Source organism: Sander vitreus, chromosome 6, assembly GCF_031162955.1.
Source record: "Sander vitreus isolate 19-12246 chromosome 6, sanVit1, whole genome shotgun sequence".
Lineage (NCBI taxonomy): Eukaryota > Metazoa > Chordata > Actinopteri > Perciformes > Percidae > Sander > Sander vitreus.
In genome coordinates, this window is record NC_135860.1 from 9,903,591 (window position 1) to 10,191,948 (window position 288,358).

General features: G+C 39.6%; 1 protein-coding gene across 1 annotated transcript; it reads right to left on the reverse strand.

Moving 5' to 3' along the window:
• Positions 1 to 99,612: 99,612 nt before the first annotated feature.
• On the reverse strand, positions 99,613 to 209,276 carry grik3 (glutamate ionotropic receptor kainate type subunit 3). The gene is made up of 16 exons (XM_078252430.1): positions 209,162 to 209,276; positions 147,460 to 147,633; positions 146,974 to 147,231; positions 146,623 to 146,804; positions 143,530 to 143,583; positions 138,166 to 138,336; positions 136,115 to 136,258; positions 131,707 to 131,814; positions 127,790 to 127,903; positions 124,762 to 124,965; positions 118,793 to 119,016; positions 112,045 to 112,163; positions 106,624 to 106,841; positions 101,022 to 101,247; positions 100,534 to 100,784; positions 99,613 to 99,807 (listed from the first exon to the last, which is right to left on the reverse strand). The coding sequence occupies exons 1-16, from the start codon at positions 209,274 to 209,276 to the stop codon at positions 99,613 to 99,615; spliced, it is 2,757 nt and encodes a 918-aa protein (XP_078108556.1).
• Between the last annotated feature and the right edge of the window lie 79,082 nt (positions 209,277 to 288,358).

A 288,358-nucleotide genomic window follows, 5' to 3' on the forward strand; every position in this document is an offset into this window, starting at 1 on the left:
AACTCAAGCGAACTGTCATCTGCTCTCTTTCCCCTTTAGGGTGAGCAACTGGAACAGTGACAGGACGTCATCACTCGCGAAGTCATGGCAACCAAATAAACAACAGGGCGAGTACACTCGTCACTCAATCTTTGGCAAAGTGACAAACAGCGACGAAAGCCGCAACATGAAACGGGGCCCTTGAAATATGACAGCTACAGTTTATTAGAAAATAGAATTGTGGACACTGAATTTGATGAATTTACTGTTTATCAGACCCTAGATGAGACCAGAAGCTAACGTTAGCGAACGCTGCGGTCCCTCTGCCTTTGACTCCCGCTGCAAGAGACGCTGTATTCCTCCGACACGCTGTATTAACGTTACTGTTTTAAAACCGTTTTCCAGGTTAGTGGGAGTGCATAACCTCAAAACGCTCAACGCTCAAAATCAACGCAATGCAAAATGTAGCTAGTAATGTTCACTCAGCGTTTTGTTTTGTTGTTAAACTGTGTGTAAAATTGGGATGTAACGGTATAAAAATGTAACGTCACGGTTATAGTGACCAAAATGATCACGGTTCTTCGGTATTATCGCAGTATTTTTAAAAGTGTGTTCAATATGTTGAACACAAGCTGAAATGGCAAACTGAAATGGCAAACTGGAAATGGCAAACTGGAAACTGGCTCGCTGTAGGGTGTCCGGTAAGAACTTGAACCAGAGATGTCTGACTTTGAGATCCAGGAAGATTTATTTACAACTCCAACATGAAGTTAACTATGAAGTTGTATTTGATGTTACATGTTAAGTTGGATGTGGTTCTGAAATATAAGCAAATAATAATGCACATTACTAAGCATCTGACTTACTATGAACATTATTTACCAAAACTAAATGTTATAGCCACCAGCATATAACAAGAAACAATATTAAGAATTACATTAATTTCTCTGTAATAACTAACATAAATGTAACATATTGCTCAGTAACACAAACTGAGAATAGGCCACATCTATTACAGCACACATATCCAAACGGAGCAAACTGTGTAAAACACCTTTAATAGCTAATCATGTGGCTCCACAGTGCTAGTCTGTTGACTGGTGATTGCATGTTGCTAGCAAATTGCCCTAACACAACCTGAATATCAACACGTGGCTGCCTAAGTAATATTAAACAATCTGCACATCTATCAGCTATGCAATAAGAAACACAGCAACAGCTATATTATCAAGGCGATAATTTATCTCCCTCTCCAAATAAATGTCACGTTGTAACATGGGCTAAACTTATCCACATCGTAGCAGAACACTTATTGAATTATGAATAAACGTAGCTTTAACGTTTACACAGATAACGAGGCAGTAAAACCCAAGACAGTTTAGCAAGCTACGGAATAGTTTTAACTTACGTTCTGGGCTATACACATGACTTCAACAAGTCCGAAAACAGGAAAGGAATGATAAAGAAAAAGTCTGTTTACAGCTGCTGCGTTCTGTCCCCTTCTCCTGTCTGAGTACGAGTGATTGGCAGGAGATCAAAGCACTGAATCTCGTCACTGATTGGTCAATCATCTCAGGAGAGAGAGCAAGTGTTACTATGGCCTTTTTTACAAGAGCGGCAACTTCAGGAGACTCGGATGAAGCTGGGAAGGATTAAACACAAGGTCTCCACACCGTGGTAATCCACCGTGATAATAATGATATTTTAAATGAAAACGGTAATTGTTATCGTCAACATTTTTACCGTGGTTTACCGTTACACCGGTAATCGTTACATCCCTAGTGTAAAATGAGTGGCGACGTTAAATCACCAGTTTCAAACGGCACCCTACGGTACCATCTATTTGCTGGATGGTTTCAAGGTAACGGTCGGTAACTAATATTAGCAGATAAGCCCGTTGACAGCGACGTTATTGTTCATATTTTGGCACAATGTTTCTGACCGTAGTAGTAGTCATAGTGACTGAAAGTGTGATGTGAGATGCTAAAAAGAAACTACACGCTGTTTTCAGGTAATGTTACATTTTGACGTTCAACGTAATCCTGCTGAGAAACAAACAAATTAACAAACGGAACCAAAAACATAACCTCCTTGGTGGAGGTAATAACCCCCACAACTCTCATGAGATTCTGATTGGTGCACCAAAGTATGTGACATTACATTTTCCAAACTAAGCCCTGCCCACTTCAAACCAGTGAAAAGGGGACAAAAATATAATGTAATTCTTTGGCAGAAGAAATTGTGTTCATATAGGACATATAGTAGCATAGAAGCTGATTAATATATTTGATTTCACCTCATTCAAATGTGTTTTTAAGTGCTGCAGACAGACATCTGCTACTCTGACTTGAGAGGTAAGTCAAATTGAGTCTCTAATATTCTAATCATTACACAGTGTATGTCAGGGCAAGGTGAACCCTGGCCTCCTCATAAAGACATCAGGCTAAACATCAGTGGAGCGCACTGTGGGTAATAACAAGTTTCATGAAGCCATAAATCTGCCTAATCTAATGATTTGGCTCACCTGCTGCACCACTTTGATGTGTCATGGTGCCTACTTGTCATTTCAAGGGGATATGTCTGCAAGCTGTCAATGGTTTCCCTCAACTGGACAGATTTATTTTTGTGTGTGACTGAGTGTCTGGCTGATTTTAATGTCCCTTACGAGAAAAATGGGGTTTAAATATATATTATATTAATATTATAATATAAGCTTACTTGTATCCAACCTAATTTAACTTAACTAATGGCGAACTATGTCAATTTTCTCGAGGCAGGCAAAGCACGTAAGTATATGAATGACTTTGAATAATTGCTGCACATCGCTATTACACTTTGTCATCTGTAAAAGAATGGAAGATCTCATTTATGCCTTAACTTGGGACCAGTTAGCAAATAAGTTAGCAGAATCATTCAGTACTATCTGTTGCCATTGACATTACTGGAATGTCATCCTTTCTCTTCAACAGCAATTTAGAAGAAAATTGCTACTTTACGAAATTATTCTCTGAAATATGACTATCGAGAATTTAGAGGGTAAGAACTGACCCTGGATCATGATGTGCTATTTTGTTCCACTTCCTTTCACAAGACGTTTTCTCTAATTGAATGGACACTGTCACAGGTTTCAAATAAATGACCACAATATGTCACAATGTAACCAAATGGCAGTTTGAACAAATAGTTCCCGCCCAATGTCGAGGACACATCCCTCATTGGGTCCCTCCTGCCCTTAGAGCCTCCTTTTTAAAGGCAGCTTTGTTTTATCATAAAAGCTGGCAATTATGGGAGGTTGCCAAGTGTTCTGAAAGTCACCTTAGTTTTTTGCTGTTTGTTGAGATGTGACTGTATATATCTATATGATCTCTCATAGCTTTAATGCCTCTCTCTCAGACACAGTGTTGAGTTTTTAGGTCTCTAATAACAATCACTACTGCAGTTATCTATTAATTGGTTCATAGCACAATGTTGGTGTAGAAAAAATGCTAGCTGGCATTTCAATGAGCCCAGATGTAATGAAAAAGCTTTTAAACTTAGATCAAAACCTTTTACTAATGTCTTAAAACAGTACCATTATGGCCTGTCACTTTGTGATTTCCCTCACATGTTGTGTCCTTACAAGTGATTTAAATGTAACTGTCTAGTCTGGAAAAGCAAAGAACAGGCAGGTTACTCAAATTTCAAACTTCCCATAATGTATCTTACATTGCTCATATGCGACAAATTACATTTATTTTGCACTTCAGAACAGCAAAGAACCTGAATACTGTGCATCAAATGTTTCAGTATGATCTTAGTGTTGCTTTAGGCTTTCTGGCCTTTTTATTGTGATGGTGTGATTGAGTCTTAAAGCTTTTATCGACATATAAAACCTTTGCGTTTCACTAAAGAATCTGACAATCCAAAATGCTACATCACATGAAACAGTGGAGAACATAAGTAAGCAAGTGACTGATGAACACAACCACATCATTTTAGAAACTAATGAGTCAGATGTTTTTCTCAACTTCTAAAAGTTGAGTGAATATTGGGCTTAAATTCACCACATGGTCAGAAACACTCCAGTGGGCTGCTCATGGATTCGTGTGTCTGCTGGATGTGTAAATATGCAGTGAGATGTTACAACTTAATTAGTCAATAGTATTTTAAGGCCCAGTACGGCCCCCATAGTGGTAAAAAATCACACAGTGCAGCCTTAAAGGGACCCTCCCCAATTTTACATATCCAAGTCAATGTACTCGTCACAGGGAGTACTACATAGCCTGTGAAAAAAAACGGTTTTGTCTTGTCCCAAATATTAGTTCTGAACTGGGCTTAAGATCTCACAATGCCTTGCGTTTCTCACTCTGGCTAACTTCATGTTCATCAGATGTGACGTGACAAAAGCATTTTGTTTTCTCATGCGGGTACGCCAAGGCGACAAGGGTGAAATTTGCTAACAGTAGCCAACACATTTATAAAAAATGTTTACTATTCAAATTATATTTGACTTCCGGAATTCGTTCAAACAGCCCTAGTAAAGTGTCGTCTGGCTCAACTGATGCACATTGCTGGGATAAAGCATGTCCCTCCCCTCTTCCTGTCTTAGCTTAGCGCCGCCCAGGACGGTTGTAATAGGTTTAAAGAAATATAAACAAGCTAGAGCGTTTTTTCCCTTATTCCAGAATACAGTAGATAGGCGGTGTAGCTGGACCACTCCATCGCTGACACAGCACTGTGGAGATACAGTAGGTCTGGCAATGCAAGACTATGTAAATTGAAGTAATTGAACACATGGTTTAAAAAAATAATAATAATAATAATAATTAAATTACTACTCCTTTGTCCGCCACATCTTACAGAACATAATAAAATATCACAAAGAAATACCCTTCAAAATAAAATATGTACTTTTAATTTAATTCAAACAACTGACCTTCATACGACTCTCATTTTCTTTTTCTCCATTCCACACTACACAGATGGCTTGACCTCCCCCATATGATGTATTTTTAGGTCTAACTTGAAGGTGTGTGTCTTGCCATTCTGGGAGTGTGTTGTGCAAGGTAATCTGCCTCTGGAGAGATGTCTAAATTAGAATGCACCAACAGCGACCCATATTACCTTTGATTCAGTCTAAAGGCTGGAGGGCTTTCTACTGTTCCAGCCTCACCACGTTATAACTGTCACATCACTGTGGTTGGCATGTAGGTCTCCTCAGTTTCCAGCCATTTGTGCTCTGGACCTTATCAAAGTATTCTTAGAGGAATAGTTTGGGAAGTACACTTATTCACCTTTCTGGGGCAGAGTTAGATGACGACTTTGATACCATATACTCATGTCTGTCCAGTAGATATGAAGCTACAGCTCTAAATCCTCCCACAAGCACCTCTACATCTCAACAATCAACATTTTATGTTTCTTTTGTTTAATCTGTACTAAAACCGAAGTGTAAAAAATGACAATTAGCTGTATTTACGAGGGGTTATGTGCCAGCCTATTTCTTGGCTGAGACCAGTAACATTTTGTGATATCCACTGGTCGCCTCGCTGCTGAACCCTTAGAAACCCTTGTAGCTATATATTGAAATTATATTGATGCAAGCTTACTTTGTCTGTTTTGTTATTTGTAGAAGTAAGAAATTCATACCTGTATTATAAAACTGACTGAACTGGAATAATTTTAATTAGGGTAATTTACAAATAGTAATTCATTTTCCAGCAGTATATAGTAATTTTGATTAGCCTAAGTGAGCATTAGTGCATTGGCACCTCCCCAGTGATCTCACTGCTCCTTTGGCTCAATGCATGATTTGAAACAATCAGCGCTTACGTTTAGACAAACGGCTGAAGGTACTGCTCTAAACCAGAATGCTTACATTGACTGACCACACAATAAAGCAACTTTTCTACTGAGCTTTAACAAACTGTTACTCACTGGCATACATATTCTTCACTGGGTGCCAACCTTCTGCTTTTTGTGGCAGCTGTCTTTTGCAGAACATTAAAGGGATATTTCACTGCTGGAAAGATGAATATTTATTTAAATTGGGTCATTTATGTAGAAGAAATGTGAAATTTCCGTAAGCCACGCCTACCGGTTACAGAGGGCAATCAAGTAAAGTCAAGTGGGTTTTATTGTCATTTCAACCATATACACTGTACGATGCGTTTCACCGTGGCTCAAGTGGTGTTACACATTTAAAATATTAAAAACGACATTTTATAAAAACGACATTGCATACGACATTATATAAAAACGACATACGAGACAGGCTACATTTAGTGCACATACATTATAGACTATACATAAAGTGCAATTACTACTTAAAGTAGAGTATTTAAGGACAGAACAGAACAAAAGACAGGGCAAAAGTAGACTTGTAACAGAGCACTGATTGTTGTAAGTTAGTTTCACCATGAGGTGAAGGTAGAATATAAGAACTTTCTTGAGATTTGTGTGGTTGAAATCACCAGCAATAATAAATAGTCCATCCGGATGTGCGCTTTGGAGCTCACTGATAGCTCCGTAAAGTTCAGCTAACACATTTGTAGCATTAGCGCTTGGTGGGATGTAAACACAGAGTATAAACACAGCCGTGAATTCGCGTGGAATGTAGAATGGTGGGCATTTAACAGTCACAAACTTCACTAGCGGTGAGCAGTAGTTGGATACAAGCAGCGCATTTCTGCACCAGTCCGTGTTAACATATATGCACAGCCCACCTCCACGAGTCTTACCCGACAGAGCAGCATCTCTATCTGTACGGAAGGCTAGCAGGCCTGGTAGCTGGATGGCGGAGTCCGGTACACTGTTGTTCAGCCATGTTTCCACAAAAACAAAAACACAGCAGTCTCTGAACTCGAGTTGGGAGTTTCGTTGAAGTTGGATGTAGTCCAGTTTGTTGTCTAATGAGCAGACATTTGCAAGCAGGATGGATGGGACAGGTGGCCGGCTAGCGTTAGCTTTCCACCTAGCTCAAACTCCTGCCCTCGTTCCGCGTTTCCGCTTTCTCCAAGACTGCTTTCGATGTACCCTTCCCCGGGTAGCAGTGGTGGAGGAAGTACTGAATCTCAGTACTTAAGTAAAAGTAAAAAAAATAACCAGAGACATATTTACTTTAGTAAAAGTACCACAATGACAACCCTACTTAAGTGAAAGTAAAAAGTACCTGATTTTAAATGTACTTTAAGTAATAAAAGTACTTGCATAACGATTTATTCTCTTAATCTTATTTGCATATTAACAGTTTAAATGGCAATATGCAAATGAGCAATATGCAAATGGAAATATGCAAAAAAAAAGTTGGTTAGTTCGTTTGCACCTTGGTCAGTGAGGGCACTGTGTCTAGCGACCCGTGATTTACAAATGGGTGGTTCAGTTATTTTGATGCTGAGCTTCGACAGTATCCATACTGTCCACTACCACAAACAAGGGCTTTTAAAAAAAGTTCCTCTCCTAACCAGCATAAAACGGAAATATGTTGTTAGAATGCGGTTGGTTTTATTCATGGATGTATTTTAGGACGGTTTTATTTCCTTTAACCATGGGAGCAAAAGCAAATAAAGTGTGTGAAGCAGCCGAAATGGGGAGGCGGATGTGAAGAGGTCCAGCCAAATAAATAAGATATGAACGCGTCTTACGCAGCCTGCCGGAGAAGTAAAAGATGCTGTGCAGAGAAATAGATGGCAACTATGATTTAAAAACAGGAATAATAAAAAACAAACATTTTCATTTTGACTTTTACTGGAGCCTGTATTACTGAGGGTCAGCAACGCTGCGCCCGGGCTCTGGAGCACCGGAGCCGGCTTGGAAGCCGATTAAGGATCGACGGTGCCACAGATATATATGGCAACCAAACTTCACTGGTGAGACAAATGTATGACGGTCAGGAAGACATTTTGGCAGGGGGAAAAACTGATCAGAAAATGTAAAGAAAATGTGAGTAGAAAGTATAGATAATTGCTGCAAAATGTAACGAAGTAAATGTTCAAAGTATGCACTATTGTGCTTCGTTACATTCCACCACTGCTGGCTAGCGGCATCAAGCGACACCGCAGGCTGAGGTGCTGGTCTGCGTCGCATAGTGTGTTGAGTATTCCGTCTGTAATAACATTTCCTGCATATAGATCTGTACCAATGTATCCCGTGGTATACAGTGTTTCCCGCAGCACTTTCCAGTTTAGGCGGCCTGCCTTAACAACACGCGCCTGCCGCCTTAATTAAGTATTAAAAAAAAAAATGAAATATCCGCCGTGTTACTCTGTCCTGTTTGAGTGGCTGTAATGTACAAGTCGCATCAACACCCATCACAGGAAAACAAGGTAACGAGTTGTCAAGATACCACCAATCACAACGGAAAGAGCATTTGCTGCGGGTGAGTATAACTGTCGTTTATTCACATTTAAAGGGATAAATCGCCATTTCACCGTTGCGTGCAGCTGGGGCATGCCCGGGTAGAGACGGGGTGATGGACTTACCGGAGCGTTGGCATATGGCAGGCAGAGAGCATTTATATATATATATATATGTATCTCTGTCCTGTTCTTCACATCAGTGAGGCTTTCTTCTCTTGTTTCAACGAAGTGAATACATGAAGAAGTGACTGGAACTATCCATCACCTCTCGCGCGTGGATTCTCAACGTCCCGGCTGCTGCCTGGTCTTTGAGACATAGCTGTTGGCTGTTTTTTTTTGTTTTTTTATCACTACACGCGGTTCACAACACACGGTTAGTTAGCGTAGTTAACACTACACACAGTGAAATGACGTGTCCTGTTTTTATTTCATGCATACTATCTGCTTTGAGTGAGTGAATCTATGGGCTGAGCTATTATCACAGAGCTGTTTGTTTTGGAGAAGAGTTGTCAGGAGAAGTGGAAGAGAGCGTGTCACGGAGGATAATGGGAGCCATGCGAGTAAAACTATTATAGCACTTCTTTTTTTTAATAGTTTAATGAGCTTAAAATTTCATTTTTGAAAAGCTGGTTATTTAGTAATTATAAATTATTATTGAAATGTAATACTAAGTGTATTAGTGTAGTGTGTAGTAAACTGGTGACGCAAAAATCGTCATTTTGCGTCATCAGAGGTTTTTTTCCATGCAGATGCACAATACAGAGATCTCTCGTCTCAGGGGGACATGAGGGAGGGAAGCACGGTCATTCAAAAATACGTCTGGGTTTCTACTGATACAAAGCTTAATGCTAATCGGTGAAGTATCCCTTTAAGAATTACAATGAAGGGTCTTCAGTTACACAGTACAGGTTATGATGAGTCTCCTAATCATGCCACGTTGAAGTTCATGGTGGTGATAAAGTGATAGCTTTGCCATTCAGAAAGGAAGGTGTCACAGCGGGGTAGCGAGTCTAATACCTACCTCACACCTTGTTTCTATTTTGATTTTTCCTCTTCCTCTCTCAACACCTTGTTTCCATTTGCTCCTTTTTTTTCTCTACCTATTTCTCCTTAGTTGCACGTCTGTCTCCTTCCTCCCTCTTCTGCCAGACGTCACTTTCTCCCCTGCCTTCACCGGATACCGACTCCAGTGGAGGGGTAGGACCTGGTGGACACTGATAAGACCTTCCCTTTAAACCTCAGCTCCACAGGCTGAGTGTGCATAGAGAGGAATGGAGCAGAGTACACTGCACCACCACAACCACATGGCATCACAACAGAAATCATGATGCCCAGCCAAGAATTTGGCCTGTTGTCTTTTGTTATAGGAACAGGGGTGGCCTTGAGCACAGGGTAAACAATATAAAATATGAACAGGCCTAGGGACATGTTCATCGTGGTGTAACCTGGAGGATTGGTTGAATGTTTAGATTGAACATTAGAGACACACAACCTCTTATTGGGAGTAAAAATGAGAAACCCATTTAGTTATAAACCTCTTAATCTCTATCAATTTAGCCCAAGCAAAATCAGATAACAGCTCTGTTAGCCAGGAAAAAAATAAAATGAAATGAGGCAGTGTTCTTAAGCCGTCAGCCATCACACAGGTAATTTATTTTATCGAGGCCATCTCTTTGCAGGTACTTCGGTAAGCTGTAAGCCGTTCACCGCAACAGCTGTCATGGCTGTAATCTCCATGGTTGGAGATGGACAGATATCATATCCAAACTAGCTTTTCATTCCCCTCTGTACCTCCCAGGCTGGCAGGAGCAGCCTCTGTCTGTTTCCTGAGGAAATGTGGGAAATGAATCACCCAGAAAGTCACTTTTACAGGGTTGGTTAAATGTTATTTTAAAAACAAAAAAAAATGAATATCAAATTTATATTCATAGAAAATGTCCCAAAAAGTATGGATTTACAGCCAAAACATCCTCTTAACTAAATTGTACAATTGAATAATAGAGAGACTAACATTGCTGCCATATCACAGACTGTCACCATCTACTCACATAGGCAATGCTGTGCAAAGTCAACATCATCACTGCTGTTGCAGTATCAACACTGAAACATTTGTGCTTGCATTTGCCCACCAGTGTTATAATTATTATTACCAAACTTGTGCAGAAAAGTATTATAAGAAGGCCTAGCTTTTATTTGCCATCTCTCCTTTATAGCTGAGCTTAATGATATTCTGTCAGATTGAAAAATTAACAGTTTATTACACCAGCAAGTTTCAGTGCAGAGTGCAAACACCCCACTAATGCCTGCGGTAATGGATATTAAAAAACACAAGATCCAGCAGGGAGAGAAAACATACATTCATGCATATCAAGACTTGCTGAGAGGCATCTTGCTGCAAAAAAGGGAAAACATAAACAATATAAATGTTTAATGCTGTGGTGGGTAGAATTACCTTTTTTCCACCCGAAATGAAGCTGTGCATGTTTTAACGTCCAGCGGCAATCCAACATGTTAAGTCTGTGAAAGTGAAAATGTACTCTTATATATACTGTATATACTCCACTTTTATGAAGCTCATGAATGTTCATTTTTTGTTGACACTGTCAGGAAGGTGATACTTCTACTCAGGCTCCCTTAGATGTTTAAATATGTTCTGTCACAATTTCATGTTCATATGTACATTTTGAGAATCCAAATTGAGTCGTCGTAGCAATTTCTGTCTTTGTTTGAAGTTGCAAGCCAAAGCTCCATCATGTTTAATCTTTCAAATATGGTTCAAGATGTTGGATTTGTAATAGGATTTTAGTTGTGATGCTGGTCTTGCTATTAAGTCCTAGACATATCACCAAAAACTTCCCAGTTCCTGCCTGCTGTACCTTCATCTTAATTTTGTCATCTTTATTTTAATGGTTCCAGCAGGCGACTCTCAGCAGTCACAAACTGTTTTGTCATAAACCTCCCTGGGTGCTGCCTTTCATGTATGAATGACAACTTCCCTGTCACAGCAACAACTGTAGAATGGCAACTTGCCAACAGCCTAAATAAATCTGACAGATTTTAGAAAACTACTTGATATTTTTTGTAACTTCCAATGCACTGTAAATAAAATCTTATGTTAAAATCAGAGTTGTTTTTGATACCAATTTATCATAAAGGCCTAAAATGCTGGTATCGGTATCGGCGAGTACACATTGTCTATGCATGATCTAATACCATGTCATTTAACCCTTAAAAAATATACTTTTAAGTTGTTGTTCTTTTTCAGTTATGACTAACTGTCAAATTAGATAATAAAAGAAAGTTCTATGGCATTAATTCTCTGTATGTATTTGTTCATGTTTTACAAGGGGTTTAACCTAAACCAGGCCATTCAACAGTGATAGCAATCACATCACATCCATACAGGGTTAGTACAACTGTTAACAAAATAAATACATTTATTTTAAGCGCACTGTATCGTCCGTAAGTTCAGGTATCGAAATCGGTATCGGGAAGGAAAAAATAGTTTTGGAACATCTCTAGTTCAAATGGTATTTGATGGTTTTCTCTACCTTAACAAAAACCTGTCCTCTGATGAATACTGCTCATGAACACTTGTTTTTATGTTTATTTAAAAAGAAAAATGCTGTTCCAACTTCCATGAAAGTAAAACGTATCAGTTTTTTATTTAGAGATATTGGTTGATCAAAAGATTCAAACGTACTCATGTAGATAAAAGGCCTGCCACATTCCTCTGAAGACTTTGATTGGTTAAGTATTTGAAAGCATGTAATCTTTACACATCTATTGGTCAAAGACCAGTTAAGACCTTTTTACCGCTTTTGGTGATTAATTCAGTTCAGAAATTACTCATCAAACATCTCATATAGCTCTTCACAACACAACCAACACTTAAAAGCAGGCTCAACAAATTCCTGCAGAGATGAATTGCGTAAATTAAGGTCTAACCAGTTGCTAGGTGTTAATCAGTTGGTGATATACAGAATGTTAATGTTATTTACTATTTTTATCAACAGAATCAAGAAGTCTGATGGCACCTAATTTGAATCAGTTTTCCACAGACATTTTAATGTCAGTGTGTGTGTGTATATATATATATATATATATATATATATATATATATATATATATATACACACACACACACACACACACACACACACACACACACACACACATATATTGCTCTTTAATAGAAGATACAATATAAAACAGCTATGTCATTTACTGCTGATATGAGGTCTGTAGTTAGTAAATATTGCTATATATAGTAAATATGCTGTAACTGAATGTTATTAGGTGGGTCTGAGGATGTATGTACATTAGCCTGAATTAGCAGTGCTTACTGGCAATAGTTTGAGTGCTGCTAACTTGGCACTGAACAAAGACTTTTTTTCTTGAGTCACATGCTGGTGTTGCCTTCCTTTAGCACTGTAGCTTGAGAAACTTGTTTACCCTGCCATACTCTTCTATCTATCTTTTGTCCTTATTGTATTGTATCTTATCATTTTCACACTAGCACCGTAAAGGGGTTCCATCTTTTGTGATCCTTCCCAAAGTTTGCTATATTTCTTTCATGGACATTTCTTCTGGGGATCTTAGCTTGTCTGGGTAATTGCTTTCAGTGTAGGGAAGTAATCTGTGATTAAGGGTTATATGTGAATGTACTTGACAAACTGGCATTGAGATCAAATTTACAAGTATTTGGCTGTTTACGAAATGACTTAATCGTTTCCCTTTTTCATTACTCCTGTATGATAAACACTCAGTAGTGTACTCTATAGTGAGCAGTACATTGAGAATGTTGTATCATCGCTGACAATTGTCGTATTTCATGACTCTAATTATTTGAAAGCAGAAAGAAATGTACATGCCATGGACACCACTTTTTAGGTTCTATTGTGGGAATTCTGAAGGGCATCATAAAGAGCATACATTTTGCTCTCAGAATTTGGACACCAAAAAAAGTTGACAGTGTCATTTTAGCTTTTGTCCCCCTACAACGAGTGTATTGTTTAAGTGTACAGAGAGTAAGCATTGTTTGATTGTTTAAAAACTGTTTCAGCAGTTTTAAGCAAAGCAAATTGTTACCAGCCTCAGTACAAGCATTGACTGATTTTCAAAAACCTATATCCGTGTAACCCTAACCTCCATCTTTGTTTCTATGGATAATATTTTTACACATACCTATGTTGTTCTACATTTTGCACATCAACTTACATATGATGGTTTATTTCCTTTTTATACAAATCCATATTTTCCTTATACTGTATAATGAATTAAATAATTTAGCAAACTCAGTGACGTAGGGAATTTTCTCTTTTTCCTCATTCCCCACCATCTCATCATCTCTCTAATCTCTATGCCTCCATGATGTATTACTGTAAAAGTGATGGCAGTCTCTAAATGTTTGACTTTGTCATGATTTCAGTACAAAAACTGTGCCTCTGTGCTTAGCAGCTGCTGATAGAAGTTACATTTTAAAGCCACAACAATGCCATAATAGTCACTGCTTTATTAGAAAAAAGGCGATACCAAGACTTGTGTGCTTGTAGACAATTCATTATTTGAAGGACATACTACAAATTGCTTTAGAATAATTTAGTTTTGTCAAAGCTCAGTGTAAAGAGATTTACATAAAGGTCTTAGCATCTGTAAGCAAAACTGACCTGGTATACTACATGTATTGATTTTCCATGTATGTGACAGCCGCAATACTTACAGCACTGACACAAAAGGAGAACTGGCAGCTAGTGCCGAACAACAATGTACTTTATATGACAATGTAGGTCGCTGTGATTAAGTTTCCAACTAACAACTGTCAAAAGGGTAAATCAATAGGTAATTTTGGGGCCAGACAAGAGTGGTTGGAGTCAATATTCTGAATCAAGCAACCCACTGGAAAGCCCAGAGGGAGCCTGGTAAAAGGATTACCCTCTGCTACCCTTAAGTTCTCACTCCATAATTGTCTTTGAGCAGTGATGAACATCACAGGCATGACCATGTCTTCAGCTCACACTTTCACCAAATAGAAGATAGAAAATCAATACATATTTCCAAGCTAACCCCAGCCACATGGCCACATTACATTTCCATTGTTACATTACACGGAAACATATTCGAAAAGCCTAACATCCTGGAAATTATTCACAAATGTACCAGGGTTAATAGTGCCATTCATAATAGAGGACTAATCCCCATGATATGAATGGATGACAATCATGAGGCCAATCAGGGCCTTTCTTATAAGCTTTATGGTTGGTGATCTATGCTGTGCATTTGCTCCCGGTAGAAAGGATTCAACCGAAGCGGGATGTAATGCACACAGAGTAATATTCACTTTGTTTCACAGAGGGCTATGAATAGGAACAGTGAATGAATCAAGCCCTAATGCGAGCGTTATCCTTCAGACATTTGTGCTTATTGGTCTAATGCCTGTCAGTGGAGCCAGAATGGAGGATGACATTTTTAATGTCCAGTTTTATTGTCTGTGCCTTCTCACTAATGTTCATAGTTCAAACTCATGAGCAAGGATTGTGAGATATTCCCTGAAGTCTTTTCATGATGCATTTAATAATTTATTGCACTCGTTCAACCTGATGAATCAAGTGGTAATTGAATAATGGCTCGTAAGAGCTCCTGCAAAGTTAATTCATCCTGTCCAGTGACACGGAGAGCAATATCTTGAAACAACAATCTAGATGTAACAATGCCATGGCATTATTTTGAATAATCCCCTTTTGACACAATGAACTGTGTTATCGTTGTGAAGGATTTATTTTCTTTTGTGTTTTTGCGAAAAAGCAATGCCCACGTCTGTGACTTTTTGAAAGGAGAAACCACAGAGGAAATTCCTGGTATAGATTGAAGGAGAGACACTTGAAATGGGGTTGACTGACCCAGGATGACAGTACACAACCAGCTTCAAATGAAAGAAATGAAAAGAAAGCGAAAAGCTTATTGGATGTATTGAATCATTTTACTTTGCAGCCAGCCAAGGGATCGGATGGGGGTGCGTGATCAGACTCAGTGCCAGGTCGAAATGTGTTAACAGAAGCACACTTGACTTTAGACATCTTGAAACATATACACATGGCCCAAGCCATATACCGTTCACAAACAGGTCTGTACCGACAAAGAGATGCAGGAAAAGTTTGTCAATTTCACATATCTTCTCTTTTAAAACAGGACAACAAACTATTTGATTTTCTATTCTATTTGATGTTCAGATGTGAGTTTGGAAAACATGCTGAGAACCAAAAGCCATTGTGCTGTTTGAGATCTGCCACTGACAAAAAATCTGACATGACATCAGCTACTGTATTGCTAGCAATGGGTCCAGTCATGTTAACCTATATCTAACAAAAGATCCTAATGTGTTAATTCTGTAAGTTTACCCCTCTGCTCTAAGATGGAGATACATGTCTACAAGATTGATAGGTTTGGATTTATAGAAATAATGAATCGATTTGACTCTCTGAAGCTTGCAAACCACAAAATACTAATATTTTTTCAAAAGGAAGAGACATCTTCCAGATCTACACAGTAAGTGCTGTCTTATCCTGATTCACCCTATTACAGTTCACAGCAGAAACCTTTCACTTTTGTGCAGTCTTTCACACAGACAGCATGTTGAAATACAGTTTTTCTTTTAAGACTGCTGGGCAATATGGCCTCTATTAAACCTGTAAGGTGTGTTTCGTAGCCACCTTTCTTCCATGTAAGCTTTGAAAACACTTAAAGTTGCACATTTCAAGGTCTCTACCAAACCTGAGGCTAAACGCCTACACACACTCAGTTCACCTATTCTGTTTGCAGTTTGCCACAGCAGCTGCTAGGGTTACACTGCAATATAATGCAGCATTAGTTGAAATAGTTGTAGTTGCCTGGCTGTTGATCTCACTTCAGTCAGTAAAACACTTTTTCCAAGACAACTAATCACAAAGCCATTAACTGTTAGCCAGTCTGTATTAGAACTATGTGAACTGTATTTAACTTGGATGTAAAAAAGATATGTTATCTATGAGTGTACACTGTGATGCATTACAGGGTGTGAAAGTCTTATTATTTCCTTCTGCTGCTTATCAACTTCTATTTGTGCCTCAGTTTGTGATTTCCTTTACTCCCCAGTGAGACGTTCAACAACCCTCATAGAATGAAAGTGAACTTATGTCTTGCAGCTTTGTGTTCTGGTCTGTTGAGGCTACAGTTGGTAGAAAAATTGACCTTTTCTGCGATAGAATTCTTGCGGTATGATTTTGATCATAAACGCAAAATGGCAGCTACAAAGGAAGCCTTGCTCTTTGTTTTTGAGGAGCTGCAAACCTGACATTTACCATTGATGTTTTATGCTAAAGAAATGTTTCTGTTGTAGCCGCACTAGAAACATCTCAATTTGAGGTCACCATGTCTATTTTTAATGAGTTATTTGCGAGGAAATATATAACACCAAACAATGAAAAGGGCACAGCCATGCAAGGTAGATTTCCAATTATAATGACAGACCTCAGGGTGTGTTTTTCTTTAATTAATTATCATTTGAAGACTGTGGTGTTATAATGACACTGTCAATTTTGACAATAGTTTTGACCCTCCTAATTCATACAGTGCAAATATTGTATGTAGACCTGCATGTGCCTTACAACCACAACCACATTTCTCTTCTCCCTAAAAATAACAACCTGCTCAAGATTTAGAGGAACTGCACAGATGGTGGTATACTATACTAGCCACACGGGACAATTAGTATGTGAATTGATGATGATGCGGGCTCAGCACTAATTGGAGACTGGTAAATGAATGTGATATCTCTCTCTGTCTCAGTGGGCAGCAACATCAGGTAGCACTGTTATAAGTCTATTTCCATAACCAGCCCTGGCAGAGTGTAATGGGTTGATCATATGCAATGTGCAGCTAGTCTGCACCTCGGCCACCAGCACTAATCACACACACAGATTGCATTAACATTGCATTATGATCTTGTTTTAAAGTAATTGAAGTGCAGCAGTATCTCAGTGTACTTGCTACAGTATGAAGCTTTGGAGTTAGTATGAGATTTAAAGCTAGTGGTTTTTTTTGTTTGTTTTTTAAAAGAGTCTGGATGTTTAGAGATGACACTGCGTTTTAGTTGCAGACTTAAAGGACAATTCCGGCGCAAAACTAACCTAGGGGTTAATAACAGGTGTGTACCCACTCGATTGCTCTCTGGGACATGTTTTCATGCTAATCGAATGTGTTTGTAGCTTGAAACAAGCTAGCGCGCACCGCTGATTAGCTTACAACGCTAGTATTCGGGGCACAGGGAAAAACAAATCGCTTATTATACCACTAAAAAGGCTCAAAATATCACCACACTTCAACGGTAGCATAATGAGGGTCCCTAAATGTTAACCGAAGCATTGAGAACTTTGTAAGTGTACGGACAGTTTATGGTCAGTCTTGGGAGCTACTGTCTTTCTAAACTATCTTTTTAATAAACTCTCTGTACACTTAAAATGTTCTCAATACTTCGGTTAACATTTAGGGACCCTCATTATGCTACCGTTGAAGTGTGGTAATATTCTGAGCCTTTTTAGTGGTATACTAGCATTGTAAGCTAATCAGCGGTCCGCGCTAGCTTGTTTCAAGCTACAAACACATTCGATTAGCATGAAAACATGTCCCAGAGAGCAATCGAGTGGGTACACATCTGTTACGAACCCCTAGGTTCGTTTTGCGCTGGAATTGTCCTTTAATGAAATCCTCCACTCTCAATTAAAACCCTTGACTGCTGTATGAATAAACATTTTCACACTGGAGGTGGAGAAGGTTAACAGGTCGGAGACAACAAATTATCAATTCATTTTCATGCTTCTGTGTATCCTTAGCCTCACAGTGTTTTTCGTTAATATACCAGTCACTAAATCTCTTATGTAAAGAATTGTGCTCTTAATGTGCACAGATGGAAAAATGTTTGCATGGGTTTACTGTATGTTTATCTCCCATTGTAAATTGCAACTTAAAGGGACGAATGATTTAAATCAGGATCTGCCACTCAGGAAGCTCTCGCAGAGGAGTGTGGCTGCAGTTAAAAGGTCATTTCAATGCAATTTGTATCCTCTGATCAGGCTAGGATGTTGCTGAGATCTGGTCTGGGTGTTTTTATAGCCATTGTGCTCAGATTGCTGTTGGATCTTCAAATGGGGACAATGTCAGAATTTAGATCACACTAGTACAGTCTGAATGACTATGGCAGACTTGCTGAGTTGTTAGCACTATCACCTCACAGCAAGAAAGTCCAGACTGAAGTGAAGTCTGTGGAGTGTTCTTGCCGTTTTCATGCTTTGGTTTCTTTCCACCCCGAGAAATGCCTGTTATGCCAGGATCAGACTACACTATTCTTTTGTCTTTCACAACTATGTCAGACTAGACAGATATAGTGCCATACATTCTTGCTGTGTCTTGGACGGAAGAGTGGCAACACTACAAATATGACACCGACCAGCCCCCAGACCGATTATCGCATGATGTCGTCAAGATCGCGCAAGTTCATAAGTCAATGCGAGTTCATAGGTACCAGTGCTGAATTGTTTTAATCTGCTGCAAATTCACTGTAATTCCTTACATAATCCAATGACAATGTTGACAAAAATGAATGCCTATACCACCCCACTGTGTATTACATTACAAGAGAAACATGCTAATGTTTAATGTAATAATTATTTTACTATTTACTATTATTTTTACTGTGAATATTGTAATGTGCATTAGCCACAGTTGCAAATAGTACATCCACTCTACTAACCTGATGCCTTTTCATGTGCTGGCAGTTGAGCCTCATGGGAGGTCTGGCCCAAGGAAGCTTTCTTTTGATGGAGCATGCAGACGTTTTTTTGCTCGCAGTCCCCTCCAGGAAACCAGCAGCAAGGAGCAGTAAATCAATAGCCACGCAGTGTGGGCAAATGACAACCCGTTTAGTTTGCCGGCCTACTTCGTTTCACAACATGTGGCCTGGCCTTCTAAACCGAAGGCATGGTCTCGGGGAGAAAATATTTCCCTGCACTAAATCAGATTTGGCAGCAGGTGGTCCGTGGAGTTGTGAGTGAGCTGCCTCTACACCTGCCAAGGACTGTGGAGCCAGAAGAAATCACTCTATTTTTCTCCACCCAGGTAACTCTCCTGCACCTCCCACTAGTTCTATATATCCGTGGTATCTGATATTTTGATGCATCATCCATTAGCATTGTAACATCTTCAAAATTATCATTTATATCAAACCATGAGTGTAACTAATTAAAACGGCAAAACCAAAATACTATTTAGTAACTAGTGGTGCAACGGACCGTAGTTGATCTGTACGGATCAACACTCATGGTTCGGAATAGCAACACGGATTTCGGTGCCTCATTTTGGTGCTCTCTGATGCTCCGAAACTGACGTTAGAAGCAACAGAAGCATTGCTGCATGTCACGCTGGTTAACACTAACATTACACTTGGCAGCAAGTAACGTTGATGTTAGCCTTTTGTTGGCTAGATGGTGTTAAAATGTGTCTGTATTTCACTGTAGAGGACTCCAACACCGGGATGTACAACAGTCTGTCGCTATGAGCTAAAAGACACAAACTAGCACTCGGTCACTGCTGTTGTCGGAAAAACAACACAGATGTGACTGAAGGTTACGTTAACTTAAAACTGGTAAACCTCATGGTGCATTCAAAGTTATTGTAAAATACCCTTTTTCTCATCTGTTTTTTTTTGTTTAACAGCAATATACTGGTGAAAGAGGTATTGTTAAACGTTATTGTTAAATTCCCCTCTTTTTTTGTGCTGATCTGCAAATTAATCCGATCCGTGACTCAAAACCGTGATCCGAATCGTGAGTTTTGTGATCCGTTGCACTCCCATTTGCAACAGTATGTTGAAATAAATTAAATGATTGAGTATATGTAAAACTACTCACAGTGCTCTTTTGGAAGTGGGAAAAGCTCATAGAAGAATAATGCTGATTGCATTTGAACTCCAATATATTTCTTGGAGTGTTATTAAAGGTTGCTTCTTAGAGTAATACATTTATGACCTTGATCCATGTGTAGAATGAGTTTTGCCATGTGAAGTATGGCTACAATCTGGGTTCAAAGGGAGGATGAAAGAGTGATCTGTGCACATAAAGGCAACTCTCTGGCTTTCATGAGACCGCTGTAATATCCCTCTGGGCTAAAACCGGTAGCATGGTTGACAGAAGAAAAAATAATTCCCATCATGTTCTTATATCCACAACAATTTGTCCTAAGCAGCAAAGTCATCCTGAGAAAAAAAACAGCGATATAATGCTAAATGTAATATGAATTATGCATGTCAGGGGCAAAACTCGATTATACCGTTATTTATCTGATTGACTGGTGCTATGGCAGTGAGGTTCAATTTCCGTTCCTTCGCTCGCACTTCATAGCCTCTTACTCTCAATCTCTAATCTTTACATTTAAAAAAAAAAATAGTGTCTGTTTTTTTCTCTCTCTTTCTCACTCTTTCCTCTAAACAGGCAGGTTGTATATTCTAGTGGTTTTTGAGAGGACACTTTCAGAAACAATTTCTTTCTACCATAAACTCTGGATTCCCTAAAGAGCTCATGTGGTCATGTAAATGTACCTTGTGGGCCTTAAAGTAATAGAATTAATTTTGGTGGTTTCAAAGAAAATAAAAGATGATTACAACATTTGTCTGTTGGTAAAAAAGACAACAACAAAAAAACTAGTAAAATAAATATGACAAGCAATGACAAACAATAAACATCGTGTCCATTAAAGAATTTTTCTGGTGATGATTTATATTTGTTATTGTCAACAAATCCCATGCAATGCCAACAAGTATAATATGTGTATCCAAAGCCTTATAGAGCTTATTCCTCTGTGTCATAGACCTCAATTGTTGTCAGAAAACTATTCAAAGAAACATCATTGAGCCACACTGTTACACTTAATGACATATTCTTTCATTATGATGTACTGTCGTTTCCTATGTCTTCACTAGGAACTACTTGCGGCCGTGAGCCACCAACAGGCTGGGGAAGTCGATGGACTAATGTTTATTTCGGCTTTTCTTGGGACTTGTGGACAACAAGAAAAATATAGAATATTGCCAGCCTTACGCTTCTCAAATGTGAGAATTTGCAACATGTCTTTGTCTTATGTGACCACAGACTGAACAAACTGGACAAAACATATTGCATAAGCATATTGAAGAGGTCATTTTGGGGTTTAGGCCATTATTTCAGTTTTTTTTAATTATCTACTGCCATTTTATAGACCGATCAATCAATTGATTGTCTGATTCATCAAAAATGCAAATAATTGTTAGTTGCAGATCTATATTTCTTACGGTTTTGTAACATTATGAATTAGAGCTGTCAATCTTTAAAAATAAAACCATTTAAATGTCATTAATTATTTTTTCAATATTCAAAATATATTCAAATTCAGTCTATTATTTATAGTTACTCACTACTCATGCTTATGCATTGCCAAGGCCACTATCAGCATGTGGTTGTTGTTATATGTTCTGTCCACTAGAGGGGCTTCCAACATTAGCCTCGAAGGGCACCTACGTCATGGCCCATTGCATTTCTAGCACACCGCTTCATTTACATTTTCAACATTTTCAACCACGAGCACACTGCAACAAACCCAAATCCACAGAGAACCCTGCGCATCATCTAACAAGAATAGTGAAGCGGCTCTGTTGTAAAGGCTAGAGGTTTTCGGTTAGCACACTGACAGCATGTTAGAAAGCACAGCCGAGACGATGTGTCATAAACAGAGTAACATTAGTGCTAGCCACCATGCTAACGACATCGATAACTATGCCAAACGGTGCTCTCAATACTTTTTAAGTCATTTATTAGCAAACTGTCTCTTGCAGATTATCACATTAATGAGAATACGGCTATTATATGAAGTCAAACAGCTAAAGGGCAGCTAACATTAGCTGTCTCCTTGAAGCTCCATTTTCATTTTTGTGCACAACCATGCTGAAAGTCCAAATCTTGTTACTTTCCAGGTAATAAAACAAATCATGCAGGCAATGCTGGACTGACATCTCATAGTAAATACCAGCATACAGGTTAACGGGACAACAGGACGTCGGATGACTTTGACATTACACTGCACACAACAGACTGCACAGTTATTAGTTGTTTTATATTATTGTAAGAGATAATGTCAAGTAGGAACCTTTTTTTGGCATCCTTCACTGACAGTAAGAGGACTTGCCACACTTATTAGAGTGTGGAAGCATTGTCAAATTGCTTTTAAGAACCTATGGATGCCTAAAGTATTGCTCCCCAACCTTCCCCAGATTATTCAATCTTGCGGTCCTATTGCTGGCTCAAGATAAGATGGAGAATCCATGCAGTGGAGGCTTATCTGAACTTAGCACACACTCTCAGGAGTATGGGATTTCACTAGAAATTCCATCACCACACTTCAGGTATGACCCAATTAATGTGAGAATTTGCTGCCTTTCCCTTTCACCTCCTGCCACATCGATAAATGATAAGATCTTTCAATAAAGGCAGTTTAGGAATTTTTCACACAAAATATATTTAAAAAAAATAGGGGTTTAAGCAAGGAAGAAGAAAATTATTTCATGTGCTTACAGCAAGCCAGTGCCAGTATTCAGCCAAAGATTGATTATTTGCCAAAAGAGCACCACTCTCTAGAGCTGAACTAATACATTGACATAGCTAACATTATTGGCCACATCAAGCTTATCATGTACATGTTATCAGTAATCAGTAGACAGTTATTTAAAAAAAAACTTGTTGCCATAATAGTTGTATTTTGAATGTTGAATTTTAAATGTCTTGGTCACAATTTTTTAACTAGGAAATTTAAGGGAAACAACTATCGGACAATATATATAGTTGTTTTTTATTTTTAATAATTCTCAAATATTAATATCAGTATCCGCTTGGGTTTTTGCAGTCCATCAACCTCTACAGAGTGGAGATTCCTCTTGTGAAATAATCTGATTGATGTATATTTTTTGATTCATGTTATTTTCATTCAATAAGAGCATTCAATACTGAATTGTGGGATAAAATGTAATTCAAATTCATTTGAACCTAATACAAATAGGACTGAAGTCTGGATCTAAATTTATATCGTATATATTCAGAATTGCCCTGGCAGCATTCCATTAAATTCCACATAACTTCTCCAACACTCCTCCTTGATTAAATTAGCATATGTTTAAAGTACTAAAGTAGGGATTGATACATACTGTATCTTTGCTATGGTGTTGTGGATTTTTAAATGGCTACACATGCAGATTAAAATAGGCAGGTGCATGTTACTGATTGTCCCTGGAGGAGTCTGCATCATTAATGAGTTGTGCGACTGTTAAACATTAAATTACTAGATAATGCTGCTGTACACAGTGCTTACAACTTACTGTATATCCTCTCCGCTCAGAAGATCTAAGTCTTTGTTTTCTCTAATTATGGATTTTCCCCATCCTCAGAGACATGTTAAACAAAGTGGTACTTAAGACTTGGCTCGACCATCTTTGATGTTTTTTTCTGCACAGTGTGATCATTATTGACATTAGTGCTAATCTGGGAGCAAAAGCTGGAGCAGCTGCCTGGAAAAACCAGAAAGGATTACTGGCACTAAAAGAGTCCCAGAGCTTGGACAAAAATGCCATGACTGATGGTCAGAGCCTGAACCAGACCCAACACTCTCTAATTAGCTAAAATACATACTCTTTGGATCCAAAATTGAAACAATGACAACAATTGTGTCCTAACCCCACCATGTGCTTCGCCAAAATATGTTCTGACAAACTCGAGACCAAAAAACTTGGACAGACAGCAGTGGGTGTAGTTTAATGAACAATCTGCCTGCTGCTCACTTTAATACTGTTAATGAGATGGAGGCCATTCATTCTCATTCATTTAAGTTATTTTTGCCTTACATGTTTACATTCAGGGTCATGAGGTCTGGAGCCAATCCCATCATGCACTGAGCAGAATCCAGCATAACATGTACAGTATGACACTTGGATACCTCTTTACTTTTTTTGGATACTCTCTGTAAGTGCTTTAATTATACTACCATGATGTTTTTTTTTTTGCATGCACAGATGCACCGTGCGTGTGTGTGTGTGTGTGTGTGTGTGTGCGCATTTGCACCCATGGATAAAAGTTAGCCTAGATGCACCTAGTATCGTAACAATCAATGCCAAGTAGAGGAGAAGTGCACAAAAGAATTAGACAGCCAAAGGAAATGAACCAAATTCAATTTCAGCCTGGGCCGCTCAAGCTGTCTGCCACATAAAGCCAAGACTTAATATGAGATGGGCACCAATGTCATTATTATTCAGACCTGATGAGGCGCCTTCTATTTAATGGAACCTTTCAATTTAGTTCACCTAACAACAATTCTTGCTTTATGAAGCTGGTTTGCCTCAGTATTTTCATCACCCGCTATTTGAAACCAATGAAGGTTGGATAGATTGAGAATTTAGTGATCTTGTGGGGTGTGTGCAGATGGTGGTTATTGATTTATTTAAATAATAAATATTGCTTATTTCAAAAGGCCCTATGTGTTACTTGTATGCTAAGGAGCCTGAATAAGTAAAGTGATGAGTCACTTGGCTGCCATATACTCAGGAAATTGGTTTGTCGTAGTGTAACAAAAGGCTTGTCTGTGGCACATAATTGCTTTAGACCTGCAACTTTGACTACACACACACACACACACACACACACACACACACACACACACACACACACACACACACACACACACACACACACACAGACACCAGAAGAAGTGTGTGACTGAGGCTTTAGGCCTATACAAGGATGTCTGGTGACTTGAAAGGTGGTGTACTTCAGAGCTGATAAAGTGATGAGAGTGTGTGAGGCGGTGTTTTAATAGACCAATAATCTTTTTGCAATAGTCCGATATTTCAAATACTTCGTCTATGAAACCTCACATGAACACTTTGCATCATAAAACCAGGGATTGTAATTGGGTAGCATCCAATTAGGAACTTGCACTGACTCACCATGAGGAGAACTGTTGTCACCAGTTTCACACAGTGTGTGTGGGTGGTTGGATAATGTAGATTGCATCTTAATGTGGATAATTTTCAATTTTCTCTCTACACATGTGCTCCTGACATAAAGAAAACAGCAAAGGGCTAATCAGCTTGTAGAATTAATGTATATCCCTGTTGTGCATGTAAATCTTTCCCTGGTCATAAAATACTGTATGTGGCTACATCAGGTGTTCAGGAAGTCAAACAGCTCAGTAACTCAGCCGCATCTTGACACTTACTGCTATACTTGTAATAGTTTCCTTCTAGGCGGCAGACTCAATTCACATGCGTCAATCTCGCTTTCTGTTCTGCTTCACAGCATTTCAATAAAGGCTCAAAAAGAATTCTGTTTCCAGCTCTTGTTCTTTGAACACCAATTTCCCTTGGTAATGATGATGTCTTTAAGTTATTTTACTGGTTCAAGAGCATTTACCATTCCAGATCCAGGACAAAGAGCTGCTAAACAATGGTTGAAAAAGGACAGAACGTAAAAAATGTAAGTCTCTTTGTTTTCTTAAAATAATTTATGTCAACCCTGTGTCCTAGAAATTACATTAATATACTATAAATTTGTAACAGCAAATAAGTTTAGGAAGAAATGTACAGTAATGCCTCCCAAATAACTTTTAACAGAAGAGGCAAGCATTTTTAATTAACAAATCTGCCAAGTAGCAACATGACTAAATTGATTGCATCTGCAAAACTTTCACTGGCTATACATTTTTTCTCTTCCCTACAATATTTGTATAATATAGCATAAGACAGGACGTGTATGGTTGGGCGGTAATACGGTAATACGGTATACCACGGGGTCTAAAAATAGCAACGGTATCAGTTTCAATACCGTCATTAAAAAAAATGCAATGCACTTATATAGGAGACATGGATTAAATATTAAATTGTGGTGACCCACAAGTAAGACTGAAAGAGACATTCACCAAGGTACTGTACCTATAAGGGAGATGTGTTGATGATATGATATGATATATGAGTTCCGGGGCTGAATTATGTCAAACAACGACGGTGGTGAAAATGCTGTTGCTGCGGCGGCGCCGGCCGCTACTAGCGGCACGGCTAATGTCGGTGCTATCTACGCGGCCACCATCAAGTTACCGGACTTTTGGCAGCACAAACCACTGCCGTGGTTTTAGCACATCGAGGCCCAGTTCCAGCTGAGAGGAATAACACAGGACGTTACAAAGTATTTCCACGTGATATCGGCCTTAGATACCTCAACAACAGCCAGGGCTATGGCGCTGTTAGAGGCTCCTCCGGCTAATGGCAAGTACGACGCACTCAAAACATTCCTGTTGGAACTCTTTGAACTGTTGGAGCTGGAGAAAGCAGACCGCCTGCTGTCCCTGAACGGCCTTGGAGACAGCAAGCCATTCGAGTTAATGGAGAGGATGCTGGCTGTGCTGGGCGCGGCAGAGCCCTCATTCCTCTTCGCCCACATTTTCCTGCGGCAGCTTCCAGCACCCGTGCGCACCGCACTGGCCTGCTTCCCCCCCTCTCTTCCTCCAGAGACTATCGGGTGCTGGCTGTGGAGGCAGACAGGATTTTCCTCGCCAACCGGCAGCAGTTTGTCCACGCGCTGCTGCCCCCCCAGCACACGTCTGCCCCGCTTGCATTCCACAAAATATAATTTATGTAATTATGTGTGGTTGTCATCATGTGACAGTGTGGAGGAGAAAGTAGTTTTTTGTAAGTTGTTGTTATGTTATTATTGTTTCAGTATTAGTGTTTGGTATTCAGTTTCTGAACGGTGCACAAGAGTTTGGTGACGCCGTCTGAGCCTTATGTCATAATTTTTAATTAGTCACGGTAATACCGTATATTGCGGTAAAATAGGGAGGAGGTTTGACGGTATCAAAATTGGATACCGCCCAACCCTAAGGACGTGTTTAACAATTAACCAAAACCACAATCTTTTCCTAATCTTAACCAAAGATCTTTGTTTAGGCAATCTTTTGTTGCCTAAACCTACCACCTACCATCCACCCTTCTATCCACAAATTGAATGTGGTAGAACATGTAGCACGTGGTACACTTGAAAAACATTGCCACTGAACAAAGTCCAAGCAGCAGTGATTTTCCTTAAACATAATTTAATTCATATGTCCCAAAAATAACCTTAGAAGGTATTAAAAAGTCTTAACTATAATTTTCAAAAGCATCTTTCCAGCTGTAGGCAATGTTTTTGTATCTGATGCGTTGTCGGGAGATGTTATACACGTATAAACTAAACGTGGGATTGTTTTCACAGTGGGTTGTGCAGGCAGGCGGCTGTTCAATCCTTTCGTGTGGAGTTTCAGTCAGCACCATCAGACCTAAAGCAATCACTGTGTACATTTTTGCCCAAACTTAGATACATTTATATTTTTTAATTGGTTAATCCATCAATCAGTTTCCTGCCACTTATCTGGATCCTGTCTGTGTTAATTGAATAAGGCTATCATTACAATTATTCTTTATATACTGCTGTGAAGTACTCAAAATAAAATGTTATTGTAATAAAATAAGCTGTAGCTATAGTTCCAATGAGACAACCTGTAGGGGGACCAAAGAGGGAAAAGTTAAATAGTATGCCTTGAAGTCCATATTGTCCCTTCTAGTTTTCCATTCATACTTCGGATGGTATGATTGTAACACAGGTACTAAATAGCGTTCTATGTGGTATTTAAAAAGAAACCCTGAAACTAATTTGGCAAAACAAATAGCAGTGAATAAAGATAATTTCTAGGAGACTGGGCTAGTTTGGCAAATACAGTACTTGAAAACAGTCTGAATATATTGCTAATTGATTTCACCAAAATACTCCATTTGTGCAATTCTTGTAATCACACAGGTCCTGCTGTATTATATTGGCATAAGATGGGAAGACCACTTCTGACAAAGCTCATTCATTTTTGTGCATTTAGTCTGGTCTCAGTAATCCTTTACATTAATGAGTAGTGAACAGAACTGTGAGGACTTCATTAAGTGTCCAAGACTTTGTCTATTCAGGGGTGGAGTGTCAAACCCCCTTATTCACTTATGCAGTTTGAGTCCTAATGCATGTCATGCCAAGAGCCCTGAAAAGAAAATCTGCTGGAGGGGCAAGACACTCTAACTGAGCTCCATGCATCTCTGCAGACCAGTCATGACAAGGCCTGTCCCCCCCGTGCTGCAACCATGAGACGAGCAAATTGGAAGTCATGGCACCAAGTTCAACATTTGACAGGCGTAAGAGGTCAGGACCTCAGCTCAAGGCACTTGTTTACAGTAAGAGTGGAAACCAATTCAGCCTTTGTTACACTCTGGCCTTATGGATAAATAGCTTCTAGTTCTGCTGGTTCTACACACACATCTAGTGTACATGTGCAGTATGAACTGTATGGTGTTCAATCTGCTAAAGAAAAAAGGTTTCTTGAAAAAAATATGAAAGCGTTTACTGTTTTTTAGGTAATACAGTCTGTGTTGTTACATGAAATAGATTCTTTTCTCAGCCTATTTTGTGCAGTTAATTTTTAGTTGCACTTTTAATGTAACTGGCTGTATGCTTTGGGCTGCTAGTAGTCTATATCCACGACGTTCCACTTCTGGGATTGTTCAGGTGCTGCTAGAAATTTCGCCGGATGTCCCTCATTTTCGGCTGGATATCCGTTACTGTCCGCTTTCTCTGTGTTGGCATTTTAAACTCTGGTGGATTTATGAGGACTGCTGCGTCTCATATCTCTGCAGGGTAAATCCAGACAGCTAGCTAGACTATCTGTCCAATCTGAGTTTTCTTTTGCATGTCTAAAACAACATTTGAACGTACACGTTCCACCAAAAGAAGTTCCTTCCCGAGGCTATTTTGCAGAGGCACTGTCATTGTGTTCAGCGTTTAGCGCCGCCCAAGACAATTGTGATTGGTTTATAGAAATGCCAATAAACGCGAGCACGTTTTTATCCCATCCCGGAATGCTGTGTGGACTCGCCAGACCCTCCTCTGCAGCGCTGTGGAGGAAGGTCTGGCAATCCGAGACTAGGCTGCCAGTAATGTATACAATCTTTTAAAAAGCAACAACAAAACCCCCAAAATATTGTTTTTGAAGAGCCATGATTTAAGTTGAAACATTGGACCAAAACAAGCTTAATTGCATGCAGTTGGACTCAGTCACAGATTTAGCCTAGTTTATAGAGTAGCCCTGGAGTACTATGAACAGGAAGTTGCAGTAATTGCCTGTTCATTTTCTTTCTTAATTGCCTCGTAATACAAAATATTTTTCTTCATTAAATATTTTCCTTATCTAAGAACAACAGCCACAGCTTTTAAACAAAGCTGCAGCCAATAATTCTAATTAATATTCATAGCAATTAAATACTCAACACCCTCACAACATAAAACTTTGAAGATGAAATTGAATGGAAATAGAAATTGCCACCAGGTTTCCTGCAATATATACTGTAATGTGGTATTGTTAGAACATAATATGTACTACTATTGAAACAATGGATTAATTAGTAATGAATGAACACAAAGTTTGCTGATGACACCTTTTCAAATATGATTCTCCGTTTCATATCACTGGAAAATTCAATACCTGTGGGTGATGTCACTTAGTCTTCTGTTAACTTTGATATTTTATAGACAGTTCATGATTGATTCATTGTTTAATAAAACAAACAAACTGATTAATAGATTTTTAGGATAATCTGTACAGTTGCCGCTGACTCGTCATGTACAAATTGTACCTCTCATAATTCAATCGAAACAAGATAGCTGAGTAATAGTTTGAAAAACTTGAAAATACATTCAATTTAAGCTCCATGATGCTTTATAAAAAAATATATAAATATAAGAAAATAAAAAAATACATTGAGGAAAGAACATCAATGGATGTCAGCCAAAGTACCCAGTCTGCAGGCAGACTCGTTTTTCATTAAGATTAACTGTGTAGCAGAGGCGGCCTATCTTTCTATGCCTCCAGCTGACACTTGTCCCCCTCCTACAGCAGTGGTGCGTGTGTTTGTGACTGTGTGCACATGCACATCTGTGTATATATGTGTGTGTGTTCCAATGCTATCAAACAATGGCAGTGTTATCAGACATTGCCAAAGGCATATGAACGAATCAGAGGGGAATACAGACCCAAAATCAGCATGTTCCCAAGGGAACAAAGAATTTCTACTGCCAGCCAAAATATAAGGAAACAATCTTGTTCTCTTGACCTGTTTTCACAAATAAAATGCCATTGTTTCTGATACAGTAAACCTTGTGTTATAGCAGCAGAGAAACATTGTCATGTAAAAGTTAGAACTGTACAGTAGAACTAACATTTCATACAGTATATGTTTCTTTAGTAAAATAAAGTTTGTGTATTAGCACTTTTTAAGCACTATAAAAACTTGTTCTGGCTACCACCTGCAACCATGAGATGAGCAAATTGGAAGTCATGGCACCAAGTTCAACATTTGACAGGCGCAAGAGGTCAGGACCTCAGCTCAAGGCACTTGTTTACAGCAAGAGTGGAAACCAATTCAGCCTTTGTTACATTCTGGCCTTATGGATAAATAGCTTCTAGTTCTGCTGGTTCTACACACATCTAGTGTACATGTACAGTATGAACTGTATGGTGTTCAATCTGCTAAAGAAAAAAGGTTTCTTGAAAAAAATATGAAAGCGTTTACTGTTTTTTAGGTAATTAGGTAATAATAACTCAAATTGCATACAGTATGTTTCTTTAGTAAAAGAAAGTTTGTGTATTACAGATTAAAGCTGCATTAAGCACTTTTTAACCTCTTATAAAAACTTGTTCTGGCTACCACCTGCCACAGACACTGAGCAACATGAGCATCCCACTGAGGGAGTTTTTTTATTTTTTAAATCCGCCATTACAGCTTTACTTTAGTTTGCTGTCATTTCATGCTGGACAGGTAGGGTACACTTGGCTTGTCTGAGCTGAGTTTGTAAAGGAAGGAATTTTACATTGGGTGAGTGAGAGCATTAAGACTCAACAATACAGTATATCAGGGATTTCACTCTAAATGTTTACATTATGCAGAGCAAGGACATTATTGCCTAATAGAGAGAGCACCTTTGATATCTCTGGCAGCTGCGCAAACCATAGTGGCAAGAACTACACTGATTTTCCTCCAGGTTGTGTGGCCAAAGTTGAACTAAATTAACCCTAAATACACTTAACACTAGAACGGCCATGACGGTCATTTTGACCGTTTTGAATTTTATATGTGTAATAACTTTACTGAATAAAAAAATACAATCCTGCTGCTGCCTGACTTTTCCTAAAAGAGTCTGTATTTTAATTTAAAATTGTTTTTATATACATTACACAAAAGGCAAAGAAAATACAATCACTTTTACCTATTTCGGCATACACGGTCATATTGACCGCTCGGATTTTCGCGGTATTGTTTTTAATTTTTCACGCGGTTGAAGATGCATCTTGGTTGCTTAGTAACTACCATAGTCTCTGTCAGAGAAACGTAACTAGCGGCCTCAAGTAACAAGTGTGGGCATCACCGATGGGCCGAAGGCAAAGCCAGAGTCGGTAACGTAGGCTTCTACGGCGTGGATGGACTCAGTTCTGAATCAGAAGGCAAACACCGGGCGCTCGCTCTGTGAAAGGCGCGGAACACGTAGCTGGCCGGTGGCTGTTTACATGTTCATATAACTTTATACATCCTCTTATACACATTTTTCTGGATATGAATGTATGAAATAATTACGGTTTACTATGCCATGATATGAATTATTGAAACACGTATTACTACTCAAATGTATAATTAAACTCATTAAAATGTACATTTCGGTGTTATTACGTTTTTCTAAAGATATCCTAACACAATACATAATACAATATCGCAATTAGGTATGTATCATGAGAGATTATAGAGTTTGTAATTTGGCGGTCAAAATGACCGCTCACGGCAGTTCTAGTAGTTATGGAATTTTGGCACTTCTAGTGTTAACTGCACAATATGCATCAAATGGAATTCTGACATTGACGGGGTGGATGTTTTTACTGTAATTTCACTGTAGAGATTGTGGAGATCGTGGAAAAGTACATTTGGTGCACATATGAATTCCCAGAGTTATGTAACTTTCCTTTTCGGGAAACCTTTTCATAACCTGCTCGGGAGCAGGTTATGTTGAAGATTAAAGATCAACCGGTATAAAAGCACTGCCTACTGACCAATCAATACTTGATTGATAACGGCATCACCGTTCTTAGAAGATCCAGTGGACCTCGGTGCGCGAATAGTGAGAGATGCACTCAGAAAATTTGAAAAATTTAGAGATCAACAACCCCATTAACATTCCCTGATGGGTATCTTTGTGAAAGAGATTTTCAGTGGAGGGAATTACGTATTACATCAGTTTGAATCATTTAAAAAAAAAAATGATTTGCTCTCACGATCGCTTACCACTGCCAGGGTTGCAACTGAAATAATAGGCTACAGCAACGAAAGTCAGCGAACGAAGGTCAGATATTGTGCCTGATGGGGAAGTGATATTGATAAGTCTTGTAATTTACGCATTTACAGCATCGGCTATTTTTTGCCAACTTTCCTTTCTTGGTTAGGAAGCAGCGACTGTATTGCTTTTTGTCTGTAAAACCGTGTCTTTGTTCTTCATATTTCTGTAGGATTATCGTTTGCTCTTCTGCGGCTCTGGTAGACTTGTTCATGTTTGCGATTGGTCATATGGAGCAAACATCGCCTCTTTTATGTGAACGCGCACGTCGCTGGATTGGGAAACCCTGGGTTGATTGAAGTAGTTGTTAACCACCGTCGTGTCACAGCTTATGCGGGGGCCACGGTTGTTAGGTTTGGTTAAGCCTGGTAACGGGAATAAATCCAGGGCATGTTGATCTTGATTCGTAGTACAGGCCTCAGGTGAGGCAAATGATGAGGTTGATTAATCAACGCAAACAATTGGCCATCAGTTTCCACCAGTGGGATCCCAGCCTGCTAGTGTATATGTTGGCAAACACCCAAGACAGCTCCGGTATTGTGACAGCATTGTGTTTCTCTAAAAATGTATTGTGCTAAGGGACAATAGTTGAAAATGAAGGTAAATTATGGGATACTGTTTGTTGAAGATGAGTTCCTTGTCAACATGAAACATGTCTTTTCACTGTTTACAGTTCAAGAGGATTTGTTTCTCTCTTTTTTTCCTTTTCAGTATTTCCTTAAGGAGAGTTTCAATGGATGGAAGAAAGAAATTGCAGAAGTTCAGCACATTGTTAAAAGGAGTTTTTCTTACAACCCTTCCTCCAAAGTCATTATATTTCTGAGAGTTACACTGCCTGTACAAGCTCCAACTTTCACACTTTCACACTACACAATGGGCACTTCTATTCAGAGGATATCCCAATTATTGTAAAAGAACCGGTCCGTTAAAATGATCCTCCCAAGAATTTTCTCAAACTTAACAAACTTCTCTATTCCTCTTTGATATACAGGTATACTCATATTTTGAACCTTTGAAAAAAGTAAATAGCGTTTTTGAAAAGAATAATATTAGAAAGATAATTCCAGTTCCTGGAAATTAAACATTTACTGGTCATCCATGTCCAAACTGTCTAATTTTAGTCATTTTGCACTATTTAAGCTGAAAGACATAGACTTGACACACATTTGAATTTAAAAGAAGTTTATCGAGAAATTGGACATCTACGTGAAGTCTTGCCATTTTATTTATTTTTCTTTCTGTTCATTAAAAAAATGCTTAGTATTTTGAAAGTGGCTTTGGGAAATATCCCACAGATGTTTGCTCTTGCAGTTGTTTAGAGAAGTTTGCACATTTTGGGGTTTTCACACTTCTTTTTTCTTGTGACCACATGCTGAACATTAGCACAGAACCTGACATATTTCTTATACCATCTTCACCAAACATCTCTTACATTTCTGCATGGCTGCAATAGATGATATAAAGCTTAAGTTGCTTTATTGTATTTTGTGTTGATCTGTGAGCATGCTGTAGGTGTCACTGTCATCTATTCTCAGAAAGCCACCCTATAGTTGGGCAGAATTAAACTCATCATACCACACATATTCCTTTTTATATGTCCAGTAAAAGCACTCTAGCTTAATAAATACTAATGTTCTCCTCTGGATAATTGTGAAAAATGTTTACTCCCAGATCCTTTTATGCAATCAGAGTTGCTGCTACTGTCTGCTAATGCATGACTGTTTATGCACTGTTAAAAGATGTGTCACAACAAGCAAAGTGATGGGTGCATGGAGTCCCAGCAAAAGCAGTGTCTGCTCTCTCTCTCTCTGCTTCTACATCAGCTTTGTTCCAAAGTCATCACAAATCAATGTACAGACACCATGGAATAGAGAGGATGGTTACTGCTGTACTAGTCTCGCATTGCCAGTCACACACACTCCTGGATAGGAGAAAAAAAAACGGTCTGGGTTTGTTTGTATTTCTTTAAACGAATCGTCTTGGGTGACGCTTAACTCCAGTCGCAGCGACGGTTGATCTGCAAAATGTTCTCGGGAAGGAACTTTTGGTGGAACATTTGCATCACGCAAAATAAAACGTTACATACAATATTAAATACACACAGTAACATGAGTTATTTAAATTAGCTGAATACATTGGTTAAAAGTAGTTTGTTATAGCAAATCCCTGCCAAGTTAGATAGCAAATTCTGTAAATGTATTTCTTGTAAATCTTCATTCAACAATCATTCCAGAACCAAGCAGCCCTGCATTGTTGCACGATCCAAATTTTCTTCACAACCATTCTCAGCGGGTAGCTTGCTAGCTCGAAGTTTGTTGTTGTTTCCCGAAACGCTCACAGTTTTGCAAGGCGGTTCTGGCGATTACCCAGTAAATGAACTGTCGTCAATCCAGACTATTGCTGATTCAGAGAAGATGTCTGTTTTTTCCTTATCTATTTTAAAAACTCATATTTGTAATTACAAGCGCGGATTGCTGATAAGAGTTGGAAAAAGTTGTCTAGTGTTCTGAAAGATGACAAGAAAGCTTTGCCTTTGTTTCCTGAACAAATCTCTCCATTTGCAACATTTTATAGGTTTAGTGGAAGATGAAACTTATGCCAGGAAAACACAAAGACCACTCTTTGAACAGGAAACATGATGGGAAGCACAGTAAGACGAGCAGACACCCTATTTGCCATATTTGTCACCTCATTGCTGTGAAAGACATGTACAGTACAGTATTTAGTTAAGTGTTACCACAGATTCTCGGAGAAAATGAAAACTTCGCAAAGAAAATATAAAGTTTGTTTATGCCAATCCTCACAGCATGTTAATGGTAGAATTGTCAGTTATGAAAGCAGTCAACTGTGCAAACAGAATTCAAGCTCACCAGGCTACTGGTTTCCTTAGCATGGAGAAATACATAAAATGAACAGAAACTCAATAGACATAGAGCAAAAGAGACAGATGCATACATTTTATTTTGTACACTATTTAAAAAAAGGTTGAATTCCCACACAATGTCAGCACTGAATTTATTACCGCCACCAAGCAGGCTATGTTTTTGGTTTGGTTTGTCAGATTGTAGTCGGTTTGTTTGTCTGTAGGATTATGAAAAAACTATTGGCCCGATTTTCATGAAACTTGGTGGGAGGGTGTAGCATCGGCCAAGGAAGAACCCATTAAAGTTTGGAGCTTATTCAAACCACAGGGGCTGATACACAAATTATTTTTCACTTTAATTAACATTGTGGGAAAGGACATTGGTGTTGCAATCATGTGGTGTTGGAATGATCGGAAATATTATTTTCGGACAGGGAAAATTCACACTGCATTATTTGACAATGTCAAATTGGGCATGCCTTGGCGGAGGAATGCTCTCTCCAAGTGCCCTTCTAGTTAGAGTTATGTTTTGGTCATGGACATTCACAATATGACACAACAGCTCTATACTTAAGCCACAGGTTGTAACAACCAAATGTAGCTCAGCGTAAATTCTGTCAGGGAGACTTCTATTACGTTGTCTCTCTTCTCTTTAACTGATCAGCTGGGCAGTGGGTGTTTAGGGTTCTGTATACCAATTAGAATCGGGCACTTATGTTCTAACCAATCACAGCATACTACCATGTTTTAAATCTGTTCTCTCTCCTGCTTCTGTCAGTTGTATTTTCAGACGAGAGTGTGACCCGCCTCCTCCCCTTCTACCTCCAGGCATTTTCGACGGTGTTCTCGGTCTTCTCCCGGCTGACGGCTCGTTTTTACGTCTTTGGATTTTTCTCACCACCACCAGTGTCTAGATTCCATTGGGGGATGTGTTTGGTTTTCCTAAACATTAGATTTGTATAGATACCCCTTTACAATGGAGTCTAATCTCCAAAATAATTATGTTTGTACTTACTTGGTTATATCTTATTAATAAATGTTGTATCTGCAACGGAGTCTCTCCTGATTGAATTAAAAGTGGAGCCAAATTTCAAGCATATGAGACAGTTGCCACATCAATAATTTTGATGAGTTTTTGACATTATCAGTTTTGACGAGGGGGTCCCCGTCTAATTTGTATCCTGCATGTGCAGATGTAAATTAACATGCACGGGCACGCAGATTAGTCAATCAATGGTTTCACACTACAAGTAGTAATCTGCCAAAAACGCAGCAATGTGCCTGCAAAGTCAGTGAAAAGACTTGCTTGCAAGTAAACCTGGATGTAAACAGTACTCTTTTAAATTGTTAATGATATCTGCTTGGCAAACATTTTATGAGGAAGAAAATGCATCCAACATGTGCGACCTCAATGAGTCACACAATACATTGTTGTGTGTAATCCTAAATGTAAACATAACTTTACAAGAAAACTCCACAAAACATCTTTAATAATAAAATATTAGTTGATTAAACTAAGTTCCGGTATAATTTTTTACAGTATATATATCAAAGGTATCTCTTACATTACGAGACTAAAAAAAGTAGATTGACTGGTGCATGAATGGTAAGAAAAGGGCAACTACATCAATTTGTATATCAACTTGTTGGGTGGCACATGACTGTCCTCTGTCATACCTTTCTGTTGAATCTTTTTTAGAAGGGTAATGTAGTGGAAAATAGGATTCAGGAATTGGAACATTTGATACGCCGTTGCTTAGAATAAGAGGGACTCGCTGAAAGGTTAATGGCTGCTGTTTCTCCACAGTGTTTGTTCATTATTCAAATGCCAAACAGGCAAACTTTAATCAATGCTCAGCGCTGCACAGACGGCTGATGTGCCACTTTCTGAATGTGTTCATTAGATTTCTCATGTATTATTAAAGTAATCAGACCGCCATGTTTTCACGTTCATGTCGCAAGTGGCTGCTTTGATCCACACACAAGAGAAAGGTGTGAAGTTTGTTACACTGCTTCTTAGGGCAGTAATATGCCTCTCCATTGAGATGATGGTGTACAAGAAGAGGTGGAAGGCAATCCATTTTGGGTTGAAATGTTCACTAGTTTGATTGGCATGATGAGATGGATGTTTTTTAGAGTCCGTAGTTCTTGCGTAGTTCTTGTTTTTTCACATCCGTTCTCTGTGTGCTGTATTGTTTCTCTGGGTGCACATCAAGGGGGGAGAGAACCTCGCAGAAGTACAACACTGAGTAACACTTTGATAGCAGTCTATAATAAGCTGCTCCTGAATCACTTTTGAATAATGCATTAACTCAGCCTATTAAAGGAATACGCCACCGTTTGTTGAAATATGGTTATTCACTGTCTCCTCTATATTTTTATAGGTGGACAAACATTTTTGTCTCAATGCATGCATTGTCTTATTCCGGCCGCGCCGGCGCTAACTTAGCTTAACGTAGTCAATGGAATTCTTTGTTGCCGGTTAGCATGTTGTGAGTAAAAGTGAGCCAACAACAACAAGACACAACCTAATTACTTCTTGTGGCCTGCGTATTCACAACGAGTACAAATAGCAATGCAGATTAAGACTAGACGATTTCCTAGGCAGATATTGATTTGGGACTATATTGGGTGGAAGTAGCCTACAGCCGAAGCACTGCTACCTGGCGCAGAGATATCACGCAGCAACTCTGTGTGAGTACAGGTCTAATATGGGTCGATCTATCCCGTAAAATAACCATGCGTCATGTTTACAGTAATCACTTACTCTGTGGACAGCTGTTTATTGGGTCCATTCTGCGTTTTTCCCAGTTGACTTTATCGCACCGAAAACCAAAAAAAGTCAAGGACTGCAGGATGAATCGATGCCGAGAAATCCTCGGTAGCTGTGACACAATGTACTCAGGGCACACTCATCTTGATCTGACACGTTGAGCCTGGTCATCAAAGGCAGTACCTTGTCCCACTCGCCACAGCACAGACACTCTATTTCAGTCGGCATAGGTTGGCATATTACCCCACACTCACACCTCCAGTTCGTGTTGGCTCTCATCCTCACGCCCTCGGGCTGTTGAGCGATGTTGTTCTATTTCCAAAGCACGCAGCTCCTCTTTTGAAAACTCTGGTTCGTAGAGGTATGCTTCTGGATCTTGACTGTCTGAGAAGTCATCCTCTTCGTCTCTCACAAAATCCGCCATGAACATCGCCATTCACTGTCTACTGTAGGAAAAATAGCCAGCTAGTATTCACGTCGGTATGTTGATGGAAGTTGGGGGGGTTTCAGGTGTTGCATGATCTCTCCGCCCATGTAGCAGTGCTTTGGCTGTGCTTCCACCCAATATAGTCCCAAATCAATATCTGCCTAGGAAATCATCTAGTCTTAATCTGCATTGCTATTTCTACTCGTTGTGAATACGCAGGCCACAAGAAGTAATTAGGTTTTGTTTTTGTTGTTGTTGGCTCACTTTTAACCACGACATGCTAACCGGCAACAAAGGATTCCATTGACTACGCTGAGCTAAGCTAGCGGCGGCACTGCCGGACTAAGACAATGCATGCACTGAGACAAAAGTGTGTTTGCCCACCTATATAAATATAGAGGAGATGGTAAATAACCCAATTTCAACAAACAGTGGCGTATTCCTTTAACAAATGTTTTGCACATATTTATGGATAACATTGGAAACCTGAGAAAAGCTTCTCCCATTGTATGGTACATACTCTTATCAGTCCAGATTATTGTCATCTGCTGCAGTTCAGAAATTGTTTATTTTTTATATACCATTATGCAAAAACTTTTTTGGGAAAGAATCCTTACAGTTTAAATATACCATTTTATGGCACCTGATTCGCAATATTTAGTACCTACAATACAGTTACCTTAGAGTGTACTAATCACGTTTTTATATTAACATTTAATTAAATGATTGTGTTATGTGAAAGGGGTTGCTGAATTTTTACACAACTCTACAGTTCCCCTCAGCTCTACAGAGCGTTTTAGCATCTTTCAGCTAACTGTTTTGATTGCTCACAACTGGTTTACTATCAAAGCTGTCATCAACTATTGCTGCTGTATTGGATACCTAATGTGAAGATTTTTGGGTGTCTTTATGGAAATCATAATAATAATAATAACAAGACATTAGAAATCCAGAGCCAGCCATTCAATTGACTTTAAGCTTAAAATGCCTAAATGGTGCCTCTGGTTAGTTTCTCTGAGTAGAAACAGGTCCATGTTCTTTCTAGTGTAATTGTATTGCCGTATAACCAAATCAAACCACCATTAGCTACACAACATTAAACACTAATCGTAACAGTGCTACAAAGTCTAAAGAGACAAGTTATCCAAAAGCCTTTTCCGAAGACATTTTGACATATCACAGTGGAAAAATTCACAGCCATTTAGGTGCTTCAGTTTTAGGGCGCTTCTATTGTGCATGCTGTCTCACTGTCACACTGTCATGGCTTACTGGCACACTTGACTAGAACAGAGCCGTCGTTGATGTTATTTGTAATATCTGTGGCCTATTTGACATACAGTACTGTTACTACTGTTAGCCTTTAATGCTCATGATGCTGGTTCATTGCATTTTCTCTCTGTCAAAAAAGCAATTCACAAACAAAAATGGTGTACATTATTCCAAGACCAAACAAACGTGGGGAAGTGGGTTTTAAAACCCCAAAGTCAGAAAAAAGCACAGTAACATATAGTGTTCTGCAGTGATCTAATCCTGTACCTCAAAAAATATGTACTGTAACGTGACTTTTTATCAAAGCGCACCACATTTTACATTACACAGTAAGTCAACAATGTTTTCCACAGCTAAATATTATGATTTTTTGTAGGAATTGAGAAAGGTACAAAAATGTCAACACCAGACCTACATTGTAAAAATAACACATGCCTTTGGTGTGGGAGCTCGGGGTTCAATTCCCACTGCGATACATCAACCAATGTGTCCCTGAGCAAGACACTTAACCCATGGTTGCTCCAGAGGTGTGCGGCCTCTGACATATACAGTATAGCAATTGTAAGTCGCTTTGGATAAAAGTGTCAGCTAAATGACATGTAATGTAATGTAACAAAGCACATATTAAGCTACACTTCATCTGTATCACCTTCTAGTTTTTTTTTTTTTTTTTTTTCTTAATTATTTAATGTTGTAGTAATTGTTTTCAATAAATAGTTAATAAACCTTTGTTTTTTACTAGTTTATTACTGAACCCAGCCATCACATGCCATGCCGTTACATCCTGCGCCACCCACCACCACAAGTACATTCTCAACCTGTGGGAAACACTGTCTTTTGACTGTTGAAACCCTCTTAGAATCAGTTTTCAGTTACACTGAAAACAACATGATTGTCTGGCTAAACATCGTTGTCATCTTAGTTTTTGAAAATCTGATGTATTTTCAATTCACTGCAACAAAATGCAATGTATTTTCAATAAAAGTGTGAATAAGTGTTAGGAAAAGGTCTGCAATGCCCAAGCCATCGGCATATATTAAGAGAAAATAACAAATTATCACTCATCCTGCTTCTGTATGTCAATACAGGACTTTGACTATGACTGTAATGGCCTAGTAGATGGAAGCATGGAACTATTTGCTGCTCTGTGATGACAAACAAGTTTGAAGGGCAAAGCAGGTGATAAGTGCTGCATGATTAGGCCTACATGATGCCTGGAAAAAGGTGCACTTGAGGTGCGCTTGTTTTGTTCTCCAACTATCTGCCAGAAATCAAGAAAAACCCATCGACAGCTCTGCAATAAGGAAAAGTAAGCCTGGAGCCAGTAATAGGATTAATGAATATTTGTCCTACACAGTGAAATCTCTACAGACACCTCTTTAGATGCACCAAAATTTAATCAACGTATTGAATGAGGTGTCATTGCGTTCAGGCAGTCACATATTCCACCAAACTTGGTTTACACACTGGGGAGTTAATAAAGCACAAGGCATTAGCATTAAAATGAAAGTTTAAAGGCAAACTCCCGCTGAATATAAATCTTGACCAGGAATGAATCTACTGATGGAATCCATCTTTTGTAATTAAGAAAGAATGTGTGGGAAATGGGCGTGGAGGACGGATAGCTGGAAGTAAAAGACCTGCTCAGAAAGATGTATGCTATTATGGAGTGAGAGTGAGATGGCTGGTCTGGAATAATACATTCCCCTGCCACATTATGTTAGTGCACTTGTGATAAGATCATTGGAAAATGGCAGCTGTTGGAAATAATGCAATTCATTCCGTGTTGCTGCGGGATACTACAGTGCCCTAAATGAAGCATGTCTTCTATTAGACCCCTAAAGAAACAAACTAATAGCCCTGCAAAGACTTGCCATTTATAATGTGACTATAATTCGTATGATTCATTAAGCAGGAACAGAAAACGATAGTATACTCTGATTAGAATAGTCCTCAGGGGAAATTCTTATGTTAATTTATTCTGAAATCTCTCATTGACTAAGCAACTTGTGATATTGTGTAGAGTAACTCCCCAGGTCACATTGTATTGTAGTCTCATATTGTCTCTGCATTATGTAGAATAGATTAATGTTGTTTACATGTTTAATAAGTCAGACCATTTTTGTCATCACAAAATGAACTATTCTTCTACCCAAAACCTAGCGCTAACAGTGGTCGTGATAGACTTTTTAGGCTTCTGTTCACAATGATCACTCAAGGAGGCAGTGCATATGGCAATGGGACATAGTTAAATATGTATAAAAACTGAAATCAAACTCAAAACAAACAGAAACAAGCACATCCTGGTATATGTAATACTTGGGCCAAATTAGGGCTTGTAAACAAAACTCATTCTTCCATCTGCAGATAAAAGCCATGAGTTTTGACTGAAAGCCCTGGAAGATTTCTAGTTAGTGGAGCTTATGCTACTATTATTACAGCGTTATTGCGTAACTTTTTTAATGGGCATTTTCGGCCTTTATTTTTGACAGGACAGCTGAAAGACATGAAAGGGGAGAGAGAGGGGGAATGACATGCAGCAAAGGGCCGCAGGTCAGAGTCTAACCCGGGACCACTGCGTCGAGGAGTAAACCTCTATATATGGGCACCTGCTCTACCAACTGAGCTATCTGGGCGCCCAGTGTATAACTTTTTGATATTAATGAACGTCCGTTACATTCAAGCCATTGCCAAATGAGTTGCTACAAAGCTAATTAAGACTGTCAGCTCCACACAACTATCTCGGTATTTCTCAGTATGGCTATATTCAGAAGATTGTGTCGTCCAGTGACTTTCCCGCGCAGAAGATCGAGTGAAGATAATAACCTCTTCTGAAGAGTCCATCATGTTTTTTTTTAATCCTCCGTGTCCTTCTTGGCTATTTGCAACTGCGTGGAGGAGTTGGGGGCGGTACGCAATCACGGAAGGCTGTATCATGTGGACGCGCCAACAATTTTCATGTCATTACTTAGAATTCCTCATGGGGTAGACAGAAACTACACACTATAGCTTTAACTATTTGTCCAGCTATTGTTTCCAAGATCAATAAAAGCCATCAAGATCTAACGTCAACCGGACTCTCAAATACGTTATTAATGGATTCATTTTTGGTAACCTGTCACCAGCAGTGCTGCACACATTTTATTGCAGTGTTCATAACAGGTAGCAGGAACTAGATATGAGCACCACTCAATACTGTAGTTTGCTCATAATTCAATTTTTTGCTACTACAAGTGTGAGCATGAAGCCTTGTGTTTTATGGTTAGTTCCTGTTTGTGATATGGATTATTTTCTTGGTCATTATTTACCGCACCAGAGGTTACTTGAATGAGATTCAGAACTGCTTTTGAACAATAATTTTAATGTTTGTTTTTTTTAGTCTGGCCAAATGACAGAAAAAAGCTAGTAACCAAACCAAACATTTGTGTAATCGTAGTAAAATAAACATTTACATTTTACAGATGCTGAATATGTTTTTTCATATTATACTTGAAAGGTAATTGGCTTAATACATTTTAATTAGTATGGTGTTTTGATTAAGAGCTCCAAATTATATTATCTATATTAGGCAATGCTCATACATTCATTCATTTTTGTAACTGTAAACCATATTTATTTGTGATACTGGGTTGTGTTATTACTATTACTGAAATGACCAGTGTTTCAAGTCAGTGATCCACTCAGTAGCCATGAATACATTCGGTATAGTACCCAAAATGACATTTAGACCATAAAGGCAGCTCTTCTTTTGCAGCTCTGTCTTTTGCTCTTTAAATTTCAACTCAGTATTGTTTCGTAATTGTTTTGATTTCCACTGCACTTAGTTTTAAATGGTTATATCATAAACCCTCTCTGCTCTCTTCAGTTTCTTTTAGATGGCTTCCTCTGTCCAAAACATTTAAAAGCATTTTTCCCCTTTCTGACCAAAAAGCACTTCTGCTTTCAGTCATTTTTCAGTAGTGAAGTCCCTCACAGAAAATTACTTACGTTTTATTGTCATATGCACTATGGTGCTGCCAGTTTTTAGTTATCCAGTGCAGTTCTGATAGACACTGAACCAAAATCAGCACTCAACTGTCATGAATGTCTGATAATTTTGTTGGTTTTGATTATCACTCTGTGTCATAACCAAACTGTGTGTAAACATAATAGGATTTTGCATTCCTATGAGGAGTGAAAACCATATTTAGCTGCAAAGCAAACATAGCCTGAAACAGAAGGCAGCTTAATAGAGACAGATTTTCAAAAAATGAAATGTCACCATATCAGCATGTTCAATCTCATCGCATCATTGACAAGCTGCTGATTTTTAATTTTTTTTTACCTCTACTGATGAATGTATTTTCTTTTTAATGTCTGATCTCTCCGCCATCAGGCATAGAGTCATGGTGGATAGATCAGCCTTTGATGCTGCTGCTGGTGTTATGAAGACCTTGAATTGTTGTTCGGCTATACTTGCTATTTTTGGCATCTTGTGTACTAAATATTGTATATGCATGTTTGTATGGTGATTATTAACAATGTGCCTACAAGCTCCACATCCTTTGTTTGGCAAAATGTTCTTTAGTGTGGCCTAATTATTCATACCTAAAGAGATTTCTTTATCTAGGTGTAGATGGAATTCAGCTCTCCTGCTTGGATTTGTTTTTAACACAATGCGCTTCTTTGGATATAGTGTGGATTAAAAAAAAAAAAAGAAGAAAAACAATCTGACAATTTTAATCAGCTAGAGTTTTTATATACTGTATCTGCTTGTGTTTAGACAACATGTAACATTTGTGAACTGGGTTATTTTGTTACATGAAGTGTTTTTTGTAGGAAAAACAAGATTATATTTCTCAAAGTAAGGTACCAATAAATTATTGCTTTGGTATTGACACCAAAATTCTGGTACTTTATTAGCACACCCAGCCCTTTTAGGAACTATACACAATGCTCTTTCTTCTTATCTTATTTAACAATTAAACAGTTTCTGAAATGTTTGTCTTCTCCGGGAACCATCACCTTATCGTGGTGGAGAGGTTTGTGTGTCCCTATGAACCTGAGGGCTGTGTTGTCTGGAGCTTTGTGCTCCTGGTAGGGTCTCCCAAGGCAAAGTGGTCTCAGGTGAGGGGCCAGACAAAGAATGGTTCAAAAATCCTATGAAAAATCGAGGAAGGGATGAAGTGACCCTGCCCGGAGGAAGCCCGGGGCCCCCGTCTGGAGCCGGGCCCAGATGGAGGGCTCGACGTGGAATGTCACCTCTCTGTGGGGGAAGGAGCCGGAACTTGTGCGGGAGGTGGAGCGCTACCGGTTAGATCTGGTGGGGCTTACCTCTACGCACAGTCTTGGTTCTGGAACCATACTCCTGGATAGGGGTTGGACTCTTTTCTTCTCCGGAGTTGCCCAGGGTGTGAGGCGCCGGGCGGGTGTGGGGATACTCACAAGCCCCCGGCTGAGCGCCGCTACGTTGGAGTTTAACCGGTGGACGAGAGGGTCGCCTCCCTACGCCTGCGGGTTGTGGGGGGGAAAACTCTGACTGTTGTTTGTGCATATGCACCAAACAAGAGTTCAGAGTATTCGGCTTTCTTGGAGACCTTGAGTGGAGTCCTGCATGGGGCTCTAGTCGGGGACTCCATAGTTCTGCTGGGGGACTTCAACGCGCACGTGGGTAATGATGGAGACACATGGAGAGGCGTGATTGGGAGGAACGGCCTCCTGATCTAAACCAGAGTGGTTGTTTGTTGTTGGACTTCTGTGCTAGTCATGGATTGTCTATAACGAACACCATGTTCGAACATAGGGATGCTCATAAGTGTACTTGGTACCAGAGCACCCTAGGCCAAAGGTCAATGATCGATTTTATAATCGTTTCATCTGATCTGAGGCCATATGTTTTGGACACTCGGGTGAAGAGAGGGGTGGAGCTGTCAACCGATCACCATCTGGTGGTGAGTTGGGTCAGGGGGTGGGGGAAGACTCTGGACAGACCTGGTAAGCCCAAACAGGGTAGTGCGGGTAAATTGGGAACGTCTGAGGAGGCCCCTGTCCGACAGACTTTCAACTCACACCTCCGGCGGAGCTTTTCGTGCATCCCTGTGGGAGGCTGGGGGCATTGAACCCTGAGTGGACAATGTTCAAAGTTTCCATTGCTGAAGCTGCGGTGAGGAGCTGTGGTCTTAGGGTCTTAGGGTGCCTCAAGGGGCGGTAACCCACGAACACCGTGGTGGACACCGGTGGTCAGGGAAGCCGTCCGACTGAAGAAGGAGTCTTTCCGGGATATGTTATCCCAGACGACTCCGGAGGCAGTTGCAAGGTACCGAAGGGCCCGAAGGGCTGCAGCCTCTGCCGTGAAAGAGGCAAAGCAGCGTGTGTGGGAGAAGTTCGGAGAAGACATGGAGAAGGACTTTCGGTCGGCACCAAGGTACTTCTGGAAAACCGTTCGCCACCTCAGGAGGGGAGCAGGGGAACCATCCAAGCTGTGTACAGTAAGGATGGGACGCTGTTGACCTCAACTGAGGAGGTAATAGGGCGGTGGAAGGAGCACTTTGAGGAACTCCTAAATCCGACTAATACGCCCTCTATGGTAGAGGCAGAGCTGGAGGATGAGGGGGGATTGGCATCAATTTTCCTGGTGGAGGTTGCTGAGGTAGTTAAACAACTCCACAGTGGCAAAGCCCCAGGAATTGATGAGATCCGTCCAGAAATGCTTAAAGCTCTGGGTGTGGAGGGGTTGTCTTGGTTGACACGCCTCTTCAACATTGCGTGGAAGTCTGGGACCTAAGGAGTCCTAAGGAGTGGCAGACCGGGGTGGTGGTTCCCCTTTTTAAAAAGGGGGACCAGAGGGTGTGTGCCAATTACAGGGGTATCACACTTCTCAGCCTCCCCCTTGTAAAGTCTACTCCAAGGTGCTGGAAAGGAGGGTTCGGTCGATAGTCGAATCTCAGGTTGAAGAGGAACAATGCGGATTCCGTCCTGGTCGTGGAACAACGGACCAGATCTTTACTCTCGCAAGGATCCTGGAGGGAGCCTGGGAGTATGCCCAACCAGTCTACATGTGTTTTGTGGATCTGGAGAAGGCGTATGACCGGGTGCCCCGGGAGATACTGTGGGAGGTGCTGCGGGAGTAGAGGGTGAGGGGGTCCCTTCTCAGGGCCATCCAATCTCTGTACGACCAAAGCGAGAGCTGTGTCCGGGTTCTCGGCAGTAAGTCGGACTCGCTTTCAGCGTGAGCGTTGGCCTCCGCCAGGGCTGCGCTTTGTCACCAATCCTGTTTGTAGTATTTATGGACAGGATATCGAGGCGTAGTCGGGTGGAGAGGGGTTGCAGTTCGGTGGGCTGGGGGATCTCATCGCTGCTTTTTGCAGATGATGTGGTCCTGATGGCATCATCGGCCTGTGACCTTCAGCACTCACTGGATCGGTTCGCAGCCGAGTGTGAAGCGGCTGGGATGAGGATCAGCACCTCTAAATCGGAGGCCATGGTTCTCAGCAGGAAACCGATGGAGTGCCTTCTCCAGGTAGGGAATGAGTCCTTACCCCAAGTGAAGGAGTTCAAGTACCTTGGGGTCTTGTTCATGAGTGAGGGGACAATGGAGCGGGAGATTGGTCGGAGAATCGGCACAGCAGGTGCGGTATTACATTCAATTTATCGCACCGTTGTGACGAAAAGAGAGCTGAGCCAGAAGGCAAAGCTCTCAATCTACCGGTCAGTTTTTGTTCCTGAAGGCTGGGTCATGACCGAAAGAACAAGATCCAGGGTACAAGCGGCCGAAATGGGTTTCCTCAGGAGGGTAGCTGGCGTCTCCCTTAGAGATAGGGTGAGAAGCTCAGTTATCCGTGAGGAGCTCGGAGTAGAGCCGCTGCTCCTTTGCGTCGAAAGGAGCCAGTTGAGGTGGTTCGGGCATCTGGTAAGGATGCCCCCTGGGCGCCTCCCTAGGGAGGTGTTCCAGGCACGTCCAGCTGGGAGGAGGCCTCGGGGGAGACCCAGGACTAGGTGGAGGGATTATATCTCTAACCTGGCCTGGGATCCCCCAGTCGGAGCTGGTTAATGTGGCCCGGGAAAGGGAAGTTTGGGGTCCCCTGCTGGAGCTGCTACCCCCGCGACCCGACCCCGGATAAGCGGATGAAGATGGATGGATGGATGGATGGATGAAATGTTTGTCACACATTTTCATAGCAACTTCTTATAGGCACTGCCATCAGCGAGGGCATTGTTTAACCGACATTCAGGATATATATATATATATATATATATAGTTGTGTTCAAAATAATAGCAGTCCAACATCACTAACCTCATAAATCAATTTTTTTGGTAGAAGTGATATTTCTACATGGCAAATAATTTACTAGTAAGTGTTGTAGAGTCATAGAAATCCAACAGACCCAACAGTCATGACATGCATGCTGCTCATTCTGTTTACTTGAATCTGTAATTGAAAGGGGCATGTTCAAGATGTGAAGAAACAGGTGTCAATTATGGCCCATATTTACGGAAGGAAGGAAGGAAGCAAATGTTGTGCATGCTGGTTATAGTGCATTTCACACTGAAATATTGCTCTGAGGAACAGCGGACTTTGATTAAAAAGTTGATTGGAGAGGGGAAAACATATAAAGAAGTGCAGAAAAGTATAGGCTGCTCAGCCAAAATGATTTCAAATGCCTTGAAATGGCATCCAAAACATGAACGACGTGGGACGTAGGCAAATGGCAAAGGCTCAACCAATGATCAGCTCCAGGAAAATCAAAGAAGACTTAAAGTTACCTGTGAGTACTGTTACGATCAGAAGAAGGCTATGTGAAGCAAAGCTATCAGCTAGAAGCCCCTGCAAAGTCCCATTGCTGAAAAAAAGACATGTACTGAATAGGTTGAAATTTTGCCAAAGGACACATTGACTGGCCAAAGGAGAAATGTGTGGACTGGATTCTGTGGACTGATGAGAGCAAAATTGTTCTTTTTGGGTCTAGGGTGCCGCAGACAGTTTGTCCGACGACCCCCATGCACTGAATTCAAGCCACAGTACACTGTGAAGACAGTAAAGCATGGTGGTGCAAAAATCATGTTATGGGGATGTTTCTCATACTGTGGTGTTGGGACTATTTATCGCATACCAGGGATCATGGATCAGTTTCAATACATCAAAATACTTGAAGAGGTCATGTTGCTTTATGCTGAAGAGGAAATGCCTTTGAAATGGGTCTTTCAACAAGACAATGACCCAAAACACACCAGTAAGCGAGCAAAGTCTTGGTTCCAGATGAACAAGACTGATGTTATGGAGTGGCCAGCCCTATCCCCAGACCTCAATCCCATAGAAAATTTGTGGGGTGACATCAAAAATGCTGTTTCTGAGGCAAAACCCAGTAATGCAGAGGAATTGTGGAATGTAGTTCAATCGTCCTGGGCTGGAATACCTGTTCACAGGTGCCAGAAGTTGGTTGACTCCATGCAACACAGATGTGAAGCAGTTCTCAGAAATAATGGTTATGAAACTAAATATTAGTGCAGTGATTCAAAGTAAAGCAAACCCTTGAGAATTTTTTCAGTTTATACAGTAAATGTTTGAGTTTGTAAAGAAAAATGCAAATACTGCTATTTTTTTGAACAGCCTAATATTCCTTTTTCTTCACTTTCTGTAAAGGTATAACACAAACTTGATCAGTTTTGATTTGGAATTGAATGTGCAGTGTTCCCAATGCAATGATATTATGGAATTAAAAGCTATTCTAAGGATTTTGAGCATTATTCACTTTTTTAAATCACACTGCTATTATTTTGAACACAACTGTATATATATATGCTGTGGTCATTCAGATTCTGTGAGTTACTATACATAAAAACATCCAAAATGTTAGAATTGAATTATGTTTTTCCATTTTGTTTGCGATTGTAAAACCATTTTTTTGGGTGTATTATTATCTCCCTGCAAAGCATAGTTAGATTTCTTGGGGTTAACAGAAAAAAAATGTTATCAAAATCTCCTTTTCTATTAGATGGCACTACATGTTATTTGCATATATTTTATTCAAGGTTGCAGATATAGAGTTGGTGTATTCACCTTCAATGACACTAGGCAAAATTGTGCTGACCTTGGGGATATTCAGAAGTGTAATTGTCAGGAGAAAGCACATTTAGGGTACACAAGTATCACAACAAAGACAAACTAATCCATTTGTTTTTTTATGCTTTTTTGTTGCTGTTAAAAATTGAGACATGCTGTTTTGAATGGGGTTGTAGCATCACTCTGTTAGTCTCGCTAGAACAAACATCTCACAAGAGCACATAGCGGCCAACATCTTAACCCTAACATTCAAACATTGTGGTGGCAAGTGTTCCTTTAAAATAGACAGTACTATAAACAGAGGGCTGGAGAGGAGGAGACCAGTTGTCAGCAGCTGACAGCAGCAGGGTTTCAAACCTAGGCAGGAAAAATGATCAGGCCTCCCACATCCCGAGTCATCTGTCTGGAGGATAATTGGTCTCTACTTTGCCATGTTTCACCTTGCAGCTGTACACTCCTTTCAGGAGAATGTGTATGTGCATCGGTCTATGGGCTTGTCCACATTTGTGAGTGTGTGTCTGCGCGTTCACATGCATGTGTGAGTTTGAGTCAGCAGGGTTCTAGGTGGGGTAGTGGTGGGTCCACCTGCTTGGTCCAAGTCACAGTCCATTCATCTAACTCTATTAAGCGGCATCCTTGTGAGCGGCCTAGCTGTGGGGCTCCATGAAAGTAATGCATCCCCATCAAGGCCATGCTTTGTTAGCCAAAACATCATTTGTTAATTACCTTGCAAGTCTTGACTAGCCTACTAATACATCATCACTTCCCTGCTGTAAACACCATACGGCATGCAACTGTGAAAGATCAAAGCTCGCGTATGTCATGCAAGGGCAAAAAAAAAGTATTTGTCTGTTATTTTCTATGCACACAGTTCAAAGGCAGTTTTAAACTTTAACTGGTCAAATTAAAAACATAGTAAGCACATACCTAAAACTGACATTGAAGTCACACAGGGTAGAAATCTTTTTAAGCATGCAGAAGTCCCCAAAAAATAAAATGATTTCAATATTTATAATTTAAGGAATAACCTTTTAATGCATGTATATAAATTGCAATGATGATAACCTTTTTAGTCCCATGCCAAAAACTTTCTGCCATGCTTTTATCTTCTGAAAGCTTCAAATTAGATGTATTTTTCCCCACATTTTCTTTAAAGGAACACGCCGACTTATTGGGACTTTAGCTTATTCACCGTATCCCCCAGAGTTAGATAAGTCCATTCATACCCTTCTCATCTCTGTGCGTGTTGTAACTCTGTCTGACCCACCCACCGCTAGCCTCGCTTAGCACAGATCCTGGAGGTAACTGGTTCCAACTAGCCTACTGCTCCCAGTATGTGACAAAATAAAGCCAAAATTTTCCTATTTACATGTTGTGATTTGTATAATCACAGCGTGTACAAATAACAAGGTCATATGAGACACAGTCATCTTCTAACCGTATACATACTGGGAACTATATTCTCAGAAGGCGAAGCACTGCTACTTCTGCTACTTGGGCGGAGTGATTAGCGCAACACCTGAAAAGCACCGTTGTTACTCTCTGCTCCTCACCACGGGGCTTCTCAGGTGCTGCGAGCAAATCACTCCGCCCAAGTAGCAGAAGTAGCAGTGCTTCACCTTCTGAGAATATAGTTCCCAGTTTGTTAGAAGTTGGCTGTGTCTCATGTGACCATGTTATTTGTACACGCTGTGACTATACAAATCACAACATGTAAATAGGAAAATGTTGGCATTATTTTGTCACTTATTGGGAGCAGTAGGCTAGATGGAGCTGGTTCCCTCCAGGATCTGTGCTAGGCTAGGCTAGCGGTGGGTGTGTCAGACAGAGTTACAACACGCACGGAGATGAGAAGGGTATGTATGGACTTATCTAACTCTGGGGGATACGGTGAATAAGCTAAAGTCCCAATAAGTCGGCGTGTTCCTTTAAGAATAACCTTGACTATTTGAAAATTAAGACATTTTTGCAATAATTGCATTCAAGATTAATGATGTACAATGTATAAGTTTATCTAAATATGTATCTAAAAATGCATTTTAGTATATCTAGAATGTAAATAGTTTGCTATATCATTGACCAGTAAATAACATCAACTATTTAATGAACTCTGTTTGAGCCTCTTAACCCATTAATGAACTTTGATGGGCACATGTTGCTGGATCTCCATGACACACAATGTGTCCCGTAAACACTGGGCCTATTGATATGTTGATTGATGGCAAGCTAGACTAATTTGCTCGTGTGCAGAACAATAGCATTCTGATGGGACTGATAGGTTAAATACCAATCAGCAATCAAGCCAACACTGAAGTAGAGTAAATGTGAATACACAAATCACCAAAATTACTAAAGTAAGTCAGCATTACAATGCCCTTTACAATATTTCTGTGACTTTAGAACACCAATTTAAGCGCAATGTGCAAGAAGTAGAATACAAAAAAAAATAACCGCTTAGGAGAGATCAAATTGACTTTTGCTGAGAGCAATTACATTGAAAGCAGGGAAGCTGTTTTCATTCAGTGAGTGGAAGGTGATGTCCAGCATATGATGGACGATTGGGAACTCTGGTCTGAAGTGGGAAAGTGAAATAAGTAGGGAGAGGAGCGGAGACCAGGTGGAGTGATACCACAGCAGGGTGGAGGAAGGAGTGCCAAGTTGACAGTATTGTGGCATGTGGGGCTGCAAAAAGGCCTGGAGGTACAGTACGGGTGTGGATCTCTTGTACTGAAGTGACAGTCGGGAATTTGATAAGAGCAGCCGCCACATTAATTCCTGTTGCTATTGCTCTCAAGGTGACCTTGTAAATTTGAAAACCACTGAATAAAACACTCAGTTTTATCGTCATTCAATTTATGAGTTATCTCACTGCTGCCCCTCATTTTCATTTGTATCAAATCGCAAGGACATGCTTGGAGCAACACAAAAAAGGCTTTTTATTTCAACCTTGATACTTTTTGGATCAATCATAGATGTGCAGTGCTCTTCTAGAGACTTTCTGTCACAGGGTCATCTGAGAGTCAAGCACTCGTATAGTCAGGTCATTTTCACCTCTCGGTGCAGGAATGACTGCAGCAACATGACATTATGACAATAATCGCATGTCGTCTGAGGGGCTGCACGCTGATAAGACAAGTGCAAAAATGCAGAGTGACAGCTATCATATTCACTCTTGCTTCCAGGAGAATTTTGTTTTCCCTCTTTGTCTCTCACCTCTTTATTGGCAGAGCCTTTTGTACCATAAACATTTAAATAAATACCTCTCATTGGAGGTAAATAATTAGATAATTAGATGACCTATGTCCATGTGTGGTTTTCAAGCAAAGTGCCTGCTTTCCCTTCATTTTTCAGGACTTTCTTTTTCTGAGGGATCTCTGTACACTGCAGTTTCACCAGTGTCAGATTTAGCTGCACAACTGGGGAACAACAAGCATTCCCCACGTGCACTTAGCCTTACTGTAGAAGTAAACTGCATTTCCCCTCACAGTTACCTCCACTAACAGAGAATCAGATCACTTTAGAAGCCTTCCTGTCCCATCTCTCCTTGCGGCAAGAGATGTGGTGTGACAATGACCGGGGCTTTCACAAACAATGGAGTCCTCTTTCCGAGGCCGGGATAACTCCACCTGACACCTGACACTGTGCATGAGCTCCCACCGGGAGACTGAGAGCTATGTGGCTGTGAAGTCTGACTGGGCGCTAGTGTGGCCTTGGGCACCGACAGAAGCTATGGCATAACTTGATCCAATCCCAGGTAGTAGATTTACACTGAAAGCGCCCTTGACCAAGACACCTAACGTACAGAGCTTAGGTTAAACATAGAACATTGTTTGCCACTGCCCTCCTAATGTCTACCCATCAATTTTCTTTCGAGGTAAGTAGAAATGGCAGTGGAAGTATGCTGACAGTGCAGATGTCAAAGTCATTCGCTCTAGCTAAGGTGCAGTGATAACTGTGTTGTGAGGAGTAACTGTTGAGGAAGCCTAAAGGAGTACAGACCCATAAGCATTAGTGGTCTGTGATTTCAAAGTTAATTTAACTTCAACTGCACTACGGACAGCCGATAAATGTGCATTCTTGGCTCCAGGGGGCTCCAAACTTTGCAGTATCATTAACCACCAAGGCAGAAGTAATTTGATCAAGGCTAATTTTGTTATTAGCCTGATTGTGTCCTCTGCCTGACCCAGCAAGGCGACAGAGATAAATAGAGGATCCTTCTCTTTGGTTGACGGTGCCTGCAAAAAACAACAAAAAACTTCAGAATATTTTTCTCCTCTTATATCTTTCTCATTAGCTCTGAGATCCCATGAGGTTGTCCATTTCACAGTGTGCAGCAATGTGATTTTTAAATCAGATGCAGTAAGGACACCTTAATACTTTAAGATAAAATAGTTTTAGATAGGGCATATATAGTTTGAGATATGAATTAAAATGATGATGAATGGATAATTCAAAACAAGCAATGTGTTAAACGACTTTAGGAATGATTCAATTACACGTAACATGTAAAGAAATAAAAGTGCACCAAAGTTTTACTTCTCACTTGAAAATCTGAGAATTTCTGACCTCCTAGTAACTTTTAGCTAATTTGTAAAACAAACAGTTCTTATGAAATGATGGCAATCACACACTTTGATTGCCCCTCAGTCGCACAGCTGCCTGCGGATCTGAAAGCCTCTAGTGCTTCCTCCTGCACAAGTACCTTGATACTAATCAGCCGTTTTGTAATTGAGACCGCCAATTCTGTTCCGCTACATAGGAATCACTTGGTAGCCATGGAAACCAGAGAAAATTCTTGATCATGAGAAGTTCACATTTGCTCATAACATCCTGTTCTTTCTTGACTGAACCAATCATCCAAGACACATGCAAAACATGAAAAGCTTCAACAAAAGGAATGGCCAAACTAATTGTCTATTGCTCGTTTAAAATCAGGAAGTCATTGTCCTTGTTGGATTGCAGTGGAAACAACAGCAATTGGACAGTTCAGTAATTACTAGGGCTGTCAGCATTAACGTGTCAATCGCAATGCGATTAAGGGCCGAGCATAACGCGTTAATTTTTTTAAATCGCATTCCGCCATTTATTAATTTATTTTCACTTCACTCAGCTTCGCGTCGTGCCTAACAGGCTACTATTTTGTTGGCATGTTCTGACCCGTCGTATACGTTGCCGTCGAGGGGGACAGTAGTTTCACGCATACACAGCCTGTATGACACGGAGAAAGCAGCTAAACTGGAACTGCTGCAAAGTGATGCAAGGTGATCACTGGACGTCAGTGAATAATCAAAATGATTTAAGAGTTACTGCACACTATATTGACTCTAGATTCAAATGTGTGACTAGATTCACACATTTTTCTTTTGTTTACAGTAAATAAATACATAATAAACAAATATAAATCTTAAAATCAAGTTCATAAAGTCACTTTCTTTGCATTCATTTGATTCCCAAACAAGATACACTGGTAATAATTGCTTTCCAATGTTATTATGTATTTAAAAACAGTTCTGAAATGCAAAATAATAGAATTTTAATCATGTGATAAAACATGCAATTAATCGCAATTAACTATAGAAATTCAGCGATTAATAGCAATTAAAAAAAATGAATCGTTTGACAGCCCTAGTAATTACATTACATTTACTAATCCCAGTAATCCAATGTTACTTTAACATTTTGGGGAGTGGCTTGTTCGCTGTCTTTCTGGGAGTTTGATAAAGATTTTATTTCACTTTGGTCTCTCAGCGTTCAGTTGAAAGACTAGTCCAGTACTTCTTGTACTTCATGTCCCAGGGGCTGGAAGTGTGGGGCAATTAGCCTCAACCATAGGAAGAGAAATAACACTACTCCAAAGCTAACTCTAAAGTTAGCTAGATGTAGTTGTGTGTAATGCTACGTGCAGTCACAAGGGCTACGATCCTGTTTTGTTTGTATTGTGGGAGGGTGTACATACATGGGTTTGAGCGATGCAAGTCACATCCTGCCCCTGCTATATTGATGAGTGACAGTTGGTGGCAGTAATGCACCAAGAAATGTAGTACTGCGCCAACAAAGACAGTAGCTGTGTATCTATTCAATTGTTGCAAATGTCGCAAAAAACGAAATGCAAAAATTCTAACCAACTTTTTTGGAGTGAATAAAGTAGACTACAGCGTAGTTTGGTCAGAAGTTGGCGCAATAGGCTCGCATGGCTGAAGGGCTTCTCTAATGAAATAAATACATATATGTTAATGGAAACACAGCTAACGAAGAAGACTGCTAGCTAGCAAACACAAATGTAAACAATGCAGGATTAAAAACATTTAAGACGCAACACTAAATGTTAACATGACTTTTGTTTGTTTACAAGAGAACTCCACAGGGCCCCTTTAAGCTAGCTTAGGTTAACGTCTCCAAAATGTAGGCTCCACGTAGGCTATTAAATACAGAATGTGAGATGTTGGTGCTTGGGTTTTTTAGTTGTGAGCTCGGCTGAGTAAGAAGTAATGTAACTAATTAGTTTTTATTGAGTTGTATTGATTAATTAACCCAACACTGTCTATATGCAAATTTTGAATTTTTTCACATCACTCCATACAGTGTGGAATAATGATGGCTTGCAAGGACTTTTGTGCATCTCTGAAATGCAAACAAATCAAACTGGAGAGTTGAATTTTGTTACAGAGTGATAGTGACAGTCTGCTGGCCTAAAGGGCAGTTGGAAGGGCAGCATGCTCTCCTGAGTTCTACCCTACTGCTTCTGCCACAGCCACACGTACGAAGTATGCATGAAAGCGTGGAAACCTCGAGCCATGCATTTCCTTTACCCCCTAACGTAATATGACATGTATCCCTACAGCAATTCAGATTTAATGCTGCATAATCTGGCTTCGCTGGCTGTAACAACATGGGATACTATTTGGAATTTTAGTACATTTGCCTCCTGAAAGAATACTGCATTCTTTTGTAGGTTGTCAATGACAGCCCAGCTGAGTGAAAAATCTGACTCAAAACTGCAAGAGAGGCACTTTTTTATTTACCTTTTAGTGTGGTGTAACTGCTCCTTTTCTGTGTGGCAAGCAAAATGGGACTGACGGTTTTAAATGCTCAACGGAATAGAATGTCAATATTCTGGTAGTTTTATTACAAATACAAGTATATTGGGAAACCCGACGCTTTGTTTGTTTTTAGAGGGTTGGTTTACATCTGTCACTTTTCCTCTGCTAGTAAAGATGACAAGCTGTATGTCACATTAAGGCCTATTAGTCATCACACCCTTAATAAAGTCACTGTGGTTCACCCTGCAGAATACACTGTCCTGATTTTATCTTCATAGTGTGTCGTTGCACACTGGCAACTTATAGGGACTGTTAAACTATAACACACAGTGAATATGCAGTGCTTGGTGTCCATTGAGGTGGAAACATCTGTTGAGGAGCTAAATACTTATGTCATAAGGTAATCAAAAGCATGGTAATCATTGCACTAAAATCAGATCCCCAGGAAAAAAATGCATTATCACAACATCAAATGGCAGCCTGTTCTCCTACTTCAGTCACTTCATTACCCCTGATGTCGATTTATCATATTTGCTGAGACACGTGCAATCCTCCAGGGCTTGTTGTCTCAAGAAAAGCTGCATCAGCAGCAGGATCTTCTGAAAACAATTCAGCTGGGAGAGAGACAAGCCACAGCAAACACATCCAGTTTCTATTTTGATTTATTGCACTTTGTAATTACAATAACCAAAGGGCTTTGCTCTGATGTGCAGATATTCAAGTACAAGCTGATTTATTTTCTTGCCACACAGTGAAACTTGTTATAGCCTCGTGTAGTTTGCTTACAGTATTTGTGCATGCATGCAAACATTTCATTGTGCAAAAGTGAACACGTTTGGGAAATGAGTGCTGATGTCTGCAGGGTGGCAGCACTGCAGGAAATGGATATTGGCCAAATATATAGTTGTGAGAGTGTATTTAGTGTTCAGTGTAAAGAGGACTGAAGGAGATCTCATTCCTCTCTGTTAAATTTTTGGTTCTGAATTGAAACAGTATAAATAAGGCAATGGACAGATTCACAGATTCCCTTCGGGGCATAAAGCCAATGGTCCATGTAAATGCGTTGCCTTACCAGGCAGAACTCTGTCATGGCAACTTGGTCACTGGACAGTTCACTGGTTCATCTCACTGGTTCATCTCACAGCATCTTCAAAAACAGCAATATATCGACAGATTCTTTATGTGCAGCTGCATCTTGTTCTGCATGGATGAATTTCTCCCACTTCACCCTTTCCTCTCTTCTCTGAAGTCTCCCCCTCTCATATTTATGAATACAAGATATGCTGGTTTGCTATTTTAAACAGGAATATATAGGAATAGGATGTGTTTAGCCTTAGTTAGTACATTATTGCACAAAGCGGTTCATACTTGACCTTGAGAAAACGTGTGATCAAATATTCTAACTCGCTAGCTTTTTCCAGAGCTATTGGCTGTATCTCACAGTCTCTTTCAGTGAATGGACCGTGCTCAGGTCTCATCACATGACCTAAGGAATGGTACTCCTTTCTCAGTGATAAGAGGTGGTCGAATATGGGCCCTGTGTTTAGGGATGCTCCTTATAGTCTGATGTAAATGGCCTTCTTGATCTTCCCTTCAGATGTCAGTTTTTTTATTAGTTTTGGTTGAGCGATGATGAGTACATTACAACATAGCAAACTCCATTCACGCATTACGACCTTAATATGCTGCTGTAAGCAGAGTTAAGATGATGTTAGCAAATTAGGAGTTGACAGTTTAATTTAGGTTACAATGTCAAGGCTCTTCAACAGTAGCATTAACACAGATTTTACTTGAGCAATTATTACCATGTGAGAAATATTATATTATTGATCCATTGTACTCAACAAATGCAATGTAATATTTGATACAAATAGTAACCAAAAAAGAAAACCCTTGATGTGTATACAAAAGCTTTTTGTCCAGCGTTTTGTGTTGGCTGAATGACCAATTATTTAAATCCTACTTAAATGCTAAATTTTTAGAGAGGAAATAGGTGAGAGAATGGCTGTTTCTATTTGAAGTTTAAATTACACAGCCCTGCTACTGGTCTCTGAAGCATATAGCAATTTTAATATTCACTACTGCCACTCAACCATTTAAGTTTTCTCAAAGCACTATATCAGTGATTTACCAAATGTGTCATGATGCATAAAGATGATTTCAGGTAAAAACCAAGTCTGAATTGTTTCAACTATAATTAACATTATGCCTGATCCTGTCGATGTGCAGAGCAAAAGTTATTTTCTCTGCCATGAAGCAAATGGTAGGACATTTACACATTTACAGCCTGTTTGGTTCCTCATAATAACACAACCACGTGGTAATTATCCTATAGTGAAAGCTCTGCAAATGGCTCTGCCATTATTCCATATGGAAACAAAATAAACACAACTTACACAAGAGTAACATCATTGTGTGGCAGCTGTTTATAATCTGTATTGCTGTTAACTTTTATGTCATATGATATTAAATGTCCGGAGCTAATGCAAATGTTTTTTCTGGCTTTGGTCATTAGCAACAAATGCAGAAAGCTACAACTTTTTCTCAATGTGGCACCATAATGGTTTTCTTTTTAACAGATAGCTAGATAGATTTTAGATTTTATTTTCCCAAATTGGGAAATTACTCTGTTACAAGCAGCAAGTAGCAAGTTACCAAGGACATATACAACACACATACTCACACAAAAACCAAAAATACAACAAATATACTAGAAATAATAAATAAGATTAAAAAAAAATAAGATTATTAATAATAATAACTCCTGACATGTAACATCAGAGCTTTATGAATGCAGTGACTGTGAATTAAAGATTTCACAGGCTTGTACATGTTGTGCCAGCATCCCCCGATTTATTATTCTACCCTCTTGATGACTTAGCAGAGTTATGGTTTCTATGTCATCCATGCTGTAAATGGAGTAGATTCCCAAAGGAATCATTCATTCTGGAAAAATATCTGTACGAATATTGTGTTATACTAAGAATATTTTACTACTATTTATATCAATTAGCATAGACTAAATATTAGAAGTGTAACACAAATGACCAAGTTGAATCAGCACTCTACATGTTTTAATACATTCAGGACCACAAGGACACACTGCCCTAAACCCTGCAACATTTAGATTAGGAGGCTGCGGCCCATCTGATAGCCCTGCAGATTTATGATAGCCTTATGTCCTTTTTAGTCACCGTCAAGAACCACCAACATGCCCAAGCAATATTCTTCTTACAATTATTAGTATTTTCTCTAATTTGTGCTCATTTTGAGTGCTATTTGAAAAGATTTTCATGTCATAATTTAATATCTATCTAGGTTTTAAAGCATAACCTCAGTCTCCTAAATGATTCTTGGTCTGAAAGAGAGGCACACAGAGATTCATTTTTAAGTTTTTTTTTTTTTTTAATCTAATAGAAACATCTGTGTTTAAGAAATGCTGCAATCAAATTTTAAATCCATCATCTTTTTTTCCCTCTAAAAATGCATTAATCCTTAAAACTGGCTCGCCAGGCTACAGTGTGTCTCAGCCAGCAGCAGGTATGCTTCTGTTTCCAACCACTAGGCATCTCTCACAGGCCTCATTACAGGTTCCTCTCACTGTTCCAGCAGCGATCTGACAGTCTGTACTTTGCAGCCCTCAAATCAACAAGTCAGTACTGCTAGGCCTAAATCACACTTTAACATTAATCACTGCACATAGACTCGTGTGTGGGGAGGCATGCCAGTGTCCTTTTAGATTACTGATCTCCTATATAAAATCCTCTGACCAAGATCAGTGGTGAGAAAATAATTAGAGGGATGGGATGTACAAAGTTGATGTGAGAGGAATTACTCATCTGCTGACAACTACGTCTTATCCATTAGGCAAGCAACCAAAAGGAACAGAATCCTTCAATACCAGAGACATTAAAATTATATTTAAGGGGTCAGTTCCTTCAAAGCACAAAATATACTTTTTTTCCCACTTACAATAGTAGCATTGATATTCACAAGGCTGTTTTTCTGCAGCCACCACAATACAAAATGATTTAATTTCATCTGTTTTTTTTTACGTAAGAATGTAGGTTCAGATTGTGCAAGATATTTTGTTGAAATTTAACCACTGTGAGGCGTGTGAGACTGCAGCATGTGTTTGCCCGCGGTTTTTAATGTTTTTTTTAAAAACAGAGTGCATTTGACTTGGATGCACAATTATGGATGTTAAAATGTTCCTTTTTTTCAGTTTTCATATCCAACTCTGATTTCCAAACTTGAACTAATCAATATTTTTTAATTAACTATGGATCAAATGGCTATATGTTATATTTAAGGAGTTGTTTATAGCGACAAACCCATAGAGAGTTATAACCCAAAGCTGTATTTCCCCCCAGCTTTTTAGCGTCCCTCAGTTGTTTTGGTTGTATCCCCCACTGGTTTAGTTCACTCTCACTGCTCTCATCAACCTGGAGACAGATGTTTTCAGCAATAACCTCTGAAAATCCCACTTTACACTACTAACAGAAGACCAAACAGTAGTCAGGCAAAGTTAGTGAATAGCTGGTGTACGTAGTTGATCATTTACCATCTATAAAGCCAGATATTTTTGCTCAGGAGTTGGGGGAGACCAAAACAAAGGTATTGAAAAAAATATTGGACTTACATTCACCTGGTTGCCAGAAACACAACTCCAAATGAATGCTAATGTTGCCTCATGGATGTGCAAATAATCATTTAGTTTGCCATATCAACTTTTAATAATATGTCAATGTTGTGTTTAAATCTTGATCCACTGGCCCTAAGTGGCCACAAAGTAGTGGTAGTAATGCTGCCTTTTAATAGTCATGATTGTTATTTATTTATATTGACACACAGCAACAACAACAACAAATCTAATATAAGTATGTAACATTTTAAAATAAACTGCTCCCCATCTCTTTTTGAAATAATGATACTTCATCTTAAAATGTAGCTCATCATTTACATTCACACAATTCTTTCACTGGCTTCTTCAGTCTTTTTAACCTCATCTGTGACTGCACCAATCGGTCAAAAACACATCTCTAGAGTTATGCTTCTGCAGAAGAATCTGGATAAATTCAAGCTTGTTTTAGGCATTAGCTTGCGTTTGACGAATAAAGCACTAACGAGATAGCGATCAGAAAGAGCCCAACTCCAAAGGCAGCCTGCTTGCCTGGCAGTGCTTGATAATCTCTTCGTTGGTTTCACTCCGCTCCCTTTAATCTGACTTCACATAATCCTTTTTTTACCCTCCTGATCAAGTAAACGCTTAATTATGGCTAATGAATTCCATCCAGAGCTTGGGTAAACACGTCTATCAAACAAGATCATGCTGATTTTTAACTGAAGAGAGAAAAGAAGTGGGAAAAAACAAATATGGGAGAGCAGTCACTAACCGTGAATATTTTCGGTGCCAAAAGCACTGCTGTACCACTGATTACTTGGAAGTGCAATGGTTCTATATCTCTTATAGCAGCAATTTACTGCTAAAAGGAGAGAAAATCTGTGTGTTGTAGTGCTATTATCTTGTAAAACTGAATACCCCTATGAATTAATTTATGTTAGCACATTAACTTTTTTCAGGATAATAAAAATGATCAATCCAGTTATGCTATACACTGTTGACTCCTTTGATTTACAAGTTATAATCATAGTTTCAGCAAACAGCAGCACATGGATTCAGACAGAGCCAAACTAGCTGCATGCTCTCATAGTCATTTACAGTAGCATCTTTACTAGGTACTGTGTGTGTAATGCCTACCCAAAGGTTTGCAGTAATACATATGAAGGGAGAAGATATAAAGCATATCCTAAGGAAATTAAAATATTACCTAGCAAGTCTGCATATGTAGCCGTTATAAGAATAAGATTTTGTTTTCTTGTACAGTACTTGAGGTGATATTATTTCTTAATTTGAATGTATCTTGTTTGGAGAATTGTAGCCTTTGTGAAACTGGCTTCTCACATACATGTTTGTGTGTGTGTGTGTGTGTGTGTGTGTGTGTGTGTGTGTGTGTGTGTGTTGTTGTTGTTGTTGATGAGGCATCTGCAGATGGCAGAAAAAGCCAAAGAAAAAGGACAAGGTACTGGCAAGACACTGCTGCGTCTCTACAAATGTGGCAGTCAACACATTTGGTGGACTTGCTGCTTTTTGTATCATTAGTTAGAACCATGTTGTAAATGCATTTAGAAAGTCAGTTATTCCATGGAGATTTACACTTTTAATTATTAATGTCTATGAAAAAAACAACATAGTTGAGCTCAAATAAAATGGTAGTAACATGTATGTTTGTGTGTTTATGTTAAAGAATAGTTGATACTATAAAAACGTATGTTCATGTCTTACTAGCTGGTCGATTGGCTACCGAGCTGCCTGTGCCATGATGTTATTTACTTCCGAGGAGGCGACCACATTCAAATGATTTACCATGGTGCTACACAGGTTATTATTATAACACACTCCATCAGTTTAAGAAGTTCATTGCTTATCTTGGCTCTGAATTTTGTTTACTGGAGGATTTGAGCAATCTACGAGACGCGACTGTTTACTTTGGGTTGCCATTATCATTCTCTACCCATGCTTGACAGTTGGGTTTGGGCAATTTGTGCTTGGCGTCCTTGAATAGATGATAGAATGACCATTCATCCACAGGGGCTCTTGATGTGCCACAGTTCAAATGTTAATCAGCCAAGCTACTTTGGCAAATTGACAGAGCTCCATTCACTACTTGCTCTGTGAATGTGTTCTGTCTAAAAGCCAGTCTTGTGTGTCTTCTCTTGACTCTTGATGTGGGACTAGACAGAGGGAGTCCCCACTGACCCTGTTTTACAGTCCTTAGCCTACCCCTCTCTCATTTTTTCTATGTTAACGGACAGATCGGTGGCACCCTCATCCGCTGTGGCATTGCTCTGGAGGATGGCGCTGTGGCCCGCTAACAAGGTCCCATCCGGACTCCCTCCATCATCATGTCAGTGTTCACTGGGAATTCAGTCTCCTGAACAAAAGGGTCTTGTTTACACTACAACTCAGCTACCCTCCCTGGCCTGGGTGTTTTCGACCGCCTTCAGTGAATTTGGATAAGCAAACACTCTTATTCAAGCTGCAATGGAAAAAAACTTGTGTGCAACATTATTATAATAGTTGCGATAATTCCATTTACAAATTAAATGAACATAGTCATTTTATGATATCAATGTTTTTACTTTATCAAAATACAGTATATTATGGAAAATGTATAAAAAAAAAAAAAAATGTATATTTAAAGATAAAGAAATGTCATGTTAAACAAAAAATAATTTTGTTTTATAGCTTCTAATTAGAGGCTTGCTAGAATCATTAATTCTGACAGCTGAATTTAGAAAAATTATAAAATTGATAACCTAATAGAATCATATCACTGTATAATTCCACTGAAAGTCAATACATGATAATCATACATGAGTATCACCCAACAATACTAATAATAATAAGGAATTTATATAGCGCTTTATCATTTTATCATAGACACTCAAAGCGCTTTGTGGGGGGGACTACTCTTTAACACCACTAGACAACCAAACCTCAAAGAGCTAAGCTCTTCATGTTTCTTCTTTTCTTAAGGTTAGGGTCTCATAAAATCATATCTCTGTTGGGATTTTTCGTTTTCTAACCCTGTTTGCTATAAACTTGGTGAGGGAAATTACTGCATGGATCTTTAGGCCCAACAGTTCCTCAAGTACAAGTTAAATTCAGTGTTTAGTACAGTACAGCAAATAACCAGAACAGAAGTCAAACAAATATCAGCCAACTTCAGTCGACTGTGTTGTGTTGTACATCCACAAACTCTCCTCCCTCCCTCCACTGAAGCTTCTCAAAAGCACAAGTGTACTTGTTTAATCCATAGGGGTCACGTTTCTTTATAGTTTGCCCTTTTTGCCTTTAGCAAACAAAACTTGCCTTGGTCATATGTTAGCCCAAGAGCAAAACCTCCCAGGTCATAGTTATGGATTTGGTCCCAGTGAGAGCAGAACAATTTATATTTATATTGCACTTCAACAGCATGACGTCCAAATGATCCAAGGCTGGCCAGCTCAGAGGTTCAGCGAAGTCTGGGTACTCCATCACGGAGTGCACAACCTGCTCATACAGATCCGAATGATTACACTCTAGTAGTTTATGACTACAACTCATTGCTGGGCTGTGGTTACACCCTCAGTGGTCCTAATGGCTGGCAGCAATGCACCTCCCTTGAAACAGGTGATGAATTACAGCAAGTGTTACACTTCCAGCTTGGGATCTGGAAGTAAATGGGCACCTTTCTTGTCAGAGGCATTTTTGTAAAACCAAATTGAGCCAGCTTTTGGGGGGGCACTTGTTGTTGAGGATGATACAGTATCTCCTGTATAAACACATATAGCTGGGTTGATATTCTTTACAGAATAATGCACATCAATGAATGCTTCCTCCTCTTGTCACGTTAGTCTGCTCCTCTGCAGCAGCTCAGTATGGCTGGAGGATGATCGCCTTATCTGTCGCTGACAGTGATGAAACAACCGTTTAACGCAAGGCGACAACTAACACGTGTAGAATCATCACTTTCTCAAGGTGTGGAAGTGGCGCTGTCATATTCTTAATCATAATATTCATCCCAGCTCTGAGGCCAGATTAAACAGCCCATTACCCCGACTCTCATTAAAGCAGAGAAGGAAGACACCTTCGTATGTACAGCCCATTGTCTTCTGGGGCGGAATACTTTCCACATGTAGATGGCAAAATCCTCTGTAGAATGGATTTAAATGTTATAGGATGGCAGCCAGCGCCTGTATCTGGGATATTTTGGCTTCGCTTTTGGACAGTGGGAGGAAGTGGAGAAAGGTTGTCCATATTTATATGCAGTATATGTCACAAATACACAAACTTCAGAGCTTGACTCTGTAAAATGTTTACTTTGGATATTAATTATTTATTTGCTTATACAACTTTCCTAAAACAGGACTTGTAATATATATAGATTTTTCTTTTTTAGATTTTAACAAATGTTTTACATTTTGTAACACACCTCCAATGAAGTGTAATTGGTGGAAATTCAGCCTTATTAAGTAGTTGGAAGCAATTGCTTCAATTTAAAATTGGGCTTAATCCGTCTGATGTCTGCCCAGCTTTACAATTCTCATGAATCAATAATCATTTGCCTATAAATTTTATTTACATGCTTTGCCAAACATTTATTGCTTAAGTCCTTTATCATGGTTTTCTGTGCAGTTTTGTGGCTTGGATACAGCTTTACAATACTTAGGAATCAATGATTTCTTCAGCTTTAGCTGATAGTTGCAAAGTTGCTACTTAATATCTGGATTTAAAAGATTACCTTTTGACAAAAAGGTTATTGACATAACCCCAAACACTGATGTGACCGACTGAGATATTACTCTCCACACATCTGAAGGCAGCACTCCAAATGTAAACATGGTTAAACCTTGGGAAATAACTAAGATTTATTGCCTGACAGCTTGTGTCTTCTTAACCCTGCCTAAGATATACAAGTGTCAAATGGCAGGATAGATAACACACTTTAATCTCTGTTGTTTACACTACATCCCACCTCACTGGGAATGTTATACTGCTGACATAACAGAGGAGGTTATCAACCAAATTATAAGAGTTCATTCAGTACTTTACGTGGGTGGAATATCCATGGATATCAGGCTGCACATGTTCAAGTCCAGTCAAACTGGAAGCAACAACGGAGAAGAGGAAACTTTTGTGCACATGCTTTCCCAAGAGAGTGAATGGAAAATCAATATCATAGCAAGATATAGTAATACTCTTCCACGCAGTTATGACATATTGACCCAAACAGACAAAATAAATAAGTGTGTGGCTATCTTTGTCAGCACGGCCGTTTCAATTAACATAACACACTTCAACTGTTGACTCAGATTAAGGATTTAATTATGCTAAAATGGTGTAATAATATAGTTATAGCAGTACACATGATTTGTCTATATTTTCTACCCTGGTTAGAATAATTTGAATCCCTAATTAACAGCTCAGGCAGAAACAATCCTTATTAATTCATTACATCATGTTTTTTAAACTCACAGATTTTTTTCTTTCAACACATTCATCTGCATGCAGTGGTCTGAAAACACAGCCTCGCTTATTCCAGCAATGAAAATTATTTCCCGCTACCACAAGTATGCTTTAATGTAGCCATCAGGTACCCGGTTTTTCCTGTCTGCACAACATCTTACTGTTCTGTGTCCAGGATTATATATGTAATATTGTACTGCATCCAAATCTTGCTACTGCTAACATGATTTTCTGTCTTCCTAGGAAGATCATTTCAAGTAAAGGGGGAAAAAACATACTGTATAATAAAAGCAGCATAAAAATAAAAATGAGGCAACAAACTGTATGCAGTATGCAAAATCAGAATGTGTTTTTGGTCAGTGCCTTTTCAGTTATATTTTGAATTTTGAACCTTAGTCTTAATCAAACTGTCGTTATTCAACTATGACAAGGTAAAATCAGTTTTGCATTCTATCACCCCTTTAAGACAGTCCTGTCAGGGTCTAACAGGACTTAATCACTCCGTCAGTTTCCTCCAATTTAACTTATAAACTGTATGAATTTGACCCAAAGTAGCCGCCGTCTTCAGGTCCAGATTGAGGACTGATGTGAGATTCCAGTTTAAAGGCGTGATAGAATGATTATATAAGGTATTTCACAATGTTCCTTAAAGTGGCCATATTATGCTCATTTTCAGGTTCATAATTGTATTTTGAGGTTGTACCAGAATAGGTTTACATGGTTTAATTTTCAAAAAACACCTATTGTTGTTGTACTGCACATTGCTGCAGCTCCTCTTTTCACCCTGTGTTCAGGTCTCTGTTTTAGCTACAGAGTGAGACCTCTCGCTGCTGTAACATCTTTGTTGGCAGTCGCACATGCGCAGTAGCTAGGTAAGATCACATTATCTAGCCAGCTGTTTGTTTCTACAACTTCAGTAGTACAAGGCAGGATTAGCCAGGAGACTTCTTCTAAACGAGGGCACACTTCCAACTTTGCGTGGAATACCTGCAGAACAGGGACATGTAAGTAGTTCTTTAGTAGATTATGGTGAACTAGTGTGTGTTGTAGCAGTGTTTTGTCATTCAGAACGAGCTAGCATGCTATGGTTAGCCACCTCGTTTTGGCTAGTGACGTAAAAAGCCCTGCCGATTTTGAACGGCTCACCCAGAGACTGAAGGCAGGACACATTCAGAAACCCGTATCTCACTCAAAACACCATGGATGGTTTTTTTTTCAAGTTGTATGCATGTGGAAGCACCAGAGACACAAAATAACACCCCAAATCCCAGAAAAAGTGTTTTTTTCATAATATGGGCACTTTAAGGTCTCCTAATAGGGTATGCAACATTGGTTGGGCTGAAAATGGCCCAAGTGCTATTCTATGGGCCCTAAACTACCCTGTGAATATGGCCCTATTTGGAACAAGAGCTTTTCTTCCAAATATGGTATGCTCATGAATATTTAGATGAGCTGCGCGCTGATTGGTTGAGCAAACCACATACACATACATTGGAGACGAGACAGCAGGTCTCATATTTCAGACACTGCAATGTTATACATTGTTTGTCTGCTATTTTGTTATTAAATTCACTTCTGAGACTTTTTTATGTGAAAAATCAACTATATAAAGCTCGAATATGGGCCATTTTATGAAAATTGATGGCTAATTGCAAATTTGGTAAGACGTGTCGGACTTCAGGAGCTCCACACAGTCTGACGAGAAAGCGGCAGCCCGCTGTGCTACAAACCCAGGGCAAAGTCACCGTTTCTGGATTACTGGACTACCAGGGCTTGGGGCCGGCTGCCAGCTGCCGGCATAACTATAATATATTTACTAGAGATGGCCCAATACAATTTTTTGCTTCCCGATACCGATTCTGATACCCTGAACTTGCGTATACCGAGTACCGATCCGATACCAGTGTGTCATATATTGTATTATGTTTTAACACGTGTATACTACTATCCCTGTATGGATGTGATATTATTTCTATCTTTGTTGTCAGTCTGGCTCAGGTTAAACTCTTTGTGAAACATGAACAAACACAAACAATGAATGCCACAGAACTTTCTTTTATTATGCATTATGCATTTGACAGTCAGTTATAACGGAAAAAGAACATAAATAAACTACTTTAACGTAGATTTTCTTTAGGGCTTTATTACGTGGTATTGGATCGGTGCATAAACTCCAGTACTTCCCAATACCGATACCAGCGTTTTAGGCAGTATCGGAGCCGATACCAGTATCGGTATCGGAACATTTCTAATATTTACAGTTTGAATTTCGTCACGGCATGTATATCACAGCTACCCTAAGGTCTTACAAAGCTTAGCTAACACTTTTCCTTGTCAGATTTCAATTTAATGCATTTTTGTGAATTTCAGAGGTCTCGTTAGGAGGAGGCTAGCTAGCTCTCATTGATAGAGCTCCATCCAGCTCACTCACGGACAAGAGGTGTTTATTTCCCCGATCGTTTGTTTAAATAACTCAACACATATCCATTATAAGATTAACTGGAACCTGTGGTAAGAGATTGCGGGCGTAACAAGCTTGCTGACTGTGCTCTCACTCACACACACCGGCCATTTAGCAGAAAGAGGGGAAGGAGAGCAGCGAGCTGCAGGCCCTGGAGCTCTGTCAGGGCAGCGGTGTTTGGTAGTCCAGTAACCCAGAAACGGTGACTTTGCACGGGTATGGAGTGCCACGGGCTGCCGGCCGTGACGGAGCTCCATCTAGCTCACAGCGGGCTGGGGTCTGTGAAGGACAAGCCAGGCGGCGATGCACCAACCCAGGCAGCACCGGCCGCTGAACTCCAACACACAGTTGGACACAATTTGCAATTAGCCATCAATTTTCGTAAAAAGGCCCATATTAGACCTCTACATAGTTGATTTCTCGCATAAAAAAGTCTCAGAAGTGAATTTAGTGGCGAAATAGCAGACAAACAATGTACACTGACTACGTGACTGGCTGCCGATGCTGTCATGACGGACACAGCAGGTAAAGACGCTGCTGCTCCGAGTAAATCTCGAATAAAACCGGAGATTTATACCACAGTAGACGGTCAAATTGTGGTGGAAGATGAAGTGTTGAACTTTCTTGTGGTTAAAATGAGAACTCTAAGTCAGGATGATATTGTTATGTTGACTGTCAACCACTTTGGGTCAGAGTGGATTGAGAGCTCCAAGAAAGTTTTGTTTGAGCTTTGCCCAAATACCACTCAACGCTGCATTTCGCACAAAGGACAACAAAAAGAAGCTAACAACGTTAAGAGCTGTCTGAATGTGCTTAACGAGGCTGGTGAAAACATTCCTCAGTTTGTGTCTCATCATTTGGATGATCTTCCACCTGTGACATTCAACAGCATTGATGTTTCTTGTCTGCTAGGGAAAATCGAACGTCTTAGCATGAATGTATCAACCATGAAACAGGCCTTGTCTGCGCAAACTGATATCTGCGAGGATCTCCGTTCAGTTACAGCCGGTCTAGACCAACGCATGTGCGCAATCGAGAAGCCCCGAGTCGGGGAATGGACAGTGACAGGCATGTACCTGGATGCACGGTTGTGGGTGCCAGCACAACAGAGGAAGTCTCGAGTGAGGGGAGCGGAGAGACAGCTATCCCGGCATGGAGCAGGGTAGTGAAGGGGGGCCGTCGACAACAGTTAACTGGAGATACTGCTCAGTCCAAGGCCAAACTGAACGCTCCGAGAAAGGAGAAGAAAAGTGGCATTGTTGGAACGAGTGCGGGAGGAAACATATGGATTGTAAAGACTAAGTTGGTGAGTGTTTTTGCAACAAAATTCTCCCCAGATGTAAATTTGGAAACATTGGCTAGTTACTTGAAAGATAAACTACATTGTGATGTAACATGCCAAAAGATAGAAAGTGCCCAAAGACGGTATAACTCCTTCAAAGTAATTGCAGAATGCAATGAGGTGAGCGAAATGTATGAGCCACAGCTGTGGCCAGAGGACATCTTTGTGCGGCGTTTCTATGAAGCACGCAAAACATTAGATCAAAGAAATGTAACCGTGAATAAAAATGATGATGTGTCTGAGGCTGGAGCAACTGTTGCAGTGAAGACTGGACTATGATATGATCATGAGAGTTGTGTCATATAACTTGCGTGGTTTACGCCTTGGACAGGGGGCCGGGAACAAAGCGCGACGTTTTGTTATTGACAAGCTCTTACAGAGTGCTGATATTTTATGTATACAAGAGACTCTGTTACCCAAACAAGATCTAGATAAACTTAACTGAAAACTTTTATGGCGCAGGTGAGTCAACAACAGAAGTATGGGAATAGTGCGTGGCAGAATACCTGGAGGGGTGGCCATCCTATGGCATAGGAAACTTGACCCACTGATCGATGTGATTAGACTAGAGGTGGACTGGGCCATAGCAATTAAAGTTGTACATGATAAAAATGTTTTTATTATTTGAAATGTGTACACGCCATATGAATGCTATCAAAATGAAAATGAATATCTTAATAGGCTTGCCTTTGTACTTGCATTTTTGTGATGGGTGATATGAATGCTGATATGTCAGATGTTAACTCTCTATTTGCCAACAACACCTTAATCAATTTTGTCTAGACAGTAAGTTAGTTCTCTCAAGTAAAATGCTGTTACCAGTAGACAGTTACACATATATTAGTGAAGCATGGCATACAACATCTTGGCTAGACCACGTCATATGTACAGCTGATGCTCATGATTGCTTGGAAATTGAGATTATGTATGGTGTAGCCACAGCAGATCATATACCTGTCTCCATGATAATAAATCTTGACAGTCTACCTGAGCTGACTAACTATGATAATGATAATAATGAGCAAAATAGAAGAGTGGACTGGGCAAAGCTCACAGAATATGATCTATGGAAGTACAACGCACTGAGTGATAATAGTCTTAGTAATATTGATATACCACTTGAAGCTATTTTGTGTGGCAACTTACATTGTAAGAGTCACCAACTCTTAGTTAAACTATAGTTATCATGTATGACAAAATTGTGAACTGTTTAATTAATGTCAGTAAATTATTCATCCAAGATAAAAGAAAGCATAACCATGGAACGAATATGTGTCTGAACTTCATGGGGAGGCTAAGCAAGCTTTTTGAAGATGGGTATCATCTGGAAAAGCTAGGTATGGCCCAGAGTTTGAACATAAGAAAAAGGCAAATGCCAGGTTTAAATATGCTGTACGGTATACAGCATATTACATACAAGAATATGTAACAACCACTGACAATTTGGTTTTAAAAAGAAACATGGCACAGATTTGTGTATATATGCACTGAAAGAACTTGTTACCAAGTACAAAAGCCATGGCTCAACAATGTTTTTATGTTTCCTTGATGCATCCAAAGCTTTTGACCGTGTTAATCACAGTAAACTGTTTATAAAATTACAAGAGCGAGGGGTCCTAATACGTACCTTGCATTATTGGTACTCCCATCAAACAATGCGAGCTAGATGGGGCAAGATTACATCTGATCCTTTCCCAGTTACCAATGGGGATAGACAAGGTGGAATATTGTCACCTGTTCTTTTTAATTTGTATATGGATGATGTTTCTAGGACATTAGAAGTGTGTAAGACTGGTTGTATGGTGGGAGATAGGCATATTAATTATCTGATGTATGCAACATTTAATTGTTATGTCTCCTTATAGTGCTGGCCTACAACAACTGCTTAGAGTCTGTTCAAACTATGGACTACAGTATGACATCAAATTCAATGCAAAAAAAGAGAGTTGTAATGATTGTCAGAACTAAGGAGGACAGGAAGCTATGCTTTCTGTCTTTTTATTTGACAGGGCAAGAGCTAAACGTAGTGACTAAAACAAAATACCTGGGCCACATTATCAGGCATGATTTTTGTGACGATGATGACATACATCGCCAGTGCTGTAAATTATATGGACAAGCAAATATGTTTGCACGCAAATTTCATATGTGTACTGAAGAAGTTAAAACATCTCTTTTCAGAGCATACTGTACACCACTTTATACAGCTCACCTATGGTGCAGCTATAGTGAAGCAAAGATAAATAAGATAAAGGTGGCATACAATGATGCACTTAGACTTTTGTTGAAGTGTCCTAGATGGACCAGTGCTAGTCATTTGTTTGTGACGAGTAATGGTCCCACCTTCCATGCTGTGCTGAGGAATCTTATGTACAAATTCAGGTGCCGATTAACAGAGTCAAAGAATACAATTTTAACTGCCTTAACTAACCCTGCACTTAGTGATACCAGATATACTTCCAAACTCTGGAAACACTGGAACACGCATCTGCATATGTTTTAAGTATTGTGCATAACCATCTTTGTGTCTGTATATGTATGTATGTATTTATGTTTTGTTTGTTCCCTTTATGTAATATGTGGTAGACAGTATGTCTGTATGTTTTTATGTTTGTGTGTACCCTTCCTGTAATATGTTATGTGTATTTTTATATCTGGACCTTGAGTCTGTAAATAAAATTATAAATAAAGGAAGAGTTCCTGAGTATACAATTTCTGAGATCTGCGCGAACTATTCAGAAGACTACCTGATCTCAGATCAGTGGTGTAGCCTATGTAAATGTTGGGGTGTGACAAAGATAGAGACCAGAGCCCAATGAGGAGGAGCCGCCGAGTTGACGTCAAACTGTCTGTCAAACAGAGGAAAGAAGTGTCAATGGGATTTTGAGGTTCTATGTATGTTCTATTTACCCACCAAACTGTTGTTATTCAACTATGACAAGGTAAAATCGGTTTTGCATTCTATCACCTCTTTAAGGCAGTCCTGTCAGATGTTTTTGCCCATTTACCAAGGAAAGTATGACCTTGTGGTCATGCAGTGTGGCTTTAATTCCTGCCCTGTGTTTTGTCATGATATACATTCAGAACTCAATTAATGGCAGCTAGAGTGTATGTCACAGCTTGAGTTTTAAAGAAATGTGTACATTTTGAAAAGCTAGAAAAGTTTGGTGGAATATATTACATACTGTCCATAGAAAAAAACGGATAATAGATTAAAAAATAAGTTTTCCTAGCTGACATTCGGACAGACAGTGCCTCCCTCCCAAATCCCAGAGCATTTCAGGAAAAGAGAACACAAGCAATAGGAGAGCAATATCCAGCACACACTCATCAGCTTGTAGAGGTGAGAACAAGAACAGGATCGAGTGGTTTTCACTCCACCATAAAAAGTAATGACTCAGTCAAGTTGTTTTGCTTCTTTGCCTCCTACAGGTGGCCTGGGGTAGGATTTGTGTAAGTACCCCTTCTTAACATGATTACAACTAATGAATTTAACATTAACTGATTTTCGTTTAAAATACCAAGATTTTTCATCTCAATATTTTTGTCTGGAAGTATCCAAAAGTTTTCTGCTGCAACAAGATGCTGTTCACTGTAAATGGTTTGCAGTAAACAAGGTCTTCTTCTTGTGCAGAAACAAAAGTTATGTTGTACAAAATGCCTTGTGTGGAAATTGTTTTTTGCAAAGCCAATTATTAAATATTAAATGTAATTATTACATATAATTATAATATATAATTATATAATATATAATTGTAAGTATTTTAAATCCAGCATTGATTACATCCATTTACTAGCTTGCAGTCATCTTCCCTGCACATTGCTGTATATCTTGCTGTGTTACCCCCACCTGTAGATGAATAGAATAGTGTGACACCATTGGTAGGATTGCATTTGCATCCTCGTGTTTTGCACAAGATGAACAAAACAGAGACCCTGTCATAGAAAAACTGCTCTATTGTATTATGCCAAAATAGGACCCTAGCATGTCTTAAATCAGTAAACTGTATGACACCCATATTCTCAAATAAAGTAATTATTGTACTGTAAGCAAAGCTTGTTTTTTTTGGATGGAGTCAGTTTCCCCAAGCATCAGATACAGCATGAATATGCTGGAGAGGTGAAAGGGATTGCCCAAAGTTTTTACCTCCCACCCCCCCCGGGCAATGAAACTTTTAAGGCAAATCTGCCAGTGGGAGGAAAGGGAGGCTATGCTCTTCATGCTAGAGCTCACCTGGGAGACTGACAAGACCTTGCTTTATGGGTCTGCAATTCCCTTCATGTACAACATTTGAGTTAATAGAAGTCTTCATCCCTGACCAACCTCATCAGGAGCTTACTGCCAAGGAAATTATGGGGCTAAAAATGGCCGTACGGCAGCAGCAGGGTAACTGGGGGAGGGCTGCTGAGACAGGATAAGGGAATATCATTATAAGGTTAGATGAGATACAGATATCACAAAATAATAATCAGTTCACACACATGGAGCGTAGCAGGGGGGATACTGTGGATTAGCACATTAGAGTGTAGTACCACTGACATTGTAGAACAATGACATGGCAACTCTGTCTCCTAGAAATTACATTTATCTACAAATAGTAGTAATACATTTTTGGAAAAACATAATGTCGCCCCAAATACAGAGATGCATTTACATTTAATTCATTTGCAGATGGCAAAAAATTACAAACTACTTGATGCCTACTTTTAAAAAAGCAGCTGCCTTGCTCTGCAACAACAAATCTGAGGACCCACCTGCTAAATCACCACAGCAGAGGCAGCAGAGTCACCAGGAACAAGTGGAGCAACATCAACTGTTCAACCTGGTCTAACCGCCTACTTAAGATGCATAGTGTTAGTGCCGTTGTATGACACCACATTGGAAAATAATGTATAAAGACTATACTGAAGTCATACTATAATTTGTTTTTTCCAAAGTGCATAATCAAGGCATCAAAGAAAAACACAATTTCTAGGAGAAAGGGTTGGACATACCTTTATACATCTGCGTATCATGCAATTGAATTTGAGCGTCTGTATATGGTATTATTATGTACATATACAGCACCACAAAGTAAAGCCTGACTAATGTAAGATAAACTAAGTGGATGGATAGCCGTTATCTAACAAAGAAATAAAAGACCCAGTCCCATTTTGTGTGTGGTATCTGGGTAGTGACTTTTGGATTGATGCATTATGGGAAGTACAAGGGTAGTGCCAAAACCATGCAGTCAGTGCCACTTACAAGGGGAAAAGCTCCACATAAACATATGGTGTAGTCAATCTTTCCAAGCCTTGGGGCCTCCCCAGCAATGAGCGATTCAGTGAGCAGTTCCATTAAGGACCGGCTGCTTGTATTTGCACTTTATTATTGCAAATAGATGCTCTTCCCTTCTATTCCATTGTTTCATGAGTGCTCAATATCTCTACTAATGTCACTTTGACAAAGCGCTGGTTGGGCTCTGCAATTTTGATTTTTGCTTAGTTTTGCTTCCAATTTTTTGTTGAGTGTAAAGCCTGTGTACCAATTGATCAAGTTGTCTCTGTAGAGTGGTCAAGTATGCCACACTGCTAGACAAATAGGTATGTTTGTCTAACATATGGTAATGGTTAATCCTGAAATCAATCATTCAGGATGCAGAGCACTAGTATGACTAAAAGCAAGCGTTCCTTGCAGTGCCAGGGACAGATTCATTATTTTTGTCAAGAGCGCTGTAAGCAGTAGGCAGGCATTTCACTCTCTGTCTGTTGGTTTTATAAAACAGTTTTGAACCCAGGACTCTTGCCAAGAGTTTTGATATATGACACAGCCATTCACCCAGATTACACACCACACGCTTTGCCAAGTTAATGTCCCAACACTTGCTAAAGATTGGTTAAAAGAGAAAGTAAACGTCTTTACATTTACTCTGACCTGCAAGAACACACATCTGTCATAAGCATCGGGAAAATTGGGGTCATAAGTTATATATTCTGGCAGTTTATTAACCCCAGTAGATGGCTGGAGAAAGTATTTAATTCTCCTCATGTTGAAGAAACTTCTCTTTCCAGCTAGCTGCAAAGTGTCAGTGGAGTATAAATGACACCTGCCACGTTTTTCCTGAAAATAAGAAGTGATAACCTTCAACTATTCCAACAGCTGTTGTTCTCCAGCAGACATACCATCTGAGTAATGTGTTAGGACACGGTGAAAGGTGTTTTCCAGAAACCTTGTGAGGTGATTGTTTGATTGACGATGAAAACATGGCTTGTCTGTTTCACAGCTCTCCAGTGGAGGAGTAGGGGAAAAAAAGAGAGAATATAGTCTGATGTGTAAAATATTTGTAGTGACATCCAAAATACTTGCCACACACGTACGGTGAAGACAGTGCTGGCTGTAAGCGATGTCATTTTGAGCTACTTTGGGAATCAGCTTGGCAGGCCTGACATATTGCCATTTTTCAATATGTATGGCTAGTGCTCTAGCCAAAAGAAATGTTCCCTCAAAATTGAGGTCATTTCTATTCAAATATTTGTTGTCCTGACAATCCAGCAGGAGGGAAAATATATCACAAGGATAACTGTGATGACAAAGGACATATTGAGCCTAATCATAACATGGTGAGACACCAACCAGTGAAGTCTAATAAATTATATTCATAATTACATGACAGAATGTAGAATATAAATACATGCATGCCAGACTTTTTTTATTTATTTGTTTTTATTCACAACATTTGTATCCAACTAGACATCTTTGGACAGGTCAGTCTTTACGGTGCCATTCCAAAACTACTGACAGATGAAGGCATACTTGTTCTCAGCCTGCAACTCAAAGAATTTCTGTAAAATATTTTTTTGCACATGAATGAAAGGCCTTGTGATTTGGAGGATTTGTAATGAAACATAATTTGGCTGAGCATCCACCTTAATATTTTACTTGCTTAATCAAACAGCAAGAAAGGGTAATGCACACTACTAATTGGATTGTGTCGTTTAATTCAATAATAAACAAGACGGAAAAAAATAAACAAATGAGCTATCCTACTCATTTATGCAATTAATTTCAAATCATATTTTAAGTGTCAGTACAGAGAGAGTTTGTATTATTAAAAGCTTGCTCGTAAAATGCCTGCAAAGCACAGTTCAGAGTGCAGTAAAGTAGCAGTAAAAAGCATTCCATCTGAATATTGTCAGTTTCTCATACACACACGCTGTACATTCTCCAACTGTACAGGTCTTATCATTCTACTGCTTCAGTTTTCATCCAGATCAAGACAGATTGAAACCTTTTTCATCTCAAACATTGATCTACTGTATGAAGTTTTACTCTGGGGCAGATGAGAGGATTAGCTGGAAACTGTCTCAAAGTAGTTGGACCCCCTAAATAGCAATCTTTGATCTGGTTGTATCTATTGAAAATTCTGCACAGCACCTTTAGCATTTTGTAGCATTTGTACAACTGTAAAACACAGTTTATGTGCTATCATGATAGCAGCACCGTTGGGTTTAAGTACTGTCAAAAAACATGGCTTTATATGTCATGATGAATCAGATTTTATTATGCTTAAAGCCATGCAGCACAGTAATTCACACAGAAAGTTCTCACAAGATCACACACAAGATTATTCAGCAGAGACTTTACAATGCAATTGTGTATTTTCAGATTTAGAAGCAAAGTACCTCATCCTGATCCATTTTGATGGTACAACACATAGCGCTGTCAGGCTTCTTCTACCTGAAACTGACGGCAAGGAAATGGGATCTGGGCAGCCGGAGGCGTCTTCCCCAGGGGAAACCCAGGACATATGGTTGTTGGATGCAGGTACTTGTTATTCTTTAGTAAAGGAGTCCCACTGGACCAGTTAAGTAGTAATGACAGTAAGGAATGAATTGACGAGAGCCATATTTCCACAGGTGCTGCGTTGAAGTCCCACTCATGGCTTTTGTGGCCCTTTTTATAGATATACCGACTCATCAAAGAGTCCTTTGGAAAATAAAACATTGGTAGTGGTTCTTGTATAGTAAGGGATCGCAGCATTGATTGTTGTGCTAGAGGCTAGTGCTTACCTTCCCAAAGCTAATAGGACTCTGATCACATTTAGTGCATCCTGATCTGACAGGTCAACAAGCGTGTAAAAACCAGTGTTCTCATTAGAGCACGGAGCATTGATTAAGATTAAGATTCAAATTAAAATTAAAATGCGCAACGGCACAGTGAAGCCCAAGGACCGTGCATAAGAACATCAGCAATGTTTAATGCTCTAGAGCCTGTTTACTCCATGAAACTTAATGTTTTTCTTTGCCACACGTGCACTACACACATGACATATTAATGGTGAACTACATTCTAATGCCAAAACCCTTTAACCAAATCAGCACTGTATTATTGCAATAGTGGGAGACCGTAGATGGGAAGATGGTTGTGTTTCTTCAGACATAAAGAGACTGGACATGTAGGGTTCACTGAGTGCTGCAGAGAGGTGAATGGCTTCTCGAATGTCTTGGGTCCACTGATTATGATCAGCTAGCGTCAAGCAGCTCCCAGCAGATATCAGCACATTATCTCAGGTTTAGTACAGCCTCTTAATCACACCAGGCACAGAAAACCATTAGTCTCTGTCACTTTCTCCCCAACTCTGGAAGCTAGATCCCAATCTGCCATTTGAATGTTATTCCCCCCGATTCTTTTTTCTTTAATCCCACAAGACATTTTCCAAGCAACGCCTTACCATTACCTTTTTCTGCATTTGTTGCATACTCTGTATTTCCATTTGTCTGTGCAGCAATCTCCCTGTATATCATCTCACCATTCTATCAGCAACAACTCTCCAAAAGCATATTCCTCCCGCATGCACTCATCAAAAAGATGTATAGCATACAATGCAATCTTGCAGTTGGAGAAGTGACACTCTTTCCAGCGTCATGCCTTTTTAAGCATGTGAAGTTGGGATGCAACAACCAGATTGCAATAATTTTCCTGGAAATTGCTGCTGATGATAGTCACACACAGAAATGATCAATTGTAAATATACTACAGGAAATAAAGTTAAAATGTTCCACACAAACCAAACAAAAACATTTAAATATTGATCTTTAAAAAAAGATGTGGACACAACCAATATTTTTGTTATTGCCTCTATGCAGACTATTTTTGCTTATAGAAAAATCAATAGAGCTTGAGTTATCAAATCCAACATGTGTTGGAAGAGAGTGCCAAAGGGGAGAGGGAGCGGCAGCAAAATCAAACCTGAGATATTGCCTTATTTAACAGGTGCCATAAATAGTAGCAATATAATGTTAACTATTTCTGAAGTTAAAGAGAGGACAAGGAGAGGTCAGACTCCATGTTACACATACTTTTTGCCAACTCAAATGCGTCCAGTGTCTTATCTAAGTATATATATATATATATATATATATATATATATATATATATATATATATATATATATTAGGGGTGGCATGGCACGGTTCATGAAAAAACATCCGAACCGTTCGGTCCGCTTGTCATGGTTCGGAGCGTGTGTGCGTCGCATGGTTCGACACATGCGCAATGTAGCCTTGTGCCCGTCAGGTGCCCATATGTGGCCTCAGACAGTGTTTCCCTTTCCCTTATATCTTTCCCTTTATGTGTGGACAAGTTACCAACAAAACGTACAGCGAAAGACATCAACATTTTCAAATCAATGTACGCTGCGTTTTTTCACTCTAAAGCCGCTGAAGCGGCTGCTGTTTCAATCCTATCGGCTCTCTGCAGCAGGCAGGGCTGCTCAGTTCCCCCTGCGACTGACACGCGCACACACACAAAAACACACACAATGGCACACCCCAGCCCAGGATAGGAAATTAACTAACAATGTAAAGATCAACAAGCCACTGACAGACATGTTCAAATTTGATTCATTCATAAATAATTATTTTTTGTCTTAAATCCACCAGCCATTTTCATATTATACCAACATTTGCAGCATCCTGAGCCTTTTTGGTAAGGTTACTAGGAAAACTCAGCCTAGAGTAATTTTATTCTTCCCAAAACAAGTTTCCTTAATATTTGTAAAGAACTATACAAAATAAAATCACAACTTTTTTATGTTTAACGTATTCTGACTCAAAATACGGAGCTTTAAGAGTTCCTCTCTTTTTCTTTTAAAGGATACATTTTTGTAAGAGCTACACTGAAGTTGGCAGTTTGATGAATGCAAGTTATTTCAATTGATATTCTGTAATATTTCAATCTTTGTGTGCTAAAAAGGCACATAAGTTCCTGTAGATGGCAATACACATTCTCCTTTTTTTTGCCAAATAAATGAAAAGCTGTTGAAATCATCAGTGTCTTCCCTCTTGCTATATCAAAATCTCACCTAGTTTCCTCAGAGATGGTCCCAATAATGTGCTGAAAGTCAAGTCAAATTCAGTTTGTGCATGATTACATGATATAACTATATAATTATTTAATACTGTATCCTACATTGTGGATAATTAAGCTAAATATCATATGCTGAAGTATATTTCTGGAGTGTTAAAGATTAAGAAGAAAAAAATAACAAGAACCGTACAGAACCGAAAACCGTGACCCTAAAATCGTGATATGAACCTAACCTTGGGTTTTGTGAACCGTGCCACCCCATATATATATATATATATATATATATATATATATATATATATATATATATATATATATATATATATATATATATATATATATATATATGTTGTTGTCAGTTCAAACGCAAACCCATTTTAACGGCGGAAATTTTTTTATTGCGAGATTAACGTTCTTTTTGGCATAGCAAACTTTGTAGTTTTTTTTCACATGCTTTTGCAACAACTAGTAACGTTAGAAAAACTACAACACCACACCGGATCTAGCTAGACCGGAAACAAAAAAACAGGCTCGCCGCACACACTTGTTTGGGCTTGCGAGCCGACCAAAGAGTAGTAGGCTAACGTTACGTTTTGAGTGGATGGCGAGCGCGAGACGCCGAAATGGATGCCAATAAGATTCTGAATGGAAACTTTACTTTTAAAAAGTTGCCAAATGGTTCCATTGACAAGACCAAAGTGATCTGTGTGTTTTGTTGTGAACTGAGCTATCATCGCAGCACGTCCAGTCTGAAATACCACTTGATGGCCAAGCACACAGCTGATGCGAATTCTCCATCCCCTTGTCAAAGCCAGGCGACAAAAGCACAAAGCCAGGCCGATCCACTTTTCCATGTTGATAAGAGCATTAAAATTAGAAAAAAATAATTGGACAAAAAGAAATCTAGGGACATTTAGAATTGATAAAAATGCGCGATTAATTGTGAGTTAACTATGACATTAATGCGATTAATCACGATTAAATATTTTAATCGTTTGACAGCACTAATATATATATATATCTAAGCATCTTTTCCAGCCTAACTTCACTCCATTGGGCAGATGTATTTTCAAAATGCTGCAGTGTTTCCTGCATCTAATGCCCTAATCCTATAACGCACATTGTACTGCTACAAAATTAAATTCTTTATAGATTTTATCAGCAAAACAAGGATCACTCGTGATAAGGTAATCTCAAGTAACCCAAGCCTTGCTGGAAGGGCCTGTTGACTGTTAATTTAACCGGTCTGACACAAGTACCTACACAAATGAATGTGCAGACTAAATAAAGGAGACATTTGTGACAAGATAGAGAAAATTAATCAGTGAGGACAATTAGGGGGAACACAAGCACTGTACAGAAATCAGTCCATCAATAAGAGCAATACATCATTTTGAAGAGGACTAGCAGGGCTAAGTAGATTCCATTAGGTAAATAAATGTATAATCAAGGTGGTTATTTGACAGATGAGATGCATTAATGCAAGAAAACCATCATAATAAAACCGAGAGAATGGAGGGCAGGAGAGTCTAAATGCTCATAAGAAATGGGTATTTTGAGACTAAAAGCACCAGTATCAGATTTAAGTGTTGCTTGAATGCATTTAAAGAGGAGACCAAATGTATTTATTTTAAAATCCTGTTCCATTCATTAACTCCACTTTGGATTTATATTTTTATATATATATTTATTGTGTTTTTCTTATAATTTCTTATAATTAGCTAGGGCCTCCGTTTCAAATCAGTGACTCTGTGGCCACGCTCCAGCAGCATCTGCTGAACCTGTATTGCCACCCTTGGTGTGCCCTACTGCAAGTGAGCCTCAGATATAACCTCTTCCTAATCCTTCCACCACCTCCCTACTTGCCTCTGCATGTGAGCCATCATGGCAGAACTACAGAGAAAATGGGGCTTATCAGAAACCTTATTCATGTTGCCCAACATCATAGCGAGGCCGACTCCACCATTAAAGGATAAATCTCGCTCTGAGAGAATTATCTTAAAAGTAACAGGATTTAAGTGGGCAACAGCTGTAGTGTTGTGCATTTCAAATTAAAGTAGCTTTGCATTAGCTGTAAGGTAAATGATAATTTAATCTATACTGATTACTGAAAACAGAATATAATCTTACAGTAATTATACTATACTACAACAGTTAATTACTACAACAAATATTTTAGTTTTTTGACCCAAGCATATACTTATGCAATCCTATTTTTGTAAGTCGATGACTCAGCAAATAGTCCCAATTGTTTGTTGTTCTGACTATATTTGGTTATTTTTTGGTGTATGGAACACCTGTGGCACAGTTTAGAAATGTGGTGGGCTTTATCAGTGGGTGTGATAGGAACTAGCATTAGTCATGGCAAACTGAATCTCTCCTCTCTTTTTATTTAAAAGCCCTGCACTCCCTGCCATGGAGCACTGTCAGTTTCATAATGGATAGTAGATAGGAGTGGCGACCTGCTTCTGTACAGATGAAACTTCTTATCCAAGAAGCTGTAGAGTTGCATGGCGCAAATATATGGTACCACAAAATGAATATAGGACACCTAAAACAGAATGCCAATGGCAGACATTGCCCATATAGAGGTAAGGCACATTTATAAGCAACTAAAACAACAAGATTAGCATTAGGTTAAATGGCTAAGTCAATTTTGCTCTGTTTATTTATTACAAACTTTGCAGCCATTTGACCTATAAAGATGATTCAGTTTTCTCTACATACATACATGACCTGATCCGCTGTGAAATTTTGCACTACTGTTGTTGCTTGGGGTGAACACTTTATTACCCACATTGTGACATATTTATGAACCAACCTTGTGATACTAGGATGCTACGCTGATGCCGGCAAATTAAACCAAGTTAACCAGAAAATCAACTATCATTATTTTTATTTGTATTGAAAATGTACACCCCCTAATGTTTACTTCTCAAGACCTTTAAGATTATTAAGCCACACATGAATAAATCTCTGGCATTTCTCCCATTTCTCACAGGTAAATTATGTGCAGACTTATTTAAGTATAGAAATACTGCTGCATCTCAGCAGTTTGTACTTTTGGCAGTTGTATGAATTGCACTGGGTGTACTCTGACTGCAACTTCAAGTCAACTTAGTCATACAACTTAAACAATATTCCCTAGAAATTCTTTCTAAGTAGGCTGGCAGACATGTTGTTACTAGCAAGCAGCTTTGCACCTGTTTTGTGTCTTAGTGTTGCTTTATCCGAGCAAGAATAAACTGTGGGCTAAATTCTAAACAGAGAGCAAGAGAGAGGGATAGAGATCTTGCGGTCTTTGTTCATGTTCTTCTGACAGCTACAGTGGCGTAAGAAGAGTTCAGGTTACAGGTGCCATGTCGCAAATGTCACACAAATAGATGAGGTTGTGGTGCCTCCAACAGTGAGGCAGAGAAGGGGTCAACCATGCAATGATGATGAAAACCAATAATATACAACATGGTGAGACAGGCCAAAGCTTGACACTGACATGTTTCAGGGTTTGAAAGTAAGGATCAAATCCATTCATCTAAATGTTGCCTCCAATATCAAAACCAGAAGGTCACTTTGGCCTTTTCATGTAGCTAGCAATAAGACACCAGAAACCAACCAGTTCTTCTGGTCTGGTAGACTGTTCCTCCCCATGATAAATGATTATGACAAAGGTTGTTTATTGGTCCTCGTCAACCCTTCTTCTGGTCTGTCTGCGTCCATCTATCAGATCATCAACGCAATCTATAATGCTGCTAATCAGATTTTGAATATCTGTTGATGATGACTGTCATTGCTTTGACCGTATTTTTAATGCTACAAGGTTTGTTTACTTGTTCGTCATTGGCCCAAAGAGGGACTGCATCATTTTGTAGTGGTTACATTGTTCTACCAGTGTATCACACTGGACTAAGTGAGTCCCTGAAGGATTTACTTGCAACCTTTTCATTCACTGTCACTACTGTCACTTTTAAATATACTGCAGTTCCACCAATTAATGGTTCATAGTAAAGTGGTGCTGTATATTCAATAGAATACCTCTCATTATTTTGGAGCAGTTTATTCAGTTACAGCAGAGTCACTGGTGGCTAGAGCTTAACAGATGAGGTCTCTCTCTCTGAGCAGCTGTTGCAGGTTATTGATGACCTCATTAGAATGCTGCCTGCGGCACGATGGCTGACTTTGAAGGACTTCCCATATGCAATGCCACAAACCGCCAACGAAGCCCATGCCATTCGCTTCATGCCAAACTGCATTTCCTAACGGTCTATTAGTCGGGATAGTCAAAGGCAATGCTGTGGAATTGTTGTGGGGGTCCCAAATCTTCTCTCAAACCTGGAGGCTTTTTATAACAAAGTATGACTTGAGCGCTTGGAGGAGTTCCAGTAAGCAGCTTTCCAGGTCACTTTCCTGACACACATTAATTCCGATCCCCTTCATTTAACAAATCAACAATACCAACAAAATGCAGATTTTCATCTAATTTAATCAAAACGAGTAATACATTATGCATTATATTCCCAAATTTACTGCTGTGAATGGACTCATGAATTTAATTACTCAGTTATTCCATGTTACCAAAAAATGTAATGTACACTGTCCCATTTATGCTCGGCTACAGGTGCTGTCTCTTTATCTTTTATGTCTGAGACACTAGCTTGCATTAACAAAGCCTCATTGAGCAGTAATGCTCTGTAATTAAATATGACTTTACATTTGGCCTTACCCATAAACACAGGCAACACGGAGCCACAAAAATAAAACACAATGGGGGACATAAATTGTTATTTTCAGTGGCTACACATTAACAATTTTGTAGCTTTGTGTGGATATTAAAACCAGTCTAGCACAACAGAAGTCATCTGCCATAAATACTGAAAGCAAGACACATGTTTTAATCATGCACTTTATGGCTACAGTGTGTGGCTTTGTTTGCAACTGCATATTAAGTGTGTGGCATAAGGTGATGTTAGTTTACTGTCTGAAACAAGGGAAACCCTGCCAAGATATATTAAAGAAGCCAGATCCAAAAGACTTGAAACCAACTCTGAATAGGGTTGGTTATCATTAGTTTTTTTTTTTCCAATACTGCTGCTAAAAGCTGCAGATGGTTGCACGTCCCAGTGTTGGAATCATTTCAAATGAAATACAACCACACTTTAAGCCAGCTAACAGTGGCCTAACATTACCTGCTAAGTTATACTGTATGTAATGTTAACCAGCGTCAAGTGAAGTGATGCTTCTGTTGCCTGTAACGTCGCTTATTGGCACCAGAGTGCAGCGCAGGCATTTAAGTGGCACCGAAATGAGGCAGCGAAGTCTGCGTTGCTATTCGGTCCGATAGGTAACGGTCGTATAGGCGATTTTGGTACCCAACCCTAACTCTGAATAAAATTCAAAAAACTAATCATGAATAAATGAATAAAAAAAATGTCCAGAGTCTGTTGAATATTCAAGATAGCACATGAAGCATTTGTCTTTATTAAACTAGGACTTTGATTTATCTAAAGAAATGGAGTAAGAGTTGTAATTCAATAATAGATCAGGTATTATCATTGTGTAAAATTCACGTGATATTAGTTTTTTTTTCAGTTGGTCCACATTATCTCTGCACTGCCAAGCACCTTTGTCTTAGAGGTCCAAAGCAGCTGTTCTTTCACTTAACCACCACATATTGGGTTAAACAAAGCACCCAGCCATCACATGCAATCCTGTTTGAGGTGCCAAAAGTGTATGCCAAGTCCCTCCAACTGTCACTTCCTTATTTAATATTAATGAGCCATTTACGGTACACAAATCCATGCCCGTACCACTTGAAATGTCAAATAGTTTTTGAACAGGAGTTTTGTTTCCTTGGTGATATTGGCCTTCTTTTTTTCTTCGTCGTTCTATTGGAGAGCGATAGAGGGAGGAACGTGACGTGCCGGTTTTGGACTCCATCTGCATTGCTGCTCAAATTGGCCTTCACAGCCCATGAACCCAGCCAGCCAGACACCCTCTAGCACCTTCACTGTGGACAGGCCATATAATGTCCTCTTATAAAAGAGAACGAAGCGAGAATCTTTCATGTTTTACTAAGGAGCCAAAAAGAGCAAAACACATAATTTAGTTTCTAGTATAATTACTGCCTCTCTGCCATAGTAATGCAAAATTGGCCTCACCCTCTTGTAGTAAAAGAAAGTGTTCCTTAAAGGTATCATGATGATCAAGTCATTTTAGTGGATAAGTAAAGCCAGGTTAGCTGCTGCAAACCAATTCTGAAAATTTACTTTTACTTACTTTTTAACTGACAAGGCTGCGCAGAGAAGCCAGCACAAACCCGTTCACCCGTAATGCTAAAGGCTAAGTCAAACCATAAGTGGTCAACATTGCCTTTGTAAAATGTTGATGTTTTTTCAAAACCACTCTTTGTATGTTATAAGCTAATTTTAGGGAGGTTTACATGCTGGATGCATTGGCAGCTTCCCAAGCTGAAGGATGGAAATGTAGGGATGGAGTTTGATAGAGAATAGCAAATCATCTGCTGGTGAACTTCATCTCCCTCTGCAACCGAATGAAGTCTGGTGCTGAGCTAACATCAAACAGCCTTGCGCTCGGCTGCAAGCCACCTTGGGATAAAACACTGACAGTATCTCCTCAAGTACTGTAGAAGCGAGCAAAGAGGTTTGGAGTTCCTGTTTGATGATGAGAGAGACCTGCCTAACACAACAAGTCCAAACCTCAAAAAAATACTCTGTGGTCATAATATTAAATAAACCTAACCAGGATTACTTAGGCAGGTCCAACTATTTTGTTTTAGATGCAACACAAGATACTGGCTAGTAACTCAGTCTCGCTCACAAACTGACTCATATTTGGCAGACTGCAGAGTCACCAGAAAAGGGAGCTATTCAGTCATTGGTAGACTAGTTCACATGTGCAACCTACAGGGAATGAAAGCAATAGCGGATGCATTTTAATCCTACAGATGTAGATCTGGTGCTAGCACCTCTATACCGTCAAGGAAAGTAATGCTACTGCCATTTCAACTCTAATGTCCCCCGCTCGCAATGAGCTTTACACCTCACAGTTGGATGAAGCTCGCTTTTAAGGTATTTGCATCTGTGAGAATGATGCAAAACTGTCCCTGTTTTCATCTCAAGCAATATTCTCCTATGCATGGACTTGACATGATGCAGAAGCTTTCAAAGGGATCTTGGTCTTTGATGACTGGATAACATCTAGCATTTTCTGAAGTAACTTCAGTGAAACATTCATGGCGTCTCATCCAGCTCATCTCAAAAGCACTTTGCTGGTTTGTGAATCATTGTTTGGGCTGATATTTTTAGTCTTGCAACAGAAAATGCAACAATTTCTGGATGTGTGGGGACACACAATCTGGGTGGAAATCATTTCAAATAGCACCCCTTAACAAATCTGGCTATTTTGGTGACAGTTGAGAAAACAATGAGTGTTATACGCAGAGACAATAGCTACTATTTTTGTTGTATTAGTATTTGTGTTTTATTAAATGCCATACCTTCCACCTCAACGTTTTGCTTAAAACCTCAAAGCAATTGACCAATGCCTTCAAATACCAATAGAATACTTGCAAGTAGAAACATACTTTTACGATCTTGTTATGTACAGTATGTGATTATTTATGTTCCATTTTCCTTAACATTAAGCATTGATATGGGTATGTAATGTAGTATAACATCTACATCTGTGCAATACCTGAAATATCATTTGCAAAAGTAATTTAAAGCTACACATAGTAAGCAAGAAGAGGTTAGCATACAATTGATATTTCATTGGTATGAAATGGTAGAATGAAAACAATCCAATATCAACACACCACTACTGCTACTAGCACCGTCAGATGGATTCATATTGTTTACATCACATTCTTGCTCATCGTCATGTTGCACTAGAAAGTCATACAGCATATTTCTATTCCTCCATCACCACTATACAGTAGCTTAAGATTTTCTGGTTTAACCTAGCTACGTTAAGGTTCATGAGCTGTGTATTAATGAGTTGCCCTTTATACATTACTGTTGTACCGGGATAATCTTTGTGTACTTGTGGTCAGCCTGTCAGCTTGAATGAGTGTTATCATTCCCTGACAATTCCTTGGAACAAGATGTTATTGCCCTCAGTACTGCAGCTGACTGCATGTATTTTTTTCTGCTGCACAATTTTTAGTAAGGTCTCTGATGCTGGCACAAACCATTGTTTATTTAAGCTTTACAGTATGCTTAGGCTTCTCGTGACTCGTTCTCTAGAGGACTGATTTACGTAAATGAAGAGGTGTACCTAATAGAGTGGCCACTGAGTGCACAACGCGATGTTGAACTGCAAAAGCACGGCACCTTCTTGACAAACACTACTCCACATTAAATGTTCAAGGGTGTTATTTTATGTATGCTGGAGAAAATTGCCTTTCATCCAGTTCTATATTTATATTCCTGAAAAGCCTCTATTCCAGTCATTACCAGGGTCAAAGACAGAACAAAAAGAGCAAGTCACTAAGGCATTTCATGGGCAATGTCTCTATCACGCTATTTCACCTAAAGTCAAATGGATAATTCAACATGATGGTGTGAGGATAAAGCTCTGATACTGGTGTTGTCAGTGATTTGCAATAAAAGAGACGGGTCTGGAATAAACAATGGTTTTCTCTGATTCCGACATTCTGCCATATGGTGTCTCCCTGTACAAATATGATACATGTAATGCCAAGCTAATTATGGAAGGTAGAATATGCATGAGTATTCCTCTGTGGTGCCACTTCATTAGAGCATTATGGTGTGCTGTAATTACACACTTATTAATTGTTCATCATATTTTATGTTATTGGGATGGACAGTGCTATCAACCATCTAATAGTCTTGTAATCCAGCTTCTTTGGCACACTGCCCACGTAAGTGAAAATGCATCAGTATCAATACAATCTTGACGTGTGACTTGGATCACTTAAAATACATTTGGTGACTCCGTTTTTGGTCTGTGGGTCTAGTTAGGATTTTGATTTTATATTGGCAAGTAATTTACCCCAAATGTTTACTCCTCCATAATCAATAATTGTAAAGTACACTTACCTTGCTGAGGAGCTAGAGATGTGCAGCTTGTCGCCTTCACCTAACAGATCACTGTGGCTCCTTTTTTAGTCTCTTGCGAAAATTTAAAATCATCCGCAGACTTATGTAGACGATTTTAAGATCAGCGACTGCTGTCAGCGCCAGCACGTGTTTCGCCAGTTAAACACTTTTATTGGGAAGCAGCAGCAGTAAGAAATGTTGAACAATAGTGAGGCTGATATCATTGAAATTGAATTACTGTAATGTGGATTACATGCTGCATCTTTTCATGTGAAGGCAATCTGAATCCAACGCAGGAATGGCAGACTCCGCCACTAATGATGAAATCTACTATATAGAAAAGAAATTACAGAATGTGAAAATGCACTGAATGGCCATTAATGAAAAATGCTGATCATACATAGTATCAAAAATGGGGTTTGATTTCATAAAAACCTTAAGGATTATAACTTTAAATTTAAAGATGCTGTAGGTAGGATTGTGAAGATCCAGGACTTAACCAAAAAATGTTAACATTGACAACTTCTCAGTCCCTCCCCCCTTTCCGCTGAAGCCCAAAACGGTCTACTAAGCCCCTCCCCCCCACAAGAAAGAATGAATGCGTGTGCATGAGCAGTGATTGACACGCAGTTAGACACCCCCCCCTCTCCCTGATTGGTCCATCTGAACAGGGAGCTGTGGATTTTTGCAAATCGCACTACAGGCTGTAGGTGGTGCCAGAGGAGCCAGATTTTTTTTTTATTACCTGCTTCATGTAGTTCTACTCGAACATAGGGTCAGTTTCAGCAAATATGACAGAAAGTTAGTTTTATAAGTCTTACCTACTGCACCTTTAACTTTCCATGCCTTGGTTTGTAATACCCTCTGTTCCTCGAAGGTGATATCTACCTTCATTCCTCCAGAACAATTTTTGTTCAGCTGCATCCTTCACAGCATATCCTGCGCTTCCTAGAGGGAATTCAGTTTTCTGGGATGATGACATTGCCTATAATAAGGATAATAAGGTTCAGCGCACACTGGCTTTCCTATCAAGCCAATTCTCTGATGCAGCTTCAGCTAGGATGGTCTCTCACCCAGTGGGTCCACAGAAATGGGCATGGCGTGGGTCGACATTCATTCACCCCCAAATGGGTCGATGATGCACAGCCATTGGGCTCCAGCACATCGCCCTGGAGTGTCAAGCATAACATCACCCACTGTCGGCCCTGTCAAGGTCATCAAAAAGAGCACTGGTCTGGACATGTGCCACCAGAGTGAGAAAACCGCCACAAGCGTGCATGAGTAACAGACCGAGGCGGACTCCATAATGGGAAAGACGCTGGAGGTCAGGTTTAGGTTGTACTTTCTCCATGCAGCACTTCACTTATTGTTTATGGTACAGTACAGTGAAATATGTGAGAATAAATCTGAGGACTTGATATTGTACTGTAAGTCCTTATGTCATTCATTGCCTCTGCTATCCACAACATGAGGAACGCTATGTAAAACCACTCTAGATAAATAGTTTATGGTTTTACATTAGGCTGAGACCTATTAACATTAAATCAAATATAGACTTCCCATCATAAAAAAAGAAAAATTCCCCTTTTCTTTAAAGCCACTCTGACTTAATTGAGCACCGCCACATACAGCTGCCTTTTGAATGCAATAATTCCTTTTATTAAAATCCATTTAGTATATGTGCAGTTTATTTTCAAAAAGGTTCATTTCTTAAAAAAAGTCTATATTACTACTTTTAGAGATAATCTACATTATTGCACCACCAGTACAGCTCAGTGTTTTCAAGCTGAACATGTAGCTACTCTTTAAAAGCATGTGCACAAATTAGCATGTAGTGTTGTACCAGTCTTCCAAAATTCTGTTTTATGTTCCCTGAATCTCCCATAGACGTCTAGGGATTTCTTCATCTACTGTTTCTTCACTCATTATTTGTTCTCCCTTGTTCTATCACATGTAATCCTGCATTGTCTTTCCTCATTCATATCTTATTACCAACTAAAGCTCTTTCTTAACTTTGTTATTAAGCGTTTGTTCTTCTCCCTTCACTGTCTGTATACCTCTTAAATCTTTGTGGGTATTATCTTCAAATCATGCCCTCATTCTCTTGTCCTTTTTCCTATTCTCACCCCATCTTTTTTCATTTCGTCCCACTGCTCCTGCTCCCTCCATCTCTCATGTCCTTTCACATCTCTCTCTCTCTCTCTCTCTCTCTCTCTCTCTCTCTCTCTCTCTCTCTCTCTCTCTCTCTTCATCTGGCTGGCTCCCATCCTCCCCTGGCCTCTCTCTCTTTTACATACTCCTGATGCGTTCCTGCTGGCCTCGGTCTGTCCAAAGGGATTAATTGATAGTGAGAGATAATAAATCTTCCCATTAGGCGCAAGGCCCCTGCCCATCGCTCATTATGTGCCTGCTGCTCCTCAACACCATGGCCTGGGGTTTCCCCTGCTTTTTTAACACGCATGTCTGCCATCCTAACGCCAGCAAGGTTAATCTCTGCCTATTGCAGTTGTTTGGCTACCTCACGTCTTAACACAATCATTCATGCATGAACACCATTTGAAGCTCACATGTTTCTTTCTTCCACCCTCTCTAGGTTTGCAATACTGTCAGTGTTTTACATGACCTGAGCAACGTTATGCAGCAGCTGTTACATGCAAACATAACAAATCCTGTTTTGAATTCCTGGCATAAAAAAGTGCACTTTTTTTCTTATTTAGTATATTCTGTCTACAATCATTTTTGAGAGATCTTAAGATGTTCAGCCTTCAAAGCTTGCTCCATTTCTTGTTTTCGGCACACAGAGCTGCCACATGCATTAGCCTGTTTGATAGTTACCAACCTGTAACACGCTACCTACTGTATCTGGGCAGCTGTTTTCTCATCAATTTACTAATATCTAATCTATCACATTGTGAGCAATATAGGACCAGTTTTGACCTAAATAACGACTTTGGCAAAATACTTTGTGGATCTTAATCAGGCTTATTGTATAAGCTATGTGGCCATTGCTTTGTTATTATGTTTATGTGTCCCTTCAGTTTGACTTTCAGTCACATAATGCTGTCTGGAAGTATATAATCCCCAAAGTGTTAAATCCTTAAATGGAGGACATCCAATACTTGGATAAGTAGGATATTTGGCCCAGAATGTTCTGTTGATCAAACTTCAGCCAAATTTGTTTGTAGAAAACAAAGAATCCTGCACACTGTCCATCACATGTACCCACTTTATGAAAAATAAAGTAAATAAAATCAGTACAAGTGATGGACAATGTGTGACTCTTTGTTTTCTTCAATTTAAGGGACTGTTCATTATTTATTTCAGGGGCCACTGGAGGAGTTTTGGGATTTTCAGTCAAAATAGACCTGACCCTCCCTTCACCAGCAATACATTTTGGATGACCCTCCAAAATGATATGGAAAAAAGGGTTGACCCTCCCCAACAATTTGTTGATGCCTTTTGTACTGGTTTGCGCTTGGCAAAGACATACAGATGGCCATTGTTTTTTAACAGCCATGACATATGTGACTAAAGCTCTGCATTCTCATCTTACGCATCACACTCCTCTGTTATGGTGTGGTGGCCATTTCAGTAGATTTACTCACTAACATTGTTGTGGAAACACAATAAGCATGGAAACTATATGCACACTTCCTGCATTACTGCATTACTTCAAATACTAAGTTACTCATCTAGTAAACTAGTATTCACATGAAATAAAACAATAAAACATTGAGACCATTCAGCAAAGCACACTGGCTAATAACAAATTCAACACTGGTTGCTATGGTCTCGTCACTAGGCTTCCTCAGTCATTGTATATTTTAGCATATAGCCAAAGCTGAACATTATCCAAAACTCCATTTCTCAGACGAGTGTCAATTTGGGAGCTTGCATGCTACCACTCCTTCCTTCTCAAATGCCTTGAAAAGGCTGTCGTTTATATATATATATATATATATATATATATACATATATATATATATATATATATATATATATATATATATAATATCACCGGGACTGAAAGGATATTTCAGTCGGGTATGGCTGCAGCCTGGAGACCTCCCGTCTCATGCCCTCCTGGCTTGGTACAGTCCGCAAGCTTTGACTTTTCAAAATAAAAGCTTGCGTCTGATCTGTTAGCTACCGATTAGATCTGGTGGGGCTTACCTCTCGGTTGGTTGGTTCTGGAACCATACTCCTGGATAGGGGTTGGACTGTTCTTCTCCGGAGTTGCCCAGGGTGTGAGGCGCCGGGCGGGTGTGGGGATACTCACAAGCCCCCGGCTGAGTGCTGCTACGTTGGAGTTTAACCCGGTGGACGAGAGGGTTGCCTCCCTACGCCTGCGGGTTGTGGGGGGAAAACGCTGACTGTTGTTTGTGCATATGCACCAAACAAAAGTTCAGTATTCAGCCTTCTTGGAGACCTTGAGTGGAGTCCTGCATGGGGCTCCAGTGGGGGACTCCATAGTTCTGCTGGGGGACTTCAACGCGCATGTGGGCAATGATGGAGACACATGGAGAGGCGTGATTGGGAGGAACGGCCTCCCTGATCTAAACCCGAGTGGTTGTTTGTTGTTGGACTTATGTGCTAGTCATGGATTGTCTATAACGAACACCATGTTCGAACATAGGGATCCTCATAAGTGTACTTGGTACCAGAGCACCTTAGGCCAAAGGTCAATGATCGATTTTATAATCGTTTCATCTGATCTGAGGCCGTATGTTTTGGACACTCGGGTGAAGAGAGGGGCGGTGCTGTCAACCGATCACCATGTGGTGGTGAGTTGGGTCAGGGGGTGGGGGAAGACTCTGGACAGACCTGGTAAGCCCAAACGGGTAGTGCGGGTAAATTGGGAACGTATGGAAGCATCTGTAGAATGCATAGAATCTCCTATCTGACATCTAGTAAAATAGCCAGCAAAGTACACTTAGAAATAAGGATATGCCGTAATTGTCAACCGATTTTTCATTTGCTTAAAATATTTTTCAATACATTTGTTTTTATTTATTCACTGTACTTTTTATGTTCATTAGTCATATCTTCTTCCATCTTACACAGTGCTGTGATCCCCATTGAGGTCATTTAAAATTGAATCTACTGTAATCTAATCATTTTTCTGGCCATTTGAAAGCAATCTGCATAAAAAAAGCCTAGTACCAAGTAGTCTATATCCACGACGTTCAACTTCCCGGGATTGCTCCGTTGCCGTCGGAAATTCCGCCTGATTTCACTCTTTTCATCTTTTCAGTTACCTTGGGTTTCCTTTGTATTGGCATTTTTAAACATTGGTGGATTATGGTTAACTGCTCCTCAGATCTCTGCAGGGTAAATCCAGACAGCTAGCTAGACTATCTGTCCAATCTGAGTTTTCTGTTGCACGACTAAAACAACTTTTGAACGTACACGTTCCACCAAAACAAGTTCCTTCCAGAGGCTATTTTGCAGCGGCACCGTGGCTTTTCCTGTTGTTTAGCGGCGCCCATGACAATTGTAATTGGTTTAAAGAAATGCCAATAAACCAGAGCACGTTTTTCTCCAATCCCAGAATGCTGTGTGGACTACCCAGACCCTCCTTTGCAGCGCAGTAGAGGAAGGTCTGGCAAAGCGAGACTAAGTACCAAGCAACCATAACCACAGCAATGCTAATATTCACTTCAATGTAAGACTCAGATGAGAGCCTGAAAATAGTTAAGTTTAATGCCCACATAAAAGTGACACATATTTCCCTCTAGCATGCGAAATCCGTGTTTTGTTACATGTTTTTAGCATGATAACACAACACCAATCAACCAGTGGCTCAACAGGAGATATAGTTTGTATTTTTTATTTAAATCTTCATATAACCCATACAGCAAACTGTACAATTGAATTATTCACAATGTGTTAAAAAGAAAATAATTCAATAGCTTTTCTATAATATTTTGTTGAATTTTCCCATGTTTGACTCAGATGTTGGTTATTCTAATGTTCTCTTAACACATACAGTTACTAGGAAAACAAAATTGTTTTTTTCCCGTTTTTTTTACAAAACCTTACAAAAACTATATTCATAGAAATTCTGCATGTCCACAAAGAAAACCCTGGTTGGCACCAACATATTCATCGTATTGTTTGAGAGGTTTTCTGCCAAATAATAGAAGCTGTGCAACTCAAAGAAAGGTATGCACAAAAAGGCATACCGTTGTGACTGCTGGAAAATCAGAACTCATATCACACACTGCTAATGGAACACAGGTCATGTAGCTTACATTTTGCATTACTTTTCTCTCACGTTTCATACAACTTTTGTATAAAATGACATTATTATTCACATTAATCTATAAAAAAAAGATGTATATTCAGTAACCAAACTGACTGAATCAACCAAATCAGAAACCCTGTTGTAATTCCAACTGATTTTGATTGTGATGACATTTTCAATTATTTTCACATATTACAGAGGTGAAATACAAACAAACTTGAGTCTTTGAATCACCTGCATGGAAAGCTACAGTACACATTAGGGTAACAGTAATATTGTACAACCACGCATCAGCCGCGGCAATACTTTAGACCAGGTCCTAATTGGGATTTCAAGAGCAGTAAAGGTCCAGTTACACAAGATAAACCCTATTCTCCCTATTCTAAGATATGTCCCCTAAATTCTTGGGGAAGCTCCACATTTCCATTTCATGTTCACCTTATAGAAATCTGTCAGCCATCATAAAAGACGATTTACATACAGTTTCCGATCTGAATGATAGTAATCCAATATACCATAATATAATGCATTTTGATTAAATAAATAAGGTTTGGGGCTGTGGAACTGGGGTAAAGTGAGGAAGTAGGTTAAAGTGACCTCTCTAATGAAATAAATAGCATCTATAACATATTTGACTGTGAACAGAATTCATTTATAACAGTATAAATTTAGCAAAATACATTTTTTCTCCTGCGGATCTTATCTACATACTCTACTTTGCAGAAGGGAATCCATAGACAATTATACAGTGAATCTCTACCAAACCAAGGCTAAGTTTTACAGGTTGGAGTTTTCTTGAATCATATAGTTACGTTTTTTTAGTCTTGACGTATCGACAATGTAAACCTCACAGAGGTTTGCTGTTCCCAGGTGACAGCAGCTCACAGACTCCTCGAATCTTCCTACATCATAACATTTGCTGAAGATGTACAGTATATTTACTCAATAGGCATTAAAGTCAACATGACCACACAAAATAATCATCGGTCTTTTGTCTTTTCACCACATTATCTTTCCGCATGTTCATACACTACACCTATGAATTTATTCTGTCCACATCAGGTAATTAATCAGAAAAACTGAAGACTTTCAAGTCTGAGATAACCTTCAAAAGTGTGTTAACATTTAAAATCAGAACCACGCTCAGTATTCAGAATGCTCATAATGCAAAACAAAAAGTTTCCTGCCAAAAAGCCTCTAGATCACACCTGAAAAATTAACTGTTCAAAAATGTGTTTAGAAGTATTCTGGACATTCAATGGTCCTGTAGCCACACAAGTCCTGCACATAATTTGATGGATACGTCACAATTAAATGCACTCAAAAAAATCTCTGTGACTTACAATTAGTTATTAAACAAAAGTACAGAAATATCTGATCCAATGCCTTCCAACCCAGTCTGCACATACATGTGTATATATGTTTTTGTATGTACATATATGTGCAGACATGCTACCATTTGTATCAAAGGTGAGCACAAACCTTTGAAATTGGTTCATGTAATAGCTCAATATTTTCGTGATTTATAATTTTGCAAATTACACAGGACCAAGGTTATGTTTTAAGAAAGACGTTATATCAGTAAATGATGGACATGCTGTTTTTTTATGATTCTTATGCAATGACTGTTTTACATTACAGTGTTAATAGCAATACTGTACTTTAAGGTGAATTGGTTAGCAAAACCAGCAAATACAGTGCCACTACTGTGCCAATTGCAATTTATTTTGGAAAAATATTACCCTGCATGGTTGGAAAAACTGTTATAGCAAGATCCCTTAATAGTCCCATTTAAACCAAATCAATTCACTTTGCATTGAACGCAAGATTAGTGCTCTCTAAAAAGAAAAAAATGAGAAGGAACTAGCCTATACTGTACTGTATCTAGTTCTGTTGAATGGTCAGATCTTTGGCAATCAATATTAAACTGATACAATCATGTACAAAATCATTTTGACATAAAATGTACTTTTACTCAAATCAATCTCTTCATCAATGAGTATTTGCTTGTGTGTAACAATATAGTTAATTTCACATGACAACTTTAACAAACATATATTTACTGCTGAACAGTTGGGTCTCTATGGGTTTCCATCAACAACAATACTGCAGATACTAAAAGAGTTTTCTTACAGGTTATCACATGTGTACCTGTGAACCATGCTTTCAAAAGATCCTGTCTCATAACCTTCAGCTTATGACTCAAAGATTAAAATGTTTGCCTCGACAACATGTTTGAGGTAACGTTATTTTCTGCCTTCAAAGGCCATTCGGGAGTTTGTGTAAATTAGCAGGACAAAGGTGAGAACTTGATATCATAATATTAATGGGTAGCAAAACTGATCTCCAATGAAAACTGCTCTTCCTTGTCCTCTATGTATATCTGTCATTTATTGCCATTTTTAACAAAACCTTTCTTCTTCTTCAGTCCATATTTTCAATAAAATTCTCAGTCTTTTCACTGATTTGAGCATTCCTTAAACAATGTGTATTTTCTTGTGTTTTTGTGCTGCGCACGTAAACATCAGACTTGAAACTGATTATTTGGGTATACTGTTTTCCCAGAACCTCCCCCAATTATTACTTTAACCTCTTGTGATTTGGAATACAGTGGTGAATGTTGTCATACCTGTGTGGCTGATGCTGCCATTTTGAGATGCCCATGTTTTGTTAGTGTCCCCATGTCACTGTGGTTAATAGTGAATCTGGTGATCCCATCTATGCCATTGTCTCTAGTCTCTGGCATGGCCCCTGACATGTTGCTCAGGAGGTTCTTGCCCTGTGGGGAGCACATTGTCATGGGAACACGGGAGTCATCCCAGTGCTGCAGCTCAAGTTGTCCTTTCCTGGGAGTCGTCGGTCGTTGTAAGCGTGCATGTTGATCACTGCATCCGTCTTCACCATGGCTGGAGGCTGAGGCTTGTGTTTCACCCGCCTCTCGCAGGTGAACGATAGTCTGATCTCGTCCACCATGGCACTGCACAAAGACCTCTGGGCGAAAAGGGAGGGTGCGGGGAGGGGTGCAAGAAGAAGAGACGGGGAGAGGGACGGGGGGGTAAATGCCTTAGCTTTAAATGTTTTCTGACAGCAGAGATTGTCGACAGTATAAAGACCACAAAATGCATTAGAACATAATATTCATGTTGTGTTACTGCTGGTGTGTGGATGTGCGCACGTGTGTCCATGGCTGTCAGCAATGTCAAACTGCACCACTATCACATTTAGCCTGCACATGGTTCATTATTGCTTCTGTGTCAGAAAGAGTGACCAAGTATGGTGCATGAACATGTGTGCAACTACTCACTTAGCATGACAGTAAAGGGTTCATGCTATTCTGACATCTCCAATGACTAATAATGGATTAATTCTCTATGCTCCAACTTGCAATTATGCCTGTTAAAATAAGTAAATGTTGTGGTGTTATGGCCCAAGTACTCCAAGGGATTAGCCAAAGGCATGCAAATCCTTTTTATAATGTGTTTGAACTCAAAGCCATGAATAAAGCACAGCTTTGGTCTAGAGGGTATGTGTAATAAGTATCATAACAAAATAGGCATGGTTAGCAACTTATTTGCTAAAATCGAGGGTAAATGAAACTGAAATCCCAATGGAGTGTAATTAAATTAATGTTAGACTTATTTTCCATCCATCTAAACCCAACTAAAGATTAAATTAAGAAAATAACACATTATGTATGTGATTTATGGGGACATATACCTGCTCACGATCTGCAGTCTTCCTTAGCTTGTAGATGAATTCAGCAATCGCCACAAAAACAGACAGCACTAGGCCAGATGCCAGCACAATGAATATACCACCCAGGTTTTGAATACCCATGGGGCCCGTCTCGTGACGCTCTTCATCCAAGCAGCTGCTCCCACTCCACCACTTCTCCTTCAGCATGTGTAGGCGCCCATCCTCCAAGATGCTTAGGATTGCTATGGTGATTTTGTCTCTGTAAGGGGAGCCTGGAAGCAACATAAGGACCGTTTTACTTTGGAAGAAATGCCAGCTGGATTCTGTGATAATAAGGTTCATAAACACGCTGTGGCATACTGTCTCACTGGTAGCTAAATAAAAAACCCAACTTATGCTGCTGTGTTGTCTAAAAAACAATTCCTCATCCTTCAAAAGGCAACACGTAACGTATAAAAAGGGGTTGAATTTTTTTTCTTGGTAGTCTCAAATGTATTCGCAGGTCTTACCGAGGGGAGTGCCGATGCCATAGCCTTTGCTGTCGATGATCCCTCCCACCTGTGTAAGGTTACAGTTCCTCCTAGTAATGTAATCGATAGTTGTGGACTCCATAATGAGGGCATAGTCTGACTTCAGCACCCTCTGAATCCCATCCTCAATAGACTTTACCAGTGATGTGCTCGGCTTGCTGCTCATAAAGGCCCACATCTTCTCAAAAGTAGAAACCTTAGATTTCTGTAAGGGATAAAAAGAGCCAGTTAAAAACAAATGTGCCTTTGAACCTGATTTGAACAATCTCCCTTGCTGCAGGTGAGGAAAAAGTGGTTGAAAAATATACAATGCTATTACCACTAACACAAAATGTGCTTGAGCTTGAACTAAATTACTTTCAAACATTATAGCCCAAAGTGTTAACGCTGAAAATACTGCTAACCACGAAACCTTGCTGGCCCCTTTGTAGCCCTTATGAATGAATTACTTAACACCTGCTTTTTTTTAATGCTTGAATGGACTACACATATAGTATTTGTTCATTAACAACATTTAAGAATACAGATTCTAGCCAGTGACCTAATATGTTTATATGATTCCTCCTACAGATCTCCATTGTCACAGGATTAAAGGACAATAAATTAAAGCTTTGCACACATCTATTCTCATAAGTGTTACTGAAGCAGCAATAAAAGAATGCCTCTCCATTAGTCTTGCGTTAGGCGTGTGGTATTTCATGCAATTTTATATGAGGTCACATTTATGCCATGTCTAATCCTAGATAATTACTGTCTAAAGACTATAAGCCATTTCAAATTGTGAAAGATGCTATTATAAGAAGTCCTCCATTATGTTTAACTACAGTAGAAGCACAGTCCTAGTTGCTTAAAGTGCTCATATTATGCTCATTTTCCGGTTCATAATTGTATTTCGAGGTTATATCAGAATAGGTTTACATGGTTTGATTTTCAAAAAACACCATATTTTTGTTGTGCTACACATTGCTGCAGCCCCTCTTTTCACCCTCTGTGTTAAGCTCTCTGTTTTAGAGTGAGGCATCACACTTCTGTTCCATCTTTGTTGGGAGTCGCACATGCGCAGTAGCTAGGTAAGCACTGCTAGCTAGTCAGAAGCAGAGTATGAGGGCGTGCCACGCTAGGCGAGTATTATAACATGTACGTTACAAAGTGATATAGTAAAGGCTGGACTACGATAGAGCTGTTTGGAGCAGTTTGTGAACAGTGTTTTCTGTTGGAGATGGAAAGTCCCTTTGGGGTGGACTTTGGGCTTTTTCACTTTGTAAACCTATAACATGAATAAAGCACAGCTTTGGTCTAGAGGGTATGTGTAATAAGTATCATAACAAAATAGGCATGGTTAGCAACGTATTTGCTAAAATCGAGGGTAAATGAAACTGAAATCCCAATGGAGTGTAATTAAATTAATGTTAGACTTATTTTCCATCCATCTAAACCCAACTAAAGATTAAATTAAAAAGATATATAACACAATAAAGGAAAGGGAAAAAGCCAAAAAGCATAATATGAGCATAAAAAGTACCACTTACATGTATAGCAAGAGTTGCCAAGTTGGCATCTTTGTTACAGGATTTAATGATTTTTTAAAATCCCAGATAAATAGATGAGGCCAACTCATACAGGTGATGCTGGTTCGCATTACAGCAATGTACAGTTTAAAAAGATATAGAAAGCTTCCCCCTAAATGCCTTTTCTCTGCTAAGAGTGCAATATGGTGTGCTGTACAACCTCCAATTTCCTTCAACCTTTAACAGTAGGTGAAAGCTACTTTCCTTGGAAACCGTTGACTTGCTTACGTGTGCCCTTCGATTAAAGCTTTAGTGTGTAACTTTTTGATATTAATGAACGTCCATTACATTCAAGCCATTGCCAAATGAGTTGCTACAAAGCTAATTAAGACTATGAGCTCCACATAACTCTCTCTGTATTTCTCAGTATGGCTATGTTCAGAAGATTGTGTCGTCTGGTGACTTTCCTGCACAGAACCTTGAGTGAAGATAATTACCTCTTCTGAAGAGTCCATCATGTTTTTTTAATCCTCTGTGTCCTCGGCTACTAACAACTGCGTGGAGGAGTGGGGGCGCGTGCGCGATCACGGAAGGCACATATCATGTTGACGCGCCGACAGTGTTATTGTCATTACTTAGAATTCCTCATGGAGGTGACAGAAACTACATACATGTATAAATGTATAGCTGCATGTGTATATAGATATGTATAGTTTTATATTTATGATGTACAATCACATATAATGATTTTTCAGTTTTTATTGATATTTATTTAACAAAACAATAGCTCCTCAGTGGCTACAAACCTCTGATTATGTTTGTATTGCAACATGTTGGTTTTGAAAGTATCTTAATGCCATTGACACATTGAGTTATACAGTAGATAATGTCTTCTTATTGGCTATCACAGTACCAAGCCATCACTGAAACATTTGTTTGCTGGTGAATTAATCATGTATCTAGTTATTAGTTAACATTATACTATATTAGTCTTTTGGGGCCAGGATGCATATTTGGAGGAGAAAATGACAAACCAAGGAGAAAGTTGTACACCCATCCAAAGTCGTGTAAAAGGTGGTGGAAGTAGTGAATCAACTCAGAAATCGCAAACAAATTGAAACAAAAGCCTACAGGCTAAAGATTTGTCACAAATTCTGTCTCCACAACTGGCTCATAACTAACTATCTGCTATCTGGTGACTAGTTATTTGAGTGAACTCTACAAATCATATCACATTTTAGTAGAATCCACAGAAAAAAACAGTTTAGTATGTTACCGAAACATGAGTTTAGAACCGAATCCACCCAGTTACATACATCTGCAAAGCCTTTATCTACTCCCCGGTCTCCTCAGTATTTATCATGCTTGTCTGCCTCATTGAACTGACATCCTTAGGCCTTTCTGTAAGTGCAAGGGGGGCAGAGGGAACTCTAGCCATGCAACTCTGATGAGGTAATTAAACACCTGTTACTCCTTCTATTTATGATGCTACGATCACAACTACGATTTATCAAAGTGCACTGAATGGTCTAAAATAACTTTCTTTTACATGGCTTTTCAGAGGAAGAGAAGGTGGATTTCTTTTCAAGGGGTCAGCAAGTTGAGTTGGAGTCAGGCACACTAATTATCATCACAGACATTTCACATTCATGGGATGCAATGCAAACAGTAAATAATCTTACAGTATTGTAATTAATAATAATAATAATAATAATAAACGCGGATTTCAGCGCCTCATTTCAGTGCCACTGATATGTCTGTGCTTCTCTCGGATGCTCTGAAACAGACGTTACAGGAAACAGAAACATCGCTGCATGTGATGCTAATTAACACTATACCCGACAGCAGCTAACGTTAGCCTACCGTTAGCTAGTAGCTGGATTAAACACGGTTACAATGCTGACAGTTAACGTTAACGGTGTAAAGTGTGACTGTATTTCACTGTAGAGGACTCAACACCGGGATGTAGCTAACAATCTGAAGCTGCCGTTGTCGGAAAAAACACAGACGGTGTGTTCAATGAAACTGGTAACCTACAGCTTCGTGGTGCATTCAAAGTTGTTGTTAAATGCCCTTTTCCCATCTGGTGGTTGTTTTTCTCATTCAACAGCAATTTACTAGTGAAATAAGTTATTGTTATAGTTATTACATTATTATTAAATCATTTAATTTTGACCATATGGCCTTAGCAATAAACAAGCCGTTCTTTAATGTTGCAGACTGTTGTTTAGTACCTTTTTCGGTTAAGGCACCGGGCAAAAATTCTGTATGCGATTAATTTAGATTAATTAATCACAGAGTATGTAATTAATTAGATTAATTTTTTGAATCGACGGTTCATCAAAAAACATCTGAACCGCTCGGTTCGCATGTCTCGGTTCGCATGTCTCGGTTCGGAGCGTGTGTGCGTCGCACGGTTCGTCAGTACACTGTTAATGTGCACTAACCACTTACTGCAGTAGTGCCCACTTTCGACACCTATGTTAAAACACTTACTGGAAACGACAAGGGGGATGAGCGTGACAAACGCAACACATGGCAGCTGATTGGACGAACGCGTCATGTGGTTCTTGCTGCTCCCGAATTTCAAAACAGACTAATGGCGTCTCATTCTGAATACGATCTCGTATTTTACGAATAGTTCACCGAAAAGTGTTTCTGAAAACATTTGAAGCGAGAAATGACCATACAGTTGCTGAGTCTGTCTGCTTTTTTGATCGACAAAGGTCAGTTTAAAAGATTTTCGTCAGATTTTGAGAGGCGCCGAGCCGACCGCTCCTCAGGTGGAGTGTGGAGTGCTGCATGTCACGTCACATGCAGAAATGGGAAGTGGGAGAGATAAGGAAGGCTGCCCGGAGTTGGAGGATGCGCCAGCGTCGTATATAGTCTGGTGTGTGGGAACATTTTGGATTTCATGTTACCTACGATGACAGCGGAAATAAAACAATAGATAGAACTGCCACTGTGTGCATGTATTGTGCAACATGCATTCAATATGTTAATTTTTATATTACATATCATATGCTGAAGTATATTTCTGTTGTGTTAAAGATTAAAAGAAAAAAGAAAAAGAACCGTACAGAACCGAAAACCGTGACCCTAAAACCGTGATATGAACCGAACCGTGGAGTTTGTGAACCGTACCACCCCTAATATATATATATATATATATATATATATATATATATATATTCATATTTTATAAAAACGCTGGGGTGCAATTCCAAGACACTACTATTGTTTTAAACCCACATGATATCAAAAACCCTGACCAATTACATAATCAAAGCTGGGGGATCCAGTATACACACCATTCAGCAGATTCAATGTGTGAGCTCCACTACAAATCTTTGGGGGCATAAAAACTAGGGCAAACAGATGCCCTGGAAGCATCAATGTATTGCTATCTTGCTATTGAATGTCATAAACTTATGGACTGCCTTCAATGGAAATGTGCAGTGTTTTCATTTTCTTTCTCAGAGAAAGTGTAACTCTGTTGCATGTGTTATTCAGCATCACAGTAGCAGCAGCATCTAAAGCAAAGCTTAAAATAATAAAATAAAGTCAAAGACCCTGCAGGCATGCTGAAACTTTGGAATAAAAAAATCATTATGGAGGAACACATCAAACAGTGTAGAGAAGTGGAGAAGCTGAAGAATTTGCCTTTGCTGTGGGAATTAAGATCTAACTGGAAATATATATAGATTTTGTTTTCCTTTGGAAACATAGGCCTACTATATACAAAAAAAGTTTTTTTTAACAAAGTCAACTTAATAACTCAAGATTCAACAGATTTCCTAATTTCTTAACACATAGAACATTATTATTAATATTGTGATTATTATACATTTTGTACTTGGCATGCTTCAGCTACAGTATGGTAGTTTTCACACTGTAAAGGACAGTACATGACAAAACCAATTTCAGTGACTATATTGTGGTTGACATATGTTATTCTATATCTGTATTGTACCTTCAGTAATTTATCCAACTAGTATTTTTTTTATTTAAAACTGTATAACGATAAAATAGCTTAACCCACTAACAACTACTCTTTATTGTGTGTACTATACCTTGAAGAAAGACATGGTTGCGCCATCTTTGACCACACCATATTCAATCTTGGTCTGCTTAGCGATGTCATCGGCTGAGTCCACAGGCGAGTCCATTCTCTCCACAGTGAGAAAAGCTGCTAAATTAGCCGTATAGGATGATATGATGATGAGTGTGAAGAACCACCAGATCCCACCGATGATCCTGGTCGATAGAGCTTTGGGCATCAGTTCTGAGCCTGTACACAACACAAAATGAGAGTACCTGCCAACACTGTTACCAAATTAAACAAATGCAGAAACATGATCGCTTGCGTTTTTGTTAATTAGCCTTCAAATGTTTTTGGCACTGCCACTGCTGTTGATCAAGGCGCTGTCAACGAGGAAGCGGCTATTGAAGCCAGTTTGGCAGTTTAGACAAACTCTAAGCAAATAATTCAGAATGGACCGATCAGACCAGTAAACTGTGTGTTCCTTAGGCTTCTACATTAAGTACAAAAGCCTTTCTCAGCTTGTGTAAGCCTTTAGAGTTGACAGCAATAACTTAATTAACTCACTATGTCCTCAATCACACTCGCAGACAATTATTATTTGTTGTTGCATTGAGATCTAACTTGATAACAATGTGTTTTCATTGAAAACATATGTATCAAAAGCTTCTGAGGGAATATAAAAACTATACCTAATTTCATTATTTCTAGTATGGTGTAAGCCCAGTATTTGCTGCATTAATCATCACAAGAGTCTGATTCATACACAGTATACAGCTAGGTTACTGTTCACCACTGTAATCACACCTAATACCACTTGCTACTTAAACATGGCGGCATTAAGTTAGCAATGTAGATTGGGAGGTGTTCCAGGCACGTCCAGCTGGGAGGAGGCCTCGGGGGAGACCCAGGACTAGGTGGAGGGATTATATCTCTAACCTGGCCTGGGAACGCCTCGGGATCCCCCAGTCGGAGCTGGTTAATGTGGCCCGGGAAAGGGAAGTTTGGGGTCCCCTGCTGGAGCTGCTACCCCCGCGACCCGACCCCGGATAAGCGGATGAAGATGGATGGATGGATGATTAATAGCATTTGCAGTTGATCCTAGTCTGTTACCAAATCTCTTGTCTGAAAAGAGTTTTGGAGAACCACTTGGCATACAAGTTGCAAAACCAATACATTACATTGCAGTGGCCCTTTGACATAGCAGGTGTGATTCACACAAGTATAATTCAGACAGTTTCCTTCCATGTTCCTATTACATTATTTCACAGCTAATCAGGTTTATATATATATATATATATATATATATATATATATATATATATATATATATATATATATATATAAATAGAAAGCGAGATAAATCCAAGATATAGTACATATAACCAGACTGACGGTACACATCAGCATCAGCCTTGACTTTGAGTGGTCCTCTGCTGAGTAATACTATGTTTACAATGGCTCACTGACTGGTGTTAAAGTTACTTTATATCTCATCTCTGACAACCTTTAAAATACCCTTGTGCTTTGTGCACTCTGTTACTTTACTGAGAAGATTTATGAGTGCAATTCTAAAGAGTAACAAGCCCACAGAAGGGGGGCAGAGTGGTCAGTTCTTTAACCTCTTCTACCAAATTTGATTGGATTTGTCCTCTATGGTTTGACAAAGACGTTACATGGTTGCAAACAAGATACGACAGTAGCATCCCTTAATTCACTATGACTGCACAGAGGGAAGATCCAGATGTATTCTCTGGTTGCACTAAAAATGAAGTGAAGCAACGGATAACTCAATTGAATTCCACACTATAAAGTGCTATTGTCAGCAGGGAACAGTATATGGTGCTGCATCAGAGCACTAATAAATACAAAAAGCCGATCAGTCATATGGTGCCAGGGACATAAAACAGTATCAAAATGCCATACATTTCCTTGAGGAAGGACTCATATCTTGTAAACCAAGGAAATATAAATGTTCTTTCAGGAAAGACTATACTGATACTAATTCAGTCACCAAAACAGCATCTATCTCACTGACTGCTGCACTGCTCATTCACATGAATGCTGTAAATAGGTGCCTATGACTATAAAGACAATTACAGTACAAAACAGTGCAAATATCATTATGGGAAAACTGCATTTTTAATTTTGAGATCAGCTTCAGGAATTTACTTGTAATCAAAAATAATACACCGTTATTATGCCATATTATTTAAATTAAGAGTGCTTCACAAAGTCACTTGTGAAGATACACGAAAAGACAACAAAAAGACATGCAAAAGGAGCTTTAGATGAGAAAACTCTAACACTTTACTGTCTCAGAGAGCCTGTATTTATGATAAGCTAATCACATGGCTCCCTACTTAGCATTAACTGACAGCTATGAGAGTGGTTGTTCTTCTCATCTAACTCTTAGAAATAAAGTGAATTATGGTATTTCCTGAAATGCAATTTTCTTTTAAAGGGCATTATATACCATACAACATATCAGTTTGGCATGGAAAACAATGTTAGCTACATAAGCTAATGCAGCCCTTCAAACATTAGCTCACCACAACTCTTAACTGCTAACATTATGTAGAAATCCAGCAGTAACAACCATTGTGCCTTGTCCTATTGTTCAATTGTCAGTTAACAAAAAAATACAAATGAAATGTTGAATATGAGGTAGACTAGACTTTAGCTTTTACTCATAATCTCCCCTCAGCTTTGTTTGCCATGATTTATGAAATCCTAATTTCTCACGAGATAATTCAAAAGCACTTTGACAAAACCAATTTTTTTACTCAAGGTTCACTTACTAGCTTCAAGGCTTTAGGGAGCCTGTTTGTTGATAATATTGACATCAAGATTGTTTTAGTTGAGGTCTAATAAAAACTGTACTGTTGTATTTTTAACTTTTAGATGTGTTGCATCATCCATTCTTATGATTTACAAAAAATTACAATATTAAAAATATAAATATTCTTAATTAACCAGCACTTAAGGAAACTGTCATTGTTTTGAAACTTAATGTTGCCTGAGGTTGAATGCCAGCTGTCCATTTCTGTGAATACTATATAAATTTACAATAGGGGAGTTAATGTATAGTAAGTATAATGGATGCACTATCTATAATAGCCACTACTAAAACTACAGCACACATTTCCTAAGAGGAGATCATGAAGAAGTCACTCTGACACTGCTCCTTTTGAAAAAATTAACAGAATATTTTTATATAACTTTTATATCTAATGATGCTTTTTAAATTGTCAGTCTGTTCTCTGTGCAGTAGTGCGTCGTGCTAAATATGATGTCCCGGTTTTCTGGAGTGTTTCTTCCCACTAGCAATGCCTTACCTTAACATGAGAGAACTAGGCTTTCCCATGAGAATGATTAGCTGCACTTAGCATTCTCTCTGTGGAGTCATTGTACTATAACTCTCTTTTAAGGCTTTTACTCATTAATTGGTTTAAATAATGACACTTGTGAATGGGAATGTTTATTCCATTGCAAGTATAAGGGGCAAAGTCACAACTGCAGTTTCTTATCCACAGAAAAAATGCCATTACAGATAGTTATTGCATAAAGAACCAAATAAAGAATACAATATCTTGGGCTTTAAACCATGCATCTTGGTAATATTTAGAGTAGAAATATACTTTAGAAAATCAAGGAATAATGTCAGTGATAATAAGAGAATTAGGAATAAGTCGGCTCATGAAATTACTTTATGTAGGGAAACAATTTACGGGAAATGATCAGACATATGTTTGTTGTGAGTAAAAGCCTACTGAGACCCCCAGGATGCATTTGAAGTACACAAAGTGTTTGCTTTTGCACCTCCACATATTTTGCATTCTTTGTCTTGTCTATGACACCTTCCTCCCACAGACAAGCTGGTAGATTTTTTTGGATCCCCTCAAACACATCCATTTGCATTTTAAACATGTCAAGCAAATGGCTTCCATCTCAGCTGCTGTCACTGTGTTTGGCAGACAGGCTGAGGATGTCTGTTTATGTGACACAGACAAAATATTCCTCGCTGCAGATACCCCCATGCAGCATGTGTGAAGGTTGGGTGTCACGGAAAGCCATCAGTCTGTCAATTTTAAACTGAGACAAATAATATGTTAAAGATCATTATTAAGATATGTTTGGTTTAAAAATCATGTAGAAGCAGTTATGCAACATAAGGAACTATGCAACATATGTCCATAATCATAATGCAGATGCTAGAGAACACACTTGAACTACATATTAACTTTGATATCCTGATATGAATATTTGTACTCAAGGATCAATGAATAAAAAAACCGATTAGCAGCAGCTTCAGTTAACTACTATAAATATGAGAAATATGGAGCTCAGGCATTGACAGAAAACACTGTGAGCCATGATACAAATTATAATAGGGAGTTCTAACCAGTTTAGTTTAATATTAAAGGCTACTAACTAGCTCATTTTGTTTTGATTGTCCACCTCCTCTGCCTCCAGGCACGCTGGTGCTACTCCTGCAACCCTCTGCCTGCACTGGCAAATTGGCAGAGCTGCTATGCAGTTTCACAAGAGTGCTGCCGAGCTTCTGTGCTTAATGAATTGCTGAATGTGTTTGCTATCCTTATGGGCAAAGATCCACTGCCGAGTCCCACTAAGCCTCCTTGATTTGTCTTGTTACATAGAGGTTAAGCATTTTATTACTCAAGTCTTTTTTTCCTCCACAGTTGACTTCATTATGTTATTTCTGGGCCTTCATTTGCTTACCTATCCCTTTAAGGGATGCCTAGCAACTGAAAACCTATTTGTATCCCTTTTGATTTTTCAGTCAAAAGGTAGAATTGATTTTGTAGTTTGGGATTTGGTAATACTTGTTGGGTTCTTGTGCTTAAAGAATACATGGCTTCTTTTGTTCTTACTGGTGTCAGAATTATACTTCAGCATCAAACAAGATCACAGTGACATTTAATTGGTGGGCTACTTGTTGGACAGTTAGGAGTGAGACATATGGATTCTCTACAGTGGGTCACTCTCAGTGCAAGTCATACAGCGCTGAAAACATCACACCAGCCAGTGTAGCATGGCTGACAGCTGGCATTTGTCAGACATGTTCCTCAACTTACCCTTATTGTCCCAACATACAGAAAGCTCTTGAGCAGGGCCAGCAAATGGGGAAATGAATGCAGCAATGTTTTCCATCCTTACTTGACAATCTCTGACAAGTGGCTGGCACCTACTCGTCCCTTTTTAAACAGCAAGTAGGTGACAACAGCTTTCCTTTGTCATGTAAGGCTGAGCTCTGCAGTTGTTCTTGACAGGTAAATGTCTTGTGAAACCGTCACAGAATAGAAATCATGGAGCTTGTCAGTTAAAGAGGCAAAAAGAGAGAGCTAGCAGTGCACAGATAAAGGAGGGAGGGGTGGGTGGTGTGATAGAATTGTTTCTGACAAGGAAGAGGATGTATGCGCCACCATACCTTGTTGCATTAAGGAACCAACTCCAAACCAGAAGCTGTTGAGGAGGGTAAAGTTGTTCTCCACCACATCTGATCCGGGGTTACAAGGATGAGCGTCGTACCATTCATACGGGCTGAACCTGGGAACAAGAAAGGAAGTTGGAAAGCTGTTTTAAAACTTTATCGGGTTTGAGATCTGAGGAAATGCAAGAATTACATCATATTTATCCTTTTTGAATACCATTCCTTCCTCAAAAAGAATTTCAAAAACTGAATTATATTAGCTTGAGAGCTATTCTGAGAGTTAAAGCTATTTTAGAGTTCCGTCTGTGGTTTGGAGTAACACAACTACAGTATCGAAGACTGCAGAACGGCAGCAGATCTACAAAGCAGCACTTAAACAGCATTAATAACATTTATGGTTCTCTAAAGGTTAGTTCGAACCAAACCAACTGAAACGTTCTCCTGTAGTTGCACTGTACCTCCACACAATGTTCCCTTTTGGTTGTTTTTGGTTGTTCTGAGTGCGGTTTTGAAAATGTTTATTTAAACCAGCTCCATTTAAGTTTTTGAAGTAGCATATAAAAGGTTTGCAGTCACTTGATTTAGATTCACTCAAAAATGATTGGTCTTATAAAATCTAAGTAAGATAAACAGCATAGCAAGAGAATATATTTATTTTTAGGCTGATATCAATTTTGCTAAAAAACAATACTTTTGTGATTTCAGTTTTTTAATTGTATTAGGTGAAAATACTTAAGAATCTATCAATAGAACGATTTTCACAACTAAGAAAAGTTCACTTCTTTCATTTCACATTTCACTTCTAACAAGTGGCTCAGTTCAGTGTACAAATCCAACCGTTATACCCCCACGCCAGTAGGGGTGCCTCTGCTTTCAGGTGACCGATTGAAGTCCTGTCCTGACTTCCGTATACACCAAAGTCTGCTTCAAGATGGCGAACAGGGCACACAAAACGTTTTAAGATCCGTTCGTTTGGTCCCAAATTCGAACTGAAATACTGCCATTGACTAAAACATATGCTGACTACACCTCACCGACTGTGTTATAACGCAAGGTAGGACAAAGATACCAAGAAAGACATTGTCGGCCGTCAACAGTAAAGACTTTCCTCCGCTCAAGACTGCTAGCCCGAATGCTAACGCGGGAAACAAGTTAGCTTTCCACAGCTATGCTGCGAGCGCTGCTACCCCTATGGATACATCAACGTTGGCGACAGAGACTGAGCCCTTCCCTCAGTGATGTTTTAGCCGCCATAAGGAACCTGGACAACAAGGTGGGAGATTTTGGTAAACAACTTAAAGAAAGCTCTGACATGGTTGCCAGCATTATACAGCGTAACGAGCTGAACTCAGTTGGACTCACTGAATGCACGTCCAAATTGGAGGCAGTAATACACCATGTGTTCTATGAATACATCCATGGTTTTATCTTATGATACATCCGAGGGATGTATGCATGTATGCTGTAAAGCCTGTTACATGGATGTAACGTTATTAGCGTTTCCCAAAACTGCCGAGGCTATCGGCTCAAGCTAAATAATGGAGCTAGTTAGCTAGGTAGCTAGCTAACGTTAACGTAATATCTTATATGTCTGTAATAGCCGATGTGGGTTTAGGGTTTAACACTTATTTTACGATACATCCGAGGGCTGTATGCTGTAAAGCCTGTAAACGTGGATGAGAGATAAAGCCATGGATGTATTAAGATAAGCTTTGTTCACAAAACTGCAGGCTAACCTAGCACGACATAATGATTACACCTCCTTGGTTGTCTAAATACATCCATTTCGTTTATTTAGATAATGGTAATGGTAAGACCTCTTAAGTACAGACTACATTATTTACACAATTCAAATTTTCTTTTTGCAATCAGTACAAATTGTATGGTCTTTTATTTAAGATTAATCCGTTCCACAAGCAAGAAAGCATTCCAGGACGGCGCGTGTGTCTGGAAGCCCTGTCCGTAAGTTAACATTTATGCATGCATTTAAGAAACCAGAGTCATATTTCCTACCATGGAACTACTGAAATTCAACCTAGTGCGTATCACGTGACAGTTCTGATGCGTTTGTCTCTTCCTGCCCTTTCTTAGGTCAGCAGATTGCAATTGTCTAATGTAACAGCATAGGTTCATCTTTTGCAATGGCATGTGCAAGAAACCTACCATAAATGAACTGACCAATATTCATATCTACTTTCTTTTTAGATGAGTCAACACCACACAGGAAACCAGCTGGCCACCCAGAGCTGGAGGGGTCTATTGTAACACAAGCTCGGCCTGCCACTTCATCTTGGGACCCAGTTGAAGGTACAGTGGCTTTGAATTTTCCATTTCCAATTAAATACAATTTCATGACAAGGAACTTGAGAGTAACTTAACTTTTTTGTTGTTGTAAACAGCAGAACTCATCACACAGAGGGAGGTGACTCATCACACAGAGAGGTAAGAAGACTCACTTAAGTTGTTCACATATGCAAGTATATAATGTATAACAACTAAAACCATTACATTTTTCCATAGCCATGAGGACATGCATTACCCGCATCATGGCACAGCGGATGGACACATTTGAGGAAAAGATGGATGAGCTGCTCATGCTCTTAAGGAGCTCCCAGTCACCTCCCTCTGCTCCAGTCGATGACATGTTGCTGTCGCCCTGCTCGACAGTCACCGAGCTGCAGGAGTTTCGACAGGAGTCTCGGTCAACAGGAGAGGAGGAACAAAATGGTAATTAAGTGGCCATAGTCCTGCCCTACCCTGCCCTAAGATTAACACTATATAATTGCATGAATTCAAATATCATTATAACTGAACTGACTTCTCTTACAAAATGAGATTGTACAAGCTCTCCACTTTGTTCTATATGTATCATTTGTATTTCTATATGTTTTACAGCAACTTTTCCTGACAACCCTTGGAGGTTCGAACGGAGGTACAGAAAGGCAAAGAAGGCCTTCCAGGACCTGACAATCTGCAGGGTTATAACAGGCAGGTGTTATTTTATTGTTCACATCAGTATTATGCTTAGCTTGGCTGATAAGAGGTTTTAATTTGACTTGTAACTTTGCTTCATTTTGACTTCTACTCTAGCGGCCTCCCAGAAAAACTTCTAGCTGTTACGTGCTCCACTATGTTCACCAGTTAGTTTCAAATTTAGTTTGGCTGCTATTTGGTGCTGGGCAGTCAGCAATTGGTCGTTTTATCAGAGCTTTTTCACTGATACAGAATTGACGAAAGCAGTAACAGCGGAAACACGCTGCACACAGAAGCGCCACGAATAGCCGTGAAGCCTACATTTGGACCTGATCACGCATAGGGTTGGGTACCGAAACTCGGTACTAATATGGCACCGGTGCCTAAACGACCGGTATCTACTGGACCGAATAGCAATGCGGATTTCGGTGCCTCATTTCGGTGCCACTGAAATGCCTGCGCTTCTCTCTGATGCTCGCGATGATCGCAGCCGGTGTGGCTAGAGAGATTGGAGAACATGGGTGCCGAAATGAAAATAGCTCTGCTTCACGGCGCTTCAGTGTGCGGTGTGTTTCTGGCGTAAGACTGAACCTGATGATTAAAGGTGCGGACCATGAACACCAAAACAATGTGCTAAAAGACATTAAAAAGCTCTGTAAAGCTGAGAGAAAATGCAGAGTTTGGTGATAGTTTTCTGTGGGTTCATCACTATGGGCAACAGCTTTTAAATTAAACATCCATTATTCACATAAAAACACTGACTACAGTAGTGCAGATTTAATAATGTGTCTTCTTGTGCACTCATAAAATAGCGATATGACCAACCACCCAAAAGAATATTGTTATTGCTATTATTGTGTTGTTTATATGCAATAGTTCCACTGGTTTCATGGTTTAAGTGTAAAAACTATTATCAAATGTCACATCAAAACATTTTAAAATCAACTGGTCCTGGTTTAGCCTTAACTCAAAAACCCCTCAACTATTTCTTATATACATTATATAAAAGTTGACCAACGAGACACGGAAATCCAATTTTTCAGAGGGTATAAAATGTCATGTTTGAGAATGTGAGGCATGAAGACTCCTTAAAGTCACACAAAACCATAAAGCATGCATTTTTCTATATCTCTACCATTTAGTTTGACACCTGCTGAGAATGCTGCACACCCTGTATTACACAAGCCATTTTCAGAGGCAGATTCTGAGATAAAACATGCTAAATGTCACTACTTTCCCCTTTTGAAATGTATTTATATAATGTGAACAATCTTTTTCTGGCTCTTTATTCTGGGTGCTCTACTGAGTACAATTGCATCCCCTAGACTCCAGATAGTATCTCCATGAAATGTGGCATATCTTTTACTTTGATGAGATATAGTACAAAGTGCTAATGACAGAAAAAAACAGATAAGTAACTACAATATTGTCCTCAACACTGTTACCCACAATGGTGAGTCCTTGAATGCATATCAATTCTGAGGGGCCGTTGTTATGAATCTCTAGAAAACTTTAATTGATTGAAATGTACATTGTTCAAGATAGATACGCTTCAATTTAATTACATGCTTCAGAAATATTTTCTAATATGTCAGCAGTCTATTTTAATCAGACACTCAACAGGACTGATGGTTAATCACGAAACGGCTCTAAAATTGAGTCTTTTCCAGGTATCATTCAGGTATTCTCATTTTAGTTAGCAATCAGACATCTGAACCGATGGACAATAAGAGGGTGCTTTTGCTCAATGTTGGCATGCCTAAGTTTAATTATTGTGCATTAAAATAAAATACAGACTAGTGTTCTCATCTCACAGTGTTTATCTTAACATTCATGTGTCCTAATGACATTTGCAGACATCAGAGAGGCATTGGGCAGCTTTTAATATGAATGTGGTTCTTCCTACCAATTAAATTAATTCCTTCAGTCTCATTTTGTTCTACCTTAATGTTAAATTGAAAGCTTTGGTCAAATAATATGTGATAGTGGAGAGGCATGGAAAATAGGAGAGGCTTTGTACATTTCAAAACAACACATGAAAATGGCTTAAACAAACCACACATTAAGTAAAGAGCAATGTCTTTTTCCCCTATTTTGAGAGCAATTTCCAATTTAGTAGTGCTAATCCAATACAACTGGTTTGCTGCTAATTTCTAAAAAAGGCTGTGTCGGTAAAGCAGAGCCATAAGGTTGCTTCAGACTGTGTGTGGAACATTCCTATAAAACTGCTAAACAACATCATTAGCTGTCGGCCAAGAGTACAGCCTACACGTACAGTACAGTAGAGGAAGCAATCTGGAAACAGCTTGGTGTCACAATGAAACAAAAAGCTCATTTACACCTACCTCAGTCTATGAAACATGTACTATCATCAGATGTTAAGGTACTTCCCATCATTTGCACTTGACATTTATATTCACACCCTAATAACACTGTAGTTTTCTTTCCCTTATGCATTATTTCATAATGCAGCTATTCTGCATCAATAGTGTATATTCATTGGTAATATTTTAATACCCAAAGACACTCACATGTCGCATATCACATATTTGGCTAAAAATAAATGTATTGACAGATGCATTCAAACACAAACACGAACACAAAGTGTTGCTATATAAGTTATTTTAAATCATCCTTATTTTTAAGTATATGCTGATATATGAAAATAAAGGGCAGCCATTTTCACAGCCACATTAGCATTAACGTAGGCTATATTTTACATGTCATCTATCTTTGAAAAAAAAGATCCACAAGCCAACATGTCATTTTTCCTTTTTGTGCCTTTGGAAGGGTACCTTGCAACATAAGTACTATCGTGCAGCAGAGCTTTTGAAAGCCAAAGTGACACCTCTGTCCAGCATTTAAAATTACCTACTCGTGCTGAAGTAGCCCTCTTATTGTTCACTGCTGTATGTTTTATGTTCATACAATGCACTTTTAAGGATGCAGCTTTTCAGCTATCTAGGCCGGCCAACAACAAAAACTGATGCAACAATTTAAGATGATTTTGTACTTATGTGAAGCCACTCCAGAACAGTTTTGGTCTCAAAACAACGAATGAGGATAGAGGAGTGCAGCTGTTTGCTCTCAAGCCGCAGAACTCCTTTCAGTGCTGGCTTTTCTAGAACTTCCTCAAGCATCACTTTGCATGCGAAGCAGGAGGAAATATACACAATGATACTAACAGGATATTCATCGTATTCACGACCAAAAAAAAAGTGAGATACTTTTTAGCCAATAAAAGAGATACTTTCCATCCATAATAATTGTATGGCTTATTACTGCCAGAAATTCAAAAGAATTATATGTAAATGCTGATAATCAACTATAAATAGCCTCCTTTGATGAAATCAGATTTGCATCAGGTATGTATATCTTTTCTCTTGGTACTGCTGAATATGATCATGAAGTTATAAATTTTTTGCTTCAGCAAGTATATCTTCTTTTTAAACACTCGTTTTAAGGCGTGACGTTTAAAGCTGCATTGCCAATTCCAAAGACATCACACAGGAAACCAAAACTTGCATGAATAGAACTTTGAATCTCAATTGAAGATTTCTGTTCTATTCCTCCTCCCACTGCTGGGCTGTAGAGAGCCCATGCAGACATAACTACCGTGATCACTACCCAGCAGCTAACAGTATGAGAAATTGGCAGGTGTACTCGAATCTTAAGCTGCGTTGATAGAGTAAATTACTATGTCTATTGAAAGACCTCAAGGAGAAATGTATGGTGACTGATAGGACCAACAGTATGCAACTTATGGACTTACCTGGCAGTGACAAAAAGGACACAGCTAACACCCAGGTAGGCCAAGAGGATGTAGACCCAGATGTCAGGAGTCATGGGGTTCAGGAAGGAGAAGAAGCCGTTGTTGGTGGCATTGGGTTTGCGATACACAATGCTTATTCCCATGCTCATGAAGGGCTTTGAGAAGTCAATGACCTTTTCACGCATGTAGGTGATGGTGAGAGGAGCCACTGCCAAGTCTGCTCTCTGTAATGGAAACATAAATAGAGAATTGCTGTGATTTATATTTTAATATTGGCAGTGGTTTTCATTTGGCCAAGATAGCAGCGTTGCTCTATAGGATGCAATGTCTTTCTTTTGGTCTACCAACTGACATACTGTATTTCACCAATTAACTTTTGGCAGATATTCATGATTCCCGAAATATGAATCCTAATGACTTTGGTGATCCCCGGACTTTTCCTTTAGTGCCACCACAAGGTTGACTTGTGTGGCTTTGAGTAAAATGTCTCAACAACTATCGAATGAATTACCATAAGGTTTGTTACACACATGCATGTCCTCCTTCTGATAAATTTTAACTTCCTTAACTTTTCATTTAGCTCTACCATCAGATTAATTCTAATATGTCAAATATTTTGGTTTATGACCAAATACCTGCTCAACAAATGGCATTCCTATCAGCCTCAGCTGTTCTTTTAGTGCTAATTAGCAAATATTAACATCCTAACACGTTAAATGAGATGGGGAATATGGTAAACATTATAGATACTTCATGTTAGCATTGTCATTATGAGCATGTTAGCATTCAAGCTCAGAAAAAGGCTGTATCTCATCACTGTCTCAGACAGCCGCTAGTATGATATCATAGATACTGTGGGTCATTTATTGGGAGACTTTAAGTTGCAGGGCTATATAAGGTTTGTCTTTCATTTAAAGTTTGGATACACAAATACATATATGGCAGTGACATACTCTGTAAAACTTATAATCTCTTAGATGACGCTTTTGGAAAAAGTAGAGACATCTAGATGTTCATCTAGTTCCATCTGTAAAGCCATTATCTACTGTCAATAAAATGACATGAAACCATATAGCATTAGTCAATGGACACAGCTGAGCATGGCAGATAAGTTGCGGTTACTATCATATGCGTATGACTGCATATTTAGAAGGTTACCATTTAAATTGGCAGCCCCCACAACTCCCCTGCACCCCGTCTGGGCAGGAGGTTAATGAAACCAGCTGCTTGGTTCACGCTCGGATACCTCTCCTCCAAGAAATGACACAACTCACAAAGGGAGGCTTTCTTTTCTTCCTACATACTGAGCACCGAGAGAGGAACAACATACAGCATTTTCAACAAGTAAAATGAGATCTCATGTCATGTTTTGGATCTTTTTGCAAAACCATTAGCCCTCACCCAACAGGAATTGAATCTGCTGGTTCCAGAACACACACACAACTGTAATAAGCTGAATGATGCAGCCGTGTCCAGCATACTTCTTGTGAACTGATGTTGTATGGCATCTCATTTGTTTTTATATTAGTTTTTTTTTTTTAAATACTCAGTTTCTAGACCTTAAGGCTGTTCTTAACATGAGTTTAACTTTCCCTGTGGCTTCAACGGCTCTTCCGTCAGATTTGTGTGATAAATACCACATAGCAGTAAACAAAGGTCAGAAAGAAAACATTTCTACTTTGAGTGTGGCAATGCGGATTATATACTCCTGTGGTCAGCACCATGGCAGCTAAATACACGGTGGCCTCTGAAGAGATGGAAAGATGAGGAAAGCAATGCATCCTGCAGTGCATCTGCTGTCTCTCTTAAACTATTCATATTTGTACATCACATACTGCTCTCTCTGTTCTCTGCTGCCGACTGTAGCTTTGAACCAACCTGCCACTCAGCCGGAAGATCAACCAGCATGCTATTCCAGACATCCCTACGGTGGGCTAATATACATGCCGCATGTCCTTGTTCTGCTTACTGCTAAGGCACACAAACTGGGCACAAGCAAGATAACCTGATAGTGCCCTGCTGCGTGCCACATGGCTCTGTGTTATCTGGGTTTGCAGATGGTGGGCTTAGTGGTGTGCTCCCTCCGGACCTCCTCACCTGATAATAGCCTGGAGGATTCATACAGTTACAGCTACAGTAACACGATCCATGGCTTTCCAATCCACGGTCTGTTTCAACCAAGGCTTTTTATCCCTCAACAAACATTTGCAAACTATGCTACAGTCTGTAGATGCATATACAGACTATATGCATTTTACAGCATGCAATCACAATGCTAATATAAAGGTTGTATAACACTTGTTTATAGGGCTCCTGTGTTGCTCCTTTTCTTCTTTTTTATGAACATTGAGAGCAGATCCAAGAGCAGATTTTACTTCAGTAGAATGTGGTGCAGTTGCAGAAACACACTTTGCTGAACTATCCGATGGTCACCACAGATAACAGAGATTAATCTTTGCTACAGGAATGCTGAGGAAATATAAAAAAAGGTCTGATTCGCAAGTTAAACATGCATTTACAAAACCCATGGTGAGGAATATGGCTGGGCGATATGGAGAAAATCAAATATGAAGATATTTTTGTCCCAATACCTCGATATCAATATTGCGGCGATATTGTAGGGTTGACATTTGGTGCTTTAACAAAATATTCACACAAAGAGATGTGTGATAAATAATCATCAATAATGTGTATTTAATGACTAAGAGGCTAAAGGCAAATAATAGAACAGCTAGAACATTCAGGTAAGGGCATCACTTTCCTGTAATGCAGCCTTTAAAAACAGAAAAAGACAACACCTTATGCCATATTACCATGTTACGATATCCAAAATCTAAGACAATATCTAGTCTCCTATCACAATATTGATATAATATTGATATATTGCCCAGCCCTAGTGAGGAATGAATGCACAGCGTGACATTTCTGTCACAGTGTAGATATGCCTCTTATATAATACAGTCTGATATCAAGTGATTTACTTAAGGAGGCTTTGACAGGCGGGACAGACATGTTTGCTGTTGAGGCAGTTGAACTTTTGCCCTCGCAGCTAAAGGTTAGCCACTCTCACCACCAGGTCATCCTGCTGTCTCAGATCAAAATCAAAATCACACTTGTCAATTCAGTTGGGGTCACATGCTTTCTTCATTTACCAAAAATTCCAGCATAACAACTATAAAAATATATAAATTATGTTTGTTTGAACACACATAGATGTGTAACCTAAATCCAGTGGACTTCTTGCCATCTTCATTACCATCTGTGTAGACAAAGAGGGCCTGGCTACAACCTTCCAGTGTATCTGTCGAAGCAAATATTAATTGCCATGACAGAAACAAATGATGTGCTAAGCACGCTATTAACATTTGCATCACAGCTTGATTAAAGTGATCATCTATTGTGACTAAATCAAGTTTAACAAGGCCTGTTGCATCATTTAGCACCTTCCAAACAATGCCCTTTGGCACTGCAGTGAGCTTTGTGACTACACAGTGGAAAATAAAGGCTATATATTACACAATGTTAAATCATTGCAATGGACAACATTGCAGTTTCTCATTCAGAAGCATCAGTTATATGTGAAGTAAATTGCATAATAATATCATTCATCCAAAATATAGGCATACAAACACTTACACTCTTACTTTTTCTGTTACATCCCCTTCTCCATGTGACAAAACTTGATGAACCACAGAGATGAATGACTGCTTACAACTAATTTTAATAAACTTGTTCTCTTAAAAAGATTCCAGTCAAGCGTTTTTGATTTATGAGGGTACATTATGTGAGCTGATAGCATGAATGTATGAGCCTTGTGTTTCAGCCCCGTTTTATCAGCTAAAACCAACCGTTTCCCCCTGTTTTCTACCTCAGACCATATCTAACTCTGTGACCCTTTTTTAAAGTAAAGGCACTGATCCCCACTACACTGTCATACCTCTTATCTGTCTGGTTTACATTGAGGGGGCAATGGGGTTTTAAGAGGTTAATAGAAAGTAGTTTTGAATGCAAATTGAACAGATAACAACTATGGCAGTGGCCATTTACTTTTCCCTTCTCTATCTCTTTGAGTATGGTGTACACAATGAATGCAATTCATGCATACACTGTTTGATAAATATTTTGTAGAAAGTTTGAAGAAAATAGCATTTTACAGTACATGTAGCAGTTCTTGTGAAATACAGCCCAAACTTTATTAGCTCAGTGAAGGAGATGTGGTAGTTTGAGGTTTACTCCCAAATAATCTGTAGCCATAGTGGCCTTTCATATCATTCCAGGGTCAGATCTCTTGAGCTTGAGTTAAAGTTTATATTTCAGGTCTGCTGAATCACGATTAGCTTATCCATACCACCAGGGGTAAAGAAAGCACCAGACCACAAAATAGAACCCCATTAAAAACCCACAAAGAAGACGTCATGCAGCTTTGGTCATGCAATAAGGAGCAGTAAAAGCAATAACTAGAAGTATAGATTCTAATCTTCACTTCTGCTGCTATTTACAAAAGCAATAGACCTGTTCATTCAAAAATGTATGCCTAAATGCATCTCTTTAAATTTATGCATCTGCTAATTTATAGTTTATCTTAAAACACAAGCAAATGGAGCTTCTCATTGATGTGTGTCAGCTTACGTTCATATTTACAGTAAGTCAGTCCGGAGGTCTCAATCACCAAATGTTTCATCTTCACAAAACGCATGTAAACCATCACAGATGATGAACATTCTCTCTGTGACCACCGGCACATTCTCCCTTTAAACCAAAGAGCAGACTAATACAAAGAGTCTATGTCCTGTTTAATAATGGAGTATTGCATCTCTATATCGTGCCAGCATTCTCTACCTTTAGTTATCCATTTGTTCCCCTCAAGGTTGTTGTTTATTAACATGGATCTTGTGAAAAGCTTGGATGGAGAAATAAAGTGCTGCAGCACCAAGCCATTGACTCCTGCCATACAATTCCTTGCACTAAATGCCACTTAAGCTATTACAAGTTTTCAGCTGAGTACAGCGCTGACCCCATAGGGCTGAGGACAAAGCGAGAGCACTGACAGGGACACTTATGAAATGCCAGCAGAGAATTGCCACCATCACTTGGATGTGAAGCTGTTTCACAGCCGCTGATGCTTTGAGTTTGACACAGACAGCTGGGATTGCCCACTATGCCTCAGCAAGATGATTGCTGGTGTGCTGTGTGCATCCTTACAATATATGAATGTTCCCATGTTCATCCTAGATTTCTGGCTTATCCAGCTGAAGGAAGTGGTTTCGTCTCACTAAATGGCATCACCACACTTTAGGCAACCTTGACATAATTGTGCCATAAATGTGACTGACAGCTTTGCAGGCCCGTCCTGACTTGTACTCAATCATAACTATATCCCTGCCCACACAAAGGACATGCAATTCCGCTCAATGCCGTGGTTTTCTATGTTTGTGTGATGATGTAAAACATTTTTACAGCACATGAAGCTGTTTAATTTTAGAGATGCAGCAGACAATGGAGAAATTGTTGCTGCCAGTTAGATAAGACGATTGATACCTCTCATGTCTGTACAATAAATATGTAGCTGGAGCCAACAGTCGCTTAGCTTAGCTTAGCATAAAGACTAGAAACGGGGAAACGCTGCCTGGCTCTGTATAAAAATAACAAAACCACAAGCACCTATGAAGCTCACTAATTATCATAAAATGTAATGTTAATCACAGTAAAACCCCAAATCCATGTTTTAAGGGCGTTATATCCTGGACAATTACTTAGCTGAGGGCAGTAACTTCTTAGAGTTGCATGGCAACGACTAAGATAAGCTAGCCGGCTGCTGGCTCTAGCTACATATTTACCATACAGACATGAGAGTGGTATCAATCACCTTATATGATACTTGGCAAGAAAGCAAATAAGAATATTTACCAAGATGTCAAACTATTCCTTTAAGGAAAAATGTGAAGCAGACAATATGAAGTACAACTTACATGCTCTATAAGTTCCCTGATCATGCCGTTCCACTGGCCCTTGTCGTCCTGAGAGCCATATCTCCCATCAGGCACCAGGCGGATCTCATACGTGAAGCCCAGGACGTTGGCCAGCTCTTTGAGCAAGTCAATGCAGAATCCTTCAAAACGGTCATTCCCATCCAGCGCCTTGTCAGACTTCTTAAGCATGACGTATGGCTCATCCTGCACAGACCCAAAAGAGCAAATGAAAAGCAATGGTGAGGTCAGCTTTTTCAATTTGTTTCAGCACATGCACTTAATTGAAGCAAAGTGATCTGAGCTGATGAGTCGCTGTTGCATTTAACAGGCAGTGACAGCAGCTTCAAGTTCAGTGTGTGGGTAGAGGGAGTGTTAAATTATGAAAGACTGCTAACATTTTTACTACATTGATGTATTAACAAAAGGAGACCTGAGATAATTTAAGACTGTAATGTAAAGTAGGTGTCCTGCTATAGTGATGGTAATGCACACAAATGAAATGTTTATACTATCAATGTGCCTGCAGGGTTGAGCTAACTAAACCTACTTTCTTCCCTACACTGCTGTGTGTTGACCTATTTTGCTGGTGCACAGGTCGGTTCGTTTTATGGTCAGGTAGCTGACACTCTATACTGGCCTGTAATATCCTGCCTGGCTGCTCATAATTTGTGCTGTATAAAAGCTTGATTAGGAACAGAATGCCGCAGTCAAATGGAACATGCCCACAACGTTGCCTTCATCAGTTGACACCAATCTCCAGTGGAAAGCAACTGAGCTGATGCCTGCAGTGACAATGACTAACACAAATTAGCTTATGAATGATTTCCTTTTTTGGTATCTGTTACCATGTCCCACTGTGCATTTCAAAACATGTTGGTCCATTTATGCAAAGGCTTTAATACAATACATGGGGGGGAGGGGGGGACGTAAAGAAGAAAACATCATGTGCTGGTGGCATGTGGACACAGTTACACTGTTTATTAAACTAACATTAAGCAGGGCATAATTTTTTCCGCAACTTCTAACAAAATAAAAATGTGTAGAAAAAAAATACAGTAAATGAGGAACATCTTTAATTGTTTGCCATCAAAATATGAAGCCACTTGGACATCACAATTAGGATGGCCTCTTAAATAAATGATAAATTATGAATACTTGATGACAATGCATTTAGAGAGCAAAGTGCTTAGCCACAAACTTTGCTCAAGTTGTCCAATTAACTTGATCAAAAAGTTTGCACGTTAAGGGAAAAAGTCATTACCATCTGTTTTGAGCCTTCCAATTCTTGCTATTCCCCAAGGTTTGGACTCAAATCAAAGTGTTTATACCAGTTCTACCCTCACAGTCGCAGCATGGGCGTGCATAACAGAACGAGGAGGGAGGTGGGCTTGCGCAGAGACATTACGGGCAATGGAGTGCAAACAATTAACGTAAGGGGGAAAACACATTAAGTGCCTAAATCTCTTCGACAAAGTTATCACTATAAAGCTGTCAGACGTCTTGTTCATGCATCACTGGAATCAGTTTGATGCAGTGTCATTACACTAAGAGGGGAGATTGATATTAAACTTGAAACTCTCTTCAGCAATATGAAAGTAGGCAATTTTATCATCGTAAACTAATGATTCACAACGAAATAGCAAATTGAGACATGTCAGAGATACTCAAATGCACTTTCAGGCAAAAATGAAGTAAAACTCTTTTGGGAAATGTTACTGAAACACTTGAACTACATGGAGAAAAACACATTTACATTAACTCCACTCTAACTACAACATTAAATTAACCAATCCTGACACTTCCTAGTGCAGTAGTTCAACATTACACCATTTAAATCCTCGTTCAATGTCTCCTCTTTGAGACAGAATTAACATAGATGGCACCTGATAGGCATTAATCATGTCCCGCCTTGACATCACTTGTCATAATTACAACCTTGTGGTCCAATATAAGGATAATGATAGTGTTTATCGTTGTAGCTTGTATATCTGTCCTGAAAAGGTACAGGGGGAGCATCTGTGTCAGCACCTCCCTGATAGTACCACAAAGACCCCGACATCCAGTGACAGTGTTAAGTACATACAACTGGGGATATACAAATGGATGCAACGTGGAGCTGGGGGATAGTTCTCTCTATCTGCACATGTAATTATTGTATTCTCAGGAATGGTTCATTCTGTATCACTGTCTCCTTCTTTGTTTTGTGTTTTGCTCTAGGTCCGCTCATTTAACGTGCTCATGATGTCACTGATAACTGAAGTTTCTGTTGCTAAACTGTCAAGCTTCTCATTCTCGCACGTCACACTTATGTAGTTTATGATTGCAGCGGAGTCAACATTTTAAATTCGTACTATTTTTTGAAACAATGAGCCCTGGATTATAGACAAAAGCAGACTTCTCATTCCTAACCGGCGCTTAGCTGAAACAAACTGTCTGGCTTTTATCAGCTGTTGCTAGATACTGTAGCTAAGTAAGCAAACATTAGCTCCATGAGGTGGTTGAAAGCACCGTCTGACTTAAACCAGGGCTGCGGGATGTGGCCAAAATCTTCCATCCCGATTATAGGTGCTTTCATATCTTGATAACTATATCTTATGATATAGTATGTTTTCTGGTAATTCAATAATAAATAGTCCATATTAAATAACCACATGGTAAAGCCTATTTTTGTACACTCCTGTGTGAATTATATACAATACTACGCATTACTACACACATTGCAATAGAAACTATATAAAAAGTAATACGGTAGACATTTTATATTGTCATATATCGCCCAGCCCTATTTCTAGCTTGTTTTGAACCCAGAACCCTGTAAAAAGCTACTTAAATTATAAGATCAGACTTTTATTTCAATCTGACGTGACCCCCTTTTGCTCTTTGGCTTTTTTTGTGCAAGCATGTAAGCAAGAGTTTAGATTTATGCTTCATATTCTGAAAATGTGTGTTTCACCTTTAAAGCTCCAAAAATCCTGAGGAGACATAAAAGGTAGGATATATTTTACTCCAGGCTACACAGGTGACCTACCAGAATAGTTGTGATGACGAGGGAGCGGTTAGCCAGGGAATCAGTGATGTTCATCCCTTTTCGCTTCGGCACCTCTGTGATGTTAAGACCTCCCGACACACTCCACTTCCCCACCTGCGGAAGATAAAAGCATGTTGCTGAGTGTTCTGTGTCTGTTGGTGGGCTGTGACCCAAGCAGAGTCCCCCCACCAACCAGTCTCACACATTAGTGCCAGGTTGAACACATCTCTGGCAGTGTTGGATGATTGGCTTGGAGTTAGCTTTATATCAGCAGGCCAGGGTTCTTTAGAAAGCAAGCAAGGGGTAGTTATGTGTTGAAGGAAATGCATGACAGACAAATCAAAGAAACCAGAATCATTTGATGAATTGTATGTTACAGTTTTTCTCAATAGCTTTGGCATAATCGTCGAATGACTATTAAAGGAATTGTTGAAATATGGTTATTCACCGTCTCCTCTATATTTATATAGGTGGGCAAACACATTTCTGTCTCAGTGCATGCATTGTCTTAGTCCGGCAGCGCTGCATGATATCTCTGCGCCTGAGTAGCAGTGCTTTGGCTGTAGCCTACTTCCACCCAATATAGTCCCAAATCAATATCTGCCTAGGAAACATCTAGTCTTAATCTGCATTGCTATTTGTACTCATTGTGAATACGCAGGCCACAAGAAGTAATTAGGTTTTGTTTTTGTTGTTGGGTCACTTTTACTCACGACATGCTTACCGGCAACATAGGATTCCATTCACTACGCTAAGCTAAGTTAGCGCCTGCGCTGCTGGACTAAGACAATGCATGCACTGAGACAAAAATGCGTTTACTCACCTATATAAATATAGAGGAGACAGTGAATAACCTTATGTCAACAAATGGTGGCATATTCCTTTAAACTTTGTCAAACTATATGACTATTTATATGAACATTAGGTCAGTTGTTCACATAACTATAGTCATTTATAATTGCTTTGACACAAAATGCACTGAGTAAGCCTTGCAAATTAAAATAGTTTGCATTCATTTGCTATTAAATCATATTGCTCTCAAATGCAACTATATACATGTTCATTGTGTAAATCCCTACATGCGAAAATAGAGCAACTAACAATCGTCCTAAATATTCTGTCACACATATATCAGATACATAATAGTTATGTAGCATTGTTGTAAAAGTTGTCAGAAGGATAGACTTTCGCCAGATTGGAAACAATTTACTGTAATTTCCTCACAATGTAGAGCAACCGAACAAAAACAGGTGACAGTTGAGAATACCACAGCAGATTGTTGGAGGGGGTGGCTGCGTCATGCCAAAAGATTTTTCCCTTGTTGCATTGCAAGGGAGGATATCAGGTGTGATGTCGATGAAATGTTGTGGTCAAACAGAGAGGAGAGATTGAATGACCCATGAGGTTGATAAATTTGCAGCATATTTTCTTGCACATATTGTACAGTAGCTCCTGATCATTTTGTTTTTTTTCTGTACAAGCTTTCTTTATACGTATTTGCAATTGGCTGGTGTGTACATACAATGAAAAATAAATGTTTTGTTAGTATAGTATAAGTATAGTTTGTGCCATAGTTGACATCAATACTATTCAGCTGCCTAAATATACAATGCTAGCAACTGGACAATAAGACATAGTGGGTAACCATCACACTTTCAGAGTACGCTGTCATTTGACAAGATGTATTTGCGTTTTGATTGTCTTGGTCTAAGCAATGCTTGACTTTATTTATTGATGGATTTATTTACATTTGAAACATGAGTTAATTCTTTTGATTGAGAAGTCACCTTTTGCAGGTCACATAAAGTGGTTTGCTAAATGTACCACGTGGTGTGAGGATTGTACTTAGAGTTTTGACAACTGTAAATTTGTTTCAGTAAATGTGCCAAATCGATTGAGAAAAACTGTAAAACAATGAACTTAACTGACATTTATGTAGAAGAATAAGTACTGTAACTTGCAATGAGATCAAAAATAAAGATACACTTTTCAAAACATGTAAACCTACTGAATCATCTTCCCTCATCTTCAAACTAAACTATACTATGTTTTCATGCATCTGTTTCCATCTTTTTACATGAATTGAATAAACTATACAAAAAATAATATACTATATCAATGATAATGATTCATGAGATTGGTACATTAACATTGTGGGTTTCTTGCGAGGTAAAACTGTGCAGGAAATAGTAATATAAGGCTAAACAATGGTGCCAATAAAACGGAATATTATTAAAAAATAGCAATATTTGCTATTTTTTAATAATATTTTTAATAATATTCCAGGTTACAGTTAATTTAAAAGAAGGTACAGGGTTGCTCGTTGGATCTCACTGTAAAAGTAATGTTGCTATGCAGTGTCAGTGAGATAAGCCGAGAGATTTGAACAAATAAAAAGAGTTATACATGCGAGAAGCCCTCAGGCAAAAAGCTCTGCATATTGTAGAGACACTCTGGAACATATCATTAGCACAAATAGTCCTGTGGCTGTCGGTAACAATCTTGTTTGCAAGCCGAGCCCTCCACCAAACCCTCCTCCTGCTTTCTCTATTACTACAGATACAGCTTTTAATATTCACTGGAGTTTGTGCTTGAGGTGGATCCATTTAAAGACATACAGGCCCCCACAATAAAGCATGAAAAACGTCTGTTAATGTCCTCCCTGCCTAATCCAGAGAGAGGCATATGCTCTAATTTGAAAAGCATATTAGTTACAGCTTGTCAAACAACCAAAGAGGACTACAAAAGAGAGATTTAAAAATATCTGTGAATACTTTCCGCTTTGCAAAATTCTTTCTAATTGTACCCAATTACAATTAGCTCAATTCATTAAACATGATTAGCTAAAGACATGATTCAAAAGTTATTTACTCGTGCAACCACATGGAGAGCATTACATTTATTTCACCCTCCTGAGCATGCTGGCGTGGAGTGAAAGTGGCACTCTGAGAACCTGTTCATAATTCCAGCACAGGCTGAAACTTGGTCTAATATTCAATTACAATGGATTAGTTGAGAAAAGTCCACATCTTAACCAGCTCAAACAGTTAAAGCCGATTCCACGGATATACAAGAAAGAAAGGGGCGAAAAAAATCCAGCAATCCGCCGCACGCTGCTGGATCAACGCTAACATGCTTGAGCGTGGGATTTGTCAGAGACATAATGAGAAGATGCTAATATGGCATTAAATACTTTTGCAAGATGACTGTGCTTCAACTTAATTGACCGCACGCAGGACAAGATGAAATGGGGAAGAAGAAGAATTTTAAAGCAGCAGTGTTCAATAGTACAGTACAAGCTCTATTCTTGAACAGAAGGGTTACAAGCTGAAAAGCCCCTGCTATTATATAGTGTTGAGCCTTTAGGGAGTACTTGAGGAAGTCATAATGGGACTTATCCCTATTTGATGTATTCATAATGTATGAAAGCCCTCTAGTAGAGAAAAGCTGTTATAGTCCAGAGGGTACTTTGCCTTCCAGTATAATAAAATATGTTCTACATTACCAACCTTTTAGTTTTTCCCCCTTTTTTGTAAAACATATTTATACAGCTCATTACCACCAAACAGCATTTTGGGCATCACCTCATATTATCATTAAGAGAGGCTGCAATCAACACCCTAATGTGTACCCTAATCCAATTTGCTTTATGATCCACTAACTTATGCTTATGTTGAAACAGCCAATTTGCTTCCTTGTTAGGAGGTAAATTACACTGTCAAATTTGCATTATCTGTTCCACACCAACAGGAAAATCTGAAACGCATTTGTGAAATCGATAATCCATTAAATTATATTTATGGTATAGTAATCACAGAGGATCTGCTTTGTTTATACACTGCATGTGATGACACATTGATGTTGTGCTTTTATTCCATATAAGCCGAAAATGCATTTAAACCAAAGACAAAATGTACCTTTTCAAGTCCGTCCTCCTTTAGACTGACGATGTCCAGGTCGAAGTCTGTACGTAGACCACTTGTCTTGTTGAATGACAGTCTCCCCGTCAAACCATCCCAGTGGGACTGTAAGATAATATATCTACATATTTATACTCATTCAAACACATTCCTGTAGTACGTTTTACATTACCAACCTTATTGTGATGATGTAGAATACTGCATATATTGTGCATATATACTGCACCTGTTTATATCTCGGACCTGCTCCATCCGTACACTACTAACAGGTCCCTCAGGTCTTCTAACCAGGGATTACTGGTGGTCCCACGAACTCGCTTAAAAACTAAAGGTGACCGTTCCTTTGAAGCGGTGGCTCCAAACCTGTGGAATGCCCTTCCTATTGACTTACGTTCTGCAGTCTCTGTTGAAGCTTTTAAATTCACTTTTGACTCATGTTTGTAACTTTGGGTTTTAGGCTTTCATCTTTTAAATGATTTTCATTGGTCTTTCAATTATTTTTTCCTTTATTTTCCTCATTATTTTCTGTTGGATCTGTTTTACAAAATGTTTATCATGTGAAGCACTTTGTGACTTTGTCTGTAAAAGGTGCTACATCAAATAAACTTATTATTATTGTTATTATTATATACAATAAGAGTCTTAACCCCTGTACAATCTAATGCAATCAATACATTCAGGGGGCTTATATTGCTTAATTTTTGCTGAACCATATTTTAGAAGTGGTGCTGATTCATCTACTACTTTACACCCACTGTCTTGTATGTTTATGTACATAACACAATATTTGGTACACATTAAAATATGACAAAACAAATAAGCAGAGAGAAATGTATGAACGGCTGTCAACAAAACACGCACACACTCTAATACACACTACAACACCCACTATCTCTCACTGAGTGTAAAGTCACACCCACACACAGATCAAAAGTACAAGCACAAACCGTACAGGCTGCATTTCCTTTTTTTAATTACATTTTACATCTCAACGCCTTCAACGTATTTTCCCTCCAGACTACGGAGTTAATTAACAACCATCTCCTTTTGCTTGATTCCCCATGAGGTGGAAAAACACATAACTGCCCTCTATTACGATTCCCTGATACCTGCCACCTCTACAGATGTGTTTATAAGCAAACACACACAGACAGTCTACATACCGGTTTTTTCTCACATTTATGCTAATAGGGTTAGCCATCTTTTAGCACTCATGACGCTAAGGCTTCTCACCTGTATCTAATTGCAATTGTGTGTTTTAGTTTAGTCTTTGCATTTTTACAATTTATTACTCTTTTGTTTGTTCTGATCTTTCTGCAAAAAAACATTTTTTTTTTTCAATTTTCTATCAGTGTCATTTTCATTAAGTCATAGTGTGTGATGCACACACTAGATATCTAATAGGCTAAGTCTTGTTTCAATTGAGTAATCAATCCCTGTGTTTCGAGTTGCAGCACTTTTGATATTTAAAACCCAAACTGTTACAACCCTACAGGCTATAGCTATCACTTGGCTTCCTTGTAGCTTGCCAGAAATTGTTGTGAGAAGATCGAAGCTTCAAGGAGAAATCTGTGGCACACTCCTTTTTCAAACCCCCTCATACCTCATTCCATCTGGCCTAGCGCCACTGAGGTGGGTGGCATGTTCAAACAGCTCTAATTCAGAGAGTGACATAAATGCCTCAGCCACATCACATCCAAAGGGCCAAGTTGACCTTCAGAACATGTCAGACGCCTGTCTAGAATAGAGTGTAAATCAGGCCTGAGTAAGTGTTTTTATACCCGAACACTACAGTACTATATGTTTGTACAGGGACAGTGTAACAATATTTTATTGGCTTTGGTCGTGATCACTACAAGTAACTAACATACCTGCTAATGGTGGTGCTTTTTGGGATAGCTAACAATGTTCACTGTTTCTTTTAACTGACACATTGTGACTCTGAGACATTATGTGTTGTGCATTGTAATGGTATAGGACTTTGCGATATTGTGTTAGCACATTTGGCAGACAAGGAGGCATTGTTGCTACAACTCAGGCAAACAATAGTATTCATGAATGTTGTGCCACTTGGGAATGTGTAGCAGTAAAACATAATATGAGGCATCAGATTTGAGAGCACAATTTTACACAATACATTCTTACTATTATAGGAATGGTTGAAAACTGTGCCAAAAAAATGTTTTTATTCTCAGCTTCCAACAGTAGTAATTACATATTTATTGTTGATGCTTCCTTACAAATGGGTGGATACTAGATCTAACTAACTCTAGATCTATCTAGATCTATCCCTTATTTTTTTCAGATTAAATGTACTTTCAATTTATCCCTCAGGTCCCTGTCCCCACCACCTCCTTCAGTCCACCACTAGGGTTGGGTACCGAAAAATGACCGGCATCTACCGGACTGAATGACAACGCGGATTTTGGCAAATTAAAAGCCTGTGTTGCTAATACGGATGTTAGAAGCAACAGAAGCATCAGAACTGCACTGCACTGCACAGGACGCTAGTTAACACACTTGGCAGCAGGTAGCGTTAGCCTACCGTCAGCTAGTAGCCGGCTTAAACATGCTTAAAATGCTGACAGCTAAACGGTCTAATGCGTGGCTGTATTTCTCTTGAAAGGATTCCAACACCGATAATTGTTGGAGAAACAACACTAACGGGACTTACTGGTGCGTTCAATTGCACCTCGTAAGCTCATGGTGCATTCAAAGTTGTTGTAAAGTACCCTAGTGGTTCTTTTTGTCGTTTAACAGCAATTGACTAGTGAAATTAGTTATTGTTGTTATGATTACATTTTAAATAAATAATTTAAATTTGACCATATGGCCTTAGCCATAAACAAGCCATCTTTTAATGTCACCGACTGTGTGCTTTCCTTTTCTTTTTTAAAGTATTGGTTCAGGCACTGTTTAGGCAGCTGCACCATTCTAAAAGTATCACTTAAAACCCAAAGATACCCAACTCTATTAACCACTGACCATCATCCTCATTTACTAGTCCTCATTTCAGTCTTGAGAAACTAAAGAAGCAGAAGGGATGGTTTGCTAGAGAGCTCCACTTGTATTCACAGAGCCAAGGTTGGCTTCACACAGGTTTCTCTATCTAACAGCCCTCTATAGACTTAAGGGGTAATGCATGATAACTGTATCCCCTGCTTTTTAATACTAGTGGAAGAAAGAGACTGGTACCATTATGGAATATCCGGCTGTTGAAGGAAAAGCCTCGGAGGAGCCACAAGCAGTGGCCATATCTAACCTCCCACTCACCCACACTTTCTTTCAAAGCGGATGCTTTATATTATTATGCCTTTTATGATATCCGAAGGTGGCCAGCCCCAGCCACAATGGCAGCCTACTCTGACTTTGGCCCTGGTTCCTCAGTGTTGTAACATTTTACTCTTTAGTGTCTTTAACATCTCCATGGAGAAGGATGCTGTCATGCTGTGGATAGGTGAGTTGGGCTCATGAGATCTATGGCCAAACTCTCACTGTCTGGGAAAGAGCCTTGGGCTTGAAACATCACTAGCATTACAATCCTAAGGGGAGTTATTTGGTGTGTGGACCTGCTTTTTCTTTCCACACTCACTGTCATCACAGTAAAGCTCAAAAGAGATCCTCTCTGGAAAATAGGCCCAAAGTGGCTTGAAACTAGTTGCAAATGCCATCAGGATGCTTAGCACTATGGAGAAAATCTTTGGATGGAGCCATGGGTACCAAACAGAAGTTGTCAGCCATTTTGCTAATGATAAGTGGATGAGGAAAAAGGTTTAGCTCTGCGATTTTATATGGACAGCCCCCCGTAGCCATCATTCTGATTGCTCTGTGGGTATATGCAAATGTATTGGGCAGTTACCAAAATGAGGGATCCTGATTAGAGATTCAGGAGGTTAATGCTTTAATTTTGCTTTTGCAATAAAAATGGCAATTATAAGAGGGAAAACAATTCCTGCCATTTAAAAACCACACTTTGGAAAATTCTAATGATTTTGTTCTTTGAACAAATCAAGATACAAATAGTAGCATCTCTGCACACCCTTTTTCTGCCATTTTGCACAGGCTTGTTTGTGTATTCTCAGGCACTATCAGACTCCCATGTTAGATTAAATAAGAGCCGATTACACTAGTTGTGCTTTCAAAAGGTTACAGTACGTGCTTTCTGGAAAATAGGTTATGAATACAGGGAATTTATAAAGCTGACAACAACACTGCTTTGATGTGTCTATCACGGCTTGGTTTGCTTTGTGTGTGGATATGATTGATTTGCTGCATAAATATCCCAGTCCCAAATGACTACACAGTCCTCACTCCACTCCTATTTTCATGCTTACCACTCAATCAGTATGCTCTAATATCAATAACACTTATATCAGATAGCAATAGGCCAAAGGTATTCCATCACCTCTTTGATAAAACTCATGAAGCGCCCTCCGAATCTCCAGGGTTTGTGGCGGTGGCACTGCAGCGAGTTTACCGTCATCTGTGGAGCGTGCTGGTATGAGACGGACACAATGTGGACTGCGTCATAGGTCAGAGCCGCATCTGTCTGAAATAAGGGGTGAACATTAATTCAGCTGATGCCTGTGGAAAGACATACATAGTTTGGTCACCATCAATCTATAATCTTCTATAATCTTGATATAAATACAAATACAAAATTGAAGAATTGAATTAATATTTGACATATGAGCACCTCGTGTGTTTCCTCAACTGATACCTCAATACAGTGCTGTGTTTGTCTTGTTTACATAACTGACATACAGTATGCCTTCAGCATATTTAGACGTCAGTAATTTAGGTTTAGTTGCTCTATGCCTTTAGACAGTGTACATAAGCACTTCAATTTAATAGCAGGTTACAACCCTTTGCGTTTGAACTTTAAGGTCAGCCTATACTTTTGCATTTTGGATAAAAAGGTGTATTCCAAAGTAATGAAACTAATCATGAAAGCAAAATTCCTTGCAATAATTACTTTACATTAGATGATAAATGTGTAATAGCAGATCAATCGAAATTGCCCATTAGTGGACATATGACATGAAAAAAAGATTCAAATAAATAATCTCCCTTTAATTCGCTAGGTAAAGAAGGTCAATATTTATAACATGGCAATTGATTTCTGGCCGTATGTCACAAATGGCCCTCTGTTTATCACCACCTACACTATAATCACAATTTCTTTCAGACTATACATCTATTTACTACTGTAGCTACACAATCTGTGACAGTCTGAATCCTCCACCAGAATAGCCTGAACAGCCTGCAGCTATGGATTCAACAAGAGCTGGAAGCCTTCCATAAAGATCTTTCTGTCTTGATGGCATAATTAAATGTCTGCAGATTTGTTAGTAGCACATTCATGTTATGAACATTTATTCTTTATCTCATTCCAAACGGGCTATACTGAGTTTACTATCTGAAATGTGTGGGCCATTGGAGTAAGTCCCTATCATTTTCCTAGAAACATACTGAGACAATGGCGCCATCCATTATCCATTATAAACTATCCATTTAACAAAGAATAGCTGTAAAGGGATGCACCTGGTCTGAAACAATGTGAAGGGAGAATGGCACGTCCAAAGGGTAATTGGTGCGAAAGGGCTTAATAAATCCACAGCATTATCCCCACATGTACTGTTGAAAGCATAACATATAACCCAGTGGATTTGTGCTATTCATGCCAATATCTGACACTGCCATCAACATGCCAGAACTGAACAGGAATTCTTCTGATGAGGTGGCATATTCTCCTCTTCAGTCATTCATGTTCAGGGATTTTAGCTCAATTTAGCTTCAGCTTTTTGCTTGGATAATGTAAAAGAAAACTGTACTCCATTGGTATAATGCTAGTCAGGTTGTCCTTTCTTAGACCCCTTCTATACCTAAATTGTTCACTGAGTTATGTACATACCTTGCATAGATATGTATAAGTTTGACTGATTTTTGTCTTCTAACCTCTCTAATCAACACGCCATTTTTCTCCCACAATACCCATGAGTAAATAGGTGACATTGGGGTGCACACAATCCCAGAACAATATTTTTTTACAGGATGCTGGAACCAGTCACCATGGTACTTATTGCCTTAAAATCACTTAAAATATGCATCTTTCCCATTCAACATTTAGTCAAACTGTAGCTTAACCTCTCAAACTGTTCATGTTCTTTACACAGTGTTTGTTTTATTCATATATGAGCCACAGCCTAAAGGAGACAACTGTTGGTATACATCAGAAGATGTACCTAATAAAAGGTTATATAGTGTATCGTGTGAATATATTGCTGAGGTACAATATTTTATCATGGGTTGCTGTTAAGGTTAAAACCATTTCTTACCATGGACAAAAGCCATGATAGATTGATGAGACAGACAAATAGATACATGTGGTCACTTTTGTATTGACATTCCTGTGACTAACTTTATATGGAGCAATACAGAAGTAATATAACATACCGTCATGATGCCCTCCAGGAGGCCTGAGTCAGGTTTAGGGGGCATCTGCCTTTCCATCGACCATTTCTCCACAATGGATGCGACCTGGGGATTATCCACATTGAGGATGCGGAAGCCGGTCATGTTGACACCACAGAAGCGATATGGCTCCAGGTCAATGGCCATCAGGTCCTTTTGAGAGACAACAGTAATGAAGAAGGGATTCTCATTTAGTATGCCAGCATTGAGCATTCTTGTTTTCAGTATTCATCCTGGATGCTTTAGTCTCAAATGGAAGGAGAATGATGCAGCTGCTGTTTAAAAGAGATGCTATATTAAGACCAAATGAAGTGAAAGGAAGGAGAAACACAGTATTTTCAATGTCAAATCAGGAGATTTAAGCACAGTGTCTAGAAGCAGTGTCTGTGTAATAAATGAAATCTAAAAAGGCTCTTGTGGCAGAGTTGCTTTTCTGCTGGCAAACCCTTTTAGAATTGACAAATTGTTACTGTTTTTGGGCCTACTTAATAATAAATTACACTGCACAAACTACAAGCTTGTGATATATTTTGACTTTCTTAATCATGTTCATGTGAACGAATCTTTATAGGTGCAAATGTGTTATTTGATAAGAATAGTTAGTAGGTCTGCTTATACAAATCAAAGAACATGAAAAAAGAAACCACCAATTCTGTTCGATCATATTAATTATTCAACACTTAAATTCCCTTGGCAACTTCTAAGCAAAAGCAATTCAATTTGAGCCACTGTAATTTCTGGGGCAGCCATTGTAGCTGAAGTGTGAAGTCGCATGTTGACACATGTCGTGCTGGAATAGGCCAGGGGGCTTGGAAAAGACATTTGGATGAACATAGATATTTCATTAGCACCCTGTAGGGTTAGTGCTGGGGGAATGAGAGCGTGTAAGACACTTAGTGAAGAACGGTCGCTGCCAGTCACTGAAATATTTCTCTTCTTTTATTTATTTCCCACTAGAACACAGTACAGTACTCTCTTTTGTCAACAGAGATCAAAGTAAATCACTGTTGTTCTATATGACATTCAGAAATGCTCAGAAAAGTAGATCAGGTTACAAGTTTGTTAGCTTTGAAGCTAAGAATACAAACTAACTGAGACAGAATTGTTTGTAAAAAATTTTTTATTCATCTTGTGACATTCTCGTTTCTATTAGGGCACTTTGGGATGTCAAAAAAGTGAATTGTTCCAATTATAAGTTCACTTTTTGCAGTGTTGCCTTCAACACACATCTATAACACAAAATCAACACAATCCTACAGCAGAATTACACTGAATATCTTTACCCGGAGAAAATGCTGTACATGTTTGAGTGCATACAGAAGTGTTGTGCAGGTGGCAAACAACAAAGTTCTCAGCTTCAGGTTCTCAGCAATAGCTATGACAGACTCATTTTAAAGGACAAGGAAGTTATTACCCCATATCACTGCTGTTGGCTTTTCACGCTCTAATAAGTCGGCATTTCCCTCACCTCAGAAGATAAAACTCAGACATCAGTGGATTCCATCGAGAGGAAATTGTATTGCCATGTATACCACGCAAGTATTCATCGTTTTGGATCAAATCAAACCACCAGGTATAATCTCCTTAATGGTGTGTGTCTATCAATATGACAGTTTATTGCAACATTAGATAGATACCATACTCTGATTCTATGAAGTTAATCCTTTATATATATATACATATATATATATATATATATATATATATATATACATATATATATATATATATATATATATACATATATATATATATATATATATAAACGATTTGATGCTGTCAAACGATTAAAATATTGAATCGCGATTAATTGCATTAATGTCATAGTTAACTCGCAATTAATCGCACATTTTTCTCTATTCTAAATGTCCCTTGATTTCTTTTTGTCCCATTATTTTTTCTCATTTTAATGCTCTTATCAACGATACTTTTAAAACGGGGCCTGAACGTTCATTTCGATTAATTAATCTGAGAAAAAATAACACGTTAAAAAAAAATAACGCAGATTAATCCATTCCATATTGACGTTTCGCCATTCTAGCCACCATTGGACTGTAAAATGAAGAAGGGAGACGAGAATGTTCTGCCTGGATTATTAATTGGAACATTTACTTGTAAAAATCTTCTTCCTGCCAACCCTGGCTACCGAAATCTGGTGCCACCGATATGTCTGCGCTTCTCTCTGATGCTCTGAAACACAAACACCGCTGCACATGACGCTAGTTAACACTATACTCGACAGCAGCTAACGTTAGCCTACCGCTAACTAGTAGCTGGATTAAACGCGGTTACAATGCTGACAGCTAACGCTAAACGGTGTAAAGTGTGACTGTGTTTTACTGTAGAGGATTCAACACCGGTATGTAACAATATGCAGCTACCGTCGGAGAGACAACACAGACAGTGCGTTCAATGAAACTGGTAAACTGCTCGAGCACCCACGGAGAATACCGAGCACCCACTGAGCACCCACGTGTGCCAGACTGCCAGTAGGCTACATACATTTTAAAAATAAACATTGCAGTTGGTGCTAAGTGGAGCGTCTGTCATAGTGTGATTGGTTATGTTGCTGTCAGTCCCCTGTGCCATATCCTATCCACCAATCACAGCGTCTCTCGGATGAAAACACCTCTTTAGTGATCCCGCTCCATCCCCCCACTATACAGTGCGTGTACGAGCGTTCGACTCCCAACTCCCAACGCGAGTTCAGAGACTGCTGTGTTTTTGTTGTTGTGGAAACAACAGTGTACCGGACTATCCAGCCTGTTTCTCTGTCACCGGGTAAGAGTGGAGATGGGCTGTGTTAACACGGACTTGTGCAGAAATTAACTGATCATTAATCGATGATCACTGGACGTCAGTGAGTAATCAACATTATTTAGGAGTTACTAAACACTATATTGACTCTAGTAAGGATAGGGATTTTTAGTTTTTTAGTTAGGTACTTGGAGGAATTGTGCAATAATGACAGATTCACACATTTTTCTTTTGTTTACAGTAAATAAATAATTACAAATCTTAAAATCAAGTTCATAAAGTAACTTTCTTTGCATTCATTTGATTCCCAATCAAGATACACTGGTAGAAATTGCTTTCGATTGTTAATATGTACTTAAAAACTGTTCTGAAATGCAAAATAATAGAATTTTAATCATATGCGATTAATCACGATTAAAAAGAAATTAATCGTTTGACAGCCCTAGTATTTTACAATAACTTTGAATGCACCATGAGGCTGGCGAGGCTGAGACAGCTCAGTCTGTGTGTTTCAGACAACGGCAGCTACAGTCTGGTGTTGGAATCCTCTCCAGTGAAATACAGTCACACTTTACACCGTTTAGCTGTCAGCATTTTAACCGTGTTTACTCCAGCTGCTAGCTAACAGTAGGTTAACGTTAGCTGCTGCTAAGCATAGTGTTAACTAGCGTCCCGTCCGGCAATGTTTCAGTTCCCTCTAACGTCCATTTTCGGAGCATCAGAGAGAAGCGCAGGCATTTAAGTGGCACCTAAGTAAGGCAAAGAAATCTGCGTTGCTATTCGATCCGGTAGATAGCGGTCGTCAAGGCACCGGTGCCGTATTAGCACCGGGTCTCGGACCTGTCCCCCAAATAAAAACTCTTCGGATCTACACGATTCACGTGGATGACATTTTCCCATTCAAAACGGCAATTTTTGCCAAAAAGCGACTAGTTTCCAGGTATGTACTACTCTTTGGCCGGCTCGCAAGCCCAAACAAGTGTGTCTGTTGTTTTGTTTCCGGTCTAGCTAGATCCGGTGTGGTGTTGTAGTTTTTCTAACGTTGTTGCAACAGCATGTGAAAAAAACGACAAAGTTTGCTAGGCCAAAAAGAACGTTAATCTCGTGATAAAAAAATTTACGTTGGGTTTGCGTTAATGCCGTTAATAACGCGTTTAACTGACAGCACTAATATAAATATATATATATATATATATATATATATATATATATATATATATATATATTTCTGTTCCCTCTGCGAGGAAATTGTTACACTTAAACACACAAACCAGTACACTGGCATTAAAAAGGAGTTTTTAATACCCCTATTAAAGCAATAGACATGCTACACAAACATAACGTATGGCAGAACAATGTCATTGCCACACTGTCGAGTGAAAGATGACACACATCATGCCTGGACCTCTGTATCATATCACATTATCACAACAGACTGGACGAGTCCGGAGAGAAAAGGAGGGTGTGTGTGCACGAGAGAAGCAGAAATGGAGACGATAACAGAGAGTGAAAGGAACAGCACAGATCATGCTGGTATTTATTCCCATTCAGTCTGTTGTTTGTCTCCAGATAGTCAGTGTCTCAGTGATGAGCAGCAACCGCTCCCTGCTGGGTCTGCTTGTATTAGTTAGCTGAGATCCCTTTTTTTATCAGAGTGAGAACTGAAAATGCTCAAGACGGGAATGAAATAGGAACATACCCAGGTTGCATTAAACATGTTTGATGCTGAATAACATCATGCTCAAGCCTAAATCAATTTTAATTTTAAAGGGTAAGGCTGGCTATATCTTTTTTTGTTGTTAATAATAATAAAAAAGACCAAAACCATCAATATTTTAGACTCAATTCTGAATTATTTACCCATTCCGTGGCACTTGTTCATACTGAAGACATACACTCAGTTGCCAGTACAGTACAATACAGTCTATAACAGTCCTGTAATAAGTCTTACTTTAATAAATGAATGAATGATATTCAGTTTTTGTTTATTCAACTTGATACTTATGTGGTGCTGTTGAATTGTATTGCAATATATGAAAGAGCCGTTTTTGTTATTTAGCCTACCCTCTTTGATATACATGGGATGGACAAAATAATAGAAACACATGCAAGTATAACACAATACAATTTGACAGTACCACAAACTGCAGCCTCCAGAATGATCATAACGTTAAATCAACTGAAATAATTAACTAATTCATGAAGGTAGGATTTTTACCATTTTGTTCACATTTAGATCATTATCACTTTAAAATATATACATGGCATTTAATTATATATTATTTAAGTGCTCACAGAGGACCATTTTTGGTCTTTTTCGAACTTGAAAGCCACATTCAGTTTTGAATCTCAAGCTGTTGTTTTTTATGCTGCCACCACAAAGACTTCTGTTGATTTCACTATAAAGCAGAGTGTTTACTACAGCACACTGAAGACTCTATTATGCATCCAGCTTGTCAAACTAAATTGATATTATGGACTGGATCCAAACTCTATTGGCAATTAGCCACTATTCATCAAAAACTCAAGCGGTGGTGGAGATGAGAACAAACAAGGCTCTATTTTGCATTAACAAGCATGGTACATTACCAGAGTGGTGAAGATATAGTGGTAATACTCTGTCATCATCCCCATGGTCTGGGCCTGGAAGGATACAGAGACGGAGGATGGGAAATAAAGTTGTGAATGAATAGAGACAGGACAGGGAAAATGGTCATGTTGTCATGTCAGGACATTTTAGAATCAACAGCACTGTCAGAACAAATAACCAAAGAATTACCAAAATAATCAGTAATGAACAAAATAGCCAGGTTTTAATGAGCATATTGACTAAAACGCTGTTAGCAACATTTTGTGGACAAGTTTCTGATATCGTTTATCAGGATTTTGGCACCATATGTGGTCCGCAGAATAGCAACAGTACTTGATGCTTTTCTATTTAAATGGTTTGCAATGGCTCAGGGCACGTGACGTTATCCCAGCAGTGAAGAAAGCCTTCAATCAAAAGAGCTCGGTAATCTTTGCCTCATATCCGAACACTCCATCACTGCCACTTGTTTCACTCAATCTACATTCAAAGGCACCTCATTCCCATGGCGGCTGTTCTTCCTATTTAATTGTACCATCTGTCGTAAAAAAAAAGCCAAGGTTATGTAAATAAGATGCTATGCTTATGTGGAGGCAAATTCACTTCTCCTTTTTTAGACATCAAGCCAAATACATGACATTGAAACTTTGTGTCACATATTGTGAGCAGGAGTTTTCATTAATTAAGTAATTTTCCACTGCTGCAGTCCAGGATTAATTTACAGTATGATACAATATAATTTTGTCAGCATTTCTATTCATCAACCTTTTATTTTAGTAAACCTCCATATACTGTATCGCTAATCCCACCAATACAGTAGCAGCACAAAATAAAAATAAATAAAAACATCTAACAGTAAAAGGCACACAGAGTTCTTTTAGAAGACACCAGGGACATGCTTCTCATTTTCTCCAATGCAATCTGAGAGGGAATATAACCTGACAGAGGCATGTTGAATGAAGGTGAGCTTGTCAGGAGCAAATACAGGACCCAACATTTTGTTGAGAATCATGACATGACAAATGAAATATTCTAAGGGCATAAAGCAGTACTTGATATTTAAACCCTTTTACAGTAGACGCGTCAGATCCTCCTTAATGCACGTGCACACCTACTGTACCAGTCAAGTCACATTACACATACATTCAATTCTGTCCTTTGAATTGTACTTATTGTCTTGGATAGGACCAAACATGTTGTAAAGCTGTAAATGGAGCAGTATCTTAAGATTCTGTAGTTCAGTAGCTGGTACATTTTTTCACTCCTGCCTGCATATTTGCCATTAATAAAAAAGTTTTTTTAGGTGACTGTCGCAATTTTTTTTATTGAGATATCATACTTTGTGTGCCACAATATTAATAGTGGTCTGCTTTTACCAGATTGTTTGAATGTACATACATCTATTTGACTTTTTTTATATTGTTATGTGTTTTATGTTAATGCCTATGGTTCTCTGTTTCCAGCCTCTCAAAGTCAACATTTGCAGTTTTTCTTAGTGTTTAATGTCAATAAAACTGAATATTTGTGGGGTTTTGGACTGTGGGTTAAAAATGAAAAGCTATTTGAATGTGTCAACTTTGGCTTTCTGAACTTGTGATGGGCATTTCACTGACCAAACTATTCTATATATCATTTAATTAAAAATAATAAGCAGATTAATTGGTAATGAAAATATACCTTAATTTCAGCCATATATATATATATATATATATATATATATATATATATATATATATATATATATATATATATTGAATGATTATGATAGAGAACCTTTCAATTGCAAGCTTATATACTGTACACTATTGAGCAACATAAGCTTTCACATATACACATTTAGGCACTCGGCACAAAGGGCAGTAAAAGATGCACATTGCTGGTGCGCAAGAGTTTTAGTTGTTTTATAACCAAACACCGTGGGTGTGGTATTTTTGGCATTACTCATAACTTTTCCCTTATTTTAAAAGCTGTATTCTCTGCTGTAGTGCCCTGACAATTTGATCATGAACGGGAACTGTCTGGAGCATTTTTGCCTCAAAACCTTCTCTCACTTCTTCTCTCAAGAGGACACCTTGATTCCTTGGTGTGAGATGTGCAGACTGGCCATGAGCAAATATGTGTCAACTTAGATCTTAATAACTTGAGAGGAGGACTGAGTTATTTAAAAAACTTTGGAGGAGATTATGCATTCGGTAAACATGTTAACAGAAGCTGACAGCACCCTGAATGGGGGGGGGGGGAATGATCCACCAGCCTGTTACTGTCATCTTTAGAGCATTAGGACACCTACACAATCTCTACTCTGTGCATCATACTGACAGTTCTTTGTTGACTGACACTCATTTATATTAAAAACATGTTTTGATTATGAAGCATTTTGGATCTTGTGCAGGATGTATATTAAAGTCTGGCCAACAGTTCATCCATGAAAAGTGTTGCTAATCATTTGAACAAGATCCAAATGTGTATATTCTGTAACATATAGAATAACAACACATATACACTAAAAACAGAAGAATAAGCTTAATTTTTTTAGCATTGTTTTTAATGCTCTATACTATTTCCAAATATTTCAATTTAAAACTCCAAATGGTAACGGCCCAAGATCCATTGTAAGAACTATGCTTTACATAGATTACAGTTTTACAGTCTGCAATACAAAGCCAGCTGCTGCAGATACAAAAATGAACAGCTGTGCATTATAGCTCAACATCAAACTATGACACTCTGCATCATAAGAAGATTGTTCACCAGGAAGTATATCCTACACAAGTACACAAATATCAATTGGTTAGTTTTAGATGCGATATCTGCTGTAGTTGTCACACTTTTAAGGTGTTCTGAGCAAGCAGGTGGCACAAGTTGAAATCCCATACTCTCTGACAGCAGAAACTCACTGCTGCTTAATTATTACCGACACACCTTCTGCTCCTACTCTCCTCCCAAGTTCTGGGCAATTCAAAGCCTCCATATTTTCATTGACAACACAGCTGATAAACTTAAGGCTAAAGAATCAACTGGTGCAAGTGACAGTTGTGTGGAAAAGGACCACATCCTTGACATCAGGAGGGTCTGTGACACACTCTCTCACTAACCTGTTTTAGAATCTGTGCGGCCATGTGGTGACTGCAGTCAAAGATTATCCGAAACTCCCGGCTTCTCTTCATTTCTTTGAGAAGTGGTCTCGTATCCTGTGTGTCAAGAGGAAGCTGACGGATCTTTAGCCTAATGTTGTACCTGGATGGGGCCATTATCAGCTCCTGTAGTCTTATAAGACCTGAAGAAGAGAAACGGCACAAATAGAAGACATGGCCAACAGTGTCACACAGAAAATGCAGTCCCCTTTTTCCTTTCCTAAGTTCATTGTTTTTAGCGCTGTGCTTTGCAAATGTGCACTGTTTGTGAGAATACAGTAACATTATATAATAGTACAATAGTCTTTTCACCTGTGCTGTCATCGTAGACGACAGTGGCTGTTTTCCATTTGAGAAACTGCACCAGGTCCAGGATAGCATAGCTTAGTGAAGAATAATCTGGGTATAAATTGGCATAAAAGCTGTCCCTGTTGTCCATGGGATGATGTTTCCACCGCACCTGGATGTGTGGCACTTCCAACGCATTGCAGATGGACTGCACAGCATTTGAAGATGAACTATGTGACGGCCCAAATATTGCAACCACACCTAAAGATAGCTGGTCACAAGCTAGAGAAGGGCAAGAGAAGAGAGTGTAAAGTGCGTAACCTCTTCAGGCACCATCAGTTTAGTGAGGATTCCCAAATACGTTTTTTCCCGTAAATACGAAATGATTTGAAATGTGAGCAAAAAACAGTCATGATTATTTAAGAAATACAGATATATTTTGTTGACTGACCAGATGCTTCTCAACACTGTAATCACAATCCTTGAATAAACACAGAACAAGCCACTCACCTTTTCTTGACGCCTCAAAACTGTCGTAGATATTAATCCTCTGTATGTCATATGTTAATGTTGTGTTTGGCAACAAAGTCCTGTTTCTGTTAATGTTATTGACAGCAAATTTAAAGGCAAGCTCCTCAGCACTAACAAGTGAAACAGGTCCATCTGTTTGTTCGAAAATCCCACCTGAAAAACAAAAGAGAAAGAAATGTAAGGCCCATGACAATTAGTCTCAAACATAATCAGCAGCAAAAATGAGAATCAAAGACACAATTCTTGGTAGGGCTAAATGGAGAAAAATATTCAGAGGCATTTGCACTTAGGACTAGCAGCAAGGGGAGCAGCACACATAACACAAGGTATTAAATTTGCTCAGCAAACGTGGAGCAACCCTCTCCATTTTCAGCTGAAAAACCAATATCAGCTTTGAAGTCTAAAGCCATAATTTTAAGGGGTGTGTGTGTGTGTGTGTGTGTGTGTGTGTGTGTGTGTGTGTGTGTGTGTGTGTGTGTGTGTGTGTGTGTGTGTGTGTGTGTGTGTGTGTGTGTGTGTGAGTGTGTGTGTGTGTGTGTGTGTGTGTGTGTTTTTGTTCCATCAGGGCAGCAGGATATCTCAGGTTCTTGTCTCTCCATTAAGATGTCCTTTTATTTCACCAGAATACCACATTGGTGGAGCAGATAACTATACTTGGGCACTCTTCTTTTACATAAAATTCAAACGAAAGTATTTTTCCATTTTTTAGATGGGGTTGACCACTTCTCAAAACTTACAAAACATGTCTATGTGCACATCAAAGTATGTATCACTTAGGATGGTAGTGTGTATTAGACCATCTGTGCCGCACTACTTTCTGCAGTGCAGAGGAGAAAAACTTTGTTTTAATAGTTTGCCAGATTACTTGTTTTTTTATGACATATTAGGTCTACAGGCCAGACAAAGCTTAAACAACCAAAATAAAGTATTTTAAATTCAATTTAGTTCACTTAAAGGGTAACACCACAGATATAATATACACTAGTTTATTTGTTATAGAGAGTACTACTCAACGTGTGACAACAGTATAATGTCTTCTGTAGCTCCAAAAGGAGCTTTCGAAATGATGATGTCACATCGTGGCCTCTGTTGCTTCCGTTTTGTCTATTTTGATCTGTTATGCAGTCTCGTCATGAGATGGAAGTGCAATGCTTACTGAATTGTCTTTATGGAGGAAACCCAGCCAAAAAAGTTGCATGGTCTGAATAGGCGTGTGATGAACACTAATCCATTTACACTAACCCATGTATGCAGGTTTTATATGAAATCTAGTTCGACACCCTACCAAGCCAGTGCATATCCCTGCATAAGTGTGCATGTCCATCCATATCTTCATAAACTTTATTCAACATGTAATCTCCCTTGATTATGTTACATTGCAACGTAGTGTGTTGCTCAAACAATCTAACACATCCAGTTATTTTTGTTTTATTTTTCAGACAGAGTATTCAAAAGTCAGAGTATTTTCTTTGGCAGTATTCCACTGTCATGTCCAACATTACATTTACTTTCAAATGTAAGACAACAAAGTCCCTCTGTGGCTGAGCTGCCGCCTTTAAGAAGACAGTTTTGACAGCTTCTTAAAAGATGCCTGTAGGACCATCAGCTTATGGAGAGACTTCTCCACCTACACTCTCATCATATTATCCATTTCAATAACAAAGCAAAATGTCTCTGCCATCTTCCATCAATTCTGAAAATAAGTTCACTGACATTAAAAGTTACAAATGTCTGTACTTAAGTTGAACTTGTATGGCCATCATTTGAGTTTTAGAGACAACCTTTTGAAACCTGTTTTCTCCGCATTTAGATCACATTTCTAAACACCGAATCACAGTAGTAGATATCTTTAAAGTTCTTTCTGCTGCCTGTTTATAATGACTTTGGGTCAAATCTCTCTAGCCTTTAGATATCCAAATTACAATGACATAAAAAAGGAGAAAAGCAGCTCATCCTCACATTTAAATTGCCCATATTATGCATTTTTTCCGATTTTTCCAATGTTTTTGTGTGTTATATAGTTTTTAGTGTATGTAATAGATGTATAAAGAACAAAAAAACACATTTCACTCCAAATGGAGCTTTCTCTTCCACAGACAGCACTTTTTCTCAACTGCCTGAAAACGGCTTGTCCACATTCCTGTTTGAAATTCCTCAAATAATGATGTAATTGATTGAGAAAGCCAGCCTAGGTTTTCATATTTGCTGCCCATAGGTGCTACCTGAGCAAGCACAGCCTGCCCAGTGGCTTGTTTGAATTTGGTTGACCAATCACAACAGAGTGGGCCAACTGACCAATCAGAGCAGACTGGGCTTTTCAGGAAGGCGGGCCAAGAGCTTAGACAGTGTGTTTCAGGTGGAGGCACTGCAGCAATGGGCAGTATGAGAAACATGATACGTTTTTTAAACATCAAACATGTAAACCTATTCTAGTAGACCCCAAGAGTACAAATATGACGCTGAAAAGGAGCATAATAGGGGCTCTTTAAGACACTGGACCCATGGCAATGTTTGACATTTTTTGTTTGATATTTGACACAAATTTACCAATAATCATTAGTTTTCAGACCATCGACTAATCAATTAATCTACTAATGATTTCAGCAATTGCTTTATTTTGTTGGAAGATATGAGCTTTTAGTACATTTCACTGAATTAATAATATTGATGTTCTTGCCATAAGTTTGATGAACTGATGAAATAGTTCTTAAAATAATCTTTAATCTTTTTTTAAATTAGGTACACTTTTCCAAACGTTTACCAGATTCATATGCATTCAAATATAATACAAGGCACAGAATTTAATTAGGCCTAATGGGATTTAAAGACCACAAAGTGATTTATTTTAGTGTTATTTGTGTTTAGGATTTTGCACCCCTTTGGCCCGTCAACCCGGTATTATTTCACTAATCCTAGAGAATACCAGGTTGCAGAGAGCTGAGCTTGGAAATAGCACCTGTGACCTGCTGATGCCCCTGAACAGACCCCCAGTGCCTGAATCACTGCCTCACATATCTCTGCTGCTTTAGGCAGAGTGGTAATTCTGGAAGCCAGGCTCATCTTGCTATTTATGACTCAAAGCCTCCCTGGATTGCGAGGGGACGTGATGCATAAACCGCCCAGTGGAATCCGTCACATTAAAATAAATGAATCTTTCCATTTCATGGGGAAATCTCATTAGAGTACATTAAGTAATTGCTGGAGTATATAGTAATTTGACTGTTAAGAGGATAAAATGTGCATTGCTCAGAAGCACTTTAACAAATTTAATAAACAGGGAGAAACCTGCTCCTTGGGAGGAAAATCCTGCAGATAATTTGCTTTGCCCTTTTCAGAATACTACCATAAGCACAATAGCCTTAAGGCCTTAATGTACAAGAGCTCCCGCAACTCCATCCAATAAGGGATAAGCAGTTCTTTTTAGCATCGCACAAAATGTACTCTAATGATGTAGAGATGGGAATATTATGGAACATGTTTACAAGTTCCCATTTAAACAACTACACTGAATGTTCGTTATTGCAGTGGGCGTGTGCAAATGAGATGCATGCATTTCATTTCATTTCATTTGTTCTTGTGAATCTCAGTCAAAAGGCTTCAAATTAGCATGTCTCCAATAGACAAGGACACAAAGGCCTTTAATTGGCCTCTAAGGTCCTACCACAATATATAAATCAGCCACTAATTGCAGCTGTTTCCTTAATTTGTCCTTTGAGGACTTTGTGGATCAGCTGCATTCAAACGCCACAGACTGATGTATGTGAAGAGAGGAGGATCTAAATTCAACTTTTAAACTGCAGAAAGGGAAACCAGACCATTCAAACTTAACAGAAATATTAACAGACATAAGGGCAACTAGTAGTGGTAGTGTGACACATGAAAGTGTTATGCTACAATATTGTGTAAAATTATGCAACATAAAGCAAATAATACTGGCCAGACTACCCTTGATTACTCCAGTTATTAATCAGAGTTACTATATCAAGTAATTTCCCGTTTTCTCACTTAATCTGTACTGCTGTTTTTTACCGCATGGCCGCAATGCTTCTGTAACAAGAAACCAAGCCTAAAATAACAAGAGACAGACTTCTGTAGCTGATAAACCTCATCCGAGTGGCATTATCATGGCAGCAACATTTGCATTATAAAGTATTGTACCAGATGTTGAGCTTCAGATTTGCAGATTTATTCACATAAAGTGAAGGCATCAAGAAAGTACATAGCCAGCATATACACAGTAAGGTCAGTTAATTTGGCAACTACATGCTAACAGCTTACTGTATGTATTAAAGTGTTAAATATTGATATTGGAACACAATATTTTCATCACACATATTCGCTGGGCTGGGCTGCATATTCAGAAAGATAAACAAAAATAAAAAAAAAAATAGCAAAACTTCAAAATGCAGATTACAAGTGCATAAAGTGTTATTATTTAGGCTAATAAATTATACATTAATAAAACATTTGGCCTTGATGTAGGCTAAATGAAAGCCTTTGGTAATCTGTGGTGTGCATGAAAATGAGGATGAATTTTATTCTTAAACAGAAGCTGTGAGTGCAGAGGGGTCTGCAAAGCCTTAAGGAACTGACAGAGACAGGCTGTGTCGAGTCAAAATCATAGGTTTCACATTCAGCTGTACATGCCCTTGTAAAAATCCATGTTGTAGCATGAAAGCCCCACATGTTATGTTTCAGCAAACAACGTGGGCAAGTGCACAAGCATAAACCCACCCTCTGCTGTTGTAGTGGCAGACTGCCTGCAAGCCAGCTTAGGTTGGAATCATCTGGCTACCACAGAAAATACTTATTTTTAACACCCACTGCATTTACTGACTTGAGACTTTAAAGAGAGTGATCAGAGCACAGTCTGCCAAAACAAAGCAACATTAAAATAGAATGATGTCGGGTTGTTTTTTTTTTTTAGAAGGGGGGATTTGTCTTTTATAAAATAATGAGTTGAATCAATACAGTTGAGAGGTAACATTATATGAATACATTCAACATGTTTCTGCTATATTACACTTACTGATAGTACTAATTTCTGATGAAATTTGTCTACCTAGAAAAGAGATGGGTTTCGGGTTTTTTAATTGTATTGGCTTAAATCCATGGTTGCTTTTTTACAAAATTTCTTATTTTTGCTGGCTGAAGTACACTGACAGTGTCTAATTTAACCTGATCTCAACGCTGCTTTGTGATAAAATGGAGTCTGGTATGTTGTTTTCCCAACTATAATTATTCATTCATTCAATTGTTTGGGCTTACATCCAAGATCAGAGAAGTCATATTTTTTTGCAATGTAATGTAAACATTGGTGCTTATGAGAATATGTTTGTCCCTGTCCTTAAAACAATCACACAACACAACCCAAAGATTGTCAGATTTACATCCATTGTCTCAAGGAAACAGGGAATTTCGATTTTCAGCTAGCAAGTTATTTTTGTCTTTTCCAAGATGTGTGTTATAAATACAGTACCCACGATGTAATACCAAGTCAAGGTCATTTTTGGTATCTGCGCTTTCCACTACTGAGTTAAAAACTGTGATACTATTGCCCTTGTTCAACATGAAATCTGTGCAGAGGAGAGGCAAGATCAATGGCCTTTCTGTTATTTTCTGCCAAGCAACAACCTGACCTTACTTGCAGTTACAACCAGCTTCACAAAAACATTGCATATGATTTTATTTTTTTGTTGAACTCAACACCAAATAACATATATTACATTAAAGGTCCCATATTGTAAAAATTGAGATTTCCATGTCTTTTTTTATTATAAAGCAGGTAGTTGTTATATAAATACTGTCAAAGTATCAACACACTGAATCCACAGAGAAATGCACAGAGCCCATGTTCAGAAACTGTGCCGCTACAATGCGGTTAGTCATTCAACGGCTGAAATGAAGGTGCAGAGATGCCTAGAGCGCAGATGTGAAAGACTTGGAAAAGCTGACCAATCAGAGCTGACTGGGCTTTTCAGGTGGGGGGCTTAAAGAGACAAGCGCTAAAATCTAGTGTTTTATATGGAGGCTGAATACAGGTTTATTCGGAGAGACAGTATTATTTAAGCATCTAAAGATGTTCTAGTAGAAACCCAAAATACATGTATGAACCAAGCAAATCAAAATTAATAAATAGATAAGTATTTCTACTGTATATAAAACAATATAAATCCATAACCTCTGGACATAGCTCATAATAGATGGGCATATACTAAAGATATAGGTAGATAGGAAGTATGGAGTACATATACATATTTTATTTGTATTGCCCTCCATTGCATGATACATTATGCTTGTTTAAACAAACTCCTTGCTACCAGACAAACCAATGCCCAAACAATGAAACTAGCTCATTATGCTCTTGGATACATATGTGCTCGCCCACTGCATCTTTGCAGTGTTGCTCTTTTGTACTTTCTTTTCACTGGTGGGATTCCCAATCTCCCTGTGAATAGCATCCTGTCTCCCTGGATGTGCAACAGCACTCAGTTACACAATGATGGCAGCTAACAATGACCAACACAAAGCACACACACAAACCACCATGAACGTTTGGAAATGCGGCCAATTTCGGGAAGAATATGTTTCCTCATAATTATGGATAACAACACAACACTTGGGACTAACTGTTATACAATACTGAGACCAGCGGTTGAGTTAGCCAATACTACATTTTGTACCACACAAAGAAAGAAAAGCAGGCCAGGAATCTGTTGCATTTACTCAATGATAAGTATCATCAAAAGAAATTAAAGGTGCTGGTTAATTAATGGTGTCTGGCAGCATGTTGGCTCATTAGTTAGCAAAGTAACCTCACAGCAAAAGGGTTCTGGGTTTGATCTTAGCTGTGGTTCTTGTTCACTTGCGTTTCCCCCCACTGCTCTGCTTTCCCCCCGCAGTTCCAACACATGCAGGTCAGGTGAATCTAAGACTCTACAATTGCCTGTAGGTGTTTCGAGGGAATGTGTTTGTCAGTGTGTTAGCCCTGCAGCGAATCAGTGACCTGTTCAGGGTCACCCTGTAACCCTTATTGAGAATAAGGAGGCATAAATGGATAATTGCTTGAGTTAATAGCCTGCTATATGATCTATAAATAATTCATTAGTTTATTTGGAAATCTAACACCTTTATAGAGTTGCAAATTGGGAGGTTTCACTGATTTTTCATATTCTGTATTCCTATTTAAAAAGGAATATTTTCAGTATTACTCAACATAGAAACACGTTACTCTCCTGGATAATGTAAGCAGTTTTAATTATTCCAACTTTGTTTTTGAAAAATCATGTTTTGTCCCTCATTTTGGCATGTTGGACGGCTCAAAGTATAGAGCCTCGGCCTCCATAGCCTGTCAGAGGTGCGAATCAGAGCGGTAGCAGCACAGCCACGTAACATTGTCAATGGGAAAATATATGTACTGTACGTGTATGTTGATGTGGTATAGAATAGTGACAGACAACCAGAACATAAAGTGGTCCTGTGCTACGCTAATGCTATTGGCTACATCTTCCATCAAGCAAGTTGTATTTATTGGCTTAATCAAAGTGTTAACTGTTTGATCATCAAGGTCTCTACTGTTGATATTGTTGAAACTAAAAGTGCGATAGTGACTGAAGGGTATGTGCAACAATTACAAGTGTAAAGTCTGATGAATGAATTTTAATTACCGTGTTGTAAGTGTCATTTGTGTGCGTGTGCGTGTGCATGTGTGCTGGGCTATTTAGTTTAAGCCAACAGCAACATTTACAAATATAAGTTTTGTTTAAAATTTAAAATATCTAAAAGCTATCACTTTGATATGTTTTTAGCCTTAGTCTTACCAGTACTATGTGTATAGACACAAGATCAAAAGATGTTAAAACCAAAAGGAGAATATTCTTGTTGTAAATTAATGGTTTTTTTTCTGAAGAGCTGTTTGGTTAAACATTCTTCTTATGTGCATGATTATGTTACATATGTAAGCTAAGGAGTGTTAAAGCTTAAACGACTACAGGGCTCATGTAAAGGTTGGCAACTGCTGTTAAATGTTTGTGTTCACTGATAATGCATGAGAATGAACATGCATAGAAAAATAAAGTCTGCATTTAAGTTTAATGGCAACATCATTCTAGCCATAACAATTCTAGCTAACAACAACATTATACTAAACTCTTATTAATGCATGTTTAATCCCTTTAAAAACAATTATATCAATCTCTAAACATATAGTAAGACCTGCGCTTGCATAGGAATTTGTGTTCTCGAGCATAGTAATTTTGCTTTAATAGTGACATATTCAAATATCTCTGAGCAGAGGGAAAATACTGTAAAAATACTGCTAGATGTTGTTTACAACATTAAATATTAATAGCACATGTATACTTGATAGTCTTTTCTAATCATGTACAGTATATTAATTGTCTTTCATAATTTCTAAATGGTGATAATCAGTTTCCATCAGTTTCATTTTCATTAACTTGTTAACTAATATCAGTTAAGTGTTTTTGGATTTAATGAAAGTGTAACCATTTACTGATATCTGGCAGATACAGTTAATATGATATAGTGACTGGTTATTTCAAGTGATACCAGTCTCATTTAATTTATATAAGATCATATTTGATATGGCTAATAGTCTAATCAAACAAGAACAGGAATATCAAATAAGCCCTGACAAATGACCCTCTATATTAGCAACTTTAACCATGCAGTCAGTAAGGAGTTGGGTTAGGGTTACTTTCCTTATTCGTAACATTGACATTGAATGCATCACCGGGGTATTCTGCACCAGAGTTCTGGCACACAAAAAAATGCAGTTTAACTGTATATAGCAACGTCATCAAAAGAGGTTGAGGAGTTTCTTTTACAGCTCTTCAGGAAGAAATTTAAATGATGAGAAGTTAACATTCTTACTTCACCTATACTAACAGTATTTGACTAAGTTTGTAGACATTTTAGTATAAACACATTAAACTGTTGTCTTTATTTAATTTTTTATAGAGTGGCACATGAAGGATTGTGCTCTATGTGATAAACATACTTCCTGTTGTGATTTTCAACACCAACTTTTACAAAACTGCAGACATAAAAGTGTCTTACAACAGATTATTATTGACGTTATTAGTGTAAAGACCATTGCACTACAACAGATATAACCATCGTTATCTATTTGAAATCTCGAGCAATAAACATGAGGTAAAATATGTCCGTAGATGTATCACCTTGGAGAATAAAGCCCTTTATATATTTATTCATAGTGCAACGCATTTGCAGCAGGTTCTTACACACACACACACACACACACACACACACACACACACACACACACTATTTCTTCTTGAAGCATACTGTAGATAAAGCTTGCCTCAGTGACTTGTCTCACACACACACTGTCTCTCTGCAAAGCCGACTTGAATTAGAGCTTCCATTTGTCATTCAGACTGATCCATGCAGACTTCATTGTTGTGCTTAATGATGTATTTAGCAGACTACCAATAACATGGCAAATAATTGTTTGCTCAAATACTCTGTCTCATACCAATCCATTATGTATAATGAGTTTTTATATTTCCTATGTTGACAGGCTGTGCATATGCAGTAGTTAATGTGTGTTTTGTTATATGTCTTTAACTTATTTCTTCTAACCACTAAAGGCATTAGTGAACACTCTAATACTCTAATACATTCTGTAATACTAGTGTATTACAGAATCCAAAGCAAAGAGTTCTTATTGTCAAACAATCTCATATCGGTAGTTGGTAGCAGCAGGAACGTCTAGTGTATAAGGGATAGATGATGCAGGTTCAAGCCCCTTTAATGTCAAGTGTTTGTCAGACAAAAGTGTCCTTGAGCCCCGCAGATTACTCTAAATCTTCACCATATTAAAACTATTATATGATAATGACAGAACTGCACATCAAAGAAAGAAATATGATTAGAAAACTCTTCTTATTCTTAATTCCCCAAATCTTTTCTTCAAAATGTGAAATCAAGTCAATGACAATGTTTTAAGTGTCACAGCATTTAGACAAATGTGTCGTGTGTAGGCTACAGCTTTACCGGATCATAATATATTATCATATAAATTGAATTTGGGCTTCTGTTTTTGTCCATAACGAGAAAGGCTGTTTTAATTATGTTATTTCACTGTCCACATTCAATCTCCATCCTGCTCCATCACAGCTGAGAGGCATTCTTATTTATTTGATATGATTAGTAGTACTCATGCAGCCCTATAATGTTGTGATATCTCCTCTGTCAGAGGACTGTCAGGTAACAACACATTTGTAAAATCTAATTTTATGCTCAAGTGGTTCTGCTTCTGCAATTTATCGCAGCTATCGCTCACCCTCTCTCCTTTTCACTCTTGCTCGCTTTCCTTTACTCCTTTCTCCCTCTCCAGTCTCCACCCTCTCTCCCCAGCTTAGTGAGGTGTTTTGATCTCATTATCATTCCCAAACATTCACACCGGATAATCTGTCAGGGCGGGAGCCTGTGCTCTGCACCGTACAGGGCACCCTGGTCATGATTAGGGGTGTTGGGCGTGCTTGCAATGAAAATCCTTTTTTTTTTCTTTCTTTAAACCAAACTAGATGTAATGGGTATGTCTTTTTTCCTGCATGCTATAAAGAATTGGCTGAGTCAATTAGATCCTTGAGTAAAGAGTAACTGCCTCAAACTGTATGAGGACAATTGTGGGACACCCCAGTGAGGACAGAGAATTGATTAGCAAAACCGAGCAGCGGGAATCGGGTGCCCTTTTACAAACCACAAATCCCTTTCCAGAAACACTGCACAATGCACAGTGAACCTCCATTAGACAATCCCGTTCCACATTGCACGATACAAAAACAGCCACCTCCCCTGTCTGTAGCCTATTGTTATCACAGAGGTAAAACCCTCCCTATGCCAAATCCTCACCTCACCGCCAGTTAAATCAAAGGCTCTGCCAGGAAAACGGGGAGCAAGACAATGGTAACTAATGCCAGGTGGATGGGGGCTCTGAGCTGTGCCAAGCTACCTGTGTCCATCACCATCCCCACCCCATCTATCTTCTCACTCGCTGCCACCTTTCTTTGTCCACATATGGTGGGAGAAAATGTGCAGACCTGCAGCCTTGGCGTTTTGTCATAGTGGGACACAAAGGTGGCCAACAGCAGGAAAAAAAGCTCCACACTGTGCATGAACAAGAGCTTTGGAAGGTGCACCTTCAAATATGTGTGTGTTTGTTTAGGAAGTGGACATACATAAAGATAAATACAAGGTCCAGTTAAATATTGTATCCTTGGGAACATTTGTCAATAAGCAATTTGATCATGACCCCAAACAAGCTTACTCACCAGCTATGCTTTGGCTTCCTCCTCTTTCTGTGGTTTAAAAATACATTATGTATACTGTACTCTGCTGTGTAAAAATGCCTCTAAACCTATAGAAAACAAAACTAAATGTACATTTTGTTTTGTGATATATTTATTAACTTTATTTAAGTTTATTAACCCATTCCCAACTTGGATATATAATATAATTACAAGTCTTGTCTGGCTAATTAAAATAATGTTAACCTCACTGCAATATTATTATGTCTAGAAGATACTCCTTCACGCATCCTCGCTGTGAAGCATCCCACTTATTCTGCCGTTGGCCATGTATACCCTCTCTCGCTATCTCAGCATGCCATTATACTGTCAGCAGCATTCATCCATGTGTGAAAATTGCAGAGATCCTCATTCCTGTAAGAAAAAAATGGAATTGACCTTGTAATAGTTTACTTTTAAATTATAATTCAACACTAAAGCATGTAGTGCAGAAACCTGCTGGTTTTTACTGTATTTGCTGAAACTTTCAAGCACTCTGCACTTGTGGTCACAATGGAAGTGGTGTCACATTAGTGTTTTTCATCATCTATGAAAAAAAAATGTCAGTCAAATAAACCATTTATGCATGACATACCTTAATTTGTACAACTACAATAAGAAAACAATATAACATGATGTATGGGTTAACATTTTTAACCCATACACTCAAACAACAAAGTAACAACCATTAAGTAGAACCTCAACAAACTATAGTCTTTGACAGCTAAGTATTGTTTGTACGATTGGTTTTAAAATATAAGATGTCACCCATAAACACATGGTTATGTTCCTTTTCCCAGTCGGACCCCAAGTGGGCTCTATCTGCCTGGCAAGCAAAACACAGTGATTTTGTCTGAGCATCTCAGCTGCTACTTCAGTGGAATGAAGGCTGTGTTCATACAGACAACAGCACGGTATGGAAAAAAAAATAATGCATTCTTCATTTCAATGAGACACAGCAGGTGTGCCACCACAGAGGGCTTTGGCAAGATAAAAAGAAAAACATGCTTACAGTAGTAGTATTGACAAATCACATTTGAGCGGGCTTTGGTTGCATGCAGGTGAATAATCTGTGTGGAGAGCAAAAGAGGCGGAACGCATCAGCTGAAATAATAATAATTATTATTATTGAGTGACGACGATTTAGCTTATTATTAGATTTTTTTTTTTTTTTTTTTAAGTTTCTCTGCATTCATGCAGTCTAATTATAGAGATTAGCCAAAATGGCGTCTGGACCTTCAACAATTATCGATTAGGGCTGTAACCAATGACCGGTGCGTGGAAGAGCAAGTCTTGGTGCCGATATGTTACCTGGATACTAGGGGTGGTACAGTTCATGAAAAAACATCCGAACCGCTTGGTCCGCTTGTCTCGGTTCGGAGCGTGTGTGTGCCGCACAGTTTGATGCATGCGCAATGTAGCCTCGTGCCCGTCAGGAGCTCGTATGTGACCTCAGACAGTGTGTTTCCTGCTCAGTGGAAAAAACGGAGATGAGATGTATACAGGAGGACCTGACAGCTACGCTCGTTATTGTAAGTGCAATGATAAGTCCAATAAGTACTTTATCAAACCGTATGATTGTGTGTCCCAGCCCAGGCCCGGATAGGAAATTAACTAACAATGTAAACTGTTTTTATGTTTAACATATTCTGACTTATTCAAAAGACGGAGCTTTAAGAGTTCCTCTCTTTTTCTTTTAAAGGATACATTTTTGTAAGAGCTACACTGAAGTTGGCAGTTTGATAAATGCAAGTTATTTCAATAGATATTCTGTAATATTTCAATTTTCATGTACTAAAAAGGCACATAAGTTCCTGTAGATGGCAATACACATTCTCCTTTTTTTTTCCAAATAAATGAAAAGCATGTTGAAATCATCAATGTCTTCCCTCTTGCTGTATCAAAATCTCACCTAGTTTCCTCAGAGATGGTCCCAATAATGTGCTGAAAGTCAAGTCAAATTCAGTTTGTGCATGATTACATGATATAACTATATAATTATTTAATACTGTATCCTACATTGTGGATAATTAAGCTATATATCATATGCTGAAGTATATTTCTGGAGTGTTAAAGATTAAAAGAAAAAATAACAAGAACCGTACAGAACCGAAAACCGTGACCCTAAAACCGTGATATGAACCGAACCGTGGGTTTTGTGAACCGTACCATCCCTACTGGATAGCCACTGGCTACACCGGAAACCCAGAAATATTAGCAGTTGCTGCCAGAGGTTAAATTGTTGAAGACTGATGGCCAATGGGTTCCGAGATTGGGTCAAATGTGTCTCCGGTGTAAGTGATAGAAAGGATGAAATATATATGTATAATTTGTCTGACTCTCCAATAGGTGGCATTACTAGCAAGGTAGCCAAGTTATGTCAGGGCACATGCACCTGTGCATTAATCCCCATTAATGCAGCGTGAGCCTCAGCTTCAATTTAGAGAGAGAAGCAATGCCTCTGCCTCAACATGTCTACTAATGACAACGATAGTGTGTAATCTTCAGAAATAATACACTCTGCATTGGTTAACAAAATGGGCTGCCAAAGTCTACTGTGGGACTACTTTACCAACAGAGCTGATGCTGATGGCGAACCCACGGACATAACAAAGCCTGTTTTCAAAAGGTGCTATAAAACAGTGTCGTGCAATGGAGGAAACACGTCAAACCTAGCCAAGCACCTCAGTGACAGACACCAAGACTTCTCCAAGGAGTACAAAACATGACAGGTTAGCAAATAAGCTAGCTGGCTATTCACCTGGATGGTGATGAGCTGCTAAATTATAAGAGATATGTAACGTATCAGAAGCGTAGCGTATCAATGTCAGGCCTACCCTGTATTGTAAATTGCATGACAAGCATTTTAGAAAATGTGAGTATCAAAAACGACAAAAGTACTTCATTGTTGGCATTATTGGACAAGTATTCCATAATAATCTTTCAGCATATTGTTTTCAAGTGGTCTGAGAGAAAACCAGACTTCTACATCTCCTCTTCTTGACTCTGTTTTCAGGCTTGTAGATATTCTAGCCACAACGGGAGACTCTGGCCACTCACAGGTCACATTGTCCATGCAACAGAGAGGGGAGAGGGAGAGCTACAGGAAGAGGTCTCACTTTACTTCAAATCCTGCCGTTTATTTACATTCTACCCACTGCAACTTTGAGCTATAGTTATTTGGGATTCTCACTTTGATGATTTTTAAAATGAATAATAGCATAGGGCTAAATGCTACATGTCACTTCTAAACTGCAGTGGCCAGACGTCCCGGTTTGACCGGGACAGTCCCAAGTCCCGACGCTAAAATGTCCCGGGTTACACCACGAGCGGCGTGAGCCGATTTTGCCGGGGCGTCAGCCCCAAATAGTAGCGCCGAATGTAACTTTGTCCAGTTTATTTTTCAGAGGCAAATAGAACGGGCAGCTACGTGCGGGGTCCGACCATGCTGTATTTGTTGCTATCACCTAGCAACCGTATTTACGCGAGCAAAGCTGTGAAAGGTGAAGTTTTCAGAGGAATAATAGCCAAATGTTAATATATTGATGTCATTAACACAAAGTTTAGGAGCTCAATACTAATGATTTAGTTTGAAGTTCCTGTGACGTGACGTTTCAAGTCTATGGGTCAGACTCAAACACACGGAGCTCTGAAGCAGACCTGTGCGTCGCTTAGTGTCCACTCTCGCTGTAAAATGCAGGGCAGCTTCAGGTTTATAGCTGAGCGGTTTATATACCGCTCAGCTGTCGACATGCTGCGGCAGATGTGTCCCTTTTGTGCTCCGTGTATTTCTGCAGCAGTAGTTTCGGTTTTCCACCTCCGATGTATAGCAGCGTACAGCCACTTCCCTAGCTAAACTATTTGTCTCATTCAGAGACCCAAATGGGGCTCTGTGCCTGTCAGAAGGTCTGAGATCTACCATATCAGCAGAGCAATCACGTAATGCACAGCAGTGCAGGTATAGATTATTTTCTGAAACATAGTGACTTTATTCTTGTAATAGCCTATTAGAACTTTATTTTTCTCAAAAAAACTTTACTTTTCTCAAAATATATCACTTCTCCAAATCACAGAGAACACAGATATATTGTATTTTGTATATGTTTTGGATATGAGCAGAAAATATGAGCAGAAATCTTGCTCAAACACATCTGAAATATTACAGTCCAGGGGTTTATTAATAAATTAAATACAAATGCATGTATCATTGAGGTGAATAATTGTCATATGCACATTTAAGGAGGTTACTTCCCCAACAAAAGACGCAAAACAGGAGGGAAGAGTAAATGATGCCTAGGCTACATGTGTGCTGACTCAGATATAATTAGAAAAGTTGATCCAAAGGAGAATATATAGTTGAAAGCAATACAGAATGCCTGAGAGCCTTACTTCAATATATCCCATTATGTTTTTATATTTGGATTGTAATCTATGTTTCTCTTTATATAAAGATATTTGCAGCATACATTGATTCAGAAAAAGGTAGTAATACGTGCATACAAATTCACCTGAATGCAGGAAATGAAGTTTTTAATGCTCAACATTTTCAATAAATCATTTGAATTATTTTGGTGTTATTGGAATAAATAACACTTCAAAAAATCTTTTTTAGAAAAAGTCTCAACATAAATCTCACACTAAACTGAAAAAGGCTGTTGCTGCAATTTTGTTAATTTTACAGGAAAAAACACTGTTATTATTAGATGAGGAGCCTAGGATCAAAAATAATGAAGTTACTGTCTGTGTCTATGTCTGACCTGGGCTGGCACATGTTCACGTTAAAAAGCGTGTGCGTGCACGAGCACTACGGTCACGCGCAGTGTCCCAGTTTTAGTTCCAGGAAATCTGGTCACCCTATCCATAGTGTCAGACAGAATGGCCAGTAAAAAAGGCACACTCCCAATGTAAATTTAGCGAACATCACATTGCCCATTGTGAACACAATGCCCCTGGCTAAAACAGAAAATACAATTGGGTTGCTAGAGTAACGTTTATGTGGAAATGGCATTGTGGTAAGATCAAGGTTTGCCGTTTCGTAACTATTCATAAAATAATACATTAGCATTTTGCAGGACAGGTCTATAATACATAATATATTAGCAATTTGCCCTGATATGTATGAAATCAAAATTAAATATAGGATTTCATTGTAAATGCATTTTGTACACTTTGTGGGTCTCATGGTTTTGCAACAGCATACTGTATGTGCATTGGGTGCTTTTGTTTTAATTGCAGAGTTAAAGTGAAACCAACAAGCATTCAATCACAAGTCAGCCTACCATTACCACCACCCTTCACTCAACCCAAAATTACCCCAAAGATGGGAAGGATAAAGATACAGAGTGTGCCCACGCTCCATTCACTCCAATGAGAGATGTGGCTATTATTTTCTTTACTATTAAAACTGAGTTAAATATCAGACCTTACCTTACAAGTCCAAGGTGTTCATTTTACATACATATAGTACATTTTGACACTAAATCTAAGTTTTTCTGACTTGTAGATCCAGCTAAAAATAGGTTTCTTTGAGACTTGTTCAGCAATCACACTTTGTCACAAGGTTGTTAATAAACAGTGAATTTGAACATGCTTGGCCCTTGTGGACATTCTGTTTGTCATCTATTAGGTCGAGAATCGAAACAGTAGCGTTTCAATTTCAACTATTGTTTCGGTATTGTGTATCATGATACTTAACTTGGTATTGGTATCAAAGTCAACATTTTGGTATTATGACAACTCTAACTACCAGATATTACTTTTTATTCTCACAATTCTCATACTGCCTTCAGAAGTTTGATATATTTTTGTTTTTGTATGTCATTCAAAGAAGTTGGTACAAGAAAGGCCAATACTGACAGTTTGAAGTTACCAAAATAATGAGCAGAACAATTAAAATACGTTTTTTTCATTACTTTCATTACTATATGCTACTGTTTATGTTAAAATCAATATAATAAGAGGATTTTCAGTGAAACAGCAGCACTGAAGGCCGAGTGTAATAGCGTTTAGCCTCAAGGCTTCACCATCGTTTTATGTTCATATTATTTGTAATATTGTCACGCGGGGGCTCCAGGGCTGTATTTTCATTAGTTGCACTTTGGAGGGGCCTTTTAATTTTACTGTCACAAACCTGTTGCACACCAATTGACTCAAAGGTTAAAGCACCACAGTTGGATGCATAGTCTCTAAAGTGGAATGTTAGATACTACTCTGGGTCACAAAAAAAAATTGTGCGGTGTAATTGAAATTGATTTTACAACTTAAGGTGCAATTAATATCAAGGCCTGTGTTTATCCCTGCAAGCTGCTTCAAAGTCTAAAGTCTAAGTACTAAAAGGGAAAGGCCTTGTTTAATTTGGGCAACTTTATCACCATGCAGTTTTGACAGCCAATTAGTTGCTTTAATGCTTAACATAATTGAAACAAGAGTTTGAGTTTAGTAACATATAAAACTCTTTGACAGTGCTATTATCGTCCCCCACCAACAGAAATTAGTGTCTTTTGCCAGGGGCATAATGAAAACAGGACATAAGTATCTTTTTATGATCTCTTGTCTTACTTCCGTAAAAGGCAGTAAACATCTCAGGCTTTTATTTCATTTTCAACTGCAATACAGAAAAATACACAGAGCTTGAATTTAACCCAAATAATGGCAAAGAGGCAGACATTTCAATATTTGAAATAAACTTGATTAATGTCAAATGTCAAAAACACAGCTCAAATATGTTTCATAGAGACAAATAAGGGCCTTGAGCTGAGAGGTTCACAAGGGTCTGAGGACAAGAGTCACCCTGTTTTTCAAAGTCATTGCAGGCGCTGCTAAATATAAATCTGCCCCACTTATTATTGGACGGACCACACATGCAAAGTTAATGTAGACAAATGAGGGGGAGGTGCAGGTCAGATCATTTGGGACACCTCTGGCTAGTTTCTGGGACAGGAGGCACTCAAATGGAAATTCACTGTGTCTGTGAGAGCGTTCACATCCTCTGCTACAAGACCAATCTTAACACATCTGAATTGAAGCCCTGGGCGCTCATTTCTATCCACATTCTTCTATTTTTCTGGTGCTATGAGGAGGGAGATTGTTCCCCTCAGGGCACGTAGAAGGGGCCATGTACTCATGAGGATTAGCAGAGAGCAGGGAGCAATGAATGTGAGGGACCAGTGAACCGAGGGACATTAACTGATACCATCTGAACGAAATTGGACATTTATAGAATCTAAATTTAAGTTACTACAGGTAGACTTTTTTCATTTTAAGACACTGCAGTAAAATATATTATATTTAAAAGTCCAAGACTGCAAAAAAAAAACTATCCTTAATGATCAGCTTCAAAGCACATTCCCTCATGACTGTATGTAAATGCTTGACTGCACTGATATGATTGACAGCCTACATGAAGCCTTTCTTGTTAAACACACTATCCACGACCAGCCATGTACAGTAGTTTCATGAAACAGACGAGGCAAGATAGATCTATATTTGACTCACACAGGTGCACAAGGACTATTTTTTCTTTTTATGGTCTCCATTTCAAAACCCACTTGTTAAATACACTTATCAATCAACTGCTTCCAGACATGGCACCAGATGTCCTGGGGATGATAAGACAAAACAAATGTTTAAGATTGTTTGAGAAAGCTGTTGCGTACACCTCGTCTGAATGAGAGACATTTATGCTTAGTGTGGAGAACAAAATGTGCAGAGCTTATATTTTAGTTCTTTTTCAAACATGGCTTGACTATTGTAGGTTTATAATAAAACCTGTTTTATCACAGAGCACAAGCATTATTCCTAAGCACTTTGCACCGTCTTTTCAAAGCCGATTAGAGCACAGAAAAGGAGGCCAGCTCATCCTTGCAAAGGCAGGATATTTACATTCCAGTGCCACGTGCAGTGAATTTTAATTTGGCTGCTACGATTTAACACGCCGGCTTCCTAGTTTCACACATGAATGCTTAATGGTCTTCGTTAACATCCTGAGGGACTTTCCTCATTACCTGATCTGGTCAACTCTGACAGGTGCAACGAGTCTCATCACTGATCTTTGTTCATGGTGCCAAGTTCCCTCGCACTATCGATCGCAGTGAAATCGAAATCAACGAAACACATGTGAGTCAAAAAGCCAAAGCACAATAAGAAACATCAGTCAATGGCATAAGGGAATAATTCTAATAAGATCATTGCCCTTGACAAAAATATACGGCCTAAAGTTAAATGTCTAAATTATCCTGTATTGCCTCTCTGAGTATCTTTGGACACAGACCAAAAACACCATTAGGCCATTTTGAACAAACCCATTAAGTATCTGTTTCATTACACAGGCACTGGTAAAGTCTTAGGGCAATGCTGTGTTTTTTAGGATTTTTGTCATTTGTTTTCCTCTTTTAAATACTCTACACCAAAAATGTTTTGATTGTCAGCGCAATGTGCCCTTGAAAATGAAATGCTGCAATACATTGTTTATAGTCTTCTAGCATTCTATGTGTTTGCAGTATCTCTACTTCATGGAAACGCCCTCAGAGGACATAAATCTAAATATTTGACTAAAACATCACATATAAAATTCCAGCCTGAAGATCTAGAATTGAAGTTCATCTTCACAAAAAATAATTCAAAAAATTCTCAAAATCTCAACCTTGTGTGACATACAGTATTTAAAGAATCTCAAAATGAGCAGTTTAATCTTTTAATAAGCTTTGTGTTGGATAATCTGTATGACAATCTGTATAAAAACATAAACTGTACTCCTGATTTTTCTCATATCAATCCTCATCAAACTAAACTTATAATATAAGATGTTATAATATTTGATTTGGAAAAAAAAGTTATTATTTTAAGGTGACTTGAGGAAAGACTTATAAAGGCATTCTGCAGCAGTGCTGTCTTTTTGCCAACATCTTCTGGCCAACACAACAACTTGTTTTCTCACATCACTTCCTCCACACAAGTTCGCCCTCCGAGTGATGGTCACACATGCTGCACCGCATAAATTGTCTTCACTGTTCGCTTTAAACCCTGACATGGACATGGCATCCAGCTAAAGCAGCTCTGTGTGGAGTACTGACAATCAGCCAACACTTTGTTGTTGAAAGAACACATAACACGTGTGCACCTTGTGAATCGCCTATAAAACAGGCAGTGCATCATGTCTGGTCACTCACCTGAAAAACACAGTGGAAATAGTGACCTGTCTGGAATAACGATTTACAATCAGACTTCAGGAAAGTTTTGAGACTAGAAACTGTTTGTGGAATATATTCCTCACCACTTGGTTCCTGCCTAAAAGGAAGTTTTTCCCCGCCACTGTTGCACCAAATGCTTGCTCGTGGGAAATTGTTGGCTCTTTGTAAATTATAGAGTGTGGTCTAGACCTACTCTATAGTAGTAGTCTGTAGTCTCTATCTGTAGAGTGTCTTGAGATAACTCTTTTGATTTAGATTTGATACTATAAATACAATTGAATTGAATTAAAATATACTAAATAAATAAAACTACTTTGAGATATACATAATGGTATTGTTTATAGGGCATTCAAATGTTTGGTACATAATTGAAATTGTCACTCCAATTCAGCAAGATCAAGTAAAGAAATCAGTACTATCATACTTTTTGGAACATGAGAAATTTTAGTAAACCTGGCTTCATTCTATGATTTTTATTTTCCAATGAAGCCTGCTATTATTACGTCCTTGACCTTGTTTAAGTGCTCACTTAAGGCTGTCTGTCATTCAGTGATAATGTTGCTCTTATTATTCATATATGAGCCACAGTTTTATTTTTCCCAATTCATAGTGTATTTTGTTTAGAAATGTTCAATAAGCTTTGGAAATGTGATGTTAATAGGGTTGCAACTAATAATTATTTCCATTATTTAATTGCTGCTGATTATTTTCTCTTGAATTGATTATGCGTTTGGTCTATAAAATGTCATAAAATACAAAAAAAAACATATCCATAACTAATTTCTAGAGCTACAGGTGACTTCATCAAATATCTTGTTGTGTCCAACCAACAGTCCAAAATACAACAACACAATCCTCACACTGGAGAAGCTGGGACTTTGAATGTGAACATTTATTTCTTAGCAATTTCGATTGTCAAAATAGTTGCTAATCACACCCATCAACATCCAGGATGAGATCTCCAACCTTCTGAAGCAGCACTTTGGGGGCAACAAACAAGAGCTCTGTTTTATTGCTGTTCAGTTTGAGTAGGTTGGTTTACATCCAGGCTTTGATGTCATGCAGACAGTTGACCAGGGAGAGGGGGGGAAGCTGAGTGGATGGTTTGATGCTGATATAGAGCTGAGCTAGTGCACCACGCAGTCCCTTTGCCTCACTCCCCACTGCTAGGAGACGGTTGGCAGCCCCGGAGACCTTCAGTCAGCGGCTGTAGCAACTCAAATTCAGCCTGCACAAACCCCAGTCCCAGCAGGCTGGTGGTCACCTGAGAGTGCGAAAGCTTATCTGCCCTCTATGCATGTTGACAGAAAGCGGGGCTCAGACACATTCACATTCACGCGCGTGCACAGTGGTGCAGACAGAGCAAACTACGACGTCTCTGCAGTTTTGTTTAAGTCACAGTGAGTCACAGCTATGCCGATAAAGTGGTTGCAAGTATGGTTACAGTTTTTCAAAACTTCAAGTAGACAAAGTTCGCTGCGATATGATATTATTAGCGAGGCGGTGGCGGTGCTGTTGTTGATGTTACACTTCCTCTGAGGCAGGCAGGCACAACAGTGGTTTCTATGCCCTGGTGACTGACTGATAGGCTGAGGTTGTAAGGCAAGGCAACTTTATTTCTACAGCACATTTCATCAACAAGGCAATTCAAAGTGCCGTTCGGTACCGTAACCGAATTTCAGGTATCGGTACCGATAAAAATGTGAACAGTACCCAACCCTACTGTTAACCCTAACCCTTTCCCCCGCTGCTGAAACTATCCCAGAAGTCAATATTATTGACAGTTGTTATTGGCTTTGGTTAATGTTATAATGTGATGCTGTTATGTATTGTACGTTTAATTGTATTTCCAACCCATTTAGAGAGAAATCCTGGCACATTGTGTTATTAAGGTGCAATGTTACTACACAGTCAGGCACTCATCACATAATCAGTAGCTCTCTCTTCTTTTTCACATTAATTTTCTTTAAAGTATCACAAGGCCATACAAGACATTATAAAAACGTCATCCCTCCTACTGCAAAGTAATGTATGCTACCAAATGAAAAGGCAAGAAATCTCAAATGAAGTGAAAAAGGACTGAGGCAAATCCATACCTCATACTAACCTCATCTTCTTGTGCAGTCAAGTCTCAGTGCTTTTATCTGGTAGGCCTAATACTATTGATAGGCTGTTGAAAAAGAATAGAAAATCCCCTCGCTACAACCACATTTTGGCTGCTTAGCTTTTGTGGAAATACACAGTAGGAGCATTATGGGAGCAGATTATTTATTTTGAATGAGAGGCAATTCAATACTTTTGGTCCAATGGGAGAAGGTAAAATGTGTTCCTTGTGCAAAACAAGCAGCCGAGCGGAGACTTGAGAAATCCATTGGGTGAAAAGAGCGACCGATGTGCTGAATTGAATAATAACAAAAAACAACAAAGCCAACAAACTCTAAAACCTCAGAGCTGACAAGTTCATTACCTGCTGAAACCACCTGGCTAACAGCTTTTCTTATGAGGCTTTTGCTAATAAAAGGTTTCAAAAAATAACTGCACACTCTGCAATTTCTGTCTGGCCACCACAATGCTTGTGGCTTGGTGTCAAATCGAGGTCATAGTTTTAATCCCATATTTCCTCTTTTCACACTAAAGCTTTTCTATAGCTGCTGTTACTTATCAAACCAAGTATATTTTTGTTCCATTATTTAACTGCAGAGGCTGCAGCTTGTCCAGTTCATACAAAATGCATTTTGGTGAATATGAATGAGAGCTAAATCAAGATATTTTTAATGATTGAACAGATTAGATAGAATAAGAAATATCAGTGCTCCTACAGCAGGTGGCAGGAAGACGTTTCAGACATACATGCAAATGTACAAGACACATGCATTTGCATACAAACACAGAGAAGATTCCATAGGAGACTCCACAGTAGCCCCCTCCTAACAATTACATTTATATACACTAATATCCAACAGCCAATACATTTAGTAAGAAGCGTAATGCAGCCCGAATTACATTTTGTCAACATATTAAGGAAATGTTGTTAATTAAATCTGCCTAGTCAAATGTTGATACTAAATGTATCATGAGAATCTTCACTGGTCTGCTACAATGTCCGCTTTTGCAACACAATATCAATCGGTAGAACCTTTTTCTGGTTATGTTTCACAGTCACAGCACAGTTAAGGTTATAGAAAGATTGTTGTCTTGGTTAAATATTTAAAAAGTCCCAAAACGTAGTTTAAGAAGTAACCAAAACCATAGTTATTCCCCACACTTAAAGGTGCCCTGTGGAACTTTTCCAGTAAACAAATAAAATGTATGTCTACATTCAGTGTTTCTCTCTCCTTCAGGTCAAACAAACCTCAATTACATTTCTTTCCTTGTATAAACACTTGCAGAGCCGATTTTGTTGTTTATTAGCTTAGTAGTCTTTTTCTTCACTGCATTTGTTGGCTTTAATCAAATTGCGTTTTTCCATTACTCGGTACCTGCTTGACCTGCCTCAACTCTACTCGCCTCGACTCGACTCGACGCACTGTGCGTCCGTTTTCCATTGCAGATTTTAGAACCGCATCAACGTGGCTGGTCGTCATAGCGGCGGCGCAGTAAACTGCCGTGACCTCACGCAACACACACACAGAACGTCGAAGGTGTGTTGTTGCCACAGCCAGAAGATACATTTTGTTTCAAATGAAGCTGGAGGCAGCAAAAAAAAAACACAGCTGGCTAAACTATTTAAAAATGGCAAGTTTGTTCAGGACACCCCCCTCTGTCGCTTTCACGTCACCTTTTGGTATTGCCTCAGCTCGCTTGGAACCTCAACTGAGGTGGTACTAAAAAAAGTACCTGTTAGCAGGTACCAGGTACTTCCTTCGTAATGGAAAACCAAAAAAGGCGAGTAGAGTCGAGGCGAGTCGAGCAGGTACCATGTAGTAGAAAAGCGCCAATAGTGCTTTTGTTGCCTAAACCCAACCACGTGCAGGACTCAGGATTCAAACCCCGGTGTCTGGTGTCAAAGTCATGGTTTTGTACGGCCACCATGAATGTAGCACTTCCTATAATACAACAACGTTGCCAGGGAACATAATCCAGGAGCATTTCACCTCAAAGCGTGTTTGGCAAAACACAGTATATAAAAGTGGGAGGTTGGTGAATGCTGTTGCAATGTTGGCTATTTATTGCGGACACCCATGAAACTTGGTGGGACCCTGCCCTATAGCCTGCAACACAGAGAGAGAGAAAAGCTATTTTCTTCTCCCAAGCTAACACAGTATAATAATGGCCATATGCCAGCAGGCAGCTACTAAATACGCCTGTCCAATCTCAAGGGTGCTTGTGGGATCAAGAGACCGAAGCAATCATAACGCCTGGCCTAAAGAGAAGCAACAGTGTGGCAAGAAGAGGAGTAGCACACAGAGAAACAACCATGATAAACTTGCCTCCTTAAGGGCTTCCGCACGGCACCAGTTTAGTAACAGTCACTCCAACGGCAGTACTTGGAATGTTACAGCAGAGATACCATAAAGCCAGTGAGTAAATGGAGTAAAGGACCTATTTTGTCATTCAAGGCAGAGAGGGCCTGAAGCGCTAAGATGTTTGAAGAAACTTAAATATGAACTGTTCTACCTTGTCCATAATATCCTGTTACAGTTTTCTGATGGGGCATGGCAGACTGTAGAAAATCAAGTTGTAGAGCTGCATAACTGCATCACTGAGTCCAGATCCCAGACATCAAGGGAGCCTCACTGTCAACTTTTAAAGGACACTGCACTAAATAATTTCGGGTGTCTGGAGGAATCAGGAAGGAATGGTTCATGAGTCATTACATGTGATGCGTAATGTGTCAGGCACTGTCATAAACTGTTAACAGACTTAATTAAAAAGCTGAGTGACTCTGCAATCATAATTCGGTCTACTGCCGAATCGACGTACCCCTGTTTGTTTATAACCTGGATTCAAATGGGGACAGTCAGTCGAAATCAAATCATCACTTGGTAATGCCCTTGTGAATGTGCGCACCACCAATGACTCATGAAATATGTTACTCCGATCACAGGTTACATCCACGCCATCAATCTTCAAGATTAATTTGGCTTGGGAGATGAGTTATTCAATAATTCATTGTGTAATATTTGCCTGCAAATTAATCTTTATTCAATGTGACAAGGAAAATTAAATGATTGCTTACCAGGTAATTTGGACATAATTATTCTTCTTTCAACCTATGGCCTGGTGTGCAGAATCTAAATTTTTTTTCTTGTTTCTGCCAGGTGTTGTTGTTGTTAAGACAAAGAACCAATTCTGTATGTATTTCCCAAAAGATGAAAATAGCTAAGTTTAGACTGGAGCAAATGGAAATGATACATGTGCGCTAGATGTTCTTCATCTTCTGGGAAGAGATTTACGATTGGTGTGTTACACAGGATATTAGATGATCATGTTTGTATGTGTCCTGATAAAAATCTAGTGTTGCCATGTTTTCCTGTAAGTTTTTTTTTTTTTACGCAATACTAATAAGCACAGGGAGGACACGTTTACCTTCCTCCCCTTCAAACCTAAAGAGATACAATGCAATTAAGCTTGCTTAGCATCCACCTCTCTCTCCTTCTGGTGACCCACATTTAGCCTTAATATCTGAAGTGAAGTTACTGTATGAAATTTGACACTAACAGCGGATTTTATTTGCCTTTGAGAGCATTCATGCAAAACTAAATTAAGAAAGGAAAATGCTCGGGTCAGCATTTACTTCACACTTAAAGAGAGTGGATATTCATTACATGGTCAGCATTGTTGTACAAATCAAAGAGCAATTTCTTTATCAAACATAACCTTACTGAAAAAATAGTTAACACATAATCCTTGCAGCTAGGTCTTTCAAAATAAACATCACATTTTCAAGTCCTATTTTACAGTGAAGTATCTGCGGTACATGTGAATTTAATACAAACTGAAGGTCAACTTGATTAAGAGTCAAGCTGGACAGGAATTAATTCATGTGAAACTGTTAACTCCAGAGTTAACTCTAATTATATGAGTCTACAGCATGGAAACAGTAGCATTTCAATGACCTCAAAGGCAGTTTTTCATTCACTCCTTTTTCCAATATAGTTATAGAGTTATTGCACCAGGACACTTCAATTACTGTTGAACAACAAACCTTTACTTTGACATTTTAAAAGTGCAACTTGAAATCTATAAAGCATGCCACTTGAACAGGAAGAATATATGGATTTATTACATTAAATTAAAAGGAATAGAGAGAGAACTGACACCCTGTCCACCCACTGATTTAAAAAATAAATAAATAAATAAAAAACATGATATCAGAAACACTTGGAGTGATACAGCCCGATCTGCACAGGAACAAGTATATCCTTTTTACTCGCACCTGCTGTCTACCTGTCAAAAGCCTTCACTGTACTGCTTGCTCCCCTCCTTCACTGCCAGCCCCCCTCGCTAGTTGAGCCCATTCACAATTGCAGGCACCCTATTGCGGTCTGTCAGATGCCAGCCTCAGACATAGTGCACCACTGCGCTGGAGTCTCCGGAGCGGACTGTCACTTATTTTTTTTCCTGTACTTGTCTTGAGCAAAAGGAGTGAAAAGCACCGAAACACATTTAGGGAGAAAAGATATGGCCTAAGCTGTCAGCCAGTGCGAGAAATCATTAAGGCATACACATGTTGAGAGGTATGTAATATTAGTATTGTCAGGGATGCTGCTACAGTATGCTAAGGGATTTGAAGGGAAAGGTAATGGCGTGAGTGTGTTTTGTTATCCCTTATATCTTATATATAATTTATATATAAAGGATAATTCGACATTTTGGATTGTAAGATGCTTTTTCATAAGAAACTAAATAGTTAAATCATGAGTTAAAATATCTTATACAATGTACTAATATTAAATCTTTCAATTTTTATATTAACAATAGATCCAATTACTATGTGAAAGGTGGCATTCGTAATGATAAACTGACAGGGAATTATCACCAGGCTTTGCAGTTCCCCTCAGGACTACAGAGCATTGTATTGCCTTTCAGCTCATTGTTTTGGTTTTAAAGCTGTATGGTCCACTCTCATCAACCCCATTTTCAACCACAGTAGGTAGCTGTTTTTTGGGGAAAATGCTTTTTCTATTCCACTGTACACTACCTACCCAACAGACAAAGTTAGCAACTAGCTGGGGAATATAGTGGAGCATTTACATTCGTCAGGTGGCCAGAAACACAACTAAAAATGAATGTAAATGACCAACTGTGTGTGCTAAAATGTTAACATGTCAATGTTGTATTTACACCTTGTTGCGAGGCCCACAAGTAGACAAAAAAATCAGTTAATGCAAGTTTAAACTCCTATCAATAAATACCTACATGACCAGGCTACCACCATGACATAATGAAACCTCTTAAGGTTTTATCTATAGGGAATTGTAAGGTGTCCTTCAGTAAAACCTTCTTTGGACAAACGTCTGGGGAGTCGATATGTGGATCTCCTTACACGCCACAGAACTGGGATCAATTTAAACTCAGGTTGAATAGAAATCAGACGTGTAGTCATGGATGATCAGGTGCCAGTCGTTAGCTTTAATTACGTTTTTTAATACATTTTATTGTATTTGTGTTTCTAATGTGTTTTCCAGGGCTGTATGTGTGTGTATAAAGAGCCATCCAAGGGCAGGCATGACAAACGTATAAAACCTATGGTATATGGCAACTGACAATTATTTTTCAATAATCTGGAAGCTGAAACAAACTTTTGGCATTTCTTTATGATACATGACTTAAACAGTTTTCAAAACTGTTGGTTCTCAATCTTCTTGTTGATTGAATAAATCGACTAATACTTTGTGTTGCTATGGACATAACTCTTAATCCTGTGGTGATATAAACATTGTGTTATCACTGATGATGATAGAATGATTCTGAGCAAGATTTAATCATCCATCCATCCATCTTCGTCCGCTTATACGGTATCGGGTCGCGGGGGTAGCAGCTCCAGCAGGGGACCCCAAACTTCCCTTTCCCGAGCCACATTAACCAGCTCCGACTGGGGGATCCAGAGGTGTTCCCAGGCCAGGTTGGAGATATAATCCCTCCACCTAGTCCTGGGTCTTCCCCGAGGCCTCCTCCCAGCTGGACGTGCCTGGAACACCTCCCTAGGGAGGCGCCCAGGGGGCATCCTTACCAGATGCCCGAACCACCTCAACTGGCTCCTTTCGACGCGAAGGAGCAGCGGCTCTACTCCGAGCTCCTCACGGATGACTGAGCTTCTCACCCTATCTCTAAGAGAGACGCCAGCTACCCTCCTGAGGAAACCCATTTCGGCCGCTTGTACCCTGGATCTTGTTCTTTCGGTCATGACCCAGCCTTCATGACCATAGGTGAGGGTAGGAACAAAAACTGACCGGGAGATTGAGAGCTTTGCCTTCTGGCTCAGCTCTCTTTTCGTCACAACGGTGCGATAAATTGAATGTGTGATTTAATCATAGTTTAAGAAAATGTTTGTTAAGTTTGTGTTTTGCGCATGTGAAGAGTTTGTTCTAATGTATTGTGTAACAGTGAAACATAGTTACTGGCAAGTGAATATGATATACAATGATATAGAATATGGTTGTATTTCAGTTAGCCTAATAGCTGGTTTGATTTGCATTGAGAGATGATTTTATGGAAAGTACCCCATGCCAATCTCTAGGTATGGTGAACGGTATGTGATGATGTGGGGCTATTTTAATTCCAAAGGCCAAGGGAACTTTATCAGGATGCATAGTATCCTGGATCCATGAAATAACTGGCCTTTAAAAATAAAAATCTGCCTGCCTCTATGGGAATTTAACATAGGGGTGTACTTACCCCTGTATTTTAAGAAGAACATTTATTTATTTACAATACATTATTCATTCACAAAGAAAATTGGTGTCCTTAAAGATTGGATTTTTCCTCATTTTTTTAATTAAGGCATTAAGATCAATTTGCAAAAGATGATTTTTTTATTCCTCTTTTTAGTCAACTTTAGTAACCTAATTTTTTTACATGACTGTATACTATAAACCCATCGTCGATCCCTCCTGCTTACTCTCCTTATGCCCACCACCACTTGACAGTGATGCTTTTGTTGTACATGATATTGGGAAAGTACAGCCCAGCTAAGTTAATCTGTTTTCTGCATCAGTGACTTGCAACAAGTCCACTCTCTTTTTCATTAAGTGACTGAGGGATCCTGGTGCCTGAGCAGAGCAGAGAGCAGAGCTGCTGTCAAAACACATTAGCAGGCACCCATTTTGAGAAATAACAGGGTTTACATTTGTGCCTATAAACAGATGTGCACACAATCACTAACAATATCACAAACACATTCTCCCTTGTATATTTGCAACAAGTTAGCAAGATACGTTTTCCACAGCAGAGGAATATCCAGTTTGAAATGTTGCCAAAATAATGTGCTGTATAAAAAAAAAAAAAAATATCAGATGGATTATCCTGAGGCAAAAGTATTTGGCAATCTGTTTGTGTTTAGATTTTTTTTTTTTTTTTAACTCTTTCTTGGTTAGAAAACTATTGTTTACAGCTTCTTTGCTTCCATAAGCTAGAGGAAAGAACATGAGGGATCAGCCTCCCCGGCCACGAGGTGCCACCATCTCCTCTCTCCATCTGTCTGCCCACTCTACCGGGGGCTAATTATCCTAATCCCTTGAATCCAGAATGTAGGCTGGTGGCATGCGCCTCAGTCCCAGGACGATAGCGTTTTGCCTCCCAGTTAAAATGTGGAAATTAATTACTGCCTGCCCTGCTGCTAGTGGGAGGCGGAAGAGGAGAGGCAACCGCAGGAAGGCCTGTCCCTTGCAGGTGTGGGAGGGTGCTAGGGACTTCTCCTGAGAGCCTGATGTACGGGCCATGACTGCAGTTCACTGTATGGTACCACTGGAGTCCTGTTATTGACTTAAATTCTCCTTAGGCCACCATACTGTGTTGACTCCACTACCCTACATATAGAAATGTTTAACCTGATGTTTACTTATGACGTGCTGCAGTCAGTAGTGCACCGCAGAAGTTGACAGTGCGTCTCCAAGCCTGGCCCAATTTCTGTTTGATTTTAAGATCATTGTCTTTGATCGTCATCACAGTTCAGTAACTAGATACAACTATTTTTGTTCTGCTACTTTAACATCTACTGCATCATCAGTTGGAGCATGTAATACCTTAAGCAGTTGTATTGGGTGTGACTGTATCTTGAAGCATAAGGCAGAATGATATGCAGTGTGGCTTAATGTTTCGTTTGAAGAATGATTAATTGGGAACTAACAGGCATGCAAAACAAACAGTTGAATGGAAAATGAGTCATGAGTCTTTTTTACCATTGAGATGGCGCGCAAACGACAATTACTTAATTTTACAGTTCAGGAGAAACATCATCCATTGTGAACCGTGGCGGGCTATTTTCAAAACATTGTTATTATGAGAGAAACATAATAACTGATGCATGGAGTATATTTTCACCATTTATTTAACACAGTTGAGTGAATGAAAAAATAACCTGCAAGATATGTGAAAGCTTGCACTCTATTCCAAAACACCCACATGGCCAAATGACACAGACATACTCAGTCACGCTTTTATTTTGCCAAGGGAAGTGGGGTGAAAAATACCACTATTAAAATGATGTTTATAGTTGAGAAATTACAGTTTTTGGAATCCACAAAATCACACTTTCTATTTTTCTCAGGGGGGCTTGCTCTCATTAACACAAGTACTGGTCTTGAAAATGAACTGCCTGAAATGATGCCAGTATCTAGGTTTCTTACGAATTTACAATATGTACTTGTATGGTTTTTTTTTATCTGTGGCTGCTGAATTGACTGACCATGTAAAAGACTGGATAGAAGAGTGAATTGATGGGGAAATGACATTTGCAATTCAGGACGTCAATCGCTTTCAATGCCCCTACAGTACAAATAAATATTTCAAAAATATCAATTATCTCGACACAGACATCTGGGAGGGTCAATACCGTATGTAGCAGTGCTGCTCATGATTGAATCAGCCCATATATGCACAGATGGTTCCATTGTTGTTGACGACGCTCTTTCAGCCTCTCCACGTTTTCTGTGGCCTTGTATGTGAGATTGTCAGGAAGTACATTTTATTTGATGCAATACCTACCTGACCTGTGTGCCAGGTAGGTAATGGGGGTCACCAGTGAGCAGGTTGCTACGAAGATAATCAAATAGCCGAAGGTGCTGAGAGAGTGTGCAGTGTCAGTGGTATCATGCTCCTTCCTGCCCAGACAATGTTTTCTTCCTAAAGCCTAGACAGAGCTTCACTCAATCCGTGCTGTGTCTACACTGCTCATTTTCTGATGTGTTTTAGACCTCACTTTTTCTTTTTACAGAAAACAATGTCTCTATGTATATATTATTATTATTATTATTATTGTCTAAATATGATGTGAATTTTTCATATACTGTAATACCGGTGCATTGCCACAGAGAGCGCCACAGCCGAAGTAATCTGCGAGTGAATTGAGAACGGGAGCCCTGTTAACTGGGTACCCTTCTCACTCATGGTAGTAACTTTATAATACAACAATTAATAACCCACAACTAATTATCTTTAACAGGATAAAACACCATAGCACACAACAATTTGTGACTTAAACAATTTCTAACATTGATAATTTTACATTTACAAATTTATACCGTTGGGTAACATTATAGCTGCTAGCTATAGCTCCGGTCTTTCTTCATCCTCTAACTTTCTTCTCTGTTCTTGAATGTGCAGTAGCGACCGGAGCCTCTCCCAGCTTAAAGGAACACGCCGATTTATTGGGACTTTAGCTTATTCACCGTAAACCCCAGAGTTAGATAAGTCCATACATACCCTTCTCATCTCTGTGCGTGTTGTAACTCTGTCCGACGGTTCCACTGGTAGCTTAGCCTAGCACAGATCCTGAAGGTAATCAGTTCCAACTAGCCTACTGCTCCAAATAAGTGACAACATAACGCCAACATGTTCCTATTTACATGTTGTGATTTGTATAGTCACAGCGTGTACAAATAACAAGATCACATGAGACACAGCCATCTTCTAACTGTATATAAACTGGGAACTATATTCTCAGAAAGGCGAAGCATTGCTGATCTGCTCAGGGCTTCTCAGGTGCTGCAAAGCATATCACTCCGCCCAAGTAGCAGAAGTAGCACTGCATGTCACTTCAAGCATGCAGCGGAGCAACATTATGAATGCAATAACAATCCACCTACGGTCCTGCTACAGACCGTTGAGAAAGACGGGAGAAAGAGCAAAGATTAAAACACTGGATTTAAGATGTCTTGCCTCGCTGAAATACGTCCGCAAACCTACTAACATTATTCAAACACCGAAGGAGGCTGACAGCAGAGCTATGTTCAGTCGCCCACTTTTCTACAACAACCTAACTTACCTGTGGCCAAGGTAGTGTTTATACAACTATCTTACAACTATTTTGTTTTGAAAGGGAAACAATGTTAAAGTTGTTTGTATGTGTATTCATTTGATTTAAGTTTATTTTACTACTTTGCAGTTTGCACAATAAAAATAGTTTAGATTCTGTAACTGTTTCATGCATTCTCCTTCATATAATGTTGTGGAGCCAAGCAAACCCTTTAGTAATCAAAGCTTTTAGTAAACATGATTTGTGATATTCTATGTACTCCTGACAGTAGAATAAGCCATTATAAACCTATATAAAGGCCCAGTCAACCAAAAGAAAGAAAATACTGTGATATACCGTGAAACCGCCAGAATCTTAAAAAGTACCGTGATACAAATGTTTGGTCATACCGCCCAGCACTAATCATGCATGAGACATTTTATGGCTACTGTGTTAGCAAAGAGTTGCCTTTCATATGTAGACAACACAGAACCAAGCATTTGTAGTTGTGTTTCTGGCTACCTGACAAATGTAAATCCAATATTTACTCTCCTATAATGTCTGCTTTGGTCTCCCCCAATCCCTATGGATTAGGTATTTAGCTTCCTAGATGTTCAACTTTCTATATGAGCTAGTTACTAGCTTTGTCAGCTTGGTGCTGAGCACGTAATGTACAGTGCGTTTACCTGGGTAAAAGTAAAACAATGAGCTAAGAGGAACTAAAGAAGCTAATTTGGAACATAATTCAGCCTTGTGAGCGACCACTTTCACTTATAAAAAAGATTAATGGAGCAAGCTTTAACAAATATGAAAGACTGGTTGCTACAGTTAAGGCTTTGATGATGCTTCTGTGGCTAATACGTACGCATGGGATATGGTGTTGCTTTTGATGGCTTTTTATAGCTTGAAACATATGGTGAACAGCAGAAATCTACATCCTATATGGAGAAAAAAATCTAGAAGAATCATGATGTAAAATGTAATGCTTAAATAGTGCATTTTAACAGCGCTTTATGTTACATGCCCTTTAGTATAAATGTATACAATAATATATGTTTTCTTATACGGTAGTATTTGAACCGTTATTTTGAATCAGTAGATATTGCAACAGCCAAAAGAGAACTGGCTGAGATCAGCTCATTGTCTTCAATTCTCTATTATAAGGCAGGGATAAGCAACCGTGTGACAGGGAATGGCCAAGAGTGTGCAGGTTTTCATTTCAACCAAACACTACACCGGGCAATTTCACTGATTAGCATGCCTTCTAGCTGACAGAAGGAACTAATTATTGTAATCACCTGCTGTACCACGGCACATGGTTTCCCATCGCTGCTTTAAATTGAAGCAACTTTGTTTCTCCCTGAAATAGCGCTAGCTAAGTTGATTACAGCGTCTAATGACCTTGATAGTGTGATGTGTGGGCCTGTGTGCATTCATGGCTTTTAGCATACTGCTGGAATCTTAACACTGCACTTGACTTCCAGAGATCCTCATTAGGAATCCTTTGCTGATCATTAGTGCCTTAAGTGCCTTTAATTGATAGTCATCTCTCACATATGACTTTCCCATTATTTGCTGACTAGCCCCTGCACTTGTTAGCCTTACAATTCCCCACTCTCCCACCTTTCACCCCTGACTAGATTGCACAGTGCTGCATTGAAACGTCGCTTATCATTCCTTGGAAATCAAAGCATCTCCTACTCTATACTGCATCATAGTGCTGCGGGACCTAGCAGGTCATTTATTTTACCATTCAAAAATCATTACCCCATAATGCAGCGCATGATACCTTTGATGGTGCGTATCATTTTGAAGGTGAGTCAAATTAGATGATATTTTGGGGTTCAGTCCCATCAACAGTGCGCCATAGAGTAAATGACAGATGACATTAGGTGACTACTACTGTCACAGCCCTCATTACTTTTTCTCACTTTCTCCTTATTAACCTTTCCCTGACCACAACCATCTATCTTTCTCTTTCTCCATCATCATCTACATCATCTGTTGCTGTGGTTTCCTTCCATCATCCTACACATTTTTACCTAGCTGTCCTGTAATCTACATCAGTGACGTAAATCATTTGTGCTCCTCCACAAATTACTGACATTCCCCACACTTCCCTCTAGCCGGTTTTGCAGAGCTCTGTAGCGGCTAAACACATCTACTAACTGCCGCTGATACAACGAGCTGTGACGGCGGTCTGTAGCCGCGTCACGAAGCTCTGTAGCGGCTCAAACAGCTAGCAACTGCCGCTCTGTAGCCAATGTCACGTGACCAGCCGGCGGTCCCCTGTTTTCGTAGGATATCATACATTGCTTAACTTTCCGTACGATATCCTACAAACCCGTTTATCAGAATGTGTACCCGTTTATCAGAATGTGTTGAGTGTGTCCCCCCTAGAGAGTCTAAGAATAGATGCAGCGATAGAATATTCCTCCTTTTTTCTTCATTTACATTTTTCATGACCGAACATTATTGCCAAAGATTGATTAACTTAATATTGAATGCTGGTACAGGATTCAATCTATTTTAAGTGTGATACTTAGTAGGCCTAATGCATTTTCTCCGAATGCATACAGGAAACTTTATTAACATTTGCCATTGCCTACATTTAAGCATGAGGAACTAAGCTGCTGCTCTGAGGAAGAAGCTCTTAGTTTGAGAGACGTTTCTGATTATCAGTGTTTGCCGAGTTGGTCGATTGTCTATTCTTGACACAATGAATGTGAATGTATTTATTAATCACTATCCCTGCTCAATCCTGAAGAAATATTCAAAATCTCATAGAGATATGTCTGCGCTTGTGTTTTATCTCTTCAAATGAATGAACAGACATCTAGAGCCAGCTCTTCTTTTTCTACGGCAGCAGGAATTTGGCAGCCAGTGTCTGACCTCCAGGCACGCTAACAGGCTAACGATACGCTAATGTGTCCCATTACGCCCGATTTGCCAGGAGGGGATTCTTTTTGTTGAGCATCATGCTGCTGGTGGATTTCAGATGGGCACTGTATAATGATGCGCGCCTTTCTTCCTGCCTCATAAAAGATACAAGGAGTAGTCCTGCTGAGAGTCATTATGAGGGCCATTTACACTGTGCTTTTCTTACTCACACACTTTTTTGTGGTCTTTGCAGAGAGCCACAAGGCTACGCAGACATCAAGAAAATGAAACGTGAGCCCCCACTTGCGCTGAAGGCAGTTCTTGTGAAAGACTACTAAACAGCTGTTCTACTCTCACCATTACTACCAAAACCAGCATTTGAGGTTTATTCTTTCAAAGTAACAAAATGGTTAAATAAATAATAACAGTACAAAAAAAAAAAAAAACTTAATCGTGCGCCAGGGTTGAGGGGGAGAAGAATTGTGGTTTGGCTTGCATTTGCAGAGCATGAAACACAAATTAGCATGGTGTGATGCAAGCAAGTTGGGAAAATCACATACCATTTTCTGCCTCCTCTCTCTGGCCTTACTATTACCATTCAATCGACAAATTGAATCCAAGGCTAATTTGCATTGCATCACAGTATAACCTCTTATGTATGCATTGCTTTTCTCTGCCCTACATACTATTAAATCTAATAATTCTTTTTTCAGTACAGCAGCCGCCACAAACTGGGAAGATCAAAGTGATTCCATGTTTCCCAGTCAAGCTTCCCAATGAAAAGAAAAAGTGAGATGACATTGTGCCACATGGTTATTAACTCCCTTGTTTTTATCTTGGACCCTATTTTGCAGTCATTTCACATCATACTAATCGAGTTTGACCAAAATCCTGACAACTGCTTTGCTATAAAGACACTTTTGTGGGCCAGTACAGTGATAAAATCCTCTATCACAGTTTAAGTCTTTTTTCTTTTTTTTTATCGACAATATTTATAGTGATATAATAACATTTCTGCAGAATCAATTAAAACCTGCTAATAGATAAAATAACCTGACAGGAATTTATCTTTGCCTGATGCAGCAAATCAAAGTACTTAATCACATTTTTTTTCTGACGTTGTGACTATATATATATATATATATATATATATATATATATATATATATATATATATATATATATATATATATATATACAATGCTGTCATAAAGCAGTCCTACCATTGATTAGCAAAAAAGACACACTTTTTCAGCTGACGCATTCAAATAGATAATGATATGGGCAGATAATGAAATAGCATCAAGGTTACAAAATGGACTGACTTGTGCTTCATCAAGCTAAGCTGCCAAAGGATGCTAGTAATTCAATTTTAATACCTCATTTGAAGATTCCTTTTGATTCTGTTGAACTAGAGCGTAGTAAAAAAGCCCTGCATTGTAAAAAAATAAAATGCCCTGTGCAGTCCCTCCCTGACAGGTAATCACTCCATTACAGAAATATATCTAAAATCTGCCCACTGTTTACTCTGTGCTTGCCCTCTCACATTAGGCTGTTTGCTTTGCTTGACAAGAAAATTATGAAAGAGGCTGGGCCAGGCAGCACTGAGGTGTATGTGTTTGTGACTTTGTGTGTGAGAGTATGTGTGGTGATGCTATTAAGTGTGGCTGTGATGTTTGCCACCACAGAACCAATCAAGTTCTTATAATGGATGCCTTGTCTCATATCCATCCTTGCCTGATGTGAGAATATATCCTGGAAAACAAATGTCTTATATGTGTGTGTGTGTGTGTGTGTGTGTGTGTGTGTGTGTGTGTGTGTGTGTGTGTGTGTGTGTGTGTGTGTGTGAGTGTGAGAGAGAGAAAAAAAGAAGGAGGTGGGAAAGATGAATGGAGCAGAGTGAGAGATGGGTAATGGTCATGGTGATACTTTGTGTGAAGTGTGTTTAAAGCGTAATTTTTTGACTCTTCACATCACATCAACACACTCTATGATCTATGCTGATCATGAAGTTGCTAAGACAGTTAGAGACACCCCTTTTTAAACACAAGAGAAGAGCATGACAACCATGAGGTGATATGAGAGGGAATGTAATGCATACCCCTTTGTTAATTAAGGAGAAACTTGAGTGAAGAGCTGTATCACTTCCCTCGTATATTTGAACAAACTTTGCACTGATTACATTTGGAGATACACTGACATCACTCTGGCAGAAATTTAATTGAAGGTCATTTCTCAAAATGATGTGTTAGGTGGAGACATGTAGGCTGAAACTGTGAATATAATTACACTTCCAATTACACACAATAAATATGTTCAAGTGATAATGTTTACATTCTGCTGGATATGCGCAGAATGACACAAGTGCCAGAAGGGTTTAAACTTAAAAGAGGCTGCAAGGGGCAAAAGGTAGGACTAAAAAGATGTTGAATCACAAGTTAATAAGCAGTAGCCACAATGCTGACTTTCTGCTCCTGAACCATATTCAGTGCAGGAAATAAATGTCTTCCATTTGTTCATGACCTGAACTGAGCACTTTATTTCAAACCTCTGGACAAGTTAATCACAATGCCCACATGCCAACAGGAACCCCTATTGATTCCCACATTCCTTGTAGCTCCAGAGAGTAAAATACTAGGTAGGACAATGCTATATGTGCATCAACATTGGCCTTTTGCATTGAAAGGGGCAAGGCCATAATGCACACAATTATCACCAGGCACTGCTTTGCTGTTCAACATTCATGTAGCATAACGCCTGAAGATGAGGTCAGCCAATTGGGTTTGCAACCAGGAGGTCACTGATGTAGCCCGAAGGACTTTTTATCTCACTTGCAAAAACCACACTAAACGTGCCCTTGAGCAAGGCAGTTAACTAAGAGATGAAATATTTTGTGATAATGAACTTTATTGGTTTGTTTGAATAGCATGGTAAACATTGTTTAAAAAAAACATGCTCAGGAACTAGAAGTACAAAGTCTACGGAACAATCGATTAAAGGTTTGACTATTAGTGGAGCTATGGAGCGATGTTTAATTTTGTGTGCATGTCACTTTCTACTAGCAGGAGTGTGGTAGTGACACAATACATAATCCTGCTGTAGCCTATCCAGGGGGCAGTAATGTCAATGGTAACTGCATTTAATCCATAAAACAAAGAGAACAGTAGTAAAAAACAAATGAATGCATTCAAAAGTGTTTAAAATAAACCACCACAGACTACCTCTATGTTGAACAGCAGCATAGGCTATATCTCAGAAACTTAAAGCCTTAAGCCTTTAATGGCATTGTATTGTTAAGCATTTATTAATTCTTTGCAACCCCCATCTACACTGCTTCTTACCTGCTTCTGTAATATTAGTGTGCATAAGCAACTGTTTCTGTTTTAAACATTGCATCAGCTTTATCATTATTTGGCCTTGATTTCTAGCTACGTCTAGATGCTCCAGTGTAGTGATCTGAGCGCACTGTCACAATGCAGATTTTTTTTTTTTTTTGAGAGAATACAGAATTACATGTCTTCCCAGGCACAAACATGATCACAGGCACCCAGTTACAGCTTGTCAACAAAATACCATGCCTTACTTTGAACTGAGGTGAGTGTGCAGTATCTGTCTTCAGCAGTGACACATTACGAGGAAGGTGTTCAGCTTTGCAAGGTATTACATATTAATCGGCACATAATGGGAGGAATACACTGAGGGTGGACATTGGACTCAGGAGTCATGTCTCATCTTGTTCCATCAGTAGGTGAAAAACCTCCCATCGTTTTTTGCCATGCTGAAAATACTGTGTATTTGAAGGTGCATACAGTAATATTTCAAGAATCTGGGCTGCGTATCATTTATATTTTCACAAATATGAATAATGGCAAAATCGTCAGACACTAACATATTACTAAACTAAGCGACACATTACCTTACTGTGCTTTTCACTTTCAGTTTGTCTTGATTTTCAAATGTTCTGAAATTTGAGTCATAAAAAAAACAAGATATGTTTTAAGCAAAAACAGGCTATTTTACATAAAAAACAAAACCAAATGCCAATTAATGCCCAACAACAATCAGTAATTTCTAGAGGAAGCAGACTCAATGTTTTTGCATCTGCTCTGCTCAGAGCTGTAAATAGGTCTGATTGCAGTGCAACACTTCCTGTGACAGCTTCTTATAGCCTTAGTCATCGATGGAGTGACTGCTTACTCTTAAGTGAAAAACCATCCACGTAGGAGGAATGGTGTACGCAGCAACACCCAAAGTGAGCTGATTTGTTGAGGTGCGTGCGACATGCAGCACTTACTGCAGTTTGCATGAAAACAAAAATCTTCCGACATGTTACCAAGGTAAGAAACACCTCTTATGATGAGTTCACACCGGCTGCGTAAATTAGTGAGTTTGATTGCTTAAGTTGAAATATTTCAGCTCACACGGATACGTGAATTACGCGTGTTTGAGTTGCGACATTCACATCATTCACTTCAACAGCGTCTATTTGTGTCTTTGCAATATTTTTCATATTTGTAAGTGGGATATATAAGTAAGTGGGATTGTCTGGAATCTGGCAATATAATAACCATTATGGTTCGATACACTAGCTAAGCAATTTACAAAAATGTCTGTGCTGACATAAATGGTTTACATGAGAATACATTATAATTTTGGCCCAAAGTTGGAGACCATGTAGAAATTTTGTTGCAATTTCAAAACCGGATTACCCGGGAACCGCTTGTTGTACTGATGCATGTGTTGAGTGAAGAGTTTGTGAGATATTTCACAGAGAGTAATGGGTGTGCAGAGATTTATGCAGAATGCCAATATGATAACATTTCATGTAAGTTCAATGTTAATTTTCTGGCAAACCATTTGTCACAGCAACTGGCGCTAATATCATTAGAAAGCTTAGATTCTGGTTGAGGTGGTTGTGCCAGACTCACGCCTTTGGCTGAGTCTCTATCTGTCAGAGGGAGAGCAGGAGTGCGGTTGTGAAGAAGTTGGTAATTTCATGGCACAGATTAACACTTTTGCATGTGCTATATCCGTGTTACATTCTCATTAGGGGCTGAGCCCCCCTAAAGGTCTGATGCTAGAATCGCCCCTGCTGCTACTTCATACTTGTACTCCACTACACCTTAGAGGGAAATGTTGTAATGTTTACTGCACTACATTCATCTGACAGCTTTTGCTTTATTGCTTCAGCAACAGCTCATTGAGTATCGGATACGGTTAAAACTATTGAGGAAATATTTTCCTTTGAAACAAGCTACAATGTAAGTTAATAGGACGTCAATTGTCCAGCTTGTATTTACGTTCATAAAAGTGCTCGTTTTTCCGCTGACAGGCTCAGATTAATATTCTAAGTGTCTGACAACATTATGGAAAGGATTTCTAAGGAGGTCGATCTTTCTGTTAGAGTAAGATCCTTTTTTTAAAAGATAAAAAGTCCACGAAATTGGTTCGCTACACCCACCAGACTCCATGTAAATAAATATTTTAGCATCGTAAAATATGGACATTCTAGAACATGTCTGAGCAGCGCTTGCTCTGTCTTGAGCTTGCGCGTGTAGAGTGCGCGAGTCAGCGCGACTATACGGTTGGTCAAACGTTTTCTTTCTTTCATTCCAATTTCGGGTCTGTCAGTCACAGTGAAAACCAGGGACATTTCCGGGGACAGCTCCAGCAGGTCCCCCTACATCAGGAGCCCTGAGATCACAAAAGTGTTCTCCAAGATCACAAAAGTGTGCTCTGATGCTTCCACTGCCAATTAAATAGCACACACAATGTTCAGATGTGTCACACAAAGGGGTAGGTATGAAAAGGGCAACAAAATCCAACAAAAAGCTGTTAAATTGATCCCCATGCATCACTGTGGTGACCCAAATAATTTGGCTAATCCAAGGAAAATAAAAAATGTACAAAAATGCAAAACTATCATTTACTGTATTTTCATTATGTTTCTGTTGTACACTCAGACTGATACAACCACAGACACCCAAGGAGAGCTGATATAAACCAACATGTCATTTTTAACCTGGTTACAGCACTCTTCAGGGACCCTTACCAAAGCCAATATATTCTCTGAGGCTTCCCTTTTGACGCACTGCACTGAACACCTTGACTCATTTCTTGACTGAACAAATGTGTAATGTTACAAGCCACTCTACTACAGCCCTCTACTTCTTATGTAAATGCTTGTGTAGAATATGATGGTGGATTTCCTTTTCAATACAATTCTCCTCAAGCACTGTATATTCTACCACCCTGTACAAGGCTGACTCCTATTTTATTCGAGAGCTTTGACACTATAATTTCTATCAAAGAAACACCAAGGAAAAAGTCATGTTCTATGCTTGAAGTCTAGTAAACATGTAGCAAGTAAAATAACTGTAATGGTAAAGCCAATGTGCCATTGTAGATACTGTAGAAATTACACAAAGCCAGAGGAGCGAGAAAAAGCCAGTGCAAAAGTGAGTCATCGAAGACCATCCTTTTACTTTTGGCATGAGGGAAATAAGAATACAATGGAAAATAAAAGAATGAAAATGCACCAACAAACACTAGCAAGTGATGTTAGCCAAAGCTTGACAACAGGAAAAAGCCTATTTGGTGAGTAAAATGTCTGGACATGATAAAGCCTGTGGCTGCAGTCACCACTTCTTTGGAAGAAAATAAGATAAAAGCTGGCATGCAGTTAAATGCAATTGCACACATCACAGACAGCGGGCAAGTCATTCTAGAAAACACGGAGCTCTTCTTTTAAATTTGAAGTTTTACTCCGTAGGTGCTATGGGTGCTTTCAACATGGAAGAATAGCTTCTAGGAGCAAAAAATGAGAGAGAGAGATGTCATTTCAGGTGTCTCGGTTGAGTGACTGCAGGTCATCTCAACTATCTGGTGAGTGGAAAAGCCCTACAGTTATGTCTGGACATGTTAGACCTGCTGGGCCTTTCACTAGAGGCAGAAAGAAAAGACCAGTACACTGAGACAAGACAGATTTGTCTTTCCATTCCAGGCTTCTGCATCAGAAGACACTTAAAACATGCTAAAACATGCTAAAACTCATATGTAACAGGACATTGATGGACTGTGACCTCCCTGTGTGCCTGGAATTCCTGACTGCCATAACTGGTCAGGGTGGGCAGTCACACTTCCAAACCCCTCATCCTTAACATCGTTATCCCATAAAGTTGTGTACCTACTATTGCACTCCCTCTTAGGGCTGGGACGGTATGGATTTTTTCTTACCGCAGTTGAAAAGCAAGAAATTCCCGCAGTAGAGCGGTATACCGCAACCCCCTTACAAGAGTAGCGTAAGTTAGAGCAAGAATGGCAGGGTGCCTTAAGTGAGTGACCTCAGTGCCCGTGTGGTCGCACAAGGAGAGCGAGCGGTAACGGAGAGTAGCGTATGAGTGCCGTTGTGAGGAAAAGTGAGAGGAAAAAGAGATAGCAAAGTTAATGTAAAGTGAGTTAAAAGTGAAAAATAAAACAACAAGCTAGAGCGATAGTTACGTATTGTAACTCAAGATTCTATGAGTATAGGCGCAGCCCTCTAAGAGCTATCGCTATTGGGTTTATCCCTTCGCGCATGCGCAGTCGTGAAGCTTTTCATTCACGCCCTGTGCCCCGTACAGGCCTCTCTTACGTCCGCAGATACTGTATATTACAGTGGCGCGACCAGAGATCTGCTCCCAACATCAGCATTTTTCTTCAGCCAATGTTGGTGAAGCAAGGTGGCCCGAATCTTAGAGTTATAATATGTAACTATCGTTCCTTTCCGTATAGGCTTTGCCCTCTAAGAGCTATCGCTATTGGGTTAAGGGCGAAGCTGACGTTGTCAACGCCACCTGCGACACAAGGTCCACAAGCAGAACATAGACTAATTCATCTTCCTATTTCCACTGAACAAGGTTTAATGAATCAAAACATTATTTTGATGAGAAAAACCCTGTCATCATCATGAGTAGGCCTACTGATCGTGAGGCCCATGTCATGTGGATTGTGAAAATGTTTTATGGTGACAAAAATTAACATCACAATTAATAGCTGCAAAAAACCCTGCATTCCTCCAAGCCACTCAAGTGCAGGAGAATGGAGACAGCAGCAAAACCAAACCTGACAGCGGATCATCCGCCGTCAAGTGCGGATAAAACTGCGTGAGTCATGGGGGACTCAGATGCACCAGTGCAGATAGAAATGGATGAACGGGCACAGGGACGCCCAGGAGGCCGCTGCACAAACGTCGGCCACCGTCATGCCGCTGAGCGGGCCATGGACGCTGGTAGCGCTCTCTCAGAGTGGGCCGAAATGTTCTGGGGGGGGTTCCACTCCGTCCGTACTACAGGCGTGGGTGATAGCTTCACACAGTCAACAAGACAGACGCTGCTCCGAAAGAGTTGCACCTTGTGTGCGTTCTCTGTAGTTAACGAACAGCCGCTGTGTTCCTCTGATGTCTGTTGTGCATAAAACGTACTGGAATAACGTGTGCACCGGGCAGGTCGGTGCGACGCCTCCTCGTTGTCGTTTTTTATGAGGTGGAGGGAAAACTCCCGCGCCCGAAGGTTGTTAAAACTTTCGGTGTGATGATGGATTTGGCTGTAAAAGTGGCCGCGCTCCCGTCCCCTCTAATGGAGAGGAGAGCGCATAAATCACACACCCTCTTAGCCGACGTCAATGCAAAGGAGGAGCGCTGTTTTTAGTGACAGCATCCTGAGAGGGGCTTGTGCCAGAGACAAACCAAGCGTCCTCTTGCCACGGTAGTTGCCAGGGGACTCTAGCAGCTGAACCAGAGTTGGAAACCAGGATGCGCTTGTGCGCTCTCTTCCTGGATGCGTTGCAGGAGGCGAGGGATCAGAGGGACCGGGGGGAAAGCGTATAGGAGGGTTCTGGGCCAGGGTTGGTGGGATAAGGCGCTGACGCCGAGGGGTGGATTGTCCTGTGTGCTTGAGGAAAAACTACAGTGCGCACTGTGTGTTCTCTCGTGAGGCGAACAGATCCACCTCCGCTTTCCCGAACCTGCTCCACAGCTTCTGAACAATAGTGGGATTCAATTTCCACTCATTGGGAGAGGGCCCTCCCCTCGACATTAGGTCTGCCGCCCGGTTCAAATAACCCCGGGGATGTAAACCGCTTCGAGGGACAACAGATGACTGTGGGCCCACAGCAGCGGGCTCCTGGTTATCTCCAATAGCCGGGCAGAGCGCACGTCGCCTTGATGGTTTATGAACGCTGCTGCTGTAACGTTGTCTGCACGACGTCTCTTTGCCCAGGGGAAACCCGGTTGAAAGGGTCCGGGGGTTTCCCCAATATGCCAGGTCTGACTGAAGAGAAGATGGTCTGCATCCACCACTTGTGGCGTTTAGGGTCGAGGTGCTGAAAATGGAACCACCTCTGGATTTTCCTCATGTGGAGGAGACCCAGGGGGACTACCACGTGACTCGCAGACATCATGCCCAGAAGACGCATCACAGACAGCGCTGACACTGTCGCATAAGGCGTGATACGTGACAACAGAGAGCTTAGTGCGTCCAGCCTTGGCGCTGACAGTTTGGCTCTCATAGTGGTTGTCTGTAAGGGGACCAGCGAGCTCTTTTTGCCAGTTTATGGCAAACTCAGTGTCTCTAGGTGCTGCCCAAACTCCATCCGTTATCTGAACTCGAGATAGCATTATAGCTTTCACCACGCCGGTAAGAGCCGGGGGAAAGCTGGAGAGTTGAGGCGTATAGCCGTGTGGTGATTGCTGCCATAGCGGGTGTGTGTGTAAGCATATCAATTCTGACAGAGTGGCTGGCTCCAACCGCATACTGCATGTGACGTGGCGGCGAGCCTGTCTCACAGACTGTATAATAGTAATATACAGTCTGTGAGACAGGCTGTGTGTGAGACATTCTCATGACCCGTTCTCTCAACACTTTCACCATTCCGAGTAATCAGTTGGGAGGTGGAGAAAAACCGAGTAGGCTATAAACACGCACTCTGAGTGGGTGTGTTTATTACATTTCTGGCACAGTGTGGCTGGCTCCAACCACATACTGCCTGTGGGCATGGCGGCGAGCCTGTCTGCGAGTGTGTGAGGTGAAACGTGGGGTCCAGCAGCTGCAAGATGCCCAGGGGGGGACAAGGCAGACTGACTGAGAGGGAAAAACCTGCTTTTAAGGGAACTGTATGCCCCTTAAAAAATGGCGTTTCCAACTCCAGCTGGAGTGAGACACGCGTTCCCGGTGCCCTGTCACCGTCACTGCCGCCACCATTAGCGGAATGGCCTCATGACAGCGCCGCCGTAGGTGGAGCGGGAGCCGCTCTCTAGGAGGTGTGTTACCGCATCCCCTCCACAACCTACAGCCCGTGGCTGCCCCAGCCTCAGCGGGGGACAGCCAAGCTTAGCGGTTATGGCGGATGCAGCAGAGCTAGCGGTCATGCTAGCAAAAAACGGTATTGTTCAGCGCCGCGGCCACCTAGGCGGTACACTGGTATACGCAGTCAGTGAGCGAGCATAGACCTGGTTTCGGGGAGACAACGGTGTGGGCTTCCGTCGGCCGAAGAAGGGGGCCATCGGAAGCGGGATGGAGGCCAGGCTCTGCTGCAGTGACGGGGTCACCGTCCATTTCCCTGGTTAGGGGAATGCTACTCGGCATTCGCACAGGTCAAGACCAAGAACCTAGCAGTGGGCAGAGAAAGAGGAGAAAGGTGTGCACCTGTGTGGTGCTCCTCTCCTGGGACGGAGACAGTCGTCGTAACGGTACACGTAATCCTCCGCCATTATGAGCTTCAGTCCTCCCAACGGGGAGGAGGGAGAGCCGGCGAAGGAACCGTCTTCGGGAAATCGAGTCAGCGGACTCGTGCACGCCAAAGGGGTCCCCTTCCCGGCCGTCTGGGTGCCCCTGCAGGCAGTAACCTTACCTTACTCGACTGTCCGCTCGGCTGCCATCGTCTGTTGCTTCAGTTCCTCCGGCAGTAAGCGACCGCAGAACTGCCGGTGGCCAGCAGGGTGCCAGTGGGCCGGTGGCAGCATGTAGCCGGTCGGTGGTCGGTACACGGCGGACACCACTGTTCTTCGAAGTCTTCAAAACTACTTGTCGCTGAGGAAAAAATGGGAGCAGATCTCTGGTCGCGCCACTGTAATATACAGTATCTGCGGACGTAAGAGAGGCCCGTGCGGGGCACAGGGCGCGAAAGAAAATCTTCACGACTGCGCATGCACGAAGGGATAAACCCAATAGCAATAGCTCTTAGAGGGCAAAGCCTATACGAAATATAACTTCTCAAGACATGGTGGCTTTATCTATTGTCAATACTGCCGGTAAAGTGAATGGCGTTACCGCCGAAAAACATCAGCTTAAACCTTACAACATATGTTGCTGCCCGAGTGCAGCCCGTCTAGCAGCTGAGCAGACAGAGAGCAGAGAGGGCGACTCGACAGTCCGCTGACTTGTTGCTCTCTCTACCAATATAAGCTGCTCTGTTTTAGGCTACGAAACGTGCATGCAGGCTGAAATTCAACCGTGCCGTTTTATCGGGATAAAGTTATCAACAGAAGGAAACTCCGTTAGCTGCTAGGCTAATATGCAATGGTAAACACTGCAGCTGTAACGTTAATGTGTCTACCTCAGCATATAGGCCTAATGTGTCTACCCTCGCGTATAGGCCTAATAGTCAACACGAATGGAATGTTATTATGTGTCATGGAATGTTGCGCTCCCCAACTCGCGAAAGGTCAGATTTGCTCCATCTTTTGATGATAAGTTTTGTTTAGAAAACCTTGAATCCATGTAAGACACAATGTCATCAGACACAATCCATGTCATTAGACTCAATGAATCCATGTCATTAGACACAACGTGTACACATGTGTAGGCCAATGTTTTTTTGCGGTGATGACGGTGACGAGCTCAGACCCGCGGTAGGCGTCACATGACCGTGGTAATGCGGTAACCGTCCCAGCCTTACTCCCTCTACATGCACAACTGTGTGGTCAAGAACAGCTACAACTCCATCTTCATGTTTGCTGATGACCCAGTAGTGACAGGCTGGATCACGTACAACAATAAAGAGAAGGCCTACCTGGAAGAGGTGGCAGATCTGTCACTGTGGACCAAGGTCAACAGCATCTTACTGAAAGGTCAGCAAAATCAAGGAGCTGGTTGTGGATTGTTGAGGAAAGCAGAAGAGGGATTTTACACCCCTTAGAATCAAGGGGACACTTGTGGAGAGGGTGAGCACCTTCAGATACCTGGGGGTCCATATCATCGAGAACTGACAAGATCCACACAAACTGAGAATTTGGCAACACCTTAGACAGCTTAAGAAATTGAAGAGTTTCTCTAACCCCCAATTTCTACCGGTTGCGGAACGGCTGCGGAACGGCTGCGGAACGACTCCGGAACGTGTTTCCATCAAAGTCAATGTGTGTATTTCCACTGACTGCGGAACGGCTGCGTTCTGACTGCGTCCCAACTCCGGCGGTCCGCAGCCCTCCGGAGAAGATACGCAGAGCTTCTATTTTTGCCGGACCCGGAGAGAGCTCTGCAGCAATTCAGCACAATTCAGATTGTGCGGGACAGGAAGTAGAGCACAGAAACAAAATCAAACTTTCAAAATAAAATACACCTTGCTCACAGCGGATCATATTTCCCTGCACTACACCTTGAAAACACAGCACAGAGTTGTTTTGCCTCTTCTCCTCTGGATGGAAACAAACTTGTTGGTTTTGTGGTTCTATTCTACCTGAATTCGCGAGATCTAGTGGGTCCTCGTGACTTCAACTGTCAGTCATGGCCGCAGCCGTACCGCAACAAATCCGGACCTGGTGGGTGTTGACGGACGGCAGAGCACGGAGCTGTTCCGCAGCGGAGCTGTTCCGCAGCGGAGCCGTTCCGCAGCCGTTCCGCAACCGGTGGAAATGAGGAGTAAGGGTCCCAAAGACCTTCTACTCTGGTGCTGTGCAAAGCATCCTAACAGAGGGCATTACCAACGAGTATGCTCTGCTCAGGACCATAGAGCCTTACAGAGAGTGGTTCGTTCGGCCGAGAATACCAGGGATCCCCACTTCCCACTCTGCAGGACTTACACACACTACTCCAGTTTCCACTACTCAGGCAAACGCCTCTGTAGCCACAAGTCCAACACAGACAGACTCAAGAAAATCTTCTTCTCTCAGGCGTTTGGTCTGGTAACTCTGTGCTGTATGTCCTCGGCCTTGTCTAGCACAAATTCCTCTGTGAACCCTTTGCACTGCCCTGCACATTTGCATATTTGCACTTGAGTGAGTACAAAATTTTATTGTTTAGCTTGCCTTACAATTGTGACTTATGTACATTTTTACACATATTGATATTTTTTCAACTTCAACTCTTATCCTTGATACTTCAATATGTTTGTTTCACACTAATCTTTTAGCACAGTTTTAAGTTTGTGTATGTGATAGACAAACCTTTGATTCATTGAATCTATTCACATATTTCGGGTCCTAACCCACAGTTGTCCAGTGCAGGGTCCAAAGACTTGCTTCTAACTAATGTCAGCCAGGGTGTCACAGGTTGATCGCAATGGCATGAGCAAAAGTCTTAAAGAAACTTTAAGAAATGTAAGTGTCCGCAGAGGCTGATGCTAGGACATAAAAATAATTAAGACAGTCTATGATTTGATGAGTTCCACACCTTGGGCATTTCACCAATATAAGCTATATGAATCAATAACCTGGGCCAGAGCCCTCAGAGTCCTCCATTCTGTCTGCTTTAATGTTCAATCATGTGTACCAACTCCATGATTATATATGCCATGATGGCAATTATTTTCCAATTGCTTTACTTAAAGAAAAGACATTACACTGAGCCCATTTACAGCTGCTGGTGCTAGCAGCCACCAATTCAGTTTGACCATGCATCCATACAATTCAATATGCATTATTAAAACAATGCATTCCTTTGACCAGCATCTGTAATGGACCTTTTCATTCCACATTGTGAGATTATTTTTAGGTCTCAAAGAGATGGCATATTTTAAGGGTAGTTGAATGAATACTATGCATTGAATGTCTGAAAGAGCTTTACTGTGTTGTCACTTGTTGTTAATCTGCCCGATGGATGACATTTCTATGACACATCCCTTTCATGGAGAAACATTTTAAGGGTGTACATTCTGAAAAGCAAAAGTCAAGCATTGAGTGGTGCATTCTTTGACACGAATATGAGATGGCAGCACACCGGACACTGCAGCAGAATGGGGGACAATTATGAAGCACTGTGCAATCAAGGGGTTCTCTGACAGGCTGAGCAGGGTCTGATGAGCCAGTGTCACTCTGGAGCTCCAGGGCTCCACAGCTAATCAACCACCAAGGAGGGGCTTGAGGGGCACGATCACTCAAGAACTCCATCACTACGCGGGGAGGAAGGCAATCACCAGCCCATTTCCATGTGCTGTTATTCCCACCCCCCACCTTCGACTCTCAAATCAAGGTGCACAGATGACCAGGGAACCACTGGATGGAGGCAAAGGTGGCTGATGGGTGCAATCAAATGAAGTGTCAAAAAACGAGACGAATGAAAAAATAAGAAAGAAAAAACGTTTGGTTCTGCAAGTGGTTTCTTCAAGCCATTTCATATTTTTAAATAATCATAAATGGATTGGAAACATGAGGGGGACAGATTGAATAAGGCTCATTTGCTTTCCAACCAGCAGCTCATAAGATCCCTGTGATTGGGCTTGCAAATTGAAATGTAAGTCTTGTAATATAGTGCGTTGAGGAGACAGAAGGGCTATGGGTCAAGAAAGGTGAGCGAACGGAGTTCTCATTTTATCCTGGTAAGGGATTAACACAATGAGCATGTGTTAGCAGAGTCACATCTTCTGTCTGGTAAGAATAGAGGAAGAGCAAGTGAATGAAACCCAAACAAAAGCTTATCTTTTACCCTCTTAAAAGAACACGGCTTCAAATAAATGGTTATTTCTTTTTTCAAAGAAAGGAAGATGGATAATAAGGAGACAAGAAACAGGGAAGCGTGGGCTCCGTTTCAATCACCATGATACGTATAATGTGAAACAAAAATAAATTAATAAACAGACAAAAGTCTGACAGCCTGGCAGCTTCATAGTGCTCAGGCTTCACAGATGCATCACAGCACGTAATTGGAGGTAATACCTCTTCCTGTCCTGTTTTAAGTTTGACAGTGGCTGGAGAGGCTCCCTACACTAATAGGCTCCACTCAGAAAAGCACATTGCCGCACACACCAGACTCATACTGTCATCTTATACTGTCCTCCAATGCTTAGGCAGAATATTGACACAGAACGTGAAGTATCTGATCTGTCTGGGCTTGAGCCAGCTATCATTACATAAATCTCACAAACCCTACTGATTATCCCTTGCCCTCCTAAAGGCCCTGATAGAGGGGGGCACAAGAACATATTTCTACCTTTTTTAAAGTGATCTCTTCTTCTTATCTGGTTAAAACTCTGATTTTCCACAATGCTGGTTACAAGAGACATGCACATTCAACAAATGAGAATGTTTAGTTCTTACAATACAATACTCTCTATTAAGACATTTCCAAATCTCTGTACTGGAGTCTGTATCAAACTGACTCTCTATTTTAATTATGCAGTAGAGCTGCAAGATAACAGATACTGTAGCTTTATCATTTAATAACATGTTGATAACAATACGTCTGGTCTATAAAATGTTAAAATTTTCTAATGGAAAACAGCAAATTCTCACAAATTAGAAGTTTGAACAAGGGGACATTTGGTATTTTTGCTTGAAAAAATGATATACGCCTAAACTGTAAAGCCTCCAATGTATGTTTCCAAATAATTTTCTAATTGATTAATCAACTAATTGTTTCAGCATTTTTTGGATTAATTGGTTATTTTTGTATAAAATGCTAAAATAAAAAAATTTAAAAAGTGAAATACCAGTTGCAAAGTGTATAGTGACCAGCAGCCAAATAAGTATTCAATGTATGATGATGATAATATGAATGACACTGTTGCAATCAATTGTGTTTTTACTGAATTAATGACTAAAAAAGACATCTTCTGTTGACTGACTAATCGATCAAGTGAGTGATTATTTCAGCCCTATTATAAATTGCTTCACTAAAGATTGCTCACTGCTGTGTGTTGTAGCCTGTGCTATCCAGTACTACAGTTCTACAATAGGAATGGTCCTAACCACATTTGAAGTAATTAACCCTCTGGCAGACAGCCGATCCATATGTGAACAGTGCAGAGGGAGGCTGAGCAAGACATTAACTGAGCATTAATTCTGTGATGCCAGCGTGATGCCAATTATTTTAAATGTGGTCAATGTTCTGATGGTTATAAATTTCTTCAAATATCAATCGGGCTAACAAAAGCCCCTGTGTGACAATAGAAAATGCACTCAAAAAGGCAAGTCTAGAGCAAAAGCATGAACAGCAAACTGGTTGTTTAAATGAAACCAAAAGGAAATTTGAACTGTAAATTTGATTGGAATTAAAGTTTGCATTATATACGTACTGTAGAAATGTAAGTCAGAGACGTATAATGGCTTCATGATAGTTAGAGATGTCTGTATTTGCCACCATTAAAAACCTTGCTCCCACTTACATACAGTTTTTGACATTTCTAATTGACCTTATCTCTTAACGCTCACTGTACCGTCTACGGTACACCTTGTGGCAGTGGCATCGCTGTAACCTCCACTCATAAACGTTTTTATAACTTTAAAGCATTAAATCTTCAAAATATACAGCCATTCGACACACCAATTGAAAGCTTAGACTCTCAGGATTCCATTAAGCCCACACACAAAGCATAAGATGATTTATAGCAGTTATACAACTGCTACAAAGTTATAGACACATCCCTGAGTGTCAAAGTATATGGGAGCTGTACCACTTTTAATTTGGGTATGATGTTTAGACCAAAAAGCTTGAAAATGCAACTGTTCCTTAAGAGGTTAAGACATTTAGAATATTGACATTTCTAAACTGTGTTGCACTCTAAAGTATCTTAATAGATTTGTAAGTCTAGATATGTAATTATAGTGAAAAGCTCTTTTTCTTTTCCTTGTTTGTTTTACATTTTTGTTTGCCCTAAAACTACATTTTGCATATATTACAAGAGCTGAAACTCAGGTTTTGCAAATACCCACACACCCTAACACAGTACACTGATACATACGTTAAATATTCTGCATGTCGAAAATACTGTAGATAGATATTGTAAATGTGTATTTAAAGGTCACAGTTTTATAGCATTTCTGACTAAAATGGAAGGCAATAAGGAAGTGCATTGTTTGCTTTACTAATGGAAATAATTAGCCTAATACACTGCAGATGTCTCATTAAATTTGCTTCGGATTATTGCAGCATTGCTTCAATTTATCCTTTTCATCAAACCAGATAATGCTTGTTGATTGCAGACCATTTTGGCACAGGCAAATTTGATGGTATTATTTTCACTCCTGGTGAAAAGCAATTAGGAGCATAGCTCGTAGTTTGCCCGGTTTTATTCAGAAATTAGCCAGCTTCCATGGAATTAATTCTCCTATATTTCTCTGGATGAGTAAAAACACGACACTGGAGTTGAGAAGTTAAAAAGGGGGGATTATATGAAGTTGCATTTTCTTTTTGTCCTGTGGTTTTAGATCAGCTAACAGCTACGAATATGAAGGACAACAAGGAAAAAGGGAGAGGGGCAGGTTTTATTTCTTAATTTTTGAAAAATAATGTCAGTGCAAAAAACACAATTTACTGTATAAACCCATTGTGTAAATAAGAAAGATACACTCTAATATGTGTTGAAAGACATTAAAATGATAACTTGGGAGCTATTATAAATTATGCGAAAATAATTAATTTACAATTTAACTAAGTTAAAGGTGTTGCAGTGGCTATGTAAAAAAAAACAGCAACACAGCAGACTGATCACTGAAAGAAGAAAAAAATAACACTTGAGGCTGGAGGTGAAGAAACAGAAACAGTTTTCATTAACTCGCCATGATAGAGAATTGATTTGACAAAAAAACAACAACCTGCTGCTTAGATGATAGACACACACGCTTTAATCTCCACCAATCATGTTCTATCTCGGCAACTACAGTAGATGAGCTTTGGTTACTATGACAGCTATCTCTAATTCTCAAACCTCATCTGAAAAAGTGAAAACCATGCAGGACAGTTAAGGTACTACCTTTTCTGGTTTTACATTAAAGGCCCTAATTCATACAAGCATTCCTAATAGCTTTACTAAAATGTACTGCCAGTCTTAAACCGCCCACAATCTCCCCTCTTCTCCACTTCCCTGTCAATGATAATCTCTGTCTTGTTCCATATATCTGAGGCTGGTCACATGCAGACAAGCTGTCTTCAGATGAGTCACAGGGGAACATTTTGCGGTTAACCACACTGCTCTTTGGGGGCAGCCTGGACAGTAGATCGGCAGCCGGTAAAACATCCACTGAGACAGGAGAGACCAGCCCAGGTTGTCTTGCTTGCACACACTGTGCGAGTGCTAAGTAAAATCTTAAATTTTAAATTGACATTGGCTTTCAACCTCCTGGCTATCCATCAGGGGAGGGATGAGCACAGGGGCTAGAGAGGTAACACCAGTCTTATGCACTTTCTACCGTTGTCCCTGCATTTGTTACTGCCAGGATAAAAAGAGACGGGGAGGGGGAAAAAATATATATGTGTGAGGTAGAATATGGAGGAAAGAATCTCTGTTTCCCCTCTGATATGTTTGGTGATAGCCATTCATTTGTAGTGATTTTGGCCTGAAGAGGTTTGTCTTATCTGTTCCTTCTCTCTCTCTCTCTCTCTGGGGGGGAAAATAGAGGGTGAGTCTGCTCAAGCTGACTCTCTCACAGTTGATTAGTAACTCCTGCTCTACCCCTACGCTCCAGGGATTCTATGCCAGCTCCCCTTATACATCCCCTTGTCATGCACATACTCACACTCTTTCTCTTTCCTAAACACACACTCATGCACACACATCTATCTACAGTCATGGAACAGCAATTTGAGGGAATCACACAACCAAGACCTGACATTTATAACAATGAGAGCTTGATTAAAAGGGCAGAATGGAACAGTGTCATCCTCCATTCATTGTCCTTAGCTCAAGTTAAATAGGATTTAAACCTGTGCATTGCGGCTGATACCTCCACTGTCTATTCCTGATTGCTTTAAAGCACTGAGAAGAAAAGGTCTTGTTATTGTAATGCAGGTGCATAACAGTATGTGACTGAGGTGTCAGAGGTGACCAAGTTTACACAGAGCGTCTGGGAATAGATAAGGATACCGCTAATGTGGGGGGGGAAGCAAAGCTAATACTGCTCCGGTGAATGCCATGGTGTTTGAAATGCACAGGAATAAAGCTTAGTTTTATCTGGCTTGGGGAAACACACAAAAGGCGCCAGGATTGCAACGTGGTGGGTTTTAAAATTGGGATCAAAAGGTTCAAGCTAATTAACAAGCTAAATAAGAGTCCCCTAGCTTCATCTATGTAACCACCCTCGCTCTTCCTCCCTCCCTCAGTCTCTTCTGCTGCAGTACTTTGTGCCCCATGCTGCTGTGTGTGCGGTTTGCCCACATATACAGTGTGTCTGGAAAAGTGAAGACAAATTGCTCCCCATGCTGAAATGTAAAATAAATAATCACCAAATTACCTCTAACAAGATCATTCTAATTAACTATGTTATATTGCTAGCATGACCCTGAGAGCGAAATGCCCCGTGATCAAGCTTTGTTCAAACTGTTTTGAAGTTTTTCGTATTTTCCAGCAGAGCCCCGAGGAGGGCTGAGATGGGAGAGTCAAATAGAAAGGACAAGGGCACATAATAAAGACAAATGGCTAGAGCATGAAATTTAATTCATTGCCTTGGTACAGAAACATTCGCAGGGAAATAGCCAACATTGACATGCCATGCATTTCAAAACACTGTCAAATCCAAAAAGCACACGTCCTGCTATAATGACATTGAGTGCCTGAGGGGCCTGCAGGGGGATTCAGGCAGATTGTGGACCACATCAATCAGGCTGTTGACGTTTCCACATCGAAATTGTCTGAAGATGTTTAAAGGGTTGCTTCACCCAATTTTTTTTTAACCTAGCCTACCTTCAATGGTTTTGAGACACGTTGGTAAATGTTGTTTTACTTTCTCAGATTTAAGATATCCTGTAACACTTGTAGACACAATTGTGGCTTTTAAGATGAATCTTACTTGTCGTTTACTTCTTGGCTCTTAATTAAGTTCTGTTTCATATATTTTTAATACTCCCCTTTGCTATTTAATTTTTTTTTTATCCTGTATTGCTTTTATGTCCTTATTGTTTTGTATATCGTCATTTTCTCATTGTTTTGAAGCACTGTCTGTGTGAGATTTCTGAAGAATTTTGTTCTTGGTGCTCACATCATTGAACAATTACATTTTAAGAATTTCAATAGCGTTGTGACTTTCAAGAAACAACGCCGCGGTTACTCTGGATAATTACTGTCAACTGATTTCATTGGAACTCCTTTCAACCAAATAAATAGTCCCAATGAAAACTGTTTAAAAATGTGTTATGTGGATTATCTAGAGTAATACTGACTCTTTTTTTTTTAAATGTAATTCACAATGCTTTGAGCCCCAAAAACAAAATTCCATTCTGAGAAATCTCAGTGGCGATATCTCACACCGAAGCACACAAACCTAAAACTATCTGCATGGCTTCATAGCGCTAAGGGTAAATAGCAATGTTTTGTTGTATGATTGTTTTGGTGAACTGACCCTTTAAGCTCCACCTCCAAATGGTTACAAATGACAAATGATATATTGCCTGCAAAATCATATCTACCATCTATCTGACAGCAAAGTGATGTCCTAATTTTTTTGACTGAATAAGATGAAATCTAAAGCCATGAAGAACCCCAGTACCGTATTTATTTCAATAGGCATCAGAAGCATATGCTTGCAGCAGACCTTTCACTGCAGACCACTGACTTTGTAGTACGATATGAAAACACCATCTGGTGTGTTAGCAGCGGCTAGGCTAAGCTAGTTGAGGCTAGATGGGGCCCTGCTGTAACACAGCAGGGCCCCATACAACAGGATTATCTTACTGGTTGGTAGATCTGCTCTATTAGCCCCTAGTGGCTCGGATTATTGGATGATCATTATTATGTGTGACTGAACAAGGAGCTAAGTACCTGCACTTCCTTGATGCAGTTAAGTCTTGTTAGTGTTAGTGATCAGACACCTTACGAGCACATTTTCCGAGCATTATACATTCATTACACCTTGTCTAAGACATAAACGCATTTCATTTTATACACTTTGACTTGAACTCACGCAGTGTGTTTAATACACATCAACTGGCTTTACCGATGTTAGAAAACAGACTCTGCGCTTAAGAAAAGACAGACTATGGCACGCCTGGAGCACATATTTATTTGTGGAAGTAGAACGTTCTTTTCTAATGCGTCTAAACAGGATCACAGGCGAGTACAGAAGACAGCGCATTCAGAGACGGGCCCTCTGCTCAACAAAACGAACATCTGCCGTTTCTCATCAGCGAGATTGAAGCTAATGACGAGCCGCGAGTGTGCTGACAGAGAGAATGGAATTGGATTGTGTACAAGAGGCCCAGTGAGACCGGACATATGTTTTGTAAAAATGTTGTGGATGGAGTATGGCTTTATATAGTGTGTGCGTCCATGTGTGCGTCCGTGTGTGTGTGTGTGTGTGTGTGTGTGTGTGTGTGTGTGTGTGTGTGTGTGTGTGTGTGTGTGTGTGTGTGTGTGTGTGGAAGGTAAGATACATATACCCGAGACTGGGAGAGGCAGGAAAAGGCTCCTGCATTTTCTTTTGCAGTTCATTTATCCATCCATGTTTATACAAGTGGATGAAGGGGAGTGTGTAAGCGCAGGTAAAATAACCGTTGTACTCCTCTTCCTTCAATCTCTGCTTTCGCTAACAGGTAATAGAATTACACATCAAAGAAGTTTCTGTCTGTATCCAATTCTTCTGTGACCTCTACAAGCCTTTGTTCATATTCAACACAACAACTCCCCATCCCCAAGCCTCCACCAGCAGGCTTCTCCCTGTTTCCTCTCTCTGTCTAGGGAGAGATTAAATTTAGATGAAAATGAAATATTCATTTCAACTCAGCAATTGATGGCCATTTTAATTTGATACAAATTTTGATGCAACATCTCCTCATTGTTCTTTTTCATCACCAAATACGTTTTTTTTCTTCATGTCCTCCTCCTCCCTCTCTTTGCCAACCATACCATCCTCAATTCTCAATACAAGCAGCCCTTTGGGTTTGACTTTGTTAAGTAGAATTGCAAAGTACCATTACAGCTTTTCGCGGTCTCTTGAAATATGTCTGAGTCATTTCAGATGAGACATTTGCACAAACCCCAGCGAGGAGGATCTCGGGGAGCATGCAAGTGGAGAGTGCACTCTCTAACTCACATGAAGAGTTAATCACATGAAAATGGCCCGGTCTCTCTCTGCTGCTGGTGCGGGGATAAGGACAAGCCTCTGAAGTGGCTCTGTGTTTGCAGACTTCAACCAAAGTAGTGACCACAAACCCAATTTATCCCACTGAAGCTTATGAGTGGTCACACGGCATACAGCTTTAAGTGCTGCACATTTGGCTGCCCAAAGCATTTTAGGGAGTCTAAAATAAAAAATGCATCTGACCAGGTGTTGTGGTGGCAGAGCGAGGAGCTAAGGAAATGAAATCAACAAGAAATCATGAGGGAGATTGATTAACTGGCACTGATTAAGTGCTTTAAGTATTAGGTGGATAAAGTGATTGATTTTACAATAAGGATTTATTGTAAAATCAATCAATCACAGGCAATGAATAACCTCATTGAGAGAGAAAAGAGACAGCAAATGATGAATTAGATTCTTCAAACCACTGATGAAAGACAATGTATAATAATCTGTCATAACTGTACGCTTTAACAATAATATATGCTATATTTATTGTTAAAGCGTACAGTTATGACATGCATTTTATGAATGCATTTTCATAATCAAAATTGGGCAATCCCTATCTAATGGAGAAGAAAGCAATATATGTATGGAAATGAATGACTAGAATGCTGCTCACAAAGCACAAAAAACAACCAACAAAGCACAAAAAGCAATTATTGCTACATATATATATATACACATATATATATATATATACATATGTATATGTATATGTATATGTATATATATATGTATATATATATATATACATATATAATGAATAAATATAATATCTAATATCTACAGGCACATGCTACCTGCTGAAGGAAAAATTACATCCTTCAGCACTTTCGTCTTTATTATAACAACATAGCATTATCTACTGAAATGGTTCCGAGATGAGATGAGAGGTTGCAAAACGTGTCAGAAGAGAAAGAAATGACAAAAGGCAGGCGGAGGGAGACTAAAGAGAAGCACAGCATGTAAGTGGACAAATACAGGAGGAGCAGTTATTCCCTTCAACAAATAGAAGCTGCAGAATGAGACAGAGCGACCATCTGGCCTTAACTTAGAGCAGTGCACTGTAAAAGCACTAAAATCAATGGCAACAACTCTACCTTGGATGCCCACCATTACCCAGATGGTGTACTTGGAGAATTGCACAGGCCACCGAACCAAGAGCAGAAACGGCACAGACAGAGAGCGCCGTGCTCAAATACCACTGCCCACCTCGATGATTTTCACTGGTTTGTTTGTGTTGGTAACCAGTGCTATGGAGTGACGTTGGCCACCGTGCACTGACTATAAGAGAGTCCTCTGTAGGTTTTAGCAGGGTGGCATAGACACAGAGCGCACACACTTGCACACCAAGTACCAAATTACAAAGAAAAAGGGGGGACGAAAGAGTCCACTACACACACACTCCCTTAACGAATCAACAGACTGTGAATACTACCGTTGTCTTACAGAAATTACTACTGCATGGCTGCAATAATACACATATCGCATATTTGATGCACACCCTCAAGCTTATCAACTCTTAAAACAGATACAATGAAATTGTGTAAATGCCAATATACAGAATATGATCATGTATTTCTAGTTATTTTCACACAGGCCTATTTTTTTAAGTAGACAAAATAAAATGGATACACACATGGCCGTACACAAACACTCAAAAGATCATATGAAGACTTAAGCCTTTTTAATTTGATTTTTTTTTTTTATTTGGCATTGAGGCAAATTCAGCAACCTTCTCTGGCATGTCCTTCTCAGCTTGCCAAAATACAATCTTAGGAACACACAAAAAACAAACTGCTCCTGCACCGCGAGCAATGATAGATTCTATAAAAAGCAATAGTGCGACTGTAGCACATTTCAAGGTAAATTTGTCTCAGCACTTTGACATTTTTAAAAACAAAGCCTGTCAAGTCTATTTTAGGTCTTCATTTGAGCTGCTGCCACAGGAAAAAACGGGAGAAAAATGTCCCTTTGACCAAACGATTTCAGTTCAGATGAGTAGAAAGAGAGCTTTAAGGATTTATGCAGTTTCTAAGACATCACCTAAGTCCATATAGAGCAATAATGTCAGAGAAGTCACAGCTCTACAGAGTGCAGCAGTCAATCACAGGGACATATGTGGACTGGTCTTTAAAAGACTTTATTCTGTGTGTTTCTTTGAATCTCATTTAGAATTTACAATATATTAAATAAACACTAGGCTTGACAGCATTCACTCAAGTTTATAGAGCTGTGAAATGTTGCCATACTTCATCCTGTTAAAGTCTAATAACTTTAATTTGAATGAATGTAGCTCAATGACTACTCACTGAGCTTGTCAGGAATTGCATTACAAAATCAGAATGGGATGTTGGTGATTTGTAGATATGTCATACAAGAGACACCTGGTTTGAAAAGGCTATTTAATTCTGTAGAGTACTGGAATATAGAATATGCAATTATTTGACCCATCATTTACACCTCGAAGACAAAAAGCTCCATGCCATTAAGAAGCTCTCACTCCCTGCCTGTACCCCGGCTGTTGTAGTGGTATGTTAATGTAGGCCAATGCCATTTTGAGTAATTGTCCTGCATGGCACATAGCCAAATGTCAAAAACGATTTGCCTTGTGACAAAAAGCATATTGATCTTCATTCTACTCCTGTCTATTGGCGGCACAAAATGTTTCATCGCATCGCCAGCCTCTGATGCCAATTCTCACATTGTTCCTCAGTGAGTGATTGGAAAAATACAACGTCAGCACAGACTCTGGTTCGTCTTTGTGTGTCTCACATGTGTTAGAGATATGGAGGGAGGACTCAGGATTTAACGGTGCAATGCAACTTTGACTGTTTGAGTATACTGTGTGTGCACTTTGTTTTGTTTGCAATTATAAGATCTTAGATAGCCTGAGATTAGATCAAACTTTATCTCTGCTGAATACATTGTAACATTTTTTTGAAACTTTGTCATGTTGTTTTTCTTAATGTGATAGTGTAGCTTTTAATTTAACAGACTGTCCTTAAAATCTAAAACTTACTCCCAGAAGGCATGGCAATGAGCCTGGATTTAGCTGGTGACTCAACATGCTGGCTGCAGAAAATTGAACAGACAAAGCAGAGTGCATAGAGGTCACACTAACCCACAGTATTTTATCCGGTGGTCTCTGAGTGGAGAAGGCATCCTCAATTTTACAGACAATCGCCTGCAATAATGCGCTGCTCTCTTGTTGCTTACTGGCTGCTCCCCGATGAAATTATAATTCACACACTAGCCGAATAAAGCGAACGGTAAATGCAAGGGACTGATCATTTACTCCAAAAACTACCCTCCGCCGCTGTCAACGCACGGATGTGGACCCGCACTGAAATAAACGGAATAAGGAGCAACTTCCAAGGTTATAATACAAACGTGTGTGTAAATGTAAATGTGGACAACTTACCTATTCGAATAACATGAGGCATCCCGTTAGAGTAGTGAATCCAAAAGAGACATGCAATCAGCGATGTCCAGTATTCCCACATCGCACTCCGGGGAGACAGCCAAGTATTTCGCATGGTTGTAAAGTCGCGTGATCCACTTTTTAAAATTCCAAAAACGACTCAGAATTGCTCATCAAAACTGAATTCGACGGAGCACATATGGATTTTGGTGTCTGCGACAAATTTGCGGTCATTGTACTTGGTGCAACATTCTCTCAGGGTTTGTTTTTTTCTTTTCTTTTTTCTGTTACTCACAAGTCTGAGAGCGGCTCGATCAGAATGAAGCCCCCAGTCCCTTACAGGCGGATCAGTGATACACCTGCGAACGCAGGCTGCTACAATTAGCCTGCAGGAGTCTCTGTATCCCCTCTTACCGCTGATGCTCTCTGTATACTGGCAAGTACCACGGCAACAGCCGAGCCGGACTCCCGCACCCCTGTGGAGGAGGAGAACTGCGCCTGCGGAACTTTGGGTCGCCTCGAACGATTCTGTCGCCCGAAAGAGAAACAGAGAAAAGCGTCACACGATGAGTGCTGACTGCTGAGAGATATGAACGCACATTTAAAAAATGCGTATTGCAGTTTAATCACTCCAGTCTCCCATTCCAGTCATGGAAGCTGTTCATATAACACAGAGGTACTTTGTGAAGGTGCAGCCTCTCCGCTCCTCTCCAGTTGCGCACGGTGATGGCACAAGGCTGATTACTAAAGAACGTCCAAATCTGTTCAAAAAGGCTCCTTGTTACAAAGTGTTCATATTAAAAAAAAAAAGTCTTCTAGTTTGAGCTGGATGGAAAGGGAGTGCAGAAAGCCGTGCATCTGCGTGCGTCTGACGACCCTCCTTCCACAGTACCACTAGAGGCACGCGTCGTTACGCATCCTTGTCAACTATGTCCAAGAAGTATTTCATGGAGGTGAGAGGGAACCGAATAATGACCCGGTTCTCTACTTTTCCAGTTGTTGTATACACTTGCTATATGCTACCCGTTTTTTTGCTTTCCATTTTAAAATATAATGCTAGGGGTTTTACGCAATGTTAGAGATGGAGATGTTTTTTTCTTATTATTTACTCGCAGAGATGGAGATTGCATTTTTTTTTCTTTGCCTCAAGCAAGAAAGAAGGAAACCCCGTCTGCCTGCAGTATGTGAATGAGATGAATTATTTGCATGAGGTAAATAAGTGTCAGCTGAGGATTGGGCCATTGACAAATCAGGATTCTTATCGCTGTTACTTGAGACAGTCTGTCTGTGTCAATGAGTACATTAAACTCCCGTAACTGTTCGGTTCCTAAACTGGCTGTCCATTTTTCATTCCTTACGAAGAGCCATCAAATACAAGCTGCAGGTTACATACACACGCTCACGGAGAGAGAGCTGCTCGTGTCTCTCTCACCACTGCAGTGGACGAGCAAAAACCCGACTGAAAAGTATTGAACTACCTGTTTATGGTACAGAGTTCAGTGAGTGTATTATGCATTTTGCCTAACACCGATAACTGAAACCTGTAGCATCGTCAAAACAAGGCTGAAACTAACTTTGGAAAGATGAAAGCTGCACCTTCTAGGATTCATAACTCTTAAAAAATAGTTTCTGGTTACTTAATCATGTTTTATATTATTTTTTAATATGCAGATATGATAGATAGATAGATAGATAGATAGATAGATAGATAGATAGATAGATAGATAGATAGATAGATAGATAGATAGACAGACATTTCCTGAAAAAATCTTGGATATTTTTTTCCTAATAAACCAACACCACAAATTGCCTTTTTTACATTAAAAAATGCCGTTTTTTAATATCCTGAAAATGCACTGTTTTTTGGCCTTTATTATGACAGGACAGCTTAGACATGAAAGGGGAGAGAGAAGGGAATGACATGCAGCAAAGGACTGAGGACTGAGCCTCTGTAAATGGGCGCGTGCTCTACCAGGTGAGCTACCCATGCGCCCCACTGCTATATTTCTTTGTGCTTAATAGAACACTGTTGATGAGATAGTGCTGCGGCTCATTGGTTTTATTTTTTTCCTGTTTGGAATGGGGAAGAGGAATAAACTATGCATCAGAAGGCATGCAAGCAAGAACAAGCCAGACTGACTGCCACTGCATATTCATGTCTCCCAGAGCAGATTTATCGCCTCTTGGCACAATGTAAGGACTATCAACGTGAGTTATGTTGCCCGGCTCTCGCATTATCGAGATTCATTGACTTGCTGCTCTTTCAAATACAAAATGTACACAGCTATAGCAAACAAGATATTCTGGGTCTATGGGTGCCCTCTATAGAGAGATGGCAGTCTCTGCTCTCAATCACTTGGGCTGATAACTGGAGGGAGTCAGAGCCTGGAGCAGGAGAGGTCCCCACTGTGACACAAAGAGAGGAAACTGGAAGCACAAGATGTAGTATCTCAGTTAGAGTTCTACATTTGGAATAGCTGTCGAAGCACACTGGATCTGAATTGTTTGTGTTTCTTACAGCAGTTGGCATTAAATCTTCATGTAGCCATCAGTTTGTCTCCCTGTCACTCCGTTTTTGTAAAAAGTGCCATATGTTACCTTGTCTCCTGCAATTACAGGAACTAGTAGAAATGCATTTTGGCAGTGGGAGCGAGCGGAGCCAGGAGGATTATTAGAGGAGACCAGAGGAGTGCTGGTGTCACTCACAGCCATTTATCTTATGTTGTACACAAGCTCTGAAATCAGTGTACTCAGGTAAAATTACTAATTTGTAAAAAATAGCCCAATACATGTAAAAGTACTGCATTCAAAATCCTACTCAGGCTAACTACAGAAATCAGCTAAAGGCACGTAAAGTACAACAATACAATTATTCATTCTGTAGAAAGAATTACCCCTATAGGTTTTATTTTATTATGTAATACATTATTAGATTATAATTATTACTGATGCAATAGTGTGCAAGTAGTACTTTACTGTTGTAGCTGGTTGAGATGGAGCTAGTTTTAATTACTTTGGTAGGTTAGTCCAATGGTTCCCAATTGGGTATGGGCCCCTCCAAAGGGTCACAAGATAAATCTGAGAGGTTGTGGGATTATAAATGGAAGAGGAAATAATAATAAAACGTTTGCTACACAAATCAGTTGTCATTTTTCAAATGTTGGCCTTTTTTGGAAATATTGAATTATTCAACCTCTTTGAGCCTCAAACAGGTATTAAAAAAAAACTATTTGACAAGAAGAGAAATGTCTCTTTGTTGAAACTGACAACAACTCATAGACATCTGAATATCCCTACGTAAGGGTCACAAGCCTAATGTAGATATTGTATTAATTGGGGCTGTCAAACGATTCAATTTTTTTAATCGCGATTAATCGCTGAATTTCTATAGTTAATCGCGATTAATCGCATATTTTATCACATGATTTAAATTCTATTATTTTGCATTTCAGAACAGTTTTTAAGTACATAATAACAATCAAAAGCAATTTTTACCAGTGTATCTTGATTGGGAATCAAATGAATGCAAAGAAAGTTACTTTATGCACAATTCCATGTTAACACAGCCCATCTCCACTCTTACCTGGCGACAGAGAAATAGGCTGGGTAGTCCGGTACACTGTTGTTTCCACAACAACAAAAACACAGCAGTCTCCGAACTCGCATTGGGAGTTTCATTGAAGTTGGATGTAGTCCAGTTTTTGTTTAATGAGTGGGCACTTGCAAGCAGGATTGATGGAACAGGTGGCCGGCTAGCGTTAGCTTCCCACCTAGCTACATTATACTCCAGCCCCCATTCGCGTTTCACCGCTGAGGATGTCGCCCTGTGATTGCCCGCTCCGGCCGCTGCCCACTACGGCCGCTGCAGCTGCTTGCTCCGGCCGCCGCTGCTGCCCGCTCCGGCCACCGCTGCTGCCCGCTCCGGCCACTACTGCTGCCCACTCCGGCCAACTGCTGCTAGGCGTCATGGAGCTTGTAGCCAGCTGGCCCGCTGGTCAAACTAACCTGTACGGCGGGCCACAGCAACCTCTTATTTCCTAACATTCGTCTCTCCCCCGCCCCCCGAGGGCCGGTGGTCTAGCATCACGTTAACTTTAGGCTACTACTATGCTTAGCTCCATAGGTGGTAGCTCAAGCTTTACGTGCTTCAGTGATATTTTAATTTGGCTTTACACAATGTGCATATGGCTTTCGACTTGTCTACGAGCCGTCCGGGAGTTTTGGAAAATAAAAAGTGCCATTCAGGATTTCATTGCTGCTGTCTTTCTCCATCATCCTCGTAACACATCCTGCAGCCTGCAGCAGCAGGATGTGTTTTACGAGGAAGTGGCAGCTTGATGATAAGTAACGGTGCTGCAAAGGGTCAAAATAGTAGCCTGTTAGGCACGACGCAAAGCCGAGTGAAGTGTAAAATAAATTAATAAATGCCGGCATGCGATTAATGCGATTAAAAAAAATTAATCGCATGGCGTCGGCCCTTAATCGCATTGCGATTAACACGTTAACGCTGACAGCCCTAGTATTAATATAACAAATGGTAGCATTTTGGTAAAGGTTATGAAATGTTCTCATATGATATCTATGCAAGGCCATGTTGAAGCGAGAAGAAACACAGAAGTATTAAAGTGACTCTTTTTAGGCAGGTCACACATCCGTATACGACAGCACAGCCAGCTCTATTTTTCCCCCTGTGAAATGATTGCTTTTGCATTTACAACCGGCCAGCGATCAATGCCTCGTCTGGCAAGTTGGTCATCATAACTAATGGCTTAAGAAACATCAAGTCTCCATTGTGAAGCTGGAGACATTGACAATAGTTGACTGGATTGATCTGCACATTTTGTTTAGTTTTTCAAGACTGTGAGAGAAGAGAAAGAGGACAATAAGTTTCCACACAGCACCTTTCACTGCTTGCTTATACACCTAGTGTACGATTGTCTGGAGAAGATGTGCAATCCAAGATGTTAGATTGTTCATAATTATTTGGGAAAATTGCTGCACTTAGATTGAGCCTCAAAAATAAATCATGTGAAACATTTTCACCATTGATTTAGCTTTTCTATTCAAGAGAAACATAAAGAACTCCAGTCACCATACTGAACATAATGCTGAAGATCGAACATCTTTCAACAATGATCAATAGGAACTCATTTCTAAGTGTGTGGTTATAAATTAGGTGCCTTTTTTCAAATCTTTTTGATAGGATTTGCTTTTTTTGATGGTGAAGCTTTAACTTTGTTAAAAGAAAAGATTATTTGTTTCATCAAAAGGACACAAAGTCAACTTTTCAAACTATGAGGGACTTGTAATGATCTCCTGGAAGAAAAGATAGTGACAAATCAAAAATAGGCTTGAAGGCATAAAAGCTTGATGTTTGGGAATAAAATATTCCATATTTGGGTTTTCATTCCGAATGGAATTAAGACCACCTGAGATGTCTATTTCATATTGCTTTATTTTGTTAAGGCCCTGTGTCTTCATAAGATTAAAACATTTCAAAAAGTGTTGAAAATACCTGTCTGTTGTCAGGCCGAGCACAGAACAGCACATCCCGTATGCACAATGCATTCTCATGAACAGGTTTGTATGATATCGTACGAAAATGTAGGCACACAAAAACGTGCGATATCCTACGAAATTAGTAGACCGCCGGCTGGTCACGTGAGGCCGGCTGGCTACGAGCTCCATGATGCCTAGCAGCAGTTGATAGTTGTTTAAGCCGCCACAGAGCTTTGTGATGCCTGCTACCGGCCTCCATTGTATCAGCGGTAGTTGGTGGTTCAGTTACCCGAAAATTGGTCACATTGAGCCGGGTACAAAGCACCACAAGCTGCTGGTCATTTCGGCGGACATTATGGTTAAATTTGGTCCACAAAATATGAGCATTTTGCCGCGACGAAGTTAAGGTTAGTCACCAAAATGACTAGTTAAGATTAGGAAAATATCGTGGTTTGGATTAAAACACTCCTAAGGAACACGCATTTCCTGGTGGAAAGGCTTTAGTTTTCCCTGGGAAGCAAACTCCGCTCTCCATCCACCACAAACTCTTACCTAACAACAACAAAAACGTGGAATGCTTATGGAGTAATGCTTTACTTTTTCTAGCTTTTGAACGAATGGTTCATGAGAACAAGCTGGTATGCAACAAGATGCAATGTCATATTGCTGCCATGACAGGGGTTTGTGGCATCTCCATTACATCAGGTCAACAATGCCCATGCAGCTTTTGTGGGCAGACAGATAATTAAATGTCAATTTACCCTCTTCAACTGTACTGGGGCAATATAGCTGCTTTGCTGAAAGATTGAACACTTGCTACAGCCTCACGCTCTTATGATTCAAGGCAAGGTGCCATGTGCAGACAAGGTTATGAGGAATTGGCCCAATTCTGGCGCTGATTGCAACGTTTACTGCGGCTCTATACTGCTCTGGCTTGGAGTTAGAGACTGCTCAAGATGTATGTGCTGCTGCTGACGTATGTAGCGGTGGTGTGTTGGGGAGAGGGGAGACAATCACAACCCTGATCAGTCATCCAGACAGTCTGTGAGATGGGAAATGACTGCTAGCGGGGTTCAGTCACTAGTTATAGATGAGAAAGGCACAGAGTAATAATAGATTCCTGACCCAACCTGATTTATCAATTGAATTATTAGTGGTATCATCTTTATCATCCCCGTCATCTATCTTCAATAACTGTTGAATGCCAGCTTAAAATTGTGGAGCAGTTTGTACGCATGGATACAAATAAAAAAAATCCCAGCTACAGTCTCATGGCCTTTAAATCAACACTTCTATTTTTGGAGTTTAAGTGAATAGATGTTATTATAAAAAAAATAACATGATAAATGCCATGGTTCCAAAAATGCATATATGGGCCTGTCACATAAAGAACAAGCCTACTGCTACAACAGAATCCAGTTGTTCAGCTCTCATGTGACTGGTTCATGATGTTCAAGCAGACCTTTAAGGTCAATGAGGTAAACTGGGGAATTATAATCACACTTGAACACTTCTGTTGGAGAACCTATAGAGTGCAATCAGGGAGTGATTAAATTTCACCCCAAACCCTCTGTGATTATTCTTGAACCTGCGTGCACCGTATGCATCGCTGGTCCTGACCTATACTCAGGTCATCAGAATGTAGTCACGGCCAGGATGTTGTGTTTGTCTTATGCTGAGGACATATCATTTGCATAGTTATTGACACACTTTGGATATGTTGGTTTCTTATATTGCGGCCATTTTTTTTAAAACATTTTTTTCTTTTTTGTCTGAGCTTTCAATGCTTCAACAGTATGTGGCAGTTAAACATGATATTAGCATGTGTTCAGAAGCTTTACACATTTACACCTGATCAGCTGTACATTGATTGACAAGTTGAAAAATATAACTAAAGAGAGGCATCCCTGTTGCCTTGTGTGGTCTAAGGTGCACATAACTTATATAAAATAAAGGTACTGTAACCCCAGGTTTGATTTTCTATTGTTGCATGTTATCCCCCACATTCCCTGTCTGTCCCCACTGTCAAACTATCAAACAAAAGCAAAAATTCCCAAAAAAAGGGAACAAAGGACACAACCTTAAGTCCAAGTCCTCAAAAATGTGTAAACAAGGCCAACTATTTAAAAAGAAAGAGCGATCCCCTAGCCTAGAAATCTAGATAGACCCTAGTCAGTCCAGCAACTCTCCAAAACAAATTCTGGTCAGGCCAATCACATCGTGTATTGAGTCGCTGGGCGGGCTTAACATAAGGAGGGCAGAGTTGCGACGGTTCCGCGTGAATTCCCTGCTGCTTGAAAACAAAGAAGATGGCTGCTGCTGCTGGCGAACAGCAGTCTTTCCAACTGGCTTCGGCCGCGACTCTGGAAAACTCTGAGTTAAGCACTGAAGTCATTCTTAAAAAAGGAAGATGTGTTCGGAGTTTTGCCGACAGGATACGGAAAAAGTTTAATCTATCAACTAGCATTGCTCTGGTTGTTTATGAGTGCAGAGGGAATTTGAAAGACAACCGTTTATCCCGCCCCTCGGATTGAGCCCTGCCAATGGTGAGTTCCCAGACCCAACATCTTGATGTTGGTCTGGCTTGTCAGGCTAGAGATCCCCATGTCTTGCCCTATGTTTCACCACATTTTTAGTTTTCGTGTCTGTCTGATAAGACTGTGCTCTGGAGTCACAGGGTATCTGCTTTGTACAGTTTGAGCAAAATAGCCATAATTATTTTTATTATTGAGAAATTTGCCGATTATTTTCTCGATCAATCCATAAATTGTTTTGTTTTTAAAATGTCAGAAAATATTGAAAAATGCTCATGCACAGGTGACTTCAAACGTCTTTTGTTGTCCGACCAACACTCCATAACCCTAAGATATTTTATATACTACCGTAAGACGCAGATAAGCTGCAAGTCCCCATATTTGAGAAACTAGTCCCAGAGGAAGTTTGAAATTATTATTTTTTTTTTCAAATATACTGAGCAAGATTGAGGGATTACTGTAACACTTTTACAAGATTAAAATGGCATCAAACCCTGATGTCACAAGGAACTGATATATTTCTTTATTATACTGAACAAAGCTGCATGCACAGTGATGCTGATTTTCTTACTTAGGGGTGGGCTGTACTGAGCTTCATGCAAAGTATCAGGTCTGGAAGTTTTCACACTGTGAATTAGTATAAAAACATAATTATGGGTTTTTATGGGAAGGCCATCAGCGTAGCATCCTTAAAGTGTGTTTACCAGTTTGTTCAGTGCTTCAAAGTGAGGCGGAGTGAGAGGCTGGTATCATGACATGACTCCAGCCGCCAATACCCACAAGGCTTTGTTTCAGAGGTTATCTTGACTCTCCACTCAGTTCACGCAAGTAGCCTATCTATCAGTTATGGAAAGGGAGCAGCGGTGACAGCCACAGTATGATTAGACGCTATATTGGCTAATATTGCGCAGGCAGTTGAACAGGGCCAGCCTTTGTTGTTGTTTACACAGCATTTGCCCAATAATTAGGCTTGGAAAGGCTGGCTGCCTACTCCTTTTATATTAATTAAAATGAATATACAGTAAAGACTGCACGTGTGGCTCCCAGCCAGAATTTTGAAGTAAGACTCAATTAACCTCAATGACCCTGTCTAACACAAACAATGAGAAATTAATGATATGCAGTATCCAACCCAAACAAGCTTAGTGGCTTCAAAACTACATTATAAATAGTTTAGAATCCATTTCCACCTTGTTTTCGTTTGCGTCTGCCAGATCAATGACCCATTAAAAAAATCTGCTGCAACATAAAATGGATATCATGAAAGCTGCAGAGCATGTAAGCTCTGAGAATCAATGTTTTTTGTATATGATTATCCGTTCATGGGGTCTTCATTGATTTAACTTTAATGTTAGACAGACATGAGCTTGTCAAATATTTTGAAACAAGAGTGATACATATCTTTTTGTGTAGCAAGATGGACCTTAAAGGGTAACTACCACTTTTTTCTTATGTTTTTGTGTCTAAGTGACTGATGGGAACAACAATCTTTGACATTGGTCCAGTATTAAGCAAGATCACTGCAGTCGGCAGCGGAGAAACAAGCTACAATGTAAGTTAATGGGGCTATTGTCCAGCTTCTATTTACCTTCACAAAAGTGCTCGTTTTGCCACTGACAGGCTCAGATTAATATTCTAAGTGTCTGACAACATTATGGAAAAGTTTTCTAAGGAGGTCGACCTTTCTGTTAAAGAGTAAGATCCTTTTTTAAACATAAAAACATCCACAAAATTGCGTTCGCTAAACCCACCAGAATCCATGCAAATAAACAGTAATTTTAGCATCGTCAAATACACTTCATTCAAAGTCGACAGAAAACTATGAAAAGACGTTTTGGGTCGTATTTCCACTTTTCCAACCATCACAACTCTAGTTCTGGTTGAAATAAACACATAGTTTACCGACCAAAACCAGTACTTTTGTGAAGGTAAATACAAGCTGGACAATTGCCCTATTAACTTACATTGTAGCTTGTTTGCCGCTCTTGCTTAATACTAAACCAGTGTCAAAGATTGTTCTTACCATCAGTCACTTAGACACAAAAACATAGGAAAATAGTGTCCAGTTTGAAAAAAACGGTAGTTACCCTTTAAGGTTTGCTGCATTTATTGTCAATTGTATTATTCTTGTTCGTGTGTGTGTGTGTGTGTGTGTGTGTGTGTGTGTGTGTGTGAGAGAGTGAGAGAGTGAGAGAAGTCCCACTCCAGCATACACACATTTAGACAACCTGTGAAAGAAAGTGTCTCACTAATTTGAAACGTGTTTGCAATTGTGCACAATACAGTGATCCACAGACCTTCATGTTATCACATTGGCAGTTATGAGTAATTGCACCCTGCAGCAGTCCCTACCGCTGGACAACTTTTAATTATGTTACAAAGTGCACACGCTCTTCTGCATTAATGTCTCCGCTGGAGTCTTGAACAATTACATTCACTACAAGGACTAGCCTCCCTAAATCATGAAAACATGTTTATTAAACTGAGATAAACTCACATGATGATTTGTTGATGCGATTGAGGGATTATTCGTTGTGTTATGTATGTCAAGGAATTTAAAAATAATGTGTTGCAAAGCCATGGAATGCTTACAAAAGCTAAGAGGCAGCAGTGGAACTGAAGTCTTTTTTTTTAAGAAAGGGAATAGCAGAGACAGAGTGCTGACAACATGAATGAATGAACCCACTGTAACGTGTTCCTCAGGCACAGTGGATCATTTATGTTTTGTATGGCCTATGCCTGAAACAGCTCTCCCTGTGGAGATGAATGTGTGCGTGTGCTGTCCATCATCGTAGGAATAGATGAGTGTGAAGTGAAGCACATACCAACCAGCAGCATGTCACTCACAGTTTCATGTTGGGCAAGTCCCTCTTGTCACACTTAAGTCAAGGAACACGTCAAGGCCTGATTGTTGCACAACCAATTTTGAACAACACATCAAAATATATAACATTAATCAATATCTTTATATTTCTCACTGAAAAAAAAAAAGCAATATTTAGAAACACATTTCCCTATTTGAATCAGTTTTATCATGCAGCTCATGTGGTAAAACATGTAGACACCATATTCTGTTCAATTAAAAATGATGCAAGAATACCTCAATTATTTCAGTATTTTATCAGATATGTAGTAGGGTGGATAATGTAAGGAGCTAGCTCAAAAATGTGCAGTATTAACAACAAGTCTCCTACTCGTACACGTTCTTCCCTACGGAATTTTATATTATCCTAAGTGATATGAGACCAATTTTCCAGAGAGGATTAAATAGACCTTTGGGATACATGTGATGAGATAACATGATGATGAAACCATGAAAGTGTAGTTTGATAATAAGTTTAGAAATATTGCTTTTGTTTTGTCATACAAGTACTATCAAGACATAATTTATTAGATATTTTAATGTTGATGATTACAAGGCATGCTCTTGTTTAGGTATAAAACATGTATTTAAATTATGACTGCATACATTAAGCACACTGGAAAACAGACCACCACACATACAGAAGTAATCACTGACTGAATATAAAAAGATTTGCAGTACCGATATTTGGAACCGATACGCATTCACAGTGAAAATGAAAATCTTGAAGTCAAAATTACAAACTTTGTTTAAATGCTTTAAGCAATTATTTAATAAATTAGAAACTTTCAACATAATACACAGTAAGAGATAGTCAGATAGTGTTGTGGGCGGGACATTAAGTCAGACTCAGTGGTGAGTGAAACTGAAGCAGAGGGACAGACACAGAGCTGTAGCGGAGCCAAAGTAGCCACTTTTTAATTAATTAACTTTATAGGTTATCAGGCAAATAAAACGCCGATACAGATAATCTGCAAACTGCCAAGAAACGGCCCGAAAATCGGCCAGGGACGATAATCGGTCTATCCCTAATATATATATATATATATATATATATATATATATATATATATATATATATATATATATATATATATATATATACTGTATATATGAACCCAGTCAGTGATGAGAGACGGGTCGTTCAGAAAGGTGTTTTTTCAATCAATGTACACAGTACCGTTTGGCTTAATCACAGATCTTGTACATGGATAATCACTATGAGTGAACCTTTCCTGACTGTCATTTGCATATATTGAGTTACAGAAGTCAGTCTCACTCAGACTCTATCCAGTGTATCACTGCATGTGTTGTTGTCCGCGTGGAGCTGAAAACATCAAAAGCACTCTCTTCCAGTCATTTTACACACATCAGTGAGATTATAGTTTGATGTTGGTTCTGTTTAATGGAGGGCTAGAATGCATATCTAAATTGATTATAGAGTAGCTGTCATTTTGTGGATATGGTAAATGTCACTGCTTAGTTTGAAAGTGCAGTTGATGGGATAGTTAATTAACGAACCCTAGCATATTCATTCATGTGCTGTGTCCTGTAGGTCTGTTTGCCTCTAATGAAGTACATTATAGCTATAGTCTATGCCAGTGGCTCCCAACCTGGGGTTCAGTACCCCCACAAAGTGATTGCTAGGAGAGAACAGCAGAAGAAAAAAAAAAGAAAAGACTTTCCTGTAATCTTTGTCCGAGTCTGAGGAATTGAGTCTTAACTTGCTGAGAACAAGGGGAGAAACCAAACAATGTCCATCCAAACAGGTCGCTAATGAACCAGTTTGTTGTTTTCCAACCACAATTAAACACTCTGTTGAAGAAGAAAAGGTTTAAACATGTTTTTGGATGACTAATATGGACGTTTACACCCCTGATCTGTAGACATCAGCTCCATCAGTTGCAATGGAGGTTCTGAACAGAAAAATCACATATGAGACGAAAAATGCTGGAGATTTCCAGCGGAAGGTCTTACTTGGATTTCTTGATAAATAAACAAACTATGAGCTCCGGAAATCTGACTTAAATCAGCAGATTTCAAAAGGAGATTTCTTTAATAAATAAGGAAAAATAACCTCCCTACATTTGAAAGAGAGTTAAATTAATAGATTTCAAATTTGCAAGATGATTACTTAGAATATTCAGCTGACACTAAAAAGCTGAGCAAAAGAACTGATAGCAATACAGTCCTGTAGCCAGAGGAACCTTCTTGGCATTTGATTTTTTTTTATTTAATTAATCATTAACAAAATAATGGTAGATAATGTAAATATTGTTGATATTTACATTTTATTTCTTTATATATATATATATATATATATATACACTGTTGGACAGAATACAGGTAGAAATTGATGAAGTTAATTTAATTTGTTAGAGGCTGTTGCATCATGGTCCTTATGCAAGATTCACAATATCTATTTAATATGATGGTATTTTCTTAAGTTGCAGATCAGATGCAATGTGTTTGTACTTCAGCCAATAAAACTACAGCATTACAGCTTTATGCAAGAAACTTTCATAATGCCCTTGCAACACTGCATATCACATCTTGACACTAGCACCATATGGCGTTTTATCTGCGAAACAACATGACAGCATAGAAATGTAGGCTACTTTAGTCCAATTCACTCATAACAGACGCACATTTTTGAAATGCTGCTGATGGTTGAAAGCTGCATTTGAATTATATTTTGTTCATGCAGAGGCTGTCTGAATCTGGTCCAAACCTTCCTGCCACAACAGATCAATAGGCCTACTGACAAATTACTACAAGACACTTTACAAAATATTATTGGAAATCATCTTGAAAGCTTGTGCTGCTCACAATAATTAAAACAACAGATATCGCAGGTGACATGGACCAGGAGAGGTGGGATGTAAAGTGACTGAAAAATATCACAATGCATCCTCGGGTCTCTGTGGGTGTGTAATGAGGGGGGGAAGGCATTAGGGTGCAATGCTGGTGGCCCATAGCAATACAATTATCAATACTGATATTAACTGAAGTTTTGCTGAATGAGGTGATCATGAGGTGAATATTTTTTGTTTCATCTACGTTGCTTCCACTGATGCTCCTAGTGCTGTTGCTGCTCATATTGAAGGTTTTTTTCCGGTCTGCTCTATTACATAAATCTCTTAGTCATCATAGACCAATACAAGTCCCATGAGAATGAATTAACCTATATTGTTCATGATGGTATCCCTTGAAGGCCCTGTGGGAAATAATGCAACTGAGTGCTCCTCCTTTACTTGAATAGTCAAGACAAGAATGTACATTTAATTTAAGTTGTTGCAGATGCATTGTCTAATAAAGCACAATGTTGCTCATTACCTTTATGTCTCAATTTCTTTTAGAAGTATCTAATATCCTTTAAATGACATAGTAACTGGTTTATTGCTGTTGACAACCGAAAACCGTTTTTGTTCACATTTTATAATCCATCAATGTGTATTCCATAGTGTATTTTTACACCCTTCTCTACTGTCAGAGTGGTAGAGCTTCAGTTTTAAAGTAAGCATCCTCCATTTTGTTCGATAAACCACAGAACACCGCGCTCTGGCTCCACCAGGGAGCAGCCTTAAAGATTGGAGCTTCAACTCAAAGACCACACATTTAAGAGTTTCACCACTGAGAGGTTGCAAAGGTCTAATTAGCCACTGTGTCTGCTCTGTCAGCGATGGCAGACCTGTACAAGGCCCTTCCTTCCACTGCCAAGTGAGCTCCAGTTTACTGTAGCTCCATATTAGGGTGTCAAGCACAACTGTGCCTTTTTCCTGGGTACTGCTTGGTTCTCTCCATGGGAATGCTTCTGAGGAGAGGCTATTGCAATTATCCATGGACTGCAACGTAAAAGGTGAATGGATTGGTATTAACCAGCCAGTGAGTGGTTAATGACAATACAGTATGCTGGAATTATGGGGATTAGAGGCCAGGGATTTGTGTAGAGTCAATGAATTTTCCAGCAACCTTAGTGCTACCTCAGTTAATTGAAAGACAGGGGTTGGGTCGGGGAGGGTGGGTTATATGCTGTGGGAAAGGACAAATGAGGCAACAACTTTTTTATTATACGCATAGGGTGCATTTGATGTTTAAGTCATTGTCTGTGTACTATAACTATGTGAAGAAACAGGACAACAGGGAAGACATTTTGAAAATAAAGGTGGCCCAGGACGGCTTTCTAGTCAAGTGGACTCTAGTTTATTGCCCTTAATTGCAGGTACAGTCTCAAAGGTCTCTGCAGCTCCTTAATAATGAAACAAGAAGTCCCACAACAAAACTGATTGGACTTTTTTCATTTGGAATGGTTAAAAATGAAAACAGGAACATACAGAAACCACATAAAAAGCATACTGAGAATGCTTGATGAATGTCCATATCTGGCATGGCGTGGTAACCCAAACACTGTTACAATCATCATTCTCATTATTACAACGCCAGATTGAGACACACACACACACACACACACACACACACACACACACACACACACACACACAGACAGAAATCATCTACAGTATTCAGTAATCAAACACAGGTGAAGTGGTAATTAACAGTGGATTACCTGCTACACGACTATGTATGTATTTTTTTTTAATTATCTGCAAATAGATTTCTTTTTACCTTTCCATTATTGGTAATATATGAAGTTGTGTTGCCATTTTGCATGCAATCACACAAAAAGCAGCAGTACTTTGTTTAGCACTGTGGGGAGAGACAACAATAAACATGTGTCTCTTCAAGCTTAATTTCAGGAGGGATGGCACTGCTTTACCCAAACAGTGTGTGGAGAGCAATAAAATGGCAACAACAGCATTTGGGAATGTACTCAGGGGTCTTTAAAATTATTATGCATATTACACTTAGTTTTAATCATCCACAACCAAATAAAGCCATCCATTTATTTTTGGTGCTCATCCCAGCCCTTCCTCAAGGGCTGAGGGTTGGAAGACGGTAGGTACCAAGTAGAGGGAAAACTTGCACATGCAGATTTTAACAGTTTCTTCCAGATTCAAAGATTTGTTGTCTGTACTTTGTACAACATCTAATGCCAACAATGTTCACACATTGCAGCTGTGGTATGATACGGTTAGGCAACTAAAACACTTGAAGGTAGGAAAAGGGCAAAATGTATGTATGTCCAATGCCAACGTTTAAGTGTTGCAGGAGACAAGGTTTGATTTTGCCACTACAAGTGTCAATGCATAAAAGACTACTTCCTGCATTGACGCTGAATGTTGGCATTGGACATTCATTTTGCATTGCAGATTAATTTAATTTAGCTATAATTCCAAATAAATAATGTGGTCAAAACAAGCATCAGTAAGCTGTTGCATCACCATCGCTGTGATTTTAAGATGCTGTTTTGGTCGGTCTTCAATTCAGTTTCTGATTCTACTGTAAGTAGGCTAAGTTCAGTCTGTACACTAGCTGTTTCAAACTGTTTAGTTCAGTTCAGTAAAAAACTAGGCCTATAAGCACAGTTTCTGATGTCACTACTACAGAATCCACCTACCAACAAATTAGTCATGATTGTTTCTGTGTCTTTCGTTTAGCTTTTTACTAGGAATTAACATAGTGTATATCATGGCTTAGCTAGCAATGCTGCTTCAAATCCCAGAAAGGGAAGCACCAAGTTACAATAGTGATTCAATAATTCACCTTGAGGATTAGGTGTTAAAGATTTGTTTGCTCATGTACTGAACACTTAGATTTTTACTAGGTGCACTAGCTATATAAGGTGGCTAAGTGGTTTGACTCCAAGGCATTTTCAGATCACTGAAATCCATTCTCTGTTACGGGGAAAGAGCCAGGCCACCATACAGAGAAACCTAATTTCAGATTCTTCTACCCATGATCTCTTCCTTAGGGTCACTACCCAAAGCTTGTATCCTTTGATGAGTCAGACTAAAGCTGTGTTTATCACCATAGTACAATGCAGAGGCTGTATTACTGCAGTGTTTCAGACTACAGTGGGATACAAAATAGTCTGAAAAATAACTTTTTTACATGACTTACAACTTGAATGATTTTTTTACAAAGGTTGACTCCGAGTAGCACATCAATTGTGACAACGCCATGGTCTAACCGCGCATGTAATTGAAACAATCGATTGCAATTTCATAAACACAAATGTGCATAAAGCACAGAACCGATAAAGTGAGCTTCTGTTGGTTGAGTGATCAGAACTGCACGCCTATCAATCTCTGCGCCCCCCCCGACTTGTTCATTGTTTTCCCATTGAATGCTGGAAAGGGAGGCACTGTACAGGTCTTCTATGATCTTAAGGAGAAGCCGTTTCTGAGCTCTGCCTAAGGATCAGTTATCTCACTTCAACTAGACAAAAGGTCTTGTAGTACAGGCTCAGAATATGTCCTCCATCAGTTACTAAATTGAAGTCTTCATAGAGAACATAGTGTATGTTTAAAATGTCTCTGTGCTGTGATGTTGAGAATCTCAATGCAGGCTGCATGAGGCCATCAGATCTAAGTCTGTGAAAAGAAATTGAGGAATGTTACCTAAAGCCTTTCAGTTTCAGTATTTTACAAACCTCATCATAGACAAATGTAGCTCAGGTTATCTCCTCAGCAGCAACACAATGCCCTGGTTGTGTTCAATCAACATTTTATTAAATCCCTCCTCCAAGCAGTGATTGTCCAATCATAGCTTTGCAATTGTAACAGGTCAGTCAAGCTTTAGTTTTCTCCTAGTCTGGCTCAACGGATGTACATTGCTGGGATAAAGCTGAGGGGGAGGAAACATCTGGTACGAGTCCTCCCTCTCCGCTATCGTGGCTTAGCGCTGCCCAGGGCGTTTGTAATTGGTTTAAAGAAATACAAACAAGCCAGAGCCTTTTTCCCCCTATCCCAGAATAGATTCGCGGTGTAGCCAGACCATACTCCGGCACTGAAAAAGCACCGTAGAGATAGAGAAATGCGAGACTAGTTTTCTCCAGACCAAATGCTGAGGCTGTGAGCATTGGGCTCTACTAAGGTCGATACTCAGAATCCAAAGAGTTAGTATCATCTTTAAAACCAGTACAGTGTTTGTCTACTTGGAACCAAGCCATTGACGTTACCAGTACTACAACAGTTATCCAGTGTTACTTCCACAGCTAAGAGTTAGCACATTGTTAAGTAACCACATTAGTACCGTATTAGCTTGAATAAAAAACAACCATTATGTATTTTTCAGACAGTCTTTTTGCAGAGTTAGAGTTACAGTAACAGTAGTGGCTCTGTCCTGCTCTATATTTGATGTGAGGTTTACCTGAAATTACTTTCCCAAACACATTGGTTCATCTTCATCCTTAAAGAATTTTCTCATGAAAAATCCAGTACAACATAAAATGTTTCTTGTCTAAGTAACTTATTATGTACAGTATATCTATAGTATACTATCTGATTAGCATTATGTTAAAAATAAATATTTTTCTTATAATACTGTACTATAATAATAGGGCTAACAAGCTCCAGTCTGCAGTACAAGAACAATGCTGCTCCTTGATCTCCATGTGATCTACATGTTTCATCGACTAGTAAGGATGTGTAGCTTTAGCCTTTAGTCTTTTCTGAATTAATGAATATTAAAATAATTTTTGCTGGGTTCTAATTTTAATATGAGTTAGCTGGAAACATTAAAATGTCCAAGACCAAGTGAAAAAGCTAATGTTAGCGGAGGGTGTGGTAATTATACCCTATTTAATTTATTTATTTGATAGCATCAGTGTAAAGTGGAGAAAAAGGAAAACTATTTATCTAACCTCTTTCTCTCTCTCTGTCTCTCTCTCTCTCTCTCTCTGTCTCTCTGTCTCTCTCTCTCTCTCTCTCTCTCTCTCTCTCTCTCTCTCTCTCTCTCTCTCTCTCTCTCTCTCTCTCTCTCTCTCTCTCTCTGTCTCTCTCTCTCTCTCTCTCTGTCTCTCTCTTTCTCTGTCTCCCTTTCTCTCTCTGCCTTTCCTGGTGTTAAATTAGATGGGAATAGGTAATGAGAACATTTCATGCAAGAAGCATTAGTAACAATGACAATTAATGTCCATTGTCTTTTGGATCAGCTAAATATTAGGCATCAGGCAGAATTATCTCCCTGTATGAAATGACATTAATCAACATTTGGGGCCACCTGCTAATCACGCTAATGTGATCCCTATCCTGCAAATTGGAAAAAGGCGCTGCATGAATGCATAAGGAACTCCTGAAATTAAATGTGATGGTGAGCATTCAGATTTCACAAGCATGTGAAAAGCTGATTTCTAAGAGGATTTGTCAAACTGTCATGGTTGTATGTTCTGTTGTATGTTTCTGTTTCCTGTTTTATTTTGGTAGTCTGGTTTTTCTGTCTTGTCTGGTCTTGTTTTACTTCCTGCCTTGTGTTTTCCCGCCTTTTTTGATTGTTCTGCCCAGCCCTGATGTGTTTCACCTGTTCCTTTCCCTTGTGTCACCTGTCCCTGGTTAACTCGTTACCTCTTGTATTTCATCTCTGTGTTTCCTTAGTCTCTTGTCAGGTCATTGTATTCTGTTTTGTGGAGTTTACCCTGTTGTCTCTGTGTTTCCAGATTTGGTATTCCTGTCTTTTGTTTTCCTCCACATTCGGGAGGGATTTTTGCCTGCTGCCTTGTGGACTCCTTTTGTTTGTATGGACTTTTGTATATCTTTATATCTTATATATTATTATTTTTTTTTTATTAAACCCTCAAAGCAACACTACTCTTGCCTGCTCTCTGCATTTGGGTCCTACACATTCTCTGAAATCATGACACAAATTCTTAAAAAAAAAAAAAAAGAGCAGTGTCAAATGATAGAACATACATTTTTCAATAATCATGTCTGTGTTTTACCATTGATCGTGTTATCGGAAAATCCATCTAAAAATGGATTTACTGTATCACTTTTAAAAACAGCTACTGTATCAGTGATGCACCTTGTATTAATGGGCAAATTTTCTTGTCTGGTTGTGGATAACTGGTCAATCGTGATGTGACACTAAGTGCAGCTACAAGTTTGACAGAAAAAACCCTCAGCTATCTACATAAACGTAAACATCAAGTTTTATTGTTAGAACTTGGGATGCAGAGAGCAAGGACCTCTTTCTAGACGTACCTTGTTGCCTCCATGTTCAGCAGTCATACAGGAAGAAATCCATCACAGATGAAGAGCAGGTTTTTGAGTAATGGGTGCAGCTCACCTTTTTGTGACCTAAAAAAATCCACTTTATTACTTTTACTATTGGCTATCAATCTTTTCACACTACTCAGATTGAATGAAAGTGCAGGTGTTTTCTCTGGGTATGTACAAAGTCCTTCCGGGATAAATACTGTATAAAAGGAACACATTGGAAAAAGTATGCATTAAAAAAAACACAACATACATTTACAGTGTATCAAAACGTGTAATATTCTTTTTATATACATATATTTTAGGTACCGGATGGATTTATGTTGATCATGAGAAGGTGCTGAGCATTTTTCTTCCACATTGTTTGAACTGCTGCCACCTCTCTCCGCCAGCAGAAAATCCTCCTAGAATTCCTTTTTGGAGGTTTTGCCAGCTAGCATATGCATGATGAAAACCACGCCCGCCACAATCCTGCACAATGTGGTATGACCAAAACTGCTCAAGTTGAGGCCAAGCAGTTTACAATGACAGCCAGGGAACACTCTGCAGCAATCGATGGCTGGATTTGCTGTACTTTTGTTCTATTTGTTTCAGCATGTTACCAAGGAAGTGAAGAAGACATTGATATGTGATGCACTGCCCCTGTCTCTAAAAAAGAGTTAATGTTCAGTTATGGGTCATTTTGGACTGTATATCAGAGTATCTGAAGCAATATGACTAAAGAAAGTGTTTGTAGTAGTTATTGGTGACGTGGGAGTAATCATAGTGGATTTGGAGGAACAGCAGCCTTATTTTGGAGTTATTGATTTTTTAACTGCCACTGGAAATGTGAGAAAAGTGAGGGAGAATTTCAACCTGGCAAAAGAGTTTTTGTGGAGAGTAATAGAGCTCTTCCAGCAGCCACAATGTCACACTCATTCAAAATCTGTTCCCTGGTAATACTAATATTTTTGGGTAACTTCAGACCTCAATTGCCTTCATTGCCCACGACTGCATTTTGTTGCCAGTTTAATTTACATGTCATGGATCAGATACACATTCTGACAAACGTTGCACGGTTCTGTCAAACCTCAGGCTTCCAGTGGAAAGCATTGAGCTCTTCTAATTTCTCTTCCTGATCCGATCCCTCCCGTCTTTGAATCACTGCACACATGCAGTGGTGTATTACAACCAGTGCCCACTCACAAGCCCCGACTGCCTTTCTTTCCTCTTTTTCTACATCTGATTTCTGGAATAATCCAAGCAACATCATGGTAACATCCTACCATTGCAACACTATGCCTTGATTCCTCCTGTTACCTCCACACCAATTATGTCAATCCAAGGACTCATGGCTGTTTTTAAACTGCATCTTACAAGGATTTTACCATTTCTACAGTACAATCGGCAAGGAGATTTGCATGTATTGTGATGCTCTGTGTGTGTGAAGTGTACTTTTCTATTGCTTGAGTGTTACAATAAGTTACTGTGAAGGTGAAACAGCATCTGTTTCTTAACCCTGCAAGTAGCGTGTCTCTAGCGATAATGATGTAATTAAGTTGGATGGTCCACTACTTTGTCCAGACTAAGATATCTCAATAACTATTCGATGGATGACATTTTTTAGACATTAATGGTCTCAAGGGGATGTTTCTTAATGAACACCTGTGATCCCCTGATTTTTCCTGTTCTGTCATGATGAAGTTGACATTTTTTGGTATTAGCTGTGTTTCAACAATTATTGGCTAGATTTCCATCAGGATTGTAAATTGCAAATGTTAGCATGCTAACATGGTAAACTAAGACAGTGAAAATGGTCATCATTACCTGCTAAAAGTCATGTTAGCACTAGGGTTGGGTACCGAACCCTGTACTTTTACCGGTACCGACCGAATCACGTCGGTATTACCCAGTATTGGTTCACGTAAAATCAAATGGTGCCAAATTTTGGTACTTGAGAGCGCGTAAGCGCAAGCTTCTCTCTATCTGTCCTCTCTGCATATTGATAGAGAGCAGAGCTCCGACACACACACACACACACATGCGTAGAGGTGCGGACGGAGCAAACTACGTCAGCTCTGCAGTTTTGTTGAAGTCACAGTGAGTCACGGCAATGCTGATAAAGTGGTTGCAAGTGTGGTTACAGTTTTTCAAAAGTTCACGCAGACACCATTCACTGTGATATGATACAGTAATGTTTTTTATTTTTGTTTAATTTCTTTAGAGTGTAAAATATTCTAAATAAATAACAATGTTCTAACTAAATAAGATAAATAGGTTTGGAATTATTTTTACAACTGAAATAATTTTTTTGTAATTACAGAGGGAAAAAAACGAAAAAAGTACTGTTGGGTACCGGGAACCAAATTTCAGGTATCGGTACTGATATTGGTTCAGATGCAAAAGGTACCCAACCCTAGTTAGCACTGGGTGAGCATATTAGCTTGCTGGCAATAGCATTTAGCTCAAAGCACCACTGTGCATCAGTACTGTACATCATTACATGGCTGTAGACTCTTAGGGTCCATTTAAGGCGTGTACGAATCCACTTTTGCTAGTTTAACGGCGGAAAAAAGGGTCCGTGCGCTAGGCGCATGGTTCAAAAGGGTTGTACTAAGTGTCTTAATTAATCATAGGTGTGTTTTGGGCGTAATATGCAATAAACCAATCAAAGTGTCATCTCCCATTCCCTATAAACCCAGGAGCGTTTGTAGGAGAAGAAACTGATCTGCTCGTGCGTAAAGTGAAAGCGTGCGAGCAGATCATATCATAATACTATTTCACATTGTAATATTTTTATTTTTAATCTTCTTCATGTTTGTAGTGCTGCTGCGCTTCCTTGTGTGTGTAACAAGCATAGTGTGCGCGCTGTGCACAAGCCTAGGCACATTCTACTGATGTGCTGTAAAAATAACAATGAAATGCTTCGTTATTGACTTTAGACCAGGGTTTTGTTGGTCAATGGCGTGATCACTTTCCGCTGCCTCAAGATAGCAATACGCCAAAAATGCACCTGAACACACCTCCCTGTAAGACCAGCACACCCATGGGCGCACAGATGGGCGCAGGTGCATTTGCTATTTAAATTGCGTGGGTGCTGGATGGGAAATTTACAACTGCGTCGGTCTTAAACTAGCAAAGACACTTGCGTCGGACTTTGCACTGCTCCGGGTGCAAGATAGGACCCATAGTCTTGTTTAAATAGTATTAGTCAACCTTAAAGTCCTGTTTGCACGGTAGACTTGCTGCGATAGTTGGTGTTACTGGTGTTACACAGTGGTCGGTTTATTATAGAAATAAAGTGAAGTGAAAGTGTCCGCTCCGTACAGCAGCAGTCAGATTTCACTCGATGAGACGATGGCTGAGGATTTCGTGTCACAGTGAAAAGCAAAAGTGCGGAATACGATCATTTACAGTGGGGAGAACAAGTATTTGATACACTGCCGATTTTGCAGGTTTTCCTACTTACAAAGCATGTAGAGGTCTGTAATTTTTATCATAGGTACACTTCAACTGTGAGGGACGGAATCTAAAACAAAAATCCAGAAAATCACATTGAATGATTTTTAAATAATGAATTTACATTTTATTGCATGATAAGTATTTGATCACCTACCAACAAGTAAGAATTCTGGCTCTCACAGACCTGTTAGTTTTTCTTTAAGAAGCCCTCCTGTTCTCCACTCATTACCTGTATTAACTGCACCTGTTTGAACTTGTTACCTGTATAAAAGACACCTGTCCACACACTCAATCAAATAGACTCCAACCTCTCCACAATGGCCAAGACCAGAGAGCTATGTAAGGACATCATGGATAAAATTGTAGACCTGCACAAGGGTGGGATGGGCTACAGGACAATAGGCAAGCAGCTTGGTGAGAATGCAACAACAGTTGGTGCAATTATTAGAAAATGGAAGAAGTTCAAGTTGACGGTCAATCTCCCTCGGTCTGGGGCTCCATGCAAGATCTCACCTCGTTGGGCATCAATGATCATGAGGAAGGTGAGGGATCAGCCCAGAACTACACGGCAGGACCTGTCAATGACCTGAAGAGAGCTGGGACCACAGTCTCAAAGAAAACCATTAGTAACACACTATGCTGTCATGGATTAAAATCCTGCAGCCACGCAAGGTCCCCCTGCTCAAGCCAGCGCATGTCCAGGCCCATCTGAAGTTTGCCAATGACCATCTGGATGATCCAGAGGAGGAATGGGAGAAGGTTATGTGGTCTGATGAGACAAAGCTTTTTGGTCTAAACTCCACTCGCCGTGTTTGGAGGAAGAAGAAGGATGAGTACAACCCCAAGAACACCATCCCAACCGTGAAGCATGGAGGTGGAAACATCATTCTTTGGGGATGCTTTTCTGCAAAGGGGACAGGACGACTGCACCGTATTGAGGGGAGGATGGATGTACCTATGATAAAAATTACAGACTTCTACATGCCTTGTAAGTGGGAAAACCTGCAAAATTGGCAGTGTATCAAATACTTGTTCTCCTCACTGTATATCATACATAATTATTGTTTAGATCATTATTGTGTTATCTTGCCAGATTCACTCACAGAGAAAAAAGACCAGAAAATGGGCTGCGAGCCGACGGGGGAGCTCCGCTGAGCCCACTTACGGCTCACAGAGAAAATACACCAGAAAATAGATTAGATAGGAGCTCCACGTCACTGTCTGAACAGCCCAATTGGTCATCATCACGCCTTAGTCTGTGGGCACCAAAGGGAAGCGGGCCACGCTTTGCAGTGCTCCCGCCTCCTGTCTCAACCCTGCGACTGCCAAAATGAACCACGCAGCAAAAGCTCGACTGCAGAGTCGGAGAGGCCAGGCACAGCCGTGGTGTTTTTATGGTGTAACCGGTAACACTGGTGTTGACACGGATTTACTAACCAGTTGGAAAATTCCCTCACCATGGCATCCCTATTGCACAGGTAAAACTTCTTTGGTAAAAAAAACAATAAGAACTATTACTTTCAAAGATCTGCTCCCTGCTTTTAAAGATAGCAATAGTAAATTAGCCAGGTTCAGCAATTATAGGCTCCAACGTCAGACTGAGAGACCGGCTGCAAAATGCATTATGACAGTTTGTCAATTCGTTGAATTCATCATGTTCCATCGTGCACTAAACACAGTCATAGCATTTCTCATCTGCCCAGCCTCATCTCATTCACTGGCCAGCTATGAGGCTTCTGCAGCGGTCATGAACTGTGGAGCAACAATCAGTTCCATATCAGGGCTCATCTTGTGATTACTGTAATACTAATCAGCCAGTAATCACCTTAAGAGCCTGTCGAGCCTTTGATGGAGTATTGTTAGAGCCACCATTCTCATAAATGTGACCACACAGCTGACAGAAGTTTCATCCTGTTACAGGCCCTCATTTGAACTCCCTCCAGCAGGAATATGCTGACTGAGAGATCCATCCTCCAGCTATTGTTCCTCTTCTAATCTTGTCACACAGAAACTTTTTCAATTTGAGCTTTTCACAGACGCTACTGTGAGGACCTGGAGGTCTGATGTCAAATTTCTCATAGAAAAGGCAGTTTCAGATATATGTAGATTGGGGCTGCAACTATTGATTATTAAATTGATTTTTTTTTTTACTTTTGTCCCAGAGCCCCGGGTGACGACTTGAAGTTTGTTTTGTCAGAACCAACAGTCAAAAACTCAGATGCCCACTTAATAATGACATAAACAAAGAAAAGCAGCAAATCCTCACATTTGAGAAGCTGAATCTGGCAAATATTAAATTATTTCTCATTCTAGATAGTTGTATTTTCTGTTGATCAACTGTTATTAACTGTGATTAAATGACTAATAATTTCACCACTAATAAAGACCCCCCCCCCTACAATTCCTGCGGCCTCTGCTCAATCCTAACCCCGAGAGAGTCCTCAAAAGCCCTTCACAGAACAAATATCCTACATTTCAAAATAAAAGCTGTAAAGATCCTACGGAGTGCTCAAACTACAGGCCCATCAGCCTCATTGGGACTGATATTAAGCTCTATTCCAAAGTCTTGGCACTACGCCTAGAACGCTTTATTGAGAAGCTAGTCCACCCCGACCAATCAGGGTTTATACCAAAGCGTCACGCTGCAGAAAATATACACAGATTATTCCATGTATTAGAAGAAGCTAAAAACCTTCCAACAACGGCGCCAGTTTTATCACTGGACGCGGAAAAGTCTTTTGACCGCCTAGAGTGGAACTACTTGTGGCAAGTAATGGAGAGGCTTGGTTTGGGAGCCAAATTCATTGACATGGTATATACTTTATACGCGAATCCCACGGCCATAGTCTCAACCAATGGCCTGCACTCACATCCATTTCCCATCGAATGGGGCTCGCGACAGGGATGCCCGCTCTCTCCCATGCTATTTGCAATCTCTCTTGAACCGTTAGCCCAAGCCATAAGGCAAAATAAAATATGTAATGTCCAGATTAAATCCAATAACAGCTCAATATCATTATTTGCAGATCATATTTTGCTGTACATCTCTGACCTTGAGGACTCTGTTCCAAAAATTCTTACGATCTTTAACGAATTTGGCTCAATCTCCGGCTATAAAATCAATTGGAATAAATCTAATCTTCTTCTATTGAACAACAGACAGGTGACATCAGCTATGAATGGTACAATACCAACCCAAAGCAAAATTACATATTTGGGCATCACCATACACGCATCGCTACAGCGAGTTGTCCAGGACAACTATGAAACTATACTAAGTAGTATTCAAAGGGATCTGGCCAATTGGGCTGCGCTGCCGGCATCGCTACATTCCAGGATTGCTCAGTCCCTCCAGGATTCTGCGATGTCGCGATCGCGCCAATTCACGCGAATTCAACCAATCACCGCGAATCTGGGGAGAGTCGCAATTTTGACCAATCACCGCAACTTTTCCGCAAAATTACCAATAACCTGGAGTTTCCCGCGACTTCAACCAATCCCAGCAGTCCCACGTGCACTCTGAGAAGCGGGAGTGAGAACGAGTTGATCATTTCCTTGTTTGTGATATATAGACGAGACGTGTGTGACCCGAACATCTCACATTTACCAACAAAACGTACAGCGAAATGTAGACATCAATGTAGACTGTAAGTTGCTGCCGTTTCAATCCTGGCTGTCGGTTCTCTGCAGCGGGTGGGGCTGCTGCTCCATTCCCCCCGCGACTGATGCTTGCACACACAAACATACACATAGACACACACACAAACAACACACACGGTGGATGCAGGAAAAAAAGGAGATGAGACGACACAATGACCTAAATTGAGACGACACAATGACCTAAAGTCAGTACTTTATCAAACCGTATGAATGTGTGTCCCAGCCCAGGCCGGGATAGGAAATTAACTAACAATGCAAAGATCAACAAGCCACTGACGCATATGTTAAAATTTGATTCATTCAATAAATTATTATTTTTTGTCTTAAATCCACCAGCCATTTTCATATTATACTTATTATACTTCATTGCAACAAACATACAAAAGACATTGCAACTTTTATCGCAATTTTTTACAAAAGCTCCCACAAAATCAGGCATTTTGGGCCGCAACAATCTCAAAAAAAGGCCGCGAAATTGTGGAGGGACTGATTGCTGTTGTTAAAATGAACATAGTTCCTCATGTGAATTTCTTAGGTACTCATACTAATGATCCCCTTACCCCCACCAATACATTTCTGGAAGAATCTTGATACTGTAATTTGGCAGTATATTTGGAATAATAAACAACCTATGCTGAAATACTCTACCCTGCAACGTACCACAAACACGGGAGGCCTGGCCCTTCCTAACCTTAAAGTGTACCACAAAGTCTTTCAGCTACGGGCCCTCAGAGTGTGGATGGACCCCTCATCTACAGTCCCATGGAGAGAAATAGAGCAAAACCTCACTGGAAGTCTAAGACTGCAAGACCTTGCTTTTGCAGGTGTGTGCCCAAAAAAATGTATGCTAGCCTATGGCCCTATTATCACCAACACACTGACCAACTTTAAACAGGTGGAGGAGCACCTACGATACACCAATAAGTAGCATTTGAATACCCCAATATGGCACAATGCACACCTAATGTCTGGTAACAAACCCTTTACTTGTAACCAGTGGAGTGACAGAGGTACTTTAGACCAGCTATTCAATGAGAAAGGTATGTTATTTTTTTTGAAGACCTGAGAGCTAGCTTTGACGTCCCTAGGACATCCTTCTTCTTTTATCTTCACTTTAGGTCAGCCCTAAAATGTTATGGAGTGCTATGGGGGAACAGTCTTGAGGCGCACCCAATCATTAAATGGTTTGTTGATTTTCCAGTGAGAGGATTAGTGTCCAAGATTTATGCTAAACTGATATCCGTAGGAGAACTGAGCCCTGAGGGGAATGTACTTAATTGGGAGACAGTTTGGGACAACATTTGACACTGCTCCAAGAACACAAATCAGTATATCCACTTCAACATATGCCATAGGACATATTGGACTCCTCAGAAGAGATACGTCTCTAAAGTCATTCCTACTCCCTATTGCACGTTCTGTCAACCTGAACAAACTGGAACTTTCCTGCACATGGTCTGGGAGTGTGAACAGGTGCATGAGTTTTGGAATAAAACAACATCAATAATATCTGATGTGATAGGATGTTGAATTCCTACTGACCCGATTGTTTTGTTACTTAATGACGACTCTAAATTACACCTGCTTGGAGAAAATTTGGCTAGCCAGCTCAACCGCAACCAAGAAAATGATAGCTCAACGCTGGCTCCCCCCCCCATTCGCTTTGTATAAAACAGTGGTTGGCGTACTTCCTAGACATAGTTATGCTTGAGCTTTCTACAGCAAGGATTAACAAAGCCAAGTCATCGACTATAGACCTATGGAAAAACGCAGCAGCACAAGTATCAGTCCTAATGACCTCAACACCACAAGAATTAGAGGAGAGCGACTAGGCAAGGTGTGATTTTTTTTTTCTTGTTTATTGGTTTGTTTTGTTTTCCTCAAGACCGCAGAGGGTGGGGGGTGGGAGAGGGTTTTTGTTCTTGTTCAATTGTATTTGTTTGTTCTGTATGTTGTATGTTCAAAAATATAAACATAATAAAAAATTGATCTTAAAAAAAAAAAAAGCTGTCTACAATGTTGCAGTGCCAAGTAACATGATGTAGTTTGATGAACAGACTGATAAGTCAAGCATGAGTGACTCATTTGTCTCAGAAGACTATACAACATTATGGTAACTGCTCATTTGGCAGTGTCAGCTCAATTGTACTGCTATGCATTCTGTTGCTATTCTTTGTAAACATGTTATCTCTTTATTCCAGAGCTGGCGCTATATATCGTGGAAGTAAACCCAGCTTATTTAAATGCTCATGAGCAAAATACACTGTGAGTCATTGTGTATTTACTCCTCATTTGTGGGAGATATTAAGCAACATTTTAATATCTAAAGTTTGAAATAGTTTTATTCAGACAGATTCCCTGAATATTAAACTTGGGAATAAGTTAAAAAAAAAAAAGCATACAGCCTGTTTCATTTCAGTTGGAGAATACCTTGTTTGAGTGACTGGTTCCGCTACCCTACGGTATGTTCAGCTGTGGCATTGTTCATTAAAATCCCCTGAGAAACAATAAAACTTTTGGAAAATACTGGAGATGGCATAATGGATTTGGGGTATCTTTCCCTTTCATATTAACACATTTTGTGAAGACAAAGATGCATTCAGTGGACCTTGCCAGCTCTAGTTAATTAGGGGTTTATATTCTGTATTTTTCATGGCTGCTCAGAGGCAGAATCACAAAAGCAGTTAGAAGTCGAACTGCAAATATGGCACATACTGTAGAGTAAGTTATAAGGGTTTATTTTGTGTCAACTGCGGTGCTGTCCGTTTCCAAGCTCTTTTTAAAATGACTCCTCCTTACCTCCTTCTAAGGCCAATTTGTCCACCATTAACCTGACAGATTTACTCTTGTGATTTAATTCAATCAATTGGATAGGGCAGTGAGATATATTCCAGCCATGGGACAAAGGTCTGCATCATTCGTCTGCACTCAGTCCGACCAAAACAATTATACAAATGACCTTTGAACACATTACCTTATTTTCTTCATTAGGATAAGTGGTTCCTTTCAGCTACATTTGCCTCTGACTTTGCTACTTTTGCAATGAGTTTTATTTGAAGAAAAGGCAGAGAAAAAAAGGGTCAAAAGTCATCTGGCAGCATATATTAGCCAGGCTGCATCCTCCCCCAATTGCCTTACGTTCATACTCTTACTTCGATGTCAGCAAGAGCTTTTAGTCACCTTTTATTGTGAAGCTCTACAGATGAAAGAAGGGAGTGCAGCATTTTGGGGGAAAGTGGTTAGTAGTGAATATAGACTGTCACTGCTGGGAGAGCAAGAGGGAATGAAATGAGCGAAAACAGGTACATCTCCCCCAGGTATATAATCCTGAGATTACTGTTTGCTCTGGTCCCTGTCTGACTGCACTCTGGGCCGCCTGTGCTTCACTTCTAATCTCCTCGGCCCCAGCTGTCCAAGAATTGATTTTGAAGATTCTCTGAATCAATTGCTCTCCTGTCCAAGGTCTCATTGCCTGAGAGATATACTCAAATGTGCACACGTGCACATGCACACATGAAAAACAAATGCATTGAAAAGTGAAGACACACACACACACACACACACACACACACACACACATACACACACACACACACACACACACACACACACACACACACACACACACACACATCCTTCTGTAGTAAACACTCATTCATATAGGTTAATTGTGCCACCTCTGACACCAGTCTTGAACCAGACCTTGTACCTCTTTGTGGTACATTATACAGTTGGCTAGGTGGAGATTAACTGGCCTCAAATTATTTTTATTTTTTTTAGTTAGTCCACTTTCTCACCTGTGATTGTCTCTTTCCACCTACATTTTTTATTGAGAGAATATCCTACAATTATCTGGTTTTCCCTTAATAAAGCACCACTTTATTGTATATTACTTAAAACCTGTGAATATCTATATTGTAAGCACTGCTACTATGGTAGCTGCTCTCATGCACCATACTGCATGTATTATCTATCACTTGTTTTTGACTCTGAATTTTCAAGTAGTTGTAATGACAATATTATAAACACCAAAATTCTAACAAAATATTGTTTTTTTAGTTTACCTACCATAATTTATTTGTGTGTGCAATTCCCCATCATCAGTCAGATTTTCAACCACACACTTCATTCCTAAACGTATGAATAATGCATGTAAGCAGGGAATAGGGAGGTTTCTGTGTAAGAGAGAAGAAGCTGGAGCATGAATGTCTACCAAGTGCCTTCAATTGAGCTTATTATTTATTCATCTATTTTTTTATTGAGTCATGGAAAGCCACAGACAAGCTCACAATTGTATTATTATTAAGGTAGGGAAGAAGAAATTGACTCTTCTGGTGCAGGGAAACTTTTAAGATGAACTTGCCTACCCCCTCAGCGGTAATTATTATCTCCCCATACAGCCATGCAGGATGGAGAGGGAGAAATCCTGGGAAGCTGTGCTGGCATTCTTTTCATTCGCTAGTCCAACAGTGTTTGTAGTAGCTCAGAAATGCAGTTTGCAGCTGCAAAAATAATTGCAGTTTATTGCCAATTAAATTAATGAGTTCTAAAATAGCCTCAAGTGTGTTGTCTGACAAAGCTGGGTAAAATCACACTATGAGAATGAACAGAAATGTAAGAAAATTAGCAGGAAGAATGGGGGATGAATAAAGGTTAAGTAAATTGAAGGTCATCCTAGAACAACCCCCCTCACATGCACACTTCTCGCCCCCTCTCACCAGTCTGGACTGAAGTACCTCAGCCTAGAAAGAGATGTGCTGCTCTTTGACAGATGCCATCCCTAGGCTTGGCCTCCAGCTTCTCCCTAAGCGGGGCGTCATTAATAATGCAGCATGCTTTTGCTCAAACCTGCCTGACAGATGTGCGTAGATTGAGCCTGAGGTTCCCCTCTGCGCGTCAACAGTCGGCTGTTATTTTTAGGGATAGGTTGTACTTCAGTAGTACATTATGTTGTTAGGTAGAGGTGAATCAAGCAAAACAATAGAGCTAACATGTCTGTCACTTCCCCCACTGTGCTAGGGATTCAGACAGCCGTAGGCAAGCAGAACCAGGCCTGTCATGCAAGTGGTATGGTTCTATGGATGGCAAATCACCACAGCCAGTTGGTTCACTTTGGTCCAAACTGAAATTACTCAACAACTACTGGATGGATTGCTGAAACTTAAAGGGTAACTACTGTTTTTTTCCTATGTTTTTGTGTCTAAGTGACTGATGGGAACAACAATCTTTGACATTGGTCCAGTATTAAGCAAGATCGCTGCAGTCGGCAGCGGAGAAACAAGCTACAATGTAAGTTAATAGGGCAATTGTGCATTTTGCATTTACCTTCACAAAATGCTTGTTTTGCCACTGACAGGCTCAGATTAATACTCTAAGTGTCTGACAACATTATGGAAAGGATCCCTTCAGAGATAGACCTTTAGGACCTTTCTGTGTAACCAGAAACAGGTCTGAAGTCGCTAGCGCTAAACCCACCAGACTCCATTTAAAAAAGCAATACTTTTAGCGTGTATAGAGCCATACACATATTTTCACATTTTAATCGGTAAACTATTACCTAGTTGTGATGGTTGGAAAAGGGGAAAGACGACCCAAAAATGGCTTTTCATAGTTTTACATCGAGTCTGGTGGTAAATACAAGCTGGACAATTGCCCTATTAACTTACATTGTAGCTTGTTTCGCCGCTACCAACTGCAGCGGACTTGCTTAAAGGCATATGCCGCGTTCTATTTACCTTGGAACTCGGAAGCCGGAGCTAGGAATGACGTCATACATACATACATATTCGAGTTGAATGCGTTCCATTTAAAAGTCGGATTTTCATTGTTTTCATTAGCTCTAGCCCGATTAGCTATTGTTAGCAATACCAGTTGATAACAACGCATTACGCTGTTTTTTGTGCATGCAAACAGCGTAACATGTCCACAGATAGAAGTTGAACATGCCTGTGTGAACGACTGATTTAGTAACACAAATAAGACAGAAGTGCTTATAACTTTATGTTACTGCAGCTTTCACAACTGTTGATACAGGGGGCAGCCATGTTGGATTTTGAACTCGGGCTACTGCGAGGTTGTCCAAGTTCCGAGCTCGGAAATCTGAGGTCGGGGGGGTGTTTCCGACGTTGACCTCGGAAAATCCAAGTTTCGAGGTAAATAGAATGCGGCAATACTATGTAACTTTTCCCTCTCTGTTCCCCCTACAGGTTGTCTCATTGGAACTACACCTCGCGCGGCTGTAGTGTAGTTCCAATGAGACAACCTGTAGGGGGACCGAAGTTACATAGTATACCTTTAACATTTACATAGGAAAATAGGGTCCAGGTTGAAAAAAACGGTAGTTACCCTTAAACAGTCATTCTACCTACCCCTGACTTTATGCTCTGGTTCCATGAGGTGGATAATTGTAGTTTTTTACATGAAGTGTAATTAGCCAATGTTAGCTTGCTAAAATGCTATACTTAGATGGTGAACACAGTTACTGTAGCATTATACTTGCTTAACATGAGCATGTTTGCATGCCAACATTAGCATTTAGCTCAAAGCACCACTGTGTCAGCCTCACAGAGCTGCTTGTGTGGCTGTAGACTCTTAGTCTTGTTACTCCGTCAGCGAGCAGGGGTTGTCCACTTTTAAATACTCTCAGGACAGTTTGGGTTTCATTCTCTCGTTCATATGCCATTTGACAGAGATGTTATAGGATGATGATATGGGTCATATATATGTATATGTAACACCAGCAAGACGAGTCTGATATAATGTCATCTGAGAAAAAAAAACATGTCTTTATTGTACAATACCGTACATTATGTATTTCATATTGAATGTAAGACAGACATACAATATCATATTATATATTTAATTACACTTGAGAGCTGTCAACTTGGTAGATAAGAACTATAAGAACTGGTATATATGTTTCGCATACTCCAAGCTTTGAGTGTGTTTATTATGGGTTGATCATAGTCTGCAATGAAAATAAAAGAATATCCGAGAAATGTAGCACTGAAGTACAGCTGGATTAATAACAATGTTGTATTTACTTTAGAATCAGAATGGAAACATACACAAAACAGCAACTACACCTGTTATAAATTCCTTAGGCTGAATTCAACTCTCTTGAATTCAACTGTAGCATCTCTCACTTACTCTCTCAGTTTGTCTCTCAAATAATGCAGTTCAGTGTCAATGGATGATAATAATTACTAAACATTTTGTGCAGCTGTACTCTATCAACACTTTTAAACAGTGTGCACATTAAACATGAAGAACCTCGTAGCAGCCATTCTGCAATTCACGCTGTAGACTTATACATTATTTATCAATGGCTAGTCAATAGCTCATTTTTCCACAGGGCTCTCCACTTCCCTCCTTATATGATGTTTGATGGCGCACAAGTTCCTCATTATGTGGGATTTATTGTTTTAAATATTATCTTTAGTGGTTTTAAATCATGTTTTTTGCTGAAATGAAATACAGAAGTAACGCACAGAACCAAAAGTTTCCAGGAGTTGTTGAGGGAATGATCAGTTGTAGGTGTGTCATGATTCTTCAAATCCATGATTCAATTTGACTTTCGATTTCAAGCTCACGATTTAATTCGATTTAAATATAAACAGTTTTCCAAACTGATGGCTATGCCATTGTTAGACTATGGAGTCTTGATTTGTAAAGGTGAACAGATCATTGATTTTATGCCCTGTCATTTACATTTTCAAATCTTTCTTTAAAAAGTTTTAAAAACAACTGCCATATTTTTGGGGGAATCTACTACACTAAGGCCTTATGATAAAATTTAAATAATTTATTTAAAATGTATTAATAAAAAATACTGGGGGAATCACCAATCCTGCTTTTGATTTAAATTTTGATTGATTTTTGATTTAGAATCAAAATTGTGACACCCCTAATTAGTTGTGCTACTGCTAACCTACACAGCAGTGAGTCATTAGAGCAACAGTATGATGAGTAGAGGCAGTGATTCATAATGCTAGCGAAAAACAAGCATGACTGTTGACTTGATTCAGTGTGCTGTTAAGAGACGAGATCAGTTTACATTAATGCTTTGCGGTCAGTTGTGGCTCTTACTGTTACTGTCACCGAGACAGTTAAAGCAGCTTTGCTGAAGCTTGTGAGATGTCAGTCCAGCTGCAGGGACGTCACATGGATTGAGCTTTGCTACTTAAGATAAATGGCTTTGACCTGATGTGACTGTGTTTACTTGAAGGCTGCAGCATGTGAGTCAATAATAAACAAACTGCCATGCTATATGAACTTCAATGTATATCCCTGTTTACCTGATGTTTAACTGTGTTCAAATTCAGAAGCCTCAAAGGAATGCAAACGTGTGACCCGACATCTGGCTGTTATGTTTGAATCTGTCAACATGTAATGGAGACATTAACATTTCAAAGCAAACAAAAAGTGCAAATTCCACAACAAGAGTGCCCCTCCTACCATATCGCCATTTTATAATACTAGAAAAGATGTTATCACCTTTGCCGCCTCACAGATGTGTGAGCCAAGAAGGCACAACGGTGTGGTGTCCCTTGCTGGCTGTGGTGGCAATGAAGTTATTAAAAACACAGCCTCTCCATCTGTTTGAGCACAGTGTGTTTCTGGCCTTTTGTCGCTTTGAAGATGTAGGCTGTCAGGCTTTCCACCCTATGAAGTGACTGGAGATAAAAACCAAAATCCGTTATCAGCATCTCTGTCAACTATCGACAATCCCATCTGTCTTCGCTGATAAGACTCGTCTCGCATCATGGCTTCAGAATTTTCACAAGGCGTGAACGATTCTGACTGATGCTACGAAAAAGGGAAATGTGATACAATTTGAACCAGTCTCATTAAAGATTAAATGTGGTAAATGTTTAGCCTAATATAATTTCTACTCACATAGCATTTTCAGGGCAGAAAGCATGAAGAAAACATGCAAGTTCAGTACAGAGTTTGAGTTTTGAGAGGCTATCGATTGCTGCTGCTACAGACTCTAGATGCTGAAAATACAATAAGATGCAGAAAAATAAGACAGCTCTTACTGTAAAGCAAAATATATTTGACTAATGCATCGCTGTTTGTGTATCTTCTTCAGGATAGTCCATACTAATTCCTCCCTAAATGCTTATAATGGTTTGTATGATTCAGTCATGAATACAACATGAACATTTGCTATATTTTAGTGCTATCAGTTAAATAACAATACACAGGGATTTAGAGAGCAAATAATTTTGTGGATCTTACTGAATGCAACAATAGGCTTAACAAAGCATTGCTGTTACACAACACTGCGAGTGTGAAAGTATCTGCATCTGAACACTAGTATAAATTCTGAATTATTAATATATGAAGGCAAATGAGCGCTGCCATTTTAGAAAGCAGATAATCAAATGAGAATGTGTGGAAATAAAAGATGGATTAATAATGAATGAATTTGTCCCAGATTTTTCTGCTTGCAAACCCGTCTGCAGCTGAAATTAAATATCTTGTGTCGGAAAAAGTTTAAGTTTAATTTCATCATCAAGTATTTTACAGCTCTTGCTGTGTTCTTTCTTGTGTTGACATCAATAATGAAACAAGTTCAATTCCAAAGTCGTATATGCATTTTAGAGTGCAATACAGTTTGTAAATTCTTTACTCTGTGTAAGGAAAAAATATTACTGAGATGTTTTTTTTTAATTATGTTTTGGTAATTCCTTTTGAATAATGCTTATCTTTTCAAGTCTCAATTGATGCTGGTCGTCATTGGGATATCTGCTGCACACTGTCACATATTTCCATTTCAATAGAAACACAGGAAATCAACAACAAAATGTTTTTGTACTGAGCAACAACTTGGGTGTGGAGTACAGATAATGTTACAGTGATGAATGTCATGCTGTAACTCTTCATTGAGTCCCTGGGGATAAATAGTCTGTAAATAAAGTATCATCTAGGATACACAGTGATGCAGCTTCTTTTCAGTGTCACCTTTATGCAACCAACGCCCAAGTTTTCAGGCAAAAATAAATTATAAATGTTTGTCAGTGCATGTTCCAGTTCTTACAGTTCTTACTGCTACTACTTTAACAGTTTGGGCAAATAATCTGCCCACAGGACCTTAAAGGTGTACTCAGACAGAATGTCGATAGTTACGTATTGTAACTCCAGATTCTATGAGTATAGGCACAGCCCTCTAAGAGCTATTGCTATTGGGTTTATCCCTTTGCGCATGCGCAGTCGCAAAGATTTTCTTTCGTGGCCTGTGCCCCGCACGGGCCTCTCTTACGTCCGCAGATACTGTATATTACAGTGGCGCGACCAGAGATCTGCTCCCAACATCAGCATTTTTCTTCAGCCAATGTTGGTGAAGCAGGTGGCCCGAATCTTAGAGGGCTGTGCCTATACTCATAGAATCTGGAGTTACAATACGTAACTATCGTTCTATTTCATATAGGCTTCGCCCTCTAAGAGCTATTGCTATTGGGTTAAGGGCGAAGCTGACGTAGTCAACAACACCTGCGACACAAGGTCCACAAGCAGAACATAGACTAATTCAACTTCCTATTTCCACTGGAGAAGGTTTACTGAATCAAAACACATATTATTTTAATGAGAAAAAAACCTGTCATCATCATGAGTAGGCCTACTTATCGTGACGCCCATGTCATGTGGATTGTGAAAACATTTTATGGTGACAAAAATTAACATCACAATTAATAGCTGCAAAAAACTCAGCTATCCTCCAAGCCACTCAAGTGCAGAAGGATGGAGACAGCAGCAAAACCAAACCTGACAGCGCATCATTGAGTGAGTCATGGGGGACTCAGATGCACCGTGCAGATGAAAACGGATGAACGGGCACGCGGACGCCCAGGAGGCTGCTGCTCAAACGACGGCCACTGTCACGCTGCTGAGGGGGCCGCGGACGGTGGCAGCGCTCTCGCGGAGTGCGCCCAAATGCTCTGAGGGGGGGTTCCACTCCCTCCGCGCTACAGGCGTGGGTCATAGCTTCACACAGTCAATAAGACAGACGCTGCTCTGAAAGAGCCGCACCTTGTGTGCGTTCTCTGTAGTTAACGAACAGCTGCTGTGTCCGTCTGATGTCTGTCGTGCGTAAAACATACTGGAATAACGTGTGCACCGGGCAGGTTGCCGGCGGTTCGTTGTTATGAGGCGGAGGGAAAACTCCCTCGCCTGAAAAGGTTGTTAAAACTTTGGTGTGACGATGGATTTGGCTGTAAAGTGGCCGCGCTCCAGTCTCCTCTAGGATGCACTCTTGTGCTCCGGTGCCACTAGAATGACTGACAGATTCTCCTCCTGGATGCATTCCAGGAGGCAAGGGATCAGAGGGACCGAGGGGGAAAAACGTGTAGGAGGGCTCTGGGCCAGGGTTGGTGGGAGAATGCGCCGACGCCGAGGGGTGGATTGTCCCGTGTGCTCGAGGAAAACCTGGATTGTCCCGTGTGCTCGAGGAAAACCACAGCGCACACTGTGTGTTCTCTCGTGAGGCGAACAGATCCACCTCCGTTTTCCAAACCGCAGCCCGCGGGGTGCCATCTCCTTGAGCCGACACCTCGGTGCCGCCGTTGTGGCCGAAGCACCACTATCTAGGAGGTGTGTTACCGCATCCCCTCCACTACTTACAGCCCGTGGCTTTCCCAGCCTCAGCGGGGAACAGCTAAGCTTAGCAGTCATGGCGAAGACAGCAGAGCTAGCGGTCATGGTGAAGACAGCAGAGCTAGCGGTCATGCTATTGTTCAGATCTCTGGTCGCGCCACTTTAATATACAGTATCTGCGGACATAAGAGAGGCCCGTGCGGGGCACAGGGCGCTTAAGAAAATCTTCACGACTGCGCATGCGCGAAGGGATAAACCCAATAGCAGTAGCTCTTAGAGGGCGAAGCCTATACGAAATAGAACATGTGAGTTTTAGCCTTGGGTTATTTGCATGAATTTGAGTGATTGTAGATTGTTTATTCATCCCAAACAGCCAATGTACTGACTGTACAGACATTAGCTATAAGCTAGCTAGCAACTTACACTGTGACTGTGTATGTGTGTGTGTGTGTGTGTGTGTGTGTGTGTGTGTGTGTGTGTGTGTGTGTGTGTCCGTCAGCTCTTGATCGCAGAGCCCACCAGGAACTCTAGTTCTTTTTGTTTTCCCTCTAGTCTTTTCCTCTCATCTATGTTTATAGAGAAGTAAGCCCCCTATATTTTTCACTTAAGTTGAAGATTTTCAATTTGCACAGTTGTGTCTTTGCCTCGGTCTGCCTGCTACCCCTGGCGTATTCACATTTGGTAGCACCAGTTAGGCAGATTACTTGAAAAATGTGATCATACTCTTTACAAATTAGTCTAAGGCAGTGTCCTCATTAAGGATCGTTGTGGACTGAGGGTAGAAGCGCCTCCTGAGCCTCTAAGTGCTGGCCTGGTGTATCCAGTACCTTGTTCCTGACCTAAACAGGGAGAAAAGCTGTTATCTGGGTGGTTTGGATCTTTAATGATTCTCCTAGCAATTTTCTTGCAGCGCCTGGTGTAAATATCGTTTAGGCAGGGTAGGGCACTGCCTGTTGTGTGTTCGGCCAAAGGAACCACTCTTTGCAGGGCCTTGCGGTCCTGTTCAGTGCCAGGCAGTGATGCTCCCCGTCAGGACGCTCTCAATGATAAAGGAGTAGAAATTCCTCAGTATTTGAAGGGATACCCGAAATTTCCACAGGCAGCCTTGCATCTAAACAAAACCAGGTGATTCCTAAATAAACTGTAGGCTTACCTTTAGCTAATGTTAGCAAGCCAGCTAAGAAGACACAACACGTTAATAAAGACCAGTCTCTCCAATGAAAACACAGAGACTCACCGGATTTCAACTCTCCATCAAACTAACAGCAAGATAGAGAACAGACCAACCACCGAATTGTCGAAGTAACAAAGCATTGCTGGGATTAGTAACATAAAGTAATTACTTGCACTATTGCACTGAAATTAAACCCTCGGACTGAAATGATGAATAATGAGATATTACAATGCTAAAATTCAATACATGATTTGTGTTTAGCTAGATCAGAAATACCACTTATCAGAAGGTTTTCATTTTGTGGTAAAATACAAACATTCTAATATGCATCAATGCCTTTATGATATTAAGCTGCATATTTGTTATAGTTTTTTTTTAGTTAAGTATTTATTTCGCTGCAGATGTGCAAGGGGAGAGAGAGGGGGAATGACCTGCTGCAAAGGACCACAGGTCAGAATTTAACCTGCAGCCGCTGTGGCAAGTACTGAGCCTCTGTACAAGGGTTGCACACTCTACCAGGTGAGCTACCCAGGCGCCCCTTCTTTCAACGTTTTAATGTATTTTTTTATTTTCTTTGATGGCTAGTTGTAAACCTCAGGGGCCGTCAAATAAATGCAATTAATTGCCAGAATAACGATTCCAACAGCTGGTCAAATTAACCGTTTAATATGATCTTCAGATATTATGCATACGCAACTTTAGATTCAAAAGAGGGAGAATAACCATGCAGTCAAGGAAAAGTCACAGTAAACTGAGAGTGAGAGGACGTATGGGATGAGGGGTGGAGAGAGTGAGTGATCTCAGTAAATGAAAAGGGAGAAAAAGTGAGAGAGGACAGTCACTGACTGACTAAAAAGTGGGCTTTTATCATTTATTCATTTGAAATGCAAAAGCAGGGAGGCAGATACTGAACATACCCAACTAAGCCCTCCTCTCTTTTCCTCTCTCATTTGCATTGAAAGGACTGCAGGGTTCGTGTGAAGGCTGAGGCTTATGAGCTTCATGACACTGTGTGGGCCCTCTTGAACCAGTTTGCACTCCCACATGTTGGTGAGCTCCGAGCAAAGACAAGGCAAACAGCAAGCGCTGCCCCCACTCACGTTGGCAGCTACACATGCATGATATGGACGTAGAAACTCTATGCTGTATGTTAATGTGTTACATGGTGTTTTACATGCTCAGTGTTTTACTGCCTGCCAGGGTAGAATGAAAAAGTTAGTTCATATTGTAAGATTTAACAGCTGAAATGGAAGTTTTAATGTCTAGGTAAAGCCTCCAGCTATTAAATGTAAACTGAAACTGAAATTCATTAATACTAAGAAATCAGTATATCTTTTAACTTGTGTACTTCTTAGGTAAAAAATGTGAATAACAAAATGCTGAACATACATTTTTCTGCAGTAAAAGCACCACCTATATAAGTTTGTTTCTGACAATGTGAGTACTGATTTTGATGAATTTTAATGGGCTACTGGAATTTCTGTGTGGGCATCTGTACCGCCTGTAATTATGGCACTCTCTATGTAACTCCATGATTCCTTACATTGCTTCATGTCATGATTTTGAATCAGGGTAACATATGGAGAGCTGAGGTTACAGGACTACTCATTGCTGAGTTCTTTGACACTTATTTGCCATTCCCACAACTGGACCCATGAAAATGTTGATGAGTCAGTAGTGCAACACAGAAGTTGGCAGCACGTCTCCTGGAAACGTGTGCTCTCAAATACCCACCAAGGAGCTTGAAGCTTAATTGTTTTTCCATATATGTCCAAAAATGTCTTTCTCCTTTTTGTGACGAACGGAAATATATCCACAATAACTGGTATCATTACAGTATATATTTTCTTACGCAAAAAGTGAGGAGAATTCAAATGTCTTCCATAACATGACATTAAAACCACAGCATTACCTCACAAACTGGGCAATATTACTAGTAAGTCAATGCAAAGATTGTAATTCTTGCCAGACCCCATACTAGAATGTCAGCCATATCAGTCCTCTGTGTTCTAGCTATGAAATATAATCAAACTAAGGAGCCTGTTAAGCCTATCTCACTAATACGATAAAAATGAAATCCACTTTCAGCAGGAAAATGAAATCAGAAAAGTCACTAAGAAATTAGAGCCCTGCAATACTGATAGATATCTGTTCTCACAAAAGCATTGTTCCTTGCCTGAGGAATGTAATATGTAAACAGAATGGTGTACAATACAAAACATGTAGGAACTCCAAAACACCCAAAAGCATGAATGATTATTCTTTAAAGTAGTATTACAGTAGTTTAATGTAATCAGTGCTGCGCTATGCACAAATCCAGTTTAAACTGACATTATTTTAACACAATAGATTGCTTCAAATAGTTTGGGAAAAAGTGGGGATGGAACTGATGTGGCTATTGCCCTGCATGTTCAGCTATAACTACAAAAGGATGCAATTGAGCATGACTGCAGCCACTGTGCTGTGATCACTTGTACCCAGCACCAGCCAGGCTCCCATTTGGCTTCGGAAGCCCCCACTAACTACGGAGAACCTTGTGTCCCACAGTTAGAAGTGTGTGTGTGTGTGTGTGTGTGTGTGTGTGTGTGTGTGTGTGTGTGTGTGTGCGTGTGTGTGCGTGCGTGTGTGAGAGTGAGCACAGTCTCTACTGGAGGGAGGGGGCAACATGCTGACCATCACTTTCCCTTGCTGTCAGGACCAATCAGTGTCTAGCAAGTTAATGGAGAACACAAAACCTATTTAAAAGCTACATTTACCACTTGGCTGATTCCATTACATTGTGTAATTTCCAGGTGTCACATTTCCCCTCCACACGTCTGTCTTAATGCTCTCCCAAGCACCCTCTGATTAGTCAGCCTCGGCTGGCTCCCCCAAATCCACTCTAACAGAGCACCCCATCCGTTTACATCCTCCTTGAAGGCAAAAACTCCTTACTGCACAATTTATTAAGGTGTTCAGCAAGTTACCAAATGATACTGGACACTGGACTGGCCTGAAATGCTAAATGGGCACAAGCCTCTTCTGTTCTTGGTAGGGTTGATTTTTAATCATTCTAAGGTTTCATCTTTCTTCAAAAGGCAGTAGTAAAAATGGCATCATATTAATTAATACAATATGTGCCTCAAACAGTTCAAACCTTGTCCACACCTAGATTTGGAATTACATTCTGGGATCAGAATCGCCTGTCATGGGCAGGTGACAGTGATAGGAACAAATAAGGTTATCTACTGAAGCTGACCTCATATATTTCACAATACTTTCAACTGGTGATTAATTTGGCTTCATAGGACAAAGTGGCTCTTTTGTTTAAGACTAAATGTATCAAAAGCCTGGGTTACCTGCTGTTATGGCTTCACCTGTGAATGTTTCAAAGGCATGGACAGAAACCAGGTTTTACAGAAATTATTTGAGCTGGAGAAAAATCTGTGAAGGTAAATCATAACCTCCATGATGTAAAACTGGCCCACAGGCTTTTCATGACTTGGTATTATGTGGACATTCATAGAATGGATAATAAAGCATCTTATTTAACCATAAAACGTTTTTGAATGGGCCTTGAATTCTATCTTGATTCCTGATCCATTGTGCATAAGGGATCTGGTACTTTTTTGATAAGGGGCCAGTGGTGCTTTAATCTGCAACTTCATTATTCTTGGAATATAAATAAGCACTCTTTAGGACATGAAATCATTTGATTCTGATTGTGATTGTATCAGGATCAGTAGAAGTCCTTCTCCTCCACTATATGTCAGAGGTTGTTTGGTTAATAAGAAGCTGCTCAGTGTGCTAACGACTTAAAGGATTCCAAGTGGTACCAATGGCCGTCAGGAGAAAGCCTCCACCACTTTATCAAACATGTCGCTGATGTTCAATTAGGGGCCAGACATTGAATTGTGGTTATCCACAGACCCAGGAAATCAATGTTGGTTAACGATGCAATCAAAGCTTCTTTTGATTTTTGAACTGAAATCTGGCTGCTCTTCAGGTTCGGGGGCCACAAGGGAGCTGCCACCACCAAATGTTTGCACCACAGAGACATCCCTTAAAGAATTAGTAACCTATTGATTCATTGTTTTTTTTCTCCTTTTTGTGTATGTGTGTATGTGTTACTGAAGATAGTGCTCTCAGAAAGCATGTCATTTTCTCATCACTCTGAGTTCATAGTCAATGGAGTGTGAGCACTTACTCCTCATAAAGGTCACTAGCCTTTTACAGTGTGTTATGTGTGGGGACACTCACTTTAATATGACATCTTACTAGCCTGTCATTTTATGTGCTCAAGGTGAGGTCGATGCTGCGTTTTTCTTTCACTGTTTGCACCAGAATGTGAGCTCTGAAAACGAGGTCATTTGAAATGCAAAGCCACTGTGAGGGTCCTTTACACTCCATTTAATTACATGCAATACCCTGAAGTTATGAGATATATCAAACTGTCAATACTTACAAGTGGGAAAATAAGGACACAATTGATTTCAGGATTGGTGATCATTGCTATTGAACTAACATGGCCCTCAGTGTGACTCACCAGTCATAGCAGATCAACAGAACTTGCTGGCAGATAATGAGATATAGACAAAAGCAAATAAATGGCATTGAGGATCTTTAATTAAATTGTATTGAGCTTTTTATAGTTAATTCTTCTAGTTTAGTTTGGAAATACAGAAATATACATAAAGTCAACATTGGTTATATTTTGATATTATTCAGAAATGTGCATATTAATTTTGCTACACATATAAAGGTTAATGCTTCCATTACACAACAATCCCAACCACCTCATATAGAAGCAATAGTTGGGAAACACTAGGGGTGTTTCCTTACTTTGTATTGCAGCTGATAGCCAGCCCACAGCAAATTACAGGTCAGCAGGGTTGATTTGCGGGTTAGATCCTCCTACTCAAGTCACTGCTGAATTGCCCACTGTCGGAAGAGTATATTAAAAGGACCCAAAGGGCCACTAATGATCTTCTCTCCATCAATGTGCAGCTTGCCAGAAAATGTCCCATCCTTTAATTAATGATTCTGAAGCTAACAATCAATTCACGCGTATGTTAAAGGAATTAAATCTGTCCCCTTAAAATGTACCCATTTAGTGGGTGGACGTGGTAATTGTTAGCATTACTGACAGTCGAATGTGTTGTCTAAAAAAGATAGAGGAAAAATAACAACAAGGCAGGCTGTCCATCTCTCTTTGGGTCAAATGGAGTGTGTGGGAAGGGAAACATTCGTCATGTGAGCTGTGAGCTATTTTCTGTCTGCTGACTGACTGGAGGCGATCCTTCAGGAATTCATCATTTATCAAACCGGATGATATCCCCTCTGGCAGGACGGGAGCGGATGAAGTCTGACACCTCTGGGTTTGCCTGGAGAGAAGAAGGCCAATTGGGATGCATTAGCTCCGAGCATAACTACAGGATTACTACCACTTTCATTAAACTGGACTTACACATGATAACAAATGAATAGTCAGGGAATGCTACTCTCACATGCACTCTCCCTTTCTCCTTTTTCTTTTTCCTCTTTCTCTTTCTTCTCACACATCATAACACTGGTCTACACAGATACAGTAGTTAAAGTATTCTGTATAGTGGGTTCCCTGTCTATAGAGGGTATCTTGTGTATATGAATATGTATATATGTTGACTACATATCTTACATTTGAAACTACAGAAAATATATCCTATAAATGTCATGGTACAGTATGACTGTAACTGCCATAAAGGAAAAGAGGCTGTCTAGTGTTTCATTGTAAAAACATTTTGTTTTTTTCATTGTAAAAACATAGCTACACTCTTGGGGTCTACTAGAATAGGTTTAAATGCTTTGATGTTGAAGGAAGTCAATATCTGGCACAGGACATTGAACTAACATGGCTCTCAGTGTGACTCACCTGACATAACAGATCGACACGATTTACTGAAGGAATGCAGTGTTGACAAAAGTAAGATGAGGATGTTTAATTCAATAATATTGTGCTAATTCATTCTGCTAGTTTAAATTTGATTGATATGTGGTGAAATGGTTGGAAGGCACCACCTGTGCTTAAAGAGGTAGGATTACAATGTCTAATCCTTTAGTTTTTTTCATGAAGTGGGGTTGGGTCAACCATCACATCCCTGTTGGTCCTTAGGCCCACCCCCATAGGTACTCAGGATTAAAACATTGGGCTAGTGTAACACCACATCCCTTGACCATTCAGGAGAGACTCTCACCCAAAATAGTCTGCAGATGTCACACAATCATGCTAAAAAGCAAGTGGGTAGTCGATTGCTACGCTGCTGATCACACAACAGCTTTGTAAGGTCCAGCAATCTTTCTCAACTGACAAAGGCCTCTTCAAAGTGTAAAACACATTCCTACAGAGAAGCGACACAACCTAACATCTCACCAAAAGGTGGACTGACAGACATGTTATTTTCTGTCCTGTGGACAATAAATGCAACACAACACCGGACAATAAATCCTTTTAAACTGCTCCAACCATAGACTATACTGTATATAAAGAATGGTGACGTCACCCATTGGTTTGTGGACTGCTGTTTTGAAGCCAGAAGTTTGCATTTTGGCCCTCGCCAGCTTGGTATTTTGGAGCCGGAAGTGACCATATTTGGACAAAGGGAGGGAGCTGGGGAGAATGACACATCTAATGACACATTTACTGGGTGAACATGGACCTCCGGGTTCTAGTGCAGTTCGTCAGCATGTACAGCATTACATAGAGAGGATAAATAAGACTTTCTCTTAAGTTACCAGCTAACGCTAGTGCTAGCTAGCTAGCTTGGTTGGCAGAACACCGCACAACATTTCTAGGCGATCAAAGTGTTCCAGTTAACTTTGATGAAGTGAAAACACACAATGAGAGGGTCAAGGTTTAAGATGAAAACATGGGCAACACCCAAAAACTACTTTACGGCTATTTTAAGGGTAGGCTACACGGGGCCATGGATAAGCATTGCTAAGCCTCTATCATGATTGAAAGGTCGGCGTGTAGCCACGCCCCTAAAGCATCCCCTGCTTTATCGTCTATTTTTTTTTTTTTTTAAAGGGGACGAATATTCTTAAAATGAACATCATGCTGTATTGAAGAAGACTTGAAACTAGCGCTTGAGGCCATAAACTAATTTTAAAAATGTGTATTGAGTTAATAAATCAAGGCCGAAGGTCATTTCCCCATAGACCTCTATAGAAACAGACTTCTTTTCGGAACCAGTGGAGTCGCCCCTGCTGGAAATTAGATAGAATGCAGGTTTAAGGCACTTCCACATTGGCTTCACTTTTCAGGCAAGGAAGTTGCCGCTTGGCTCCAACACGTGCAAACTGGGAGAAATTGTACGAAAAAACAGCTACAGTAAAAGTGAATGTAGTGGCAAGGAAAGCAGAGTCACATGTAGTTCCTGATGCTAAAATTATTTGAAAAGAGTCAACAAAAGCCAGCCCATCATAGTTGACTGTAGTTGCCCATGCTGAAAATGTCTAGTTTGATTCATCCGCTGACATCAGCAACAAGCATAGTTGCTGAAGCATGCATGCTGCCAAAAATGATTATTTTCAGTATTGTTCCTTGTTGACTGTTCTATATAGTGTAATGAGAGAAATAAGTCACAGAATCTCCAATATATTTCCTAACTAAAAAGAGGGAATGTAATGGAGGGAAAGGGAGGGAAAGGCAAGGCTCATACTCACTGGCTGAGAAAGTACATGGGAATGTCTGGACGCTGCTCTGCGTAGAGTAGCTTAGGCTGAAGAACCTGTTACAGAAAAAATAACAAATAAAACAATGTTGCATTGTTTTGAATGGAGTATTTTTAAAACATATTTTAAACCCTGACCTGAACTGATTTTATCATTTTTACACGCAGACAAACTCACACATTTACACACATGTACTGTACATATCTCTGTACATCTCCTGCAGATAAACACATAGCTTATTCTAGCAGGACTAGTAATGAATGCCCAGCGGGATGACATGAATATGCATGACCACTTCTAGATATTTGTATTTATCATTGTGTGCACTTGGCATGTGCTTGCTGATGCTTAAAATAAAAATTGTGATGTTAATATGTATATTACTTAAATGATACATATTACTGCAACTCTTTAGCTGTGATGAAATATGTTCAGTGTGCCCCATTTGTTTACATGCAAATGGAAGGTTAGGGTACTTGCAATGTGAAATCAATAATTGAGTTTAAGTACTAATGGGATAATAGTATTGCCAATAGTTTAATGGAAAGACCTTCCAGTATAGGGAGCAATAATTAGATAATTTGCTTTACTGGGGTAGCAGCAATAGGTGGAAAGGAATGTACATGAGAGCACATTTCCCAAGGCAAACAAAATAACAAAAACATAAATAGTCTACAATGCTGAAAGATAGTAAGAATGACGTATAGTATGAATTATTGAATAATATACCGTACTATATACAAGACTGCTACACTCGGATGGAAGGATGGATATATAGCTATATGTATGCAGTGTGTTTACTGCGTACTGTACTGTAAGTAAGCAGTCTTACAGTCTGCTTACTTACTTACAGTCTGCTTTCTCCAGTAATTTATTGTGAACATGATACCTGCTTTCTGTTATCATGGTAGGGGGGTCAGAGAAACCTGATTTCTGCTCGTAGATTTCTTCTGGAGAAAGCTGATTTCTTGGCCACTTATATGTATAGCCTGGTCTCTATTTGGCTTTTTACAACAATGCATGTGCATGACAAAAGACTGCAGACAGGAAAAGTAATAGCGGAGTGGCCAGATGAAAGTAATGTTTCCAAAATAATGTTGGTGGTGGGGGAGACATTTAATTACTGACCTGCTGCATGTCTACGCAGATAACCAGGGTACTACAGTGCATGTAAGCTTGTTCTCCGATTACATGCAGAAACTTATTTCCAAACGTGGTTATTTGAGTGCAAATAAACACACTGCTACAGATGGATAGATTGATAGATACGTAATTAGATAGAGGACTAACATGGAAACCTCCTTTGTGCTTTTAATGAGCTGATGACATGTAAGTGCAAGAACCCAATTTTCATGGACACTCCAAATCTTTCACACCCCTTGTGACAAACGCAGCTGTCTTTCTCTTTATTTCATTCTCTGACATCTTTTCTTTCTCACAAGGCTGCATTTGACTTTGAGTGCCTGTTGTACAGTTTTTACCCAGACAACACCTGACACCACAGCATGGTCACAAGACTTCACGCAGAGCCCTGCACAAAAAGATAAAAGCTTCATATCGTGGTATTTGGGTATGTGGATGCTCACAGATGCTGCCGCTCATACGTACAGCTTCAGTATATACACTCTGTGAAATCAATAAGAAGGAGAAAGACAATTGTATTTACTACAATTAATCCACCAGCCAGGGGTAAGGCTCAAAAATAAGCTGCTTTGTTTAGAAGAACATTTATCTCTATGTGCCGTGCTGAAAAAGAGGCCACGGCTGGATGATGTCAGTTTTGCTCCACTAGCTTGGTACATTAGGCTGACTATTTGTGCTTTGTGAGAATCAATAATGGGGCATCTGTAGAGGACTATTAGAGCCATAATCTTACATGAGGCAGCATCCTCATGATTCACACAAAGTCTAGAAGAACACCTTGTACAAGGTTAATGTCAAGAGTGAAAATCTTAACACTGTAAAATAGGTATTGGAAGGGAGAAAATATCATGATCTAAAATAGAGAGCCACTGTTATAAAGCTAATGCAGTATTCATAGTCTTTTCAGCAATTTCTGAGTCTACTGACCATCCAGCAAGATCTGCACATCAAACTGCCAGTGTCCAAATCCTATGAGATTTCAGATAGAACTGTCAACAGGTGTGAAGACAGACAGATCTGGTTGGCCAATCAGACAAATCACCAGTGATTTTTAGATATTTGGGAATTGCTACTGCACCATACCAAATGTCTTTTTCCTTTTTCCGTCACGTAGAACCTGACTCACTGAGCTATGATTGTACAGTGGCCCCTACCTCTCATCAAGCACTCTTCAGTTCGGGCAATCATCCGTGCCTTTACCTGTGTACCCCGGGCAGTTGCTATGACAACAGCCTCCGCTTGATCAGCCTTCAATTCATGGAGTGACACTTGAATGACCACTTCATGGATCATTGAAACGCACCCATCTGGATAAAGAAATACAGGAAGGTGTAATAATATTGATCACAGAAAGATTGATTACTTTAAACTCTCTAAAAAGTTTCAGTTCTGTTTCATTACTCCACAACTGTAAATCCATTTCTATTCAAAATTTGTCTGTTGACTGATTCAGAAAAACCCACTGATCCTCATGTGAGGCCTCTATATACTCAAGGGCAAACTGTGAATGCATTTATTAAGATATATCTTCTTTTTGTTCCTTTTTCATGTTGATGTTTCAAGCTCTCGGTATGTCTACACTCATGCCCCTATACTCCACTTTTATACAATTTATAATCTACATTTCTTTTCAGCAATAGCCATTCAATGAATTTACATTATAATTTCATCATTATGTAGTAGTTTTCATTGTTAGTGGCAGAGTCCTCTATTACCGCACTGGATTCAAATTGCCTACATATGTACGAGGGATTCATAGGACATGATGCAGCATGTTATCCAGCTCTAACGTTTGATAGCAGCCCCCATATCACTTCCCATTCTTGTGACTTCTGATTAAAACCTCGGATGGCTTCTGATATAACTCATAAAATTTAAAGTACGGGGTCTGAAATTTGTAGACTAACAGTCATAATCCATAGTCAACAACATTGACTTTCCAGGAAAACGTACAAACTGTATTCACTGGAGATGCAATCTGAATGATTTATGTGTTTTAATATTATTAGTCCAAATCAAGTTACTACTACTAAACAGTGCTTGTAGTAGATGTGGAACCCATTTCTTTACATTTGGCCACTATATTTTAGTTTATAGTTTATTCACAACTACGGGACTCTAGTGACCGTCAGTATATAAGAACAAAATTATATTCTAAATATTCATAGATTGCCATTTTATCTTACATTGAATCCTTATAGGAATGAATGTCATTTTTTATGAGCTTATAAGCTGTGCAGCACACATGCAGCTACCAGCTGATGTAAAGTGTTTCATGTTGATGCCAGCTTCTTCTCTAGAAGACAGATCAGAGTTATGGGAGAACCTCAGTCCCATCATTTAGATCAAATCAACCAGTTTGGTGACCAGTCAGTCAGGGCATCACTATCTGACGTGTCTTTATTTTCATAGAGAGCTACACCTGAGGCACACCCTCAGGCAGACAGATGACTGGCTGTAATAGTGCCCTTAGGTGGTTTTAAAAAATCTAATTGGCTTTGATAGACACATGTATTGACCTAGTAGTTACAGTGAGCCACAATCTAGTGGTGATATATGGTGGAATTTGTCTTTATCTACCTTGTAATACATGTGGGACATTTTGTTAGCCCATGTAGCTGCCAATAGATGATGCAAGAATCCAGAACAGAATTATGTAAGAATTTACCAAATAAGAAGCCTTTTATATTTCCTAAATTATCTCTGTTCTCAAACAGCTAAATATCCCTTATCCTGGGCTACACAGAGCCAGAATAACTTGAGAGCCCTATCATATTGGACATATTTATAATGGACAACCATATGATGCCAAAACCCTATTTTGCCAAAGTAACATTTTTTTCAAATAACATGGTAGTTGTATAGAAGTCAAAGAGGGAGATTAGGAAAAACACACACAAACACGTCCTTCCTCATTCATACAGCAAAGATTAAAATGTGACTAATGCTGTTGCCGAACATGGATTACACGTGCACCTTGCAGCAAGATGAGCGCTTAACTGCTGTCAGCGGGGTTGTGATGCAGAGGAGCTCGGCTGAGTGCTGTTGATGCACCTCACAGCATTGTGTGGTGCATATCATGAAGCAGATTGGCTCATACAATCAAAATCCTCTGAAAATGCTTTTCTATTTCAGCTGTGCATCACAAAATAGTCTTACTTAAACTATTCCTTTTCTACCCACTAATTAGCACATCCAGCTTTGGCACCATTGTTTTATTGATTTTTTCAGAGTGATAATGTGACACCATTCACTCCAACTGGTTTTAGGAGTATGCTATAGTTTCATGATAAACACGTGTTAGGCAGCACAGAACCACACACATTACTTATGGGATACAAGTGAATGTGTGTTGTCAGCCCAATACAGAAGGTGCAGACGCATTTGTTGTGTAGCTGTAATGTTGCCTCGAGAGCTGAGATACAGTAATAAACTATGACAGGGCCTACCTGCCTTTGGGGCAGTTAGTCATGTGTGGTTGAAGTCAAGCTAGCCCTCTCAGGACCTCTACAATACAAAGCATATTCTGTTAGCAGCCCCCATCTCCCCTACAACATTCTGTTCATGTCATCTATCAATCTTTACCTTCGCTTATTCACTAAGCCCAGAGTCAGGCCCAGAGATGACAGTGACTGCTAGCACTTCTGGGGCTTCACAACTCCTCCCTCCCTCTGCAGCATGTTGGCAGGATGGGCCATCTAGCAGTAGACGGCCAATCACATGTGACAGTATGAGGACCGCAGACCTTAGGAGGAGGCTTTTTGTGGCGTAAACAGGCTCTGACAGCAACACTGACTAACAATACACACTGCTGCAGAAAGTGGAGCTATTTATATCGACTGAAACCCCCAACAACCAGGTGACAGTGCAGAGATGAAGCATGCAGGAAACCAAAGGCACTGACATAAAAAAGGAAACAAAACAAACCTCATTCTGACAACACAATAAGTGAATATAAGCAGTCAACTTTCATTTTAGCAGAACACCTTCATACTACAGAGATGTCACTTCAGCTTTTTTTTCATGTCAAGCCTGCCCACTAAAGCAGTCATAAAACAATGAAAGAAGGTTAACGAAAGGTGAATGGACAGGCATACAATTTAACTGTTAATGCCAAGTAGTCTTTTATGAAGGGACATTGGCCCATTTTGGTGGAGAGCAGTCAATAGCAATTTTTTTTCATCTGTCATGTCTTTGCAGCTCAACAGTTTGGCAAAGCCCAAGCCCTCCAAAGTGCTTGCACAACTTCCTCTGCACATTTAAAAAAAAATGATTTAAAACAATGAACCTTGTTCACCTAAGATACTATAGGAATTTCGCACATTTCTTCAGCTGCATAATAACGTGTGAAATGAATGCTTAAAATACATGTTCTAGATAAACATTGGGCCTAATGCAAGAGCAAGTAATGTCAGTCAAGGCAGCTTTGGTTAAGATTGAAGACTGCAAGTTTAAAACGGAAGAAAATCTAGGGTTTGTGGAGTTGGAAAGTAATGTGTGAGTAATGTAGGCGCCAGGTTTTATAATAAAAGTTGCAATATCTCTGGTTCTGCAGCATCAATTTTGATCCTTTAAAAAAAGAAGAAGAAATTTCCATCATGAATCTGACAGTTTTATAGGAGTGCAATGCTCAGTGTCCCTCATGGAACAACACTCAACAACAAGAACTCTTTAGAGAAAGACTCAGTGTTTGCCTGAATGGGGTAGTCTTTTAAAAATAAATCTGTCCGTACATGTGTTTCTTTCACAAGGCCCGTTGTGTATTGTGAAATACAAAATTTCAAAAAAATAAACCTGTCAGATCTGATTCCACCCTTTTGTAGTGTAGTTCTGAATTGAAATGCATGTGAGGACATATTAGAGGTGGTTGAAGCGGTGAAAATAGTTGAAACACTTTTATATTATTTAAATTACTCTGCTTTGATGGTCAGTGTTTGTATTCAGAGAAAGCAGAAATACAGAAGTATAGTACAAAATATCATGTTACTGTGTTACATACCATAACACTCATACGTCTTACTTGACCAGATAGTATATATATTATAGGAACAAGAAACAGGCAAGAATACACAAACCAACAAAAAAAATAAGCACAAAGATAATTGAAAGCAGCAAAAGCAGTTTTGTTGTTTTCCAGAAATACAACAACAAAAAACTTGCTAATACTCAAGGGTAATAGGGCAATGCGAAATGGTGAATGGATTAAGAAATTAACTTGTTTTCATCTTGTTGCAGTTCATTATTTCAAAGAGAATAAGACATTAAGATGTTCTTTCGATAAACAAAGCATGATTAATATCCATAGCAAACAATGTCTAATGGTTCCTGTCTTGTTTGAGATTATTTTGGAATATCTTCACACCATACAAAGAAGCCTTTCATGCAGCATCTCCCCCCCCCCCCCCCCCCCCATTCCAACAATTATTGAAATGAAACAACATATGATATTATAGTTGTCAGAAACAAACAAAGAATCCTGGGAGCAGAAAGATAAAGTACAAAGAGTGTATTTGAAGTGTGAGTTTGTTCTTGTGCTCACATTTTACTAAACCGTCAGCTGGAAACCAAGCGTTTTAGAAGTAAAGAAAGGAGATGTTTTTGTCAGATTCCCCCACAGCTTTGTGATGTATTAATTATTACTAAAGTAAATATTTTGAATTCAGAAAGAGGCATTTAGAGATACAGCTGACCCACGTTGGCTGAATTAAAACAGGTGGTGTTCCCATAAGGACAAAATCAGCCTCAATCCTGACTCAGAGTTGTCAGCTACATCAAAGAGGATTCACAGCCTCTTTCGTTTTCTGGAGGGAAAGGCTCTGGTTATGGCCAGGCAAAGTAAACAGTACTGTACTGGTGGGAGTTTTCTCTCTGATCATCACCAGCCTAAACACTTACTCCTTCCTTTCATGCAGATCTTGAAGGTGCATGAAAAAGAGAATAAATTAAATTGGGATTCCAGGTGGAACCACGAAGGCGGCGATTTTGAATTCCGCTGATGACAAGCAGATAAGACAGTTACGAACTCAGTGACGCCTGAACCCTCCCACTAAATTGATACAAATGAGGTATTTATGTGGTAGCTGGATCACTTTATTGTAATAAAATGAATGTGATTATTAATTGAGTCAAAAACCACTTACCTGTACTCACACCTCTAAATTAACATTTGCAAATAAACTAAAGTGTAGAAGCAGAAGGTTTTGTTTTTACAGGAGGTTATGTGCCGGATTAATTATTGGCCGGGCGCAGTGACTTCCTGGAGTCTTGTTGATACTTTAAGGTTGCCAGGCAACAAGCAAATACTCCGATCAGTGAGCTTTAGAAATGCCAGTTGACTGACTTTAATCTAGCTTTTGCAATAGCACATATAATTTCCTCCTGCTTCCAGTCTTTATGCTAAGCTAAACTGGCTCTAGCTACATATTTACAATACAGACATGAGAGTGGTATCCATCTTCTTATTGAACTCTCTGCAAGAGAGCAAAAAGTATATTTAAAAAAATAAAGAGATTATTCATGTCATTACACCCAGTTTCTAAACGAGAAACATTACACAAAGCTAATAGTTATATGGCTCTACACAAATTATTTTCATTGAAGTGAAAGCTTGTGTTTTTTTTATATCATTTTTTTTTTTTCAAGTTGTCAATCAAGATACGCGTCACTGAAAAATGCAGGAATTCAAGTCCTTGTCTCTGCACCCAGTTCAGTGCTTCTTTTGCTACACATAAAAATGCATTATTTAAGTCAGGAGCAGCTTGGTTAGCAAGATATCATAACTGAGAACGTTGAGTAATTCATGGCATATACATGTATGTAGGACCAGGCACATGTATTGTTTTTCTATGTCTTTGTCACCGTTGCACTGGCCATCAAGGGACAATATGATACACAGCTGTACACACAACTGTGTTATACAGTGGAAGAAGTAACCTGATCCTATCCTACTGATATATAAGTAGCAGTATCATGCTGTAAAAATACATTTCCACTGAAAGTCCTCAATACGTACATTATTTAAAATGTAAGCAGCATTTTAAAGTTGTAGTCAGTGGTGGTGGAGTTACTTTTAACAATACTGTAGGGTAGTTTAATCTGTAACAATGTACCACAAGTGATGATATGTTTCTTTATTTAAGAGCTTTACTTACAAAGTAACCAGTACCCCAGCTGTCAGATAAATGTAGTGTAGTAAAAAGTAGGTGTATAAAAAGTAGTCAACTAAAGTATCTCAAAAACTGTACGTAAATATTTGAGTAAATGTACTTAAGATTATTCGTCATTGAACAGTTAAAATAATGTTAGGAAAAGCAACAGTCAGATAATTAAAATGTTGGATCGCTCATCACGGATAAAAACACGCAATATTCCTGCTTTCCATCTCATGCCTGATGACCGATGCCAACGTTAAGGTAGTATGGATGAATTTTTTAAATATGTACTCAGAGGCCGGGTGTTTTGCTTTACCATCGTTTTACAGTAATGTAGCATACAACTGCATACAGTCTTATTGATAGAATAAAAAAGCTGGCTTCCACTCCACTCTGGCATCCCAAGCAAGCAGCACTTACAAATTGTGATCTATGGTGAGTAGAACTCCTCACATTGGCGAGCTGCCCTTTCATTTATCACGGTGAGCGTAATCACTGTTTATCTGTTTCGCACCATGGCTCCTACCTGCACAGCAGTCACTTTTAGTGGCATTAAGTGAACATGTGGAATTCAATGTACCTAGAAATATCACCTCTAGCACCGTCCCTCATGGACCTTAAGTGAAATATATATTCAGAAACACATTCATCACTGCAAGGTGATCGCAATATTTAAAAAATATTGAAATGGTGATACAGAAAAGGAAATAATTTAAACCCAACAGGGTTAAAGTCTCACTAACTGCAAGGTAACAACTCTAAGTGCTACTGAGGATAATAAATGAAGTCAGGTTTATTGGTTGGGATGATGAGCCAAACAAGGTGTGAGGAAAAACCTGGGGGGAGCTAATGATAGAAAGGCATCCAGAGGAGCTGGGTGGTCGTGATTAGATCTCACCACATGGCAGATGAGTAATTCATCTGCTCTTAATGTGCTGCAGCTGCAGTCTAATGAGAGAGGCTGAGAGAGGAGACCTGGCCACTAGCTCCCCATGACTCTGCAGTTATCGGTCACCTCAGATGTGTGGAGGGCTGGTATGCAGACAGACACAGAGCTTACCCTAAGCTTCTCTTAAGGCTCTTGTATCATCCAGTGCAGACTAGTGGATGAACATCATGTCCAAACGGCTGTACATTTCTGTGAGTGTCAACTGGGAAAGTCAACACTGACTGAAAGACACTTATCTGTATATCTGCTCGATGACACCACACACTATGAGTCAAAAAATAACCATCATTTTGTATCAGTCTCAAAAAATGCAGTGTTTCACAAAGGTATTTTTTGTTGCAGGGTTATTGTAAGCTTATTCAGTAATGTATCCACACAGATGCTTGTTGCACAGATGCCAATGGTATCTTTAAGTACACAGTAGGGTCATGTTTACTGTGGTGAAAAGTAACAACCATTTCAACAACCCATGGATTTGGTATTCACAACTTTGTAACTGGAAAATGTTCTGCTAGCTTCCAGTTCAAGAGTTTTAAAAAAAACAAGTAATCAAAAATACAACATCATGAGTTCAATATGAAGGCAGCATAATAAACAAATTAATTCACCCATAAAAACATGCAGTACTTATACTCAGACATCCGCTCGTATGTGTTTGGATCCATTATTGGTCTTGTCAAGCACTTGTATGTCAAAAAAACCTTTCAACTGCATCGTTATAAAACAATGTTTGTCCTCCACATTTGTCTGTAGATTTTTAAAACATTTTCTTTTTTTCTTTGAACAAACAATGAGGTATCACAACTGCCTGTTGTGTCTATGCAAACACCGCTTTACATATCAAGTGCTCTATAACATCCTTATTGTTATGCTAAGAGGGCTGGAGGCTGGATTCATATTTGAAGGGTTTGAGAAATCATGAGTAACAAGGGGCTCTACACTGAGCGAATGGGGAGAGTGTAGGGTGGGAATGGCAGAGTAGGCAGCTAGCAACAACGAAGGGCTGGCAGTTCCTGTGCGGCTTTGCCATCCAAGAAGCTTCTCATCCGACACAGAGCTGGGCATAAGAACCACTAGCCCAGTAAGAAGAAGCCCTAATAAGGAAAGGCCTTATGAATTATTGATTGTGTTAACCCCCCTCCTGCAGCCTAGCACCCCTATAAGATACAGATTCCCGTTAAATCCAACAGACTTTGCTGGGCTCTCAGTTGTGGCTCTCTGAGCACAGCATCCCTCCTAGAGAAAGGGAGCAATGGATGTTCCAGAAAGAGAAACCAATTAGAGGCGGCATGGTGTCCTCTACCCTCCCTGTTCCCCCCACGCTACTATCCCATGATCCTTTAACTCCACTCCATTGGTCGGAGTCAAGTCTTTCCCCAAGCACTGCCCCCCCTAATGTTGGGCTGTCATTCTTGATCTGAGGCTAAGGCCCTTCTTCCTTTTGTCTGTGGTCCACCGCCCAGGTCCACAACGGTCAGGCACAACCCCCTAGTTGACAGCTTTCTGGTCTGTGGTGAGACCACAGTGTTTGTTGTTGACAGCAACACACAAACGCAGAAGTCTCTAGATCAGTAACCACCCAGTCAAATGCACTAACAATGAGGAGTTGGGGGTTTTCCACGGGATCAGATGGGCAGTGAATTCCCCAATCTCATTGTGCATTCTAGAACATGTCAGTCACCACTCAAGGACAGATGAGGCAATGTGCTTAAAATGCAACTAGTACATATACGAAATCACCACTCTAATGGTAATAGATATTGACAAGTAAGCAATCTTGTTTGATGGTTTTTCAGTTCAGTGCAGTTTGACGAGCAGTTGCTGGAGTCTCTGCTTTAGCTCACAAAATAGCTGCAATTTACAAACCATATAGATATCAAGTGATCAGTCTCTCTCAGTTAAATGCTAATTGTTACATTGTAGCTGCTTTAGAGCTGAACATATTATAAAATGTTACAATATTCTGATAATAATGTAATCATTTAGGTACATATTCAAGCAAATGTGTCAAGTTCCCGCTTCTGAAATATGAGTATTTGGGATTTTCATAGTCTTTTAGGATAGAAACTGAATATATTTGGGTTTTGGACTGTTGGCTGGACAAAATAAAACATTTTAAGACATCAATGTGGGCTTTTTTTTGCTAGTTGCTATCTGATATTCTTTTTTTCTTTGTTTATTGACTTTTGAAGCAAATACAGTGACATAATACACTCACACAAACATACATACATAACATACATAAACATGTGTAGACAAATCAACTCAGAAATAATTGCTTTACACATACATATAGCGTAAATCCAGTATACACAAAGTATACATTACCAGTGACCTACTTTGACCGCTGATATGTAGTTCGCCAATGTCCATGGTTTGCTCGGAATAGGTCAATAATAGATGTTACATATGGAAAAAGTAGTAATGTATTATGCATTGCAATAATGAAGATCTATTTGGTGATATTCTATAGAGAAAATAATCAGTATATGAAAGATTAATTTAAAAAAAAATCCTTAGATGCAGCCCTACAGTATGACTGATTTGTGTTTATGTATAGAAGATTACTCCATAGTATTTTTCTTAAACATTCATTCATTCCCACAGTGAAATGACCGCAAGCCTCCATCTCAAGAGGCCCGCTTCATTTACTAGGGGTGAAATGTGAATGGATTTGTGATGAACAGAGCACCATGCGTGGGATAGACCTGTGCAATATTTTATTTCAAATATTTCACTCTCTTGCCACAACTGTATGAAATTCACAAAAAATAAACGAGAAAAACCTTTACTCTCATGGCAATTTGACTTGCATTTACTAGAAAAATGCAGTTATTTATCTTATTGGTAGCACTTTATAATAACTATCCATAATTCATCATTTATTAAGCATTAGTTACCTATTAGTTAATGGTTTGTTCATTATTATGTATTTATTGTTCATACATAATGTATCATTAGTAAAGCATTTGTTCACATAGTTATAAATGGTTTGTTCATAATAAATAAGCCTATCTTCTAAAGAATACGTTTGTAAGTACATGATTTATACTTAATAAATAATGAAACAACCATTTATAAATGAAATCATTTTCCCATTATAAACCAGTTGCAAACTATTACTAAATGCTTTGTTCATCATTTGTAAAGCATTGCTCCTATGTTAATTCTCATAAATAAAGCATTTGTATACACACTCATAAATGGTTTGTTCATAGTAAATAAAGCTCTCAATAATTATGTTTATAAATAGAAGTTTGACACTTAATAAGCATTGCAAAAACCATTGGTAAATTAAATAATTTCCTCACCCATTGGCTTATTTACAAGCCCATCAAAGTTAACAATAATGGCACCCATATATTATTTTATTTTATTTTGAGACATTCCTTTTGTTTTCCAAGTTATTAAAATGTGGTCAAAAGTAGTTGGTAAAAGCTATGGGAGAAAATAGTGGAAAATGATTTAACTTTCACTTACCTTTGATGGGCTTGTAAATAAGCCAATGGGTGAACTTGGGTCCGTGAGCTGACCAATCAGCTATCAACTAGGCTACGTTAGATCGCTAGATTTACGTCTCCTCACGTCCCTTTTTGACGCTACATCGGAACGTAGGCGGCAGTTATTCACTCGGTAAGAGAAAAAGAACGACATTTAGTGAATTAAATCAATTCTGCATACATTAGATATATACTATCTAATACTGGCTATGCCTTGTTGTGAATAGAACGAAAGAGAGCTGTGCCTGAATCCACTGTCGTCACAGAGTGTTTGATTTCTTACAGGTTGAGTCGTTGTTGCTCATAACACGCTAGCATTCTGCTAATGAATGCTCATCGGTCAGTGAAGGACTGATTACGATCGGAGATCCTGCTTGATCCAAAGCAGAACCAGAATGTCAGAGTAAATATTTCGGCGTGGTCTTTAAAACATTAGCAAACCTCTTTCTAGCACGTGTGTTAACAGGGAGAGTCTAACCTGTCAGCTGTGTTGTATTAACAGGGAGAGCCTAACCTGTCAGCTGTGTTGTCGGAGGAAGCGACTCAGAGCTTGCCGTAAAGCAGTATCTCTGGCCGTATATGTGTATGACGTCATTGACACTTTAAAAGGCTTTTTAGAACAAAAAAGCCACTTTAAAAAAATCTAACACCCAGCAGTGTGTATTTTCTTAGCCTCCCCTTTCAAATGCAACATTCAAATTACTAGACAAAAGATTGTATCCTGAGAAAAGTGGATTTTGAGGGGTATAGCTCCATAGAGTCCCATTCATTCTGCACTGGCCTGTGATCGCCCCCTATATGGAACTCTGGTGGAACTTCAACCACTTCAGAAGCCGGAAGTAACGAGAGAGTGGAACTTTTTCCCTTATTAGAAATTCTTTGATGTTACTAAAGGTAGGTCCCATACAACTTGAATTAGAAATGTATTTTTTGTATAAAGGTTACCTATTAATAGAAATGTACTTTTGATAACCGAAAGGGATTTATATACTTTTGATACTTAAGAGAATAAATTTAAGAACGGTTGTACAACTGAATAGAGATTTAGATATTTCAATATGGGTTAACTGAAATATCACCTCATTTTATTTTCATTGTAGCCTAAGCAATTGATTTTATTACTGAATAGTAATTGAGAGAACTGATTTGGCCTTATCTACAGGTGGAGGAGGTGGAGATTTGAGAAGCGCTACGCACGGGAGGTCCGGTCCAGAGAGGGATATTGGATCACATTGACTCTTCAGATCCCAGAGTCTTCCAGGGTTTAGAGATTCCCAGTTCAGTTGGCTGGGTGGCGAGCTACAGGATCGAGACTCTGAACTTATACAGATTGCCCTGGATTCCTTCTTCATGGTGGTAGGATAAACAGAAACCAAACTCATATGGGCCCCAACGTTGAACATCTCTGAACTCTTGTCATCAAAGAACAATTGAGCTCATAGAACTGAAAATGGTTTCTTTTATGTGCGCACTTTATTATTTTAGTTGTTATTTTTCATACCTGTGTTTTATCTGTATATGTGTATGCCATGTTTCTGTGTATATTAATACACTTCTCAAACTTTATCCTGGTTTCCTAGTCTCTTTATTGATGTTCAATCCTCTGGCTCTTAACAATCTCGTTTTCTTCTGGTTCTGGTCCAAATTCACACTGACATCAATTAAATAACACTACTATGAGCTATTTCATGAATGTACATTCTTACTACATTTTAATAAGGTTTACAAATACTGTTTTTACTTGTGTCTCTGTTGTATCTGCTAGCCTTTGCAACTCATTTATAAATGCTTTGTAAAGCATCGCAAGTCCTCACTTTAGGCTCACGCCATGTAGTCAACTAATCAGTAGTAACTCATGAGTTAATCATGAATTGATGTTTTGGTAAGTGCTTGTTAAAGATGCATTAACACACTAACTATCCATAGGCATATTTCTGAAGGCATGTCCAAATAGAACAATACATGTGTGTGTCCAGGTTCTGTTAGCCTTGGCACCTCATTTATAAATGCTTTGTAAAGCATAGAAAGTACTCACTTTAGATGGGCTCACACAATATATTTAACTAATCATCAGTAACTCATTGACACCACCAAAGGGAAGGAAAGGTGCCGCCTAGTCCAGGAGGAGGTAAGAGCAGTGGTAGAGGAGGAGAGAACCTGCAGGACAGTGGGAATGAGGCAACAGGGTGCCTGGATACGATGGAAGAATGCGATCGAGAGGAAGGTGACATGGTCGGAGCTGTGGAAGGCAGAGCCACAGCGGATCAAGTTTCTCGTCCAGGCGGTATATGATGTGCTTCCCAGCCCATCAAACCTTCACATATGGGGCAAAGTGGAGTCACCAGCTTGTACACTGTGCTCCAAGCGTGGAACCCTCAAAGGCACTGAGAGAGGGAAGGTACAGGTGGAGACATGACCAGGTGCTGAAGGCCATTGCTGAAGCCATTGCTACAGGAGTCGAGTGGGCCAAACGTTCCCGCCCCTCCATGCAAGCCATCACCTTCATTAGAGCTGGAGAGCAACCAAGACCAGCTGCAAAAACATCTGCAGGAATCCTGGCCACTGCGAGAGACAACTGGCAGCTGTTGGTGGACCTGGAGCAGCAACTCAAGTTCCCCAACCACATTGTGACCACCACCTTAAGACCAGATGTTGTTCTCTTGTCTGAATCCACCAAACAAGTGGTTCTGTTGGAGCTAACAGTCTCTTGGGAAGACCGTTTGGAAGAGGCCTTTGAAAGGAAGCTTGCCAAGTACGAGGGACTGGTTAGCGAGTGTCGACAATCCGGATGGAGAGCAAGGTGTCTCCCAATAGAGGTTGGAAGCAGGGGCTTTGCAGCCCGATCACTGTTCAGAGCCTTCAGCGTGTTAGGCATCAATGGAGTGAGAAGGAGAAGAGCCATCCACAATACCACCGAAGCGGCAGAGAAAGCCTCAAGATGGCTATGGCTAAAGAGAGGCGATCCTTGGGGGCAGAGTAGCTAGATTCGCCAACTGGACACAAGCTGGGGTCTGATCAGCCTCAGCTGGGTCGCCTGGAGGAGGGTGTATGATGTTGAAAGACCCGAAACATCCAATGATTCCAGGAACATCACTGAAGATGTGTCCAGTAGAATCAGATGTATTTGCACAGCTGAATTAGTCATGGATTACATTATTGGTAAGTATTTGTAACATATGTGTTAACACCCCAGCTATTAGTTTAGGCCTTTTTCTAAATCATAACATTTTATTTAAGACTATGAACAAATGTAGGTTTAGATCATTAACTGTTAATTGTTAATGATTAAGGTTAATCATTAACTTCCTAGTTTTAAACGACCTTTTACGTTCCTGAGTACCTAGTTGATAGTGGTAAAATTACTTCATTTACAAATGGTTAATGCATCATTTTGGAATTATTAAAAAATAAACTGATAAACATTTTACATGAGATTACTTACTATAGACCAACCATTTACTAACTGTATTTACAAATGCTTTACTGATTAGAATGAATGTAGGAACTATGATTTACAAATGATAAACAAATAAATTACTAATAGTTTGTAGATAGTTTATAAAAAGAAAATTATTTAATTTACTAATGTTTTTTGCAATACTTTACTAATAAAGTGTCAAACCTCTATTTATAAACACAATTATTGAGAGCTTTATTTACTATGAACAAACCATGTATGAGTGTGTATACAAATGCTTTATTTATGAGAATTAACATAGGAGCAATGCTTTACAAATGATGAACAAAGCATTTAGTAATAGTTTGCAACTGGTTTATAATGGGAAAATTATTTCATTTATAAATGGTTGTTTCATTATTTGTTAAGTATAAAGCATGTACTTACAAACATATTTTTCAAGATAGGCTTATTTACTATGAACAAACCATTTATAACTATGTGAACAAATGCTTCACTGATGATGAGTTATGTATGAACAATACATTAATAATGATGAACAAACCATTAACTAATAGGCTTGTTTACTATGAACAAACCATTCATAACTGTGTGAACAAATACTGTACTCATGATGAACTATGTATGAACAATTAATAAGTAATAATGAGCAAACCATTAACTAATAGTTAACTAATGCTTAATAAATGATGAATTATGGATAGTTATTATAAAGTGCTACCATTTTATTTTCTTCTGCCTGGGCTATTTGAACAGAATCCAAAAAGCCCAAATGAAGGCTAGAATTCAGTATTTGCTACGGAATTCAGTGTCAATCCTCACAAATGAGAGTGCAGGGAGATCTGGTATTCATGTGCTTGCTCACCTCGAGGCAAGTTCTTCACTTATATATGACTGTGTATAGTATCCATTCCACAGCTCGCCATGCGAATCTCTGCCTCTCCCTCGCTCATCCAGGCAGGTCATAGGGGCCGCCAGATAAGCAGAGCTATATTGAAATATTCAACAGCAGTCTGAGACTAGACCAGGGTGTAAATTCTTGGTGCGCAGGATGGAGAGGAGGATGAGGGTGGAAGAAGAAGTGGACAAAAAGAAAAGAAGAGGAGGAAGAAACCGAAGCCGAAGAAAACAGGAGAGAGGATGACGAAGATTATGGCAGGCCTAACTAATCAGTTTTCTAAAGCCTAACATTTCCCACTATGCAGAATCCTTGTTAGTTTCCTGACATCCGGAGCCCTCTCCTGGCCAGATGGATTCCCTGTTTGCCATTTTGCCTCCCTTTCTACTCATTCATCAGATCTGCTCCGCCAGACCCCGATACCCCTTCCCTGTGTTTACCGATCAGTAGGGATGATTGTTATCACACAGCACTCTCAACACTGTGACGCTATAAGCTACGATTATTGATTTTGTTGACTGTGTATTGCCCTGCCGTAGCCTATGATCTCTCATGATGACTTTTAAGGTGAAGGAAAAATGGCAGACATCCACACAAACCACTGTAGAGTACAGCATGATTGGAGTTTGACATAATTGCTCTCATTGTGTGTTAGGATAATTATTTGTCAAAGAATGGACAAAATCGGAGTTGTTTCTTTAAACTTATTTTACATGCGCAAGCAGAGTCAGTTTACAGCACTTCAGCTTAAGTACAGAAAATGACTGAAGAGTGGTCTCAACAGTGGCTTTTTAAAGGAAATGGAGAGGATAGTCATAAAAATACACAATCAGTAGCTTTGTCTTATCTGGGACTCTCCTACACATCATGTGCTCTGCCCTCATGGCATCCTGTGCTTTAGACAAGGTCAGTGGCTCTCATGATTATCACATGAGAAACAGAAATATGTTACACACAGATTTCATGCAAATAGTTTAACACTAAAATAAAGCATAACATCTTGCTAGTAAGCATAATTTTTGTGACAACACTGTGAAAGATATGAAACTTAGGAAACCGAAAACAGTAGTGATAAAAATGATGGTGCTTATATAAGGCTTTCCTCTATTTTTGGGGCCGAAGAGAGGCCTGAAGCTTGTAATCTGTCTTGTAATCACCCTTAAAAATAATTGATTCAGGAAGAGCAGAGCGCAGGCCTGATGTACAGCGAAAGTAAATAAGTACATAATCACCCTGCTCTTTTACTCCAGCTGGAACATGGCGTATGGCTTACTAGGTGAATAATGTGCTTACATCAGACAATTGACAAGACAGACATTGACATTGCTGAATTAGTTAAAGATGGTGTAGTTACAGTGGGACAAGAGGAAAGGTTAGAACAGTGGTGTATTTGGAAATTGAAGACGGTATCTTAACCCTTTGACAGTTCAGCAAAGAGATCATAGGCACTTGGACACACTGCTGATTTCAGGTTGATTCCTGGAGTGTGTTTTCTCTCCATGAGACTTACTCAGACCCTGTGGGGTGCATTACACAGAAAGGTTGCACTTTTTTTTATCTCTCTGCTTATTAGAAGGCAATAGTTTTCTGTCTCCTTGTGCTTACGGATTTATGAGAATCCATGTGTTGAACAGTACAGTCTATCATGTATCGTGACACACTACAATTTAAATGTCCATTAAAAGAGCTGTTTGCCTGTTTCCTAATACATGCTATTACACAGCAGTCACATATAAAAAAAATATTGAATGATTATTATTTACAAACTGATATAAAGTACAAATAGGTGGTCATGGATGTACCACGTTATAGTCACGATGACTGCACTAACCAGGGATTACATGGAGCTCAGCGTAAATTATTGCAGGAAGACTAAACTAAACTTAATCACATTTCTCTCTCTTCTAAAACTGAACAGCTGTTAGAGGCACTCACATTTATCTAACCAATCAGAAGCGGCCTTAAATTTCACAAGCCAATCACAGCACGACACCCCTGATTTCAACCTGTCTCTCTCTGCTGCTCAGTTGTCATTTCAGGCTAAGAACACAACCCTCCTCCTCCCCTTGCTCCTCTGGTCTTCATCCTGCACGGCTCCTGGTTCCTCCTCCGACCAAACTGCAATCGACTCCTCGGTTCGGTATTCGGGTTCCTCACACCGCCATCAGTGTCTAGACTCCATCAGGGATCAGCTTCTGTCCTTCTAACCCCCTAATTATATATCATTTAATAATGATGGAGTCTAATCTCCAAAGACTGTACATGTCATATCATGCATTCGTACAATAAATCTTTGCATATCTGCAACGAAGTCTCTCCTGATTGAAATAGTACTAGCTTCTATTTATGCTATTGTTTTGATTATCTTTCCTAATTTAAGACATAAAAATGTTCATGGGGTGTCCAGTTCACTAAGGGGTTAAGACACCCACCAGAAATGTCCCCTGTTGAAATCTAGCCATCTGTTTGCATCTCTTTCCCTTGTTTGCAATGGAGCTTCTGCCTGCTCCATATTCAGTAAATAGCTAGGTAGCATGAGGAGCCTTGTTAAGCTAATCCTTAAAAGATACAGAGGTTTAGTTACAGTGTTTATTTACAACAGCAGCTTTTACTTGGTTGATTCCGAATAAGAAAGGCAGGAGGTATGTGATTCACTGAAAGGTAAGAGGGTGATGACAACACCGCTGTCACGAAAAGTGGCATTATGCAATAAAACTTTAAATGAAATGTGTTATTAGGAAAAATATCATAATTAAATAAAAAAAGACTTTTGAAAAATGGCATTTTGAAATAAAATGTCTCCAATGATATGAAAATGAATGGAGGAATAACATTTCATAATAAGTTGAGTTTTAATGATTTCTTCAATTAGTTCACAAATTGTTGGTTAATTCAGGTCATATTTTACACAATCTATTTGTATGATTATTTATGTCTTTTATTTAATATTGGTTCCATAGTTTCCCGTTATCACTCCATTATCGCTTCCTAATAAAGGCATAAAATGCACAAAAATAGGCCTACATAACGAATCTTCTTATGGGTGCAAAATCTCTGAAACTGTTTTAGCACTTCTATAGTGCTTTGAACCTGAAAGCAGAAGAAAAAGCACTTCACAATACCTCTCCCCTATGCACACACACACTCATACCCAGTGCATGCTGCAGGCTTCAGTGCCCCAGCGACCCTCAACAGGATAAGCACATATAGAAAATGGATGTTTTTCTAGCAAAGCAACCCAATTTGTCGAATAAAAATATACACTATTAATTTCAAAAAGATTTCAATGAAAACCAGTAACTCAAAAAGTATACATTTTTGGTACTTTCACACAAATTACATCATTTGCACCTCATTTATTCAGGCAGCACATCCCTCTTTTATAAAAGTATGGAACATTCCATGTTTGTTGCTTTTTTGAAGTCCCTCTTTTACCATCGACATTGTCAGTGAGCCCAGCAGTGTGCATTAGACATTAAAAGCTCCGTATATCCAAAATAGGCCTCTGAGCATTAGAAGGAGCTGTGCTGCTTTTAACTTGCTCTGGAAAATGGGAGCTTATGCTCCCTCAGTCCTTTGTTTCCTGATGGTTCCAACTCTACACTGCATCAGCTCTGAGGAGCTTGGGACTTCAGAGGACCCTCTTTAAGCCATATCATAAACCATGCAGAGAGTAACACAAGAAGTGTTACAAAAGTGTCCTGGGAATTTGACTGTTGTCAGGATAATAAGAAGGGAGCTTGTGTTAACTTAGGAAAAAGTCGCTTGAGAAACCTGCCACATGTCACCTTTCCTGCCTGTTCTATAAGACCACTGTATGAAAAAAGGCAATTAATCTGTCAATATGTAGGTACGGTGTTCAATGCCCTTTGATATCTTACTTGGATATGAACCGGAAATACTGTAATATGGAGAGAGGTTGAAGATACATTTATTAGGCCAACTGTGTGGTACATTTTTCCCACAGGAATGATTGACACAATTAATTGTGATACATGTATATGTGAAGAAAAGTTAGACAAAATCAAGAAGAGAGTTACAAACAAATTGGAATCGGCTACCAAAATCTGTGCAGCCCTTTTCTTGAACAGAGGACGGAAATGCATAAATAAAAAAAAGAATTAAAAAAAAAACAACTTAAGAAGGCACCATGGATGCTCTTTGAATGTGCCCAACTAAAATATTGATGTTGTTGGAGGAACATGCTTCCTAGTTCTTCTTCTGGAGCTCTGCTGAGCCACAACTCAGGTCAGAATGGATCACCATCAGTCTGGGAGAAGGATGTGAAGGGGTCTAAGGGTCAGTAGCATGGGGGAAACCATGCTGAATGTCAAACTGAGGGGAACTCACAGTAGACCAGCCAAGGAAACAGCACAGCTCTGCACTAGCAGCCCTGGCCTGTTGAATGAAGTATTTTGCTCTTTCTCTAACATCTACGGCATTGCACACAAACTCCAAAACAGGGCAGACTGGCATTGACCATGCACCACATGCTGGAGCAAAAGCCATAACAACCCAGAGGATAGTGTTTAAAGGCAACACAGCAATACCAGTTATTGTCTGTCTGGACATAGTCTGATGACCATAGATGACGATAAATGATGATGGTCATAGGTCAATAGGTAACTTTACTGTCTGCAGCAGGAGGGATTTGTTAATGACAGGATTAATCAGGAAAAGACTTCAAGTTGAGGTAAATTCACAGTCTGTGTGTACTGTGTATGTGCACACAGCTGTCAGTGCACCAGTTCAGAATTCAGTAGCTGTCCTTCTGTGAACAATAATGGACAGAAAGGCCAGTGGAACCAAATGGAGAGCAATAACATAAGTGCATTTGGTTGTTCCCAGGTGCACTGCGGACAACAGCAAATGTGAACTACTCCTTCCCACTCAAATATCTAATCTGATGGTCAGGGACATTGCTGAACCTGTATCCCCGAGGACTGTTGCAACCTGATCTCACAGAATTCCGTGAAATGAACACGGCCCCTTAATTCAAAATCTGTGGCAGTTTCAGGGAATCGCAAAACATTCCGTGATGGGCCCACTGAAGAATTCCGTGAAATGAAAACGGATCGCTGAAAATTCCATGATGGGCCCACGGAAGAATTCCATTAAATAAATATGGCCCCTTAAGTTAAGGAAAAGGTCATGGGTGGGCTTACGGTTCCGTGACACGCGGGAAGAACGGGACGGTTGGGTTCAGGAAAAGGTCGTGGGTGGTTGGGTTCAGGAAAAGGTCGTGGGTGGGCTTACGGTTCCATGACACGCGAGAAGAACGGGACTGTTGGGTTAAGGAAAAGGTTGTGGGTGGGCTTACGGTTCTGTGACACGCAGGAAGAACGGGACGGAAAAGAAGAAAGCAACTTTAGGAAACTTGACATGACACGAATCCCAGTCTCCTGGGTGAAAGTCCTGTGTTCGACCCATCCACCACCCCAACCAACCTCCTTACGCGGAATTTTTGCTAACGTTAGCGCAACAGCGTTAGCCTAGCCTGCTAGGTAAATATTACGACTGCCTTCGGAGTTTCTTATATCTGCGTCCACGTTGTCAACATAAGACCTGTGGCGTTAGTGCTCCTTTTGCACCATAATTTTATTGAATGAAATCTTAAGCTTCGCTCCTACGAGATGGGTGGGTGCCAATTTAGACAGGCAATTGAAGCTCTCTGCAGTTTGTCAGACATTCCTATCATCCCGGTGGCCCAATGGTTATTACTGTGGCCTCACAGCAAGAAGGTACCAGGTTTGAATCCAGGTTGTCCTGGTCCTTTCTGTGTGGAATTTGCATGTTCTCCCTGTGTCTGCGTGGGTTTTCTCTGGGTGCTCTGGTTTTCCGGAAAGATATATGTTCCCCTCCCTCTCTACCAACTGATGTGTAGTGAGCGTCTGGCATCGTAAGGCTGCTGTGCATCACCCAGGTGATACAGCAAAAAAACTATATGAACTGTATGTCAGTGGTAAATGATATGATTTGATTAAATTAGTGTGGTTCATATTGTCTAAATGTATCTATTCTCAAAAAATTCCTTATAACTAACCTGCCAGTCTTTAAAAGTTGCCTATGCCTTGTTTATGTAATTTATTTTGCTAAAATATTCAGTAACGCTATCTCCTGCCTAAATGAAAGTTAATTTTCAGGGTTTGGCTGTTTGCCAGTAGACCAAAGATATCAAACCGTCAACTTAAACGTTTTTCAGTTTGTGCTGCTGTTGTTTTTTAATCAATAAACACACGTGTTTCTAAGTGAAAACTTTGGGGCCCCGAAGGTGAAATTTTCCTCTTTTCTGAATGGGAAACCGAGTGTTGACATTAATTACCACAGCAACTGCTCATTAACACCATTGATGGGCTGATTAGCTGGTCATGAAGTCATTGTGCACATTGTTTGCATAGCAATCAGCACCATATTTTTATCTGCAGCCATCCTCGTCCCAAACGGATGCCAGGAAGGGGGAGGGAGGTTTGATCAACTTAATTAAAGCCTATTAGACATTCTATGAGGTGGATTGGATCAGCACTGTGTAGAATAGAAATGAATGGAGGAGACACTGACAAATGAGAGCGAGCCAGTGTGCAAACAGACCAAAAGTGTTCTGTGAGCATGATAACCATCAACTAGAGTAACAATCATGTTGTCTCAGCACCATATTATAAAATAGAGGTATTACTCAGGGATGGATTGCCTTTTGTATGCATACACCGTGTTGGGTCAATGCAGCCATTAGTGGAGCTCACATCTCTTCATAAAACCCTTCTGTTTAGCCCATCGGCTTGTATATAACTATCATTAGTCTGTCAGTAACAGCCTTGGAGCATGCAGCAATATTACTAGCAATAAAGAGATTCCTTATTGACTTTCTACAAAAATGAGGTCCTAAGACAGTATTTTCTTTAGGTATGAATGAAATCCTCCAGTTAATGCTTTTAGACTTGAATAGACACATCTGATAGGGGCCTTGGAAATCCATGAAAATGACAATTGCAATTACTCTGTAAGTCATGAATTTACATCATTCAAAAGATGAAAAATGTTTGTGTTTAGGGAATGAAATAACGATTCATGTTCATGTCCTCAAAGTGAGTATTCAAACAGGAATGACATAAGAGCAGCGCCTCTGCATTGATAGGGTTGCTGAAACACCTTCAGACCTGTCATTACTGTTCCTCATGAAATGAGCATCAAAAGAGAGGAAGATCCCCCACGGTGACATTTAGAAAGTTGCCATACTACCACTTTGATATTTCAAACAGTTCTAGGTTTAAACACATCGTCTTTGAAGACTCCCAGTCTCTAGAGAATGTCAAAAATAATACTGCCACTTTGCAGAGGGGAGGATTTACTTTAGTTTATCAAACTGTTTTCTTGATAAAATCTGAAGCTGACTATATAGTACAAGCAACAACACGCTCAAGGAAAGTAGCTTGTGTATGCATCTTTCAAACTATCACTGAAATACCATGCAGAGATTATTGCAGATGGCTTTTCAGTTTAACATGTAGGTAAAATGCCAAACCATATGCCAAGGAATTGAAAAGCTAACTATAAGTAAGCATAGTAAATGGATGCACAATAATACAATCCCTATTAGGCAGCTTGATATCAGATGCTACAGTAAAATGTGTTGATAACATAAGAAAGTATCAGATAAATGTCTCTGATGCATGATGTAGATTGCCAGATATTAATTAATAATAATAATTTTGTGTTTTGTGTTCTTGTCTAGGACTCTCATCATTTTAACCAGTCAACAATAAAGAATACCGTATATATAAGACTACGAACTGTCCTGACAGACAATTAGAATTGTTGAAAATGAAAACACTATAAAGCAAAAAGCTTATTGCTATCATAGACAGATATTCATATATATATTTTTACAATGTACATGCCTATAAAACTCTGATATCTAACAGGTTTAGCATTAGTTGAATGACCTTGAGTTGCATAATTACAACAGTCTCTGATTAAACTGTAATAGTTGGAATTTAATAAGTAAGGTTTTGATTATTCCTTTCAATTCATCTCCTGCCTTTTGTGTGTAACATCACGATATTCTGTCTCCTTGCTGTTGTTATTCTACAGATGTGAATCCAAAAGTGAATTAGCTATCACTGCTGTCCATGAAAAGCAGCCCTGTTAAGAATGGTGCTCCTCCCCACCACCCACAGCAGCCCAATAATGGTTTGTTATGGCCGTGCCTTGAAAAGTGATGATACCCCGCTTTGGCTGGCCATGCTTACTCACCGTTAAATAGGATATCTCTTTTTTTTACCCTGAACACCTTGCTCCACTGCTCTGTCCATCATAATAAGCGCTCTTGTATCCAAGCTTTGCCTGTGAGAGAGTAATCGGTGTGAAGCAGGGAATAACATATCACTTGGTATGCCTGGAAGCCCCTGCAAAGCCAAAGTCCTAATGAAATATTAATCTGCGGCTCCCCACTAATGATAATGCACTATCAAGCATGAGTTGGTCCAACTGAGGCAGGCAGTTCCCTGTCACACTTGTGTTGTGACAGGATATCCCTGCTATTACAGCCCACAAATGAGATTTGAATCTGTGAATTACAAAATGGTTAAAGGGGTGGAGCGCTGCCATTATTAATTCTTTACAGACCCTGATTTCCTCAGACAGTTGTACTATAGACCTTTCACCCAGTAGCTATAGAGCATGTGCCCATTAAACTGAGAGGTTACACTGTCTGTGGATTTCTTTCTCCATCTCTCTTTTTCACTTTCACATTTTTTCAAATGTAGGTTTAGCCATATTTGACTGCTTTACTTGTACATATACAACACATTCTATCTCCCACAAAGTATCCAACTACCATCCACCTCAAGTGATTTTAGTTTCCTAAACTTAAATATGTAATCTATGGAGTCCTTAAGGCGACATTAGCAGAAGTTTCTAATGCACAAGATAGTTTCTTGTGTACATCACATTGTTGCCCACCCTCACAACTTAGTAAATATGAGGCTTTTACTGTACTCATGTCCCTTTTGGGGCATTTCTCACAAGCTGTTAGTGAGAGTTAATTAAAATGATGTTCAAACTACAAACAACAAGCAAGGTAATGTCTTTGACAATTGATTTGTGTGGGATGAAACTCCACGCTAAAGTAGCACAGGATGAGGTGGATTTTGTGATATTAAAGGTTCTATATTATTATGCTTATTTTCAGGATCATACTTGTATTTTGGGTTTCTACTAGAACATGTTTACATGCTTTAATGTTCAAAACACATCCAAAAGTCAAATTACTTTTTTTTCACAATTTTTATCATACTTACTGTCTGAATATACCTGTATTTACCCTGTGTCTGAAATGCTCAGTTTAAGCGTCTGTCTCTTTAAGCCTGAGAATTTTGATACTTTCACAGTATAACACCTGGACCAACAAAACTTTGAAATCTCACTTTTTACAATATTTGATGCCTTGGCTCTTATATGAACAGACTGACAGGGTAACGAGCTGCTACATAACAGTCTTAACATGTAGCAGCAATATTATATTTTATACAAAAATAAGGTAAAAATATGGATTTCATTTAACCACAGGAGATTGTTGACAGTTCATGCTTTGCTGATCATGTGAAGCATTGTATTATGGGTGCATAACAGTTATTTTAATTATCGATTAATCTGCTGATTATTTTCTTCAAATCTGATTAATCATTTGGACTATTAAATGTCACAATTTCATAAAACCCAGTCATGGTGGTGCCATCAAATTTCTTCAGTCAAAAACCCAAAAATATTCAGTTTACCATAACATAGACAAGACAAAGAAAAGCAGAAAATCTTCACAACTAAAAATCTGGATTTTGACAGTGAAAGTGGATTTCACAAAAGGCAGATTTACAATCTTTGTCAATAGGTCAAATAACAGAATTATCGCTTCAGCTCTAGATTGTGACACATAATTTGTACAACTTGATGTGCTGTGTGTACACTACACACTCAAAGAAACATGCTGTACATTAAAGCCACAATGTGTAGGATTAGAAAATGTTCCACTTTGGCGCCTCTCCAGATGTAGTTTCAGAAGAGACACAGGAATGCATGCCACCAGTTCTCACCAGGATTGTCTCATTTTCTCTACAAACAAAAACTTTTGCCATCAGAATGTTTTGAAAAGGCTATCATCACATAAAGAAATCTCCACATAAAATCTTTAAGACGTGGTACCCACTTGTGCTCACAGGTTTGTTCACACACTTGGTCTATTCAACATCAGGAATACTGTGGTGGAAGTTTTCGATACAGCAGGTGTAGATTTTTTAAAATCGGAAGGTGAAACAAAATAAGGACAGTCGAAGACTAAACCAAGTTAGGTTTTTGTATTTTATTATAAACTTGCAAGTTTACAAGGAAGCACACAGTTCACAAAAGGCACGCAGCGCTTAAGTGAAAGGTCTGTTCAACGAATAAGAAAAAGCACACAGTATATATGCATCTCCAGTGAGATAGAAAAACATGCCCCCTTTCTAAACATGACTCAACATTTCTTACAATCAAACATAGTCAGACATTCAGGAGCCACTTCACTTCTTCCCCTCTGTACCACTTTCTACCCCAAGGTTTAGACATCCCGTTTGGCTCAACTATGTGAGAAGTCTCAACTATCTAGGGAGAAATAACCAATAGTTACCAGGGTGACCTTGTAGCCCCTATCTGTTCAGCGTACACATTACGTTCCCAGACTTTGTGGCTCTTACTTTCAACATGTGAGAATAAGAAAAATTCCCTTCCAGTATTGTGAGAGAAACAGTAAAATAAATTATACAAATAATATAGAGAATCATGCTTAAATGTAAATTTGCCATCACACTACTTAATACAGATAACATGAGTGAGCCTACACACAGCAGACAAATATCTTAAGCCCCACTGTCCTCATAGCTCTTACAGTAAAACAATTTTGCAGTGCTTAGGTGACAATGTTAAGCAGTCAATAAGTGTATCTTGATATTTCACATATGCAGCTATAAACACAAAGATATCCACCCAGACAGCATGTGCATTTGAAATACAAGCGATCAAATCTACAGAGAAGGTATACTGATTGACAAGCAAGTTCAAACGGAGCATTTTATCACTTAGCTTCAAGATTCAAAATCCTTTATTAATCCCACAATGGGGAAATTCACACTGTGACACACGTTAACACACAACAATAATAAATATTAAATAGAGTAAATATTAAAATAGTAAAATGTATTTACAGTAATTGCACAGTAAATAGTAAATAGAAACAAGTAAAAGTAAAAGTAAAATGTATTTACAGTAACTGCAAAGTCACATGTTTTATTGTATGTCTTATGTTTTATCAGTCCTGGTGTGTGTATTTTGTCCATGTGGTCTACTGAGAGCAGTGCTGATTGTAGAGTCTGACAGCAGCAGTCAGGAAAGACCTGCGTTATCTCTCCGTGACGCAGCGCGGGTGCAGCAGCCTGTCACTGAAGGAGCTGTGCAGTGCTGACAGAGTGTCCTGCATGGGGTGGGAGGAGTCGTCCATCATGGAGGAAAATTTAGCCACTATCCTCCTTTCTCCCACCACCTCCACGGCGTCAAGGGGGCAACCAAGAACAGAGCTGGCCTTCTTAGTCATCTTGTCCATTCTTTTCCTGTCTGCCACTGCAATGCCACTGCCCCAGCAGACCACTCCATAGTGAATGGCTGATGGCACCACAGAGTCATAAAAAGTCCTCAGGAGTGCCCCCTGCACCCCAAAAGACCAGAGTCTCCTCAGCAGATACAGTCTGCTCTGGCCTTTTTTGTAAAGTGCTGTGGTGTTGTCAGTCCAGTCCAGTTTATTGTTCAGGTGAACACCCAGGTACTTATATGATTTAACCATATCGATGTCCATACCCAGGATGTTCACCGGCAAAGGTGGAGAGTGCTTGCTCCTGCGGAAATCCACCACCAGCTCCTTGGTTTTACCAGCATTGATCTGGAGGTGGTTCCGCTGACACCAGTCTACAAAGTCTTGGTTAAGTTCTCTGTACTCCCTGTCGTCTCCATCTGTGATACAGCCAACAACAACGGTGTCGTCAGAGAACTTTTGTAGGTGGCAGTTTCCTGAGTGGTAGGTGAAGTCTGCAGTGTAGAGGGTGAACAGGAATTGGGCCAGAACAGTTCCTTGTGGGGCCCTTGTGCTGCAGACAAGTGTGTCAGACACACAGCCCTGTGTCCTTACAAACTGAGGTCGGTTGGTGAGGTAGTCCAATATCCATCCAGTGAGGTGGCGGTCCACCCCCGTCCACTCCAACTTTTCCCTCAGAAGTGTTGGCTGGATGGTGTTGAAAGCGCTGGAGAAATCATAGAACATGATTCTCACAGTGCTTCCAGCCTTTTCCAGGTGGGAGAGAGATTTGTGGAGAAGGTATATGATAGCATCATCCACCCCAGTGCCAGGTTGAGAGGCAAACTGAAGTGGGTCCATGGATGTGCTCACCAGGGGGCGGAGATGGAGCAGGACCAGCTTTTCCAGGGTCTTCATCAGAGAATTACATATTCAAAAGGGAATATGTGGCTCTGTCCTACATAGAGACAACACAAGTCTCTTTTAACTTGAAATTAATTTCAGTCTGGCGAGGAGGGAAACATTTTACTGTAAAATAATAGCCCACCTTCTATCAATTCTGCGGGAGATGCTATCAGGGCCATCGTAATGAAACTGGAGATCTAATCCAGGGAGAAACTCTGTTGTCAACAGTGATTTAAAACTCACAGCAGAGGCACCTTGCTGAGACAAATCCTCTTAGCCACTACAAGATGAGAATGAAGCACTGCTCCCTCCACAAGAGATGACAAACAGAGTTTTGTGTGTCATCTTTGTCTCAACCTTTCTCGTGTGGGTTAATTACTGTAGCATTTAGTACCATAGTAAATATGCATCAAAAGCAGATGCTTATTCCCTCATCTGTTGAAAGACTGAATATTTGCTTCCAGTGTGGAATTACTGTAATACCTCTGGCTCTCAGATCAAGAGGTCAAGGACAAGAATGGAGCAGGAGAAAAATGAGTTCTTACATTCTCTGACAAGCCAGATCCTGAGTGCAATTTTCAATTACAGCTGTAGAGTCTGTGTGTGTGTGTGTGTGTGTGTGTGTGTGTGTGTGTGTGTGTGTGTGTGTGTGTGTGTGTGTGTGTGTGTGTGTGTACTATACGGCATACATGTGTGAGTGTGTGTGCATTGCCAGTAGGAGGGGCAGCAAGCAGGACCCTGGCACGGGCATCCCTGCCCATCAGGACTTGACAAAGGGAACAGATGGAGCTCTCTGAGGTGTGCTCTCAGCTCGCAGTCTCCCTGCTTCAGCCCAGCCACCTTACCCCTACATCCCCACACCCTCAGCACTCCATCTACCTCATCCACCACAGCCAGCTGTGCATGGCCTCTGCAATTTCATCAAAGCACCTGGTCATTCTTTTATGGTAAAGCCATGGCCCATGATCCCTTGAGAATCTGGGTTTCTTGAAATTCATTGCCTCATGCCCGGGTAATACAATATGCAACAATAAAAACTGAGCTGATCATCTGAGTAATATGCAATATCGGTGGGTGGCCAGCAACACTGTGCCTATTTCACCCAGCTGCTGTAATTGTGCAATATTAAATTAGTGCTGTTAAATGATATGAGTTCTGCTTGGCCTTGGAATGGGTGAGTGCCAGTTTCACTCCCCTTGATTCAGACTTGCTTTATTTATCCAAATCTTTAGGAAAGATTTTTGATGCTGCATTTCTGACTATTTTGATAATTTTAACAATGGGGGTATGGAAAAGTGTAGTTTGTGTTTTTTGTGGTGACGAACCAACAAAGAATCCCGACTGTAGATCCCCTCAGCTCTCTGGAGCATTTTAGTTGCATGTTGCAGCTCATTGTTTTGGTTTTACTCTAGTATTTTGGTTTACTCTCTACTACTCTCTACTACTCTCTGGTTTAAACCGATTACATGCACAAAAAAGATATATAACACAATAAAGGAAAGGGAAAAAGCCAAAAAGCAAAATATGAGCACTTTAAAACAATTTTAGTTAGTTCTTGTTTTGCTTTGCTAATTTTCCTTTTTAATATACCGTTGCCACAGAGACATCTTTTACGTTCAGAGTTTTGGCTTGCACTCAGCTAATTCTCAGCTAATTGTAGTCTTGCATTGCTAGACACAGCACTGTGTCAGCGCTGGAGTATGGTCTGGCTACTCCGCTTATTTATTCTGGGATAGGGGAAAAGGGAAAAACTCTCTGGCTTGTTTGTATTTCTTTAACCAATCACAGCCGCCATCCTGGGCAGTGCTAAGCCCCCCAATGCAGGGTAAATGCTAGATCATATCTGCTAGACGTGTCAACGTAGTTAAGTTTAGGCATGAGAAATGGGGATTGGTTAGGGTAAGAATAAGGGTAAGCCAATCAGAGGCAGAATAAGGCAAAAATAAGGCGGGCCACGAGGCAAGTCATGTGACGTCGACACGTCCAGCGGATCCGATCTAGCATCTACCCAATGCAGCAAGGGTACCCTTGCAAAATAGATAGCGGAAGGGGAGGGACATTCGAGGTG

Bases quoted from the DNA above. Each gene is read 5' to 3' on its own strand.
- grik3 (XM_078252430.1), bottom strand. From the start codon at position 209,276: ATGCGAAATACTTGGCTGTCTCCCCGGAGTGCGATGTGGGAATACTGG. The intron at 147,634-209,161 runs GTAAGTTGTCCA...TTTGTTTTTCAG, and splicing joins GCCTCATGTTATTCGAATAG to GTGGGATTTTCGAACAAACA. The intron at 127,904-131,706 runs GTACATTTTGTC...TATCTTCCGCAG, and splicing joins AGGAGGACGGACTTGAAAAG to GTGGGGAAGTGGAGTGTGTC.